At 35.9% G+C, this 202,134-nt stretch overlaps 1 protein-coding gene and 1 long non-coding RNA gene across 2 annotated transcripts; both read right to left on the bottom strand.

Moving 5' to 3' along the window:
• Positions 1-19,056: 19,056 nt before the first annotated feature.
• LOC136028097 (insulin-like growth factor 2 mRNA-binding protein 3-B) lies at positions 19,057-184,948 on the bottom strand. Its single transcript, XM_065705721.1, has 10 exons — positions 182,578-184,948; positions 158,706-158,772; positions 92,772-92,948; positions 77,247-77,501; positions 54,532-54,669; positions 43,941-44,057; positions 39,846-39,981; positions 35,189-35,347; positions 31,153-31,344; positions 19,057-27,561 (listed from the first exon to the last, which is right to left on the bottom strand). Exons 1-10 carry the CDS (start codon positions 182,753-182,755, stop codon positions 27,229-27,231), a joined length of 1,752 nt encoding a protein of 583 aa, XP_065561793.1. The 5' UTR covers positions 182,756-184,948; the 3' UTR covers positions 19,057-27,228.
• LOC136028099 (uncharacterized) lies at positions 97,646-113,131 on the bottom strand. Its single transcript, XR_010617740.1, has 2 exons — positions 112,674-113,131; positions 97,646-97,766 (listed from the first exon to the last, which is right to left on the bottom strand). It is a non-coding gene; the product is annotated as an uncharacterized LOC136028099 (long non-coding RNA).
• Positions 184,949-202,134: the final 17,186 nt, after the last annotated feature.

The following is a 202,134-nucleotide window of genomic DNA, read 5'->3' as shown; positions in this document are numbered from 1 at the left end:
TTTATTTGTTTGTTTTGTTTTGTTGGTTTTTCCGTTTTCCCCAGTGGTGACCGTATCGAAACAATGATCCTAGAAGATCAATAGAGCGCTGATCCAAAATAAACCAAAATTTCTAGTACCCTTTATAAGTGACTAACAAGATTGGAGGACAACTAGCCCCCTCCCACGCCACTTTTCTCCAAAGTCATCCAATATAAATTTTTAGATAGATATTTCGTTCAATATAGTTCCAAGACCTAATAACTATGCCTCTAGAGATGACATGACGACCCATAGTCCCTGAGGAAAGAGCTCTAAGTTATGAAACTTGCTTATTCTTTACATACATTATACTTTACAGTAACGAGAATTTTCCAGGCGGAATTGTTCGCAGGAAATTTTCAAGGGGGTTTTCAGTGAGGATGGCATCGTCTGAGGAGAATTGACGGCGAGAATAGAATTGTTGGGGAGAGTTTTCTGCGGGTTGGTGGTTATGTGGGAAAGAAATTTTCATGGAGAAATTTTTCGTGGGGGGATTTTTCGTTGAAGGGGAAGATGGATTTCATAGTATTATTTGAAAAATGACCAGAAACTAAATAATAAATAAAATACGTTTTTTACCTGAAAGTAATTAGCAACGTTAAAATTTAAAACGAAAAGAAATTATTCCGTATGTGAGGGGGACTGCCCACTCCTCAACACCTCACTCTTTACGGTGAAGTTTGTTTTCTTTTTCTAGTTCTTTAATAAAGACTTCTGAAACACAAGGGCCGTTTAATTTTCATTAAAAGCTTTTTTGAAGTACTAAAAATTTTTAGCATGAAGAGTGAGAAACTGAGGAGGTGGCAGTTCCCCTCAAAAACAGAATAATTTCTGCTCATTTTAATTCATGTTCGTTAAGGAGTGAGGAGGGAGATACTGATAGAGCTGAAAATCATTGAAATTGAGGTAATAGGAGATGGGAAAAAGCTGGATGATATACTGATTGATTCATAGAATTATTTAATTCTAAAACAAATCTTAATAAACTCCCTGTAATTATCACCGTCTATCTAATAAAAATACAAGCGAAAACTTTGGCAAGATTAGACTTGGAGTGAAAACACAGGGCAAATAAAACGTATTTTGCTGTTAAATTTGGATTGTTTCAGTTAGGAGCTCATGTTAGAGTCCCTTAGGTAAAACGAACTTGAAATGTAGAAACTTCATATAACAAGTTCTATCTAAACGGTCCTGATGTATATGAATCTAAACTAGCCACCTTAAAATACCAAAGCTTTGCGCGTAAAAGCTTAGGTGTCTGAAGAAGCCTTGTTAAAAAAAAAAAATACCTATACAAAATAAAAAGAAAAATCAAGAAGGTTTAGTTGCAGTTCGAGCCTCGGAAACCTAGATGAGCCTTGTTGTGAGTTAAAACCTATTCAAACAGTATTTGCATTGTGTTGCCAGCTTGAATAAGAACTAGATCTTTAACTAAATTTGATATATTCAGAATTAGGCCTAGGATGACAGACCATGACAGACTATGTTTGAGAAATAGTGCTTTAAGTATAAGACCCTTAGCCGAACCGAACCTAATTTAATCTCTTAAGTTATCATCAAAGAAAAAATGACATCTCCTCGACCCATCTTATGCCTTTTCATACAAATCCGGATCTCAAAGCCAGAGCAAAGAGAAAAGCAATGTTGTAAATTAGGAGACGCAGCAATTGTTTCATCTACATTTGTGTCTTTCTTCATTTGCTCCAAAATAGATGCAAGAATCCCATTTTCAAAGTACTTAATCAGTTGATTCTGGATTTTTTTTTACATATATATATATATATATATATATATATATATATATATATATATATATATATATATATATATATATTATATATATATATATATATATATATATATATATATATATATATATATATATATATATATATATATATATATATATATATATGTATATATATATATATATATATGTATATGTATATATATATATATATATATATATATATATATATATATATATATATATATATAGATATATATATATATATATATATATATATATATATATATATCATGAAAAGAGAAATCACCAATGCAACAGCACAAACACACACAAAAAAAAAGAGAGAGACAGAAGGAGAAAGGAAGGACTCTACTACAGACACCACCTAAGCTGTGTTTTCACACACTTGTTACAAACAGTACTTATTTATTCGGTTATGCGTAAATTTTCTGTGCATGTAATTGGCAGAACGTCTCAGCTAAACAGCGTTGGTAATTGAAATCCTCAGGCACTAAACCTTGCGAACTCGGTTAAAGCCAGGATTTGAAGGGTAGCTTATTTATTTCAGCATCTGAAATCTCCTGTCACAAAAAGAACACAATATTAAACAGTTAACGAACTGCTATAACGTGGTAACGAACTGCAATAAGGAGCGACCCGGCTCAAAAGTAACCAAAACTCTAAAAAATGGAATTTTGATACCAATAGTTGCATCAAAAGAATCACATTTTTATGCTGATTCTAAATATATAAGTTTCATCAAGTTTAGTTTTACCCATCAAAAGTTATGAGCCTGAGAAAATTTGCCTTATTTTAGATAATAGGGGGAAACACAACCTAAAAGTCATAGAATCTTAACGAAAATCGCACCATCAGATTTAGCGTATCAGAGAACCCTACTGTAGAAGTTTCAAGCTCCTATCTATAAAAACGTGGAATTTTATATTTCTTTTCCTAGAAGACATATAAAGGATGCATGTTTATTTGTTTGTTTGTTTTTCTTTTCCAGGGGTCGTTTTTTATAAATTTTTTTATTGTTTTAAAAAGTAGAGTTGAAAGAAAGAGTTAAAATTTAGCGTAAAAAGCGAGGCGTTGAGGAGGGATCAACCCCTTTCACAAACGGAATTATTTCTGTTCGTTCTAAGTTTTAATGTCGCTCCTTACTCGCAGTTAAAAATCGTTTGTTTTAAATTTAATTTGCAAGAAACGCTGACGTTAGAGTAAACTAACCAATGAAGATCTGGCATTTTTTTAAGTCTTCTAGCGTCGCTTCGCTCCCTTTCTCTGTCTCAAGTGCGTCGCATGTGGTGGCATATAGCCGCTTGGGGGCTCCCAAAGTCTTTCCATCAAGTCACTCTATCCACAAGTCTATCCGACGCACGTTACAATATTTCTTTATCGATAAAATTATAGTTGAGGTATTCAGATTCTTGTCCTCTGCATATTTCAAGATCAATAAAATTACCCAGTATTTCTTGGCTACACTTGATATTCCGAGCAATTTGTCAAAATTTTCTCTCAATCTACACAGTTATATCCACTCAACCGAGCATAATCCCATAATGATCTATATGGTCCTATCTACCTTTATTCGGGTTCCACAGGACACCAGCCTCGGCCCACAGGTGAAGTGATGGCACCCTCAAGACTTTCACTGAGAAGTTGTGACTCCAAGTTCAAGAGTGTCTTATATAATAATTATATTTGGCTGATGTGTAATATATGTTGCGTTGAGGGTTTCACTACAGTATACAAAAATGCAGCGCATAACACGAACATGGTTTGTTTTATTGTCGAGTGATTAAATGACTAAATAAAAAATAATAATAAATGCGATTAAAAAACTAAATAACTAAAAAAATAATATAAAAACTCAGACGGAGTGCACACAGAACAAAATTCTAGCCAAGGTGTGAATAATTTCATTCCGTGTCGAGAGGAGTGACTGTCCCTCCCTTCTACACCTCTAAATCCACTACTGAGTCATTTAAAGAGCTTGTTTTTCCTTTTCAATTTTGGCCAACCGTCTGGGGCTACACGGAAAGCAGGTCGTCCTTGTCTGGGTTGGGAGGATGTCATAAATAAGGATTTAAAGGAAATGGGAACTTCCTGGGAGGGTGTAAAGAGGGAGGCTTTAAATAGATTAGGTTGGAGGAGGAGCGTGCGTAGCTGTGTTGGCCTCAGGCGGCTTGGTGCTGCAGTGAGTTATTAGTAGTAGTAGTAGTAGTAAAATATACAGTGTGAAAGATATGATGCGACACAAAAAAGAAAAGAAGTTGGGTTGCTTATAGTGTTTTTAAAGGAGAAAGTTTGCTTAAAATTTTTGTATAGTCATCTGTAAATTCGCTAGTCAGGTATTTGTAATTAAATACAAAAAAGAATGGGAAAATTGAAAAGGAAAAACAAGCTCTTTAAATGACTCAGTAGTGGATTTAGAGGTGTAGAAGGGAGGGACAGTCACTCCTCTCGACACGGAATGAAATTATTCACACCTTGGCTAGAATTTTGTTCTGTGTGCACTCCGTCTGAGTTTTTATATTATTTTTTTAGTTATTTAGTTTTTTAATCGCATTTATTATTATTTTTTATTTAGTCATTTAATCACTCGACATTAAAAGAAACCATGTTCGTGTTATGCGCTGCATTTTTGTATACTGTAGTGAAACCCTCAACGCAACATATATTACACATCAGCCAAATATAATTATTATATAAGACACTCTTGAACTTGGAGTCACAACTTCTCAGTGAAAGTCTTGAGGGTGCCATCACTTCACCTGTGGGCCGAGGCTGGTGTCCTGTGGAACCCGAATAAAGGTAGATAGGACCATATAGATCATTATGGGATTATGCTCGGTTGAGTGGATATAACTGTGTAGATTGAGAGAAAATTTTGACAAATTGCTCGGAATATCAAGTGTAGCCAAGAAATACTGGGTAATTTTATTGATCTTGAAATATGCAGAGGACAAGAATCTGAATACCTCAACTATAATTTTATCGATAAAGAAATATTGTAACGTGCGTCGGATAGACTTGTGGATAGAGTGACTTGATGGAAAGACTTTGGGAGCCCCCAAGCGGCTATATGCCACCACATGCGACGCACTTGAGACAGAGAAAGGGAGCGAAGCGACGCTAGAAGACTTAAAAAAATGCCAGATCTTCATTGGTTAGTTTACTCTAACGTCAGCGTTTCTTGCAAATTAAATTTAAAACAAACGATTTTTAACTGCGAGTAAGGAGCGACATTAAAACTTAGAACGAACAGAAATAATTCCGTTTGTGAAAGGGGTTGATCCCTCCTCAACGCCTCGCTTTTTACGCTAAATTTTAACTCTTTCTTTCAACTCTACTTTTTAAAACAATAAAAAAATTTATAAAAAACGACCCCTGGAAAAGAAAAACAAACAAACAAATAAACATGCATCCTTTATATGTCTTCTAGGAAAAGAAATATAAAATTCCACGTTTTTATAGATAGGAGCTTGAAACTTCTACAGTAGGGTTCTCTGATACGCTAAATCTGATGGTGCGATTTTCGTTAAGATTCTATGACTTTTAGGTTGTGTTTCCCCCTATTATCTAAAATAAGGCAAATTTTCTCAGGCTCATAACTTTTGATGGGTAAAACTAAACTTGATGAAACTTATATATTTAGAATCAGCATAAAAATGTGATTCTTTTGATGCAACTATTGGTATCAAAATTCCATTTTTTAGAGTTTTGGTTACTTTTGAGCCGGGTCGCTCCTTATTGCAGTTCGTTACCACGTTATAGCAGTTCATTAACTGTTTAATATTGTGTTCTTTTTGTGACAGGAGATTTCAGATGCTGAAATAAATAAGCTACCCTTCAAACCCTGGCTTTAACCGAGTTCGCAAGGTTTAGTGCCTGAGGATTTCAATTACCAACGCTGTTTAGCTGAGACGTTCTGCCAATTACATGCACAGAAAATTTACGCATAACCGAATAAATAAGTACTGTTTGTAACAAGTGTGTGAAAACACAGCTTAGGTGGTGTCTGTAGTAGAGTCCTTCCTTTCTCCTTCTGTCTCTCTCTTTTTTTGTGTGTGTGTTTGTGCTGTTGCATTGGTGATTTCTCTTTTCATGATATATATATATATATATATATATATATATATATATATATATATATATATATATATATATATATATATATATATATATATATATATATATATATATATATATATATATATATATATATATATATATATATATATATATATATATATATATATATATATATATATATATATATATATGTAAAAAAAATCCAGAATCAACTGATTAAGTACTTTGAAAATGGGATTCTTGCATCAATTTTGGAGCAAATGAAGAAAGACACAAATGTAGATGAAACAATTGCTGCGTCTCCTAATTTACAACATTGCTTTTCTCTTTGCTCTGGCTTTGAGATCCGGATTTGTATGAAAAGGCATAAGATGGGTCGAGGAGATGTCATTTTTTCTTTGATGATAACTTAAGAGATTAAATTAGGTTCGGTTCGGCTAAGGGTCTTATACTTAAAGCACTATTTCTCAAACATAGTCTGTCATGGTCTGTCATCCTAGGCCTAATTCTGAATATATCAAATTTAGTTAAAGATCTAGTTCTTATTCAAGCTGGCAACACAATGCAAATACTGTTTGAATAGGTTTTAACTCACAACAAGGCTCATCTAGGTTTCCGAGGCTCGAACTGCAACTAAACCTTCTTGATTTTTCTTTTTTTTTGTATAGGTATTTTTTTTTTTAACAAGGCTTCTTCAGACACCTAAGCTTTTACGCGCAAAGCTTTGGTATTTTAAGGTGGCTAGTTTAGATTCATATACATCAGGACCGTTTAGATAGAACTTGTTATATGAAGTTTCTACATTTCAAGTTCGTTTTACCTAAGGGACTCTAACATGAGCTCCTAACTGAAACAATCCAAATTTAACAGCAAAATACGTTTTATTTGCCCTGTGTTTTCACTCCAAGTCTAATCTTGCCAAAGTTTTCGCTTGTATTTTTATTAGATAGACGGTGATAATTACAGGGAGTTTATTAAGATTTGTTTTAGAATTAAATAATTCTATGAATCAATCAGTATATAATCCAGCTTTTTCCCATCAAAGTCTCCCTCTTTACACCCTCCTAGGAAGTTCCAATTTCCTTTAAATCTTTCTTTATGACATCCTCCCACCCCAATCGCGGACGACCTGCTTTCCGTTTAGCCCTAGGCGGCAGTATGTCATCCTTCATCTATTCGCAAAACGTGCCCTAGCCATCTCAACCTTTCTCTCATTATAGCCCTAGAAAGTGGGACTGAACCACACTTTTCGTAAAGCCTATCAGGGGTACCACGGTTCGTGGTACCGAAATGTAAGTAAGGTGTGACCCAGCTCAATAGTAACCGAAACTCTAAAAAACTAACATTTGATACCAATGGGTTTATCAAAAGAATCGGCTTATTATGCTGATTTTAAATATATAAGTTTCATTAAGTTTAGTTTTACCGATTAATGGCTACGAGCCTGTGAAAATTTGCCTATTCTCGAAAAAAAAAGAGGAAACACCCCCTAAAAGTATTAGAATCTTTATGAAAATCAGATCGTCTGATTCAGTGTACCAGATAGCCGTACTGTAGTGGTTTCCAGCTCCTATCTACGAAAATGTGGAATTTCGTATTCAGTGCTAGAAGAAAAGATCACGGACGCTTTTTTTTAAGATTAGAGGGCAAACTGGCCCCCTCCCCTGTCTCTTTTTTCCCAAAGTCATCCTATTAAAATTTTGAGATAGCCATTTTGCTCATCATAGCTGAAAGGCTCAATAACTATAGCTTTGGATACAACATGACCCTCCACTGCCTCAGGGGAAAGGTATTTAAGTAATAAAATTTGCCGATTTTTACACATAGCATTTGTTATTGTGAAGAATGTATGCATTTTCGGGTGGGGGCAAATGTCATTGCTGGGGTTCTTTCCACGGCGAACTTTCTGTGGGGAGGGAAGCTTCCAGGGGGTGAACTTGCCGTGGAAAATTACACACTGAGGGAATTTGCCAGAATTCTTATACAAAATTCTTTTTAAATGTCATGCTTATTCTTTTCCGTCTCAATTTCACGCATAGAGTCGATAAAGGTAATTGTCCGGAGTAGATTTTCACCAGGATTGAATTATCTATAAAATATGTCCGTGGGGAGGGGGGATCTATCCGTGGAGGTGGGGCCAGATTTCCTGGTATTACGTAAAAATGATCATAAAGTAAATTAAAAAAGAAACTAGTTTTTCAGCTGAACGTAAGAAGCAATGCTAAAACTTAAGACTAAAGAAATATTACGTCTATGAAGGGGATTGGCCCCTCCTCAACACCTCGCTCTTTACGCTAAGGTTTGAGTTTTGTCCCAATTCTTTAAGAATGACTCCTGAAACACAAGGGTCGTTTAATTAGAACAATAGGAAGTTTTTTTAAAAGTACTAAAAAACCTTAGCGTAAAGAGCGAGCTTTTGAGGAGGGGGTAATACCCTTTATCCACGTAATAATTTCTCTTCATTTTAAGTTTTAATGTTGATCCTTACTTTCAGTTGAAAAAAGCTTGTTTTTTAACATATCTTCGGAAAGACCGCTTAGTGTTAAATCGGATGGTGTGTCCATCTTTATTTTTGGTGGATATGAATTTATGGTTACAGTAAATAGGCTTCTTTTTGAACTCAGCTCCCTATTGGCTTCATTCAATTATTTGTGTTTTTTTAATAAAAAATCTTGAATCTTGCAGCTATCGAAATAATGGAACGAAAACAAGAATATTTCGGAATTTCGCACTTTTAGGGGCTCCAGTGGGAGAGAAAATAGATTGTCTGGTTCCTGTGGGTACCCCTAAGTAGAAAATTGAAGCAATGAAACTTGTAGGCACAAGAGTGTGTCAAGAATTACAGTAGTTTAAGAAAGAGGCAGTGTATTTTGGATATGTAAAAGGTTTTAACGTTATGCCTATTTAACATGCTTCTTTAGGGCAATATTGACCATTTGATCTCAATTTCATTTGAACAGAGCCCATCTTGTGAGGATTTACAATAGTGCCGTCCTGTCACATATTCTACATTTATTACCGTTTTACCCTATATTTAGCGATTCTGACCATCTTAGGATGAAGCGCGTTTTCTTCAAATTTGCTAAGTTTCTGTTGTGAGTTCCTCCGTGAACCTGCAACTCCTATTTGATGAAAAAATATAGCTTGTCTGACCCGTGTCCTAAGTTATCTGAGTTGAATGTAGGCATGTGCAACAAGCAAACTGGCCATGAATGGCAGAATGTTGTTTTTTGACGTGGAATTATTTTTGTTTGTATTTTAGAATGTAACACGATATGTCGTTTCTTTCTTTTTTCCTTAGCACTCCTTCACTTCAATATTTTGTATGATAGGTTATAAATAAATACATGCATACATGCAATATGTGCAATACATCCATTGTATATTAATAATTTAAATCGTCAACTTAATACTTTCAATTGTAAGATAAGTTTTCTACATATTTTCTCATCTTGATCCTTATACGATGAAATACGAAAACAGTATAATGCCCCAACAGAGAGCAGAGCTCGTAAGGCTGGGACAGCGCAAAAATATAGAAAAAAAAACATCAACATCTCATCGTAATAATGATTCCAAAATTTAACACGGCAAAAGACAAGCAAAATAGAAAAAACTTATAAAAGAGAAGTAACAAGGATAAGTAAATAAATAAATATCGGGCAGGAGGGGCGTGGGAGGCCATCCCAGACACAGGGACAGAAAAACGAACATACAAATAAGAAGATAAAATAATTTAATTTTCCATCATCAATGGTGAATGATCAAAAATTTAGCAAACAATCTTTAATATTTGCTTTTTTAACTTAAGTTGAGATTTTTGGGATGGATCAAACAGAATTCTATCATTCAGCTTATAATTGTTAGCAATGAAGGGTATTTGGTACCTAATCGAAAACCTTGACCTTTCAAAACTTACAAAAGGAATTCGGTACCTCCCAGATCTCCGACAATCCGAACGAGGACGTAAAATTAACAGAGATTTGTCATAGAAATAATTTTTAGAATTTTGGATTTGAAAATGCCATATGGAAGTATTTAATACTCGTATATCATTTAAATCTAACAAATTTAAGAAGAGGAATAATGTTTTAGTTTCCGAAACATTTTCAAGTTTGAAGGTCGATGTAAGGAATTTCCAAGTATGCTTATTGCCCTATTTTGTAGTACCTGTAAGGGTTTTACATGCTTCCAAAATGTATTAAGATATACAACCGAACAGTAATTCAAATAAGAAGTAATTAGAGTGGTAATTTTTTTTTTTTTAAATGGTAAAAGGAAAAATATTCTTCACACGATACATCGACCCAATATTTTGAGCAAGTTTTAATCTTAAATATTCAATATGATTATGAAATGACAAAAGGGGATCAAGAAAAACTCCTAAATAACGATATGATTGGACCCTACAAATTTTTCGGTCACCAGCCTGAAGCTCCTGACAAGAAATCTTTCGAGTGGCACGTTTTGAACGATCAAAGACCATAAAATTAGATTTTGTAAAATTTGGTACCAGATTATTGGAAACAAACCATCGATTTACTGAGGTAACGCTTATAGTCAGATTTTCGATCAATGTCAATGAATACCTGGCTTTAACTGTTATAGCTGTATCATCTGCAAATAGAATTGCACGGCTAATATTCTCATGCAAACCTCGTGGAAGATCATTAACATAAATCAAAAATAAAAGTGGACCTAATACTGAGCCTTGGGGGACACCAGTATCAATAAGACTTTTTAAATTAGTCATTTTTCCACCAACATCTAGTGTGATTTTGCGTCCGAACAGGCATGATTTAATAATTTGTAATCCTTTCCCTCTTATGCCAAAATTTATCATTTTGTTCAGAAGAATTTCATAATTTAAAGTGTTAAATGCTTTTTTTATATCATAGAAAACTGTATCCACATGGAAATCATCGTCTAAACAATCGTCTATTTATAATGAAAGAGCTGCAACTGCGTGCTCTGTCGAACGGTTTGCCCTAAATCCAAATTGATATTTGGTAAATAAATTCATTTTATCTAAATAGCTAGAAATTCTTTCTTTGAAAATTTTTTCAAACACTTTAGATAATGGTGATAAAATTACAATTGGACGATAATTTATTGCCTTTTTTATACAGCGGAATTACTCGGGCAATTTTCGATCTACTAGGAAATATACCTGAATTGATACTCAAATTGAAAATGTGGTTCAAAAATAACTTCGGCAATACTCTTTAACAAATTTCTTGATAATTCATCATATCCCACTGAATTACCGTTTTTTATATTTTTGATAATCTTATGGAATTCTGCAAAACTAACAGGGGCCAGAAATATGCTCGTACATTCATTGGGGGGTAAATATTCTTTATTCGACCTGTAAGGGGACAAATCTATTCCTGCTGAAACAATTGCTTGACCAACACCAGCAAAATAATCACTGAACATATTAGCAACATCTTGCGGTCCTCTAACTTCTACACCATTTATATTAATTAATACCTCAGGATGTGATAACTTTTTATTTTTTCCCATTTTATCCTTAATTAAATTCCAAGTTTTTCGAGGAGAATCAGAATTTTTAAACGAATTTTCATAATACACTCTATCATTTTCTCTAAGAATCCTTACTGACAATTTCTTATAGTTTTTAAAACGTATTATATTTATTTCAGTGAGATACTTCATTTTAATTTTATATAAACGATTTTTTTTCATTAATAGACCTCAAAAGCGATGCATTTACCCATGGTTTTCTTGGTGTTTGTCTCTTTCCTTTCAGATTTCTATACGGGCAAAATTCATCAAGCTTTTCAGTCAATATATTATAAAAATTATCTAAGGATTGATCTGGATCCATTTCATCAATTACTGAACTCCACCCAACGTCACCGAGTGCTTCGTTTAATTAAAAAAAAAATATTTCCCCACGGTCTCTTCGCTTTGTTGACTTCTTTTCATTATATGGGAAATATAGCGAAAAATCAGCCATAAGTATGCAGTGATCAGATGAATCATCAGGAATGACATATGTACTAACAGCACTTTCAGGTGAAAAAATATTATCAATTAGTGAATATGACGTATCAGTTATTCTGGATGGTACAAGACATACAGGAAATAATCCATGAGATAGCGGATATTCTAAAAACCTCAGTGTTACTATCCAGTCTATTCTGATTAGCAGAAACAAGGTTCATTAAGTCAATATTAAAATCTCCCATAACTAGATAAGAAGTATTAAGACTAGCTAATTTATCCAAGAATTTTTCAAAACGATTCCTAAATTCTATCTGACTAGCTGACGGACTACGGTAAATAACTGCGATTAGAATCTTCTCATTATTTGGAAAAAAAAAATTCAACAACACAAGATTCAAATAACATTTCAATATTCATAGGCAAAAAATCTAGTCTTGCACGGGCTGATATGCAACTTTTAATTAAAACTCCAAGACCACCTTTCTTTTGCATACTCCTCTCAACATGAAACAATTGATAACCATCAACATGAACACTTTCAATTGAAAACTCATCTAAAAAAGTTTCGCATAAACCGACTATGTCCGTATCAGATGTCGATAGAGAAGTGTCAATTGTATCCTTTGCAGTCCTCCAGCCCCGGCAATTCCAAAACGATATCCTCCTTGTTCTAGAATTTTTCTTTGCCAATCCATTCGAAAATAAATATTGATTTTTTGGTATATCTAAAATGCTGCTATTATCTTCATTATCACTAGCTACAATATTTTGTAAAACTGAATGAAACAAAAGAGAATCTCGCTCAAATTCTTTCAACCTTGATGATGGAATTCCATCACTATCTCTATCCATTATCAAATATTACTACCATGTCAAGAATAACCACACCACGACCCATGCGCCCAACAAACATAAATAAAAGGTAACAGACACAGAAACAACTAAGAAAAGAAAAAAAGAAATGTCTTCATCTAAGGCAAATTCTTTCAATATTCTACCGCTATTCATAAAGACCTCTATGTGCTTCAAAACAAACAGTAAAAAAAGATAACTAAAGAGAAAGAATAGTAATAAATATATAGAGCAACAAAAATTAGTGAGAAGATAAATAAAAAACAGATAAATACGAGACAAAACATGAGTCAACGCTTCCTACTTGTATATTTTAAAACATACTAACAGGGCGCTTTACTATTAGATGATATGATTTTATTTCACTGAAACATCACTTGGAAAACTATGATATACATGTCCTCGGGCGTTCGGAAAGTCGTCAACCTCTGGTATGCTGTCACTAAATGAATATTAATTGAGCCGTCAGGACTTTTCACTAACAAGTTTGTCTGAATCCCCTTTGATATCCATGCCTCATATCTAGGAATCTTCCGCAATTTATCCCGTTTCGCCAAAATCAGCTGACGTATTTTAAGAATTTCGGCTGGCACATCATCACTAATAAACAAGTTGCTATTATTTCCATGAAATGTCTTGTCCTTAAGCTTGCTGGCATTTTTTATAATAGAAAACTTGTCGTCTTTTTTATTTAGTGTCACCTTTAAAAATTTATGATTTCTGTCATATTGCGAGATAGTAAAATTTACTTCAGACAATTCTAATCCATGGTGAACAGCTTCTGTGAATAAAGCTTTAGCGTTATCAATATCCTCGCAAACTGCATTCCATATGATGATATTATTTTCTAACTTGGCGGCTTCCAATTTCACAATCCGACACATTGAATCTTCATTTTTTTCTTTTTAACTTTGTTAATTCATCAGTACAAGTTTTTAATTGCAAACTGAGGCAGGACGCATCATCTTCAATTTTTCCAATTTTCAATTCACTATTAACCATCTTATTTTTAAGAAGCGAATGTTCTTTATCCAAATTATCGACCCTTGTAAAAAGAGTACCTAATTGATTGCATAAGTTGTCTAATTTATTACCATTTTCTTTTACGATTTCAAGAATTTGCTTAAAATCTGCAGCTAGTATTGATATTTCCGGTTTCGAGCTAAAGCTATCATCTGAGGTGTCTAATGAAATATTCATACCTTCTCGTTTCGGATTTTTCCTTTTACGCCCGATTGTACATTAATATTGTACTAATATCCAAATATTAATACGTATTACTAAATATCCAACAGTTCTTGAAATAATTTTTTCAACATTGAATGAGTATCCAAAAGTTCTTGAAATAATATTTTCACATAAATCCACACAGAAGTCATAAATGCGTCTTACTCTGACGAGAGCATTGAATGAACTGATGTAATGAACCCTTTAAAGCATTGAATGAACCCTTGTTGATGTAACCGCAGGTATAGGGCATTGCAATATAAGGTGTAAACTGTGAGAACCAGGACTAGTTGAAATTTATTCAAAGGCCAAGGCGTGTAGAGCCGGAATTTTTATTGGGGGGGGGGACAAGAATTTTTATTCGAGCGCAACTGAAGAAAAGTTACCGTTTACCTGATACTAAAAAAAAATCCAAAAATAGCGGAGATCCATACTAATACTTAAAACGAGCAGAAACTGAATTATATAATAAAACTCTTTCAATTAATATATGCACAGAAATTAATTTGGAAAAACAGCATTTCCGACCTATAATTGACAGAAATTAAAATAAAATATTACATCAAACTCGAAACAAGCTGATGCTATTGTGGATGAATAAATGAAGCCTAAAATAAAAGCACTCATATTAGATCGTGTTTATCGCCCCGCTGAATTCTCTAAAAACCAGAGCGTCATTAGTGTTTTACTGAAAACAATTTTGGTTTCAAGCAGGGTATTTTTATTTATCATAGCATTTACAACAATACAGCGTTATATAAAATGATAACACTAATCAACGGTTACAGAAAAGAGCTACCGCAAGTAAGAGCAGGGCTGCCCCTCCCACTCTCATGCCCTCTAAGAGGCTTGAATTTTATTTGCACTTTACTGCGTTATTTGTTTATTTTCGTAATTTTTCATTTCAACTTTTGCCCTTTATTAGTTTGACTTTTGATGGTACTTGTCTGTTATGTGGAACACACTCAAGAAGTTTGCTTTGTTTGATCTGAGTGAACCGGTTTTTCTCTCGCATTCGGTTATAATTAGCTTATTCTTTCGTGAAATAAACTAAGATGCAGGTATATTTTAATTAAATATTTAATGCATAGAGGTGGTTAGTTTAAGTATTTAATATAATGCGTTCTGGGCGGCCTCCTTTCCACAATTTTGTTACTAAAGTGTTATATTTTTGTCATATTTAGTATATTTCATTATGATCAACCTAGCTTCAGCACTTGAGTGTGTTCTGGATAACAGACAATTACCCTTTTGGTAATAACTTTTTTATTCGTTTTAGATTTTAGTGTGGCTCTATATTTTTTTGGATTTGTTAAATATATTTTAACTAGTCGTTGAAATTAAAAAAAAATGACGCGATGACTTAAATGGAATGGTACAAAACCAAGAAAAAAAATTAGTACTTCATATGCGGTTTGGCTGCCGCTATTTTTTGTCATTATATGTAATTGTGCAATTGCAGCATCAACCATATGACGTTGGTTGACGTTTAATAATATGACATTGTCGTCTTTGATTTTGTATGTAATTTACCCCATGGTTTGATGTTGAATATGGCCCTTCGTATAAACGAGTGTGTTCTTGACCTGTTGGTGATCCTGCGACTGCCCCAGCTCGCAATAAACGCTCTTTTTACATTGTAATCCCTTTCAAGAATTACTTTGGACCTGTTTGAAGCACATCTGGAATTCGTGCAACGTCAAGTATACAGTTGCCTATAGACTTAAAAACCATTAATCCCACTTTCACAATCAGAGCTCCACGTTCTGGTATCCGTGAAATACTGAAGTTTAGTAAGTTATTTCGGATAAACCAAAACCGTTACTCGTTTTTTTTTTAAATTAATGGGAGTCAATAATTGGCTAAAAATAGTAGATGAACAGTGGGGAGTGAGTTGTACCACTTACCATTCTAAACTGCTGATGTATTTTTTCTTTTTTGCAGACTCATAGTATTGAATGAGCAACCAAAAACAGCTATAAGGTGTTTTTGAGAGACAAGAAACAGTCCTAGATATATAAAAAAAAAAAATAATCAGACACACTTCATTTTCTATTTGAAAAAACAAACGTAGGGGAGCCAAAGTGCCAAAAAGTACATGGCAAAAAGACCATTAACATTATTGCGTTGGCTATGACGGCTTCAGAAAAAGTACAATGTTTATTAAAAACCTTTAAAAAGGAAATTTGTCGCTTTCTTTGAGGCATTTGTTCTCTTCGGCTGCAAACCTAAATCCTCTAAGACATCCCCTCCCCACATCAATATTTCAGGTCACCATTCTAGAATGTAGTGCAAAGAAAGTAAAAACAACATACTCAACCAGAACTGCCTCTATTATTGACTACAAAGGGAAATCAGCCACAACCCACAGTAGACGGGGTTACCCATAAAGAGTTTCGCCATGAACCTGTGACTTCCAAGTTCAAGATTGACTAAGATATAATTAGACTTGACTTATACGGCATATTTGTTATGTAGAGAATTTCGTTACAATATACAATAACATTTAATGCATAAACTGTAAAACACGAATAAGAATTTTTAGTGTCGAGTAATTGAATGAATAAGTAATCAAAAGGACTGGGACAGAAGGCACATAGAACAAACGTTTTACCAATGAAAGAAAAATCAAGTCGAAATGTCTAGGGGGAGACTGAACACCCCCCTCCACCCAAGGCAATATCCAGGGGGTTTAAAGCCCCTACCTCTCCCCAAAATGTTTGTCCGACTCATAAAAACGTGACAAAATGCATAAAAACAAATTTCTAATGCGTTTTTTTTTAGCTTTTTGCAAACCCCTCCCTCCTTAAAAAAAACTTTTAAACTTTTTTGTATGCTGGCCAATGGTCTCCATTGCCTAGGCACTGATCTCCTTATTCAATATCCGGCCGGAAATGCAAATTATTCGACGCTTCCCGTGTTACCCCTAGATTTCTTTAGGTACCCATTTAGAGTTGGGTTGACTCTGGCTGATTATACAGAGTCAAAAAATCTCGTGTTCTTTCTTTTATGTTTAATTGGCAATACCTGACTTACGAATTTACCGAAGACTATACAGAAATTTCAAGCAAATCTTCTCCCTGGAGGAATCATCAACAACCCAACTTCTTATGTTTCTTGTTCGCCGTATCGTATCTTATCTTTCACTCTGTATATTTTCGTGCTAATTACATTTTGGAGAGTATGGGTACAAATTACCAAGTATTTGAGTTAATAATACCTTCATACTATTGTAGTAAAATGTACTTGATATGCATGATTTGCAAAATTGGACATGACGATTGAAATCTGAATATGATTTAGTATTTCAGAAGGAACAATGCAGGATAACGGTGGAAGATGACAGGGATGAAAAGAAAGAGAAACGAAGCATGAGGTTCTAATCGACAGAACTAAAATGAAAAAAGAAACTTCCACTAGCCTATTTTAGGAGTAAAGATATAAATGTTTCTCCTATTTTCCATTTGCAAAGACATGTAGCAATTTTACGGACTGTCTATGATTTTTTGAACCTACTTAATTTGTTTGATGCTGTAGAGCCTGTTCTCAAAAGTTAGGGGAGGGGCAATGACTTTTTGATATTTTAAAACAAAGATTCAAAAAAGTATCCTCTTGAAAATCTATGGGGGAGGGCAGCTTTCAATTTTTTTAAGATACAAAAAGTATTTTTCAGATTCAAAGGGGAAGTTACACCCCTCCTCTTTCCAATTGGCGACACGGTTAGATACCTTGATATAATATTGTTGTATATATTTCGTCTATTTTTTTCAGATATCACCAGGAAAACACTTTCATGTGTATTTCCGACCTTCCAGGAGTGTAGGACAGAAGGAGAGCATATATCCCTCTTGACTTCCCTCATGGGCACCCTTTATCCTAGTCAACCATTTACTTATTCTTCTCGACCAATTAGTGACTAATTTCCAGTTCAAAGGTCAAATGAAACTTAGATCTTGCACAGATTTGAAAGTTGTTAAAATCCAAAATCACGACAAAATAAAACCCAAAGATTCTATACCAAAATAGGATTGCCTTTGCCTATAATTTAAAGTGCAATTAATAGCGAAAATATGCAAGAGACAGTTAAACCACATCCTCTTCTTCTCAGTTTTCAATAAGTTTCTTTTTCAAACTGGATTCTGTCGTGACACCTGCTGAAAATTCAAACTATCTTAGGAAGATGCTAGATTATGGTAAACCCATACAAGTCGAGTTTTTGTGGGATAGATGGCGTTTCAAATAACCGAATCTAATAAGATTGAAAACTTTAACTTATCACAAATTTCCAATTTTTATTGTCGGAAGCAAAAACTGAACCACCCCTTCTATCACCAACTTTCCAGCAGAAAGGTAAGTAGTATTTTATTTCAATAATCAGCTGAAATTTACGGAGCAAGCACCTAAGTACTGAAACATGCAATACTAGGGCCAGGGTTAAAACTTTGACGCTTCTAGGCCCAAGCGTTTTTTTTTTTCGCTCCTTTTTTGCGATATTTTCGGACAAAATCCCCGAGAATTTGGAGATACTGGAAGCACTGAACAGAACGCAGCTGACGAGCCAAAAGTAATGAAAGAGAAAGGTGATACTAAACTCTCAGCTGTCATTCTTGAGAGACATCTAACAGTTTAAAAAAGTGGCCACAGAAGTCCTTTGTTGTTCTAAAATCACTTTTCTGTGAATAGACAGCGCAGCGGTGGAGTGCACATGGTACTTTGGCAAGGAATCACATTAGTCCAGTTTTTGTAAAGAAAAAAGTATCTGGTGATAATTTATTGCACCCCCTGGCACTGATCTTCCCTAGGCCCGGGCCCATTGGTAAATCCGGGCCTGTGCAATACCCAAAACCCTTTACTTACCTAAAAAAACACATCATTATTAACTGCCGAGAAAACCAATTTTTTTTTAGTTTGACCACTCTCCTGCAAAATTGTGTATCGCCTGTAAAATATCAGTCTTAGATTCACCAGTCACAATGACCTATGAAACCGGGAAGTTTTACAATTTTTTAAAGTAACTGCTAATAGTAATTCAAGACGGAGGGAGGGGGGGGGGGAGTGAATATCAGTCTTAATATGGCACCGGATGTGAATTGAAACACTAAGCGTCTTTCGAGAATCTAGATAAAAAATTAAGATATAATGAGACAAAATTTAATCATGTGGTAGGCAACACTGCTTTGTATAAAAAAGGAGAACTAAAAAAAAAAGCACCTAAAAAAAATACAATAACCAATTCCACCACTTTTCCCTCGTGTATTTATTTCATATCAACTGCCATCAGAGGGATAAAATAGTACCCTAGATATTAGTTGGTTGCTTTAAGAGCGGAGATATAATCAACAGCTGCCAGATGGGGCTACATATACATAAACAGAGAAAAATATCACCTGACAAATGTATACAAGTAGTTTTGGTCTGACAACATTGTTTATGGCACTTCCTCTGATTTTTGATGATGGAACGTAACTGTATATGGCATTATAGGTAAAGGCAAAAACTGGATAGAGGAAAACGATGTATTATTTCAATGAACATCTTGGACATGAAATGAATCTTAAAGCCTAAACGGAATGTAGCTATTTCATACTCTTAAAGAATCTACTTTCAATTTTCATTCCCGTTGCTAACCCTTTTTTGTTGTAGTCAATTAGTATAAGAACAAAAATGGAAGCTCCGACAAGTGGGTTGCGTTTTTTCAGAGTATTCCAAAGATGATTGACAATATACATTTTACACATTTAATGCAGATCGAAAAATTGTTAAAGCCAATTAAACTGGTTCTTCTTTGATCTGCCAATTGGCCTAAAGCCTATTTGATAAAATAAGTATACAAAGATTTGTTCTGGCGGGTTCCTGACATTTCAATATCCATTTTTTTGGTAAATTAACCCCGTATGGAATATGTTACTAAATACAATTCCCATTGAGAAAGGATGAATCTAGGACTTCACACCTTCTTGCAAAAACCCGAGGAGTGAGCAAGTATACACTTGGTCCTAAGATCGTTTCTTTGTTTCCCGAATCGTTTCGTTGAATCGATTTGTGGCCAACAACGATTCGTGTTGACAGAGATCCTCCTATTTTCTTAAAAAAACAAGGCTCAGCAACATTCTGATAATTCGCATTAAGCATTAAGTAACTCAAACCTCAACATGTTGAATTATTCTTTGCCTTAATTTTTTTTTCGTGATCTCGAGACTCGAGTTTCCGTTGTATATGAAAACCAGTTAAACATTGACGAGGCAAGTAGAGGAAGGATGTAGTTGAGTTATTTGAAGCATAATTGATAAGCATGGTTACTATAATCCAATACTATCATAGAAGTGAGCGACCTTATATAAACCCGCATGTAATGATGTCGAGTCGTGTATCGTATTTTGGCCGCTTCCAGCACTGAAAATAGCTCCAGTCTTTCAATTTTGCCGTCTCTGAAATTGCAAAAACCCTTTGGAGTACAGAAGATTCACATAGAAGCAAAATGAAGAATGAGCTATGAGAAACACCTCAAATGAGAATCATTGTAGGTTTTTTTTTTCTGTCGCTGGTAGGTAGAACCGAAAGATTTAGAGCAAAAACCAAGGAAAAAGAAACACTATATAGCCTATCTTTTTTTAGACAACAGAGGCGTGTGTGTTGCCAAGCGCTTGAACGATTTGGGAATCTCTTAATAGAAAGAACCAGTCTTGTTTATACTACCCATTCAGAGACCAGAATGGCTGTTATTCAAAGCCTTTATGGTTGGTTATAAAATATAAGGGCAAGTGTAGTTTGTTTCACTGATCGCTTAAGGTAAATATACGTTAGGCTAGTTTTGAAAATCGTATAGTAACCAAGTCGCTACCCATCCCAGATGGTGATCAACTACCCCTGTATGTATAAAATTAGAGTATATAGCTACATTCCATTCATTCATTAATAGGTAAATGTGGTTGCTACCACAAGATCACTTTAAATCAATGATGCAACAAAAAACAAAAGAAAAAAGAACACTCTTAGGGCTTTGCATATATGGAAAGAAATACTGGACATAAATAACGGATATTAAGCAATAGTATCTCAGTTGACGGAGCAAACCAACATGTACAACACCGATATAATAAACAATGTCAGTGCTACCGCCTAACTGAGTCACAGGCCTTTGAGGTAGCTAGAACGTGCACAAAAGGCACACTTTGGGGGCATATTATATAAACCGAGGTAGGAGATAGATGGCCGCGGTGTGCAGCAGACCATTATAACGACAGAAACTAGGGAAACACGCGAAAATTTTCGGCTAACCGAAAATCTCGAGTTCGTTTAAAGAAACGGGCCCAAAGAGTTGCACTGAAAAATAAAAGCAAACACCGAGTTTTGACCGACAGAATACAAAACTGAGCTGGCAATCTTGTTGTAGTCTCAGGTTGCAAGCACAGCACATAAGAAAAAGTATTATTAGTAAATGGTTCTACTAGGGAACACAGAAACACCACCAACAAACATCTAGCCTAGATTTGGAACCCAGTACAGAAATGCAAAGCAAGATCAACATATTATATGATTCAGAAATTAGGTGAAAATCATCTTTTAGTACATATTTACGGCCGGAAATTGTCTCAAAACTAAAACAAATTAAGATGCAGCACATATTATGTTTCAGAAACAACATATTATATGGTTCAGAAATTAGGTGAACATCATCTTTTAGTAAATATTTACGGCCGGAAGTTGTCTCAAAACTAAAACAAATTAAGATGCAGCACATATTATATGTTTCAGAAACAACATATTATATGGATCAGAAATTAGGTGAACATCATCTTTTAGTATATATTTACAGCCGGAAATTGTCTCAAAACTAAAACAAATTAAGATGCGGCACATATTATATGGTTCAGAACACATTATATGGTTCAGAAAAGACATTTTATATGATTCAGAAATTAGGTGAACATCATCTTCTAGTAAATATTTACGGCCGGAAATTGTCTCAAAACTAAAAGAAATTAAACGTAGCAGTCTATTGACCCAAATTATCTTTCATAAAAATAAAAGATGATTTAGAAACAAATGCAGTAATAATTAAAGCATCTTCTTAAAGTATCACAGACTGATATTAGCTCTTATACAAATTTAAATATAAATTATGTATAAATTTTACTCATACAAATTGTTTTTTTGTTCCACGTCAGTAATTCACTATTTTTTTGAAAAATAATTCAGAGACATCCAAAAGATGCAATTCTCATTGCCTTCTAACCTAGTTGCTGAAGGTTTTGAAAGCAGTTTAAATGGTCTTGAAAACAAGCCTAAAAGTAATTTAGAAAGTCAATTTATCTTGCATATTTAGATTTGAATAAATAATGACAATAATAAAAAAAAACTAGGCGAGTTAAACTCAACTTTTTTTTCGAATCTGACTTAATACTTGATGTGTTAAGAAAGTGCCCACAAAACACGAATTCACGAAAAATTTCGTATTTATTGACAATTCCGGAGCTGCTGGCAAAAACAACATACTTCACACAGGGGTATATCCGGGATTTTTTTCGGAGGGGGAGGGGGTTAACAAAAAAAACTTAAAAAATGTATAAAAAATTTATTTACATTCATTTTTGTTTACGTTTTTAAGAGTCTGAAAAATATTTCGGGGGGGGGGGGGGTTAAAACTCCTAACCCTCCCCGGATACGGCATTTCTTACAAAGAAAATTCTGCATCGCATTGTTTCAAAATGTGGTTGAATTGTGGTGCAATAAAGATAGAAATTTAATAAACCCTGATACAAAAGGTACAAACAATAACTTCTTTGTAATTAGTAGGTTACTTTGTAGTTAGTTAAATGTACACGGGGGTGAAATAAATAACTATGAACAAGTCATAAAGGTAAGTCACTAAAATTTGAGACCTTGCAGCATAGGCAAAACATAATGAAGTGTTATCTGCTAAATTATCAGACAAGATACTTGTTGACGGAAAACGAAATATTTACGTAATTTTTAGGTATGTAACTAAAAATGGTCCGTTATCCTGGAGAAGCTTTTTTACTGTTCCAAAACTGCCATTCCTTTCAATGTCAAAGAGTAACTCCCTGACAAAGACATATTAATAGAACGATCAACATTTCGTTCATGCTAATGACGTAAGAGTACTTTTCAGAAACTTCGTAACATCAACCCAAATGACAAATATCAAAGATATGAAATGACTGTGGAATGATTGACTGAGTTTATTCAAATTTTAGTAGGCCTAATTTCTAGGGAAGTACTGGGTGCTTTAGCCGACGAAAGCGATTTGCTGCTCTAAACTACCCTTTGATACCACCGGCTAGAAAACTGATTTCGAAAAAATATTTAACTTATTAGTTTACCTACTATGAACTAAACTTTTAGCAAGTTCAATTGAATTTCTGGCCTAGACTTGTGTCTTGCCAACAATGCCAGTAAGTCAAAACTTATTGAATTATTTTCTTGTATCTAAGAAGCATTAAATATCCCATATTGAGCCCAAAATACGGAAGCGTAGGCTCCTAAGTCATATTTTTGTCTTCCTGATTTTGAATCCGTACGGAAGATACCACAGGAAGAACCATTTCTGTATTGTCAATGCCTAACCGCAAGATGGAAAATATTCACATTCTGTAGGCACTTAGCATTAGCCCAACTGAAAACGGATAATGAAAAAGTTTCAAAAAAAAAAAAAAAATACGCAATTTCAACAATTCTAGGAACATTTACAGTCAGGGTCGTATCCAGAATTTTTTTTCCAGGGGGGCGGGAGTTTTATATTTCTCAGAAGGGGAAGGGGAGTTTACAGAAAACCTTAAAAAACTCTTCCAAAAATTTGTTTATATTCATTTCTGTTACGTTTCTACGAGTCGGATAAACATTTTTTTTTGGGGGGGGGGGATGCCACTGCCAAACCAGGCGGGTGCCACTGCCACAAAAGTCACAAGTCGAGTAAAACTGGTCTAGAATAAAAAAAAATGCTTGAATTAAGAAATATTACAAACATATAAGGATGTTTCTGAACCCACAATTTTAGTATTGAGGCAATTTCAGTAGATACAATGCTGCATTACTCACAGAAAATACATCTGCCTGGGGCCTTTAAGAAATACATTCTCTTTTCTACTGTAAACAATATTACAAGGATGAAATATCTGACCGGCACAGTAACAAGCAGAGAAGCAAAGGATTACAAAATAAAAACATTGTGGAGCACAGCCAGATAACATGAGCCTATTTCGGTTTTGAAAAAACAAAAATAAAGTAAATACAAAATATACCTTTTTGTAAGTTCTAATTTATGTTTGTATTTTTTAGAACAGGCTTTGGATTATGGAGGTTAAAATGTGAGGCTTTTAGGAGTGCAAAAATCATGTTGTAACAAATATAATAGTGTGTAATAACTGTAATGACGTGTTTTATAGTATGTACAGAACATGCTGTAGTAACATATTGTTTATGGTTCGACTCATAATACTTAAAAGCAGAGGACCTAAAATAATTTTTATCAGAGAACTATTTTGTTACTTGTTTGTCGTCAAGCTGTCGGGATACGGAGCTGTAGTAACCAGTTTAGCGTCAATTGCTGAACCTTTTCGCCTTATTCTTTTAGCTAGACGACAATAACTATCTCTTTTTTAAGTGTGAAAAGGGCCCGAGGATCATCAGGGACGCACCTAATTCACAGTGAGTGTACAACATAATTTTGAGATAACGTTTCAAATCAACATGATTTTTGTTACCCTCAAGGAGGGAGATTTAGTGCAATGATTTGCAATACATGTGAAGCGTCAAAATTTCGATAACTGAAAAAGTACTTCTAGAAGTGCAAACAAAATAAATCCCAAAAGAAGAATAAATAAACAATTTAAAAACCTCCTATAAACATATCTACTTTAAAGCCAAATCCTCCATTAAATAAACCAAATATTCAGGTACACCGAAACGAAATTACTCTCTATAAAGGCCGGTTTATACCTTGGACAGAACTCCACTAAGCTTGCTGTTACGGCTTCAATATAATAATCATCAACTACTCTGTCATCAAAACTCTAAACACATTCCCTGTTAAAAGCAGCCTTTGAGTTAGCTGGACTTCGACTTCACTATTTTAGCAAAGGTAATAACGGAACAATACCAAATAAAAATTTTGAAAACTGAACCACAATTTGAGAAAATGTTCCGTTTTCATCTTCATTTTCATGCACACATACAATATCAATTCCTATTCACCCTAAGAACAGAAATACAGAAAAAAAACATTTTTCGCTAAAATGTTGATAATAAATGGTTTCCATCCTCACTTGATTGTTGAGATTTTGGAAAATCACTACCCTCCAACTTTTTAGACTTTTCGAAAAATCAATCAATTTAGATGGATATCCTCAATGCAATCAGCTCTAAATTGAAAAATTTGTGTTTGCAGGGAATGTATTTGATGTTTGATGGACGCACTTAAATCATGCAAGTTTTGGACATTAAAAAGGCAAGGTCATTTGAAAACACATGTTTGCATTACTACAGTAATAATCAACTGTTTACTGTTGCAGGGCAAAAACACTAGACTATCAAAAAAAAAGAATATCTTCTGAGCCCTAATGTAAACACTATGTAACGAAGCCCAAAGCTCTAAATTTTTATGAAAAAAAAAAAAAAAAAAAAAAAAAACTACTGAAAACTTATGCACAGATGGAAAATTCATGGAAAATCAAATTCCTTCAAGTTTTTCAATAAAGATTGTCAGCTAGAACCAGGCATAAACAATTTCTTCTATCAGGATAGTCGGGACAGTATACCTATAGACTAATTGCACTAGTCATAGGGTTGGAGGAGCGAAAAATACCGATGGGGGAGTAATCTTATCGGTGCCTACGCCACCCCTACATTAATTCTGCATCCATTCCTGACACTCACAACCCATATTTTGCAGCGAAGCAGCAAAAACCAGAAGCATTTCTTTTAGAGATTTTTTTTTCTTTCTTATCTTCTCTTTTTGAATTTAAAACAGTTCAAAATAGGGATGATACCTTTTTATTGACAGTGAATAGATATAAAATTATTTAACTGGATATTTCGAAAACATATACAGTGTTCATCATCAGCAGTAAAACTGTATGATGAACACTGTATATGTGTTCGAAATATCCAGTTAAATAATTTTATATCTATTCACTGTCAATAAAAAGGTATCATCCCTATTTCGAACTGTTTTACTTTCGTCATGGAAAGGCAGTGTGGTCTTCGAAGTTATCTACTTTTTGAATTTTATTCTTATGCCCAAGAAGATACTCCAACCAAACAAAAGCTTAAGGAGGGTCAAGTGTTTTGTTGTATCTTCTCTCTTTTATTTATGTAAATATATAAATATATATATATATATATATATAAATATATATATATATATATATATATATATATATATATATATATAGATTATGCATAGTTACAAATGACCTGCTGCGCCTATAATTTAATGCATTGATACAAGTTTTTTTTATTATAAATTTTAAATATAATATATATTCTTACTTATTCTATTTATAAAAGCAAAGGGGTACTACAACTTGTATCAATGTAAATAATGTCCAATATTTTAATTATGAAAAAATACACAGAAACTCAAGGGATAGAAGAACAAATAGAAAAAACGGTGCATGGATAGCTTAGTTTCAAAACTGCATGGGGGTTAACTTTTACACAATGACAGATTTTTTTTTTTCAGGTTGCAAAAATATGCCTAAGCCTGACACAAAGTTCACTTCTTTTCAGGGTAAAACATCAATTATTTTTGAGTGTAAAATATAAGGAACTGATATCCTGCGGTCGCCGCCTTTCCCGTGTTTGCAGTTACATATAGTGTGCAGGCCTCCTTGCCCGAAAACCGCTCCCCAGCGGGAACTGACAGTCGACTAACCAGTTTGTCATAAGTCTGTGGGTGGAGCCATTATCCTTGAACGTACTAGGTTGATCGGCTCAGAATGTGCGTGTCTGTACGCACTTTGATACGGGGAGGGAGTGGTGTATCTCGAAGAAACAGGCCTCCACAGTCCATCGTTAGCATTACTTATTAAAACACTCACCCACTTATAACGAAGTATAAAAATAAAGTCTTAACATTACACAAGGCTTTTGTACTTATTCGCAGTTAGCGACTTATAACAAATAACTTCCCTGAAGAACATCATTATGATGTCTTTTTCAAAACCACAAAAAAGGACTCGCACAAATAAACTTTGACCTGATCGGAGGGAGGTCTCTCGCATCACTAAGATCAGGTCAGAGACAAACTTTTCCAAAAAGTGTGGCATGAGCATAAAGGACTATTTTTACTGGTCGCGCTTCTCACGTAGTGGACCACCTCGTGGAGGACGCCCACCTGGCACCTGAGAGACCATAGCGCGGATCCGTCTTTGGGCAGACTGAACAGCATAAAAGGTACCAATGATGTGAACAGTCACTTCGTCACCCGAGCTGGCACCTTGTTCGGGAAGCTTTATTATAGAAGACGTTGCTCGTTGTAATTCACGAACGTTCTGGCCTCCTTTGCCTATAATGCGGCCAACTTGAGTAGCAGGAACCAAAATCTCAACTGTGAGTCTCACTTCATCACCCTGAGCAAATCCTTCTTCTCGCATTTTCTCGAAGATTAGGTACTGAGCCTAAAAAACAAACATTATTAAGTTTTATTATAAAAAAATAGAGTACAAATAAATTAATAAAATACGTGCTGTATTCATTATTGAAATCTATGTCATATCTTTTTTTTTTTTTAGAGACAGATCTCTAAGTCTCGTACGAATCGAATTCAACTTTATTAATAGAAATGCCACCGTTAATAGTGTTGTTACTAGGGAACAACCGATATATCAGCCGACTCATATTATCTGGGACGATATGGGAGTCAGTATCATTATCGGATATCAGGAAAAAGAATATCAAGATATTGGCTTCTTTTTTTTATGCGCAACTTATCCAGAAGATAATGCAGGATTTCCTGATGTAATTTTTGTTTGTCCAGTCCTTGGGGGTGGAGCCACCAGCTAAATCTGACCGCGGTAGAGAAAGCAACAGAGGTGAGTTAAATGAAGTCGAAGGATATTTGTTGTAAATACTTGTCAATACACACCTGGTTCAGCAACGTTCGAAATGTATGGCGAATTTGAGAACGTACAACTTGTACCAAAATAACTAAAAATAATACAATAAATCATTAATAAATGTTCCCTTGCGTGCGTGAAAGATCCAAGATTCAATCGATTAAAATCATGAAATCTAGGCAGGGACACAGCTTCGAAATTTAGCTTGTGTCCGCATTTGTCGCTATACTGGATGATTTTGTCCAGACATTCCTTAAATCCCTCTTCCAAACTTAAAGCCCTAGCTTCATCTTTGTATCCTGTATGCCTAGCAAGTACAGTTTTCACATTAATGTTTGATTAAAATACAAATTTAAGTGTTTGTGTAATATAAGGGTTTTTTCCGGGGGGAATTTATCGGCAAATTATGTCGGTATCGGACCCCAATAATACATATCAGTCTGACACTAGTTAATACATTAGTTAACGTGTCATATTAATTAAAAAAATATGAATAAACGAGCAAACTTCTTACGCCATTTAAATCTTAGCTAGGTAAGTCCCGAAATTTTATAATGGCCCAACGTTTCAAACTTCTCATTTCAGCCACGCCCAAAGCTCCATTAACATACTCATGATAAAATTATTTGTAAGAAGTTTTGTTGCTTATAATAGCTTGGTCTAAATTTATTAATAAAACATTTTTTTTTTTTGCTGCAGCACAGGGGAAACTATATTTTGCTTATGTAGCCTGCCTCTGTCATCCCCTTTGTTTTTGAGAATTTGTTTTTGGGTAGACAATGTATTCATATCCATTCTTAATTGATCAGATTTGCTAGATCATTTGCTTATAACTTATAAGGCACTAATAAGCTATAAGCTTGTACCTTATAGGATTGCTTATAGTATAAATAACCTTTAAATTGAAAAAGTAATTCTCAGTTATTTTTATTTTGGAAATTTTATTTTGATATTTTGAGCTAATCAAGTGTGATTTATATTTCAGTATTTTCTTTCTGAGTCACAACCTGAGGCGAAAACCTTTTGACTATCAGTATTCTTAATTATAATATTCTTAAGTAATACAAGTAACAAATCACCAAAACACAAATTGGCCACATGTGGCTAACAAACCCTTCCCCATTCTACCCAGAGCCCAAATCTTTGATTCGGACGTCGAAGAGATTCCCTATTCCCACTATATTTGAGAATGTTCTGGTTTTCCTTTACCCAAGATGATTGTTAAAAACCAAAACTTTGACATCCTGTCCTCCGTCATCTGTAAAATAGGAGCTAATCTCTTCAACTTTCTTTAATGTAAACAAAAACAGTGGTATCAATGAATACTTACAGCCATTTTTAGACAAAAAAATACATCGAAGAAGCGCTTAGATCTGGGAACAATCTTCATTTTCTATTGGCGGCGCATTCATCCTTCATACTAACATAATCGAGACATGTAAAGCTATCAATTTGGTCAATTTTCTCATTACTTAACATTCTCTTAGTCAAAACATATCCTTAATTTAGGTAAATTCGTCTTCTTGACCAGAGCGAATGAGTAACATAAAAGTGAAAATTGGCGCTAATGTGAACAAAAATACCAACGCCATCTAGCTCTTGGGGTCTCTTGGCTTTCAAAGTGTAAGAAGGACCTAAAATGATTGTAGTAACAAGTCCCTGGTCTCAGATTCAGTGTTTGTATTGTAACGGATTAGCGACGGTTTTTGACTGCTAAGATCCTTACGTCAGTCTTGCAGTGTGTTGCTACAGCGGGGTTCAATCTTTGGGTTCCGTAATACCAAGATGAGGTCAAACCCACTACCCCAACACAGGACTTTTGGATTCGAAGAAAAAAAAATTCAAGAAAAAAAAAATATCAAGCACTAGATGACAGTAGTGACTTTTTCTCCGTGTTCAACCAAACATAACTTTAAAGCGTTTTCATCTTACGGGTTCCAAGCGTTTTGGGCACGGATTCTTCAAAACTGTAATGAGCTAGAATAGCATGGTTGAACATGGGTTCTGAGGAGACCCTCGCCGTGATGAACACGGTACTCAAAACAATAATCTGCTAAACCTGTGTCAAATTCCATGTTAGATGTGGCTGGCCTAAAAACAAGGTTTTTGTAAGTTACTCAGGCTTTGTTTTCGACACTTATTTTCGTATCTACTCTTGTACCTCGGGTTCCCAAACCTCAACAAATCTAATCATTTCAGTAGAAATTTTGCTCCAGAGCACCCATCGATTAATAGTTAGCTGCTGGCCAAGTAAATTGTATGTTCTTGTATTTGACTTGCAAATCTTTCATCAAGTCTTTAGCTTGCTACATTTTTTAATTTAAATATTAAAATAAAAGTTGTTTTCAGGCGTGAAAATTTCAATAGAAGAGTTGATTAAAATTTATAAAATTTAGCGTTTTCATCTTTCTAACACAGAAAGTTAAATTGTTTGTATTATTTGAAACTCTTCCCTAGTTACAATTATCCTATTTCCCTAGTTGATTCTTAAACACACAGAAGAAAATCCACCTGTCGACTCCTCAATTAGAGAACATTTATTTTTATCTTTTTTAGACTTTAATTATTCCCTTTCACAGTAGCTACAAAAAATCGTAAACGGAAATAGTCGCATTTCAAACACCATCAAGCACACCATAAATCCCAAAAACCGAAGGGGGAGGGGGAAGATTAAAAGTCATAACTAAAACATCAAATTCTACTACATGAATACATCTAAGCATAAAGGTTAAAATCGGTCATAAGCCAATAGTAAGTCGTATATTGTCACTATGCAATCGTGATGGGCATATCCATTACCATATATTTCATATGTAGGCTATTTGTCCACAAGATAGCTATTAGATAACAACTATCTACTAGATACCCTCACCGTTTCTGAGAGTCCTTATCTTTTTATCCAAAATCTCATCAGCTGCTTTTTCCTCAAGACGAAAAATGTTTTTGTCAGGTCCTTAGTTCCCGAAAAAGAAAGAAAGAAAGGGGATTAAAAAATGAAGTAGAAAGGGAATAATCATTTCGTATGTTTGGCAACCTTTGATACGGAACCCTCAGAAGAAATTAGAAAGAAATAAAAGAAAGATAAGGAGTCTGAGCTCAGACCGACCTAATAAGCTACATCCACCCCTTAGGACAAGAAAGTATAAAACTGACCTTCCATTGTGATTCAGCTGTACCGAAAATAGTAACTTTTCTTTCTTCTTGATGACTCGCTGCTCCCTGTCCTTCTGAAGTGGCAATTTTGACAGAGGCTCCAGAGAATCGAATAATATTTCGAATGTGAGATCCTTTTGTCCCAATGATAGCTCCAACAGCGATGTTCGGAATGTATAGGTAGGTTGTCTCCTAAAACAATTAACAGATTTATATTAAGTCAAAACAGTATATATAAATGATGGTTTATATACCAGCACAACAATGGGGTTAGATGAAAGGAACTGTTAAACCTCCCCCTTCCCTTACCCAAGGTGTAAAAACTACTTTGGTCAGCATCAATAATGAAAGAAAAATACGAAGTATTAGGTAAGTCCCGAATCAAAATAATGTAACAATTATTTATTATAATATAATAATAACATTACAATAGCAATATAATAATAATAATACAATAACATTCATAGCTAGCTGGGACCCGGCGGCTTCGCCGCCGGGCCCAAGCATGGCACGCGGCAGGCTTCTATATATGGATTCTCATAGTCCCTTGTGCTCTAACCGCAGACAGTGCTGGGTCCCGGCGGCTTTGCCACCGGTCCCCGCAGGCCCCAGCATGACACGCGGCAGGCTTCTATATATGGATTCTCATTGTCCCTTGTGTTCTAACCGCAGACAGTGCTGGGTCCCGACGGCTTTGCCAACGGTCCCCGCGGGCCCCATCATGGCACGCGGCAGGCGTATATGGATTCTCATTGTCCCTTGGGTTCTAACCCCAGACAGTGCTGGGTCCCGGTGGTTTCGCCACTGGGCCCAAGCATGGCATGCGGCAGGCTTCTATATATGAATTCTCATTGTCCCTTGTGTTCTAATCGCAGACAGTGCTGGGTTCCGGTGGCTTCGCCACCGGGCCAAAGCATGGCACGCGGCAGGCTTCTATATATGGATTCTCATTGTCCCTTGTGTTCTAACCGCAGACAGTGCTGGGTCCCAGTGGTTTAGCCACTGGACCCAAGCATGGCACGCGGCAGGCTTCCATATATGGATTCTCATTGTCCCTTGTGTTCTAACCACAGACAGTGCTGGGTCCCGACGGCTTTGCCAACGGTCCCCGCGGGCCCCATCATGGCACGCGGCAGGCGTATATGGATTCTCATTGTCCCTTGGGTTCTAACCCCAGACAGTGCTGGGTCCCGGTGGTTTCGCCACTGGGCCCAAGCATGGCATGCGGCAGGCTTCTATATATGAATTCTCATTGTCCCTTGTGTTCTAATCGCAGACAGTGCTGGGTTCCGGTGGCTTCGCCACCGGGCCAAAGCATGGCACGCGGCAGGCTTCTATATATGGATTCTCATTGTCCCTTGTGTTCTAACCGCAGACAGTGCTGGGTCCCAGTGGTTTAGCCACTGGACCCAAGCATGGCACGCGGCAGGCTTCCATATATGGATTCTCATTGTCCCTTGTGTTCTAATTGCAGACAGTGCTGGGTTCCGGTGGCTTCGCCACCGAGCCAAAGCATGGCACGCGGCAGGCTTATATATATGGATTCTCATTGTCCCTTGTGTTCTAATCGCAGACAGTGCTGGGTTCCGGTGGCTTCGCCACCGGGCCAAAGCATGGCACGCGGCAGGCTTCTATATACGGATTCTCATTGTCCCTTGTGTTCTAACCGCAGACAGTGCTGGGTCCCGGTGGTTTCGCCACTGGGCCCAAGCATGGCACGCGGCAGGCTTCTATATATGGATTCTCATTGTCCCTTGTGTTATAATTGCAGACAGTGCTGGGTTCCGGTGACTTCGCCACCGGGCCAAAGCATGGCACGCGGCAGGCTTCTATATATGGATTCTCATAGTCCCTTGTGCTCTAACCGCAGACGGTCCTGGGTCCCGGTGGTTTCGCCACCGGGCCCAAGCATGCCACGCGGCAGGCTTCTATATATGGATTCTCATAGTCCCTTGTGTTCTAACCGCAGACAGTGCTGGTTCCCGGCGGCTTTGCCACCGGTCCCCGCGGGCCCCATCATGGCACGCGGCAGGCGTATATGGATTCTCATTGTCTCCTGTGTTCTAACCACAGATAGTGCTGGGTCCCGGCGGCTTTGCAACCGGTCCCCACGGGCCCCAGCATGGCACGCGGTAGGCTTCTATATATGGATTCTCATTGTCCCTCTCATTGTGCCAAAGCATGGCACGCGGCAGGCTTCTATATATGGATTCTCAAAGTCCCTTGTGCTCTAACCGCAGACAGTCCTGGGTCCCGGTGGTTTCGCCACCGGGCCCAAGCATGGCACGCGGCAGGCTTCTATATATGGATTCTCATTGTCCCTTGTGTTCTAACCGCAGACAGTGCTGGGTCCCGGTGGCTTCGCCACCGAGCCCAAGCATGGCACGCGGCAGGCTTCTATATATGGATTCTCATTGTCCCTTGTGTTCTAACCGCAGACAGTGCTGGGTCCCGGCGGCTTTGCCACCGGTCCCCACGGGCCCCAGCATGGCACGCGGCAGGCTTCTTTATATGGATTCTCATTGTCCCTTGTGTTCTGGGTCCCGGCAACACTATGCCATTTTTGGATCGAATTGATGAAGTAAATTGGTTTGGTTTTCTGTTTTAAGGTTTTCGAATTGCTTTAATCCATTGTCAAAATATATAGAAATATTTGTGCCATCACCAGTTTTTTACATTTTAAGCAATTTAATAATAATTTCTTTTTGACGTTAATTGACAAATTTTCTTTGAGCAGTAAGCATTCTAAACTTCAACAATTTCTACTAAATTTTAAACTTTTTGTTTTCTGTTTTAAGGTTTTCGAATTGCTTTAATCCATTGTCAAAATATATTGAAATATTTGTGCATTCACCAGTTTTTTTTTTACATTTTAAGCAATTTAATGACATTTATAAAGAGCCTCAATTTTTGGAGATGGTGTAACGGTAATAACGGTAATGTAACGGACACTACATTTTTATATATTAACAATTGTATAATTTAATATTTGTTCGAGTTCTACATCTTTTTTCATAGGTATATTATATCTAGACTGGATGCTCAAATTGCATATTACAACCCAGATACAGTTAAATGAGCTTTAAGGGTTAGTGAGGTAGGTAGCTACAAGTTCTGACGCGCCTGTTAGCCAGTTAACTAATCACCATCAGGATTCAAGTTCGCGGTAGTAAAAAGAAAAAAAAATAATAATAATATAAAATAATATTATTTTAAAAAATATTAAAATAATAATCGAACTATTAAAGATTCTACCTTCTCCGTTCCTTTTCGAATGTGCGAAAACGTTGACGCAAACGTTTTTAATTTTAATTTAATTAAATGTAATTTTATTTTAATTTTAATTTAAATGTAAAAATTTCCTTTAGCGAAAATTAAAAGATTGAACCCTATAGTTTAATTTGTCGACAGCATTGAGTTCCGATGTTTTTAAGTCATCTACTTCTATAATTGTCTATGTCGGTAATTTGCAGCCAATTATTAATCTCCAGCTCTGAAATCATTCCTGTGATGTCGATGTCATACAACGTATGACGTTGACGGTACAGATCATTTTAATGCTTTGCAAAAAAAAAAGAAAAAAAAATTTGAACAATATAAAAATGAGACAGTCAACTTTTTTCTCAATCAGATTTAGGCAATAGCAAAATCTAGTTAAAATAAAAAATGAATTTTTCTAGGAAAATGACGGCCTTCTACTCAACAAAAAACCTGCATTTGAACAAGTTTTAGGGGAAGAGCGCTTAAGACAATGACTAATTATAAGCTAAAACAAGCCTTACATTCTAACAGCAGTAATCTGACTAACAAATCTGATCAATGCCCTAATTGGCCATCCAGGCCAGCAACATCCGTTGCAAATACAACATTTTCAGCAAAATTAAGAGTTTTATTTTAGTGGTTAACTAATCATTACAGATTTATAACTTTGATTCAATGGCCTAAGAAGTGTGTTTTGAGCTTTAATATAAAAAAGATATGCTATAAGACTAAAAGTATAATTACATTTAGACAAATAAGATAGTCTAAACCTTACCTCTAATGGTTGTGGTGTCATTGTAATTGGGGGAGGATAAAGTCCAGAGTAAGGAGGGACGCTGCCCATCAAAGAAGGCGGTGCTGCACCACGAGGGAATCCCATTCCTGCCGTTGACATCATTGCAATGGGATGTAGACCGGGAAACATAGACTGAGGCTAAAGAAAAGATAATAAAAACAATTAAGATCAATAGATGCTTCCCCAAATCGCTTCTTTGGCATTAATAATCGTAAATTGCAGTTTTTAATCCATAAAGGATAACAGTTTGTGTATATTTACTTATTTTTCCTGTTCCAGCGAATTTCCAACCCCTCACCAGAAACTCCTGTCAACATGTCAGAATGAAAGTACAATATAATATAAGATAAGAGTAATGCAGCAATAGGAACGAAAATTTACCATTAATTTTACAAAATCCCTGAGGTTATTTCAAAAGGGTGAATATTCTAAAATTGAAAGAACAACTACAAACTACCCAGATAGTATTTCAGCTTGCCATATTTTAATGATCTATTACTAAAAACAGGGGTGTCAATACAAAAGAAATGTAGAGAAGTGAGGAGGGTGAAATATATATTTTTAGATCTGGGCTGGGGAATTTTTTTTTTGACTTTTCGAACGAAAATACCTTAACCTAATTTTTTCATTAAAATACCACCAAAAAAGGTACTTTCAAAATATAGCCCCCCCTCCCGTTTATGCCTCTGAGTAATAACATGAAACTGGTTTTGGTCCAACGTGATGTAACCCTAAGCGAAAGAATATGAGTTAAGAAAGTTCTTAGACTTAGATTTATTGAAACATACACTCTAGCAGAGAGCTAATTAACGTGGTTTTCACAGAAATAAAAACGATACAACACATATTAACGCATTAAATCCCTAGAAATTGTTAAGCATTTCCACAAAATAGGAAAAAAAGAAATTTCGATGCCGATGCCGATAATCCTTCCGATGGAAATTGTCTGAAAAATCTTCAAGACACATGAGAGAAAAACAATCCACTAGTATTGTAGCGTAACTTCGAGATGGAAATTTAAAATTGATTTCAACGAGTTGACGAGAGACAAACTTTATTTTACCAGAGAGAAGGATAATTTTTCTCTCTAAAAAGATGTGGAAAAAAACAAAATGATGAGATGTACTTATCCTACAGGAGGACTATTAACTAAAGGATTTTGTGGTGTACAAGCTGAAACACTGCACGGTATTATTGGCAATAGTGACCGTTTTCTGACCTAGCAACTAACGATTTGAAACATATTTGTAACCTAACTAGCTTAATCACTAGATAAAAACATTCAAATTGATACTGATTTATCAGTCTTGATAATAATCCTAATAAAAAAGATTATAAGTTGACGTCACTAAAGTGACCTTAAAATAACAGATTAAAAACTAAGATTTCCCAATGTGTCTAAAGTCTCAATAATTTCTGTCAGCAAACGAAAAAGGACCAACATCACAACAAAAATCTATGCTTTAAGGAACATTACTAATTAAGTTTTACAGGGGAAAAGAATGTTAAGACGAACTTTTAAAAATAAAATTACAATGAAAAATTTTATTTCAAGAAAATTCCTTAAATTATTATAAAACAATCCTTGGCTTTTTTTTTTATCTAAAAACATACGAGTTTTTTTTTTCTGCATCAATTTGTAATTCGAGATCCTTTCCTCAGTTTTGGAAGGAAATTAATCACTTTCGACAATTTATTTATTTGATGTGACCATTTTAAATATTAGTATTCAGTTATTTAATTCTTTATGTTAGACCATGGCGATATGATTGCATTGAGCATCTCAGTATTCTGCAAGCAATTTAAATTGAAGAATCCCCTCTTTTTGCGTAAGAACGAATCATGAACCTACTAAAAAAAATAAGTTCAGCCTATAGTGACCAAAAACTTCAAAACTCGTTTTGAATAAAAATATCTAGTGAGGAAGAATCTCCATTTGAAGCTGATTCAATTCGTGGGAATTTTGGAAAATAGCCTGAAACCCCAAAAAGATATTGTCAGATAGAAATGAAAACTCAACCACTGGAATTTCGATAGCCCAAGACCCAATACATGGTCCATTGTTAACAACGGACCCAATACGATACTCAAGACCCAGTTATTCAATTTTTTATGTTAGACCATGGTAATATGATTGTATTGAGCAGCTCAGATATTCTACAAGCAATTTAAATTGAAGAATCCCCTCTTTTCGCGTAACAACGAACATGAACCAATTAAAAAAAAAGTTCAGCCTATAGTGACCAAAAACTTCAAAACTCGCTTTGAAGAAAAAATATCTAGTGAGGAAGATTCTCCATTTGAAGCTGATTCAATTCGTGGAAATTTTGGAAAATAGCCTGAAACCCCAAAAAGATATTGTCAGATAGAAATGAAAACTCAACCACTGGAATTTCGATAACCCAAGACCCAATACATGATCCATTGTTAACAACGGACCCAATACGATACCCAAGACCCAGTTATTTAATTCTTTATGTAAGACCATGGCGATATTATTGTATTGAGCATCTCAGATATTCCACAAGCAATTTAAATTGAAGAATCCCCTCTTTTCGCGTAACAACGAATCATGAACCTACTAAAAAAAAGTTCAGCCTATAGTGACCAAAAACTTCAAACCTCGTTTTGAAAAAAAAATATCTAGTGAGGAAGAATCTCCATTTGAAGCTGATTCAATTCGTGGGAATTTTGGAAAATAGCCTGAGACCCCTAAAAGATATTGTCAGATAGAAATGAAAACTCAACCACTGGAATTTCGATAGCCCAAGACCCAATACATGGTCCATTGCTAACAACGGACCCAATACGATACCCAAGACCCAGTTATTTAATTCTTTATGTTAGACCATGGTAATATGATTGTATTGAGCATCTCAGATATTCTAAAAGCAATTTAAATTGAAGAATCCCCTCTTTTCGCGTAACAACGAACATGAACCAATTAAAAAAAAAGTTCAGCCTATAGTGACCAAAAACTTCAAAACTCGCTTTGAAGAAAAAATATCTAGTGAGGAAGATTCTCCATTTGAAGCTGATTCAATTCGTGGAAATTTTGGAAAATAGCCTGAAACCCCAAAAAGATATTGTCAGATAGAAATGAAAACTCAACCACTGGAATTTCGATAACCCAAGACCCAATACATGATCCATTGTTAACAACGGACCCAATACGATACTCAAGACCCAGTTATTCAATTTTTTATGTTAGACCATGGTAATATGATTGTATTGAGCAGCTCAGATATTCTACAAGCAATTTAAATTGAAGAATCCCCTCTTTTCGCGTAACAACGAACATGAACCAATTAAAAAAAAAGTTCAGCCTATAGTGACCAAAAACTTCAAAACTCGCTTTGAAGAAAAAATATCTAGTGAGGAAGATTCTCCATTTGAAGCTGATTCAATTCGTGGAAATTTTGGAAAATAGCCTGAAACCCCAAAAAGATATTGTCAGATAGAAATGAAAACTCAACCACTGGAATTTCGATAACCCAAGACCCAATACATGATCCATTGTTAACAACGGACCCAATACGATACCCAAGACCCAGTTATTTAATTCTTTATGTAAGACCATGGCGATATTATTGTATTGAGCATCTCAGATATTCCACAAGCAATTTAAATTGAAGAATCCCCTCTTTTCGCGTAACAACGAATCATGAACCTACTAAAAAAAAAGTTCAGCCTATAGTGACCAAAAACTTCAAACCTCGTTTTGAAAAAAAAATATCTAGTGAGGAAGAATCTCCATTTGAAGCTGATTCAATTCGTGGGAATTTTGGAAAATAGCCTGAGACCCCTAAAAGATATTGTCAGATAGAAATGAAAACTCAACCACTGGAATTTCGATAGCCCAAGACCCAATACATGGTCCATTGCTAACAACGGACCCAATACGATACCCAAGACCCAGTTATTTAATTCTTTATGTTAGACCATGGTAATATGATTGTATTGAGCATCTCAGATATTCTAAAAGCAATTTAAATTGAAGAATCCCCTCTTTTCGCGTAACAACGAATCATGAACCTAATAAAAAAGAAATAAGTCCAGTCCATAATAACCCAAAACTTAAAAACTCGTTTTGAAAAAAGGTATCTAGGGAGGAAGAATCTCCATTTGAAGCTGATTCAATTCGTGGGAATTTTGGAAAATAGCCTGAAATCCCAAAAAGATATTGTCAGAGAGAAATGAAAAACTCCATCACTGGAATTTCGATAGTCAAAGACCCAATGAAAGAGAATTACAGTCATCATGAGCAATAGCTAGATCACTTTTTTTTTCTATCCTTCAGTTTACTGAATATTCTGGACTCCTTCTTATGACAACAGGGATTGAACTTCGGTACCCGCAGATAACAGGCGTGGCATTTACCATTCCGCTGTCACAAGGTGCTAGATCACTTCCCCCGTGGAAGCACCGACGTGAAACATCACAGAGAAATGTTTGACAGCTCATTTGAAAGGAGACTACTAGTCCTAGTGCTTTTCAAACAAAATACTTGACAAAAACTGCATCTTCGTTTACAATATGATGTAACAGATGTAAGAAAAATAAAAATAAAAAGAAATTCGGCAGCAGGAGATGTTAAATAGAAAAGAAAAAAAAATATAAAATAAAGATAACTCACTGCCATTGATTGGAGATCTGATTCATAGCTTTGACGAAGTTTTTCACTGATAATGGCTTCGGCTTTTGACATATTTTCAATGGTCCCTTTTATTGATATTATCCTTTCTAAGTTATAACTGCTTATATCATTTATGCTAGAAAAACATAATATATTAAAATCGCGAGCTATTAATAAATATCATGATAACTTTTTCATGAGCTCGTAAAATTTCAAGAGAGGAGAATAGATACCTCCCTAACCTTGCACCAATCGAAATATATGATCATTTCCCCATTCATCTGGAACCAAAAAAGTTCTTAAAGATTGCAGATAGTTCAAGTAAACCTCTGACCGATAAACATTGTCTTCAGCGCATAAGAAATGTTGTATTCTCTGCGAAACTGCTCTTGACCGTCAAAAAAGAAAAAAAAAGAAAAAAGAAAGAAAGAAAAAAACACAATATATCGATTTGTTAAGTACGAGACACCATAAGATGACAATCCTTCGATAGGTCTTACTTAGAAGCTCAATGTGTATAGCATATTCAATATAACTTGGTAAATTTATAGTTCAATCTAATTCAAGCCCTTTATTACCCCCCCCCCCCCCCCCCCAAAGCGGAGAGCATACAGACAAGAAAAACAAATTAACACATTGGATAGGATAAAGATTCTCAAGGGCCATAGATGCCATATATGGTTTGGAATAAAAGTTTTAGTTGCTGGATCTTATTTACAGAGAAAGGCAAAGAGCAGGGTTAACTTATTGTTGGGATCTGGTGCTAGTATCCACAAAAAAAAAAAAAAAAACTATAAACGCCATCTGGCATTTGGCGACACTTGGCATTTTTTCAGTGTAATAACAAGAATGATTTATTTAATGTATGTAATTAGTAAACTTAGGGTAGTGATAAGAGTCTGATCTGGATTCCAAAAAAAGAAAACGATTACGAAGCTTGAAAAAATACCAAGTATCACAAAGCACTAGAGGGCGTTGATGGTTTTTGCCGCTGACATCAGTGCCAGTTTCCACATTTATACGTAACCCTTACTCTTTGGCGAAAGGTAGAAGATCTGTCGTACAACCTCGCGGCCACAGGAGTCAAACCTCACATTATGGCATTTATCATCTTCTATCCGAGCTTTGCTTTAAACACACTGAATAGACCCAGGAATGACAAAAGAGGAATATGTGAAATAGTCGTATTAAATGTGAATTTACTAACTCACCTAAAAAAAAAAAAAAAAAAAAAAAAAAAAAAAAAAAAAAAAAAAAAAAAAAAAAAGTCAGAAGCAATTCGGATGGATGAGTTTAGCTTTCCTATAATTAAGAACAAGCCCTATCACCCTTTTTTTTATTTGGAGTTTTCCATTCCATTCTTTTGAAAATCAAGCTTTTCTATATGATTAGCCTAGAGCAAACCCATTTCCACAGCAAACTGAGGAGTGAACTATTCTGTGATCAATGATCAATTATGATATCACCTGGTTGTTGCTGCTGTTTGAAAAAAACGAAACGAGAAAACACACACATGCTGTTATGCTCAAATGAGACCAAAAAGGCGGGAGAGGAGGGATAACTGCTGTTACCAGCACGGCTGGGAAGTAGGAGTTAATTTGTCACGCCCAAACTCACGGTGGTTAAATAAATATAGACGGCATTTAAAATTTACAAATTGTGATTCCTCACACTCACTACTCCTAATCAAACAGTTCGTGGTAACAAACTGCCACGCGGCTCAATAGTGACTAAAACTCTAAAAAACGAAATTTTGATACTAATAGATAAATTCAAAAGAATTTGTTATTAAGCTGATTCAAAAATAAGATTCATTAAGTTAAGTGCTACCCATCAAAAGCTACTATCCTGGAAATAATTGCTTGATTTTCAAAAAGGGAGCCCCCCGCCTAGCATAAAATTTAAGGAATCTTAATGGAAATCACGCCATCAGATTTAACGTATCAGAGAACCCTACTATAGAGTTTTCAAGCTTTATCCACAAAATACTAGAATTTTGTGTTTTTTTGCCAGATAAAAGATCAAGAAGGCTTGTTTATTTTACTTCTTCTTTCCCAGGAGTGATCGTATTGGACCAATGGTCCTAGAAGACCAGCAGAGGGGTCATTTGAACTGAAATTAAAAGTTTTAGAGCTATTTTAAGTTATCAAAAAGATTGGAGGGGACCTTTCCTGGGGAAAGGACTGTAAGTTGTGAAATATGCCCATATTGTTCACATATATTATTTTTTATTTGAGTGTATAGATCATAGACCGATGGTAGAGCATTTGCCGGTAGAACGAAAGGTTACCAATTCAAAACCCATTATCCCTAAAAAAAAAACAAAAAAAAAACGAAGAGGTATTACATTGAAATTTAACATAAAATAATAATAAGAAATTATCAAACAGTTCGTGGTAACGAATTGTAAGTAAGGAACGACTCGGCTCAGTAGTATTCAAACTAAAAATGAATAGCTTTTAATACTGATCCCGAGAAAATTTGCCTGATTTTCGAAAAAGGGGGAAACACCTTCTAACCGCTGTTTTTTTTTTCAACTGGAAGTAAGGAGCAACAGTAAGACTTCAGTAAATGAGGAGGCTTGCCCTCCCCCCGAAAAAATATTAAAACAGTGCTGCCTTAACATTAAATCTATTTAATTTTTTTCGTGACGCGGAGAGCAAAAGCCGAACATTTTTATAACACCAACAGCGATCTTACAGTTACAGCCTAGCAAAACAAATTTGATTAGGCTCTTATTTTGTTTTTCTCAATTGTGATTGTTTCAGTCCTTTGGAACATTCTACGTATCATTTAACTGGTATTTTCTGTCGTTAAATTAATTTTTTGGTACTTCTAAATTCAGTTACACATAACATTAGTATTTTGTACAAAGTGAGCTTATTTTCAGTGCTATGAACCGCTATCATTCTTTCTAATAGTATTTCACAGCCGGTTTTGTGTTGTACATTATTCGAAAAACGATCAGAAAAAAATAAAGGTTTTTTCAACAGAAAGTGAGGAGCAATATTGAAACCTAAAATGAACAGAAATTATTCCGTATATGAAAGCGACTGCCCACTGCTCAATATCACGATCTTTAAGCTAAATTTTGACTCTTTGTCAAACGAATTGCAGCGGTAGCTAGCAATCCGATAGGCAGCGGCAGCTAGCAACCTTGTAAGAGACGATCACGTGCAATACTAAGAAATACAATAGCGCATAATTCTAAAAATAGGTTCAGATCGAAACACAAACTATACTATTAGAATCGCCTTGTCCGAAACCCCTAAGGAAGAAACTTACAGCACCTTGGCTTGAATAACGAAGGTTGAACTACGATATTCTGCAGCGACGGCATCTTTTTTTTTCTTTTACTCATCTAGCAGGGCACTAGAAAACATACAGAGCTCTTTAATGGCTCACTTGAAAGAAAATTGATTTATTTAAAGACATTTCGCATTTAACAAAAACAATTTTAAAAGTAATATCAATTTTTTACGAAAAACTTGAATTTTCTATAGCGCTGTAGTAGCAGTAGGTAGCTAACAACCTAGCAAGAGTTATATTAAACAAAGAACTAGCCATTAGTTATCAAAGTATTTTAAGAAACCATTATACCCATTATGATACAACACACACTTATCTTTTGACAAGAAAGTACATGAAAATTTTAAATAATTTTAATTTTAGTTTTCAGTTCAGAATCGCTAAAGGTATAACGTAAATTGTAAAAATTAACCTTTAAGCGTGTAGAGTTACGAGGGGACTATAAAAGAATAAATTCAAAGGAAATATGTATTATCTTTGCTAGGTCAGAAATTCTTCAGACCACCCTGACATATTAAAATCATTCACAAGGCGACAAATGCGCGGATTGACGGGATGAGTACAAGCCTAACTATGCCTGCTTGTATACAACTATACCAAACCCTGATCACCTCACCACAAAAAAAGACTGCTATGAAGGGTTGATATATATCAATTGATATATTTTCAAGGGTTAATATTTTTTTTTAAGGGTTGATATATTTAAAAAAAAAAAAAAACATCTACAGTTTCGCATTCGAATATGGCGAATATTGAGGCATTGTGTATATCCATATAAAAAACTACCTCGAGACTGTGATTTTTGTATCAGTATCTTGCATTATCTTCTTAATTGTAGCACCGCCTTTGCCAATAATCCTACCAATTAGATTATTGTGAGCCAACATTTTCAATGTGATCTCTCTGAAAAAAAAAAAAAAAAAAAAAATCATTCATTTGAACCATGGCCAGCTTTTACAAAAAGTGAACCAAATGTTAACAAATATTTCATAATTAAGGGAAGATACAAATAGACAATCCAAATTGGATTGTGTGAAATTCAATTTTTCTAGCAATAATACCCTGAGTACAAGCCATATTCTCAGACATGACGAATCGATAAAGCAACAAGACCGATGTTGACAGATAACTAATTACTTACTTAATATTTGACCTTTCCTTTTATATTGGACGGGAAATGTGATATGGTTTTCTGTATAGCTGGCCAATATTAATGCCAGATTGGGATATTTTTCGCACCCTGGACTTAAAAACAACGACTTACATTTGTTTTATGCTTGGTTTTCGACGAGACTTACAGAATTTGGTCAAAAGATCATAATTTCCCAACCCAAAATAGTAAAACTAGGGTGATCCGAAAACTAGGCAAATTAGGTAAATAATTTGTGTTATCAATTATTACTATCTATCCTACTAAATAATAATAAAAAACGGTAACCCCTAAGATGACATATATCAGAGGTTCTGAGCTGTTTGGTGATTTGAAACTTCCCAGTATGGTCCTGAAACGATAATAAAGATTCCCTACATCAGTTTCTAGGTATGTCTTTCAAATTTGAACCCATAAGCTAAGCAACAGAATCAGTAAATATACATGTGAATATATATATATATATATATATATATATATATATATATATATATATATATATATATATATATATATATATATATATATATATATATATATATATATATATATATATATATATATGCAATATATTATATTATAAAGCTTTTACAAGAAACAAAAGTCACTCATCCGTCAATCATTTCACATAAAAAGCATTTGATCCCTCACTTCCCCAGTGAATAAAAAGATGAACACTGCGTTTTTACTTATACATATCCCATTAAAATTCAATCACAATTGCAAATAGTATGTGCTCAATTCTTATTCCTATCAGTTTTTTTGTTTTTTCGAGCGCCAATCGCAAAAGCTGAAAAAAGGGGAGGTTGGATTTGCGAACGCGTGCTAAATTTTTCATGGACACGAGTGCATAATTCTTTTTTGTTGGACTGTAGAAAAGTGTTTTGCATATTGACAATCTGGTAACGTTTTGCTTCCTACAAAAGGGGCATGAGCCATTCAAATAAATTACAAAACTATTATGCTAATGCACTCCTCCTCATACGCCATTCCTTTGCCGTAGCTAGAATGATCAGGATTAAACATATTCCCTACAAGGACAAATTTTTTATACGTGCACTAGTTCCAAATTTCTTAGGACGAAATGAGATTTGTCCAGGAGGGAGAGCATAGTATGGTATGATGATTCAAAGAACGTATTTTAAAGTCAAAAAAGAAAATACAAATAAAAGATCTAAAGTCAAACTGACCAACTATGACAAAAACAAAGAAATCAATACAAAGATGACAAATACCTTGTTGTACACTGAAGACGCCTTGTTGTATACGGCCGAAATATTCGTTTGATTTTTTTGTTCTCTTCGTTTTCATTTACTGACCAAACACCAGTTTGTCATCTTTATATTCATTTCTCTGTTTTTTAAAATATAGATGAGAGTACATTTGAAGCTTAACAGATTTTCTTATTGTTACTTGAAAAAAGGGGCGGGACATAAGCTTATTTTTTGTCATTATCATCCACACATACCCACAACATAAATACAATTTGAGTCTCTTTTCTTAATCCTAATGAGTGGTGAGGAATGAACGGGATTGGCCAGCATCAAATAAAAAAAATATGGTACCCTAAAGTTTACCAAGATACGCAATGCGAGGCGGCGCACAGTTTCACAAATCGCGTACACCGGGTGGCCTGTACCAAGCATGACGAAAACTGTACAAAGAATGGCAGAAACAGCGTCAAGCGTGACGAAACTATGCGCCACACGTGGCGTTGTGAGGTATACACTAGGTGGTGGGAAGTGGGGATCTTGAGTGAAGGATGACAGTGAAGATAGTCGGTTGGTAAAATATTATAATGGCCGAAGAGCCAATAACTTCCCTGCAGAAAGATGGAAGGAGAGGAGAGATTTATTCAAACCTATCTTCATGGCAATGTTTTAAATCAAGCCTTATCAATATTTTATACTGTGGTGTAGATCAATAAATCCAAGACCTAGCTTATTGTAGAGCACGTATAGTAATGGAGTTCAATTTAAGTGAATATGAAATAAGTGTACCGTTTGCTTTAACCATCCCTTTAACCAATGCTTTAACCATTTAACCATAATTAGAAATAATAGAGTTCCAACTATTATAAAGAGGTTTTTATCCCGCACAATGAGACTTAACTTTAGTCAGTGTTTATATTTTGTTTTCGGTAGTGTGTATTTTTTTTTAATATTATCCAAGGCCTAGCGGCTATGCTGTTAAAAAATGGGTCAACAGTATCGACAATGAATCTCTATAAAAATATCGAGTTTTGACGAAGGATGAAGAAGGTTGGAATAGAGAAAGAACTTGATAGGAATTATGGATCGCATCATTCAAGGCCATAGATATCTGTTGAAAAATTATTATCGTTACTTTCATTTAAGGGAATGGTAGCATTTGCAGTACAAACCTTAAATCGAATTTATTGAGAAAATAACAGTACAACTGACCAACATTTGAAAAAGCATTCGCTTTGCAAACAATCTAATCAAAAAGTATGCAAACTCGATAGTAAAAAAACATCAGCAAGGATATAACGAAATTACAAAATAGCTTGACGGTAGACACGTATAATCTTTAGCTCATAAATAGCAAATTAAAAAAAAAAAGCTCTTGAATCAGAATAATCCAGTTTATTTGAACCTGGATGTTTAAGCATATCAAAAACAATTCCCAAGTATTATCGGTCTAAGGCTAATCATCTTTATTTGTGGCCAATGCTATTTTCCCTTTGCTAGAAAATTGGAGATAACTGCAGCATATATATATATATATATATATATATATATATATATATATATATATATATATTGATGAATCCCGAGTTAGAAATGAAATTATTGTTGGTTTCACTTTTTCTATATATTTGCTATTTTTTGTGGAAAAAAGAAATCAAGTTATTTTAGTTTGTTGAATAAAAAATTAGCAGATGGGAAATAGAAGCAGATATTTTTCAGTCGATTCTGCCAGTATTAAAAAAAAAATGTTGGTTACAATTTTTTTTTTTTTTTTAGGTGTAAAAAAATCATTTTATTGCCGTAAGGCATAAAATCTGCTCCAAAGGCTAGAATTTTGGACAGTATGTAGATTTTATAATCTACAACGATTACAGCAAGTGATTTTTTGATGTCTACCACAAACTAAATTAAATACAAAAGCAAAAAATACAAATTAAGAAATTTCAGATTTTTACTTTATTTTCCCACTGTTTCCCGCTTGGTGGCTCTATCTCGTCAGCCAATAGGAAGAAAGCCCGCAATTTTGATTGGACTATATTCTGTACATCATTATGACTTTCCGATAGAAACTGTCAACAAGACATTTGAGCTATGAGGAGGAAAAATATAAACAGAAGGTGGCTGAATTTAAAATACCGGTAAGTAAATATTACATATACTAAGTTCATTCCATCCAGTCCAGAAGCTTTTAAAGTTGCTTCCGATGAGTTCTGGTTTTGCATCCACTTCAATCTGAAATTTATGGGAAAAAACTTTATATATATATATATATATATATATATATATATATATATATACAAAATGGTTAGGCGACAAATTAGCATTAGACTTCCTAGGCAAGTACAATGTAATTTTGTGGAGGAGGACGCAGAAAAAGCCTACGAGCTCTACATAAACAATAGAAATTTCTTTATTTCTGGTGAAAGGATTTTCATGATTTGGAGGAAGATTAACTACTTGCCTCCAGAATATGCAATATCTATATATATATACAAAAATAAGTTGTCTGTGTGTCGAATGACGTCATGTTTGTGTGTCGACTGACGTCATGTTTGTCGACTGACGAAATTACAGACCGGGACATCGGGACACAAATGACGACCGGGACACCGGGACATCTTCTATATAAAAACAAGTTGTCTGTGTGTGTGTGTGTGTGTCGAGTGACGTCACGTTTGTGTGTCGAGTGACGTCATGTTTGTGTGTCGACTGACGTCATGTTTGTCGACTGACGTCATTATAAGGATAGAGCTGTATGCGTCATGAAGTTGTTTGTCGACTGACGTCATGTTTGTCAACTGATGAAATTACATACCGGGACACAGGGACACAAATGACGACCGGGACACAGGGAATATAAATGACGTCCGGGAAACTCAAAGAGAAATTACAGACTGGGACACCCGGACACAAATCACGACCGGGACACAGGGAATATAAATGACGACCGGGGTACAGGGACACAACTACAACGGGGACGCCGGGGGCACAGGCGGGATATATAAATGACGACCGGGACACAGGGATTGTTCGAATAGAAATTACAGACCGGGACACCGGGACATAAATGACGACCAGGACACCGGGACACAGGGAATATAAATGACGACCGGGACACTCAAAGAGAAATTACAAACTGGGACACCGGGACACAAATGACGACCGGGACACAGGGAATATAAATGACGACCGGGACACAGGGACACATCATTAGAATAATGAGGTATAGATCTGAATACGGATTGTTTTTCCCATGGACAATTATATGTTGCATGTTCAAGAGTCCGTAAACCTGACAATCTATTTATATGCACAGACAATGGGACAGCGAAGAATGTTGTATAGTCGCTTGTTTTACGTAGTTAAAAACATATATATATATATATATATATATATATATATATATATATATATATATATATATATATATATATATATATATATATATATATATATATATATATATATATATATCTATTCACAGGTGGGACACAGGGACACAACTACAATGGCGCGTAACTAATATGGCGCGTAACGACTTACGCGCGCGGGGGGGGCTTGGGGTGGGTGCGCGAAGCGCCTCCCCAACAGCTAGTAGGGAATATAAATGACGACCGGGATATTCAAAGAGAAAGCGACCGGGACACAAGGAATGTTCGATTAGCAATCACCATCAATAAGGCACCGGGACACAAATGACGACCGGGACACAGGGAATATAAATGACGACCAGGAAACTCAAAGAGAAATTACATACCGGGACACCGGAACACAAATAACGACCGAGACAAAAATGACGACCGGGACACCGGGAATATAAATGACGACCGCGACACTCAAAGTGAAATTACAGACTGGGACACCGGGACACAAATGACGACCGGGACACAGGGAAACAACAACGACGGGGACGCCGGGGGCACAGGGGGATATATAAATGACGACGAGGACACAGAGAATGTTGGATTAGCAATCACCATCAACAAAGCTCAAGGGCAATCATTAGAATAATGAGGTATAGATCTGAATACAGATTGTTTTTCCCATGGACAATTATATGTTGCATGTTTAAGAGTCGGTAAACCTGACAATCTATTTATATGCACAGACAATAGGACAGCCAAGAATGTTGTATATTCGCAAGTTTTACGTAGTTATATATATATATATATATATATATATATATATATATATATATATATATATATATATATTCACAGGTGGGACACAGGGACACAACTACAATGGCGCGTAACGACTTACGCGCGCGGGGGAGCTTGGGGGGCGCAAAGCGCCCCCACGAACTAGGTGTTTGGGTGGCGCGAAGCGCCACCCCAACAGCTAGTATCCAATAAAGGAGGCGGGCATGCTTGAGTCTTTTGGCGGGAGGGAGAGGGGCCTTTGTAGTGCCTGGTTTCCAGCTTACAGACCTATAAAGCTATTAAGACATCCCAGGATCTTGACACTTGAGTTCTGGTACATAATGATAAGCAATAAGTTTTACTTCGGCTTTTGTATAGTAATTTCTATACGGAACAAAAATATGTATCCCTGAGCTATTCCTGAGATTTGTAAAGTTAATTTTTCGGCCAACCGCCTAGGGCTATACGGAAAGTAGGTCGTCCGCGGTTGGAGTGGAATGATGTCATAAAGAAAGCTTTAAGGGAAATGGGAACTTCCAGAGAAAGTGTAAAAAGGGGAGCTATGAATAGAATAAGATGGATTGGGAGGGTGTGTAGCTGTGTTGGCCTCAGGTGGCTTGGTGCTGTGGTGAGTTGTTAGTAGTAGTAGTAGTGCTTCCAATACATCGATAATTACTTCTCTTATGTGTATATATGTTATGAATGATAGGTTTACCAACCAGCATTCCTTTTTATGTTTTTTTTAGGAAAGTGGAGCTTGGAGGAAAAAAAGATGATTTTTCAACCTCATCTGAAATTGCAAAAGAACTTTCAGTAAATCCTAAAATAAATGAAGCAGAAAATTTTGGAAGTGGTGGTGGTTCTTCTGGTATCGATGAGTCAGCAACTTTTTACCGATATTGACTTATCTAGAATTCCAGGTGGAAACTGCATTGAAAATCTAAGACATTTCCTCAGTGAAGTGGCTTCTGCATTTACAAACAATATCGGTTGCAGACAATCACATGAAAAACTGATAATAAAACAATTAGAAAAGAAAGGCCCACAAACTGAACTGAAATATAAAAAGTGTAACTGGGAAAAGAGGATTAAAAAGGAACCAGAATATCCAGTAACTAGTGTAAAAGAATATCTATCAAGCTGTACAGGCCAGAAACAGATTACTTTCTAAAAAAAAAAAAGACTCAATTTTAAAAGGTTGCTTGAATTTGAAGGCTATCTGGGGAGCCAAGGGCAGTGGAGGTGGATATTCTTCACTGTGTGAATTCTTCGGAATGCTTGGAGGGAAGCCAATGTCGCAAGTAGTTTATTCCCATATTGAAAGACAGCTGGGTAATGTTTGGATGAATAGTTTGTCGAAAATTTTGCTAGAAAATGGACGAGAGGCCTTACAATTAGCCATTCCTGAAGATAGGTATAAAGGGGACTCGTTCTAGTAAAGAGATGCATGTATTACAATTTTTATAGTTTATTGGTGACTATTATTCAAGTGTTTTTTGTAAGCTAAAAAAGTGTGTTTATTAGGGTTTAAACATACGGATAGATGAATGTGCCAATCACGTTACAAAGAAATATACAACGCATCTAAATAACTTGTGCAAAAATAAGAAAGATTTGTATGCCAAATTTCTTCCCAGAGGATTTATCCAGCAACTGATCAAAAATTTAAGGGGTTGGATAAAAAATAAGTACTGTTGTATATGTTTTTCTTCTACAAACTCTGAAGTAAGTCCTAAAGATCATTTCTAAAGAGTCCTAAAGTAAGTCCTAAAGATGATTGGACCCGAAGAATCGGGTCCAATTCAATAGCCGTTTTTCCGCTTTATCTGGCTCTGTTTACTTGCTCATGTGAAGGTCGTTTGTCAAACGAAAAAAATCATAGAGAAGAGATTATAGGTAATTTGCTGTCGCTGTTGCATTTTAATGGGAACATTTATGAGAGATGAGAGTCTTTAGACTTTTGGTGTCAAATCGCGCACTTTTCCTTATACTTACTTTCTTTTCTTATATTTCATCACAAATTGTCTTAACTTTTAGTGTTTATATATCCATATGACTCCGAGAGGTTGTATTTCCTCAAAAATGCGTTTATTAGTATACTTATGCATTGATTTATTCGTTTGCGAACATGCCCTATGTTGTAAAGGTATCTAATAAATTAGTTTTATTAATTTAATTCTGTTTGTATGCTAATTCTTTTTCGTAGTAAATGTATTTATGGAAAGGCGGATTAGTCTTCTAAGTTACTTTGCACAATTATACTGAGGAGCGCAAAAACACATATACGCAAACACAGGCAAAAGTCAACACACAAACACACACACACACATCGAATTACCAATTATATGCTTTTCATATGACGCAAGCTGTATAAGAATCATCTTAGCAGGAATCTATTCGGGGGAGGGTGGTAAATCACAAAAAAGCTAAAAATCTAAAATAAAAACCTTAAATACAATTAGAAAATTCGTGAGCATTATAGATGGAATTATTTATTCCTTAAATGGAATAGCCGTACATTTGCAGTTTAGATCCTTCCGAGGAGGGGGGGGGGTGCCTGGTTTGAACCTCCTCCCCCTTTAAATTTTTATCTGAATCGTACAATACGCGTACAAATACACGTAAACAAAATTTTTGCACACAAAAACCTTAATAATCACTAATCTTTTTTGTAGCCCCCTTGATATTTTTTGTAAATCCCCACACACCCCGAATAAAATCCTATATACATTTTGGGTGAAAGTATTCAAATTAACGGCTAAATTTGTGTAAATTCAAATCAAATATCCTTAGGCCTAATCGGTAACCAGCGAATCAGGCCCGGGATACTTGAAAATTACCATAAATTTTATTCACCCCTTATTTAATTCAAACATTAGTTCCTCGCCTAACAGATGGCTTCGAAAACTCAACGGATTTCCGCCTTTTTTTTTGAAAACATCTTTTTTCCCCGATCTTAATTTGTTCCCAGAAACTGATAGTTGTCTAGTCTAGACAACCCGGATATTTTATAAAACAATGTTTCAGATTTTTGCAGAGAAATCAGAAATTGGGCAAATCCCCCTTTCTAGGGCTATAATGAGAGAAAGGTCGAGATGGCTAGGACATGTTCTATAGACGAAGGATGACAGATTGCTCAATATATTCCTTGTTGGGCAACCGTCTAAGGCCAAACGAAAAGCAGGTCGTTCCAGAACAGTGTGGGAGGATGTCTTATTGAAAGATTTAAGGGAAATGGAAACTTTCCAGGGAGGGTGTCAAGAGGCAGGATTTGAATAGATTAGGGTGGAGGAGGAGCGCAGCTGTGTTGGCCTCAGGTGCCTTGGTGTTGCAGTGAGTAGTTAACAATAGTACCATAAAAAAGTAAACAGAAATAAAACAAAAGAAATAGTAAAAAAAATGAGGAGTTTAATATCTTAAACATTGTTTCAGCACCAGCAATAGGACTGTCAACATGTCAACAGTCTTGACAGCTATCGTTTTTCGTTAAATAATAACCCGTTGCGTCAATAGTGGCATAATATAAATTCTTTTGAGATGAACTTAAAGTAAGCTAAATTCTTCCTGGAGGAGGGAGGCGGATGGGGAAGTTTAAGGTCTTCAGTCAGGTCTTAGCTTTGCACTCACTTTTGACAATTGTTCTAAGGGGATAAAGGATTATCTAGGGACACCCACCGTTACCTCACCTCGCTAACCCCATGTTGCTCAAAAACTGAAGAAACGTTCACGACCTAATACTTGTCATCATCAATATTGATGATAACCTTTAATATGGGCTGAAGTTGGCACCGTGTAGTACATATTTCAGTCTTGCTTTCAGGCAGTGCCCCTCAACCACAGAGCCCCTGTGCATTGCACCTCTGATTGGGATTAATCTGCGATATCATCAAGAAAAACCTGCACACAGAATGGGGGGAGGAGAAAACGGTCCAGTAATAACTAAATGCACTTTATAATACAGAAGATTCACATATTTTGTTATCAATAGAAAAAATTTAAGAATGAGACTAAATTGAATCCCCACCGCTCCTCCAAGATTCGAGACTGTCAGTGTCCAAGTAATAGAACATACGATATCAAAGCCAACAAAGCCAGATTGACTAAAAAAAGACGATATTTCTCCTTTGTATTATTTCTATCATTGATATTCAATTCTTGCCGGGTAACCTTTCCAGCCCCGGGGCACTATATATTTCTCAACGGCATCGTATTTCAATTATGAAGAAGCCATTCCTCCAGGATAGCCAAAAGGAAAAAAAAATATGCCTCTGACATGGGCTTGACCAACGTATACCCAGGGGCAAGGGCCCTAGTTATGGTATAGAGCCATCTTTCACTGATATATTTTACATGTCAGGGGTCTTCCCATCTTTGATCATTACTGTTTGTCTTTTGTTCGTAGCTGTTCGAAGTGTATTTTTGTTTCTCTTGTTTCCTTTTGTTTTTCTTGTTTTTACTCCGTCTTTTTCGTGCATGCTCATTTATTTATTTTATTTACTTGTTTACAAGTTGGTTATAGATAAAATGAATGAATGAATAAATTTTAGCTGAAAATATGAACTTTGTTCCACCTTTTTAAAACCAAAATCTTACAAATTTAGATCTGCACCAATAGAGGTAAAAATTGAGGCCATGGCTCCTCTACTCCCACCCCTCAACTTTTAGCAGAAAGGTAAACATGCCGTACTTTCTTTAAACCAGAGCTATGTAAGGATTGTATATGCTAAGGTTTTCTTCTTTATCATGCCAATTGTCCAGTAGACTCCACTAACTTTTTATAATCATCACTTGATTTTTTTTTTTTTTACATAAGAATACTGAGATAAACGCTGTGAAAGGGCCTGATTGAACAAACCATTAAATGGATATTTTACCCTTTTCCAGTACTTTCGGCTTCTTGTTGCATAACTTCAAGTATTTTCTTACAGGCATTAGTGCAATTTTCTGGGTTCCCGTAAATTGTAATGGCCTTTTCTAAAGATCCGATGTTCTCTTTCCGGTGTACATCAACCCTAGAAACAAAAACAAAACAAAAAAGATTAAACATGAATAATATCATCTTTTTACTCATAACCCACTATGAACACAATGGTTGCAGCGATAACTGCAATCTAATAAAGAACGAACCACGGTCGATAGTAACCAAAAACTTAAAAACGTGTTTAACTGTGTATCGAGACAAAAGATGCCATTTGTAGCTGATTCAGGAATGGTAACTATTTATCTCGATTAGTCTTTAACAGTAAAATCATAGGTCGAGGCATCAGGCTACAGAACGAATGAACTAAAACGTAGGAGAGAAAAGAGTTGACACCAGAGAAGCCTAACGTACATGAAAGATTATATACTAATCAAATTGTATGCTTCAATTTTCAATTGTAATATTAATATCAAAATGTTTATGCTAGAGTATATGTAAACCATTGTCTTTTCACCGGATTTCTAGTAAGTGCTAAATACCATTGAAGATTAATCCTAAATTAGTTTAAATGAAATTTTCTATTTAGACTATTCTTTAAGACAATCCTGCAGTTCTTGCACGATAGGACAGGATAAAGATCCTCCTGAGCCATTGCTGGCGCATAGGGCGTCGATTCGACGTTTCAGTTGCTGTGTGTTTTTTTTTACAAGGACAAGAAGCAAGCTTGTCTCCCAACCTTGCTGCAGCGGGGATCGAACCTGGGTGCTCCGTATTGCCAAGCAGAGTATCAATCCACTGTGCTACATCAGGTTAAAAAAGTACAGCCCTCGCACAGAAAGAACAAAATATTTAAATCATTTGACTCATTAGTCTCATATCTATCAATTCACCGAGCCAGAATTATTATATTAATTATACTTTTTCTTGGGAGATTCTTAACTTACTTAGAAATAGGGAGATGGTCCCGATTTCCAACCTATTTTCAATACAAGAAAATAAACACAAAGTTTTATTAATGTATTTCAGCAGATAAATATAGTTGAACGTCAGCTATCAAAATTGTCATTTTGCGTTTATACATGGAAAGCCGTAGGAGAGCGGAAAAATAACATACTAAAATTACACTGGGAACACGAACCTAACAATTTAGGCAGTTTCTGCATGACTTGACAGTCTTGTCGATAGAAGGGAGTGTAAAGAAAAAAGAAAGCTGCTGAGCAGTCAACAACAAAAAATTCGACGAGTATTCTTTGCTCTTTAAATGCGATATGTCTAATGACATTCAACGATACCAGACCTGCTCCGCCCTCCCTAGGATTTCAAAATTGTCACAGAGTAGTAGGAAATCATATCCTCTGTTTCTGAAGGAGCCTTATAGTCGGTGTACTGCTATAGCCCAATCCTACTCTCCAAGCTAGAAGATACATCTCAAAAACTTGAGAACAAGTTGGCAATGAGTCATCTTAGTACTGAGTATTCAGGTGAACGGAATACACCCACAGTTATAGACTTTGATGTTAGTAGTGGGTCGTTTCCGAGCCCGATAGAGCTTTTTTACAGAGCAATAAGACCAATCTAATTGTCAAAATGTCTAAGAAAAAGGAATTAGTCTAGGTGCACATAGGTCAGACCCTTAAGGGGTGGGACAGAGGTCTCAAGATATTTCCTGCGGGGGGGGGGGGGCTGCTGTTTTAAGCCTTTTCTTTCTCAGTTTTCACAGGTGGAGTCTTCGGATGAACCTTAGTAAAAACCCCTTCTCCACGTACAGGTATGAAAGCATGATGTATTCATTAACTTGATAGGACAGCATTGATGAACACTACTGATGATGATTCTAGTAATCACTGCACACAGAAGTCATTTGAAAAAGAGCCTATGGCATACACTTTGTCATATAGACTCCCCTGAAATTTCTTATGCATTGGATAAATTTCTGACTGTAATCCAAACTCGCTGTATGATTGGTCCGCACTGAGCATGACTACACTGACACTGACCTGAGAGCGGTTTCTTTCGGTAAAAGTTGAAACTTCTAGTGCCCTTTTAAAGGGCCCAAAGGAATTAGAAGTTAATCATGCTTAAGATAAATTAAATGAATTGTTTGTTCATCTACATTATAAGTATATGCTATTAGTTCCTTGTTGGCCTAACATTAAACAAATTCAGGCCACATTTAGCGCTCTCTCATTCCTGAACATCAGAAAGCATGAATCATCAAATTGTACAACTCTAAATAACACTCAATTCCCTTTTGAATAATATTTTTCGCAGATCATACTAGCCCTTGGATAAGATCGATAGGCCTATATAGTAGGCAGGCCTAGGGGACTGTAAGTGTTTTCGGGGACATTGTTGGTAAAGAAGCGATCAATACAATTCAGAGAAAACAGCCGGATAGCAACACGAGTCCCGCCCAAATAAGAAATATATACATAGGCTTCTCTCATCGGCAGAAATCCAATAAATTTCCATCAAGAAATACGAAACCACCGGAATAATACTAAGGTAAAAAGCTTATGAAAAAGACACATGTGTAACTTGTCAAACTGAGAAAGAATTTTGGGTAGACAGGTTACACAGAATCACTGTAACCACGAACATTAAAGCATACATCAAAGTGAAATGGAAATATATATTAACAGCTAAAACTTTTAATAAAGACAGTGAAAAAAAACTTACGTTTTTTAAACAGTAAAGTTGAATTTGTTTAGTTGAAAGGTTTATGGTGCCGATTTGGATGTGCTGTTTGTAATTACTTGTTCTATAATTTATTTAATCCTATATTATTTTTAATGTAATTTTGCCACCCGCTTGGACAAGTTTTTTTTTTTTTACTTCTCGGGGTGGCTGTTACGAATACTCATGTACTTTTTCAGGTGAATCTGACTTTTCAGAAAATGTTGAATTCCTTTATCAATATCTTCGAATTTTAAGGGATCCCAAGTAACTGGCCCTTAATAAAAAGCACTTGAATTTAAATGCTTTTCTTAGAAAGTAAGTTAATACAATTATCAGACCATGAAAGACTAACCGTGTTCTGAGCACCTAAATGGGTTTATATTGACCCTAACAGGTCTAGAAGATTTAGTGTTTTAACTTAATTTAAAAAGGGGACAAAATACGAGCTGTCTTCTTATGGCACACAATTTGAGGCTAAGCGTCCTCAAAATTCTGATATTTTTTTGTCTCCAACAATATTCTCTTTTTCTGTCCAATGAAATAACGCATTAGCAAAGTGCCTTACGCATAATCAACCTAAATGGGACTCTTTTTTTTATGCATACTCAACTAATTTTTCAATTTGTTTGTGGATTCTGACTTGAGTCAATCTCATTTGGACTGACAAAAAAAAAAATGCATGAACGTTATAAAATACTTCAAAGCATTTTTCATTGAAGGTTATGCCTCTTAGGAGTGACTCAGGATTTTGACCTCTCCCTCCCCAAATACAGGCCCTGAGAAAAGACAGGAGGTACGACCAGAGGCAGAGTTTCACATATACCACGGGTTAATAGTCCACAAGCGTTTATCATCACTTACTGAATTTCATAATATAGTAACGTCTCATATTCAACTTAACTTGGCGCCGATGAACATCCCATAAAATTGTTTACAGTCTTTTCTCCTTAAATGCTTACTTTACAAATTATCTATGCCAATTTCATCAAAGAGTTAAGATTTTCATCAAAGGCTATAATAAAACAAAGGTTGAGATGGCTAGGCCACGTTCTGCGGATAAAGGATGGCAGATTGCCAAAGATTGTCCTTTTTGGCCAACCGTCTGGGGCTACACAGAAGGAAGTCGTCCTCGTCTGGGCTGGGAGGCTGTCATAGATAAAGATTTCAAGGAAATGGGAACTTCCTGGGAGGGTGTAAAGAGGGAGGCCTTGAGTAGATTAGGTTAGAGGAGGAGCATGCGTAGCTGTGCTGGCATCAGGCGGCTTGGTGCTGCAGTGAGTTATTAGTAGTAGTAGTAGTTTAAAACACATTTAAAAATAGACTTGATGGACAAAATAAATTAAACTTCTGAACCAACGAAAATTAAACTTAGATTAGCATTCACCTGATTTTAATATAAAATTGTCTTCCTAAATGCTATGATAGTGTACAGCTAGTAAAAAGCAAAACCACGACCCAGATTGAGCTAGATTTGAAAGTTGATGTATGGGAAAGGTGAGCGGTCCAACATATTCTACTTGTCATACTGACCCCAAATATGCGGCACTAACAGCGGGTTGGAATTTTCAAAGACCATACTGTTTTTCCATGACATACAAACAAACAAAAGTTCAATAGAGACAAATCTTTTACTAGACAGTAAAACAACTCCAAAAATCTATCGATGTTTCTAGAGATTTTGTTGTTGTCTCACAATAACAAATTTCCTAGAGATTTTGTTGTCACGACAATTTTTAATCCTCAGCATCTGAGAAATATCTAACATTCAAGTTGTATCACGCTGGCTTAATTAAGCTAATTAAACCATCACGCTGGCTTAATTAGTGGCCTACATACAGACTTTGTTAGACCTAAAACAGAGTTGGGAGCTATTACTGATTACCTCAAATCCAAGATAAGCATGGCTAATGTCCAGTATGTCCAAGGCATGCCTTGTAAATCGCAAACATATCAAAACATTCACCAGACGATGAAAGCCGGAGGAACGATAACATACCAATTCCAGCTCAAGGAAAGAATAACGTGGTCACTCTTTGAAGAGGTCATTCATAGAATTTGAAGATAAGTTTAACCCCTCGTTCTGCAACCTTAATACGATTGATTTTTTAATTTTTGGTATTCAATAGCTAATTACAATTACTGAATTGCATTTAAAAGCACTTATTTAAACCTATTGCAACTAATTATTCGTTTATTTTGCTTCAAAGCTCAATGACCTGCAATTCACTTTTTTGCATACTAACAATTTCCGTTACTAATATTATACTTATTAAAAAGAAAGATAGAACATGGCAACGAACAATACTACCAAATATCATATAAAATTACATCTTATCAATATTAAGAGATTTAAATAAAACTATTACTCAACGGACATAAAACTAGAGAAGCTTGATAAAATTAAAAACATTTTTAATACGCTAGGAAAGTTTTCTAGTGCAGATTTGTATTACCAGGCTTAAAAATTAATCGAAATTCTTAATGCCTATAATTTTTGTACGACTTCGTTTTTGAAATTTTGATTGAGGCTCTGTAAAATCAAAATTTAACATTTTTATTACAAGTTCTTTGTTTTATAAAAGAAAAATGCAAGACATCCAGATTTCAAAAAAAAAAAATCAAACTTTAAAAACTATTGCTCACAGCTAAACTATATATGATGGGAAAATAGAAATTGCTTTTCGAATCCAGGGCGAGAGATTACACACAAGGCAATCGACTTAGCAAGGAAATCAAAGAAGAGAGTATCCTCGAATATCGAGGGTCCTTTCATCGGTATGAATATTTAGAAATGTTACTTGTATAATATACCCCATACCTAATATTCTTCTAATATATTTCTCTGGCGCTCAATCCTAATCAACTATACCAAAGTAAGATAGAAATATAATACTTTCGAGACAAATTTGGGGTAAGTATTTACACATTAGGGCGGAGGGCGTAAAGTATAGTGGGTCTGCATGCCTATGTGTTCAGGTACAATTATTCCGCATATTATATAGTAAGAATTGTTTTCTAACTTCAAACTGTCTAAACACTTTAACCCCGCCCCCTAATGTACAAATATATAGCCCAAATCTAGGCTATATTTCTCATCTATTCTGTAACTTCTCTGTGTCTTGTCTCACGCTAAGCTGAAAAAAAAGGTTCTATAATACGTCAATGAATGAACAACTTAAGCGGTAGGGGGTTTATCACACAAATACCTTAGAAATTATTAAGTCAAAGACAAAACACTGGTAGTGGTGTCATTTATGACAAAACAGAGCACAATACAAACACAGAAGGCCATCTTCAAGCAGTATCAATTTGTTGACTGGCTTTACGCAATAGGCGTGGCCTAATTTTGAAAATACGGCATTAACAAAAGCATTCTTTTAGGCTTATAGCATTAATTCTGGCAAGGATCCCGTGTTTATAGGCAAAGACTGGAAGGATACCGGTTTTATTTCCGTTAGAAATTTCCAAGTTTCCCACAGAAATTCTCATAGAAACACGCCTATGATTTCTAAAGAATTTTCACATAGTTTGCCGTGTGTAAAAGATCACACAACAAAACAAGATTTTATCCAAGTTCCGATCTCCTATTAGGGAAGTCAGTTTGGATTTAGTAGTATCAAATATTTTAGAAAAAAACAAGTGTCCAAAATAGTAAAGATGTTTCCAAAACAACACGTTACCTTAATTCTTTCATAATGACACTTTTTTTATTTTTATTTAGTAGCTTAAAGCGACAAAGGTGATAATAATAAAAAAAAAAAAAAAAAAAAAAAAAAGGGTGAACACTACATCCGGCATAAGTTCTGGAGTCATAACGTTTTAGCGAAACAAACTTTTATGCATCTAGCAAGGCATCCAGGCAAGGTCTATCCAAGATTTTTTGTTCGGGGGGAGGAGTACAAAGAAATATACTTGTATCTTAGCCAGTACACACTCGGGAATTTAGGTCTGCAGATCAGAAAATAACCGGTTTATACCAGGGTGAGTATTCGAAGTAGCCTAAATTAGCTTAGGCTCAGTTGAAATCTACGTTTTAGGTATACTTTTATCAAATATTCTAAAATATGCTTTCTGTGCCCCCCTCCCACCATAATTCTTTGTTGTGGTTTCCATAATTTTGTTAGTAAAGTATTGTATTTTCATTATATTTTGCTATATTTCATCATGATTAACCTAGCTTCACTTCTCGAGTGTGTATTGGCTAAGACACAAGTACTCAAAACATAAAACCCGGCCATCTGGTTCTTGGATGTCACGATAATAAAGTTTACTTTGGAGGTTGCACTATTTGAAAATATTTTTTTTTAACTTAGCCTTTGAGCATACGTCACGAACACCTTTGTGGAAAAATGTTTCTTTACTAAGAAGCACCGGCGCCAACTTCTTAAGTCATCGAGTTTTTAATTCCGAAAATAATATTATTTTTTGCTAATTTCGTCTATATTTCTCATGAGCCTTGATGAAGCTGATACTAAATAAAAAAAAACAAGTTTTTTTTCTAAAAGAAAGTGGACAGCAGCACTGTAACTTGAAATGAACTGAAATTATTCTGTATTTGAAGGATATCCGCCCTTCCCCTCAACAATACGTACGCTAAAGTTTTGCTAGAATAAACACATTTTTGGGAGTAGCAAATAAAGCCAGATGGTAGTTACCTGTGTTTTGTTACCAATTAGGTACTTGTATGATATACCCCCAACCGCACAAGTTGTTCGCTTGTTTCTTTCAACTTAGCGTGAGAAAAGACGAAGTGAAGCGACAGAAAAGATTGGAAATAAGTTGAGTTATTTATTTGCACATTAGGGGGGGGGGGTATAAAGTATTTGGAAAGTATTCTCACAACATATTTTGCAGGCAGGCCCGCTGTACTTTAACCCAACCCCTCCCCTAACGTGCAAATATATAGCCCAAATTTGTTTCTAAAGTATTATATTTTTATCATACTTAGGACCATTTTAATCGGATTAACCTAACTTCACTTCTTGAGCGGTAGGGGATAGGCCTATATCATACAAGTACCACCAATCACTTTTCAAAACATTTGAATAGAAAATTTTATTGGCAAATATGCATCAAAAAGCCGTTTCTTGAGAGTTTATGAAAAATGCTTTTTGTCCCATTTCCATTGCCCTTCTGTTAGAACATTCGTTCTTGAAGTACTGCGGAAAGTAAGTCAAACTTTAATGTAAACAGAGGAAGGTCAAGAAGACTAAGTCGCTAAGGCTGGGAATAAGTGAAGATGAAAAGGTAACGTTGGGTAACGAAACGATTAATCAAGTGGACAGCTTAAACTAACCTTGGTAGTAGTATTAGTAAAGATGGTGGGAGCAGTGGAGATATTAAAAGTAGAATAGACAAGACTACGGGTGTTATTTCCCAGTTGAAGAAAAGTTTGAAAGAATAGGAAGATAAGTCTGCAAACCAAGATTAGAATATTGGAAGCTACAGTGATGACGGTGGTCAAATATTGTTCTGAGGCAAGGACGCTCCGAAAAACGGATGAAAATTTGTTAGATGTTTTCTAGAGAAATTGCCTACAGTTTGTTTTGGGTACCCGACCCACTGACCGTGTTTAAGACAGTAGGCTGTGCGAATAAGTGTAGTTCAATCCTGCTTTCTAGGGCTATAATGACAAAAAGGTTGAGATGACTAGGCGCGTTCTGCGAATAAAGGATGATAGATTGCCGAAGATTATCCTTTTCAGTCCACCGTCTAGGGCTATACGGAAAGCAGGTTTGTCCAAGGTTAGGGTGGGAGAAGGTAAAAGGACAGAGTTTGAATAGAATAGGATGGGGAGGAGCGTACGTACCTGTGTTGGTCTCAGGTGGCTTGGCGCTGCAGTGAGTTGTTATTGGTAGTAGTAGTATTTGTCATAAACATTCCTATATATACAATATTGCGTGTTTGTGTGTGTGCGTATATATATGGTTAGGCTACTCTCCTTATTGGGGGGTGTTTTCACCCGTTTTATGTGATTTGGGAGATCATATCAGACTTGTAAGCCTAACGAAGTAATTTCTGTGCGTTTTAAGTTTTGATGTCACTCCTTACTTTCAGTTGAAAAAACTTTTTTTTTTATTTATTTTCTGAACGTTTTTGAATCAATGCATGTTTTGATTTTGGCTCTCCGCAGAGGAATAATCAAAACGAAATTTGTCTATTTTTTTTTTTTTGGCTCAATGGCTTTCTCACAACTTTGATCGAATGATTTTGAGAAAAAAAGAGCGGGGGACGAAGCCTAGTTGCCCCCCAATTTTTTGGTTAATTAAAAAGGCAACTAGAACTTTTAATTTTTTACGAATCTTTTTACTGGTAAAAGATTTACGTAACTTATAAATTAGCTTACGTAAAGAACTTTTGTATTCTCATGTTTTTATTACATATATGAGGGGATTCGCCCCATCGTCAGTACCTCGCTCTTTACACTAAAGCTTAAATTTTATCCCAATTCATTAAGAATGACCCCCTGAATCACAAAAGCCGTAGAATAAGTAGTTGAAATTACCGAAAATACTTTAGCGTAAAGAGCGAGGTATTAGAAGGAGGTGAGCCCCTCATATGGGTAATAATGTCTGTTTGTTTTAAGTTTTATTGCTGTTCCTTACTTCCAGCTGAAAAAGCTTTTTCACTTTTATTTTTTAATTGTTTTTTTTTTAAATAATGCTAGTAAATCCTGCTCTCCCTTCATGGAAATTTTCTTCTCCCATTACAAATTCTCGAAGGAAAGTTCCCCCAGCATATCCCCCTCTTCTCAACCCCTCCCCCAAACCAAAAAAATCCTACTGAAAGCGCCTGTATACTTCCCAATAACCATTACTATATGTAAGCACAGGTCAAAGTTTGTAACTTGTTGCCCCTCCCACGGGGACTGTGGGGGAGTAAGTCGTCCCCAAAGACATAGTTATAAGGTTTTTCGACTACGCTGAATGAAATGGCTTTCTCAAAATTTTGATCCGTTGACTTTGGGAAAATAAGTAGCGTGGGAGGGGGCCTAGGTGCCCTCCAATTTTTTTGGTCACTTAAAAAGGGCACTAGAACTTTTCATTTCCGTTAGAATGAGCCCTCTTGCAACATTCTAGGACAACTGGGTCGATACGATCACCCCTGGGAAAAAAAAACAAACAAAAAAACAAAAAAACAAATAAACACGCATCCGTGATCTGCCTTCTGGCAAAAAATGCAAAATTCCACATTTTTGTAGATAGGAGCTCGAAACTTCTACAGTAGGGTTCTCTGATACGCTGAATCCGATGGTGTGATTTTCGTTAAGATTCTATGACTTTTAGGGGGCGTTTCCCCCTATTTTCTAAAATAACGCAAATTTTCTCAGGCTCGTAACTTTTGATGGGTAAGACTAAACTTGATGAAACTTATATATTTAAAACCAGCATTAAAATGCAATTCTTTTGATATAGCTATTGGTATCAAAATTCCATTTTTTAGAGTTTTGGTTACTATTGAGTCGGGTCGCTCCTTACTACAGTTCGTTACCACGAACTGTTTGACAACGAACTGTTCGGTCATGATTAGCAGCAATGACCACAGTCAAAATAGATTATCTACATGGATTGAACAAGTTCCTTTTCAAACAATTTGTGGTAAAGAATTGTGAGGACCGACTCGGCTCAATAGTATAACCAAAACCCTAAAATGGGATTTTTATATCAATAAATACATCAAACAAATTGGCCTAGTTTGCTGATTCCAAATATATAAGACTCATCAAGTTTAATTTTAGCGATCGAAGGCTACGAACCTGAGAAAAATTTGCCTGATTTCCAAAAAAGGGGAATACACCTTAAAAAGTTAAAGAAACTCATTGAAAACCCCACCATCAGGTTCAGCACATTATAGAACCCTATTATAGAAGTTTCATGCTGATATATACAAAAATGGGAAATTTTGCATTTTTGCGTGTTAATTCGTTTGTTTTTTTTTTTTTTTGGGGGGGGGGGGGGCGATCGTATCAAACTAATGGTCCTAGAGGGTCGGGAAATGTTGAATTTAAAGGAGATTAAAAGTCCTAAGGCCCTTTTTAAGTGACCAAAAAGATTTAAGGACCTCTAGCCCCCTCCCACGCCTCCTTTCCCCCAATCTCGTCCGATAAAAATGTTGAGATAGCCATTTTGTTCAACATACAATAACTTTATTTTTAGGGGTAACATGACCCCCACAACTCGTGGGGAAAGGCCTGTAATCTATTAAATTTGTCCATTGTTTGCGTACAATATTTGTTATTGGGAAGAATAAAGACGTTTCTGGGGGGATTGTGCTTGGGGTGGGTTTCCGCTGAAAGAATTTTCTTTTTGGAGGACAATTTCCGGGGTGAACTTTCCAGGGGAAATTTTACACTGGGAGGCAGGGGGATTTGAAAGTACTCCTATACAAAAGTCTTACTTCCTTTCTGCCAACTCAGTTTTGAGTGTGAAGATGTTATACGTGAAGACATTTTCAGCGAGTTTAAATTTCCGGGCAAAATTTCCGGAGAGATCGGGAAAACGATTAGAAAATAAGTCTTTTTCAAATGAAAGTATGCTAAGAAGATTTTTTCCGCAAGAGATTTTACAGAAAGGATGGAGGGGATTTTCTGCGAGGATGGAATTCCCCGGATGGAGTTTTACAGGGGGGAGTATTTTGAATGGGAGGAACTTTCCACAGATAGGTAACACTGATGTACTCTTTTTCTTGTTTAGTTTTTTCTTCGTCGCTAGTGGGGTGCTGGAACATCATAAAGAGCTGTTTTGAAAGTAAACTGCTATATCTGTGTGCTTTTTGAAAGTACCCAAAACATAACATTTAAATAAAATATAATTTTTGACAAAACCACATCTTCGTATACAAGATGATGTTATATTGAATACGATGTCATATTTGAGTGACTCTACTGCCTCATTCCCAGGGGTTCGGTACTCACTAGATCCAGCTAAGAAAAACTGTGTGTAATATATTAGTTTAAGCTCAGATAGTCTCTTTTAGTCTGGCGCTTGGTGGCTTGGTCAAAGGATATTTTCTTCCTTTAACGTCCATGTTTTACAAACTAAGAATCTTTGAAAAAAAAAACGCCGGCTTTTCTTAGAAACAACCAGTTTATCGTTAGCAGATATATCCTTACTAAAAAAACACTCGAGCTCGTCTGTTTAGCCCTAAGTTTTGTTTAAACAACAAAACATTATATACACTTTTTAGCCAGCTTCAGAAACCTTTTATTTTCAATATGATTGCAATCATGTCTAGCGCGCAATATCTGGTTTCGAACGAGGGTAGATGTCTCACAACACAAAAATTCAACCTCAGTTCAAAAAATTACACGCCGTCTTACAGCTGTAGTTACAATCGGAAATCGTTGACATACTTTAACGGCATACGGCAAACAAACACTTCCCCCAATCTAACAAACAGGATGTCCTTGCATCTTTCCAGGTGTGCAAGTTGCTTAAATTTTCACCCATGTGAATTACAGAGGTAACACTGACAACGCAGTAATTCAAAGAGGTGCGTAAAATTGCAAAACACAACTGCACCGGAGCATTAAAAATAGCCAAAATTTAAACCAACAACTGAACTGGTTTGGCTAGTTTGGCTATACACTAATAGACAGTTTAGTTCAGACCTTCAAGGGACAATAACAATGATTGATTTTGGCCTTAAACATTTCGTTGTCAAGTGACTGTTTCCACAAGCAAGAAAAAAACAAAAAACAACAACAACAACAACAACCATAAGTTGAAAAAAACAAAACAAAAAAAACAGGAGACTTCTATGGACCTTGAAAGCAAGATGAAATACAGGAAAATATAGTAGACATTTTCATCCCATGGACTTGAAAATCGCAAATGAATCATATCTACACAAAAGGTGATATTCGACCCCCCCCCCACGCCGTTCAGATGAAAATTGTCTTATGCTAACCAGAAAATTATGTGAAAAATTCTGATTGGATTAAACAGCGCTATCTAAATCTCGTTATTAGTCATGTGAGGGGCCTGAGAGGACTCCCATAAAGCTGAGAGAATGCGCGCGAAAAATTGTGCTTTTCTTTATGTTTTAGATCCCCCAGAAAAAATTCCGTTTGCTCTAGAAAAAAATGGATGCACACACTATGGACCTAGACCCCCCACAGAAATCGTAATATTTAAAGGTATATGTCGGAGTGCCCAAACAATGCCGAGGCCTGGGATCAAACCAGGGACCGTCTCCCCAAAAAAACGCAGCAGAAATGTTCTAAAAAATGCGGTAAGCAAATGCTTTACATTTCGTGTTCGACTTCGACTTCGACATATATATATATATATCTATATATATATATATATATATATATATATATATATATATATATATATATATATATATATATATATATATATATATATATATATATATACATCTATATATATATATATATATATATACATCTATATATATATATATATATATATATATATATATATATATATATATATATATATATATATATATATATATATATATATATATATATATATATATATATATACATCTATATATATATATATATATATATATATATATATATATATATATATATATATACATCTATATATATATATATATATATATATATATATATATATATATATATATGCACAAAAAAAAGACAAAATACTTGTATCATAGGATTTATTAGTTTCAGATCTATGTTCTCGCCGAGCCAGAATTACGATATAGCTTAGATTTTTTCTTGGGAAAGATTTTTAAATTGCTTAAAAAAAGGGAGATTGCTCTTTTTTAAACGATTTTAAACAATTTTCAACATATTTTAATCTAAAAATGTATATAGAAAATGTTTTAAAAACATCTCGGCAGATGAATGGAGTTAAATATCAGCTATGGAATGGTATCAAATTTCTGTTTTTAAATGATATATGAAAACCCTAGGAGAGCAGAGAAATAACATACTAAAAATTACGCAGGGAACATAAAAATTATAAACACCAGTGACTAGTCAAACAGGTGTTAAGATGAATTTTTTTTTTTTTTTTTTTTTTTTTTTTTTTTTTTTTTTTTTTGGACGTCTCAGTTCAAATATTAATCTCATATTTGCAATCACCAAGCTCAGACACACTTTAATACAAATTATAGTGAAAATTGTATCATTTACGGAACATATACTACCCATTTGTTTTAAAATGGGAATAAAATTGTTCATATTTCAACCTTAGCCTCATATTTGAACCTAGTGGCTTAAAAACCCTAAAAAACTAGCATTGTGTAAAATTAAATATCATTTATGTGCTTCCTGTATTTTACTTTAAAGCATTCCTGCTGTACTTTGACTCCAGTAGACATCAATCTCTTCAAAAGCCAAAACTTTGGACTTAAAAGCAAATTGGCAATAGTTTAATCATTTTGACTGTTCGGCAGTTAAATAGGAGCCAGGGCCGAATCCAGGAGGGGGATTGCCGGGTTTGACCCCCCCCCCTGAAATTTTGCTCGAGTCGTTCAAAACATAATTAGTGAAAATAATATTTGTTGCATTAACAAAAAAAAAAAAAAAAATTAGACCCCAGTCCCTGAACAAAAATCGTGGATACGGCCCTGATAGGAACCCACTAATATACATAGAATTAACATTAACTCTGGTCTGGATTTATGGTCGAATTACGTAATGACTCTGCAGTTTTATCTAAAGAATGTTTGAGTAAGTTATTTTACGTATTTGTTCATTTAAGCTTGCATAACAAACGGTTTTTACGGAAAGTGTGGACCTTAGGCCGGATTGATGAATATGACTTTACATTTTGGAAAGCTTCGTAGAACTCTTGCCTGGGGCCAAAAAGGATGGTTTTTGCTTGTCCTTGAGCCAGAGCCTATAGTGTGTGAAGTGAAGAGGAGTTGTATAGCCTATGTCAGAGAGGACTATCTGAAGTTATGCAGCCAAGCTTTCGTTTCATCAAACCATGTTTCTGCTTTCGAGTGGAAAGCTCCGTTCTAGCAGGCAAGCAGGCAGGCACCAGTTTCAAATTGAAGATGGACTAAAATCTATAAGTGTTAAATATATGCGACAGTTACCCTGCCCCACAGCCAATATATCTTCTTTGAGTGATAAATAGAAAAATTTAGAGAAGCAAAAAAGCGGCATTTTCCCACGGGTCCGAAAGTGCTGCCATCTATTGTTTCTACCCATTTCTGTTCGTGATTTCAGCTGAGTTTATCATTCGGTTTTTCGCACTTGGGATTGCGGTAGAGAAATGGTATCACATGTGCCTCTTAAACTTTAAAAGTTCTCTCATTGCTAAAGAAATTAGAGTTTATCCTTTGCTCCTTTCTAAGTGATGACGTTAGAAAGTTGGCCTACGGCAAAAAAGTCAACTTTTGAACTAAGACAGATAGATTTCTTTTTTCGACGGCAGTCGATAGCTTCTGATGAGCTGATCAAAGTATATGTCATCCATTTTTTGTACAAAAATTTCTTCATGAGATATGCAAGTTTGAATGTTTAAAGGGGTTGACAACTTCAGTAGTAAGGTACACACTGAAACCAAAAATAGGCCGATACCAATTGTGAGACATATAGGGGAGTTGTAAGCAACAGTCGGCTGTTAGCTCATAATCATCCTCGGCAATGAGGGGTTCACAACTCTTACTAGTTGGTGTACCTATTTTTTGTTACCGTTGTATTTGATGGTAAGACCAATTTGGTTCCAGTGGTAAGACATGTAGGGGACTTGTAAGTAATAATCGGCTGTAAGGCTACAATCATCTTTAGCAATGAGGAGTTTGCAACTTCTGCGAGTTGGTGTACCTAGTATGTATTTTAGCATCCTTACAGATTAACAACTTCAGCGTTTAGTCGCAGCGAGGAAACAAAACCAAAGTGTTGCTCTCGCAACACTTTACTCGGCGAAGCCGAGCAAAGGTTGCCGCAACACCTCACGTTGCTCATGCAACGTAGATCTAGTTTTATTCTAATTAGATTTAAAAAAAAAATAAAAAACTAAAAATACTAATTATATTTTCGATTATTCCAGTTGTAACTCGTTTATTATTTTTGTTTTTGCCACATATATATTTGCCATCAAAGGCGTCAATTCACGAAAACATAGATAGGGGGGGGCAAATTGTATTTTTTTTATATATATCTAAGAATTTACTGTTTATACTATTTATATCAGTTTACCAATTTTATCAAAGAAAATACAAAAAAGGCATTTTTTAATGAAAACAACCCCAAAAAAGACATTTTTAAAAATCTTGAGGAAGAGAGGGGCTAGAAAAATTCTTCCGGTTGCAGAAGCTCAAAGCCGTTTAGTAAATGGAAGGCATACAAGATCGAGTATATCGTCTAGACATGAGAGATCTAATTCAAAGATAATTTTGATCAGTTAAATTCAAAGCTAAAGTTTTTTGGATGCCACAAAAGCAGTTTTTTTACGTTGGATAGACATAAAAGACGAGAAATTAAACCTTCAGCTAGAATTTGAAACTATTTTAATTTTTTTTTCAAAATTATCCCACTAACAGGAAACTTGGCTTTGTCTACTTTTTAGAACACTCTAGGGTTCAACCATCTCCCTTCCCTGCCACTTTTTGGTTCCAATGAGTACACCCCCTGGGATGAGAAGACACACACAGTTGCAAGGGCAAGAGCTGTAAATTATGCACATTTCCAAATGATTACACATAGGTTTCTAATGGAAAATTAAATAAAAAAACAAGTTTTTTTAACTGAAAGTAAGGAGCGACATTAAAACTTAAAACGAACAGAAATTACTTCGTATATGAAAGAGGCTGCTTCCTCATCAACGCCCCGCTCTTTACGCTAAAGTTTGACTCTTTCTCTCAATTCTTCTTTTTAAAACAGTAAAATACTTTAGCATAAAGAGCGGGGCGTTGATGAGGAAGCAGCCTCTTTCATATACGAAGTAATTTTTGTTCGTTTTAAGTTTTAATGTCGCTCCTTACTTTCAGTTAAAAAAAACTTGTTTTTTTTATTTAATTTCTGAACATTTTTGAATCAATGCATGTTTTGATTTTGGCTCTCCGCAGAGGAATAATTAAAACAAAATTTGTATATTTATTTTTTTGGCTAAATGGCTTTCTCATAACTTTGATCGAATGATTTTGAGAAAAAAAGAGCGGGGGAGCAAGCCTAGTTAACCTCCGATTTTTTGGTTAATTAAAAAGGCAACTAGAACTTTTAATTTTTTACGAATCTTTTTATTAGTAAAAGATTTACGTAACTTATAAATTAGCTTACGTAAAGAACTTTTGTATTCTCATGTTTTTATTGCATATATGAGCGGGTTCGCCCCCTCGTCAGTACCTCGCTCTTTACACTAAAGCTTAAATTTTGTCCCAATTCATTAAGAATGACCCCTGAATCACAAAAGCCGTAGAATAAATAGTTGAAATTACTAAAAATACTTTAGCGTAAAGAGCGAGGTGTTAGAAGGAGGTGAGCCCCTCAAATGGGTAATAATTTCTGTTTGTTTTAAGTTTTAATGCTGTTCCTTACTTCCAGCTGAAAAAAATTTCATATTTATTTTTTAATTGTTTTTTTTTTAATAATGCTAGTAAATCCTGCTCTCCCTTCATGGAAATTTTCTTCTCCCATGACAAATTCCCGATGAAAAGTTCCCCCAGCATATCCCCCTCTTCTCAACCCCTCCCCCAACCAAAAAAATCCTCCTGAAAACGCCTGTACACTTCCCAATAACCATTACTATATGTAAGCACTGGTCAAAGTTTGTAACTTGTTGCCCCTCCCACGGGGACTGTGGGGGAATAAGTCGTCCCCAAAGACATAGTTATAAGGTTTTTCGACTACGCTGGATAAAATGGCTATCTCAGAATTTTGATCCATTGACTTTGGGAAAATAATTAGCGTGGGAGGGGGCCTGGGTGCCCTCCAATTTTTTTGGTCACTTAAAAAGGGCACTAGAACTTTTCATTTCCGTTAGAATGAGCCCTCCTGCAACATTCTCCGACAACTGGGTCGACACGATCACCCCTGGAAAAAAAAACAAAAAAACAAATACACACGCATCCGTGATCTGGCTTCTGGCAAAAAATGCAAAATTCCACATTTTTGTAGATAGGAGCTTGAAACTTCTACAGTAGGGTTTTCTAACACGCTGAATCTGATGGTGTGATTTTCGTACAGATTCTATGAGGGTGTTTCCCCCTATTTTATTAAAATAAAATATTAAAATTATTAAAATGCGATTCTTTCGATGTAGCTATTGGTATCAAAATTCCATTTTTTAGAGTTTTGGCTACTATCGAGCCGGGTCGCTCCTTACTACAGTTCGTTACCACGAACTGTTTGAAAAAGAGGAGCGTGTTTTGACTTACTTGTCTGATTAGCTCAAAACTTTCGGGGATTGTTCTCTGAGCCACGAGAATCACATTTCGGGGGGAGGGGTGACGGTACTAGGAGGCCCGGTTATGGTCTAAAAAACATTCAATTCCGATTGACTCGAACCTCTGCATGACTATCGTCTGGACTAAGGTATTTTATCAGCTTGAAACTTTAAGGTAGATAGGGGAGGGGTAGAGACTTAAATTCTGTATTGAGAGGAGGAGCTAAGAAATAAAAAATACATTCTAGCTAATCTTTTTTGTCCTAAAGCCTCTAGTAACAGTTAGGTAGCGGGGTTAATCGAACCACAGCCTACTATGCGTCGGCAAGTGATCAAAGGAGCGTATCTACAATATCATTAGAATAGCTTTGGGGCTCAAGTTGAAACTTTTAAGGAGTACGAGGCCAAGGGGGCTTCAAACATTAAATTTAGGGCAAGGGATAGAGTACCAAAGCATTTATGTCACTTAAGCTTGAAATTTATATTCGTAATTTTTTTAGGGTATGGAAATCCCTATTTAAAGAGAAAAAAAAAACTTTTTCGCCATAAAAATGACCAGCCACTTTATTGCGATAAACTAGAATTCAATACTTTCAGTTACTCGACTTTCTGTGTTTTTGATTATTCAGACCAAATGATTAGAAGATTGCGGACGCAGAAAAAAAAAAAAAAAAAAAAAAAAAAAAAAAAAAAAAAAAAAAAAAAAAAAAAAAAAAAAAAAAAAAAAAAACGGTGTCTTAAATATTGTCTCTCCAATTAACATTTGAAACTAGTCTTGACTGTATTGGCTCGTGATGCCAGAAAACGTGGCCAGAACTTGTTATGTCTCTGATAGGATTTTACTTACAAAGCTTATAGACAGGGCCAGGTAAACCTTAATGAGGACAAGAATGCTTTGAAGATTGTTTGTGTCGATCTATGACACTGAAACTTGGAAGATAGATCTTGTTGTCTCAGATTAACTTAAACTTACTGGTCTATATAAAGAGACAAAGGGATCTCTATGAACACAAGAAGCAATGAAAAAAAAAAAAAAATTGCCGTGTTTACTTGTGATGCCCAAATTTGTTTTTACTCCAACCGGCTGTCAACTTAATCGGCATATATACTGGACCAAACGAATCCAAGAAGAAAATTTTGAAAAAAATGACTGTAATCAATTCGTGATACCCCAAAATGGGCCAAATAATTTTTTGCTTCAATTCGCAAGCAAGTTTCAGGGTTAGTAGATGGAACTGAGGAAATCTTACAGTGATGGTTCTGGCTTCCCTTTCGTCCGGGGCAAAATCTTGATTAGCGCTCATCCCCCTGTCTCCCAAAAACTTTCAGTCCAAATTTTGACAAAATTTTCATTTATTAAAAAAAAAATATTTTCAATTTGAATATTAATTAATAATTGATTTTCTACTCTTTAAATTATGGTCAATGTTCCTATTACCTGAACAGTTGTTTAGGGTCATGAAACTATTGTTAATACATACATTTTGACTTTTTTAACATCTTTTCTCCCTTGCAAAATTACCGCAAACTCACCGTTATGGAGTTATTATATATTTGCAAATTAGGGAGGGGGGGGGGGTTAAAGTATAGCAAATATTAAATACAGTAATGGTTAGTTTACGTATTTAATATATGCTATGCTTTACCCCCCCCCCCTGATGTGCAAATATATAGCCCAAATTTGTTTCTAAACTATTACAGATACGCGATTTCAAATATCCGATCAACGAAAACGGAAATTCTATTTGTGTAATTACAGGATATTTGGGCCGGAATAACTCCATAATGGTGAGCTTGCGGTAGTTTTGCAAGAGAGAAAAGATGTTCCAAAAGTCAAAATGTATGTATTAACAATAGTTTCATGACCCTAAACAATTGTTCAGGTAATAGGAACATCCTAAATTATTATTTAAATTAATTAATTACTCTTGATTATTTCGATTAAGTCATTTTATTTATTGTTATTATTATTTGATTATTATTTGTTTTATTAATTAATCAATAATTTATCGATGATTTTCATTTGTTAACTGCGTCCTCTACTTTATTTTAGTAAAACAAAATTTCAAAAATTAAAAATGTTTATAACCATTAGATTATTTATTTGAAATTTTGTGCCCCTAAAATTTCAGTGCCAAGGGCAGGTGCTCCCTCTACCCCCTCCCTTAAAACAGCCTCTAGGGCCTTAGTGAGAACAGTAAATTTTGAATAGCAGTGTGGTTATGCTCATTCTTAACGTGAAAAATTCTTTCTATTTTATGCTGATCGCTTTTGAACTTTCAGGTCCAGGGGAACTTCAGTTAAGACAAAAGCTAAGGAACAAATCTGGTTCTATTGATCCCCAATGTCCCTTTTTGTAAGACAATAAAACAAAACTCTTTTTATACATAATCTCAGCATGCATCTATTTAAGCAAATGAACATTTACAACAAAATACAGTATAAGAAGTCATGTTTAATTAAATCTTAGATTAAGATATGCAGAATCAAAGGTGTCTAGAGAAGACCAAAAATTACATAGATTTTAAATTCGTATGTATTCATATCTGTAATTCGTAGTCGTATGCAAAAACTACTGCTCATCGAAATTATGATTAAGCCCATATTTTGATTAAAGGTTTAAGGTCGGTTACCCCCCCCCCCCTAAAACTTCTAAAGGCCATTGAGGGATTTTTGCTGCAAAAAACACGATTTGTAGTTTGAGAAACGTGCTTTTGTCATGACATCAACAACCACAAAAAGAAAAAAAAATATCAAAAGGCTAATCAAATTTGTTGCTGATAATTGCAAATTACTGTTTATTTGAATCTGAATACAAATAAATATTTCTAAATTAGTGTCAACTTTGAAAATTTCCTCACTAGGCATTACCGTTCAAAAGGTGTTCTAAAATTTTTGGTCACTATAGACCATGGTTCGTTCTTTACTAAATTCGTGTCTTGACGTACAAAGTAAAAAGTAGAAAGCAACGTTAACCCCATAAAAGTTAAGAGCGACGTTAAAACTTAGATAAGCAGATATTACCCTAGATGCTTAAGTACACAAAATGTAAAGTACCCAATCATCACAACCCCATTTTCTTCACACTAAAGCTATATTGCTCTGTAAAGGATTTATCAAAAAAATAACGAACAGATTTTTCAAAGTTTGGAGTGAATATTCTAGGGACTAAACTGAGGAGGGCATGTACATTACGGCATAATATTTTTTTAAAACCATTTTTAACTAATCTTTTTGTAATTGAATTAAAAATCATCGTAACCGAATTGTATCTTCTTGAAAATGACAAGTTTGATCGCGGAATTGACCAATTCAAGTAAACCTCAACTGCCCAATTTTGGATACAAATGATAAGATATATGAAGTGCTAGTCATGGGTGCAGAAGTATCTGCACCCAGGATACTGGGTGGAACTGGTAAAGGAGCAAACAATGGACCGTGGCGAACAAAATTTAAGAAATATGTTTTCACCGAATCTGTCTAGTTGAAAAAATTTCCCAGTTGAAACTAATTTTTGACAACTTCGAAAAAACAGGAAATACTTTACACGTGACGTCCAGTCGCAATAAAAAGTGCACCACTAAATTTGTCATCCCCCAAAACTTCAAATTTTACTATAGCCCGCTTTGAAACAACAAGAACAATCACGTTTTTGCTTGGGTAGCACTGACGTATCTTTTGCTGACTTAAAATCCTGGGACCGGGGACTCGAGTCCTGGTGTCGCTGGTTAATTGGTTTGGAACGGGGGTCAATGGTGTGACTGTAAGCTCAGCCAGAGTCTACCCAGCACTAAATGTGTACCTAGAGAAATCTGGGGGAAAACATGGGAAGCATTGGATGATTTACCCCCAACCACGCATTACATTCCCGGCTGAAGGCATTGAATCAGGAGATCGGTACATGCGCACCGCAAACTAATGGTCAGCACGCGAAATATTTTTTTTTAGTTTCTTGATCGTATGAAATGAGTTTTAGCTTGCTTTATAGATCTGTTTCACCGACTGAAAATTAATACTTAATGTTCAAGTTTCGATTTCTTTCTTTACTTCAATCAGGAAAAAATTATGCTTTTTTTGTTAACTGCGACAAGAAAAAGTTCAGACGTCTAATTTTTCTGACAGACAAAAAAAGCTGCCTTCTTTAAAAATTAGGTTCACAAATATATACAACTTACGCAAAATGCTACCAGTCCCGTAATAGACTTACACGTGGCCCGTATTACCTAGTCATGTCAATTTAGCGGCCAAATTCCAGCAATTAAAGTAAGTTGGTTAACTAATTAGCAGAGTTGAAAAACAAATCGAACTTTCATCAGCAAAGTGAGCAATTCTCCGAAGCAACAGCCACGGAAGATCATTGACGTTTTAGAAAGCTAATCATGGCTGTAAATTGGACGGTGAAAGATCATGTGTGAACGAAATGGCAGCTAAAGTTGTTCATTGATGCGATTGACAAAGAAGCCTATTGAAGCAGTGTTTTTCTGAGTGAACCTTTAGGCTCCCAATAATTGGCATAATTTATCTCTTTTCCAAAAAAAAATGTCTCAGCCATAACAGTTAGATTATTGGTAATCATTAATTTTTTTTGCTGGCAGTTTAAATAAGATAGAAAAAATATTATATATGAATGTAATCCTAAAGAACTTACCGAGCTCTTGTTTGCTGTGTGATTTGACGGATGGTACCTCCTTGGCGTCCAATTATGGCCCCCACCATGTCACTCAGAACTAGGATTCTAAGGGGAAAATCGGGTTGTTTTGAAGTTCCAGGGCCTCCTTGCAAGTATGAAAGCCCTTGCTGCCCATTTCTACCACCACGTCCACGACCACTACCTCTCCTTTCCATCATTTCAACTTTCAGATTGTTACCCTCAAATTCAACTCCGTTTAGTTTCTGCACAGCCCTTAAAAAGTTAAGCTGGTTAGAATTTGTATTACTGATGACACAATTAGATAATTTCAAAAAACGATACTTGGGTACAAAACTGTTCTACATCCACTAGAAGCAGTAATAGAACGTTTTAAATAATAAAAAAAAGTGAAACAAAATCAACAAGCACAGTGAAGTCTGGCGTTATGGCCCTCAAAATTTTGACCGGCATCAAAAGGCGAGTTGTAACCCAGGATCATCCAAATTGTCCCTTGATCAAGTAAGCTTGCATTGAAAATGTGATTTCTAGCACTGAATAATTTATAATCGATGAGTCTTCTCCTAATTTATTCGTAGCTATGTCCATTCCGATATTAATTCCTGTATTTTGCCTTGTGCTTGTTCTTGTGCTCACCACCGTGTTCCACCATCCCAGTGCTCTTTCAATTGATCAGTCCTGTGTTAGTGCCTGCCTTTGTTGCTGTATTCCTACCTGTGTTTCTTTGCCCATTCATATATATATATATATATATATACATACTTTTTTTCCGAAATACATGTGTGCTAGTTATGCAGCACAAGCAAAAGACTTGCCTGCTTTTTCTTTGTCACAAATTCAAGTGATCTATGAACGGTTTCAGGTCACTGATCATTATAAATAATTTCTGTTGCTGTCAAAAAGTACAGTCTTTTGGTAAAAATTGCATCTTACTTTAATCAAATTACTTTTAATCAAAAGTAATTTTAATCAAATTACTGTACAAAATAGTCAGAAATAATAAAATAATATTACATGAGACACATTACTATTAAATAAGGGCCCCCAAAAGAGGACCTCTAATGATCGCGTCGCTCTAATAAAAAAAAAAAAAAAAAAATTATTGACGACTGAGTACACATTTCATTAGTGCAAAATGTTTTAACCTTAATGCATTAGCTAATTGTATCACGGAATCAAGCATATAGACGGTTTATTTCAGATTATAGTTTTCAAATCGAAATAATCCTCAATCCAACAAGTTGATACTGAGTATTGGACCCAAACTAAGTTGCGATAAAACTAAAGTTACTTAGGCAATATTACGATCACATTTAGGCAGCTTATAATGCAAAATATACCGAAAAATCTATTGCTTTGACTCAGAATGGAGCGACATGGGTGATATTAAAATATAACTATGGCCTCATCATGTACAACGGGCGGTCATAGAAACTAGGGGTAGATCGCCTATCGGAAACCACCCGGACACTCCATCAATGTAACCTACCCATTTGACCCCAAACTGCATTGGATTAAGTTTTCCAGGGAGTATTTTAACCAAAGCGATCGGAAGGTCCGAAAAATATAACTCCGGTGGTGACATTATCCGTGCAGTTCAAGGGACAAGGGTAACAATTATGAAAAAAAAACACATATAAAACAGAGGCATCACATATGTAGTTTAAATTAAAAGTTGGACATGTAAATCGAAAATCCAAGCCTCGAACTCCCCTTGTTCTGAAAATTGCATAAATAGGCATGTTGTTCCGCTTTTATCTATTAATCATTTGGTAGAATACAAATACTTTATGCAAAAAACTTTTTGCATAACCACATAACCGAATGAATACTTTTGATATGAAATTCTAAATTTTCTGAATATTTTGAATGTAGTGCACTCTCATGTTCAAACTTGTAAAAAAAACTCCAAAAAAATCAAACGTGGTGCGCATTTTCAGTGGACTACCTCCCTGTTCGAAATTTCAGAAAACTAAGGGGGTTGCCCTCACGTCAACACCTCGCTCTTCACTCTAAAGTGTTTTAGTACCTTTAAAAAAGCTTCTTTTTATTCTAATCAAACGACCCACGTGTTTCAGGAGTCTGTTCAAGATTCAAACTTCAGCGTTAAGAGCGAGGTGTTGAAGAGGAAGCAAATATCTTCACATATGTAGTAATTTCTGTTCATAAAGTTTTAATATTGCTCAATACTTTTAGTTCAAAAAGTGATTTTTTTTTTAGTTTTTTTATGTAAGGGGGGTTGCTCCCTCCTGAACATCTGCACACCTTGCTCTCCTCCTCTTCACGCTAAGTTTTAAGCATTTTTTTTAGTGTTTCCTTCAAATAATCCCTAGTTTTTAAGTATTGCTCTTTTTGGAGGCGCAATAGACAAAAGTGGTAAGCAGTTGAAACTTGTAACATATCTAGGCCTTTTTAGTAGTTCTGGCCTTTCAAACCTACTTGTACTTTTCAAATGCATGCAAAATTTTGTTGAGGACATCTTACAAAAACCTCTGTAAATAGAAACCCCGGTTCGTTTTTCGTTTCGCATCCAAATTCAAATAAATTGTTTTGACTGGAATTTAAATTTGAAGATGACCTCGTACAAACCAAGAAGGAGGTGCTGACAGCCCTAGCAGATTATACATTTGTCGATCTTCCCGAGACCACAAAATATCCCATGTTGAATCCATTATTTCCAGATATTTCAACGCTAGACAAGTCTAGATGTAAGCAGGCACACGTACAGAAAATTATCAAACAGCTCATGGTAACGAACTGTAAGTAAGGAGCGATGCGGCTTAATAGTAACCGAAACTCCAAGAAATAGTTTTGACAATAATAGATGCATCAAAAGAATCGAATTTTGATGCTTATTCATAAGATATAAAGTTCATCACTTTGAATGTTACCTATCAAGGGCACGAGTCTGAGAAAATTTGGAGGGGGGCAACCTAAAAACAGCAAGTGGTCCTAACGAAAATTACAACATCAGATTCAACATATCGGATAACTCTACTCTAGATGTTTCAAGCTCCTATACACAAAAATGTGGAATTTTGCTCTTAGTAGAGCATACTAGAAAGACCTTGTAACTATGTCTTTGAGGACCAGTCATCGGGGAAGGGCTGCAAGCTATGAACTTTGCCCATTGTATACATATAGCATTGGTTATTGGGAAGTATATATATTTTCCGGAAGAGGGAATTTTTAATGGAGGGATCAGGTGAAAGGATCATTTAACGAAGGGATTTTTCACAGGAGAAGGGAATTTTCCTAAGAGGACATTTCTCAGCATCATTTAAAATACGATCAGAAATTAAATGAAAAAAAAAAACAAGTTTTTCAACTGAAAGTATGGAGCAACAATAAAACTTAGAACGAACAGAAATTATTACGCATACGAGGAGGTTTCTGCCTCCTCAGTATCTCACTCTTTACGCTAAAGTTTTAATTTGTGTTCCAATTATTTAAGAATAAATATTAGAATAACAAACTGTTTTAAAAGCTCTAAAAAAATGGCGTAAAAAGTGAGGTACGGAGGAGGAGGCAAGCTATCATATGTGGAATAATTTCTATTTGTTTCAAGTTTTAATGTTGCTCCTTACTTTCAGTTGAAAAAACTCGTTTTTTATTATCATTTAATTAAGAATAAAAATTACCTTGAAATTACACAACAAACAGAAAATTCCATATAAAGCATACATTTTGTTACTCCTTTTTCCTGACCCTCTCAAAACCTCCATTACACCTACTCCTTATTCCTATAATACTACACTACAGATCGAATTTAAGAAAACTCACTTTTCGGCTACAACATTTTCTGAATATCTCATTTTTGAATTTTCAATAAACTGTCTTTTTAAAGCTCCAGTAAGCAACTAGGTTTGCTTTTTGATAAAATGAATGGGTCAAAAGTAAAGGAGTTTGATCAGTTAAAGCCACGCCATAGAGAATAAATTTCAAATTCAATTAGGTTCAGCATTTTTACCACTTACAAAAAATAACATCAAGCCCCGTGATTTAGAAAAATAGGTTACACATTGGTCGAGCATTCTACATAGATGCACAACTAAAAATTATAGGGGAATCAGGAAATTCTTCCTCCTCCAAAAAATTGTATGAAAATTACCAACAACTCCCTCACACTGCTCCAGCCCCAGGGACTGGCCATAGCCCCTCGGCCACGGCATACGGAATTTCTAGCCTCCTCCTCCTCCTCCTTTAATTAGCCCTGAACCTAAAACGAAAGGGTGTATTTCATGCTTTTATTACAGATCACTTAGAAGGTGGGAAACGTTTCAAGGGGAATCCGGAGATTCCCCTTGCCTTCTTCTCCTTATATCGGCCCTAAACCAAAGACGAAAGGATGTATTTCATGCTTTTGTTTACAGATCACTTAGGAGGTGGGAAACGTCCCAGGGGGAATCGGGAGATTCCCTTTGCAACCTTCTCCTTATATCGGCCCTAAACCAAAAATGAAAGGAAGTATTTCATGCTTTTTTTTTTACAGATCACTTGGAAGGTGGGAAATGTTCTAAGGGGAATCGAGAGATTCCCCTTGCCTCCTTCTCCTTATATCGACCCTAAACCAAAAACCAAAGGATTTATTTCATGTAACAGATCACTTAGAAGGTGGGGAACGTTCCAAGGGGAATCGGGAGATTCCCCTGCCACCTTCTCCTTATATCGGCCCTAAACCAAAAACGAAAGGATATATTTCATGCTGTTTTTTACAGATCACTTAAAAGGTGGGAAATGTTCTAAGGGGAATCGAGAGATTCCCCTTGCCTCCTTCTCCTTATATCGGCCCTAAACCAAAAACCGAAGGATTTATTTCATGTTTTTTTTATAGATCACTTAGAAGGTGGGGAACGTTCCAAGGGGAATCGGGAGATTCCCCCTGCCACCTTCTCCTTATATCGGCCCTAAACCAAAAACGAAAGGATATATTTCATGTTGTTTTTTACAGATCACTTAGAAGGTGGGAAACGTTCCAAGGGGAGTCGGGAGATTCCCTTTGCCACCTTCTCCTTATATCGGCCCTAAACCAAAAACAAAAGGATGTATTTCATGCTTTTTTTTTACAGGTCACTTATAAGGTGAGAAACGTTCTAAGGGGAATCGACAGATTCCCCTTGTATCCTTCTCCTTATATCGGCCCTAAACCAGAAACGAAAGGATATATTTCATGTTGTTTTTTACAGATCACTTAGAAGGTGGGAAACGTTCCAAGGGGAGTCGGGAGATTCCCTTTGCCACCTTCTCCTTATATCGGCCCTAAACCAAAAACAAAAGGATGTATTTCATGCTTTTTTTTTACAGGTCACTTATAAGGTGGGAAACGTTCTAAGGGGAATCGACAGATTCCCCTTGTATCCTTCTCCTTATATCGGCCCTAAACCAAAAACGAAAGGGTGTATTTTATGTTGTTTTCTTACAGATCACTTAAAAAGTGGGAAACATTTCAAGGGGAATCGGGAGATTTCCCTTGCCTCCTTCTCGTTTGATCAGCCCTGAACCAAAAACTAATGGATGTATTTCATGCTTTTTTACAAATCACTTAGAAAGCGAGAAAAACTTCTCTAATACATCTTCAATTCATTGGTTACACTCATATTTATGTATATACAATTTATTTTATAGGAGGTAGGGGAAATTCGTCATGGTCAGGTAGGAAACAATTTTCAGTACCTTTATCCCAAAAATAACATTAAATAATTAGACACATATATACTAAAACAAAGCCAATATATTAAGTTACGCGTTGTAATTTTTATATGAACTCCCTACTTTACACCATTAACGAGACATTTTCTGCGCAAGCACGAAACCCCATATGTTCTCTCCCTTGTGCTTAACAGTTTTGCTACAAAAAAAAATAAAAGATGGATTGCGTGTTATGATATTCCTCCTCCTTCCCATGGAATTCTAGCAATTAGCGAAGTATATTTGGAAACGTATTAATAACCAACAGTTTTGACTATCTGCTAATTTAGGGTAGTATACGGCAGCCTATAATCCTCTAAAACGTTCTATAGCCCTAGAATTAAATAGGAAATTTTATTCGATTTTTCACATTTTAAATAGGAAATTTTATTATTGAAACAAAAATAATCTCAACAATTCTCCCCTAAAAGATAAGGGGAAGATGAACAAGTTCCTTAAGCAAAGGAATTTGCTTAATGTCTGTGGAACGTACTTCGTATGTCATCATTCCAGCCCAAAAATTTGCTGGAAGAATTTCAGACGTAATTTTGGCGGAAGTATGAGACACTGAAACAGACTCAAAATAAATTAGCGTAGAAAACCCTAATTCCTCTCGAATGATTGGCTTTGTCATGCCTCCAAGCATTTAGGGGCTACTCACTCTTTCTCAAATGTAGACCTGCAGATTATTTGATGAGGGAAGGGATTATTGCATTACTTTTTCCTTGAAACGTGCTCCAGAGCTATTAAACAGTATATTTTTCGGAGATTCCTTACATCCACAAAGGCTCGGTACTTAGGGGTTATAGCAACCACACTTAGTCCTTGATCTGTAATGAAACCAGTTTGTTTGTGTCCACTAAAAAATAATCAGCTTAGCATGAGCGAGACTATTCATGTATATATATATATATATATATATATATATATATATATATATATATATATATATATATATATATATATATATATATATATATATATATATCATGAAAAGAGAAATCACCAATGCTACAGCACAAAAAAAAAAAAGAGACAGAAGGAGAAAAGGAAGACTGTTTTCCTAAATTAGTGATTAATATAGACCAGCACTTGAATGAGGCCTTAACCCTACTCATCCATACAATCACATAGGTCAAACAGCATAGCCACACACAATCAACCATAAAGAATAATCCATGGACAGGCAGTCATGTCGTCAATAAGTATAAGTCGTCATTTACCTAACAATAGAAAAAATAATATATATATATATATATATATATATATATATATATATATATATATATATATATATATATATATATATATATATATATATATGGTTAAGTATTTCATATAATGCGTTCTGGGCGCCCTGCTTTCCATAATTTTTTGTTGTATTTTCATTTATTCTGTTACTTAAGTATTACATTTTCATCATGTTTTGGTTATTTCATAATGATTAACCTTAATTCACTCCTTTAGGGTCGCTATAACACGTAAGTACCAAAGTTTCTTTTTCGATTACTTATCTGAAGGCCCTGAATGATTACCTGCAGCTATGGACTTTCAGTAACACACTGATTTGCAGAAATAAAGATATATCTTAACCTCTTAAACACACACACACACACACACACACACACACACACACACACACACACACACACACACACACACACACACACACACACACACACACACACACACACACAAAAAAAAAAAAAAAAAAAAAAAAAAAAAAAAAAAAAAAAAAAAAAAAAAAAAAAAAAACGCCGCAAAAACCCATCAGGCTTTAAGAAACCAGATTTCTATGAGCTTACAGCTCAAATCTAAAGGGTCTAAAGACACAACTAAGGCCTTTGCAAATTTAATTCAAATGGATAAGATCAGATATGGACGACAGTAATGCACCCCTGAGTAATTCTAATAGCCGTCCATGTGCGGTGAAATATCTTCTTTTACAGTTTAGGCGTATGAAGAAGACATGTAAAAACTCCGTTCCCAACAGAGCTGACATAAGATGAGTCTCTAAAAGGCACAACTACGAGTCTAGCTCTTAATTCCAATTGGCGTTTGCTGGGATTCATAGTACCCTTTTGACAGCTGTACTGACGACAAGAATTTGGACCCTTTAATACTCAACCACAGTAGTCAAATCGGGACTGGGCTATGAAAAAACGTAACGACGACACCAAATATTGCTTCTGACTAAGTTTGGTTGAGCATCGTCAATGACCCATGGTAGATATTCTGGCAGTTAGAATTTAGGAAATCGCACATTCTCGTTATATTGGACAAATCAGGTATGCATCCCAAAAAGACAAAAAATAGAATTTACTTCTAACTTTTAGAGATGTTTTGTTCTAGAGCTGTTCTGTCCTAGAGGTCCTGATTACAAAATACTTATATCCTCAATTTCTCAAAACTTAGGGTCAGATCTCGACCCTAAAACGTCAAAAGTGGGACATTAGCCATTATTTCCCTAAGGTTGATTGAGGTTCGACTGCCCCTTCCCATAGCTGTAATGATGGAAATAATATAGGACCCCTTCTTCAATGGAGGTAGATCGGGAGCCAACAATTGAATTGCATTATTACGACACTTGCCTTTACCTACTCCTCCACCGGTATCATACTTATATTACATACTACATAACAGTATCATATTACATACCGGTAATACTTATCAAACTCTTCCTTCCCTCTCTACTCTTTTACTAATAGTATTAAACTATTCAATATTTTTCTCCTAGATCGACACTCGCTGTAAAAAAAAAAAAAAAAAAAAAAACTCTCCTCAGACCTCTCTCCAAGTTGCAACCCTCTCCCCTACTGAAAATGCTACTTGACTCAATAAGCATAGAGAACCTTCAACTTCCCCATATTCCGCTAAACTCAGGCTTCTCTCCGAACTTAATCTTTCCCTGAAAAAGGAAAAACGGCGCAGTTTAAGGTGGCGAAGGTCATTCCATTTCACAAAGGTGGTCGCAAGTCAGATATCGAAATCTGGAGACCCATATCAATTCTACCCATCATTTCAAAGATACTGGTGAAAGTGGTACATAAACTGCTTCCCTCAGATGGATAGGCTTTTGATTCAAACACAGTTTGGACTTCATAAGGGTCATTCCACGACGCAGGCCTTACAACACCTGGTTCAAAGTGTTAACTGTGCATTAAACTCAGGTAATGTACCTATGTCTATTTTCATTGACATTAGAAAAGCGTTTGACACGATTGACTACCAAGTATTGCTTCATCGAATGAGAAGTCTTGGAATAAATGGAGTTTGGCTAAGATGGTTTGAGAGCTATCTTTACGGAGGGTCCCTTAAAGTCGTTCTAAATGATGTAGTCTCATCGTCTTCTCCTGTGAAGTGTGGTGTACCTTACGGCTGTGTGCTGGGACCTTTATTTTATCTAATTTAAGTGGACACGATGCGCTTTTGTCAGCAGGATGCAAGTATTACTTCTTTTACGGATGACACTGTGCTAAAAGTATTTGTAATTACTTCTTTTACGGATGACACTGTGCTAAAAGTATTTGTAATATCAGTCGACGATTTAATCTGATGCTCTCAAAATATTAGAGGTGTTTACAAGTTCAAGTTTGCTTTGAGAGAATGTAAAGAAAACGTTCTTACTGTCATTCTGTAGAGTGGGTGATTCTGTTGATGTAAGTAGTGAAGTCCTATTCGGTGAAAAATCTATTATCCAAATTAAATCACTGCGGTACCTTGGCTTCTATATTATATTCTAATCTATCGTGGAAGCACCATAGCGACATTATTTCCGCCAAAATTGCACGAGGAGTTGGCATCCTCAGAAGACTGAAGAATATTCTGCCGGAACGTACTCTTCGCACCATATATTTTGCAATAATCTACCCGTATATATCATACGGATATTTACTGTGGAGCAGCAATTTTTATGTTAATTACAAGCGTGTGCAAATTCTACAAAATAAAGCAGCAAGAATAATTGGGAAGTATGTGAAAGACACCAGTGCATGCTTTAAGTCTCTAAGGCTACTCATTGTTGGACAGATAAGGGACTATCAAGCAGCGGTGTTTGTGTTTAGGTAAGTGCATAATCTAGTCCAGGAAACTTTTAATGAATTTTACCGTTTTAGAAATTCTGTTCATGAGCATGACGCAAGAAGATGTGATAACTTGGGTGAGGATATTAAACATAGTGTAAGGTCTGGTTTTACTTTGAAGTATCTTGGCCCTTCTGTATGGAATATACTTCTTGTGACTGTTCGGGTGCCTGAGCACCTCCCACAGTTTAAAAAAGATTAAAAGAGTACTTGTTGCGGAATTAGTTTTTTTATTTGGGGGGATTGGAGTGGGTTATAGAGCTGGAGGATGGGGCGGGTTGAAGGGGTTGGGGTGGAGGGAGTTGTATTTGGATGAGGGTTGTTACCCTAAGGTTGTTTGAGAGAAGGTGATTGTCTTTCGTTTTCTTTTTTTTCATTATTATTTAATTAGTGAAGGATGTTTCTAGGAACATTTATGAAGTTTCGTTTATTATTATTTTTAATTTAGGAGGCTCTAGGAATGTAGTTAACCGCTAAGCGTTATAAAAAATTTAAACTTTTCCCTAGCGTAGTTATTTATATCTGTAATAGTTTATATTTTTATTTATTATGTAAATAATAGTCAAAAGTCAAATAAACTTTCTTGCTCATTTTCTTTCATTATTTTCTCCTGAAATGACTCCTCGACCTTAGGAGACACATAAAGCGGATTCTTTACATCTATGGACTCTTCTTCTTTCCTATTTTCTACTGCCCTGCTCCTGGCCATTATCCTACTTCCTTCTTCTTTTTGTCTCCATCTTTTTTTTCTCTAACAAAAAGTTTTAGCAGTCTTGCAACTAATTAAAAATCAATAAACCACGGATTTTATCTTCCGCGAACCCTTGAGGGGTCCAATGCAAAATATTTATATCTTATTTTTTTTTACCATGGCCCACTAATTCCTAGTTCCAGTTTCCCTTGTCACTGTTTTCTCTCTGATTTAAATCCCAGATTTCTTTGCGCAAAATCTTGCTTTTCATTACTAAACGAGTTTATACGGTTGCGGGAAAAGGGTCTAGTGTTCCTTCCACTATGATATGTTGGGTCAATAGGGCTAATAAACTTCCGCATTCGACCTTTCCGAGGCCTGACTGAAAGTAGCCGGCTTGCACCCTGTGGAGGTTGGGGTCGAATCATTTCTACTGCCGAAAACGCTATGCGCTCAACGACATCTGCGAATTAGCACTCACTAGAGACACTTGGGAAGCATTTTTCTCTCTAGCTGCACTATTTACCATTCCACTTTCTAAATTACTTCCTTGCAGTTGCCCATTACTTCTTTTTTCCCCATCGTCTCCAGGTTCTCTAATTCTCCAGTAATGGCTGTTTCAAAGTTAAAACGATAGCATTTATTTCTAGTAATCAATTTAAAATCACGTAGCTTCACGTCTGATTGGCCATCGTTTTTTATTTTGTCCATCTCGATTTTTAGTTCGCTTCGAGCCAACATTGCTCATTCTGTGTACTGCAGGCTAACTGACAATTTGTGCTCACGTAGATAAACGTTTGATTTCAACACGAGGTCTCTGGCAGGTACAGAACCAAATTTTATTATGTCAGGGAGAATACCGCGGGTTGATTTTAAGCGAAACGCATCACTAAAATCACTAGGGTGCATTTGTGTGTTTAGGATAATGATGTTAAAAGCAGAAATCAAACCATCAAAAAGTGATTGACCTCTTCTAATTGGATCAAAGTTATATAAAATGAGGTTACAGCGCCTACCATCAGCATGAAGCTGGTGTAACTTTGATTTTGTTAGCGCAAGTTCTCTATGTAGGCTAGCCACTTCAGACCGAATTTTATTGCTTTGCTGCTTAATTCATTCCCTGGTATGTCCATTCGCTGAAACAATATTCCCAGATCCGCGCTGATCGTTGATACCTGTTGAGCTATTGGGTCAATCCTTTTAATATGTATGCTCATTTCGTTGACCTTCGCTAGTATATCTGGCAAGGTCTGGGCTTGATTCTCTGCCATTATTCAATTCCTGCTACGAAAGACAAAGATACATAACTATCTTTGGGCAGCTCCACGTACTTTTTTCCACTGTACTCCCGACGTCCCACTCAGCTACTATCTTATCCAATTTTTAACTAGCAAAATCCGTATTAGACAAGCTGTCAAATATCAGTCAAAATGTTGACTCATTCACTGTTGTCGGCCAAACATAGCTTTTCCACCATGATTGATTCAGATAGTGCACAAAGCCAATATAGCCAAAAACTGGCTTTGACATGTAATCCTCTATCCATACAAGAGGTGTTCACTGAATGAATGCCTAGTTTGAACATCCCTTTGTTGGTCTCCTGATTCCTTTTCATTGAACAGTTCTCTTTACAGACCTTATACTGGATGACGGATCCTGTCCAATTGCGCACTCCTGGGGTACCAATCACAATGTCCTTAAAGCAAACAGAAAAACTAAACAGAAAGACCTTCTTGAAGTAACGATAAAAGGGTAATTGACCCTATATACATCCTTATTCTTACTTAAGGCTCCTTAGTCAGACCAACTTGAAGAATTTGCTCAATTGTGAAACAGGTATTTACTAGAGTTCATCAAATCTTACTACATCTCCAAGTCTTTAAAAATGTGTTCCCTAAGCCCCCTAAAAGCTGAAGTGTCATTTGCGCTTCACCGAACATTTACATATTGGAAGACCCACGCTCCAAAAAATTGGAAAATCACGACTTAACATCTTTGGTATTTAAAACGTTCCTGGGAATTTTTTCTATAACTACCCCATTCTCAGACCTGTCGCTCCAATGCTAGCAATGCTAGCAGACCGAAAAATATTTTATGTCGAAAACCTTCATTCTTAATCAATGATTTCATTTAAGATAGAAACTTGCAAACACGGTAGAAGTTTGTCCTAAATATGAATAGCAAGTTAAAGAGGAATGCAGTTTAACTTCTTTTTTACATGTTTACACCCACTTTCTGCAATGTCATACAGGCAAGTTTGACTCTGTGACTGATCCGTCCTATTTGCCTCTTCATTGATTCTAACTTAAACACGCAGTTATATAAATATGTAAACATGCCCGAGTTTTATCGAAAGAGAGGGGGGGGGCTTGAAAATTTCCCCCCAAAAGGTTTACCAAAATATTCCTAGAAACTAACTATCTGGAATAAACACAAGAATTCAAACCTTTTTTTTTTAACTGGAATTTTAGGTTCAACAAGCTATGGGATGGGCAATATTAGATCACAAGTGTGATAAAAATAACAAGTTAGAGCTTTGTAACAATAATTCTCTATTATGCATCATTTTTTTACTTTATTTTGTCACATCGTATAGAGCAGATAATCAGAGAAACTTGAGGGAGGACTCATTCGACCGTATATTAATAGTTATAATGTCCTTTTAAAGAGACTGATTGGACCAAAACTTCGACTAAGTCATTTTAATCGTGAATCGAAAAAAAATGAGCCATGAAGTGCGATGAGTAGCTCTAGGAGTAATGGCCCCACAAAATACAAACATCCTATAAAGACAGAGGCTTTACTGATACATCTTCATAGAAGTGTGAACATTGAACAGAAGTGTTACATCCTGTTGATGTTACATCCAGCAGACCCATAATATTTTCATTTTGTATAACCCTAATAATTTCTCAATTTATCGAAGAAATTTATTTCAGGATTTTGAGCTTGCTGATTATAGACCTGGGACTAATTATGCAACAGAGACGTCCAAAATAAGAGTAAAACGTTAAGCACATATTTGACCAGGCGTTTTCTGCCTGAGCTGGCATCCAAAATTCTGCTTTTCGTAAGAATTCGTTTAACTGTAAGCTAACCAGACTCACGGTGGCTGAGCTTGCAGACTCAGACCACTGACCCTCAGCTTAAGCCAAAGGAATGATACCAGATTCAGATCCTGTCCCATAAGACATACGATTGCAAGGCCAGCATGCCAGATATGGTGGGCATGTGAAACTTTGTTCAAAATCAGAGTCAATGGATTCTAATTTGTGAGATTTGAATGTTGTATATGGTCCTTGGACCCTTGAACTCTCCAACAACTTTCTCTCCTTGCAGGAAGCAAATAGACTTGTTGGCCCTTCTTCGAATCGATTACTACATTACTGAAGCTAATATCGAAATACAGACGTCCAAAATCAAACATTTCCCTACATAGTTAGGGAATGCCCCCTGTCAAACTCCAAATTCTGCACATATACCTGCATTACCTCTTAGGACTCATGCTCATTCTGAGATTACTAGTGAAAGGTACTTATGAACTAAATATTAACCATGGGAAATCCTCAAGTTCGCTGGATGATTGTCCTAGAACAAAATGACCAAAATCAGTTCCTGAACTTGATAATTTGAGAGAGGTTGCCTATAAGTTTTTATACAATATTTGGCCGAGTGAAACTGTTTAAAGCTTGAAATAGTGCACAGTCCTGCAGCTTTTAAAGCATCCTATGCGGTCATTTTTAAAACGGCGCTGCTCATGGAGTGACAACGCTGCTCACCTTAATAACTTTGCAACATAAAAATCTAGTATCGTATAGTATCTTACTATGAAAAGACCCAATACGTCTTCATAGAGCCTTATAAGGTTTCTAAGCCTATTAGATTACAAACTTGAGTCTAAAATGCTGTAATACCAAGTCAAACAACAAAGAAAAAGACCAAGTACATATTTTACGAAGGGTAGAAAGAATACCTTGCTTAAAATCAGAACAATGCGAAACATTTGTCTAAGATTAGAAGGCTAAAGCAGGGAATTTGGGCCCATATCCATCTGTCAGCACCCTTTCTCACCCCAAAAGTCGTTTATATAGACATTCTATCTTTTTCCACTCAGGGTCCCAGATGGATTACTTAAGGATTGGTTCTAAATAAATTTTTTTTACCTTTTGATCGCTTAAAATTTTGTCGTCTGTTATGCTGGAATAATCGCTGTGTTAGCCATGTGTTTTTTTCATACGCAAAAGCTGGAGCCTCTCCCTCTTTTCCGATACTTTTTATGAATTTTTAAACCTCAGTAGAGTTGTGGCAAGGCATTTAAACGTAAATTTATTCGATTTGCACCTTTTGAAGAGGTGAAGAGGGGGCAAAATTAGTTAAAATGAAAAGACAAATTACATTGTAATATAGGAAATAATAAGGAAACGGCAAAACCTTCTGATTTCTGGGAAGATAAGCATAACAATGCTCTCAAGACCGTAGACGTGTTCCAGACGAAAAGCCTTAGGAGGACAGAATGCCTGAAATAGTTCGACTTCGTCAGTAACAAGAAGTTACTACAGACAACGCACCTGACGCTGTTTTCCCATCCAAATTGTGGAGCGCAGTCTACGAGGGCACGGTCATCATCTTAGGATGCCATCACACCTACCTGCAAAAATCGTGCTGGACTTTAACCCCGCAGAAGCCGGCTGGAAACGAGCCCTCGGAAGACCGAAACACCAATGGTCCGATAGTCTTTCAAAATACTTGAATCTGGCAAACATTGATGTCCACGACGAACCATTGTTAGCTGCTGATCGCACCAGTTGGAGGAAGCTGACATCCCACTCTACGCTGAGCCACGCCCGGCAGGAGACATGAGTCAAGTAAGTCAAGGCTTGAAGGCTCACTTGGGCAAGATCCCCCCTCCCCTTCTAAAACTGGTTCTATAATGCATCAATGAATGAACAACTTGAGCAGTGGGGGGTTATCATTCAAGTACCGTGTTTTTATTTTTCCCCCCTTCAACAGTTTTATTTCCAAATGCATATAGATGAGCAACGTGCACGATTTTACAAAACTTACTCTTGTGCTTCGTCTTGAGATTCGAATGTGACTTCAAAAGCGATGGTTCCTTCTCTGAAATCACTTGGAGGGTCCGTTCTTTCTATCCGAAGTATATTCACACCCTGTGGTATTAACCTTTCAATACCTTCGGCACGGCAGTGGTTGGGAACGTTACTCACTACAACGCTTTTTCTCCTAAAATAAAAAAGATTTAGTGACAAATTATGAGTGATGGTTTCAAGATTTTTTTTTTATCTCTGATTGAATTTTTTGTAATTATTCTAGTGAGAAAATTACACCGAAGGTCTTTCTGTAAAACAAAAATTTTATGATTACCAGGTTTTCTGACCAAGAAAAAAAAAATCTTGATTTGTTTTCTATGAGCTTTACAAGTTAAGCCGTACTGATAAAACGGTATCTCAGCCAACAAGGACGGCCATGGAAAAGCAATGTAGAGGTAAAACTATAGCCAACAAGGTATAACTATAGGTATAACAAGGTCATTATAGCCAAGGTATCTCAGCCAACAAGGACGGCCATGGAAAAGCAATGTAGGGGTAAAACTATAGCCAACAAGGTATAACTATAGGTATAACAAGGTAACTATAGCCACGGTAGCTCAGCCAACAAGGACGGCCATGGAAAAGCAATGTAGAGGTAAAACAATACAGAGATAAAAATCTGAAACTAGAATAGGATAATTCAAAGACATGAACTTTGTGTTCACAGGTTTGATCTTTACTAGGGAAAGGATGAGGGATCACAAATCGAAAAAAAGATCCTTCATATGCCACCATTTTTTTCGACTTTTTAAAAGTACACTGCGGAAATGAGCTCTGGTACCCCTGGATGGCTTTTATAGCCGACAATACATTTTCGGTACTTGTGTATTATACCTACCACACTGTTGCTCTTGATTTGTTTAGAGCCGGTTTCTCTATGTGCACTCGGAGATAGTCAGCTTAGTCTGAATGAGATAAACTACTATGCAGGTATATCTAAATATGTAGAACTGGTTAGGATTGGTATTTAATATTATGCGTTCTTGGCGGCCTGCTTTCCACAATTCTCTATTATAGTTTCCATAATTTTGTTATATTATATTTTCATCATATTTTGGTCTATTCCATTATGATTAGCCTAACTTTGCTTCTTCAGTGTGGTCAGTATAATACATAAGTACCATATTATCTGTTAATTTGTTACATTTTCAAGAAACTTTACATGAACGGAGAAATAGGACTGAAAAACGGAGAGATACCGTGTCTCTGAATTTAGCATCAGGCACGAGGGGAAGTGCATCTTCCATTCCTTCTCTCAAAGGGAACATACTCATTAATTGACCCAAAAATACTTCAAACAAAATCCAAGGTAGGCGTACTAATAATCTAGTTTAAGATCCACATACATATAAAAAAAAATCAACAGTTGATTTCAATCATCAGGAATAAGTAAAATCGGAAGGCGCATAAAGCAATATGATTCCAATCCAAATGCATAGTTTTCATTACACTTCTATCCATAAAGACATCACCCGACCTTTAAACTAAACTGGTGAAATAAAAAAAGAGTGGATTATTAAGTTTGACGAAAGTTTACCCGAGGTATAGGCTAAGCAAGAGCAATCGTTCAAAACAAATTGAGGTGGATTGATTGGCCAAGGGTCCAATGGGTCTTGTCCCGAACCGCGTACAGTTAGGGTAATGTCAACATTTTCGTGATACATTCAAACACATCTTGGTCCTCAATATTACACCTTCCAAGATAAAAATAGGCTATGGGGTATAAAAATCACGCATAGTTGATGGAAATTCAGCACTAATTGAAGCATATAAGTCCCTTACTTTGTTAACCCTTGTTAAAAAAGAAAAAAATAACATTGTCCAAATAAAAATGAAAGCACAAACTGGCACTCGAACTTAAAACGAACAGGATTTTTCCTATCAAGCAGTTCGTGGTAACGAACTGTAGTAAGGAGCGACCCGGCTCAATAGTAACCAAAACTCTAAAAAATGGAGCTACATCAAAAATTCTAGCTACATCAAAAGAATCGAATTTTAATGCTGATTTTAAATATATAAGTTTCATCAAGTTTAGTCTTGCCCATCAAAAGTTACGAGCCTGAGAAAATTTGCCTTATTTTAAAAAATAGAGGGAAAGTCCCCCTAAAAGTCATAGAATCTTAACGAAAATCACACCATCAGATTCAGCGTATCAGAGAACCCTGTTGTAGAAGTTTCAAGCTCCTATCTACAAAAACGTAGAATGTTGCATTTGTTTTATTTGTTCGTTTTTTTCCCAAGGGTGATCGAATCGACCCAATGGTCCTAGAATGTTGCGAGAGGGCTTATTCTAACGGAAATGAAAAGTTCTAGTTCCTTTTTTATGACCCAAAAAATTGGAGGGCACCTAGGCCCCCTCCCACGCTAGTTATTTTCCCAAAGTCAACGGATCAAAATTCTGAGATAGGAATGTTATTCATTGTAGTCGAAAAACCTTATAACTATGTCTTTGGGGACGACTTACTCCCCCACAGTCCCCGTTGGAGGGGCTACAAATTACAAAATTTGACCAGTGCTTACACATAGTAATGGTTATTGGGGAGTGTACAGACGTTTTCAGGGGGATTTTTTGGTTGGGGGGAGGGGCTGAGAAGAGGGGGATACGTTGGGGGAACTTTCCATTGAGGAATTTGTCATGGGGGAAGAAAATTTCCATGAAGGGAGCGCAAGATTTCCTAGCATTATTAAAAAAACAATGAAAAAATAAATATGAAAATTCTTTTTCAACTGGAAGTAAGGAGTAGCATTAAAACTTAAAACGAACAGAAATTATTACGCATATGAGGGGCTCACCTCCTCCTAATACCTCGCTCTTTACGCTAAAGTATTTTTAGTAATTTCAACTATTTATTCTACGGCTTTTGTGATTCAGAGGTCATTCTTAATTAATTGGGACAAAATTTAAGCTTTCGTGTAAAGAGCGAGGTACTGACGAGGGGGTGAACCCCTCATATATGTAACAAAAACATTAGAATACAAAAGTTCGTTACGTAAGCTAATCTACAAGTTACGTATATCTTTTACTAATAAAAATATTCGTAAAAAAATTAAAAGTTCTAGTTGCCTTTTAAAGTAAAAAAATCGGAGGGCAACTAGACTTCCTCCCCCGCTGTTTTTTCTCAAAATCTTCGATAAAAACTATGAGATAGCCATTTAGCCAAAAAAAAATATGCAATTTCGTTTTAATTATTCCTCTGCGGATTTACACAAAGAACGCCCCGCTCTTTACACTAAGTTTTTTACTGCTTTAAAAAGAAGAGTTGAGAGAAAGAGTCAAACTTTAGCGTAAAGAGCGGGGCGTTGATGAGGAAACAGCCCTTTTCATATACGAAGTAATTTCTGTTCGTTTTAAGTTTTAATGTCGCTCCTTACTTTCAGTTAAAAAAAAAACCTTTTTTATTTAATATATATAATGAATGAAGGATTCTGTGCCCAGTATATTAATGTTCAATAGGCCATGTAGCTACTATATGTGTAAAATGTTGAGGTCCATTGGCTTTTAAAAATGGAAATAATGAAGGATGACTCAGTACACGAAGTATGTTGAACAAAACTTGTTAGCAATATGATCAATGTTGTGTAGAGACTACAAATGTGTTTAACTTTAGAAATGTTTAGAAGCATATTTTTGAACGACATTCAAATGTAATTAAAAAAAAAAACTTTTTTAGAATTTTTTTCTTGCTGCTTAACTATTTACAGAATTTTGTCGAGAACACAAGAAGAGGTTTTAAAAGATTTACTACGTCAATCTTTTATTGATCTGGCGTACCAAAATGGTTTGGTGGAAAATGGAACCCAAAGATAAGTGAAAACCAAGGTTCATTGGTAAATACTAGAATTTGTCACAGTCTGGTAAAGCATGCACTGACATTACAACTAATCTATTTGACGATTTTCGGGTTTTCCCAACATGTGCTATAAGGAGTCCAATACGCGCGACGAGATTGATGGCAGAACTATGCGCACCTATTTTTTTTTTTTTTTTTTTTTTTTTTTTTTTTTTTTTTTAACTTGAGCGTTTTCATCCAGCATTTGTACACGTTCGAATGATTAGCTGGACTTTTCAAAGAAAGGTGGCAGTATTATTGGCATATACTTTTAAATTTATTAAACATGGACACCCAACTAAGTTTGTGAATTTTGCGCTTTTAATCAAAATTTGGGTCCTTCCTGAGCGAAGTTTTTCTTTACAACTTAAAATCCAACGAATGATAAACCAAGCATGTGTGTTTTTAAACCTATCTGAAAGTTCAGAAATAACCAAAAACAAAGTCAAGTTTGCATGGGAATTTAGTAGCAGAAACCCAATTCATAGGCGGGTAAGTAACAAGTCTTGGGTGTACTTATGTTTTATATCGCCAACACTCAAGTGCTTCATTTAAGTAGAACCTGTTTATCTGACGCTCAATCCTAATGAAATATCACAAAAAAAATTATGAGAATATAATAATTTAGAAACAAATTTGAGCGATATATTTGCACATTGGGGGTGGGCAGGGTGTTGGTAAAGTACAACGGGTCTGCATGCAAAATGTGTTGGGTACAATTATTCTGCATATTGAGGTAAGAATTGTTTTCTAACTTCAAACTGTTACACTACTTTATACCCCCCCCCAAATGTGCAAACCCTTTGATCTGCATTTTATTTAGCACGGAAAGTTTAAATTAATCAATCATTGTTGTTTTATTAATAATTGTTGATTGAAACTTGTTTTTGTAGGGAACACGCATTGTCACTATAGGAACAACGGTTCTCTTGGCAAGGCGGGTCAAATAAATCTGCAAATTTACTAACGAGTTCTCTCATACTTCATACCAAATTACTTACCTTAGTAGCTTCTCCTATTATAGTGCTTTCTCAACGATTGCTTATGCTAAAATGCCCTTAAGGGTAGCGGCATGTTGAAAATTCTTAAGCCTTTTCAAGCCCATAAAATGACCAACTGGCCTGCAGATAGAAATTCCACAACGATAATAAATTTGAAATGCATAAAAATGTAAACATTTTTATACTCTTTGACTAGCTTTAGTTTCAAAAACTGAAAAGCAAATAAAGGATCATAAAGGTTTTTTAACAGCAACAGTGGCATATAGTGAACAAGCTTTGGAGGCATTAGAGCAGAGTAATCAAACAGTTCGTGGTAACGAACTGTAGTAAGGAGCGACCCGGCTCAATAGTAAACGAAACTCTAAAAAACGGAATTTCGATGCTAAAAGATATATCAAAAGAATCGGATTTTTATAATGATTTTAAATATATAAGTTTCATCGAATTTAGTCTTAGTCATCAAAAGTTAAGAGCCCGAGAACATTTACCTTATTTTGGAAAATAGGGGATAACACCCCCTAAAAGTCATAGGATCTTAACGAAAATCACACCATCGCATTCAGCGTATCAGACAACTCTATAGAAAAAAATTCAAGGTTCAATCTACAAAAATGTGGAATTTCGTACTTTTTCAAACAGTTCGTGGTAACGAACTGTAGTAAGGAGCGACCCGGCTCAATAGTAACCAAAACTCTAAAAAATGGAATTTTGATACCAATAGCTACATCAAAAGAATCGCATTTTAATGCTGGTTTTAAATATATAAGTTTCATCAAGTTTAGTCTTACCCATCAAAAGTTACGAGCCTGAGAAAATTTGCATTATTTTAGAAAATAGGGGGAAACGCCCCCTAAAAGTCATAGAATCTTAACGAAAATCACACCATCAGATTCAGCGTATCAGAGAACCCTACTGTAGAAGTTTCGAGCTCCTATCTACAAAAATGTGGAATTTTGCATTTTTTGCCAGAAGGCAGATCACGGATGCGTGTTTATTTTTTTTTTTTTTTCCCAGGGGTGATCGTATCGACCCAGTTGTCCTAGAATGTTGCAAGAGGGCTCATTCTAACGGAAATGAAAAGTTCTAGTGCCCTTTTTAAATGACCAAAAAAATTGGAGGGCACCTAGGCCCCCTCCCACGCTAATTATTTTCCCAAAGTCAACGGATCAAAATTCTGAGATAGCCATTTTATTCAGCGTAGTCGAAAAATCTTATAACTATGTCTTTGGGGACGACTTACTCCCCCACAGTCCCCGTGGGAGGGGCAACAAGTTACAAACTTTGACCTGTGCTTACATATAGTAATGGTTATTGGGAAGTATACAGGCGTTTTCAGGAGGATTTTTTTGGTTTGGGGGAGGGGTTGAGAAGAGGGGGATATGCTGAGGGAACTTTCCTTCGAGAATTTGTAATGGGAGAAGAAAATTTCCATGAAGGGAGAGCAGGATTTACTAGCATTATTTAAAAAAAAACAATGAAAAAATAAATATGAAAAAGTTTTTTTCAGCTGGAAGTAAGGAACAGCATTAAAACTTAAAACGAAAAGAAATTATTACCCATATGAGGGGCTCACCTCCTTCTAATACCTCGCTCTTTACGCTAAAGTATTTTCGGTAATTTCAACTACTTATTCTACGGCTTTTGTGATTCAGGGGGTCATTCTTAATGAATTGGGCTAAAATTTAAGCTTTAGTGTAAAGAGCGAGGTACTGACGATGGGACGAATCCCCTCATATATGTAATAAAAACATGAGAATACAAAAGTTCTTTACGTAAGCTAATTTATAAGTTACGTAAATCTTTTACCAATAAAAAGATTCGTAAACAATTAAAAGTTCTAGTTGCCTTTTTAATTAACCAAAAAATCGGGAAGCAACTAGGCTTCGTCCCCCGCTCTTTTTTTCTCAAAATCATTCGATCAAAGTTATGAGAAAGCCATTGAGCCAAAAAAAAAAAAAAAAAATATGCGAATTTCGTTTTGATTATTCATCTGCGGAGAGCCAAAATCAAAACATGCATTGATTCAAAAACGCTCAGAAATTCAATAAAAAAAAGCAAGTTTTTTCAACTGAAAGTAAGGAGTGACATCAAAACTTAAAACCCACAGAAATTACTTCGTATATGAAAGAGGCTGCTTCCTCATCAACGCCCCGCTCTTTACGCTAAAGTTTTTTACTGTTTTAGAAAGAAGAATTGAGAGAGTCAAACTTTAGCGTAAAGAGCGGGGCGTTGATGAGGAAGCAGCCTCTTTCATATACGAAGTAATTTCTGTGGGTTTTAAGTTTTGATGTCACTCCTTACTTTCAGTTGAAAAAACTTGTTTTTTTTATTGAATTTGCCATAAGACAAATCACGAGTGCGTGTTTATTTGTTTGTTTGTTTTTTTTTGTTTTTTTTCCCAGGGGTCATCGTATCAACCAAGTGGTCCTAGAGTGTTGCAAGAGGGCTCATTCTAACGGAAATAAAAAGTTCTAGTACCCTTTTTAAGTGACCAAAAAAATTGGAGGGCACCAAGGCCCCCTCCCACACTCATGTTTCTCCCAAAGTCAATGGATCAAAATTTTGAGATTTTGTTCCGCATAGTCGAAAACCATATTAACTATGTCTTTGGGGATGACTTACCCCCCACAGTCCCTGGGGGAGGGGCTGCAAGTTACAAACTTTGACCAATGTTTACATACAGTAATGGTTACTGGGAAGTGTACCGACGTTATCAGGGGGATGTTTTTGGTTTGGGTGTGGGGTTCAGGGGAGGGGGCTATATGGGAGGATCTTTCCTTGGAGGAATATTTCATGGGGGAAGAGAAATTCAATGAAAAGGGCGCAGGATTTTCTAGCATTACTATTAAAAAAAAAAAAACAATGAAAATATAAACATGAAAAAGTTTTTTTCAATTGAAAGTAAGGAGAAGCATTAAAACTAACAGACATTATTACGCATATGAGGGGTTCTAAAAATACTTTAGCATAAAGAGCGAGGTATTTAGGAGGAGATAAATACTCCGCTCTTTATGCTAAAAATTTTTTAAGTAATTTCAACTATTTATTCTACGGCCTTTCTGATTCAGGGGTCATTCTTAAAGAATTGGGACAAAACAAGATTTAGTGTGAAGAGGGAGGTATTAACGAGGGGACCAACCCCCTCATATATATAATCAAAAATATAATAATATAAAAGTTTGTTACGTAAGTTAATTCTTAAGTTACGTATATTTTTTACTAATAAAAACGTTCGTTAAAAATTAAAAGATCTAGTTGCCTTTTTAATTAACCGAAAAATTGGAGGGCAACTAGGCCTCCTTCCCCACCCCTTATTTCTCAAAACCGTCTGATCAAAACTAAGAGAAAGCCATTTAGCCAAAAAAAGAATTAATATGCAAATTTCATTTTAATAATTTATATATATTATGTAATTATATGTATTATGTATATATATATTATATATATATATAATAATTATATTATGCAGGGATAGGACCGTCACTAAGGCTTTATTATCAGCTAAATCAAATTATTGTTAATAATTTATAATCCTGAAGACAAAAAGGGGTTCGAGGACTGACATTCTTCAACAATAAATCTAAGAGTGAAGATTAGACCAATGCATCCCATCCACTTACGAAATCATATTCTTATTCTCTCAACACCACACGCCAACAAAGATCCATGCGCCCCTCCCCCATCCTAATCTATTCAAAGCTCCCCTCTTTCCACCCTCCCAAGAAGCTCAAGTTTCCTTCAAATTCTTTCTTACGACTTCTTTCCAACCCATTTGGGGATGACCTGGTTTTCGTTTGACACTAGATGGATGGCCAAAAGGACATTCTTTGGCAATCATTCATTCTTTACCTGCAAATCGTTTTCTAGCTATATCAACCTTTTCCTCATTGTTGTCCAAGAAATTGGGATAGAACTACCTTTTTCGTGCATCTTACTATTTTAAATACGGTCAGTCTAACGGGTACCCAAACCAATCCTCTAACAAAAAATCCTCATTCGTTTTTCGAAGCACCCACATTTCAGAACCATACTTGACCACAGTCATCACTGTAGCTTTCAATATTCTAATCTTTGTTTGCAGACTTACCTTTCTATTCTTCCAAACCAATTTCAACTGTGAAAAACAGCCTGGACCATGGATATTCAATTTTTAACATCTTCATTGCATCTATCATATCTAATAATAATACTGCCCAGGTAAGTGAAGCTACACTTGATCAATCTTCTCGTTATCCAACATAACAACTTCATCTTCATTTATTCCTAGTCTAAGATTAATTTTCAATTTTTTCTTGTAATTTGCTTCCTACAGAAACTAAGCTAACATCTCTATAATTATCACTCTCATTCTTGTGATTTCTACATTGTGGTTTAATTGAAGTTTCTAGCTACAGCCTCTTTTTGAGGAACCATATTCATGATCTTCAATATCTTATTTCAAACTTTGCAATCAACTTAATGTAGAAAAAACGACAGAAGACTCAAAATTTACTTTGGGGGAAAATTTGCGTTGGAAAGGGCCTAGGTGCCCTCCAATATTTTGGTCACATAAAAAGGGCACTAGAACTTCTAATTTTCGTTAGAATGAGCCCTCTTGCGACATTCTAGGACCACTGGTTCGATACGATCACACCTGGGAAAAAAACAACAAGCAAATAAATAAACACGCATCCGTGATTTGTCTTCTGGGAAAAATTACAAAATTCCACATTTTTGTAGATAGGAGCTTGAAACTTCTACAGTAGGGTTCTCTGATATGCTGAATCTGATTTTGTGATTTTCGTTAAGATTCTATTACTTTTAAGGGGTGTTTTCCCCTATTTTCTAAAAAAATCTCAGGCTCGTAACTTCTGATGGGTAAGACTAAACTTGATAAAACTTAAATATTTACAGTCAACACTAAAATGCGATTCTTTTGATGTAACTATTGGTGTTGAAATCCCGTTTTTTAGAGCTCCGCTTACTATTGAGCCGGGTTGCTCTTTACTACAGTTCGTTACCACGAACTGTTTGATATTCACCAGAAGATGAATCGAGGAAGAAAAAGGAAACAAGAAGCTACCAGAGTTTTATAGAAAAAAATATAGTGGCGGACTGAAGCTCTGGAAGAGCTCTGAAAAGGACTACTGGCAAGTTATCAGAAAATATTTGTTTGTGATATCGGCTCATTAGCTAGGCATAAAGTTTCGACCATTGAAAACCAAGCATGAGTTTAGTTACCATTCGCATAGAGTTTAGGCAAAAGTCATGCTTAGGTTCCAGGGTTTGCCAAGCATTGAGCGTTCCCTTCTGATATGACGTGCGTAGACGAACAATTTTCATCAAGTCGTAAGACTCAATTTTAGCGGTTAGTTAGGATGTATATGAACCGAAGATGCCCGAAAAACAGCCTTCTGTCCAATACAGGTACTACCTAGCACTCCTTACCTTAGACCTTAGATTCTCCTGTGCCGCCAGAGGCACCCAGGGCATCCACGAAGAGCCGCCAGTCATCCCGCATATGCGCCGCTGCCCAAACATCTTCCCACTAGGGTTGGATCGTCGTGTGGATTTTCGACAAATCCCGTTGGTAGGTGCGACGCAGCGTGTTCTTGGGTCGACCTCTCCTGCGAGTTCCCTGGGGTTGCCACTCTAGGATCTGCCTAGGGATCCTGTCTTCCTTCATACGGATCACGTGCCCAAGGTATCGCCATCTACGTTGCCGGATGACGTCTGTGACCCTGGGCTGGCCTGAGATAGAGCGGACTATCTGGTTTGTGACGTGATCCCTCCAGTTGATGTTCAGGATCCTCCGAAGGCAGTTGTTTTCGAAGGCTAGGATCCGTCTTTCTTGTTGCTGATTCAACTTCCAGCACTCACTGCTGTAAGAAAGTGCAGAAAGGACGTTGCTGTTAAATAGCCTCAATTTCAGCTTCAGTGAATACTTTTTCGATCGCCATACTGGCGTTAGTCGGTTAAAAGCTCCACTGGCTTGCCCAATCCTCTGCTGCACTTCTCGCTCACTTGATCCTGAATTCTCCACATTATTGCCGAGGTACCTGAACTCCACGACCTGCTCGATGGTTGAATCTCCGCATTTCATGTCCAGAGGGGAATCGGTTGTTGCATACTCTTTGCCTTCTCCGTGTTGATCTTGAGTCCAAGTCGGCTAGCATTTTCACGGATAGTATTAAGAAGATCCTGGAGTTTGGCCTTGTTCCTCTCCATCAAGGCAATATCGTCAGCAAAATCCAGGTCGGCTAGCTTTTTGGCTTCTCCAATTTGGATGCCAAATCCTGTACAATCACGAAGTACGTAATCAATAACGAGGACAAAGAGTAACCGAGAAAGGACACAACCCTGTTTTACGCCGGATATGATACGGAAATATCTGATGTTCCCATCTTGGGTCCGAACACAACATTCTGTGTTTTCATACAATGCAACAACTAGAGACACTATTTTTTCGGGGATTCCATAGTACCGCAGGATTTTGCAAAGCGAGTCTCGGTCGACGGAGTCGAACGCTTTTTCGAAGTCCACGAAAATCAGGTACATTTTTTGTCTCCATTCATTGGACTCCTCGATCATCATTCGTAGCACATAGATGAGGTCAGTGCAGGAACGGGACGGCCGGAAGCCATGCTGTTCGTCACGCAAGTGACTATCGAGGGCTGTCTGAATGCGCCGGAGAATAATCTGTGCGAAGAGTTTAGCCGGAGTCGAAATGGGACTAATGCCCCTCCAGTTGTCACATTTTGTCGCGACACATTTCTTAAAAAGTTTGATGAGCGTACTTTTTGTCCAATCATCAGGTACTTCTCAGACTTCCAAATGATAGCAAAGAGTGTCAGCCACACAGTAATACAGACGCTAAGTGATGCTTTTATCATCTCAGCTGATATCCTGTCTGTACCTGCAGCTCTACCATTTTTCAGCTTGCAGGCTGCTTGACTGATTTCTACATCAGACAGTTCTTCGGTGCTGATTTGGAGGTTCAAACAGGGGGTTACGGGGATGTCAGGTGGATCCAGAGGGCGGGGTTTGTTCAGAACCTTTTCGAAATGCAAGGCCCATACTTCGGCGATTTCCGATGGGTCTGTGACAGTTATGCCACTCGCATCCTTGACTGGTCCATTTACGTTTCGGCTTTTCCCCACGATTTCGTTAGTAATCTTGTATACGGCTCTGGAGTCACCTCGTTTTGCCGCTTCCTCCGCCATGGCAGCTTTTTCCTCCAGAAGGTTGCGCTTGTCCCCCCTTGCACTTCTTTTGACTAGTTTATCCAGATCTCTGTACAGTTGATTCTTTAGGACTGTGTCGCTGTATTCACCACCATTAAGAAGCTGCTGTTTTAGGTTGCGTCGGTCACCAATCAGGTTCCATGTCCTCTCGGATAGCCATTGGTCTTTGGGCCTCTTGACATACCCAACCGTAGCAGCAGCCGTTTGGCTGTAAACCTCCTTGATAGTGTTCCAGGTCGACTCCAGACTGGCGTCAGTGTCATCAGCTAGGGCGAGGGCTTCGAACTTGTTAGAGAGTGTAAGGGCAAACACATTTCGTATTGCCGGAGTGGAAAGCTTTGCGGAGTCGAAGGCGGGGTTTGCTTTGGGACTGGTCTTCGGTGCAGCCTTTAACTTCGACGATATCCTTGCTATCATTAGGGCGTGATCGGATGCCACGTCAGCTCCTCTGAAGGCTCTCACATCTTGTAGACTAGACTTCCATTTTCTATTTATCAGAAGGTGGTCGATTTGGTTGTGCGTTCTCCCGTCTGGGGAGTTCCAGGAATATTTGTGGATTGTTTTGTGTGCAAACATAGTACCCCCAATTATTAGGTCATTTGTCAGTGCAAAGTCCACTAGTAGCGTTCCGTTCTCGCTTATTTCGCCGAGTCCTTCGCTTCCCAGGACCTCAGGACAGTAAGACTTATCATTCCCCACTTTGGCGTTGAAGTCACCGGCGAAGCAGATTAAGTCATGACTGAGAATGTCTTTTGCCACAGCTTGAAGGGTGTTGTAAAAGCTGTCCTTCGTCATGTCGTCTGCGTCGTTAGTTGGTGCATAGCACGCTACTAGGGTTAGTTTTGCATTGTTTCCAGCGAATCGGGCTGTGATGATCCTTTCGTTAATGGGGGTCAATTTCGTCAGCGCTTTTGAGGCTGGTTTGGAGAGTATTATGGCTACACCCGCTTCTTTATTTTTCTCGAGGCCACTGTGCAGGATAGTATACCCCATATCCAGGTTCTGTCTTCCTGCTCCAGTCCAACGGACCTCAGAGAGGGCTAGAATATCCAAGCCATAATTATCCATTTCTTTCAGAACCTGTTCAGTTTTTGATAGTTGGGCCATGGTTCTTACATTCCAGAAACCGAGTTTAATAGGGCAATTGGGTTTCAAGAAGCGTGTCCAGGGGCGGTCCAAGGTAATCGTCGTAGGGGTGTCCGGGGATGGTCCAAGGCCGGTATCACGTTGGGCAATCATATCACACAAATTGGGAAAAAAACTTTGGGTCACTTTGGATGTTTCTATAGCATAACTTTTATCTAGGGGCAGGCTGCTAGGCCACCGCCAAACCCTCCTCCTTTATCCAGGCTTGGGACTGGCTGTAACTTCTTACAGGCGGAGTACTCGCACTCAGAAAACATAAAAGAAGACACAGAAAATGTGACTCATGACTTGTGACTCATGACTTGTGACTCATGAGTCACAAGTCACACAGAAAATGTGTGACTCATGACTCTCTTGCTTCCTCCCTTTCTCCCCTGATTCTACAACCAGGGCACTAGTTTTGAAATTCCTGAATTATATGTATTTAGGTAAATTGCATCAAGTGAGTCAGTTTTGTTATATCTGAAAACATGGTGAAAGTCATTTTCTATCCTACTCCACTCCCGCCCAATAGAAAGAGCATACTGAGAGATTAAAAGCTTGACAATCAGTCTATTGGAGACTAAAACGTCTTGTCAATGATATTTGAGCGGCAGGTTTATAATACAAGTACCAAGACCAATTCCACGATAATTATAAAACCGTAAGGGGTGGGAGAAAGACACTCTACTCACAAATATGCTCGGTAGTGGCAATAAATTTGCAAAATAGTTTTCAGAGGATTAAGGAGATTCTCCCAAAAATCAGATAATCCATTAAAAGTATAGAATAAATTCTAAACATCTCGGTTTCGTATATTTTAGCGTTTTATTTCAATATATTTTTAGGGCAGAGGTCTTCCGACTAGTAAAAGGGGGGAAATCCCTCCCACACCACGCCTTGTGGTTTCTTTATTTCTTCAACATTAGTTTTCTTTACCCACCTCAAAATAAGCCCAATGTTCAGGTACTAAAATATTTTCTATCTCAATTCACATACTTATGCCTCCGGGGCGTATCCAGGATATTTGTTCAGGGAGGGTGTGGCGGGTTACAAAAAACTTCTAAAGACAAATCCAAAATTTACTTATATACCTTTTTGTTACGTTTTTATGAGTCGGACAACAATTTTGGGGAGGGGAGGGGGTCAAACACGGCGATACCCTCCTGGACATGGCATTGTTATATTATGTTTCCATTTGGACTTAACGAACAAAACAGAAAGCCAATCACTCCCTGAGAACGAGAGAAAACTATGTTGTCAACACAGCAGAAACAAACTGATTTTTCGATTGGCTGATTCGTTGAAATTTTGTCCGTAGAATACCTTTTAAGAACTGGACTTTCCTCTCAACCAAGCTCAAAACATAAAGGGGGTGCAGGCTACTTTCAAGTTCTCACATATCAAACAACCCCTTTAATGGACATGCACATGCGACTCCTTAAAACTCGAACATAGGCCATAACAATAGATTCTAATTGACGTTTTCTGGGGTATTTCTTAAGCCTTTGTTTATTGAGGACCTTTTGTTTTCACCAACTCTGTATTTATTTCTATAATGGAGACATGACAGTTTAATCCCTTCACCGAAAAAAGAAAACGTATCTAGAAAAGCCCTAAAAGCATTTTTACATGGAGGGAGAATTTCCAGCATTATTATTGAGGGGCAAAAGGGGTCAATACCCGGATTGTCAAGGGTTATGGGATATGTGAAAAAAAATTTCACCACGTTATTGGGGAGCAACTACCCCCCCCCCTCCACACTTTAAACGACGCTCCTGGAGGAGAGGGTCAATCTTTCTCAGCACAGGTGCGAACAAGTCAAATCTAATTCGGGAGGTGGGGAGGAGCTATCAAAAGATTCCTCCTGGGGTACTATTGTCTGATACTTTTCCACTTTTCCGAGAGAAGGCTTCTTCCGAAACGATCTCGGGGCAATTTCCCATGGAATCTTCTGTACAGGTAAGCCCTGATGGATGTCCTAGGAAACTTTCCGGACCCCACCCTTATGTATTGACCATTGAAGCTACTTTACTCTTTCATGGAAGTACTACTCTACTAAAGCACTAGCGCACGTTCTATAGAAAAAGAATTTAGCTTTAACTTAGCTAATCAACAAAAAATATGGAGAACAGAGAACCTCCTATAAGAACAGAGAAGCACGTAAAATTGTACAAAGATCGTATCACAAGCATCAAAAATACACCTTTTTGAAACAATAAAGATCACAAGCCTCCTTTCCTAAACATTCGGAGTGAAGGGATTCCACCCAGTTCCATAGACGTCAAATCATAAGGGACGAACACCAAATAGAAAGCACACGAATTTCCGACTGTTTTACAAGAATGTATTTGCTCCCTTTTTTAAAGGAAATTAAGTTTTTTGAATTTTAGATCAATAGAAATTGGATACTTATTAATTACTAATTTTTGAGGTCTCCTATATGATATCAAAGTATGCAAATATTTACTATAAAAATATTTGCTGTTTATCTAAATACTCAGGTAAAAAAATACCTTTTGAATGAGATTAAGAATGGAAAATACTGATATTATGAGATAAGACACGCGAACTAATAAAAAGGAAACGATTATTGATCATATGGTTTTAGTATTGCGCAAGCTCAATTCACACATTTTTTTTAATGAACCATAATTATTTTAATTAATAGTAAAAAAATAAAAATAAAATAGTTTTTAAAATTGAATCAAAATATTGAAACTTCTTCTTTTTTCGGGTGAAAATGAGGGCCGCAAAACATGTGGGGTTTTACAAAACACTGATATCAAACAGATAGAAGCAAAAAGTCGGTGAGTTGAGGAGGATGAGTTAGAAACATCAAGTTATGTAAAGCACAGTCCGTTTAGCCACTTCCCTTTCACTTGAATTATATCAAACAGTTCAAACAGGTAATGAATTGTAAGGAGCGACGCGGCTCAATCGTAACCGAAACTCTTATAAACAGTGTTTTGATAACACTAAATAAACCAAGAGCATTCAATTTTTATTCTGATGCCAAATATGTCAAGTTCATGAAGTATATGTTATTTATCAAAAGTTACGAACCTAAGAAGATTTGTTCAATCCTTGAAAAGGAGGGGACGCCCCAGCGGCATAAATTGGGCCCCATCAGACCATAGTTTGCCCCCCCCTCTACAAGAAAAAACTTACCCTTTTCAAAAATCTTGTTAAGACTAAGATGAACCTACATAATCCAAGTATTAAAAAAAAAACAGATCAGTTTTATTTAGTATACCTTTGCCTTTACATTAATATATGGCTAATTTTGGATTTTTCGGTGTCATTATCACTTAACTTGGGAAAATTGCCTCCCACTTTACCCCTGCTCTCAAAAAATTTCGACAAAACCACACCACTGAAACACCCCCAAAACATCAAGTGATCTTATTGAAAATCGTACCATCAGATGCAGAATATCCAAGAACCATACGGTGGAGGTTTCTAGCTATTATACATAAAAGTGTCAGATTTACATCAATTAGCCATTTTTGTCAGAAGAAAGATCACCGATACGAGTTTATTTGTTTTTTTTTTTTTTTTCAAAGGTGATCGTATTCAAATAGTGATCCTAGAAGATCGAGAGAGGCCTCATTTGACCGTAAATCAAAAGTTCTACTGCTCTTTTCAAGTGACACAAAAACTGAAGGGCAACTAGCCCCCCTCCTATGATCTTTTTTCCCCAAGGACGTCCGATCAAAACTTGGAGATAGCTATTTTGTTCAGCATTGTCGAAAGCTCAAAAACTATGTCATTTGGGGAAGCATTCTTATTGCTGCGTTATCAAGTCTTGTATAATCGTTTTTGTCTTACATTTTTGCTGTGCCTTATCTCCCATTTTTATTTATACAAGTGTAAGTATAAAAGAAGGGGGGATTTTGATTATGTATTATTGCACTGTCATGGGAAACACACATAGGCCTACTGATAAAATTTCGAAGCAATTGTAGATTCGGAAGTGGTGGAAAAATGTATCACAAATGTAACACATACAAAAAAGTCGGTGAGTTGAGGAAAACGAATTATTAATAACAGTATGAATTTATTTTTTACCTGAATGAGGGTCATTACAAAACCAAAAATTAAATGCAATAATTTAAAATAATTAGTCAATAATTAGTAAGCAATAATTTAATAATTAGTTTAAAATAATTTAAACTAAGAAAGATGTTAAAAAAAGGATAAAAGAATAAAGATCCTCCTGAGTCATTGCTGGTGCATAGGGTGTAGAGTCGACGTTTCAATTGCTATGTATTTTTTACGGGGACAAGTAGCAAGCCTGTCGCCCAACCTTGCTGCAGCTGGGATCGAACCCGGAAGAAAGATGTTAGGGGGTTTTAAACCTAAGTAAAATCTAAAACCATAATCCACTTAAGTGCCGCCATGTGGATTAACTCCTATTAGGTCCTGTCCTTACATCAGCATTATCAATGGTTAAATCATTTAGATCTTTGATCTACATAACCGAAAACACATTTTACAATCAATCATGTAATCCCTGTAATCATGGATATTCTCTTTAATTCATAAACCTGTGACGGTTTAAAAATAATTCCTCTAAATTATTCGTAATTAAAATGTCTTAAAAAAATCAATTTTTGACAAAAAAAATGCAATGTAAAAATTTAAAATGTAGGGCTTATCTTGTTCCTTAATTAGATTTGCTTGAATAATTAAAAGTTCTATTGATTCTAAAATATTCAGCAACGCACTACAACTGCTCTTAATTTCTCATATATGTCATAAATATCAACCAATCGTTACGGAAATCTGACATGGCCCTATACCATTTTATTTTGGGCAAAACAATTAGTTTGACAACAAAAAAAATGAAAAAATTGAAAAGAATCCATTAATTTACTGTTCATATATGGGGGAACATTCTCGTCTATAAGCCCATTGTAAGAAGTACTATAATAACAAAATAAAAACACCATTACTCTTTCCGAATACAATGTTTATTATCACACCCTGACAATTCATCCCCCTAATGAGACCGGATATACCCCTAAATAATATATTTATTCGCTGTTTTTCACTGCTTTTCACCTCATTGTTTTTTCACCGATGAATAAATGTATTATTTGAAAATGACTGATGTTGGTAAAAAATGGAGGCAACATCAGGCATACATACTACTTACTAGCCTTACAGACCGCTAGCCTTCCCAAATACTACCCTAATACCGAACTTTGAAAGGCAAACTAAAATATGTTTGTTATAAATTCTTATAATTTAGGCTTTGGCTTGTAAATAACTTAGCCCTCTTTTTTAACATATCAATAGGAGTTAATAAATTTGCTCAGATAAATTTGTTCAGGGTTTGAACACACACCCCCGGAATATAAATGAAGCTGTCTTAACTATCTCTGGAATATTTAGTGATACAGTCAGTTTTGTTTTGCTATACATTAGTAGTAAAATGTGAATTGTACAAATGTGAACGCATATTCGGATCTGGAACGTGCAATCGTAAGTCTTCAGTAAAATGGCCCAAGTAGTTGAAAACCCGTAACTAATTTCCTCAAGTTGATTTAACAGTTAGTCACAATAGAGGAAAATGTTTTGAATATATATACAATTCAGGGTATATATTTGAACATTAGGAGGGGGGTCATTTCTAACACAAATCAATTTTATATTTGGATTAAGGGTGAAATTCTGATTCTAAAGTATTTGCTATTTCTTAGCTATATCATTACTGAGCTAACCAGGAAATTTACCTTTTTTGAAATTAAAAATTTTTAGGCAAAAAAAATATAAATTTGTGGCAAATATAAATTACCTATGCAAATAACCTGAAACCAAGACTTCACCAAGACAATTCTTATATTTGCTTAGCCTAGTGTATGAGAATAACAGAACAAACTTCCAGTCCCCCTTCCCTCTAATGAGGCCAGAAATAGCCCTGGGCCGTACACAAAAGTCAGTTTTTCAAAATAAGTGTATTTGGCATTATGGACCAACTGTCAATCAGAAATAAGGACCAAAAATAGTATCAAACCCGCAAAAATAGCAAACTTTTGTATTTAGCCTAGAGACACGGACGTCGTTGGGGGAAGAAGGCAGGGGAGACAGTTGCCCACAATAATTTGCAGATAAAAATTCTTTTATAGCCCATGCCACTTGGCTACCCGGATATAGACCCTCTTGTCCGTATTTCCCTATTTTAATCATTGATATGGCTCAGAATTCTACTCAAATAAAAGGAATTACATTTTCAGAACTAAAGGCAGAGAAAAAGCAACTGGTAACTGAAAATTAAGGCAAAATGTTTTTTTTTTTTTGTCGAAGGTATAGACCTGTCATGTAGGCGAATTTCAGGGCTCTCTAGAGGACGAAGGAGTGGAGGTATGTACTTCAAAATATCTTTCAAGGATATACTTTAGCCTGTAGACCCATCCCTGAAAGTTTCATTTTACTAACCAACCCCCTTTCTGAGATAGCAAGAAGTCACTCAATTAGAATCTACCCCGTATTTTCTTTCAACTACACAGCAGATAGGCTATAAGTTTTCGAAAAGTCAATAACTAAACAAAAATGAGGAAAACTTACAATGAAAACTCAGACTAGGTCTACTACTCTAGGCCACTGTGATATGCAGTAGCCTAGGTTGTGGAAATACATACAATCTAAAATAAGAAAAACGCAAACTACTTACTACTACATAGTACTACGGACTTCCAGAAATCCAAGAAATACTAAAAATTAAAACTTTGAACGCCAGAGAAAAAAAAAAGAAGATATTACAAATTTTGATCACACGAAAAACATACACAAACCTCAAGCGATGCAAAATCAAAACTGGAAAACGCGACGTGACGTCAGAGTGTCTGGAAAGTCACGTGACCTCGTGACGTCATCAGAACAATTCCCTATTGGCTATCTTTTTGACATTGATCTGGAATGTCTTTTACTATTGGTCATGCTCAGGATTTAACACTTATTAATTAAAATAACTGGAAGGACAAGAATTAAATAATATAAAGAAATAAATATCGAGTCTTGAAAATAAACTAAATTCTAAACAGCATAATAAGATTAACATGTAACTCAATAATAAAAATTCACATGCAAATAATGCTAAAAGGATGTGATTATCTTTTCATTTCCGGTCATTTTGAAAGTATTTACCATTTAAGATTATTAGGACCTGATATCTATATATAGGGGCGTCGTTTGGAGGGGGAGGCGGTTACACCTCTCCAATATTATATAGCCCCTGCACTTCGACTCTCCGGATATGGAACCCTCTTGCCCCCCCCCATAAAAAAGTAGGAGATTCACCCCTGTCTACATTCACATGTATTACCGGGGGAGGAGAAAAATCCATTAACGAAAAAATTGAATAAATTATTCAAACATTACTGGAATCAAACAGTTCGGGGTAACGAACTGTAATAAGGAGCGACCCGGCTCAATAGTAAACGAAACTCTAAAAAACGGACTTTTGATGCTAAAAGATACATCAAAAGAATCAGATTTTCATGCTGATTTTAAATATATAAGTTTCATCAAATTTAGTCTTTGTCATCAAAAGTTACGAGCCTGAAAAATTTGCCTTATTTTAGAAAATAGGGGAAAACACCCCCTACCAGTCACAGAATCTTAACGAAAATCACACCATCAGATTCAACGTTCAAGCTCCTATATACAAAAATGTGGAATTTCGTATTTTTTGCCAGAAGACAAATCACGGGTGAGTGTTTATTTGTTGTTTTTTTTTTCAGGGGTCATCGTATCGACCAGGTGGTCCTAGAATGTCGCAAGAGGGCTTATTCTAACGGAAATGAAAAGTTCTAGTGCCCTTATTAAGTGACCAAAAAAAATTGGAGGGCACCTAGGCCCCTCCCACGGTCATTTTTTCTCCAAAGTCAACAGATCAAAATTTTGAGATAGCCATTTTGTTCCGCATAATCAAAAACCATAATAACTATGTCTTGGGGAATGACTTACTCCCCCACAGTCCCTGGGGGAGGGACTGCAAGTTACAAACTTCGACCAGTGTTTATATATAATAATGGTTATTGGGAAGTGTACAGTCGTTTTCAGGGGATTTTTTTTGGTTTTGGGGATGGGGTTGAGGGGAGGGGGCTATGTGGGAGGATCTTTCCTTGGAGAAATATGTCATGGGGGAACAGAAATTCAATGAAAAGGGCGCAGGATTCTCTAAGATTACCATAAAAGAAAACAATGAAAAAATAAACATGGAAAAGTTTTTTTCAATTGAAAGTAAAGAGTAGCATTGAAGCTTAAAACGATCAGAGATTATTACGCATATGAGGGGTTCTAAAAATACTTTAGCAAAAAGAGCGAGGTATTTAGGAGGAGATAAATACCTCACTCTTTATGCTATAGTATTTTTAGTAATTTCAACTATTTATTCTACGGCCTTTCTGATTCAGGGGTCATTCTTAAAGAATTGGGACATAACTTACGATTTAGTGTAAAGGACGAGGTATTAACGAGGGTACAAACCCCCTCATATACATAATAAAAATTAAAGAATATATAAGTTTGTTACGTAAGTTAATTCTTAAGTTAAGTATATTTTTTACTAATAAAAAAATTCGTTAAAATTAAAATTTATAGTTGCCCCTCCTTCCCCATCCCTTATTTCTCAAAATCGTCTGATCAAAACTAAGAGAAAGCCATTTAGCCAAAAAAGGAATTAATATGCAAATTTCATTTTAATAATTTATGTGTGGAGAGCCAAAATCAAACATGCATTAATTCAAAAACGTTCAAAAATTACATAAAAAAACTAGTTTTTTTAAATGAAAGTAAGGAGCGACATTAAAACTTAAAACGAACAGAAATTACTCCGTATATGAAATGGGTTGTCCCCTCCGCAATCCCTTGCTCTTTACGCTGAAGTTTGACTCTTTGCCACAATTCTGCTTTTTAAAACAATTAAAAGCTTTAGCGTAAAGAGCGAGGGATTGCGGAGGGGACAACCCATTTCATATACGGAGTAATTTCTGTTCGTTTTAAGTTTTAATGTCGCTCCTTACTTTCAGTTAAAAAAACTAGTTTTTTTTATGTAATACATGAGAAAAATCATTAGTAAATACTCGACTTTGGACGAATATTTTAAATGCAATCAAAATCTAAATTTTTAAGTAAAAAACAGAAAAAAACTTCGGGTTATTCCTAATGCTGACGATAAATAAAACTGTGTAAATTTAAAAACGAATAAACACTGATTTTAGAAAAACGGTGTCCAAAACAAGGTTTTATAAAGAAAAGTAAAGTTCGACATAGAAACATAAGAGAAGCAGAAATGAACTCACGGTAATTCAAACTCAACATACAAATTTACTATGAAGGAAAGAATGCAATTCAAAACGAACAGAAACTAAAATAAAATCTATCATAAAATATAAAGAGAACAGATGCTGCTATATACGAATAGATGAATACTAAAACGAACAAAAATCAAAATGGATAATAAGATAAACTTAAAAAGGAAGAGAAATTACCAAAAAGACACAAGTGTAGTGACACAAGTAAAGACACAACCTTCAAAAGGCTAGAGCATCATTTGCACTTTACTGAAAACAAAACATGTTTTATAGTTTGTCTTTTATAATTATAACATTGAAAAATCAAAATGGTTCACGCTTTAAGTTATATTATTATATTTTAAACAATTGTTTAAAGTCACTAGTTCTTTCCTGTAATCTTAATTATTATTTTTGGCTTTGGTGACTCTTATTTTATTTCTTATTTTTTTCTTATTTTGAATTTATCTTATTAATTTATCTTATTTTCTATTCATCTTATTTCTTGTTTTGAATTGGTAACTCTTATATTATTTTTTGTCGGTGTTTTGATTAACAAAAACCACACTGCTCAAAGTATTAATTGTTTTCGACAGTTTATTTTGCACCATTGGCCTTAGAATTCGGCACACACGGCCTTACCAATATAGGTTTTTGGGAACCAATACCAACATATCGGTATTGTATCAATACCATACTGATATAATTCACCAATAAATTCCTCTCAGGAAAAAAAACCTTACCTTTAGCTTAAACCCTGCATTCTCTCTGCCGATATTCATACTCAAATGTTTCTCTTGGTCCATTACATCCCAAAGAAGAGCCTCAATAATTCACCGAAATTCCAAATAATTCAAAAAAACTTTTTAGAAAAAAATAGACAGTTATTATTATTATTATTATTATATTATTAAATAGGCGGTTATTATTATATTATTAGACAATATTAGATATGTAAATGACACTGAAGCCATTTATAAAGTTTGGATGGTTGGAGGATAACAACACTCCTGTGTATAAACCTGGATTAACCATGTGACATTTTATTGTGCTGTTGTTGACAAATAAAAGCATAACTGCTTAAGATATACATCGCTTTCAGTAAAGCGCAATATAAATTAGACAGTTTAAAAGGGCAATGGCCCAACTATTATGGGGTAATTTCTCTTCGTTTTAAGTCTAACTGTTATTCATCTAATTTCTATCCGTTTCGGATTACATTCATTCATTCATATTACTTTCTGTTCATTTTAACCTAGAATTAAATATAAAAAAACAAGTTTTTTTAACGGAAAGCGAGGAGCGACATTAAAACTTATAACAAACAGAAATTACTTCGTATTTGAAAGGGGCTGCTCCTTCATCAACACCCCGCTCTTTACACTATTAAATAAAAAAAACAAGTTTTTTTAACTGAAAGTAAGGAGCGACATTAAAACTTAAAACGAACAGAAATTAATTCGTATATGAAAGAGGCTGCTTCCTCATCAACGCCCCGCTCTTTACGCTTAGAGTTTGACTCTGTCTCTCAATTCTTCTTTTTAAAACAGTAAAAAACTTTAGCGTAAAGAGCGGGGCGTTGATGAGGAAGCAGCCTCTTTCATATACGAAGTAATTTCTGTTCGTTTTAAGTTTTAATGTCGCTCCTTACTTTCAGTTAAAAAAACTTGTTATTTTTATTTAATTTCTGAACGTTTTTGAATCAATGCATGTTTTGATTTTGGCTCTCCGCAGAGGAATAATTAAAACGAAATTTGCATTTTTTTTTTTTTTTTTGGCTAAATGGCTTTCTCATAATTTTGATCGAATGATTTTGAGAAAAAAAGAGAGGGGGAGGAAGCCTAGTTGCCCTCCGATTTTTTGGTTAATTAAAAAGGCAACTAGAACTTTTAATTTTTTACGAATATTTTTATTAGTAAAAGATTTACGTAACTTATAAATTAGCTTACGTAAAGAACTTTTGTATTCTCATATTTTTATTACATATATGAGGGGGTTCGCCCCCTTGTCAGATCCTCGCTCTTTGCACTAAAGCTTAAATTTTGTCCCAATTCATTAAGAATGACCCCAGAATCACAAAAGCCGTAGAATAAATAGTTGAAATTACTAAAAATACTTTAGCGTAAAGAGCGAGGTATCAGGAGGAGGTGAGCCCTCAAATGGGTAATAATTTCCGTTTGTTTTAAGTTTTAATGCTGTTCCTTACTTCCAGCTGAAAGAACTTTTTCATATTTATTTTTTCATTGTTTTTTTAAATAATGCTAGTAAATCCTGCGCTCCCTTCATGGAGATTTTCTTCCCCCATGACAAATTATCGATGGAAAGTTCCCCCAGCATATCCCCCTCTTCTCAACCCCTCCCCCAACCAAAAAAATTCTCCTGAAAACGCCTGTACACTTCCCAATAACCATTACTATATGTAAGCATTGGTCAAAGTTTGTAACTTGTTGCCCCTCCCATGGGGACTGTGGGGGAGTAAGTCGTCCCCAAAGACATAGTTATAAGGTTTTTCGACTACGCTGAATAAAATGGCTATCTCAGAATTTTGATCCGTTGACTTTGGTAAAATATTTAGCGTGGGAGGGGGCCTAGGTGCCCTCCAATTTTCTTGGTCACTTAAAAAGGGCACTAGAACTTTTCATTTCCGTTAGAATGAGCCTTCTTGCAACATTCTAGGACAACTGGGTCGATACGATCACCCCTGGAAAAAAAAAAAACAAAAAAACAAATAAAACACTCAATCGGGATCTGCCTTCTGGCAAAAAATAAAAAATTCCACATTTTTGTAGATAGGAGCTTGAAACTTCTAAAGTAGGGTTCTCTGATACGCTGAATCTGATGGTGTGATTTTCGTTAAGATTCTATGACTTCTAGGGGACGTTTCCCCCTATTTTCTAAAATAACGCAAATTTTCTCAGGCTCGTAACTTTTGATGGGTAAGACCTAACTTGATGAAACTTGATTATATATTTACAATCAGCATTAAAATGCGAACCTTTTGATGTAGGTATTGGTATAAATATTCCATTTTTTAGAGTTTTGGTTACTATTGAGCCGAGTCGCTCCTTACTACAGTTCGTTACCATGAACTGTTTGAAAGTTTGACTCTTTCTCTCAACTCTACTTTTTAAAACAGTAAAAACTTTAGCGTAGAGTAAGGAGCGACATTAAAACTTAAAACGAACAGAAATTACTTCGTATATGAAAGGGGAAGCTCCCTCATAACTCCCCGCTCTACGCTAAAGTTTTTTACTATTTTAAAAAGTAGAGTTGAGAGAAAGAGCCAAACTTTAGTGTAAAGAGCGGGGTGTTGATGAAGGAGCAGCCCCTTTCAAATACGAAGTAATTTCTGTTCGTTTTAAGTTTTAATGTCGCTCCTTACTATCCGTTAAAAAAAACTTGTTTTTTTTTATTTAATTTCTGAACGTTTTTGAATTAATGCATGTTTTGATTTTGGCTCTCCGCAGATGAATAATTAAAACGAAATTTGCGTATTTATTTTTTTGGCTAAATAGCTTTCTCATAGTTTTGATCGAATGATAATGAGAAAATAAGGAGCGGGGGAGGAGGCCTAGTTGCCCTCCAATTTTTTGGCTACTTAAAAAGGCAACTAGAACTTTTAATTGTTTACGAACGTTTTTATTAGTACAAGATATACGTAACTTACAAATTAGCTTACATAACGGACTTCTGTATTCGCACGTTTTAATTACATATATGAGGGGGTTCACCCCCTCTTCAGTGTCTCGCTCTTTACACTAAAGCTTAAATGTTGTCCCAATTCCTTCAAAATGACCCCTGAATCACAAAGGCAGATGAATAAATAGTTGAAATTACTAAAAACACTTAGCGCAAAAAGTGAGGTATTTAGAGGAGGTGAACCCCTCATATGCGTAATAATTTCTGTTCGTTTTAAGTTTTGATACTGCTCCTTACTTTCAGTTGAAAAAACTTTTTCATATTTATTTTTCATTGTTTTTTTTAAATAATGCTAGAAAATTCTGCACTCTGTTCATAGAAATTTTCTCCGCCCACGACAAACTCCTCCATGGAAAGTTCCCCAACATATCCCCCTCTTCTTAACCCCTCCCCAACCAAAAAATCCCCCTGAAAACGTCTGCACACTTCCCAATAACCATTACTAAATGTAAGCACTGGTCGAAGTTTGTAACTTGTAGCCCCTCCCACGGGGACTGTGGGGGAGTAAGTCGTCTTCAAAGACATAGTTATAGGTTTTTCGTCTATGATGAATAAAATGGCTATCTCAGAATTTTGCTCCGGAGACTTTGGAAAATAATTAGCGTGGGAGGGGGACTATGTGCCCTCCAATTTTTTCGGTCACTTAAAAAGGGCACTATAACTTTTCATTTCCGTTAGAATGAGTCCTCTCGCAACATTCTAGGACCATTGTTTCAATACGATTACCCCTGGAAAAAGAAACAAAAAAGAAACAAAAACAAACAAACAAACAAATAAACACGCATCCGCGATCAGCCTTCTGGCAAAAAATACATTTTCTGGCAAATATATTTTTGTAGATAGGAGCTTGAAATTTCTACAGTAGGGTTCTCTGATACGCTGAATCTAATGGTACAATTTCCGTTAAGATTCTATGACTTTTAGAGGGTGTTTCCTCTTATTTTCTAAAATAAGGCAAATTTTCTCAGGCTCGTAACTTTTGATGGGTAAGATTAAACTTGATGAAACTTATCAAACAGTTCGTGGTAACGAACTGTAGTAAGGAGCGACCCGGCTCAATAGTAACCAAAACTCTAAAAAATTGAATTTTGATATCAATAGCTACATCGAAAGAATCGCATTTTAATGCTGATTTTAAATATATAAGTTTCATCAAGTTTAGTCTTACCCATCAAAAGTTACGAGCCTGAGAAAATTTGCCTTATTTAGGAAAATAGGGGGAAACACCCCCTAAAAGTCGTAGGATCTTAACGGAAATTAAACCATCAGATTCAGCGTATCAGAGAACCATATTTTTGTATTTTTTGCCAGAAGACAAATCACGGATGCGTGTTTGTTTGTTTTTGTTTTTTTGTTTTTTTTCCCAGGGGTCATCGTATCGACCAAGTGGTCCTAGAATGTCGCAAGATGGCTCATTCTAACGGAAATGAAAAGTTCTAGTGCCCTTTTTAAGTGACCAAAAAAATTGGAGGGCATCTAGGCCCCCTCCCACGCTCATTTTTTCCCAAAGTCAACGGATCAAAATTTTGAGATAGCCATTATGTTCAGCATAGTCGAAAACCATAATAACTATGTCTTTGGGGATGATTTACTCCCCCGCAATCCCTGGGGGAGGGGCTGCAAGTTACAAACTTTGACCATTGTTTACATATAGTAATGGTTATTGGGAAGTGTACAAACGTTTTCAGGGGGATTTTATTTTGTTTGGGGGTGGGGCTGAGGAGAGGGGGCTATGTTGGAGGATCTTTCCTTGGAGGAATCTGTCATGGGGGAAGAAAAATTCAATGACAAGGGCGCAGGATTCTCTAGCATTACTATAAGAAAACAATGAAAAATAAACATGAAAACGTTTTTTCAAATGAAAGGAAGAAGTAGCATTGAAACTTAAAACGAACAGAGATTATTACGCATATGAGGGGTTCTAAAAATACTTTAGCATAAAGAGCGAGGTATTTAGGAGGAGATAAATACCTTGCTCTTTATGCTAAAGTATTTTTTAGTAATTTCAACTATTTATTCTACGGCCTTTCTGATTCAGGGGTCATTCTTAAAGAATTGGGACAAAACTTACGATTTAGTGTAAAGAGCGAGGTATTAACGAGGGTACAAATCCCCTCGTATACATAATAAAAATATAAGGTTATGAAAGTTTGTTACGTAAGTTAATTCTTAAGTTACGTATATTTTTTACTAATAAAAACGTTCGTTAAAAATTAAAAGTTCTAGTTGCCTTTTTAAGTAACCGAAAAATTGGAGGGCAACTAAGCCTCCTTCTCCACCCCTTATTTCTCAAAATCGTCTGATCAAAAGTAATAGAAAGCCATTGAGCCAAAAAAAGAATTAATATACAAATTTCATTTTAATAATTTATGTGCGGAGAGCCAAAACTTTTCATGCATTAATTCAAAAACGTTCAGAAATTAAATAAAAAAAACTAATTTTTTTAGCTGAAAGTAAGGAGCGACATTAAAACTTAAAACGAACAGAAATTACTCCGTATATGAAATGAGTTGTCCCCTCCGCAATCCCTCGCTCTTTACGCTAAAGTTTGACTCTTTGCCACAATTCTACTTTTTAAAACAATTTAAAGCTTTAGCGTAAAGAGCGAGGGATTGCGGAGGGGACAACTCATTTCATATACGGAGTAATTTCTGTTCGTTTTAAGTTTTAATGTCGCTCCTTACTTTCAGCTAAAAAAATTAGTTTTTTTTATTTAATATATTTAAAATCAGCATTAAAATGCGATTCTTTTGATGTAGCTATTGGTATCAAAATTCCATTTTTGCTTTTTGGAGTTTTGGTTACTATTGAGCCGGGTCACTCCTTACTACAGTTCGTTACCGCGAACTGTTTGATTCTTATTTGACTTTATTTCTGTTCATTTTAGGTTTTAAAATGGCTGTACTTTTTCTGAAACTTCTTTTTACAAGTTCTACAAATTTATGAAATGATATATTTTTTAGTTCTAAATTTATGATATAAAAGAAAACTAAAAGCATAATATACAAAATAAGCATAATAACTCTAGATTTGATACTTTTAATAAAAATTACTTGAGGGAAGACAAAAAGGATATAAATTCTTCTCCTTTTTTTTCTTTTTCTACCCAAGTAATTACCTCTATATATATATATATATATATATATATATATATATATATATATATATATATATATATATATATATATATATATATAGAGGTAACTACTCCACAAGAAATAGGGGAACTTAAAAAAGCCACAGTATTTGTGCCAATTGCCAGCGCAAGGGAGCTACATTGTCTAGCCTTTTAATTTACATGACTTTTTAGTTTTCTATGATTGTCTTCTGTTATGGCCACCAAACCCCCTCCCCTCCCCCCAAAAATAGTACAAATTTGCTTGGCCCCGCTGGAATAGTTTCTGTTATCCTATCAGCACCAAACAATTTTATTTTAGCGTTATTCCTGGATTTCTAATTATACCAAACAAAAAGATGACACAACAAACTAAAATAATCCCATGAATAATACGTAATGAGTATTTACGTAATGATTAACGAATAATAACGAATAACGTAATGAATATCTGAAAAGAACGATCTTCTATAAAGCAAACGAGCCACATTAATGCTTCTTGGAATATGTTAAAACTCCAACCAAAATGGGCAGATGACCCATGGTAGCTTAGGGTATAAAACCTGTCTTCATTACTCAGGAATGCAGCCTTAGATAGGTATGGCATATTTCATCCCAAAAAGAGCCATTTTTACAATGAAATTGTAAAATAATCGCTACCACCTTACTTTAATGGAAGTCGATACCGATTGTTGATACGAAGATCAAGCGTCGAAAATCAAAAAATTTGTAGTGCAAATTCCGAGTTCTGTATATGTACGTTTTTTACTATTTTAGAACTGAAATGCGAAGAGAAAAAGCATGGGGATGGTGGTAGAATGGATGAATACAGATTTATTGAGTATGAGTTTTAAAAATCTTTTTTATGTATCAACATTATGGTGGGCGAACATTCGGTATTAGTACCACGATTTTTACTCATTTTTCATAGAGCAAAACAAGAAGAAAAAGAAAAAGAAAAATCGTGTTATCAATACCAGACCCTCAAAATATGACAAAGGGAATATCGTCTTTAACGAAAATTAAAAGCATTTACTTCGTATTTACTTCGTATTTATTTATTTATTTCGTATTTGTCATTTATTTGTTTATTATTTATTTATTGATCTATTTCGTATTCGTTTTTAAAATCTTTTTATGCATCAAAATTATGTTGGGCGAACATTCGGTATTAGTATCACGACTTTTACTCGTTTTTCGAAGCACGCTAGTAAAGCAAAGCAAGAAGGAAAAAGAAAAGAAAAATCGAGTTGTCAATACCAGACCCTCAAAATACGAAAAAGGGAAAATCGTCGTAAACGAAGCAGCCAGGGTTTGATTATTAACGAAAGACAATGGATACTTGACTGAATTCCATAGCCATTAGCAACAACATCAAGAAAATGGGTTGAGGGGAGGTAGAGCGAATGAATAACGATTTACTTAGTAAATACTTTTTAAACTTTTTTTATACATAAAAAAACTGGTGGGTAAAAATTCAGCATTAATATCATGACTTCCACTTGTTTATCAAATTTTTTTTGCTAAGTAACTATGCATGCATTAGCAAATAGAAAAAATAGCTTTATTTCAATTACATCAATACATAGCCACTCTCTACTAGGATCCCCTTGAGGGTTTTTAGAAACGCGAGAAAAAGAAAAATCCTTCTGCCGTGCGTGTCACTTTTTCTAACACACTTTAAGTATGACCAATTAGAGCTTGGCTAGGTTTTGATAAGGAGAATGGAAGCTTTTATTTTCTCCGATTATTAATGCGTGCATAGTGAGGGGACTTGAAATTTTTTATTTGCGGGATGGGGCAAAATATTTCTTCATTTGCGGGAAGAGGCAAAGCTCTTTGGCTATTCCTAAGGCCTATTCACAATGAGATTTTATAATATTAATTTTAAAAAGCGAATTCTTTTAAGGGGAGTAAAGAGCGAAGTTGAAATTAAAAAAAAAAATATTGCTTCACAGTCTATCTAACAAATATCAATAAAACTCGTACAATTAAACCATATAACCATATTTCCCTGTATTTGTAGGATTATAGAAAACTAGTCCTTTACTGAAAACACAAAAACCAAGCATAAGAAACAAGAATGTTGTGTTTTTTTTAAAGTGAGTGCGTAGCCTGACAACGACAATTTACTCTATAATGCTTTTCATAGTCTTACGCCAGCTGTGATATCAGTAACTTTCAGTATACAATTAAAATTATGTTTAAAAACATAAGCATAAAAATAAATACTTTTTAATAGCCAAAGTTACTGAACATTGGATTGGATTGATTCGTCAAGTAATTCGTCAAAATTTACAACAGTTGCCAAAAAACTCGTACCTGTTAGTGGGGAAGGCCCACGTCAGCAGTGATATTGTTCGGATGGAACTTGAGCAATAAACCATCTTAAATTGTAGGATATACTCTTTAATATTACTCAAAATGAAGATCAAATTAACCACAATATGAACTCTGGAAATCCGGTAATTTCTCTCTATACAACAGGAAATTTCAAGGTATGATAAAAATTTTAAAGGTAGTCTATAGTCCTAATACTAACAATATCACTTTGAATTTATCTACAAACTAATCATGACGTGTCCTTTTCAGAACCAAAGCAAGAGCCGATCATTGGAAAGAACCAATGTACAGATGTGTCACCAAATTACGCGGAAAGAAAAATAAGCAAAAATTCTTAAATGCTTTTACTGTACCAAAACTCCTATGTTGTTTGCGTAACGCTAGTTTTCTCTAATCCTACAAATATATGGAAATATGGTTATTTGGTTTATTTCTACTAGTTTTAATGATATATATATATATATATATATATATATATATATATATATATATATATATATATATATATATATATATATATATATATATATATATATATATATAGACTGTGAAGCAATAATTTTAGTTCGTTTTAAGTTTCAACTTCGCTCTTTACTTCCCTTAAAAAACTTGTTTTTTTTTAAAAATTAGTCTTTGCCTGTGTTTGATATAAATTTAAAGCAGAAGCAACATTACAAAGATCTTTTTTATTGATCAGGTTGGGAGCTTCACTTACCTTGGTAGTATTATTAGTAAAGATGGTGGGAGCAGTGAAGATGTTAAAATCAGAATAGCTAAGGCTCAGGGTTTTTTTTTTCACAGTTAAAAAAAAGTTTGGAAGAATAGGAAGATAAGTCTGCAAACCAAGATTAGAATATTGGAAGCTACAGTGATGACAGTGGTCAAATATGGCTCTGAAACATGTGCACTCCGAAAAGCAGATGAAAATTTAGTAGATGTTTTCCAGAGAAATTGCCTACGGATTGTGCTGGGTACCCGGCTGACTGACCGTATTTCAAACAGTAGTTGTACGAAAAATGTGGTTCAATCCCGCTTTCTTGGGCTATAATGAAAGAAAGGTTGAGATGGCTTGGCCACGTTCTACGGATGAAGGATGACAGATTGCCGAAGATTGTCCTTTTTGGCCAACCGTCTGGGGCTAACACGGAAAGCAGGTCGTCCTTGTCTGGGTTGGGAGGATGTCATAAATAAAGATTTAAAGGAAATGGGAACTTCCTGGGAGGGTGTAAAGAGGGAGGCCTTGAAAAGATTAGGTTGGAGGAGGAGCGTGCGTGCGTAGCTATGTTGGCCTCAGGCGGCTTGGTGCTGCAGTGAGTTATTAGTAGTAATAGTAGTAATAGTTTTTTTTTATGTTTTTAGGGGGGCAGCCTCCTAATATACGGAACAATTTCTGTTCGTTTTCAGTTTTAATGTCGCTCCTTACTTTCAATTGATTTCTTTTTTCTGATCGTTTTTCAAATAATGAAAGGTGTACACGATTTTTGAAGGTGGGCAACCTCGGCAGTTAGGAAAGAGTAACTATTTTTCTAAAGAAGATTTTTTAGGTTTATAAAACCTAAGAAAAGTGTTGGTATGTCAAACTTATTTTACTAAACATATCCCCCTTTTCCCCCTGATAAACACCAAAAAACTTTAGACATACAGGTGTGGAAATGCCAATAAGCAAAAAAAAAAGTTGAAAAGTAACTTGACAACTAGAAAAATATGACAGAAAAAAAATGGAAATAGGTTCTTACTGCTATGATTTCTCTAAATACATTACAAGTAGTTTTATTCTGTCTAATAAATAGAAAAAACAAGGAAATAATATGAATAAATAAATATAACAATCAATAAGTAAAACTTCTTTGAAGATACAACTTAGAGTGGTTCCAGAACCTGCACTTCTCCAACGCTTAAGTGCAGTGGCCTCGTTTGGGGGGGGGGTCTAGGGGGGCATTTGTCCTCACAATAATTGATTAAGTAACTCACAATAATATTTCATTAAGTAACTTCAAAATTGTTGCTCGTTTTAAGCTTCAAATTCGTTCTTTACTTCGACCAGATGTTTTTTTAATTAATCACAGCTCGTTTTTAATATAAAAACACGAAAAATAGTCGTCGATGGCGCTTTCTCATTAATATATATACAAATATACCGACTTGGAAGTCTTATCGTCAAGGAAATATTTCATCTACTTCTTCTACAAGCTCAGTGTAACATCAACCAGGGAGACATTTGCTCTTGCTGGCGGGTCTAGTGCTTGAAATACACTATAGTGAAACACAAGTTTGACTGTTTTCATAGACAATGGTATGTTAATTTCACGTTTTAAGCTAAATTAAGCAATTATTTGATACTTGGTTTAGGCTATATCATAGGGCAGTGCCCAAGGAATTCAGACCTAAAGAGATCTAAGATCTAAAATCCCGAGTATTGAACGGTATTACGCTTTTGTGGTTATTGAAACAAGTTCCAGTACCGCCAATCACGGGGGGGGGGGTATTTGCCTCCTGGATTTTCTCCATTCCTTGTTTAAAAAAATTAACTTTTATTTGCTATTTTCATGAAAAAAAATAAAAAATTGCCCCCCTCCTTAATTTTTTTGTCAGTATAGGATTGAGGCGGCTGAGAAAGAAATATGCTAAAAAACAATTCTTGGACCTACTTCATAATGTGTAGAATAATTGTAGTTAACAAACTTTGACTGCAGTTTACCCACAACCCCCCCCCCTTCTAGTATGCTAATATATAACCCAAATTATAAACTTCCCGTGTATTTTGCCATGCGTCGTTCGTGTTTCAACCCGTGAAATTAAATATTTTTTTTATATTTAAGATATTAAAGATAAATATTAAATAAAAAAGCAAGTTTTTTAAACAGAAGTAGGCCTACACGTTGAGGGTTCATAAGGCACTTTATGATTTCATTCACAGCTCAGAATCAGCTAATAAATGTGGTCTTAGAGGTCCTGAATTGCCCCGGAAACGTTAAGTTCTAGTAAAATTATGTGGGGCTACAATAGTTCCATACGAGACAGCGCAGGAGTTTTTCAAAAATACGGTTTTGTATCCTGCTATTGATGTTCTAACTACAGAGATTGAAAGTAGGCTAGAAGAGAACAGCTTCGACGTGTTCAACAAACGAAATGAACAAAAACAGAGTACGCTTTGTGTGTAAATAAGCTCGATTTTGAACACTGCATGTCTGAGTTACAGTGTTTCTGCGGAGTTGGGGATATAAAAAACAAAAACATTCTCGAAAGAGCATCTGTTTTTGCTGGAAAACGTTGAAATGTGTGTTTCCTCTGATATTTGATCTATTTAAACAGTACTCCACTATCCCTATGAATTCTGCGTCGTGTGAAAGACCTTTTTCTTGCCTTGTATGGTTGAAGATGGTTGAAGACGTACTGCCGCAACACCACAGGGCAAGAAAGATTATCTTCACTTGCACTGTTGGCAATTGAAAGAGAAAACATAGACGAATACAAGTTTCGTAGCATGTCTGTGTGCAGGCTTTTGTAGGTTTATTTTATATGTATTCGTCTAATTTTGAAATATCATAAGATTCGTATTACAATATAATATTAGGCTTGGAATTACATGTAATAAAACTTGGAATTAACCTATATTTTTGTTTTTGCTTTATGAGACCCGCTTATTTCAATGCTATTTATTAATACAAAGCAGCGAACACGCTACCTTATCCATTTTTTTTCTGTATGTGATTAACTTTCTTTCTTGCTGTTCTTTTTCTGTTTTTATTTTGTATTTAATCCACTAAACCTCTGTTTTGTAAAGTGGGTTATAAATAAATTATTATTATTAGGCTATTATTACCAAATCAATTTAATAAAAAGTCACAAATAATATTTTTATGAATCATGGATAATAAAAGTTTCAGCACAACAAATTTAATCCTACGGAATCAAAATTTGTTCAAAATTGCGTGCAACTGAATAGCAAAATACACGGGGCTGTTAGAATGGTACTTGGTTCAACTATAAGATAGAACATCCTATGCCGGGGTGGGAGGCTGGGGGAGTGGAGGGGATAAGTTCTGCAACATTAGTGGTGAAGCCTGCTGAAAAAAGCCGAATGTATATGAAATTAGCCTTAACCAACGCAAAAGCTTTTTTAAACTATGCTGCTGTCGCCTGCAGCAACTCATTGCTGATAATCTTAGTAAAAGGCTTTTCCTCCTCAACGCCCCGCTCTTTACGCTAAAGTTTTTTACTTTTTTAAAATGTAGAGTTAAGAAAAAGAGTCAAACTTTAGCGTAAAGAGCGGGGCGTTGAGGAGGAAAAGCACCTTTCAAATACGGAGTAATTTCTGTTCGTTTTAAGTTTTAATGTCGCTCCTTACTTTCATTTAAAAAACCTGGTTTTTTGTTTAATCTTAGCAAAAGCTGGATCCCCAGTAATTATTTATATGTTTATTTGATATGTGTTCATTGTTTATTTATTGTGTAATATTTTGAATTTAACCAAGTAGCGTCTTCGGTAAATGGTAAATTTTCTTCAGTAGCACTCGAATAAAATTCTTGCCCCCCCACTAAATACTGGCACTACGTCCATGCCTAAGTGGCAAGGGGTTGGGACTCGGGACATGATTTGTCCCAAAAATAGTACACTGAACATTTCACAATTCACAAAAAAATTAACAAAAATGGTGCATTGGCTGAAAAATAAGGCATAATGATATAAGGTATAACGGATATACTGATATAACTGACATACTGATATAAGGCATAAAACAATGATTGAAAAAAATATGCCTGATTAAGGAGCCCTGCCATTCTGATTCCAGGTCTGACGCGCTAGTAACTGAACTACAGCGGCTGATGATCGAATTCAATCTATTTGTTCTTCTAGGACCATAAGTGTGTAACTTAGAGCCCTTTTCCCAAAGACAAAGGAAAATTATTTCATCACTAAAAGCATAGTTATTTAACCTTATTCAGCAAATACATTCGTAATCGGCTATTATAAAATATTGAGTTAATGAAAGTTTGTATTATAAAGAGTGAGAGCATTAAACTATATTTGTTGAAGTTGAACTTTACCGAACAGGAGGAGGGGAGGGGGTACGTCAAGAGACAGTCGGTACTTGTGTTTTTTAGCCACCACACTCAAGTTCTGTAGAGAAGTGAAATTTGGTTCATAATAAAAATATACTAAAATATGATGAAAATATAATAGTTTAGTAACAAATTTATGGAAACTACAACAAAGAATTATGGAAGGGGGCCACCCAGACTGCATTATATTAATTACGTAACCTAGCCTAACCTAACCAAATACCAACTAAATATTTTATTAAAATATAGCTACAATGTAGTTTCCCACCGAGCCGAAGCTATTTCTCTGGTATGAAGACCATGAAAACCGGTTATTGTATAAAGTTCGCAGTCATTTGGAATTTCGACATTCGATTATCTGTCATTCTATGAATTTCTTCCTCTTAAGAAGATACGATCTTTTAATATCCTTTTGCGAACCTCAACGTCAGCTGACCTTGTTAAAAAGTTCGTAGTTAATTCTTCCAATAGACTGATGAGACTTACTAAGGGAGCTGAGAGAGGGAGTATACAGAAGGGGTTCTTGTAAATCTCCAGTTAAGGGTTTTGGGCCATAATCATTACAATGGTACCGTTTTATACTTCCAAGCTTTTCTCTTTAAGAACTGCCACCAAGAGTGCCATTTTTAGTGTTATGTGGCACTTAGGGATAGTAGAACTAATAAAAATCACGTAGATATGAGCGATAGCTCACAAATGAGCCATTAAACATTTCTCTATGAAGTTCTGGTAGCCCACTAGTCTCACCTTTCCACTTGAGATATGGCACCAATAATGCAATTCGCCACTTACAGATAGTAGAATGCATAGGGAAAACGTAGGCTATATATGAGAAATAGCTTTTGTGTTAGCTATTAAATAAAAAAACAAGTTTTTTAACCGAAAGTAAGGAGCGACATTAAAAGTTAAAACAGACAGGAATTACGTATATGAAAGGGGCTGTTCCCTCCTCAACGCCCCGCTCTTTACCATAAAGTTTGCCTCTTTCTCTCAACTCTACTTTTTAAAACAGTAAAAGACTTCAGTGTAAAGAGCGGGGCGTTGAGGAGGGAACAGCCGCTTTCATAAACGGAGTAATTTCTATTCGTTTTAAGTTTTAATGTCACTCCTTACTTTCAGTTAATTTTTTTTTTTTATTTAATTTCTGAACGTTTTTGAATTAATGCATGTTTTGATTTTGGCTCACCGCACATAAATAATTAAAACAAAATTTGCATATATATTTTTTTTTTGTTTGGCTAAATGGCTTTCTCAAAGTTTTGATCGGACGATTTTGAGAATAAAAGGAGCGGTGGAGGGGGCCCAGTTGCCTCCCTCCATTTTTTGCTACTTAAAAATGCAACTAGAACTTTTAATTCATTACGAACGTTTTTATTGGTGCAAAATACAGGTAACTTACGAATTAACTTACGTAACGTATTCATTACGTATATGAGGGGGTTCGCCCCCTCGTCAACACCTCACTCTTTACACTAAAGCTTAAATGTTGTCCCAATTCCTTAAGAATGACCCCTGAATCACAAAGGCTGTAGAATAAATAGTTGAAATTACTAAAAATACTTTAGCGTAAAGAGCGAGGTATTAGGTGGAGGTGAGTCCTTCATATGCGCAGTGATTTCTGTTCGTTTCAACTTTTAATGCTATTCCTTACTTTCAGTTGAAAAAAAACTTTTTCATATACATTTTTTCACTGTTTTTCTAAATAATGCTAGAAAACCCAGCACCCCCTCAATGGAAACTCTCTTCCCCCATGACAAATTCCTCCATGGAAAGTCTTCTCACTTAACCCCCTCCCCAGCCAAAAAATCCCCCTGAAAACGTTTGTACACCTCCAAATAACCATTACTATTTGTAAACACTGGTCAGTTTGTAACTTGCAGCCCCTCCCACGGGGGCTCTGGGGAATCAAGTCGTCCCCAAAGACATAGTTATTAGGTTTTTTCGACTATGCTGAATAAAATGGCTATCTCAGATTTTGATCAGGTGACTTTGGAGAAAATATGAGCGTGGGAAGGGGCCTAGATGCCCTCCAATGTTTTTGGTCACTTAAAAAGGGCTAATTTCCATTAGAATGAGCCCTCTCCCAACATTCTAGGACAACTGAGTCAATACAATCACCCCTGAAAAAAAAAATCAACACGCATCCAAGATCTGCCTTCTGGCAAAAAATACAAAATTCCGCGTTGTTGTAGATAGGAGCTTGAAACTTCTACAGTAAAGTTCTCTGATACGCTGAATCTCATGGTGTGATTTTCGTTAAGATTCTAAGACTTTTAGGGAGTGTTTCCCCCTATTCTCTAAAATAAGGCAAATTCTCTCAGGCTCATAACTTTTGATGGGTAAGACTAACCCTGATGAAACTTATATATTTAAAATTAGCATTAAAATGCGATTCTTTTGATGTAACTATTGGTATCAAAATTCCGTTTTTTGGAGTTTCAGTTACTACTGAGCCGTGTCGCTCCTTAACGTTTCCAAGATCTGCTTGATTTAACATTCGTCGCCGCCACGATTGTCAAACAGAAAAGACTGCGTTGGCTTGGTTATGTGCTTAGAAGACCCAATGAGCGCATGATAAAGCAAGAGCTTCTAGCTGCCCCGTTGCCAGATTGGCAACATTTAGCCAAAAGCGAAGAATTAATATGCAAATTTCATTTTGATAATTTATGTGCGGAGAGCCAAAATCAAACATGCATGAATTCAAAACGATCAAAATCAAATAAAAAAAACTAGTTCTTTTTTTAACTGAAAGTGAGTGAGAAGGCTGTTCCCTTCTCAACGCCCCGCTCTTTACGCTAAAGTTTTTTACTGTTTAATAAAGTATAATTAAGAGAAAGAGTCAAACTTTAGTGTAAAGAGCGGGGAGTTGAGAAGAGAACAGCCCTTTTCATACACGGAGTAATTTCTGTTCGTTTTAATTTTTAATAATGCTCCTTACTGTCAGTTAAAAAAAACTAGTTTTTTTTATTAAACTGAAACAAAGAGGCGGGAAAATGTAGTTACAGCCAAAAATATTTACTATATTTTGCTACACACATACAATTAGTAAATTACTCTATACTGTATATATAATTATCGACAATGAAACTAGCGACAAAATATGATTAATTATTCAAAGGCAACATTACAAACAACTAAGAAAACTAACGGCGATGATTCGGGATGAAAACTATTGTCCCGTCCGGCAATTATTTTCTTCCGTTACCCTCTAAGGCAAAGAGGCGGGAGAATTTGTATTTGCCGCTAAAAATTAATTAGGCTATTTTTTCCCTCCGTTGCCTACAATTGATTATAAACTTATATTTGAGTATAATTACTTGACATTTGTTTCCGTTGGAGTTGAAATTGCTTCCGGATTAAATGTTTAAACACTATTTCACAATTTTATACATAATGGCTATTAACTACAGTGTATATTGGCCCTATCTTCATATACAGAGGGACGATTCTCACTAAGCACAGGAGACAAGCCCCCATAGAGGTGCACACATTTCCAATCCTTAAGTGGGGTAGGGTATTTAAGAATTTATCAAGGGAGTGAGGGCATTAGGAATTTTCCAGGGGAGTAAAAACAAAATGGTGCATTTTTAGGGACAAACAGTTCGAACTCTTCTAATGTGTCTTCAGATCAACCTTAGAGGGGTGAAGGTATCCCCTTGCGTACAGGTATCCACCCGCAAACGTTTAATGCGAATAAAATACATTAATTGAGAAAAAAGTGACGTGTGAAAATGAGAGCAATATTCTTAGGTTTGATGAAGGTTTCTAATTGGTTTTCACCCTCCTTCAGAGGAACCGCGGCTAGATTCAAGTTGCAAACGGTGATTCTCATGGGAAAATTTCTTAATCTGCAAGAAATTAAGACGTAGGTGTTTTATTTGTAAATACTCTTATCGAAGCCGACCTTTTCCCCCGCCATCAAACAACTTACAAACTGCTTCGAAGGTTCAGAATTCCAACCCAGAGAAGATTGCCTTCCGTACTATCGTGTAAATGAAGACGTTCAAATCCGCGCTGCTCAATCAAATACTTCGGCTTTATTAAAGAGGATATGGCAACTGAATTGGTGTCTTGTGTAATATGTTTAGGATGTATATGTGCATGTACTAGTGAAAAAAAAAACTTTTTTTGCGATTTCAATCCATAAGCGTACTTCGAGCAGAACCACCAGCGGAACCCAGCTGCTTTCTCCGGTTCTAGGCGTTCCCCTCCCTCCACGGAAAATGCATCCCCGTGGAAAATAAGGTTTCCAAATTTGAGAATTTTATTATCAAATCCTACGAGCTTATTTTTCTTATCTTCCAAATGTAAAACTACCACAAATCACTATTAATAAATAAATGAAACCCAAAACGAACAGAAATTACAATAGATGACCTAGTCAAACTCAAAACTAGTAAAAATTAAAAGGAGTAGGGCTGATAACCCCATGTATTCTCAAGACAAGAACATAATTTGCACTTTACTATATATAAAAAAAAAGTGCATTGTCAGTCAATTTACAAATTCTGACATTTATTCCTTATAGTCTTAATACTTATTTAGTTACTAAAGTCAAAAAAGTGAAAGCATTTAAAATGTATTTTGTTTTCAGTAAAGTGCAAATTATGTTCACGTCTAGAGAAGGTGTGGGGGTTGTCACCCTTCTCAAGTTAATTTTTGCTCGTTTTGGGTTTGACTCGGTTATTTATTATAATTTCTGTTCGTTTTGGGTTTAATTAATTTATTGATGATGATTTGTGGTAGTTTTACGCTTGGAAAACTATTTCAATGTATATCTACTCATTTTCGACTTAACGGAGCTCTTTCTTAACGGAGCACTATCCTTTGAAAAGCTTATTTTGTGAAAAAAGTTTTTCAAATCAGTTTCTGTATGTTTTTAATTGATATGGTCTTTATCATAGAAAGAATATTTTATACTTTTTGGTTTTTTTTATTAGACTCCATAATTTTTACTTTGAAGATTATTTTACTTTATTTCTTTACATTTTTGGTTTAATGAGGCTCTTTACTTTACTTAAAAAAAACTTGTTCTGTATGTTTCCCATTAACAAATACTATATGTAAATAATTAAATAAAAACAGCAAGTTTTTCAACGGAAAGTAAGGAGCAACATCAAAACTTAAAACGAACAGAAATTATTACGTATACGAAAGGGATGCCTCCTCCTTAAGACCCCGCTCTTTACGCTAAAGCTTTTTTTATAGAATTTTAAATAAAGCTTATTATTCTAATTAAACGGCCATTGTGTTCCAACAATCGTTCTCAAAGATTTAGGACAAAAAGTTTAGACTTTAGCGCAAAGAGCAAGGTCTTGTGGAGGGATCAACTCCTTTCATATGCATGATAATTTCTGTTCATATCCATGTTTTGATGTTGCTCCTTACTTTCAGTTGAAAAAAACTTATTATTTTTAAATTTAGTTTCTGATCGTTTTTAAATAATACCAGGAAATCCGTCTCTCTCCATGAAAAATTCCGGTAATTGTGTATAATATGCCACCCACTCAAATTTACGCTGTGTAAAACTCGAGAACAAATTCGTTTCTTCGTTAGCTTCTTCTTTACTTTAGCAACATATTTGGGCTATGTATTTGCACCCTATAGAGGGGGGGGGGGGTAAAGTATATTGGGTCTGCATGAAAAATGTATTAGGTATAATTATTCTGCATATTATGAACTAAGAAATGTTTTCTGACATCAAACTGCTCAAATATTTACTTTCCCCCCCCCCTGATGTGCAAATATATAGCCCAAATTATATATTTCCTATCTATTCTGTCACTTGTCTCTGCCTTGGAGCTTCCCTGTTAAGAAACAGGGAAGCTTCGACAAGTTTAGGAAGATATGCTAAGTATTTTCCAGAGAAATTGTCTAAGGATAGTTACAGGTAGTTATTTGAATCTAAGATTGTTAGGTCACCTTTAAGGGATATACATTGCCCAAAATTGTGTTCTTTGCAATCTAGCTGGGTCAGACAAAAAGAAGTGTCCTCAAATGGGGTAGGAAGAGATCATAAGAAAGGACCTAAAGGAATTTGAAACATCATGAAAGGGAATAAAGAATTTTTATTGTTTATTGTATTTCATTATAATTTTTATTTTATTTTTTATTCAAATTTTTCGAATCGTCGCATTTTTGAGGAGGAGAAACGTTCTTTCGGTGAATTTTTACTAAAAAATGGAGCTTACGGCGCGTTTTTACTTTTAGGTGGCGCAACCTTAGACCAAGCAACAGGCAACACTGCTCAGTAGCAGAAGTAGTAGTAGCAATTTGAAAGCTTCACAGGTTGATTCTTTTGAGGCTACATTCATTTTGCAGTATTGCAAAAAAAAGCACACCAATGTTTAAGGGAGGTCAGTGGATTGTTTGTGGAAAAAAGGGTGAAGGAATCAAAGCGGGTTTTTAGGCCCAAATTGTCCGGCTTCTCGATCTTTGGTTAAATTTTGGGTGGGAGCAATACATCACTTTACGTTTGTTGTTTGAAGGAATATCGAATTCATTCAAACCAGGGATTATTTTCAAGTTGAATGATACTGCAGATAGATGAAGTAAACTGTAAACTGATGAAGTAAAATGAAAGATGCCAAGAATTTTAGGAAGCAATGTAAATAGATAGAATAAATGTAAAATGATGAAGTAAAATGAAAGATCCCACGAAACCTTAACTTTACCTAACCTTAGACCTTTGCAGACCTTTCATCCTTTGCAGCCAGAGGCACCCACGGTATCCACGAAGAGCTGCCAGTCAAACATCTTTGACTGGCGGCGCAGCATATGTGCCGCCGTCAAAACATCTTCCCATGTGAGTTATATCATCATGTGAATGTTGGAGAGGTCCCGTCTATATCTGCGACGCAAGGTGGTTTTTGGTCGACCTTTCCTGTGGTTTCCATGAGGTTACCATTCCATGATGTGTCTTGGGATTCTATCGTCCTTCATAATCATCACGTGCCCAAGCTATCGCCACCTTCGTTGTCGAACTATGTCCGTAACCATGGGCTGGCCTGAGATAGATCAGACTTACTGGTTTGTCACGTGTTCTCTCCAGGTGATTTTCAGAATCCTCCGAAGTCAATTGTTTTCAAAGGCAAGAATCCGTCTTGTTGTTGACTTATATTCCAGAACTCGTTGCTGTGGAGGAGAGGAGAAAGAACAATGCTATTAAATAACCTCATTTTAAATTTCGTATAATACTTTTTCGATCGCCATACTGGTTTTAGTCGGTTAAAGGCTCGACTGGCTTGTCCTATCCTCAACTCCACTTCCCGCTTGCTTGACCCTGAATTTTCCGGAGTGTTGCCGAGGTACCTGAACTCTAAAACCTACTCGACAGTTGAATCTCCACACTTTATGTTCAGAGGGGAATTAGTTGTTGCCATGTTCTTTGTCTTCTGTGTTGATCTTGAGGCCAAGTCGGCCAGCATTTTCCCGGATAGTATTGAGGAGATCCTGGAGTTCCGTCTTGTTACTTTCCATCAAGGCAATATCGTCAGCAAAATCCAGATCGGCTAGCTGATTATTTTCTCCAATTCGGATGCCGAATCTTGTACAATTAAAGAGTACATAGTCGACAAAGAGGAACGGAGAAAGAATATACTCCTGTTTTACGCTGGATATGGCACGGAAAAATTTAGTATTTCCTTCTTGGGTCCGAACAGGGCATTCTGTGTTTTCATATAATGCAGAAATTAGGGCGATTATTTTATCGAGAATTCCATAGTATCCCAGGATTTTCCATAGCAAGTCTCGGTCAATGGAGTTGAAGGCTATCTCGAAGTCCACAAAAATCCCTAAATATCCTTGCCCTAAATAGCGACTAAGACCACACTGCCTTTCCGTATCAAACAAACACAACTTGGAAGCAATAGGGAAATTTTCGTATGACAGTGATATTCAATACAGTGAATATTTCGGCTACACAATGCGTTCTGCGCGGCTTGCTTACCATAATTTTCTTCTGTAGTTTCCATTATTTTGTTTCTTAAGTATTATATTCTCATCATATTTTGGTATATTTCATTAGGATTAACCCAACTTCATTTCTTGGGTGGGGTCGGTATATTTAACAAGTAGCGCATTGTATTTAACACACAAAAAATGTAAACTTTACAGCCCATGTTTTCATGTATTTATTACAATCTTATAGGAGAATTAAACAAAAACAAAAAAAACAAGTTTTTTAGCCGCCCTTTACGCCAAAGTTCTTTTATTGTCTTAAAACATTATTGTCACAACATCAGATTCAGCGTATCAAAGAACCTTACTGTAGAAGTTTCAATTACTCCGTATATGAAAGAGGCTGTTCCCTCCTCAACGCCCCGCTCTTCACGCTAAAGTCTTATACTGTTTTAAAAAGTAGAGTTGTGACAGTTAAAATTTAGCGAAAAGAGCGATGTGTTGAGGAGGGGACAACCTCTTTCATATACGGAATGATTTCTGTTCGTTTTAAGCTTTAATGTCGCTCCTTACTTGCAGTTAAAAACTTGTTTTTTGTTTAATTTCTGAACGTTTTTTTTAATTAATTCATGTTTTGATTTTGGCTCACCGCACAGGAATAATCAAAACGAATTTTGAATGTTAATTTTTTTGGCTAAATGGCTTTCTCATAGTTTTGATCGGACGATTTTGATTAAAAAAAGGGGGTGATGGAGGACGCCTAGTTGCACTTCAATTTTTGGTTACTTAAAAATACAACTAGATTTTTTTAACGAACATTTTTATTACGTAACGAAATTCTATATATTTTATTACGTATATGAGAGGGTTCTCCCCCTCGTCAATACCTCGCTCTTTAAACTAAAGCTTCAATTTGGCAGCAATTCTTTAAGAATGACCCCTGAATCACAAAGGCCGTAGCATTAATAGTTTAAATTACTAAAATACTTTAGCGTAAAGAGTGAGGTATTGTGGAGGAGACGAATCCCCTTATATACGCAGTAACTTCTGTTCGTTTTAGGTTCTAATGCTGCTCCTTACTTCCAGCTGAAAAAACTTGTTTTTATTTATTTTCTCATTGTTTTTTTAAAATAATGCTATAAAATTCTGGAACTTCAAGGAAATTTTCTTCCCTCATGATAAATTCCGCCATGGAAAGATCCTCCCACGTAACACCCTCCCCCCGATCCCCTTTAGCGTGAAAAAGTCCCCCTGAAAACGTCAGTACACGTCCCAATAACCATTACTATATGTAAACAATGGTCAAAGTTTGTAACTTGCAGTCCCTCCCCCGGGGACTGTGGGGGATTAAGTCGTCCCGAAAGACATAATTATTAGGTTTTTCGACTATGCTGAACAAAATAGCTATCTCAAAATTTTGATCCAGTGACCATGGGAAAAAATGAGCGTGGGAGGGGGCCTAGGTGCCCTCTAATTTCTTTGGTCACTTAAAAAGGACACTAGAACTTTTAATTTCCTTTAGAATGAGCCCTCTCGTGTCATTCTAGGACGACTGGGTTGATACGATCACCCCTGAAAAAAGACAAATAATCACGCATCCGTGATCTATATTCTGGGTAAACTAAACTTGATGAAACTTATGCTAATAAATTATTATATTTTCATCATATTCTGTTTTATTTCACCAAACTTCACTTCACTTCTCGAGTGTTTCTCGTATAATAGCCCACTTAAGTACCGATGAACCCCTATTAATACTCTGTGCAGCTCAGTGTGTGCAGTAGTTTCCATCGATTGTTACTAAAGTCATATTTTCATCATATTTTGGTATATTTCATTTTGATCGACCTAACTTTACTTATTGAGTGCGGTCGGTATAGTACGCAAATACCCCAAAAGCTCTCCCAAATTACAAAATACTATAAATGCTAAGATTATTTCTTTGAAATTTTGCACACCTTAAATTTCAGCGCTCGGGGCAAGTGTCCACTAAAACCGCCCCTGGTGCAGCTATAACTCAAGACGTTTGTTGTAACCTCCCCCCCCCCAAGAACTGAAGTTTTTCCGTATGGATGATAACTGTTCAAATTTTCTAATTTTTCAGTAAAAACATTTTTGTCAGGTTTCATTCATCGTATTCAATTAGAATCTAATCATTCTTATCACCATGGCAGTAACAACAGAACATCAAACTCGAAGAAAAGCTGAAAAAAGTTTTCTCATATCGGATCACATCTGTAAAACATAAACCCCTAAGCTTGTTGACGAAATAGTCTATTTAAAAACGAAACTGGCGATTTGGTGGAATTTTATCTCAAACTTCAACCGGAAGTGAATTTAAACCCAAACTTTCATTGATGCATATGCCTAAACGTAACGTAGCTTAGATTGAAGAAGAGGGAATTCAACAAAAGATATTCATAATGTTGTTGCAATAAGAGCAGGAGTGAACAAAAACTGGAGAAAGAACATGTGGAAATAGAAAAGATATTCAGGAAACAATTATTGGTACTTGCGCCTTATCCCGACCAAACTGAAGAAGTTAAGCTAGGTTAATCATAATGAAATATTGCTAAATATGATGAAAATATAATACTTTAGAAACAAATTAATGGAAACTACAATAGAAAATTATTGAAAGCAGGCTGCCCAGAACGCATTATATTAAATACCTAACCAACTCTATATATTGAATACTTAATTAAAATATACCTGCATAGTAGTTTATCTCACTCAGGCAAAGCTAATTATCTCCGAGTGCGCACAGAAAAACCGAGATCAAACTTCTTGGGCGTGGTCGGTATTATTGATAGCACAAGACACAGTAGCTTTCAAATATTCTTTCGAATACTGGATGGAAGTTTAGTTGCAAGTTCGAAAGTTACCCAGAGCCCTTCTTGTTTTTAAAAGCACTTTGCGAAAAACTAATTTTTATGCGACAAGAACAACATTTGAGGAACGGTAGGCAAGGCTAAGACTTCCCTACAGCCCAAAAAGTTGAAGAATCCATGAAAAGGATGGTATTCTTTTAAATGGACAACAATTTGATTCCCTACAGCGTTGAAACCCTTGGTAAATTCCTAATCCGAATTCGAAAGCCGAAGAAAAGCTTTTCTAAAGATTTCCAGCTTTCTAGTCAAAGCTGTAAAATCTACGCCATAAAAAGCATTTATTTGATGAATTCGAGAGTTCTTAGGAAGTACAATCTTTATTAAAGGATTTGATGAGAACTAATAAACTACGGCCCCAGTATTTTTTCAACCATATACTCTGGAAGTTCGCACCTCCCCTAGACATACGTCCTCTCAAAACGACTTGTTCACTTACGTAGACAGCAAGGCCATATCCAGGGGGCTACAGGGTTTGATCCCCCGTCCTCTAACCCCCAGAATTTTCCTCCGACTCGTAAAAATGTAACACAATTGTATATAATTTTTTTTTGTGCTTTTTGTAGTCTTCACATTACGCCATTTGAATAGCTGAACTGCGTCTTGTAAAGTAGTCAAAACATCACATTCCGGAAAAACATCTAGCTTCGCCCATGTCCAATAGGCTTATTCCCTCCATATGTTGAAGGGTGGCCTAACATTTTCTCATTATGATTCGGAATGGAAGAGGGAAAATGCCGACAGCCTGGCTCCAAACGGAGCACCTAAATCAGATATCTAGAAAAGAACGCCAAAAATCCCCTAGGCTTATAAATCTTTACCACTTCTGTTTATAAAGCGTATCATGCGCCTCAAATATTTAGAATCTTTAGTTCTGGCCTTATCAAACAAAAAGTGGTGATGAATATAGGCGCACACAGGTTTGAGTCTTCGAGGAGGGGGAGGGGTAATAGGATATTTTGACATTATAATAATAATTTACGTATAACCCACTATAAACGAAAGTGGAGTAATGAGTTACAAAAAAAGGTCAAAATAAACAAAACCAATCAACCAGAGTAAAAACATGGAATAAGGTTATGAAACGTCTGAAACTTGTGAAATAGCAACAATTATAGCACCAATATACAACAATTTTCATTAAAAATTCGCCATGTAACAGGGCCAGTTTTGCCATTATATCTGGAGCTTTAAAATTCTGCACACTTTTTATTCCTATACCATGGTGGCAAATAAAGTGAAAGTCTCAAATACCGAAAATACTCTGACCGGATAGCCCAGATATCTATTTTGAGGAAAAGTGGAAATTTTCTCGCATTAGGTCGAGTACAGAGTGGTTCACGGTTATACTTACTCCTGTTAGCAACGATTTTTGAACACTTCAATCGGGAGCTTAAGCATAGCACCAGAAACTGTATGTGAATGACATAACCGTAAATAACCTGTAATCAAGATTCACAACCATTTAATAGGTGCTTTTCTCAGCACAAACTTTACTGCGAGATCTTCTTTGGGTCAAATTTGATTTCTTTTTTCTTTTTTGTATCTACTTGTGTACAAACACGGTGGTGAAGATGGGGTAAAAGGAACTTCTTTCGATCTTTTAAGTTATTTCAAAACGTAATATACGATACTATTCAAATGAGAATTTCCCCTAGAAGTTTGTGGAGACACCACAATAAATTTTAAGGGTATTTTTTCTTACTAAACCAAGATAAGTTGCCAAATATCGTTTCACAAGCTATTCTCAAAGGAAAGATCAGCAGGGTAATTTAGATCAGGAGAATTGAAGTGTGATTGAACTTACATTACCCTACTAATTCTTCCTTATCAAGCAGCTTGGCACACGGTTTTTTAACAATTATTTCATAAGTTTTAAAATGTCTTATAGGCTACGACTTTTAGATGTAGCAGCGATGATATGACCTTGAATTATTGCTTATTTGAGGCATCATTCCCGCTTTAAGAGCCACTCATCGAGCAACGAATTACAGAAAACGATTCACAGTGCATTAAATATTGATACTTGGACCTTAAAAACAAAGCTTTTCAGCATCAAGTTTGCATGAACATAATGATGACATGGAGATTCTGAGCGGAGATACTTTGCATGGACATGGAGATACTAAAAATGATGGAAGTTGGCATTTGGATCAAGTAGATTTAAATTTGCATTTTTCTAATATAAAGTGAATTCTTTACATTGCAAGCTTTCTGGGCAGTTAAAAATTGTATTTCGGTCCCATGCAAACCCTCCTTGCCTTTACAATAAATTTCATAAAGATGGTGGGATTTCCATAATCCAGAGCGAAGATCGGGTTACCAACATCAGAACTCCTGAACAAGCAAGCATTGTTACTTGAAGCACAAAGGATACTAAAACTAGTTTAATTTAGAAACTGACCAAAAACGAAATAAGGAATCAGCAAGAACTTCCAAAAACTTTAACATACAATGAGGTAACCAGAAAGCAGACCGTTCAGATCTCGCCACTATATGCAAATGAACTAATAAATCAGACTTTTTAGCGGGCTTACCCGCGAAGGAGCCGAAAACCCTCCGATTTTTTAATTCTGACAGCGCCCCTGTTCAGATCTGGTATCTTTATCAGTGTTGCCGAGGGGCATTAAAATGGAACACTTTTTTTGGAATGTGGCATAATCGATGTTTTCCTAAGATTCTAAAAAATTCTATAATCCACTCAAAGTGAAATCACAGCCGTGCAATCAACATATACACAAAATAAAAGGAAATCTGAAGTCCCCCTTCCTATATTAATTATATTCTATCAAACGAAAAACTAGACGCAGTAAAGCTAAAGGATACGCTTCTTCATTCCAACCTTTTTTGTGGCACACATCTGCTCATATTATCAACTGAATTTTTCTCATAGGATTAGACCCCTCTGAAAAAAAAAAATTGTAGGCCTGTCCCCAGGGTTAGGGTATATATGGGAATGTTATGCATGCCTACAGTAAAAAGAGCAAAATCGGAGTTGAAAAAAGTTTCTCACACATACATCTCTATTGAAGTCATGTGAATGTATTTTATTCGCAATCTTACAATAGCAAATAATTTGCGCAGGATTTTTGCGATTGTTCCCAAAATGTTCATTTAGTTCGCCAGTCCCATTTTTTCCCCATTAGATACTCCTGCAATCCATACTACCACCGACAATTCATCGCAGCACCATGAAGCCTGAAGTCAGTACAGCTCTCTAATGTAGCTCTTCATTTGTTGTTGGCTCTTTATACAAATTCAAAATTGTACTTCTATATTTATTTTCTGTTCGTTTTTTTTTTCGTGGAAATATATCTTTTAGTTTTTACCATGCATAAGAGGGCTATCCTCGTTAACGGGAATCAGCAATTATGTTTTCAACGCTAAATCATCTTACTTGATGTAAAGGGACCAGACAACATTATCAATAGGCTATTTTTCATTTAGCGATTCAATGTTAAGAAATTCAATGGAAAGGCTGTTCAATCAAAAGACACATAAAAAATATTTTTTGTCGTACAGAACAAAGTAGTGGTCAGTGTTCCTTTAATGTCAGCGAAAACACCTTTTCGTTCACCGGATTTGACTTCTACTGAAAGAAAAACACTTCAAACGTGCCTGATTTGCCTTTCGAGCCTTAAAGACATCAATGGAGACAGGAGCCGCCAGAGAAGTAAAAAAAAAGCACAGGCACTTTACCTGAAAAAGTCACTACGAAAACAGGGCTTCAATTCATCATGTAGATATTGCAAGAGCAACCCATAATTAAAGTGTTGTGAATAGATTAAGATGACATCATATGTAATTAGGAACACACAAAAAACAATGGTTGAAATAAAAGAAAAAAGAAAGAGGTGGGAAGAGCAAGCTAGCTCCCTTTTTTTGGACAATTCGAATAAAACGTAAGCTGCAACTGTACAAAAGAAAAATGGACCTAAGCCAGTGAGAGGAGGGGGCAACAGCCGCATCTTTGATTCGACACTGATCCTACAAAACATTACAGTGTACCTTAAAAATTAGTATCCTATGAAGGTATTCTGTTATTATTCAAACAATTCAAAAGTGACCATTTGAAAGAGAAAGAACTCCGAGAAAAGAAGGGAGTATCATGGTTCCAGCGGTAGCTGCAACCTAGTAAACAGCGAACAACAGCCTATAGTAACCAAAAGTTAAAAACACGTTAAAAAAACAAAAAACAACTGCCAAATCAAAATGAAAAATGTATCATTGGAATGAGCAGGGTCGAAAACCTTCTACAGGGAAACTACAGTCCCCCTTCCTGAACAACAAGGGAAATAATGTTTTGGCATCGGTAGTACTGATCCATCTCCCGTATTGTATTGTATCAGATTAACGACGCTTCTCAACTACTAAGGTCCCTGCGTCGGCCCTGCAGTGCATTACTGCAGCATGATTCGATCTCTGGGTCCCGTATTACCAAGCTAAGGTCAAACCCACTGCGCCACCACAGGACGATCCATCTCCCGTTCTTTGTCAGAAGTGGAATTTGAATCCACGCCCTCTTTCGAGAAACAGAATCTCCGGTTCTTTCTTTTTTCTTTTTTTTCAAACCTCGCGGGCTACCAGAACAATCTAGAGAGATACCGCCAGTGCCATTATGGCACTTTTGGTGCCAAGTCTCAAGTGGAAAAGCTGGAGCTATTGGGCTTGCATAACTTGTACACTTTTGGTGCCACTTCTTAAGTGGAATAGCTCTGGAGTACAAAACAGGTACTATTGTAATAGTTTTGTTCCAGAACCATTAACTGGAGGTTTACAAGAACGCCTCCCGTACACTCCTCCTCCTAGCCCCCTTAGTAAGTTTCATAAATCGTCTGCTCGTCAGTAAGCTAGTGAAACATTAAAAGGCTACCAAACAATCGTAGTTAGATGTTTAATGGCCAAATTAAAAGCTATGGCTTGTATTTACTAGTTTTTTACAAATTCTACCATCTATTAGATTTCAACGTTGTAATCGCGTTACAACTGTAACGCAACGTTACAACGTTAACGCAACGGTGTCAACGTTACAACTGCAACGTTGTAAAGAACGAACCAGAGCCCATAGTAACTAAAAGTTGAGAAACGTTAAAACGGTTTCTTTTTTCTTCTTTTTTTTTCCAGGAAAAGCGGGTTACTAGAACATGATAGACAGATTCAAAAGCTATTTTTCATATGTAGGTGGTTTATATAAATTATTCATTCTGCAAGTGCCATAAAGCACGAAAAGGCTTATGCCTCTTAAGATTATGCCGTTTCTTAAGGTGTGGGGCAAGCTGGCTACTAGAACATCTTAGATAGATTTTTGATAGCTCATATAAAAGTATTACTCCGTTCTTCCTTTCTTCCTATAAATTCCAACATCTGCAAGTTCAAATGGCACTAAAAACGACAATTTTGGTGCCATGCCTCAAGTAGAAAAGCTGGGGCTAGTGGGCTACCAGAACTTTTTAGAGTGATGTTTAATGGCTTATTTGAAAACATTTGCTCATATCTACGTGCTTTTTATCAATTCTACCATTTGTAAATGAGATTTAGCACTGAAAACAGCACTTTTGGTGCCACTTCTTAAGTGGGAAATCTTGGAAGCATAAAAAGGTATCATTGTAATAATTATGGCCCAAAACCCTTAACTGGAGGTTTGCAAGAACACATCGTGCATGTTCCTCCTCCATGCCCCCTTGATAATCTACGCAATTAAAAGTCCTACAAACACCAAGTTATTAAACGACATCATTAGAGGCGTGGTTCTGTTAGTACAGCGCTGGACTTCAAATTAGATTATCATGCGTTTGATTCAAGGTTGGATTTTCTTTTTTCAATTATGGTCTGTCCCTCCTTACGATTACTTTTCAGATAATCCACCATTTTTGCAAACGTGATCCACTTTTAAAATTTTTTAAAGCATATCCCGGGAAGGCTCATTTCAACCTATCACTCATATCTATGCGCTATTGATCAATTTTACCATCCATTAGTGCCATATGGCCCTAAAAACGGCAGTTTTGTGCCACTTCTTAAGGGGAAGAGTTTGAAAGCATAAAACGGTACCATTGCAATAATTATGGTCCAGAGCCCTAACTGGAGGCTTATTAGAACCCTAGAAAAATATATTTCTGTATTTTATACTTGACTGTTGCGTTTTCAGTAAAGTACTATTTTTTATAATCCCAGAAACATAGGGAAACATAATTAATCTATATCTATCTATATATATAAAAATAAGTTGTCTGTCTGTGGATGTGTGGATCAGGTGACGTCATGTTTCGGCTGACGTCATGAAATTAGTTGCCGTCATTTTTGCTTTGAAGGTGACGTCATTCAAGTTATATAAGACATATGTTCGCCGTCATGTTTCGGCTGACGTCATGAAATTAGCTGCCATCATTTTTGCTTTGAAGGCATCATTTTTGCTCATTTTTGCTTTGAAGGCATCATTTTTGCTTTGAAGGCGTGACGTCATTCAAGTTATATAAGACGGATGTTCGTGTAGAATTCTATTAATGCTTAAGTTTATAATGACTGATGAAGATGCTCAAAGAGTCTATGCCAGAAAACTTGCTGCTGATAGAGAAAGTCAGAAAAGAAAGCGTGCCGAGGAACTACCAGAGCAACGCGAAAGCAGACTTGCTGCTAAAAGAGAAAGTGAAAAAAGAAAGCATGCCGAGGAACTACCAGAGCAACGCGAAAGCAGACTTGCTGCTAAAAGAGAAAGTGAAAAAAGAAAGCATGCCGAGGAACTACCAGAGCAACGCAGAAGCAGACTTGCTGCTAAAAGAGAATGTGAAAAAAGAAGGCGGGCCGAGGAATTACAAGAACAGCAAGAAATCAGGCTTGCTGCTGATAGAGAAAGTAAGAAAAGAAAGCGTGCCGAGGAATCAAAAGACCAGCAAGAAATCAGGCTTGCTGCTGATAGAGAAAGTAAGAAAAGAAAGCGTGCCGAGGAATCAGAGCAATCTGAAAGTTATCGCCTGGCATTCAGGTACAACCCAGTCGATGATTATAGCTTGAGTAGATGTGTTCAAATCGGGACAATGTCTAAAATTTGTCCCTATTGCAAGGCCTTGAAATTCAATGGTGAAACAATGGGAATGTGTTGCGCCTCAGGAAAAGTTAAACTTCCTCTATTGGCTGCACCACCAGAGCCATTGAAGACTTTCCTTACTGGAACTACGTCAGAATCTAAGCGTTTTTTGTCAAAAATCAGACAATACAACTCATGTTTCCAAATGACGTCGTTTGGAGCCCAAATCGAAAATCCAGATCAATTTATGTCTACTTTCAAAGTAAAAGGGCAAATTTATCATAAAGCAGGGTCCCTTCTACCATTATTAGGCGAGAATCATAAATTTTTACAATTGTACTTCATCAGTGATAGAAATTCTGAATTGAATGCACGTTGCGAAATTTCTCCCAACGTTGAAAGGACAATCGTTTCCCAATTGCAACATCTTTTCCACGAAAATAATAATTTAGTGCGTCTGTTCAAAACAGCCATCGATTTGATGCCTACTGATACTCATAAAATTGTTATTTCCGCTGACAAAACGCCTCCTGGCCAACATGTGCGTAGATACAATGCTCCGACTATCGACGAAGTGGCAATCGTTATGGTCGGTGATCAGTTTTTACCTCGAGATATTATTCTACATAAGCGAAACGCTCAGTTGTTAAGAATTGCTGAAACTCATCGATGCTACGATGCCCTACAATATCCTATCATTTTTTGGGATGGAGCCGACGGCTATCACTTTAATATTAAATTGATGAATCCAGCCACTAACAAAGAAATGAATAAGAAATGCAGTGCAATGCATTATTATTCCTATAGACTAATGATTCGGCAGGATGAAGAAAATTATATTTTAAAATGCCGTGAATTGTTTCACCAATTTGTCGTGGATATGTATGCAAAAATTGAATCAGAACGTTTGCTATATATCCGCCTGAATCAGACCAAGCTCCGCTCTGAACAATACATTCATTTGCGAGATGCAGTTATAAATGACGGTAATACCACAAACGTTGGAAGATTAACAATTTTACCTTCGTCATATGCTGGCAGTCCCCGTCATATGCATGAATATGCTCAAGATGCTATTGCGTATGTTCGTCTCTATGGTCGTCCAGATTTATTTATTACATTTACATGTAATCAATCTTGGGACGAGATACTGCAGCTTTTACTTCAAGGACAATCGGCGGTTCATAGGCATGACATTACGGCACGTGTCTTCCGGCAAAAGTTGAAATCACTGATAAACTACCTTGTAAAACATGAAGTGTTTGGGTCAGTGCGATGCTGGATGTACTCAGTGGAATGGCAAAAACGAGGTTTGCCACACGCACATATACTAATCTGGCTACATAAAAAAATTACTTCAAACGAAATTGATGATGTGATTTCCGCTGAAATACCTGATAAAAATGTCGATAAGGGGTTACATGATATTATTGTAAAAAATATGATACATGGACCTTGCGGTGCACTGAACGAAAATTCACCATGCATGGCCAAAGGAAGGTGCACAAAGCAATATCCTCGACTTTTAGTACCCAAAACAATTACTGGCAATGATGGTTACCCACAATATAGAAGAAGATCTACTGAAGATGGCGGTAAAACAGCAATAATAAAGAAGCGTAACGGTACCACCATCGAAGTAGATAACCAGTGGGTTGTTCCATATTCCCCTTTATTATCCAAAACATTTAATGCACATATAAACGTTGAATACTGTAACTCCAACAAAGAGTCCTGAATCCACCGGATACAACATTAACAGCTTTTTTTTCGCTTTGCAAAAATGATTCTTTTGCGAAAAAACTGCTGTATACTGAAGTGCCTTCGTATTACACGTGGAATACTAAAAATAAAGTATTTGAACGTCGAAAACAGGGTAAGTCAGTCGACGGCCAACCTACCATCTTCAAAGATACCACGATAGGAAGACTCTACACCGTTCACCCCAATCAACATGAATGCTTCTTTCTACGCCTGCTTTTGGTGAATGTACCCGGTCCGACATCCTTTGAGTATTTGAGGACTGTAAATGGTACTATACATGACACTTACCGTAGTGCATGCCAAGCTCTGAATTTATTGGAGAATGACCAACACTGGGATAACTGCATCAATGACGCGTGCGAAACGTCAACCCCAAGTCAAATTCGTGCATTGTTTGGCATCATTTTAACAACTTGCTCTCCATCAGCTCCTACAGAGTTATGGGAAAAATATAAGTCAAAAATGTCCGAAGATATACTTCATCGAAAACAGTTAGAGACGTCAGACATGACTTTTGATTTTACACCAGAAATTTATAACTACACTTTAGTTGTTATAGAAGATATTTGCATAAGTATGGCAAACAAACCTCTTCAGGGTTTGGGAATGCCTTCACCTAACCGTATCGCTGCTGTTTCGACATGTGTAGAATTGGATCGTGAACAAAGTTACAGTACGAGTGATCTATTGTCGTATGTACAAAATAACATTTCCAAGTTAACGTCGGAACAAAAAGACATTTATGATACGATAATGCATTGTGTCGATAGCAACGTTGGAGAAATTTTCTTTTTGGATGCGCCAGGAGGTACTGGTAAAACGTTTGTGATAAAACTGATTCTGGCATCAATTCGATCTAAAAATGATATAGCGTTGGCAATTGCGTCGTCCGGAATAGCCGCAACATTGCTGCCTGGTGGAAGAACTGCTCATTCCGCTTTGAAATTGCCTCTGAACTTGCATTCTACAGAAACTCCCACGTGCAATATTTCCAAATCATCTGGGATGGGTAAAGTATTGCAGCAATGCAAACTTATTATTTGGGATGAGTGCACAATGGCACACAAAAAATCGCTCGAGGCTCTGGATCAATGCTTGAAAGATTTAAGAGGGAATTCGAAACCCTTTGGCAGCACATTAATATTGCTTGCAGGAGATTTCAGGCAAACATTACCTATAATACCTAGATCAACTCCTGCAGACGAAATGAATGCTTGCCTGAAAAATTCTAATTTATGGGCACACGTAAAAACATTAAAATTAACTACAAATATGCGTGCCCGATTGCAAAACGATGACTCTGGTCAAACATTTTCAGATCAATTGCTAGCAATGGGAAACGGAAAGTTCCCAGTAGACTCAATTTCAGGACGTATACAACTACCTGCTGATTTCTGTAATTTAGTGACGTCCAAAAATGAATTGATTGAAAATATATTTCCGAATATTCTAAAAAATTATAAAAATAATAAATGGCTAAGTGAAAGAGCAATTCTCGCACCCAAGAATATAGACGTCCACGAAATCAACAATATTGTTTTGACCAAGATTCAAGACCAGGCAGTCCTTTACAAGTCAGTCGACACAGTTTTGGAACCAAATGAAGCGGTTAATTATCCATCTGAATTTTTAAATTCCATAGATCTTTCAGGGTTTCCACCACACGTGCTACAACTAAAAATAGGCGTACCAATAATATTGTTACGTAACATAAACCCACCAAAGCTTTGCAATGGCACTCGACTTGCCGTAAAAAAAAACAATGGAAAACCTAATAGAGGCCACAATCCTGACAGGGCCTTTTGAGGGTGAGGCTGTTCTTATTCCTCGCATTCCCATGATTCCAAAAGATCTGCCTTTTCAATTTAAAAGATTGCAATTCCCAATTCGATTAGCATTTGCAATCACCATTAACAAAGCTCAAGGTCAATCATTAGAAAAATGTGGTATTGATCTTAATACTGATTGTTTTTCCCATGGACAATTGTACGTTGCATGTTCGAGGGTCGGTAAACCTGACAATCTATTTATATGCAGCGAGAATTGGACAGCGAAGAATGTTGTATATTCTCAAGTTTTACGCAGTTAATTTGTATTTCGGAACCAAATGAAGCGGTTAATTATCCATCTGAATTTTTAAATTCCATAGATCCTTCAGGGTGTCCACCACACCTGCTACAACTAAAAATAGGTGTACCAATAATACTTTTAAGAAATATCAACCCACCAAAGCTTTGCAATGGCACGCGACTTGCCGTAAAAAAAAACAATGGAAAACCTAATAGATGCCACAATCTTGACAGGGCCTTATGAGGGTGAGGCTGTTCTTATTCCTCGCATTCCCATGATTCCAATGGATCTGCTTTTTCAATTTAAAAGATTGCAATTCCCAATTCGATTAGCATTTGCAACCACCATCAACAAAGCTCAAGGGCAATCACTAGAAAAATGCGGTATAGATCTTAATACAGATTGCTTTACCAATGTACAATTGTATGTTGCATCTTTGAGGGTCGGTAAACCTGACAATCTATTTATACGCACAGACAATGGGACAGCGAAGACTGTTGTATATTCACAAGTTTTACGTAGTTAATTTGTATTGTCTCTATCTATCTATCTATCTATATAAAAACGAGTTGTGTGTATGCATGTTTGTTTGTTTGTAAAAAGAGCGTTTGCATATGACGTCATTATTAGTACATACGGCTTTGTATATGGACAGACAATGGGAAAGCCAAGAATGTTGTATATTCGCAATTTTTACGTAGTTTGAAACACATATATAAATCTATCTATATTCACAGGTGGGACACAGGGACACAACTACAATGGCGCGTAACTAATATGGCGCGTAACTAATATGGCGCGTAACGACTTACGCGCGCGGGGGGGCTTGGGGGGGGCGCGAAGCGCCCCCACCAACTAGGTGTATATATATAAAAATAAGTTGTCTGTGTGTGTGTGGGTCTTTCGGGTGACGTCATGTTTGTGTGTTGACTGACGTCATGTTTTCGACTGACGAAATTACAGACCGGGACATCAGGACACAAATGACGACCGGGACACCGGCACATAGGGAATATAAATGACGACCGGGACACTCAAAGAGAAAGCGACCGGGACACAAGGAATGTTTGATTAGCAATCACCATCAACAAAGCACCGGGACACAAATGACGACCGGGACACAGGGAGTATAAATGACGACCAGGACATAAGTAAAAAAAAAACTAAAAAAACTAAAAAAAAGGTAAAAACTACAAAAAAACTAAAAAGAAAAAGAAACCAAAAACTAATAAAAAAACTAAAAAAGCTAAAAAACTAAAAAAAAACTAAAAAAGAAAAAAAAATAAAAAAAGGAAAAAAAATGAAAAATAAAGGAGAAAAAAAAATAAAAAAAAAATAAAAATAAAAATAAAACTAAAAAGAAAAAAAGGGGAAAAATACAAAAATTTATTTCATCATATACCATTTCAAAAACGAATGTATATACAGACCGGGACACCGGGATACAAATGACGACGGGGACACAGGGAATATAAATGACGACCGGGACACAGGGACACAACTACAACGGGGACGCCGGGGGGCACAGGGGGATATATGAATGACGACGGGGACACAGGGAATGTTCGATTAGCAATCAGCATCAACAAAGCTCAAGGGCAATCATTAGAATCATGAGGTATAACTAAAAAACTAAAAAAAAAGGTAAAAACTAAAAACTAAAAAAAAGACCAATTCAAAAACGAATGTATATACAGACCGGGACACCGGGACACAAGGAATATAAATGACGCCCGGGACACTCAAAGAGAAATCACAGACTGGGACACGGGGACACAGGGAATATAAATGACGACCGGGACACAGGGACACAACTACAACGGGGATGCCGGGGGGCACAGGGGGATTTATAAATGACGACGGCGACACAGGGAATGGTCGATTAGCAATCACCATCAACAAAGCTCAAGGGCGATCATTAGAATCATGAGGTATAGATCTGAATACGGATTGTTTTCCCATGGACCATTATATGTTGCATGTTCAAGAGTCGGTAAACCTGACAATCTATTTATATGCACAGACAATGGGACAACAAAGAATGTTGTATATTCGCAAGTTTTACGTAGTTAAAAACATATATATATATATATATATATATATATATATATATATCACAGGTGGGACATAGGGACACAACTACAATGGCGCGTAACGACTTACGCGCGCGGGGGGGCTTGGGGGGGGGGCGCGAAGCGCCCCCACCAACTAGTTGTTGGGGTGGCGCGAAGCGCCACCCCCACAGTTAGTTGGTTTATATTTACTAGTTTTAATGACATATATTAGATAGGCTGTGAAGTAATGATTGTTTTGTGAAGCATGGATAATGAACTTTATGTAATAGTTTTTCGTAGCTGTCAAGGTTGTCTGCAGTGTTTTCTAGAGATGTATTTTCTCACCTAGATCGGTGATAATTAGAAATTATATTACAAACAAGATTTTAACTGAAACTAAGGAGTGACATTAAAACTTAAAACGAACATACATTATTTCGTATAAATAAAAAAGATCATGGCAGCGTTGTTTCTACATTAAATTTTTAATCAAAAACGAACATAGATTAATTTGAAAAGCAAAGCTTTTCCGAGGGAGGTGAAGAGCAACGTTGAAACTTAAAACGCACAATAATTACTACTTCACAGCCTATCTAATATACATATCAATAAAACTAGTACAAATAAACCAACTAATTATGTTTCCCTATATTTCTAGGATTATAGAAAACTAGTGCTGTAATGAACACACAAAATAATATAGGAGTATTGGTGCAGTAAAAGAAAACCAATTAAGGACACTTTAAAGAATAAGAATATGTCAACCCCTTTTAACATAAAGCAACAACCCCATTTTAGGATTGTTGCTCTTTTTCGTTTGATTTGGTATCACTTCTGCACAGTGGCTCAGTTCAATGACTGGCTTTCGTTTAAGTTCTGAAAAGGACATGTCATGATTAGTTTGTTGACAAGTTCCAAGTAAAGCCATTTTGATAGTATTAGGACTACAGACTAGCTTCAGAATTTATATCATAGCTTGAAATTCACTGTTGTATGGAGAGAAATAACCGGATTTCCAGAGTTCATATCATGTCTTATTTGATCTTCATTTCAAGTACTAATACTAAATACTAAAGCATATTTCTTACAATTTTAGATTGTATATTACTCACTACTGGTATAGCTGGCGAGATCCAATAAATCAATTTATTTATTTAAGAATTAACGACGCTTCTTGACTACTAAGGTCCCTGCGTCGGCCATGCATCCAATATTTCTGTATGCTGTTCAAATTCTTTGCGGTTATTAAAAAAAAAAAAAAAAATTATGCTTATATTAGAGATAATTTTAATTGTATACTGAAAGTCACTGATGTGACAACTGGTGTAAGACTATGAAGAAATGTATAGATTAGTTTATTGTTGTCAGGTTACATACTCACTTTCGACTCCCAAATCAATATTCCTGTTTTTTATACTTAACTTTTGTGTTTTAGGTAAAGCGCTAGTTTTTTATAATCCTAAAATCATAGGGAAACATAATTAGTTGGTTTATTTGTACTAGTCTTAATGACATATATTAGATAGGCTATGAAGTAATAATTTTTGTCCATTTTAAGTTTCAACTTCGCTCTTTACTTCCCTCGGAAACACTTTTTTTTTAATAAATGTCTATCTAAATCAATGTGTCAAGGAGCTGAAAATCAGCTTATCTTGAACTGTTTTCACATCAAGCAATATGATTAAAAGAATAAATCCAAAGGGGATCTAACCAGCCCTCTAGCTCTATCCATTCCGCAGACTGCATCCGAAGTGGCATTTACCGGTAATGCAGCAAGTTAAGTGAGCAGACCAGAGGTGCCTTATATACCTTGATGAGTCACCCTATGAATAGCAACTGAAAGCTGTCTTTCTAAACCCTTAGCCTATTGGTTAAGTTGATAATAAGGCTCAGTACCACATGGAATCGTTTCATATGACATTATGCCTAAGAGACTATCAATTTTGTATTCATATCAAGGAATTTCCTTTGTATACCCAACGCAATCTATCCTCTGTAAGCTTCATTAACTTTGGCAATGTCCCAAAGATTACCCTTTTCAGTTCTATACCAAACTTCGTTCCAGTGCAGTCATAGAGTGGAAAAGCTGGATAGTCAACTAGGACAAGATATCCAGTATGCTTCTACCTGTAGATAGAAAAATTACAAGCGGCATAAAAGATTATCATCTTTCGTGGCAAGCGGCACTTAATTCTGGAATTGTAAGAGTAGGTTTATTAAAAGTGGATGCGCAAAGTTTGGTAGAATAGGAAAATATATCTTATAACTAAGTGAGTTATTAGTAGTAGTAGTAGCAGTAATATCACGATACTAGAAGCCATATGAATGGCAGTTGTGAAGTACGGCTCTGAAACTTAGGCACTTATTCAAGCTGAGGTGCTTCTCCAGATGTGCTTCTCCAGAAATATTATCTAAGGATAGTTTTAGGTATTCGCTTGACTAACTGTATATCATATAATACGATGCAGGAAAAACGTGGTTATATTCTATTTTCTAGGACTACAATATTTTCCACAGGAAATGCCTTATAAACAGATTTGAGTACTAGTTTAAACTCAAGATGTTAGGCCACGCTTTACAGAGAGCGATGACAGGTTACCGAAAGCCGAGCTTTTTTGAAATCCAGCTATCCTAAACAAAGCAGGGTGTCCTTGACAGAGGTGGTATAGGTCATGAAAAAGGACATAAAGGAAGCAGAAACTTCAGTTGAGCGAGTAAAGAGTGAAGCTATGAACAGAGCGAGAGGAGTGCGCGCAGCTGGGTTGACTTCAGTTGACTTGGTACTCTGATGAGTTGTTAGTAATAGTAGCATCAACATCCGACTCATATCGTTAGTTGTTCCTCATATCGGTATGTTCAATTCGTGTCTCTGATAATTTTTTCGATTTTTATTGGAATTTGTTCCACAAGATGGATAGGCTGTTTTATAAATTTTAGTCGACCTGATGAATTGAACATTTCCTCAAAAGTGAGGAATATTAGGATTTTTTTGTTTCACTAGTGTGTACTCAACTTTAAATTATGCAAATACACAATTTAATATAGAAAAGGTAACAACTAGACCAGCAAAAAGTGCTTCAATATGTGTCTGAAGTTCACTAGCCGTTTACAATTAAGGACATTTTATGCCGCTGGTTTTAGCTAGCTGCGGGGTAGTGGTGTTTTAAGCCCCCTCCCCCCAGATTCCCTATTTATTTAATCTCTTGCTTGTAGCAACCACCTCATTTTTTGCTGTAAGCTTTGCTCCTTTATTTGAAGTGTCTTACAGTACAAGAATGTACCTTCTAAGTCCTGTGGTGGCGCAGTGGATTTGACCTTAGCCTGGTAATACGGGACCCAGAGATCAAATCACGCTGCAGGAATGCACTGCAGGGCCGACGCAGGGACCTTAGTAGTCAAGAAGCGTCGTTAATTCTTAAATAATAAAATGTACCTTCTTAATAGATCTTTATTTCCTTTTATTCATCTATCTAGGCTCTACACTTTTAATATCTACTTTAAACAATTATCCGGGATTTGTCATTTCATTGATTATTATATGCTAAAAACTACTGTTTCTCTTATTGTTAGTACTTCCACTTTTCAAGATTCCTCTTAAGGTTTATGTTCCCTTCGAAAGATTTGGTATTTTATTTTTCTGCTCTCGTACTTTTTTATTTTTGAACGAAAGATGAAAATTTGGTTATAGCTGAGATTCTGTTTTTTACATCTACCGACCTGAATTTTTGAAATTTGGTAAACAGGGTTTTTTCTATCTAAATCAATGTCGATTTTTCTAAGTTTGATAAAAATTGTCGAGAAAAGGACAATTTTCAGATTTTCTAAGCAAGTTTAGATCCTTCTCTGGTAGAAATTCCAAGTAATATCATAATTTTGGCTTGATGAATAGATAGGCCTGAGACAAATGAATCCAATGACATGAGTATCTTGTCCTTTTGTTGTAAGTTACAGCTGCTGGCTTGAAATTGCTATGAAATTGCTAGTTTAAGAGGGAGCGTATACCTTAAAATTGAGGATTTTTAGATTGTTATAAGATTTCTTTCAGTATCCGAGAATCTGATAATTTCATTTTTTTTTCTTGGATTTCTTTTAGCTGACTTCAGCAAGAATTCTCGAATTAAGGACAATTACGATAGAAGAAAACCAGCATATCAGATGACATTCTTTGTGCCCTTCTGCACTTCTTCTCGTGACACCCTGTGACGTGAGAGCTTCTGAAGACCATCAGATTTTTCAATTAAAAAACCGTCTTCTATCACATTTCACTCATTTTAAATAGTCCAAGAGAAACGGCAGTAAATTAAAACTAATATAAAGCAACACTTACCGAATTTATCACTGAGCTGTAAAGATATTAGCATCAAACATAAATCAAGCTTGCAAAATGAAAGCATTTTGTTCAGGTTGGTCTTGGCGATATAGGCCTAAGCGTGGAAAAACATAAGCAGCGCGAAATATAGTGAGAGGAAAATTTGTAAGATGTATTAGGCAGCCAAGGTTAAGACTACCTCGGAGAAATAGCATGCATTCGTTTTCAGTTTTGTGACAACCCTGGTAGCCACTAGCTCCTCAATCAGGAAAAAGTTCCATAGCTGCCAGTAGCAGAATTCGACAGAGATCCAAAAGCTGATGCCAACAAATTTCACTAGGCCATGAAAACTGCCAAGTAGCATTGCTACTATTCTACACCCCATTTTCGCGGCCCCTCAACTAGTGGCGGCCCTCAACTAGTAGAGCTAGAGTTGTTAGCATGATTGTTAGACCTTTAGACCAGAACTTTCTGGATTTCCGGCAGGGTTTTTGGGTTCTTTTAAAGGGTTGAGACCATATTTCCAGAATCGGATAGGAGAGGGCAAATTGAACGGCTTGACAAGAACGGGCGACAAAGCAAAATCTTATGATGGCTACTGATGGTATTTTAAGCAGCTTGGCGAGAATTTGAGACATACCAGATCTGTTCGAACACAAACAATGTTTGTGTAATTTTGTATCTGATGTAGAGTTTAGTAAGGCTTATTATTAAAGACTCTCCTATTTGGTTAGCTACATTTTTCTGTAGTGATCATAGTAGCAAACAAACTTAGTAGCCAAATAGCCCTGCATACGAATACTAATAGAGAAGAAGGATTTGACAATGATAGACTGAGTTGTTTGCAAATTTAAAGGTTCTGACAGCTTTTAGCTGACCCCCCTCCCTTCGAAAAATTACTTAAATACACCCCCTGCCGCAGGGCCCTTAAATGGTTTGTGGAAAATGAAAAAAGAACTTTTTTTTCTGAAAAAAGCATGCTTGCAAACAGTCAAGTACCCAGGGGATTACCAGTCCTGGATGAAAGTTATTTGCTGTAACTGCACCTCAACTCGCCTCTTTGTACTGTTGGGAAGGATTTCCCACTTACCGAAGTACAGCTTACCATGTATGGGTCTGTTTAATAATTCTTTAAATCTCATTAAAATTTTTTTAATGAAAATGAAGAAGTTTTTACTTACTCCCGTCTAACACTGGCGCTTGCAATTGATGGTTCCACGACTAGAACTGACCCGAGAAAATTGTACCCTGAAAAGTGATAATAAAATTTATTGAAACACAAAACAGGGTCACATAATTTCTGTCAACTGGTTCCCTCAACATAAATACACAATCAATTATTACTTTTTCTAACTTGAAATTAATACAAGCTCCAAAACAACAATGCCTCCTAAAAAAAAATCTGCCTATCCACGATATAAACAAGCAATTAAAACCAAAGAAATGGGCTAATCTATTCCTTTGTTTTGGTATCTGTTTATTTGTAATTAGGAGACGCAAAAAATAGGACCAGGGTAAGAATAACAAGTATACAAAAATATGTATTGGTACTTGCCCTCCCCCCCCCCACAATTGACTTCTACAACTGAAAATTTTAAAAATACTAAAACTTAGTCTTTTTTGAAAACAGACTATTCTATATTCGTCTTTTTGGAAAATAGACTATATAGACTTTATTCTCGGTCTAATGATCTATTTTCTTTTTACGAACGAAAGATAAAAAAAAAACATATTCATTACTTCAAGTTAAAGGTTTGCATAATGCTTGCAATTGCGGTCACTCTTTTCCCTCGAAAAGTCTCGCAAAAGTGGGTTAACTAGCTCCACCAGCCCTCCCCCCCCCAAATAAAAACCAACACCTTGGGATCTCGCCTTTACCCAGACTGAATTGAAGGGTGAGTCGATGAATGGCAAAGCTAAAAGTTTTAATGAGTCCCCCTCAAATGCATACTTGTCTGCCACTACAGTTCGTATTTGAAATCTATTTTCTTTTTTAAAATATTTCTAGTCTGATAACTCCTCGTCTAATCTGATCGGAAATATATTAGGTCTGGCAGCGGGTCGAAAATATTTCGAGTTTGGTAACTTCTTCTGATCTGGCCCGATCAAAATATCCAAGTCTGGCAACGTCTTTTGGTTTAGGCTGATCGACAATATTTACTCTTTCAAGTCTCTTTCAAGCCTGGCATCTGTTTGTAGTCTGGGTTGATTGAAAATATTCCTGATCCATGATTCCTTTTGGTATAGGCTCTTGGTTTCTTGCCGTGTAAATAATCAATGCAATCAGACAGCAAAAATATCCTTATATATTTGCGCCCTTTTGAGCGAACTACCGCCCTAGAACAAGTTAGCAAAGTAAAGCCGTTTGATAGCAAAAAAAAGTTTTAGAAACGTAGCTCCTTTTGGCCTCCACCAAAGCTCAGTAAAGGATGTTGACAAACCAATTTCCGAAACTCTTTATTATTCAGGTTCAAATAAGGTGCGACAGACTCACCTTTTTCTGCTTAAATTTATCTGTGTATAATGGCCAATTAGTGTAATTTAGGGCCGTTGTCCTGGCGCTTCTTGGGTTATGTCATTTCTGCAGGCATATACGTTGTGCCTTTGATCATTTTGACCAAAATGACTATCTTCAAATTCCTCAATACATCACTTTTTACGCTAATGTTTTTTAAGTACTTTTAAAAAAGCTTCTAATTAAACGATTCTAATGAAAAGATTCTAATTAAAAGATCTAATTAAACGAACCATGTGTTTCAAGAGTTTTGCTGGAAGAACTGAGAGAAAAAGTCAAACTTTATTGTAAAGAACAAGGCATTGACGATACAATCTTTTTGGGTAGATTATTTCCGTTATAATGAGCCCTCTCTCGATAATCTATGACCATTGGTTCGAGACGATCATCCCAGGGGAAACATACAAACAAACAAACAAACAAACGCGCCTCCGTGATCTTTCTTTTGGCAAAAAATGCACAATTCTACATTTTTGAAGATGGGGGCTTTAAACTTCTACAATAGGAGTCTCTGATAAGCTGAATTTGATGGTGTGGTTTCATTAAGATTTCTTGAATTTTAAAGTGTTTTTCTTCTTTATGGAAAGACAAATTTTCTCAGTGCCGTAGCCTTTGATGGGTAAAATCAGCATAATAACCAGATTCTTTTGATCTATCTATAGATATCAAAATCCCGTTTTTTAGTCTAGGTTACTTATTCAGCCGTGTCGCTCCTTAGTTCATTACCACGAACTGTTTGATTAAGTTGGACTGAATTATATATTGTCAGGTAATGGAGTAGGAATACTTATTTCGGTATGCGGATCCGGTGTGAGAGATCCGCAGGATCACCGTGTCGCGCGTCGACTGTCCTCTGCAGAGATTAGGAAGAAGGCAGGACAAATAATAAAAATGAGACTAGTAGCGAAATATTTCGACGTAAATAACGTATGGTGAAACATGCTATTTTTGGTGTTATAGAGCTTGGACGTCAGCGCGAGGGGCAGAATCGATATTTACCACTACCTTTAAAGGCCCTATATGTATGTAAGGGGCATCGAAATTGTGAAATATTCATAGAGCTTTGTCAGATTATTTTCCGTGTTCTTATCCCTCCCCTAGAAAATCTGCATGCATCAGTCCCTCCCCGCTCCATGGGATTCTTTAAAACCACTTCAATGCACAAGTTTCACAACTTTCTGTCCTTTTTCTTGGGTTATAAGTTCAGAAACTTCTACAGACTGTTATAGGATGTAAAGATACATAATTATTGTACGCATAAACAAGAGGTCAACGAACTAATAGCAGGATAAAATTGTTTTAAACGCCTTGCCGTAACCACTGCTAAAATCTGTCAGGATAAGAACATAACACTATCTGAGATTGAAACAGAGCCGTTTTACATGAAAAAAGAACAAGAGACCCCTGGCGTTCATCCTATGCCATTGCCGAAGAATTTTCTCATCTTTGTCTGTTTTTGGATAGTGACCTTTCACTTTTTTTGTGTCAATTTTTCTTTTGTTTCTAATACAAGGCACAACCGAAAGAAAGAGGATATACCACTCAAGTTGGAACACGGTGTGTGTATTGCTTCTCATCTCAACAGAGGTGACCAGTAAGCCCTTGAATCAGTCCAATGTCGAGTCAGAAAGTACATACATTGTCTTGTTGCCCTGGATTAGCCTACAATGCTGAGATACCTCAGACTCCCTGGTCTCTCCTGCAGTAAACTAGGTGAAGTTATTATTGTACACAATTTGTTTTAATCTGGTGTTCTTCCCAGTATTATGAACCGGATAGAAACACTTTAAAGAAGGAGCCACTCCAAGAAAGTTTCTGAGATCCAGCAGTAACAAGGCGCTGAAAGAATATTTACCCTAAGCCTTTGGTGCCATTAGGGAGCTGGATCTGTCAATTATGTTAAAATATGTGTCGGTTAAAAGGCCAGGAAATGGCTAGCAAAACTGCAAGTTGCGTGCATCCAAGGCCCTTGCAACTAGTCTCTCGGTTAATAATTTGGACGGTTGACACCGCATATGGGCACCGTTCGTCGTGGAAAAAGTGGAGTAGCATGTTAGCCATGCTACTTGGTAGTTTTCATGGCCTAGTGAAATTTGTCGGCAGCTTTTGGAATTTTGTCGAGTTGTACTACCGGCCGCTTGCGAACTTTATGCATACCTGGGCACCATGTATTGTCCCTTCTAATGTAATCGTTTCCAACCCTGATTATCGATGTTATTGTCGAATAGAAAGCAAAAGGAGCTTCAGGGTGTTGAAAGACCCATTTTTAGTGATATTGACAGCACCTGACTCTTCCAAGAAGGTGCAAAAATTCTGATGCTGGTCCGAATCTTCAGATTGATTTTACTAGTTACTATATAAAGATAATAAATGAAATCAATCGACGATCTCCCATTTTATTGCTAGTAACACGGCCGTAGGTACAAGGTTCCAAGACATGGGCATGATTTTGTTTTTGGGTATGTTTGTGCTCAAAATTCAGTATGTCACATCTCTTTTTTCCAAATGTCTTATTCGCTTAAGGCAATGCATCTTCTTTCGTAAGAAGATACTTCCGACAGTTGACATTCATAATATCATGTCACCGGCAAAGCCTAATTCAATTTGTTCATCAGTTTCCCACTGATCGTTACGTTCCAGTTCTACACATCGCAGTTACAGCCCTCTTTTTTCTTTTTTTTTTTTGAAGGAGTACACTAGCTTGCACTGGGCGCTCGTGTGTGTAAGTAGCTGTTGGATTAATGACGATTCTTGACTACTAAGGTCCTTTCGTTGGCGCTGCAGTGTGTCACGACAACTGAGTCAGCTCTTCACAGTAGAAGTATTTCCGCCTAGAAGTTGATATACTCTTCCATCAGTTGCTCACCGAAGATCTTACATAATTATGGTTTAATTACTTGCACGAATATTCTCTCGAATGACCCACCTGACATTCCTCTAGAATTTAATGCCATTTCTTTGATTGATGATTCTTCTTCACTTGATTTTTGTGTTCCAAATGCGTTTTCAAACTTTTGGTTACTATGGGCTAGAGTTCTTTCTATACCCAGTTTTTATTTATTTATTTATTTTTTTTTTTATATATAAAGTGAAACAACAAAGGCTTTCGCACTGGTGACAACTTCGTTGTAATCTGGTCAGGGGTTCTATTTGACTTTAGAGATTGTATTGTCAGCTTCTCATTAAAATATTCATTATAACTGTATTTTTTTTTCCTCCAGTGCCTGTAGAAAATGTGTTCTTTTCATCTAGCCCAGCGACTGCTAAGGGATTGCCTTCTATAAGCTATACATTAAATAACCATTATCCTTAGAGGCCTCTAGATTATCAATGCTACTACCGATTAATTTGGGTCTGTATTTAGTTTCTTTTTTATTCATGCTTTATTTTTGACAAAAGCGTTTTAGAACCTCTTTTTTTCTAATGTTATCAGTCATCTATGTCAACATGTCTATACTTCTTTTCCAAAGATACCAATCATCCCAAGAATGTTCCACGCTTTCTCTTTATGGATCTCAACGCGCAAGTCTACATTAACAGCTTTCCTGACAAAGGATACTCCTTCATTTGGATATCGACCAGGTTGGTCAATATCCTCACCAGCTGGACCGGTGGGAAGTATACACATCCCATATACAAGGTCTAGTTGGACCTCTCTACGGAATAATTTCTGTTCATTTTAAGTTTTAAGGTTGCTCCTTACTTTCAGCTGGAGCAACTTATTTTGCTTAAATAATTTCTTACCATTTTTGAAATAATGGTAGGAAATCCGGCCCCTCTCTCCATGGAAAATTCCGTCCCCCACTGAAAGTTCCTCCCATGTGAAATATCTCCCACCGAAAAACGCCATCCGGACAGTTCTATCCTCTCTGAAAATTCACCCGAATATTTCCTGCAGACTTTTCCGCCTGAAAAATTATCCTCTTTTAGACAATTTTTGAAAAAGACTAGTATGATATAGCATATTATTTTTTGAAAGTCTTCGATTCTTGATCATTTTCCATCTCATGCCAGAAAATCCTCCCTTCCATTAAAATTTTGACCGGATATCCTTCACCTCCCCCCCCCCAGTGGAAATTTTCCCCGAAGAAAATTACCCCATGAACAATTTCTACCACAGAAAACCACCACCGAGGAAAAAACTCCAGACAATTCCAATCCCGCTGAAAATTCCCCCCGGAGCACATCTATGTAAAATTGAGTCGATGAAGAGAAAGTAAGTGAAATAAAAAGAATCCAACCTCCGCTCAATTTGGTCGCTTGAAAAGGGTTTCAGATGTGGTTTCAGAACCACGCGCAGAGGGGTTTTCCGAACTACCCCCTTCAAAAAAAAATTAAAAAAGTAAACATATTTATAGCGCAGAAGCCTAACTAGACTTAATACTGAGACCACGGGCCACCCCTCCCTACAAAATTTTCTTCCTATTAAAAATCATATGCACATTTGTATTGTCTTCTTTGCTCATATACATCTAATATTTGATTTTCGTTCACAATTTCCCTGCCCCCCCTCTTTGGGGCCATTGGGTGGCCAATCCTAAGGGGAAAACTATCCTTTATTTGACGCTCCGCACATCATTTCAGGATTTTTTACTCCTTCCCAGCCCAAAATATTTTCTTTTTTTGAAAAACTGGTGTAACTTTCAAGCTTAAAGAGACTTTGCGTGTCGGTTGATACCCAAAGTGTAATGTTAAGGACTAAATGATTTTTGGTTTCTTTTTATTACCCCCCCCCCTTCCGTTTACAAACGATATCCTCATGAAGCAGACCCTTGATTATTCGCACAAAGAATAAGCTTCGGGATTTCAGGAAAACATATAGTATATTAATCTTTTTTAACTGCTAGAAGTAGCGCCAGCATTTCAGAATCATGCTTAACAGCTGACATTGCCTATTCTATTAGGCAATTAAAATTTATTAAATTGTATTAATAAAATTAATTTAAATATTAATTAATTTAATTATTAAATATTAAGAATTAAAATTTAAATATTATTATTTAACAAATATTGTTAAATATTTGTTAAATATTGAAGACTTTTACTATTCTAATTTTCCAAGCTACTACCAGGTACTACCTGATATTCGCACAAAGAATAAGCTTCGGGATTTCAGGAAAACATATAGTATATTAATCTTTTTTAACTGCTAGAAGTAGCGCCAGCATTTCAAAATCATGCTTAACAGCTGACATTGCCTATTCTATTAGGCAATTAAAATTTATTAAATTGTATTAATAAAATTAATTTAAATATTAATTAATTTAATTATTAAATATTAATAATTAAAATTTAAATATTATTATTTAACAGATATTGTTAAATATTTGTTAAATATTGAAGACTTTTACTATTCTAATTTTCCAAGCTTCCGAGCTATCCTTCCCAAGCTCTTCAACGCGGAAAACCATCTTGCATCCACCTTCCCTGCTAGTAGTGAAACTTGAGTGAAGCTATAAGCTTGGTATATTTTGTGTGAACCAAACACCTCTCGGTCCTCATTTATACTGGTTTAAGCTATGTCCTTATACTAGTTTAAGCAACTCGATCTTCATGACATTTAGTTTCAAACCTACGTTCCAACTTTAAAAAATTCATTCATTTGGGTAATACTTTTATCAAACACACTCTAACCTATTGGCATAGTCTAGTATAATTCGGAGATACGGATAGCTTCCCCCTTTATTGCATTTATAAAATAAAGAATGTGCACTAGCCTTCCGTATTTATCGTACGCCAAAATTTGCGCTTATACAGCACTAAATAATCAGCCCTTTGTAACGGATAATTATTTAGGTAATTGTGTATTATTCAGAACATACTCGATAAGTGAAGTTAGGTTCTTTCGTGAAACCAACTACGATGCAGGTACATTTTAATTAAATATTTTATATATAGAGGTGGTTTGGTTAGGTTAAATTAGGTATTTGATATAATGTACCCCACCTCCTCTAATGTGCAAATATATAGCCCGAACTTTGATAAAGCTAATGAAATAAAACAAAATTTGATGAAAATATAATACTTTATTAGGAAATATTGTAAAATTACAACTTGAATTCTAACCTAACCTTTCGTCTTTTGTCTTTGTGGCTATGAAACCGGATTTTCTCCTAAAATGTACCTGTATCGTGGTTTGTTTCACGAAAGAACCTAACTTCACTTATTAAGTGTGTTCTGAATAATACACAAGTACCATGATTTATTCGAATAATCCGCTCGGAAGGTAAAAACTTCAAATGAAGCCCCTTAAAGTACAGTGACGAATACAATTCTAATACACCAATCCCCTCTTCTTTCTCCCATAGAAATAAAAAAAAATATTGGCACAAGTCTCATTTGAATTAGGCACAGTATTGCATTTTCCAAAAAAAAAGGCACATCGCTCGAGCACATACATCTGGTAAATGGCTTATTCAATTAAACCCTTTGGGAGACAAAAACAAACAAACAAAAACAGATCGATTGAAGCAATTGAAGTGCGCTTACATTGCAAAAAATTGAATTTGCATCTTGGCAAAAGTAAATATCTCTGAGTTGCTATTTGCTGTACAATGAGCCAATAGAAACTTAGAGATTCGAAATATGAAGTCCAGCGTGCGTGCGCTCGGAATAAATAATTGATCGCTTGGAAAAGTCCTTATGGAATTCTAAATTAGTTTTCCTCTCCCCTAAAACAAAATAGTTATTCCTGAATATAAAAGATTAATGATTCCCTACATTCAATGCTATAATATAGAAATAGTTTAAATCATATGTTCGAATTTAATTCTTTCTAGGATACGGGTTTCTTCAGAAAACTGCGATTAGTATATACTTGATGGCCACATACAGGGGGGACGCGGCAAAAATGCATGTAATACATGACAACATTAAGTTTTTTTTCGGCCCCTCCCTCCAACAAAACGTACAACCCCGATACTAGTAAATTGTAGGCTACTATAAAATAAAGTCAAGGATGCAACCCTGATACTAGTATATCAGAATAAATAATTGATTGCTTGAAAAAGTCATTTCAAATTACTTAGGTTTTATTTTAATTTTTTTTAAATTAGGAATTTTAAATTAGTTTTCCTATTCCCCTCCTCTAAATCAAAATAGTTACTCCTGAACATAAAACATTAACGATTCTCAACATTTAGTATGGTATCATATAACTATTCTTGATCTATTTTCTTTAAACCTATTTTTTTCCTAGGTATGGCTTTCTTCGTAAAACTGCAGCCAGTATATACTACATGGCCACATGCAGGAGGAGGGGTGATCCCTCTCCCCGAAGTTCTTGTCTGGCTCGTACAATTTTAGCCAAAATACATGCAACACATGATCAAAATACGTTTGTTTTCTTTTTGACCCCCTCCCCCAACGAAAATCCTGGATAAAACCCTGATACTACTGCAAACTAGTAAGCAAATAGCATACAAAGCTCCTCTCCAAAATGGGAACTTCCCGGGAGGGTGTAAAGAGGGAGGCCTTGAATAGATTAGGTTGGAGGAGAAGCGTGCGTAGCTGTGTTGGTCTCAGGTGGCTTGGTGCTGCAGCGAGTTATTAGTAGTAGTAGAAGTGCTATACAAAGCTCCAATGGGTTACTATATCGATGTGTGATCCTCATGTTACAAATATCTTATATTCCTCCCTCCCCCTTATTAAGCTCTTTACAAAATCTTAATATCCATTTTCTCAACCTCTCCGCTTTCATGTCACTTTAAACCTCAGTTAGAATGTGCCTGACCTGAGTGGTATTTTGACGTCTTTAGGGAAACATCGATAAAATCCAATAGATTCAAAAGAGTGCCCAAAAATTAACTAAAATAGAGCAAAATCCTTTATTTTAATAAACGACTGAGCTAATTATTTTTAGAAGAAAGACAAAGTCAATCTATATTTGGGTTTTGCAAAGGCTGCAATGAAAATTGGAGAACACAAGGAATTTTTCCCAGCATCCTTGTAAATTGAACTCAAAGCCTCGTCAGGGCCGTATCCAGGGAAAGAGTACTCATTTAGACCCCCCCCCTATATTTTGTCCAGCTCGTGCAAAAAAAAAAATCTATACATGTCAACAAACTTTAGTTGAGTTTCATATATATATTTTTTTTTATAAAAATCACTGAACAAACCTCCCCCCTTGAACAAAATAAAAACCGCCGAGCAAACCTCCCCCTCCTTTGAACAAAAGTCCTAGATACAGCCCTGATCCTCATACTAATAAATTACTCGATAGTCGATACCAACACTTAAAACCACATTCATACATTAAACTCATACATTCTAATCTAGTTCCCTCCAAAGTCCCCAATCCATGTCCGCACAGAAAGATATCAAATTAGTTTTGTACAGTATGTTGCTGAACTTTCCAAAAGTTGATCTTGCTCCCTTAGTTTTTTCTAGTTTGAGTCGAATTTTTATTGTATTACGACCTTACCGCATTTAAATTTTTTCCTTTTTACCCCTTTTTATTCTTATTTAGTCCAAAGGCATGGCAAATTTTTCTTTTTTAACCCATGCTATATTTGTGAGCCATTTTCATTCTCCTCTAGCTTCTTGTTCCACGCTTATTGCATGGATTTGACCATTATTACCTTGTTATTTCTTTTGTGTTTTGACTGCTACATATTGTTTTCGATAGCTTTTAGTAAGTGTTAAAAAAAAAACAAAAAAAAACAAGCTTCTTCAACCGAAAGTAAAGAGTGACATTAAAACTTAAAACGAACAGAAATGATTCCATACATGAGGGGGTTCAGCCCCTAGTCAATACCTCGCTCTTTACGCAAAAGTTCAAATTTTGTTTCACTTCTTTAAGAATGGCCCCTGAATCACAAAGACTGTTTGCGTAAAGAGGTATTGACTAGGGGGTGAACACCCTCATATACGTAATAACATTTTTCGTTTTAAGTTTTAATGTTGCTCCTTACTTTCAGTTGAAAAGACTTGTTTTTTTATTTAATTTCTGATCGTTTTTTAAATGATGCTGGGAAATCTGGCACCCCGTTCATAGAAATGTCCCTTCTCCCATGAAAACATTCTCCATGGAAAGATTCTCCCACGTAATCCGCTCCCCCTGACCCCCCACCGGAAAAAAATCCCTCCTGAAAACGTCTGTATACTTCCCAATAACCAAAACTATATATAAACAATGGGCCATAAGTTGCAGCCCTTCCCCTGGGGACTATGGGGGATTAAGTTATCCTCAAAGAAATAACTATTAGATTTTCGATTACTCTGAACAAAATGGCTATCTCAAAATTTTGATCACAATTTTTTTGTCACTTAAAAAGGGCACCAGAACTTTTAATTTCCGCTCGAATAAGTCCTCTTGCTAAATTTGTTGTTTAGTTAATTTGTTGTTTGTTTTTTTTAAGTAAATTTCCTATGGCCCACGGGCTTTTTGTGGAATAAATTATTATTATTATTATTATTCTAAGACCACTGGATCGATAAGATCACCCTTGGGAAAAACAAAGAAAAAAAAACAACAAATAAACACGCATCCGAGATCTTTCGTCTGGCAAACAATACTAAATTGCCCATTTTTGCAAATAGGAGCATGTAACCTCTACGTCAAGGTTTTCTGATACGCTGAATCTGATGGTGTAATTTTTATTAAGATTCTATCACTTTTAGGGGGTATTCCCACATTTTTTCAAAAGTAAGGCATTTTTTAGGCTCATAAATTTTGATGGGTATATATTTGAAATCGGCATAAAAATCCGATTCTTTTGTTGTATCGATTTGTATCAAAATTCCGTTTTTCAGAGTTTCGGTTGCTATTGAGCCGGGTAGCCCCTTACTGTATTTATCTTATTGCTGTTTTTTCTTTTGTTGGATTTTAGTATTAAGACTTGCAACTATTTTAACGATCGCGTCCAATTATTAACTAGAGCATTTCTTTTCCCTTTTTTTTCAAGATAACTGCTGATTTTAGATAAAAATCTTATCGAATTATAGGATGATTTGATCTAGTAGAAAATAAACATTTTTATGAGGAGAAAATGAATATTCCACAGTTGATGAAATGATCGAACCAAACCGCAGTTTTTTGTTATAGGATTTGACTATTTAATTTTTGATCTCAAACAGCTCTTCTGCGAGATACAGCACCAATCTAAGTCAACGACAGCACGGTGCAAAATTGACATTACTGATTGACATTACTAATGTCATTACAAATGACATTACTGAAATTTGACATTACTTGACATTACGGTGCAAAATTGACATTACATACTCGATCAATATGAATTGATCGAGCAGATTTATTGCCAGTATAAGATTTAACATGGTTACGACTAGCGCAACAATATCTAGTGCCTAGATGTTTGTATCTACAAAAAAAAACAGTTTAAAAGAGTATTTGTTGGATAATTAGCTTTTTTATTTTTTATTTAGGGCGGGGGGGGCGGAGTGGGTTATGGGGCTGGATGGAGGAGCGGATTGAAGGGGTTGGGGTGGAGGGAGTTGTATTTGGATGAGGGCTGTTACCCTGGGAGTGTTTGAGAGAATGGGATTGTCTTTTTCCTTTCATTATTATTTTAATTAGTGTAGGATTCCTCTAGAAACAGTTATGTAGGTTTTTTTTTTATTATTATTTTTAATTTAGGATGTCTTTAGGAATATTTATGTAGTTAATCGCTACGCGCTAGCAAAATTTAAAATTTTCCCTAGCGTAGTGATTTATATCTACAGTAGTTTATATTTTTGTTTATTAAGTAAATAAATGTCAAACAAAGTTTAAAGCCTTTTGTAATTAGGTAAACATAACGTCTAAATAAATGCAAGTTTTTACAAAAAATGCGTCTTCACATAAAAGATGATGTTATATTGAATACGATGTCATATTTGAGTGACTCAGCTGCCTAATTCTATTGGGCTTGTTCTTTGCTATACCCGGCTAAGAAAAGGCTGAAGGCTTATTCTTGTGTGTCATATATCTTAACATATATTGTTTTAAAAAAAAGCGCTAGGTGAATCCCATTCCAGGACGTTATACTTATTTTCTTTTCTTTTTTTACAACTGATTTTTTAGTATGTATATAGGACCCTGTCAAATCAAGATTTGACAAGAAACGGTGGTGGCAATGATACCCAAAAAAAAAAAAAAATCAGAAAAAACTAAAGTAAAGAACGCATTAAGAATCTCTATAATAAGATGAATTCTCTTGCCTTTAAGCGAAAAAATACATACTCAAAATTATATTTTGAGTATGTATACTTAAATACTTAAAATTATATAGCGTAACATAGTATTCAGTTTATTCAGCTAAAAAAAACTGTTTTTCTTTTCACCAAGCGAAGGTTGGTCTTTGGTATTTACTACTAAAAATTCCCCAATAATTGAAAGATTTTTAGAAAATCAGCTATGCATAATCCCTACGGAAATGGAGAAAAATACATACTCTCTTGTGAGCAAACCTGGTACTACCTACTCTGTAGCATGACGTCACTGTTTACGGGTTAGATATTGACTACTTGCATCTTACCAACAATAGCTAAAAATTACTTTTCAGTTGAATCTCAATGACTATTACTATTTTTAAATTAGTTTTACATTGAAAATATTTGCTACTAGACAGTATTTCTAAAAATCCGATGTCTAAATTTAGACTACTATGGGCCTTAGTTCGTTTTATATTAAGTTACGGCTTCAATCATTGTCCAAAATCAAATCCATTATCAAGATCATCTTTGATCAGCTTTGATCAACCGTGAAAGACTTTCTAGGAAAATTTTGTCAACCTGCTTTCAAAATTTATCAAGCGCTTAACAAGAAATTCTATTTGATTGCTATAACTTGAATTTTTCCTTATCGTATTACGAGCTTACATAAATTAGAATTTTAAAAGAGAGCTCAAGCTCAGTCTACATTACTATTGCCTACACTTAGCTCTGCCGACGTTGCGTATAAGATTTGCTCCTTAAAATTATATAACGTAACATAGTATTCAGTTTATTCAGCTAAAAAAAAACTGTTTTTCTTTTCACCAAGCGAAGGTTGGTCTTTGGTACTTACTACTAAAAATTCCCCAATAATTGAAAGATTTTTAGAAAATCAACTTTGCATAATCCCCACGGAAATGAAGAAAATTTCAAAAACTATATGCAAAAAAAGGTGATTCAAGTTTCATTTTTGTCTTATTACCCTGTGACTCCATAGTAATCATATAACCATTAATGCATTAGATATAAGCAGTTACCTGGTTAGTACACCGGTTAGAAGACTCTGTTTCGGAATAGAAGGATGCGAGTTCAAGCCAATTAGCGATACCGCTAGAGATTAACGCACTGATGTTTATACTAGTCAATTATTATGATTTTCAATGGCACAACTTAGTCTAGCTTCCTGGAATTATTCTAGAGACACAACGTATTTTAATTATATTGACTTGCATATGAGTTTTAAATAATTGTAGTTTTCATTAAAATTAATCTATAAATAAAGAAAATATTTTTTTCGAGAGAGACCTAACTTCGGAATTAATGGTCCCTGATGCAGTACATTCAATTGCCCTATGCTTCCAACAGAAAGCAAAATCCAATATATGCATAATGTGGGAGGTCAAGGGGACCCTCTCTTTCTCGGATAATTTCTGTTCGTTTTTGTTTTTGATTTCATTCTTTACTTGTATATTTTTAAAACACATTTTGAAATCACCAAAAAGTGCCACTTTGGAAAAAAGTACCAACATCAAAATGATTTAGCTCAGGCACATTAATCCCACATAATTTATATTAGATTTATTCCAAAGTTGACATTTTCTGTAATTCTTTCTCTTTGTGCGTGAAGTCAGTTAAATTGTGACTCCTAGCCTGAAATGCGTCCTTTACAAGGTTGCAGCTACCGCTGTAGCGGCGATCATCATTGGTTGGGGGGAAAACTTACAAAGCTTTTGCTCCCTCGTTGGTACTTTCACCCCTCCAGCCCTTAAACTAGTGCAACTTTTGATCTTCTTTGAAAGATCAAAGTTGAATAATTATCGTCACTGCTGTGGCGATTAACTATCGTCACTAAACGAATAATTAATTATCGTCATTAAATTATCATAAATTAATTATCGTCATTAAACGAACAATTATCGTCACTGCTGTTTGATCGTTGTTTAAGCAATAATAAGAAGTCATTTTACATGATATTTGACTTAATTATTAAAAAAGTTAAGTTACATTGGATACATGTTTCTTTTCAGTCATGTATCTTGATTTTTTCTACTGAAATTTACAAGGCCCTAATGCGGATACAATATGCCGAAAAAACAAAATAGCAGGCAGCGACGCAAAGTGACTAAAAAAAATAATGCTCTAGGGCCTACAATTCACTTAAAAAAAAATTAAAAAATCTGAAAAGCATCTTCTACTCTATGACTAAGAACTGAAAATAGTACTTTCCTATTAACCGTTACAACCCTGCTAATAATATTGAAATAGACAGATAGTTACTGTTTACATCAATTTGTGGAAGATTCTAGTCCAGATATTGGGTTAGCAATAGAAATCTTATTCTAGGCGTTTTCCTTCCGGAAAATACCCTTTTCCGACGATGGTTGGTCTCCAATCACTTTCAAATTATTAAAAAAGGACTATAACTCTCAATTTCTGATCGAGAGAGCATTCTCCGAAGTTCCTAGGACCATGAGGCGAGGTGGGGATAAGGAAGGGGCAATCCCCCTGCTATACGGAATACATTCAGCTCATTTTAGGCTTAAGGTTACTCTTTACTCTCATAGTAACAGCGCGGACCAGAAATATTCCCAGATTTCAAGGGGGATTAAATATCTAATTCACATTTTTGATGTGTTTTTAAGTCTTTTTGTGCCCCCCCCCCAAAAAAAAAGACGTCCTGGATATAGTCCTGGCAAATATAAATAAATGTTTGCCCTTTTTTGTAGTTAGGGAGGGAGGGAGATACAACAAAGAGTGCGTTTTAATGTCAAAACATCGCAACACTCATTGAACTTTCAGATAAATGCATAATTAGTTCTAAGAAAGCGACGAGGGGAGGTGGAGATAGAAATTTAACATAATCCCAAGAGCCATATCCAGGATATTTGTTTGGGTAGGGGGTTATTTTTTTAAAGGGGGATACAATTTTTTTTTAAATCACCAAAAATGTGAAACTGATACTTAATCCCTCTTGATTTCTGGGAATATTTCTGTTCCATGCTGTTATTAAGAAAGTAAAGAGTAATATTAAACCCAACTCGAAAAGAATCAGTATAGGAGGGGAACCGCCCCTTCCTCATCCCCACTTCCGCCTCATGGTTGAAGAAACTTCCAAGGGTGCTCATTCGATCAGAAATTGAGTTCTTAGTCCCCTTTTTTGCAAGTTAAAAATGATCAGAGACCTACCAGCCATGAGGGGGGGGTATATCAGCCGTCACGGTAGTATAAGCCACTAAGTCCGCTGCAATAGCCGAAGCGAATATGTGTAAGTTGATTTTATGCACAGTTTTTGAAATTTTAAACGTATTAATAATTAATACTGGAGTGCTAAAATCAAATTCAGGCTGAAGCATTGACGACATTTTTATTGTTGGAATAATGGCTGATCATATTAGCAATGTCGCTGAGTTATTTTCGACGACAATAAAGCTACTAGGAGTCCCTATATACAACATAGCACCTATTAACCATATCCTATTATCTATATAGGCCTATCACACTGGTTTACTTAAGATCTGTAAGAATGTAAACTTGATTTTGAATGGCAGATCATTTTTTCTTTCAACTTGAACTTCAACTTCAAACTTACCTTTTTCAACTTTTACATTTTAAAGTTTGAAATCAACAAGTTGAATTTTTTTTTCAATTTTAACCGACCAATCATACACCATATTTTAGGTAGCTATGGCCAAATTGATTTCAGGGAACTTTATAATCCATCACCAAGGGACGGGTATTAATAAATTCAAACAGTTGAAGACTGCTGCAGAAAAAAAAACAACAACAAGAGCATTAATGTGTAGCTAGAGAATAATATAAACATTCTCGTCTCACATGTCCATAAGTTTAATCGAACCCAGGGGGTGTGGTAATGGATATTTCTTGAAGGGGGGGGGTAAAATAAGAAAGAGTACGTTTCATGCGGCTATTTCGTAATTTTTTCAAACGGAGGAAACCTACAGACCAGTCTCGGGAAGAGGACTTTCTTTATCCCTTATATACAGGAATGTAAATGAGTCCCCCAAGAAGGTTAAAGTAATTTATGTGCCTTCACATTGGTTTACAAGAGCTCTTCTAGACACTGGCGCAATTCTGTCAAAATCCGGGGGGGGGATAATATTTTCCCAAATAGAGTGAAAAATGAGCCCTATAGTACCATAAAGCCAAAAATATACTAAAGAACACTGATCTATTTCTCTGGATTTTTGAATTATGCAGGCTTATCTTAATTTTGAAAAGATTTTTGAAAAAAAAACTAAATTCCAGCTGGAGGAGGCGCAAACTGGGATCGGGGGAGGACAAACTGGGGTCTGGAAGGGGCAGTCACCCACCCCCTGCCCTATAGCAAATTACGCTCTGTTTCTAGACAATTTGAAAAATTTTGGCTTTAAATACCAACCCGAAGGTTGAGATCCCCCATCCTACCTATACTCAGGCTACACCAAACGCTGGTCGTGCTCATCTACGATCGCAACTCAGCAAAATAGAAGAATCGAGCTATTCATGAGTAGAAGTAAGAATACTCTCCCTTAAACCTGAATAACCTGTGCCAAAAAAATTTGACTTACAAATGTGGATTGTGAGAATTCACATTTGTGGTTACTTGAGCCGTGGGAATTAGGGTGAATTAAAGAGTTCATTGACCAGTAGCCCTAAGCCTAAAGGGTACAATCAATTTTGGAATGCCTTATCAAATAAGCTAGCATGTCCATAACAATCGGAACTCTTTAACCGATTTTTCAAGTCGCATTATTAATTTAGTTTCAATAAAAGATAATAAATACACGCAGGTAAAGGCAGGTTTCCTAGCACATAGCATCACTTCTGAATTCGGGCTCGTTTATACATAAATTTAAAGTAAAAAAAGAAATTTATTCAATTGAATTAAGGAGCGACATGAAAAGAGCTGAAGTTATCCTGAAAATGTTGTTGTCACCCCTAAATTGACACTCGTGACGCTAAACGGTCATTGCTCTGCGACAACACTTGTAACAAAACATGGAAACAACTGTGTCGTTTCGAAAGTCGATAAAAATAAAATTTTGGTTGACAGTGTTCTTCTATACGTTTTTTGAAAAAGAATTTTTGGTTTTGAGTTTTAACGTTGCTCGTTACTTTTGCTAGAAACAAAAATGTCGTTGCAGTTCATTTTCTGAAAATAGGACATTTCAACGCATTCCTTTTAGGCTTTTACCTATATGTTTAAAAAAAAAGTTAATACTGTACAGTAAAAGTAGGCATAAAATTAAGGATTTTGAAGTTTCTGTTTTTAGTTCGGATTCAGTCTCTTTGAAATAAATTCATCTGTATCTGTCTTTAACTAACGTCTTTAAACTTTGGAGCCAAATAAAGTTAACTTTAAGCCACGGATTCTTGGAATAATGACAAGTATATCGTACACAGTCATTATTTTACCGTGCGCATTATTTATGAGTGCGCACTCATTTCTCATTATTTTTGTCTTTGCCTAGCTCTCAAATAATTTATATTTCAAGAAATCTCTAAAAAATGTAAAACATAAAACATTCATACATTTTTGACATGATAGTTCATGTGGTAAGTACATTTTTGACGTGATAGTTCATGTGGTAAGTACATTTTTGACATGATAGTTCATGTGGTAAGCACATTTTTGACATGATAGTTCATGTGGTAAGTACAGAGGAGTCAATTGAGAGGAGCAGGGTGAGAACCAGATGGACCAGGTCTTCGATGCGCTCCCCCTTGATTTTGAAAAATATCTTTTTCATATTGTCATTCAGAAATACCTTGTTTAGTATTTTCATTGGATGAAGCAAAAAAAAGCAACATAGTTACCCCCATAAATTTTGAAAAATACATTCCCCCTTCTTCAACAATTTCGTGAATTGGTGCTTTTTCGTAAGTATTTTATTAGCTTGTTCAATCGTTCTCTCAGAACCTCTAAGACCCTTCAGCATAAAGCTAAGGTTTTTTTGCAACCTGGACACACAAAGCGTCTTTTGATTTATTTCTATTTTCTCTCCATCATAGTTTAACCCTAACTTACCCTCAACACTCCCTGAAATTTTTAACTTGATCAACCAAGTCATTCGAGAAATATTGCATATATTGTATTTTTTTTACTTTGCTACTTAGACGTGAACAAATTCAAATTATAATTGGGACATATAGTATAAAAGACTTTTAGGTGGTTCGTAAATATAACATTTTTACCCCCCCTCCCCACATAAAATCTGAAGTCCCCTTGCCATCCCACATTTCCTGTAAATTTGAACTACGTCTCCCAAGCGATTCCCCAAATTTTTCAGATATGTTATTTTGACAGCTTGGATACGCATAGTTTCTTATGATTTACCTCTGCCACTACCCTAAACCAAATTTGAGATTTAACGGACTCCCGAACACCCCTGAAAGTTTCAATTCGATCTTAAGCTGTTCCTAAGATATTACAGGTACCCCCTATTTGGTGGACATTCTTCGCCCAAGGCCTTTAGAATACGAGTTTCAAGCCAATCGAAAAGAGTGCGAGGGCCATACCTCCAACCTTTTTTTTCAGATATGAAAGCTCCCTTCGCCCGGGAACTTTGGGGTGTAAAACAGTGTCAAGCCGTTCGGAGAAAATTTTGTTTTTTGGCCCTTTTGAATGCATCAATGATTTCCAAATGAATTCGTTTGGCCTGTTATAAGGCCTGTTTGGTCGGTGCCTGCTTAGTCAAACTGCATTCCTGCATCAACAATTTCCATAATGAATTCGTTTTGCCTGTTATTAGTCAAACCTACTCTCAAAAGATTTCCACAAATAAAAAAGAAGCAGCAACTCATGTTTTGCTTTAGCTTCTTTCAACGTAAGGGATGATCCAACCACGAATAGTCAAAATATTTTCAGCTTCTAAAAAGCTGGAAAAATTTATCCCAAAATCAATTTAGGGGCACAACCATTACAGACTCCTGAAGATGATTTTGAGTCATATTCAAGTGGCCAAACCTATGTTTACCCTAATGGACATGGTAAAGAACACCTTTCACATCTTTTAAATTACTAGATTAGTTGTAACCCAATAGATCTCTAAAAAGAAATTAAATAAAAAAACTAGTTTTTTTAACTGAAAGTAAGGAGCGACATTAAAACTTAAAACGAACAGAAATTACTCCGTATATGAAATGGGTTTTTCCCTCCGCAATCCCTCGCTCTTTACGCTAAAGTTTGACTCTTTGCCACAATTCTTATTTTTAAAACAATTAAAAACTTTAGCGTAAAGAACGAGGGATTGCGAAGGGGAAAACTCGTTTCATATACGGAGTAATTTCTGTTCGTTTTAAGTTTTAATGTCGCTCCTTACTTTCAGTTAAAAAAACTAGTTTTTTTTTTATTTAATTTCTGAACGTTTTTGAATTAATGCATGTTTGATTTTGGCTCTCTGCACATAAAGTATTAAAATAAAATTTGCATTCTAATTCTTTTTTGGCTAAATGGCTTTCTCTTAATTTTGATCAGACGATTTTAAGAAATAAGGGGTGACAAAGGAGGCGTAGTTGCCCTCCAATTTTTCGGTTACTTAAAAAGGCAACTAGAACTTTTAATTTTTAACGAACGTCTTTATTAGTAAAAAAAAAATATACGTAACTTGAGAATTAACTTACGTAGCAAACTTTTATATTCTTATATTTTTATAATGTATGAGGGGGTTTGTCCCCTCGTTAATACCTCGCTCTTTATACTAAATCTTAAGTTTTGTCCCAATACTTTAAGAATGACCCCTGAATCAGAGAGGCCGTAGAATAAGTAGTTGACATTACTAAAAATACTTTAGCATAAAGAGCGATGTACTTATCTCCTCCTAAATACCTTGCTCTTTATGCTAAAGTATTTTTAGAGCCCCTCATATGCTTAATAATCTCTGTTCGTCTTAAGTTTTAATGCCACTCCTTACTTTCAATTGAAAAACTTTTTCATGTTTATTTTTTCATTGTTTTTTTTTTTATAGTAACGTTAGAAAATCCTGCGCCCTTTTCATTGAGTTTCTCTTCCCCCATGACATATTCTCCAAGGAAAGATCCTCCCGCATAGCCCCTCCCCTCAACCCAACATCCAAACCAAAAGAATCCCCCTGAAAACGTCTGTACACTTCCCAATAACCATTACTGTATGTAAACACTGGTAAAACTTTGTAACTTGCAGCCCCTCCCCCAGGGACTGTGGGGGAGTAAGTCATCCCCAAAGACATAGTTTTATGGTTTTCGACTATGCGGAACAAAGTGGCTATCTCAAAATTTTGATCCGTTGACTTTGGGGAAAAATGAGCGTGGGAGGGGGCCTAGGTGCCCTCCAATGTTTTTGGTCACTTAAAAAGGGCTCTAGAACTTTTCAAAAAACAAATAAACACGCACCCGTGATCTGTCTTCTGGCAAAAAATACGAAATTCCACATTTTTGTAGATAGGAGCTTGAAATTTTTCCTATAGGGTTATCTGATACGCTGAACATGATGGTGTGATTTTTACTAAGATTATATGACTTTTAGGGGTCTTTCCCTCTATTTTCCGAAATAAGGTATATTTTTTCAGGCTCTTAACTTTTGATGACAAAGACTAAATTTGATGAAACTTATATATTTAAAATCAGCATGGAATTCCGATTCTTTTGATGTATCTTTTAGCATCGAATTTCTAATTTTTAGAGTTTCGTTTACTATTGAGCCGGGTCAATCCTTACTACAGTTCGTTACCACGAACTGTTTGACAGGTTAAAGTTTGTAACTTACAACCCCTCTCACGGGGACTGCGGGGGAGTAAGTCGTCCCCAAAGACATAGTTAATAGGTTTTCGACTATGGTGAATAAAATAACTATTTCAGAATTTTGATCCGGTGACTTTGGGGAAAAAATGAGCGTGGGAGGGGGCCTAGGTGCCCCCCAATTTTTTTGGTCACTTAAAAAGGGCACTAGAACTTTTAATTTCCATTAGAATGAGCCCTTTCGCGAGATTCTAGGACCACTGAGTCGATACGATCACCCCTGAAAAAAAATAAAATAAAAATAAACATACATCCGTGATTTGTCTTCTGGCAAAAAATAGTAAGTTCCACATTTTTGTAGATAGGGACTTGAAACTTCTACGGTAGGGTTCTCTGATACGCTGAATCTGATGTTGTGATTTTCGTTAAGATCATATGACTTTTAGGGTGTGTTTCCCCCTATTTTCTAAAATGAGGCAAATTTTCTCAGGCTCGTAACTTTTGATGGGTAAGACTATTCTTGATGAAACTTATATATTTAAAATCAACATTAAAATGCGATTCTTTTGATGTAACTATTTGTATCAAAATTCCATTTTTTTAGAATTTCGGTTACTATTGAGCCGGGTTGCTCCTTACTACAGTTTGTTAAAAGCGAACTGTTTGATATTGTGAGACACAAACAGCTATGCTAAAGGTTACATGAAAGTGCAATATATATATATATATATATATATATATATATATATATATATATATATATATATATATATATATATATATATATATATATATATATATATATATATATATATATATATATATATATATATATATATATATATATATATATATATATATATATATATATATATATATATATATATATATATATATACATATATATATATGTTTGTGTGTGTTTATTTAAAAGTTAAAAATTTGATTAAAAATTTAGTATGCAGAGGGGCCTGCCAGAAAAAATTCCAATCGGTCCTCGCGCCTAGTCGATCTGGCCCTAAAAATAAGAATTTTATTTGCATATAGCTTGGGACTGGTTGAGGCACCATTAGGGAGGGAGATGGGGGAACAATTGTCATGGTAGCAATCATTATATTTGGAATAGAGGCATTGATTGGGAAACCACTGGTACTACTTTTATTTATTATTTACTAGCATTTTCTTCACACGCGGAATATTAGTGCATGTTTACCTGCGGAATATTGGTGCCTCTTTCAAAATATGAATAATAACCAATATCACTGCCGTCGAAATTGCGTTCCATCCCCCTCCCTAATATTACGAGTTAGCCAAGGTCTACAGGCTTAGGCTATACAGAACATTCGTTATTTTTTTCTGTCGTTGTTCGACATTAATGAACTAACTGTCCATCTTAAATGAGCCAGAAAAATAAAATAGGCCAGAAACTGGTATAGCCACTCTCCAGAAGTAGATATACTAGAACAAAAGGAGAGACATTTTTAGCTTTCCAGTTTCACGTTAATTTTGACGCTTTTTTTCATGTTTTATCAACCCATCCTCAACCCCCCTCTAATAATCTCGCATTGTCTCTAGGCTTAGATTACTTTTAAAGATATGGGTGTTATAAAAGTGAAACCTTGCAAAATAGATCTTCTGCTTAATTGAAGTACAACAAAATTGTTTTCAGCTTCATAACTTTGCTCAATTCCATTTAATAAGGTTTTAAAGATATGCAAATACCTTCCCTAAATTTTGAAAAAAAAAACATTGAAATTGCTCAAAATTCTACTCAAATAACAGGAATTGCATTTTCAAAACTAAAGGTAGAGAAAAAGCAACTAGTAACTGAAAATTAAGGTAAAATGCTGTTTTGTCAAAATTTGAAGAGGTATATAATTTTAACATTGACCTTTCATGTAGACAAATTTCAGGGCCCTCTACAGGGAGAAGGAGTGGAGGTGGGTACTTGAAAATACCTTCCCGGGACATACTTTAGCCTGTAGACCCATCCCTGAAAGTTTCATTTTCCTAACCTAAACCCTTTCCGAGATAGCAAGAAGTCAATTAACTAGAATTCTACCCAATATTTAAATCAAATGCTTAGTTGGTATTTTGGCTAGGTAAAAATAGGTTTGTTCAGGTTACGCATTTAAAATATGCTATGCTTTACACCACCACCACCCCTAATGTGCAAATATAAAGTCCAAATTTGTTTCTAAACTATTATAGGCCTAGGCTATTTTTATCTTGCTTAGGTAAATTTCATTAGCATTAACCAAACTTCACTTCTCAAGTGTCCATCGTATAATAGGCTACTTAAATATCTAAGTCTATATCCGGCCCAATCAGGGGAGGGGTTGGGATGCAATTGTGACAACAACAACTACATTTTGAAAGACTAGGCTTATGAATTTAAATCTAATTTTATGCTTTCTTTTTTCCACTTATTTCTGCCCTATAGTAAACATTGGCCAAACATAGGCTAGGCGGGCTCCAACTTAGGCCTACTTGTATGGTCTTAAAAATAGCATATATGAAATTCTTTACAAAAAAATGTAAAATTAAATTCAAGGAGAGGAGGAAGGGAGGAGAGTAATCTCAGTTTTCTTTGGTTGGCTCTGCCCGGTTTATGCTTGGTGCCGACGATAAGGCCTGAGGAAATTAGGAATATAGGCAAGGATAAGTACCATTGAGCTTGTCTGCCGCTTGTTTCACTGCGTTTGCATCATTAAGTTCCACAAATGCATATCCACCTCTCTTAATCAATACTGATGAACATGTGAAATTATTCTCCTCTAGTAAATCTCGTATTGCCTTTTCATCAGCTCCAGTAGGCAAGTTGCCCATATACAATTTTGAACCCATTTCAAGATCACAATTCTCTACAACAAGAAATTCTACTACTGTTAGGCCTAAAGGTTTTTAAGGTGATTGAGGGGAACATCCTCGCCCGCTTCATTTTATTGGTTAGAATTCGATGATGACGTAAATAGGCCTGCTAGCATTAATACTATTATTTGGCTCACAACAAATTCTTTTTCGGAATGAATAGGGGATTTCGGTCGTAAAACGTGATGATATTTGATATTGATACCAATACTAGTACTGACACCGAATTCAAAATGAAACAACATTAACTACGATAATTTCTTTGCTGCATATAGGAATTATGTAGAAAAGGATGGGCTCTATGTCACCGGATGACGAGTAGAAAACAGTTACATGTATCTAAGAGACAGCGCCCCAGCGTTGACAACGAGGTGCAATTGTGTTGCATTTGGTACAATTTAGAGGCTATGGTACAATGCTCTACATTTGGGTAAATTTAGTTTCACTTGCTTATTTCTGACTCAGCTATGTGTTCAAGTTTTTGTCCATCGAAAATTTTCTTTGATTACAGAAAATTTTCGATATACTGTTCGGACGGTACAAATTATTGTGGCACAATTTTAGTCGGAAAAATGGTACAGTTCATTTCAAAACGTTGGCAATGCTTCAGTTTACAATCTCTTTGTCTTGTACACACACAGGTCGGATGGAAGGAGGCATGGCCATGTCGCAGGGCGGTTACTCGGTTAGACCCCCCTCCCCCGAAAAATGTGTCCGTATCTTACAAAATTAAAAAAAAGCACGTAAACAATTTTTTGCGTACAGGCACCTTGATAATCACTTTTTTGTAATCCCATCCCTAAATCCTAGATACGGTACTGGGGAGGATGCTGAGGAACTCTCCTGTGGAATGGATTCCTAATTGCGTTAAACGCCATATTTTTCAACCTTCCTCGGTGAATCTGTGAGCGTATAAGGAGAGGTTCTTCGGCCCAGCCTTAGGGGAACTCATCTTATACCTCCTATGCGAGTACACATTCCACTGCATAGGATTTTTTTTTTCTCTAAAAATCGCCCAAAAGCCTAGGCACGTCTGATGGGATGGGGCTTTGGGTTCAGAGCCTCCCCAAACTCCATATTTTTGTTCTGTATTTCTATTCCAGCCCTGCTTTTGAGAGATTCCAATTTATTTCAGGCGGAAAAGGCGCACCCAAGAAAAATAGTGTTCACTGCAACTATTTAAAGGCCACGACCAATTCCGAGCATGAAAAATGTATATTTAACATTTAATTTTGTGCTTCCAAATTTTGATTATTTTGGCATTGAAAACAGACACGTCAGCAAAATAATCTATATTAAGCCAGACGCAAACTACTGATCTTTTCTTCTTTCTTTTTTTAAATGAAACATTGCAGTATATATGAACAGGTTATAAATTAAAGCCTATATAAAAAGTAATTTTTTTAGGCTTAGATGTGGAGTCCAGTTTATACTTCAGTGTAAGACATTAATCCCCAATCCCCACATGAGTTAAGACCAGGTAATTACCTTCCCTCTTAGAAGACAAAAGTCCAAAGTTTTGCATCATCCGGGAAAAAAGACTTACCTAGGTAGACAAAAATTTAGAAGCCTGCCCTACCTGTTTCTAGTTCCTAGAAAGTAATTTCTTTTTTCTTTTTCTTTTGTTAATACCAAAAAAGCTAAAGAAAACAAGCGGGATAAAACTAAAATAATATCTCGCTTTTCTGATCAGTAATATTTACAATTTTTCTTTTTTTTCTATTTTAGTTCTTTATTGCTACTTTTTCCCCGTCCTATTTCATTCTTTTCAAATTCCTACATTTTACTCTTCTATTATTTACTACTTGTGTTGTTTATTTTATTAGGAATATATACTACTTTTCTATGTTTTTATTTTATTTACGTATTACAACTTTTTCGTTTGTATCGTTTACTACTTTTTTTTCTATTTTATTTATATATTACTACTTTTCTTTTCTATTCTATTTGGTAATTGTGTATTATTTGGTACAAACTCAAGAATGTGGATCTACAGATAAGACAATAACCGGATTTTACCTGTCACTATCCGAAGAAAATTAACTTAGGCTCGGGTGAAATCTACGTTGTAGGTGTATTTTTATTAAATATTTAATATAAAGACATGGTATATTGATTGGGCTAGGTTATATTAGGTGTTTAATATAATGCATTCTGTGCGGCCACCCCCCCCCCCCCCACATCACCATAATTCCTTGCTGCATTTTTCATAATTTTTTTTTTTTACTAAATTGTTGTATTTTCATCATATTTTGATATAATTCATTACGATTAACCAAAATTCACTTCTCGAGAGTGTATTGGATAATGCACAAGTACCTTCTATTTATTTTTTTTTTTTTTGCCTTTCTATAGTTTTTGCTTTTCTATTATTTACAACTTCTCTATTTTATTTTAATAGGAATATGTGCAACTTTTCTAGGAATGTTTTACTACTTTTCTATGTCTTTTCTATACCTAGATAGCCCAAATCCGTAACAATAGAAAAAAAAGCTGTAAACGACGATGTCCTTCAAAGTTTCGAATGACGACCCAATAAAATGCTGAATATTCGTATTCTGCACAAAAACAAGCAAACTATATTTGCCCTGATTCAAGGAATCACTTTAAAATTACGACTTGTGTTTTACAATCAGACAGTTCGTGGTAACAAACTGTATTAAGGAGCAACCTGGCTCAATAGTAACTGAAACACTAAAAAAACGGAATTTTGATACCAATATATACATCAAAAGAATAGGAATTTTATGCTGTTTTTTATATAAAAGTTTCATCAAGTTTAGTCTTACCAACAAAAGTTACAAGCCTAAGAAATTGGCCTTATTTTCAAAAAAGGGGGAAACATCTCCTAATAGTCACAGAATCTTAATGAAAATTATACCATCAAATTCAGCGTATCAGAGAACGCTACTGTAGAGGTTTCAAGTACCTATTTGCAGAAATGTAGAATTGTGTATTTTTCTTTTTTTTTTTGCTAGAAGAAAGATCACGGATGCGTGTTTATTTGTTTATCTGTTGTTTTTTTTTACCAGGGGTGATCGTATCGACTCAGTGGTCCTAGAATATCGCAAGAGGGCTCATTTTAACGAAAATTAGAAGTTCTAGTGCCTTTTTGAAGTTACCCAAAAAATTGGAGGGCCACTAGGCCCCCTCCCACGCTCATTTCTTCCAAAAGTCACCGGATCAAAATTTTGAGATGGCCATTTTGTTCAGCATAGTCGGAAAATCTAACAACTATGTCTTTGAGGACGACTTAATCCCCCACAGCCCCCAAGGGAAGGGCTACAAGTTATGAACTTAGCCCATTGTTTACATATAGTATTGATTATTGGGAAGTACACTGACGTTTTCAGGGGGATTTTTTCTGGTGGTGGGGGGTCGGGGAGAGGGGGTTACGTGAGAGGATCTTTCATGGAGGAACTTATCATGGGGGATGAGAATTTTCATGAAGGAGACGCTGGATTTTCCGACGTTAAGAAAATAAAGAGAATTAAATAAAAAAGCAAGTTTTTTAACTTAAATTAAGGAGCAACATTAAAATTTAAAACGAACAGAAATTAGTACGTGTATGAGGGGGTTCGTCCCTCCTCAATACCCCACTCTTTACGCTAAATTATTTTTAGTAATTTCAAAAGAGCTGTTTATTCTTATTAAACGGACTTCGTGATTCAGGGGTCATTCTTAAAGAATTGGAACACAATACAAACTATAGTGTAAAGGGCAAACCCCCTCATATACGTAATAAAAATATGCGAATATAGAAGTTTGTTACTTAAGTTACGTATATTTAATACTAATAAAAACGTTCTTGAATAAAATTAAAAAGTTCTAGTGGCCTCTTTGAGTAACCGAAAAAATTAGAAGGCAACTAGGCCCCCTTCCCGCCCCTTTTTCTCAAAATCGTCCGATCAAACCTTTGAGAAAGCCATTTAGCCAAAAAAATTAATATGCAAATTTCGTTTCAATTATTCATCTGCATTAATTCAAAAACGTTCAGAAATTAAATAAAAAACAGGTTTTTTAACTGAAAGTAAGGAGCAGCATTAAAAGATAAAGGGAACAGAAATTATTATGTATATGAGGGAATTTGTCCCCTCCTCAATGCCTCACTCTTTACGCTAAAGTATTTTAAGTAATTTCAAAAGAGCTATTTAATCTAATTAAATGACCTTGGTGGTTCAGGGGTCATTCTCAAAAAATTGGAGCAAAACTCGGACTTTATTGTAAAGAGCGAGGTATCGACAAGGGGACGAACACCCTTATAAACGTAATAAAAATTTACAAATATAGAAGTCCTTTACGTAAGTTAATTTTTAAGTTACGAATAATTATTACTAATAAAAACGCTCGTAAATGAAAATAAAGGTTCCAGTGGCATTGCTATATAACCAAAAAAAATGGAGGGCAACTAATCCCCTTCCCAAAACCCTTTTTTCTCAAAATCGTCTGATCGAAACTTTGAGAAAGCCATTTAGCCAAAAAAGTAAAATTAATATGCAAATTTCGTTTTAATTACTCATGTACGGTGAGCCAAAATCAAAACCTGCATTAATTCAAAACGTTCAGAAATTAAATATATGAAAAACAAGTTTCGTTTACTGAAAGTAAGGAGCGACATTAAAACTTAAAACAGACAGAAACTATCCCATGTATGAAAGGGACTGTCCCTTTCTCAACGCCCCGCTCTTTCCGCTAAAGTTTGACTCATCCTCACAACTATACTTTTTAAAACAATAAAAATCTTTGGCGTAAAGAGCGGGGCGTTGAGGAGGGGACAGTCGTCCTCAGTGCTCAAAAAAAAGAAAAACAAACAACAACAAAATATAGCCTTTCGAAGTGAATTGTGCAAAAGGAGAAAAGATACCAGTATCTTGGTTTAGATACTGGTATCTTTTCTCCTCTTGCACAGATTTTGTTGTTGTATTTTTTCTTCTTTTTTTTTGAGCACTGAGGATGACTTGGCGGAGGTCCTTGCCGAAAAATTTGCTTAATTTTTGTCTTCATATTTTGCTACTGGCTGAAAAATCCTCGTTTTCTGACCTATTTGCTATTGTTTTTTCATTTGTTATATCCTTTCCTTTCGTGGTTTCGTGCGTCCTGAAGTATAAAGAAGTACATCCAACACTTGAATTGGCCAAAAAGCGCAAAAAAGTATACAGAAATCACCCGTTCGTTAATATTCAAATGAAGCGCTGAACTTTCAGAAAGCCTCTAAGATCTACAAGTGCGCTAATGTTCCGGTTTCCATTAGTTAAACAACTTCAATTTACAAAAGGCTTCTCGAAAAGAGTCGGTTACAAACTGTCCTTTTCTGATGAATCAGTCTCTGAAATAAACATTGCTGTGGAGTTTAAACTTAAGGCAAGGCAAGACACTTTTTCCACAAAAGTGGTTGAGTTTCTTGTGGTCCCAAAGCTGTTGGATTTCAAACCTATTATTCCTACTGCAAACAAGAGCTAAGAGCTCATATGGCACTTGTGACGAGGCATGAAGAGCTAAGAGCCAAGAGATCATACGGTATGAGCTCTAACAAAATTCTATGAATCAATAGATTGATTTAAAAGGAAAATAAGAGGCTTAATGCCGGTCAGGATTTAAAATAAGAGCTCTGAGTCACGATGTCCTTCTAAATATCAAAATTCATTAAGATCCGATCACCCAGTCGTATGTAATAAATGCCTAATTTTTCCTCTCCCTTTAGCCCCCCATATCGTCGAATCTGGGAAAACAACTTTATCAAGTCAATTTGTGCAGCTCCCTGACACGCCTACAAATTTTCATCGTCCTAGCACGTCCAGAAGCACCAAACTCGCCAAATCACTGAACCCCTCTCCCCAACTCCCCCAAAGAGAGCGAATCCAGTACGGTTCCGTCGATCACGTATCAAGGACATTTCCTTATTCTATTCACCAAGCTTCATCCCGATTCCTCCACTCAAAGTGTTTTCCAAGATTTCCCCCCTCCAACTCCCCCCAATGTCAAAAGATCTGGTCGGTATTTGAAATAAGAGCTCTGAGACATGAATTCTTTCTAAATATCAAATTTCATTAGGATCCGATCACCTATTCGTAAGATAAAAATAACCCAATTTTAACGTTTTCCAAGAATTCCGGTTTCCCCCTCCAATCCCCCCAATGTCACAGGATCTGGTCAGAATTTAAAATTAGAGCTTTAAAGCATAAGATCCTTCTAAATATCAAATTTCATTAAGATCTGGTCACCCTTTCGTAAGTTACAAATACCTCAATTTTCAAAATTACCCCCCCCCCAACTCCACCAAAGAGAGCAGATCCGGTCCGGTTATGTCAGTCACGTATCTTAGACAGGTTTTTATTCTTCCCATCCAGTTTCGTCCTGATCTCATCGCTTTAAGTATTTTCAAAGATTTCCGGTACCCCCAACTGCCCCCCCCCCCGAGTTACGCTGGATCCGGTTGAGATTTAAAGTAAGAGATCTGAGTTGCGAGGTCCTTCTAAATATGAAATTTCATTAAAATCCGATAACTCCTTCGTAAGTTGAAAATACGTCATTTTTTTCTAATTTTTCAGAATTAACCCCCCTCCAATCTAAGCCTTTTCCATCATTTTAGATTCCTTTAATTGACGCTTTAAATTGACGCTTCATTCATTTTTCTAGCTACCATACATTCAGCTACACAAAAACTGATTTTTTCAACTACATTTTCCTCGTAATTCTAAAAAGTGCGGTTACGACATTGTGGCTTTCACAAGGCGAATTGTGGCCCTGCTTTGTGGAGTAAGCAATCTTTTAGTCTTTTGGTCTCGGATGATCAAAAATATTCAAAGCTCAGTGCTCCTTTTAGCGTGGGATAAACAGGATCGCTATACATCCTACTACTATTAACAACTCCCCACAGCACCAAGCCACCTGAGGCCAACACAGCTACGCACGCTCCTTCTAATCTATACAAAGCCTAACTCTTTACACCCTCCCAGGAAGTTCCTATTTCCTTCAAATCTTATTTTTATGACATTCTTCCACCCCAACCGCAGACGACCTTCTTTCCGTTCAGCCCTAGACTCTTCGAAGAAAACGACAATCTTTGGCAATCCACCATACTTCATCTGCAGAACATGCCCTACCCATCTCAACCTTTGTCTCATTATATCCTTAGAAAGCAGGATTGAATCCCATTTTTCATACAGCCTAAGGTTTGAAATACGATCAGTCAGCCGGGTACCCAGAACAATCCACAGGCAATTTCTCTGGAAAACATCTAGTAAATCTTCATCTGCTTTTCGGAGGGCCCATACTTCAGAGTCATACTTGACAACCGTCATCACTGAAGCTTTCAATATTCTAGTCTTGACTTGCACATTTATCTTCCTATTCTTCCAGACTTTTTTTAACTGTGAAAAGACACCCTAAGCCTTGTTAACTTGTTAACTAGTAACTCAGGCACTTCTCAATTTTTAACCTAAGAGTGAAAATTTGGTCGACACACCCTCTACCTTTTCCAAAACCACACTATTTTTCTTTTAAAACTTTGTCAACATCATCTCTCAGCGTAACAAGTATCATATTACCAAGTAATTTGCTACCTACAGAGACCAGACTAGTCCTTGGATAATTATCACCCTCATTCTTCTCAGCTTTCTTATGCAATGGTTTAATTAATTTTTTTTCTAAAATCGCTAAGTATTTCCCCTTTTTCAAAAATCATTTTCACAATCTTCAGTAGGCCTAACTTATTTCTAACTTCAGAGCCGCCATATTTAAGAAACTCATTTACCACACTATCAGCACCTGAAGCCTTATTATTTTGTAATCCTTTTAGTACTGTTGTCAATCCTTCTTCACAAAACAAATCTTCCTTCACATCCAAGGTATCACAAACTTTTTCATTTTCCTCTATATCTTTCCCTGCAACTCTATCTCGGTTTAGCACATTCTCAAAATATCCTGCCCATTTCTCTTTAACCCTTACCTTGTCACTAATTGTGGCCCCGTTCCTATCTTTAACTGGGACAGGTCCAGACTGACTACTCACTCTCAATTTACTAACATGCCATTACAATATTTTTGCTATTATCCCGTCTAGCTACATCTTCCAGACCCTCGGCAATTTTATCTATGCCTCCATTTCACATCTCTTTAATTTATGTTTTAAAGCTTCTTCCACTTTTTTTTTACATTCCTTTTGTTTTCATATGATCTATCATTCAGATATTTCTTGTACAATGCCCTTCTGATCTCGATTAAACATAACGCTTTTTCACTAATATTCCTAGCTGCAGTCCTAACTTTCTTCCCCAAGACACCATCAGCGACTTCACAAATTGTTTTCCTAAAGTTATTCCAGCCATCTTCCGCATCGTCAAATTTTAAACTCTCCAGTTTAGTATTCAACTGTTTCTGGAAAGTTTCTCTCAAATTCTTTTTCTGGAGTCTACCAACATCGTGACTTCCCGGGAGGTAGTCACACTTCCGAAATTTCAGCTTTAAATTAACCCTAGACACTACCAGATGGTGATCTTTACTGTTAACATCAATAACAGCACTCTCATATACCCTAGTATCTGGCATTGATCCTGCCAGTTTTCGGTTTACAATAACATAATCAATAAGGTTTGCAGTCTTACCATCATGTGAATACCATGTTAACTTATGGGCCATTTTATTACAAAACACCATATTCGTTATTACTAGACTGTTATACCTACCAAATTGCAACAGTCTGTAGCCATTGCTGTTTTCTTTTCCTACACCAAATTTACCTAGATTAGGATGCCATCTATAACTATTTCTAACTCCCATATTACTAACTGGGACCCTGCCTATTTGGTCCTGTAACTGTAAGTAAAATTCATCTCAGTCACTAGTATCTCCATCAGTCGGTTTGACAGGGGCATATACTACTAGAACTGATACCCTAAGCTTTTTAGTCATAAAATGAGCGATTAGTATTCTATTATTAGTGCTCTCCCACCCTAAACCAGACTCAGCAACTTCCTTATTCATCATGAGCCCTACTCCCTGTTTATGTACCCCATCCTTCCTGCCTGAGAAAACAAATTTTATACCTAATTTCATGCTAACTACCCCTTGAATATGAGTTTCTGAAACTCCTAATAAGTCCAGTTCGAATCGTCTGAATTCATCAGTAAAAACGTCGATACAATGGTCATTGTTTAACACTGCAATATCCCAAGTTCCAATTAACTATACGTCCTAGTCGATCGAAAAATGCTTCGGGCCAATTTTTAGGCAAAAAATCAATCGCTTTCCATTAATTTTTTTTTGTGCGTTGAAGACCTCTTGACCCAGGTCCTTACGGATGTGAGTTTCAAGTTCCTCAATAAACAACTGCTGGCCGTTGTTGGGGCAAACCCGTTTTATGGAGAAAGACATTTTGGCTCCCTCATTCCTTCCCTGAAAAACAAAATTTGAAGCCCCTTACCTTCAGCCTCCCCCAACCTTCTAAAAAAGTTTAAATTCAATCCCCCAAGCCATTCCCAAGATCTTAATGATATGCTATTTTGATGACCTTGCTACAGATATCTTTGAATTTACCTTGCCATTTCACCATGAATACCAAGTCCAACGAGGGCTCATATACGAACGTTTTTAGGTAGATCAGAGACCTAATATTTTCTAGGTCCTCGCTACTTAACTGAAAGAAGAGTTTAATTTCCATGTCTTTAGGCAAATGGGAAACAAAAGATTTTCAGCCTCCCCAAGCCAAAATTTCAAGTCCAATTGCCCCCCCCCCCCAACATTCACCAGAGGTTTGAACTCAATCCCCTAAGCTGTCTCTAGTAATGGCTGATATGCCAATGTATACAAAGGTTTCTTTTGACAGTGCAAAAACATTTAGGTGGATTGAAGATAAAATATCTCATGCCCAACATTAAAAACATTTGTGCAATTTTTATAGAATTCGTTTTTTTTTTTGTTTTTTTTTTAGCAAAGATACAAAAGGGAAGGTAATTTTCAAACTCTAGGAGTCAATTTTCCCATCCATTTGACACCTCTGGCAATTTTTAATTAATTTAAAGTTTCTGCCGCAATGACGACAAGATTAGTTCAGACTTACTGGATATTTTTTGTCAAATGATGCCCAACCGATAAGTTAATACTTCTAACTTTATATTTTGAATGCTTTCAAAGTTATATTACGGTCGCTATTTAAGTGTGAGGAATATGTCACAATATAATGTTACACAATTTGTGGTAATACTTTGACTTATCTTGTATGTTTACTTAGACAGCGCTATGCTCTGCCTATGATTTTTGTTTTGGCTTTATGTGGCCCACTGATATCAATGCTATTTATTAATATAAATCGGTGAACCCACAAAAAAATGAATTTAATAAAAATCATAAATAATATTTCAATAAATCACGTATATCATAAGTTTACTACAGCAAATTAAATCTTACAGAGTCAAAATCCATTCGAAATTACGAGCAAATGAATAGCGCGATACCCGAGGCTATTGGAATAGAGCTCGGTTCCTTAACGAGATTGAGCATCCTGTATTGTGCGTGGGGGTTGGGCAGAATGGAAGGGGGATATTTACTGCAGTGTTGGCGGTGGATTTGGCTAAAAACATTCGCCTTTGTCCACCTGAAAGCTTGTTTACGCTATACTGCTGCCATCTGTAGCAACGCTTTGCTGACAATTTTTGTAAAAGCCAAGCACCAGCGCATATTTACCATTGTTTAATGTGTGTGTATTGATTATAATATATTGCGTAATATTTATAGATTCACCAAGTAGCGTGTTTGTTAAATAGATACTTTTCTTCACTACCACTTGAATAACACCTACTTCAGTGGCACCCTCTCCCCCCTAATACAAAATCTGTAGCTACGTCCCTGTCACTACTTAGCCGGGATATACTCTAATTTCCATACTTACAGGCTGATGGAAAAAAAAACATTTGGACAACTCTTCAAGCCAAAATTCCAAGTCCACTTGCCTCCCAACATTCCTTGGAGGTTCAAACCCAATTGCCCCGGCTGTCCCAAGAAATGGCTGATGTGCTATTAAACTAGAGTAGACGAAACTTTTTTTTGACAGTGTAGAAACACTTAGGAGGATTGAAAATAAAGAATTTCTATCCCCAATATAAGATTTGAAATGCCTTTATCCCCCACCGTCCGAACCCCCTGAGAGTTTCAACTCTGTCCTCCACGCCATTCTTTGAATGTTACATATATATTATTTTGATCGCCTGCAAATACATTATATTTGTTTACAGTAAAATTTGACACAGTTAAACTAGAAGTAACACTGAAAATAATAATTAGCACATACTTTCTGAATTTAATGATTTAAAAACTGTGTTTATTATGCTCAGGGGCTTCGTTAGCTTTAGAGACCCAAGCTTGGGTATGGCTATGAATAAGAAGTGATTGAGGGCCAGGGTGTATCCAGGTTTTTTTTTTGGGGGGGGGGGGCAAAAATTATAAATGCATCAAAAATTTGTTTTATTTTTTTTTTGTTATGGTCCTACAAGTCAAACGAAAATTTCAAGTGGGGTTCAAACCCTGTAGCCCATCCCCCCTGAATACAGCCTTGATTTAAGATTACTTAGGCTGTAGGACAGAAATCAGAGAGATAAAAGACAAACATAGCATTCAAATCTCCATTCAATATTATTTCAAAATTAATAATCTTTGGCATCGCAATTTTATACCAGCCTCCATCCTCTAATAAGTCTTTAACTAGGCCTATATAGAAAGGTGTGCTGATTTTACTTTTTGTTATTAAATCACCTTTAGTTTGCATTATGGATAATGTCGGTGAAGAATAAAAGCATAAATAATGTCATGCCTGCAAACTCTCTAGGGATGAAACTGGATAGGAAAAAAAATACTATTAGATTTTCCACTCAATGTTCTTTTGCAGTGTAATAACTGCTGGCGTTTCATTGCATTCCAATCGTCCCATCCCACAAATGGACCCAAATAAAATCATAAGCCTTCAAGGGTTTGACATTGCATTATGTGTTTATTTCTCATCAAAGGTTAGGTGTAAATGAACACAAACTATAAAAATTGAAAGCTTGGACACAATTTCAGCAGCAATTAAAAGGGAATTTAATGTATATTTTCTCCTATCCGATTTCTCTCCAGGAAATACTTTGTGGTCCTACCCTCTATAACGAAACACTATAGACACTCTGAAATTACTTTAAAACATTCTAAAATATCTACTTATATCATTCCTCAATGTACTTTGCTAGATTTTACCTCCCTAGCCTAATAGATAGATATATAGTCTAAACTATGTTAATATATAGCCTAAACAAGAGTGAATGTCGGAATTATCGAGGCATTAGTCTGGTCTCTGTAGGTAGCAAATTACTGAGTAATATGATACTTTTTAGACTGAGACATGCGGTAGACAAAGTTTTAAGGGAAGAACAATGCGGTTTTAGAAAAGGTAGAGGATGTGTCGACCATGTTTTCACTCTTAGGTTAATAATTGAGAAGTCCCTTCGTTGTCAAACACCTTTGGTCCTTAGTTTTATCGATTATGAGCAAGCTTTCGATTCTGTTGATAGAACAGCGTTAACAAAGGTCTTATCGTTATATGGTATACCAGAAAAATACATTAAAGTGATTTGCGCTATGTACGAGAATAATACTGCTGCGGTTAAGGTAGGAAATGAGGTTAGCAACTGGTTTTGTATTAAATCAGGAGTTAAGCAGGGTTGTGTTCTATCCCCCTTTATATGGATCATTTTGATGGACTTCGTCTTAAGGAGCACAGGAAAGGCAATTGGAGACCATGGAATCAAATGGGGAGGAAGAACGCTCCTGGACTTAGATTATGCTGATGATTTAAGCATATTAGATGAAAGTGTGAGCAAAATGAATGAATTTTTAGAGGTTTTACGAGTTCAGGGTGCTAAAATAGGCTTGAAAATTAATGTTAAGAAGACTAAGTCACTAAGGTTAGGAATAAGTGAAGATGAACAGGTGACCTTAGGTAACGAAAAGATTGATCAGGTTGGGAGCTTCAGTTACCTTGGTAGTATTATTAGTAAAGATGGTGGGAGCAGTGAAGATGTTAAAAGTAGAATAGCTAAAGCTCAGGGTGTTTTTTCACAATTAAAAAAAGTTTGGAAGAATAGAAAGATAAGCCTACAAACCAAGATTAGAATATTGGAAGCTACAGTGATGACAGTGGTCAAATATGGCTCTGAAGCATGGACACTCCGAAAAGCAGATGAAAATTTACTAGATGTTTTCCAGAGAAATTGCCTACGGATTGTTCTGGGTACCCGGCTGACTGACCGTATTTCAAACAGTAGGTTGTACGAAAAGTGTGGTTCAATCCCGCTTTCTGGGGCTATAATGAAAGAAAGGTTGAGATGGCTAGGCCACGTTCTACGGATGAAGGATGACAGATTACCGAAGATTGTCCTTTTTGGCCAACCGTCTGGGGCTACACGGAAAGCAGGTCGTCCTTGTCTGGGTTGGGAGGATGTCATAAATAAGGATTTAAAGGAAATGGGAACTTCCTGGGAGGGTGTAAAGAGGGAGGCTTTAAATAGATTAGGTTGGAGGAGGAGCGTGCGTAGCTGTGTTGGCCTCAGGCGGCTTGGTGCTGCAGTGAGTTAGTAGTAGTAGTAGTAGTATGTTAATATATAGCCTAAACCCCAGCCTAATGAACAACTATACAGCCCTAGTCATTGTATTTTCAATAGTATGATTCTTTTCTTCCTGCTACCTTTTTCTAATTTGCTGTTAACTTTTTCTAGCCTGAACTTTTTTCTGCTGTAAATATAAAAAAATTCTTGGGTTTCTGAACATCTTTGACCTCAATCTCTACTGCTTCTCTTTTCAGATATTTACCACAACCAGAACATGGAAATTTGAAATGTTGACATTTGACAACAGTCAGTAGCAGGTTAGTCAAAAATAACAATCACACACCTTGTTCATTTTAAGAAGACGGGTAAAAAAAAATAGTTGCTAAGCATTTTAGCAAATTGAAAATTTCAGGACACATTTTGATTCTTGTTGAGACACAGAGACACGTTGTACTTTCCACACATAACCCATGATAGCATACTTCAAGCCTATAGTATTGTTCTTAATACTATTTAACCCATGATAGCATATTTCAAGCCTATAGTATTGTTCTTATCTGTCAACATAGTGTGGATAGTGATTCATAGTACCATAGCATATGCTCTTACTAACCCAGAAAATAGGGGTTTGCCTTCACTGGGGCACTGAAACAACAAGTTTGTTCTCATTATTCACCCATGGACAACTTTGCTGCCAAGGAATTTCCTGAGGAAATTAGTGACAAAGATTCAAAATATACAAAATATCCACTGATTTGATTTCTACCATCTCGAAAAGATTTTCCCTATTATTTCTACTTTATGTTTGTTTGTAATTTCCTGAAGAAGTAGGAATTCAGCTAGTTTGTGTCAGAACTCAAATAAAAATACTGGTTTTGCCTTTGGGTCTCAAGATTTTCAAATCTACAACTTTGGAGCCAAGAATTACACACAATGATATAAATAACATAAAAGAAGGTCTCTTTGAAGTCCATTTTTCTTGTTTTGGTATAAAGGTGTGAGCTGATTAAATCTATCATCACTCTCCATATGTAAATTATAATGCATTATAGCTTCTGGCCCTGGAATTAAAGTTTGCATCTCTTTTTCTTACTATTACCTTAAATTGCAACTTGGAGCAATCTAAGGAATTCTCTTTGTAGAGCTTCAGAGTTAATGATTTAAGTTGCATTCAAAATTACTTAAAGACAAGGTGGAATATGCTGATTGATGGCTTCCCAGTTAAGTCTACCTTCCCTGGAGGACCACTAAGTATCCAGCCATTCTTTGAAGATGTCCAAAGGTCCAGGAGTACCAGTTTCCCCAACTGTTGACTATTCTTGAGGGATGGAATTGACTGCAGACTCTGGATAGGTTAGTCTGCTGAACAAGTATCATGTGATGATCTCTTGCTCTTGAGATAGGACCAACAGTGGGAAATAATACTGGGAGCATATTAGCCCTCATTTGCTTATAGGCTATAACTGCATCAACTCTATTTCTCTTGTATAGAAGTGTTAGGAGTTTTACCTTTGCTAAGTTCCTGCATAGCAAATATCACTTTGGTGGTATGTCTCTGCATATCTTCCAACACTTTTTCTTTTTTTTTAAATAAGGTTAGGCAAGAGCCTTTCCAACTTCAAGTTTGGGATGCACAAGTCCCTCATGCAAAAGACTGATGGCTTTAGCAGAATAAGTGGAAAGAATATGCTTATTCAGTCCCATAGTTGAACTAGCACCAGCAGCAGACTTCTTAGTATGAATGTTGAATTTTAGTTCATAGTCAATAATGACTCCAAGATCTTGCTGAGTATTTATAGAGGAGAGCAGGTGGCCTGGTAAAAAGTAGTGGCAAGGGTTCATTTTGACAGAAGTTTGATTATCCTGTTTTTGTACCAATATGCAAGGGAAACTGTTTTATTCCTTTCAAAAACTTCATCTGCTGTGTTTTTCCTTCAACAACTTTCCTTCAAGGAATGGAGCTTTTGCAATACAGTTATTTTGTATGCTGCCAACTACAGGGAATCCAACAGTGGTAAGGGTCTCAATCAAGATAAGCAGCAAGGAAATGTTGTCAAAATAAACCAACAAACTTATGTTCTGTGGCACATACTATAAAAGGTGAAGCTCCACCTCCATTATCTTGCAATTTCAGGTCAGTTTTTCTAGAGGCTCTTTGATACATTTCAAAGTTGAGAATAACTTTCTTTGTGCACTAGATGAAAAATAGAGTTTGGTAGATAATTTTCAAAGTCCCATAAGGAGTCAGTCCATCCTGATGTGGGTTTTCAATAATGAAAACAAACATTACTTTATCTACTCCAATTACACAGTGGGTTTTTCTGTACTCTTTTTCCTTCAATGCCTTTGTCTTTTTATTTGGCAACTACTCAAATGAACTGCTAAATCCTTGAGGGGGACCAGCCTCTACTGTTGATTTCTTTTGAAAAAGGTATACCTAAGCTTTCACTTTCCAATATTTGAATGAGTCAAAATCAGTAGTTGATCATCATCACTCTAAGATTCATCAATATCAAGTAGAAGTCAACTTCTATTTCTTATAGCAGAGTGGGCTAATGGGGTGTCTCTTTTATACCTTGAGGAGCAGCATTTGTGTTCCAGATAGATAAATGGGTAGCAATTTATCTTTGGTCCTCTTTGTTGCTGTCATCAGATAGCTTACTCACTAATTAGAATCATCTTTAAGGCTTTAGTTGGCATCCATGGCAGAGCTTCAAAGGGTTGTGTGAACTTACAGAATGCATAGGCTCCACTAGAGACTGGACCTTCTTTCCTGTTGGAGTTGTCAATTGATAATATGGAACTTTGAAAAATCCCTGCTGGCTTCTAAGGCACATAAGAAAAGAAATTTTAGCAACTCTATTTAGACCTAATCACTCCAAACTGGTTCTTGTGTCCTTTACTTGATTTGAAAGAAGAAAAAATTATTATTCTAATTAGAATAACCATAACTTTTTTAAAAATATAATTGTCTAAGCACAACTCTCCCTTAGCTCTGCTTTTAACTTCCACCAGAATAGTTGTTTAGGAATATCAAAGACACATTTATACTTGTTCAATTGCAGGAGTCAGAGACTATTATATAGTTTTGCTTTGATCCCAAAATTGTCATGTGGAACAAAACTGGACAACTTTAAACTAAGCAGTCAATTGACAACAGATGGTCAGAAAGGTAAAATTAAAAAGAAGAGAAGCATCACTATATTGAAAATATAATAAGCAGTTTTGGTTTGGGTAAAATTCTAGTTGATTGACCTTCTATCTCATAAAGGGGTTAGGTTAAGAAAATGAAACTTTCAGAGATAAGTCTACAGGCTAAAGTTGGCTATATCCTGGGAAGGTAGGCTATTTTAAAGTACCAACCTCCACTCCTTCTCCCTCTAGAGAGCCCTGAAATTTGCCTACAAGACAGGTCTATACCTATTGAAAATTTGGCAAAACAACATTTTACCTTAATTGTCAGCTACCAGTTTCATTGCCTAAATGAAGCAAAGTTTTGACTACTGATTAGTTCCTTAAAGTCTAACTGGCCTGAATATATTTTCTAGACAAGCAATACTCCCACACTATTAGACTACCATAAGCGTAAATGGTCAGATATGTAGGATGACTGAGTGACAAAACAATTCCCTTTCCACATACCATTAGCCAAAATATAAACTGTACATGTTTTTAAATTTTAAATTTTTGGCGGTAGTGACGGACGATTTCCCCGTGATCGTTTACTTGTCCGATTACTAATCTGACTAATCCGAACGTTTTATAAGACGCACATGCCGTCAGAGGATTACCCCCTGGGATGCTCAGGATTACTTGTCCGTCGGCTTGCATTTTATAACCCCCAAATAAAAAGATTATTGAGGATTGTGACGTCAATGCTACATATTTTTTTAAATGGATAAACATGTGAAATCGTTAAGTCTTGAGAAAAGACAAGGAAACTGTAAATAATGGAAATAATCTTAGCTTTTCAGTGACCTGTAAGTAATCTTATGCATATTTCTTAGTATCTAACGGGTTTTTGGTGTTCTAGGCCTGTCTTGCATAGGCTAAGCTTCATAAGGAGTCAGAACAAAAGTTTTTTTGTTATTAAAAAGGTTGGTTCTTAGGGAGGCAGCTATCACATTGGTGAGTTAGTCAATGTTACTATATCAAATAGGCCTAGTTTCTAAATCATCCTATAATTTTTAGTTGAAAAATTTAGAATGATTAGGCCAATACCTATAGCCTTTTATATAGTCTATATTTGTTGAGATTGCTATTTAAACTGGATTTTTAAGGTAAAGTAGGCATAAAATTTTACTTTAGCTACTTTTGGCTATCTTTGAAAGAGGTTAGGCTATGAAAATGAAACTTTCAGGGAAGTGTCTACTGGCTAAACTATGTCCCAGGAAGGTATTTTGAAGTACCTACTTCTACTTCTTTTCCCTCTAGAGGGTCCTGAAAATTTTGGGTGCCTTATTTTTTGGTTATCAGTTTCTTTTTCTCTGGCCTTAGTTCTTAATTATTCTGGCCTTAGACAACTCCTGTTGATTGAGCAGAACTTGAAGCCATAACACTTTTTTTTCTAATTTTAGAAATAATCTTTTATGCCACCTCATTATAGGTTAAATATATGGCTTATATTATTTATTATCCATGATTTTTTGTTTTATTTGATTTCATTGATGTCAGTTGCTTTCTGTTAAAAATACATTTATTTTTTTACATTCTTTTGTGAAAAAATATTTTACATTCTTCTTTTGTGAAAAAATTTGAACTGTTGTTCTTTTTACATGTTGTATAAAATGTAAAGGAATACCTGGCCCTTCAGTTCACAGATTCAACTAAAAGTATTTGAGGCATCTTACATCAAAATTCATCTGACACATTTTAATGGTTTTTTTTTGTATGACATAGGACACCATTAAAGTTTTGCATTTGCTTTGCTAAAAATTGTCTTAAAAAAGTGCCAAGTTAAGAGAGTTATGTTAATATTCTTCTTGCTGATGAGTATAATTGTTTTTAAAATTCCTTCTGTTTAAAGCATTTTAGAGAGATTCTGAGCCAACCATGGGTATATTGTTGTCACAAATGATTGTTCTCAAATGGGCTTGTGGAAAACAAATAGAACATATAGTTTCTCTTTTTTTATTATTTCAAGACTAGAATATCACAAAACTAAGCATTCATATTGCTGATTGTACCTTAAGCAAATACAATCCCTGATGGAGTTTTGTTGATACCTGTTTAAAAGTTTATTTGTCTTAATAAAATACATATTGTTTGTGGAAAAGCAATGAAAAATGGGAGCCACTATGACTTGAGTTGTTTTTTTTCAATATTTTCTTTTTCCAAATAATTTTTGTTCTCTGGTGACATTTGTGTTCCTTCCTAAGTGGCTGGCACTCTAGGTTGAGAATCCTTTATACAAAGGGCACAGGTTTAATTCCTCAAATTAGCAGTTTATTTGGTTTGGGACAAAGGTCAGTGATGTAACTCTGTAAGTTCAGCCAGAATTGGCCCAAACTTAACAGGTTACCTAGAGAAATCTGTGGTCAGTAAGCAGGAAGGGCATGCAAAAGCATAGGGTGACTGGCCCCTATCTTCCTATTGCACTTCCTGGCTAAAGGATCACCTGGTCCTTTACTGGGCTTCTGACTTAGCCATAGAAGCTTTCTTTTAAACCCATTAAATATAAATACAAAGGAAGAAATGCCAGTAAGGTGGTCCTTCCTTTTCAATGAATTGTTGATGTACAGACAAGAGTGTAGGTCATAAGAGGTGGCTGGTGAATGTTTTGCA

This window comes from Artemia franciscana, chromosome 6, assembly GCF_032884065.1.
Source record: "Artemia franciscana chromosome 6, ASM3288406v1, whole genome shotgun sequence".
NCBI lineage: Eukaryota > Metazoa > Arthropoda > Branchiopoda > Anostraca > Artemiidae > Artemia > Artemia franciscana.
This window is presented reverse-complemented; position numbering and strand designations above follow the sequence as displayed.

Bases quoted from the DNA above. Each gene is read 5' to 3' on its own strand.
- LOC136028097 (XM_065705721.1), bottom strand. From the start codon at position 182,755: ATGGGTTCAAAATTGTATATGGGCAACTTGCCTACTGGAGCTGATGAA. The intron at 54,670-77,246 runs GTAAGTTCTTTA...TTTTGTTTCTAG, and splicing joins ACACAGCAAACAAGAGCTCG to GGTTGATGTACACCGGAAAG. The intron at 39,982-43,940 runs GTAGTTTTTTAT...ATGTTTTTCTAG, and splicing joins ACAAAAATCACAGTCTCGAG to CATAAATGATATAAGCAGTT.